General features: G+C 41.7%; 5 protein-coding genes and 1 long non-coding RNA gene across 15 annotated transcripts in view; 1 reads left to right on the top strand and 5 right to left on the bottom strand.

The window, feature by feature from the left end:
• The window catches only part of LOC147204641 (golgin subfamily A member 7-like), a 15,971-nt gene extending 14,561 nt beyond the window's left edge, over positions 1–1,410 (top strand). For both annotated transcript variants that reach the window (XM_086111578.1, XM_086111577.1), the window contains exon 6: positions 1–1,410. This exon is cut by the window's left edge and continues 1,008 nt beyond it. The gene's annotated coding sequence lies outside the window, so the exon portion shown is untranslated.
• A 7,010-nt stretch (positions 1,411–8,420) lies between these two features.
• Positions 8,421–48,522, bottom strand: loxl2b (lysyl oxidase-like 2b). Of its 3 annotated transcripts, XM_086111265.1 has the most exons (15): positions 48,392–48,522; positions 47,757–47,896; positions 42,274–42,627; positions 41,781–41,956; positions 28,044–28,255; positions 24,994–25,210; positions 22,685–22,868; positions 18,372–18,523; positions 16,995–17,162; positions 15,586–15,751; positions 14,059–14,299; positions 13,590–13,705; positions 12,685–12,821; positions 12,493–12,604; positions 8,421–9,990 (listed from the first exon to the last, which is right to left on the bottom strand). In XM_086111265.1, exons 3-15 carry the CDS (start codon positions 42,614–42,616, stop codon positions 9,920–9,922), a joined length of 2,295 nt encoding a protein of 764 aa, XP_085967391.1. In that variant the 5' UTR covers positions 42,617–42,627; positions 47,757–47,896; positions 48,392–48,522; the 3' UTR covers positions 8,421–9,919. The 3 variants fall into 3 exon arrangements, with proteins under 3 accessions (XP_085967391.1, XP_085967390.1, XP_085967392.1); XM_086111264.1 differs by having other exon boundaries at positions 47,757–48,433; XM_086111266.1 differs by having other exon boundaries at positions 22,685–22,865; positions 47,757–48,433.
• Positions 48,523–48,591: 69 nt separating this feature from the next.
• Positions 48,592–53,644, bottom strand: cyb561a3a (cytochrome b561 family, member A3a). Its single transcript, XM_086111267.1, has 6 exons — positions 53,515–53,644; positions 52,517–52,721; positions 50,455–50,663; positions 49,141–49,295; positions 48,883–49,051; positions 48,592–48,802 (listed from the first exon to the last, which is right to left on the bottom strand). Exons 1-6 carry the CDS (start codon positions 53,518–53,520, stop codon positions 48,779–48,781), a joined length of 768 nt encoding a protein of 255 aa, XP_085967393.1. The 5' UTR covers positions 53,521–53,644; the 3' UTR covers positions 48,592–48,778.
• Positions 53,645–57,585: 3,941 nt separating this feature from the next.
• LOC147204638 (tumor necrosis factor receptor superfamily member 10B-like) lies at positions 57,586–67,337 on the bottom strand. Of its 6 annotated transcripts, none has more exons than XM_086111326.1 (10): positions 67,063–67,337; positions 66,109–66,284; positions 62,196–62,346; positions 61,899–62,027; positions 61,661–61,772; positions 61,480–61,571; positions 61,070–61,260; positions 60,730–60,963; positions 59,810–59,834; positions 57,586–59,441 (listed from the first exon to the last, which is right to left on the bottom strand). In XM_086111326.1, the coding sequence occupies exons 2-10, from the start codon at positions 66,223–66,225 to the stop codon at positions 59,152–59,154; spliced, it is 1,341 nt and encodes a 446-aa protein (XP_085967452.1). In that variant the 5' UTR covers positions 66,226–66,284; positions 67,063–67,337; the 3' UTR covers positions 57,586–59,151. The 6 variants fall into 6 exon arrangements, with proteins under 6 accessions (XP_085967452.1, XP_085967453.1, XP_085967456.1 ...); XM_086111327.1 differs by lacking the exon at positions 67,063–67,337 and having other exon boundaries at positions 61,070–61,098; positions 61,171–61,260; positions 66,109–67,056; XM_086111330.1 differs by lacking the exon at positions 67,063–67,337 and having other exon boundaries at positions 60,895–60,963; positions 61,070–61,098; positions 61,171–61,260; positions 66,109–67,056.
• Positions 67,338–70,397: 3,060 nt separating this feature from the next.
• On the bottom strand, positions 70,398–72,883 carry LOC147204637 (uncharacterized). Its single transcript, XR_015100933.1, has 2 exons — positions 72,760–72,883; positions 70,398–71,473 (listed from the first exon to the last, which is right to left on the bottom strand). It is a non-coding gene; the product is annotated as an uncharacterized LOC147204637 (long non-coding RNA).
• Positions 72,884–76,336: 3,453 nt separating this feature from the next.
• Positions 76,337–283,060, bottom strand: unc5db (unc-5 netrin receptor Db). 2 transcript variants are annotated; one of them, XM_086110673.1, is made up of 17 exons: positions 282,797–283,060; positions 195,951–196,166; positions 174,413–174,556; positions 170,414–170,517; positions 158,226–158,406; positions 156,826–156,993; positions 148,396–148,560; positions 147,633–147,665; positions 146,551–146,736; positions 136,227–136,586; positions 125,831–125,915; positions 113,694–113,865; positions 103,370–103,597; positions 100,161–100,310; positions 96,217–96,381; positions 92,832–93,010; positions 76,337–80,659 (listed from the first exon to the last, which is right to left on the bottom strand). In XM_086110673.1, exons 1-17 carry the CDS (start codon positions 282,879–282,881, stop codon positions 80,455–80,457), a joined length of 2,826 nt encoding a protein of 941 aa, XP_085966799.1. In that variant the 5' UTR covers positions 282,882–283,060; the 3' UTR covers positions 76,337–80,454. The 2 variants fall into 2 exon arrangements, with proteins under 2 accessions (XP_085966799.1, XP_085966798.1); XM_086110672.1 differs by lacking the exon at positions 147,633–147,665.
• Between the last annotated feature and the right edge of the window lie 5,298 nt (positions 283,061–288,358).

Below are 288,358 nucleotides of genomic sequence, written 5' to 3'. Positions count from 1 at the left end.
TTTTTTGCATTGAAATAAGACTGAAAAAGTGGGGGTCGTCTTATATTCGGGGTCTAGACATTATACCCATTCACGACGCTATATGGCGCCAGATATCGTTGTATTACAGTTATTGATTTGCATTTCGGAACAGAAAAACATCGTTGAAGGGTCGAACGTCATGCTTGATTGATTTCTGATTTCTCGGGAAAGCCGAGTGAGCTGGCACAAATATTGGTCGAAAAAAAGGTGCATCCAGTCTGAAATTCCTCATTCGTGTCGAAAATAGTGAAATGCCAAGAGCGCAGGTGGAATTGATTTATCGAACAAGTAGTCTGAATATTTCACTTCATTCATATTTGATATTTTTCTGTGATGTAAAATGAAAGTGGGGCTATTCTAAGTTTACACTTTGTTGTACCTCATTTAGCTCAGTTTTAGTGAGGAACGAACCCGTTTGTTTTTTCTTATTAGGGAAGTCCGGAATTTCCCCACACTATAGAGGCTATATTGTCACGGATAAAACGTGCACTGTTTCTGATCCTTGCCTTGTATTTCTGTTGATGGAATATGTCTCGCATAACTGTGAGAGATGTGAGAAAACTCAAAAGCTTCTGGTGCTTTTGGAGGATTGACCGATTTAAAGTGACAACTTTCTACGGTTTATTCAAGACGCTCTATCCCAAAAATAAGCACACACGACTGGATGTTTCTTCATTCATTCAGAACGATACGGTTCAGATTATGGGCCATTTTTGAGGTTGCTTTCTCCTATGAACTGCAGAGGAACATCCAAAGCTGTTTGAACCTCAAACATTCTGCGTCACTGTCCGACTTGTGACTTTTGAATCTTGATGTCCTGAGATTGACTTCAATCATGTGCACTGGTGAAAACGCTTCAATGTCATAACATAAGCACACGCGTGTAAACGGGATGTCCCTCTAAAGAATGCCATTTTATTATACAGTATTCAATTTGCCTTACACAAGACATCCGGACACCGATTGCATGGCAGGTCATTTTCTCATGCATGTCTTGTTGATGCTAAATTAATGTGATGTTAAATTGTTAATTGTGACAATTGATTTGGATAACGGTGATGGTTGCACTTTCCCTTTTTTTTGTTTTTGTCACTTGCCTTCTCAAACCTGACTCGTTCATAGTACTCACAGAGTCAAGACAAAGCCACAACTGCTGTAGTCTTGAGACCTCATCTGTTCAAATTTATGTCACCTTGCTAAGTGTTGTGGGTTTCCAAATTTTTGCTGTGATTAAGTGCTCTGTTTATATGTTGTTATTACTTGCGCAGGTTATTTAAAGTCATTGCTGTGACCTTTCGAAACTTTGTGGTTAATGTGGTTGTAAGGTTTGGAAAAAATATCTTTTCCCTCCTTTTTTTTAAATGATTAAATAAATGTAATAAAAACACATATGCCCACGCTTCGTTTATTGCAGCAAGTGTAACGAGTCCTAGCAAAAACCTTTGTTGTGATCAAGCCACGGTTTGGTACATACAGTACTTCAAAAACATGAATTAGTCCAACAGAATGCAAAGGCCTGGAATACCATGACAACTGAAGTTGACTACAAGGGCTGTGCTTCATCTTGCAGCTTGATAATGATCCATAAGATGTTGTGAGAGTTATTCTTCCAAAGTCAATATTGTTATGCTTCCAAAGCAAACAAATGACAAGCGTTGACTGTCAAGTTGTCTAAAGGGATCGTGAAAATGGAGTTACACTGCATTGTCACAGATTGCGACCAATCTTTTCTGACATGTATTCAGGGTGCTCACTTATAATAATAATAAAAAAAGAAGGCAAAACCTGACAGGGGCATTGTTCAACATACTGCAAATGTTGACATCTTCTTTCTTACAGTACAGCAGTGCTTCGCAAATCGTGCCCCCCCCCCCCCCCGGGGGGAGCGCCCCGTCAAGGGAGGCGCGTTTGACCTCGGGGAACATGTTTTTTTATTTAGATTTTTTTTTTTTACTGAGAATAAAGTGCAGTTGCACCTCCACTACATTAGGGGGCAGTAGCGCTCTCATTGGCAGAATGTGCGCAGGGAGCATTCGGAGGGAGGAAATATGACGAAGCCTATGTAGCGCTTGGCTTCGCTGTGACTACGGTGGGAGACGAGCAAACACCGGTGTCCTTATTCTGTCTAAAAATGTTGGCAGCGGACAGCAGGAAGCCAAATAAATGAAGACGTCACTGAAAGACATTACACCCCAATCCCGCTGATAAGCCGCTTGACTTTTTTCAACGAAAACGTGCCGAATATTGCCAACAATCATCCCGCTTTGTGACTACTACTTCAGTAAACTAAAATACAGTTCCCAGCGACACATTGAGCAGGAGCTGAGAGTTGCTGTGTCCTGCTTCAAACCTCGCTTCGAAAAGCTGTGCATTGCAAAACGTGCTCATTGTAGCCATTAATCCAGACATCATCTTTGATTTAAAAAAAATCAGGACAAATTATTTTATATATGTTTGTTTTGCAGGTAAAAGTTTTTTTTTAAATATTGTGCTCCTGAGTTAATGTTGTTGATCAATTTGAATGCATTATTATTTATTGATTGTATGTCATTTAATTTTTCAATATCATATGATTTGACACGGTCAGTCAAAAAATATTTACAGTTTAAGGATTTAATTTTATTTTTTTAAGTTCAGATGCCCCTAAAATATTTTCTGTTACAGTTAATAAAGCTATTCTTTGTTGTAAATTGGTCCATATTTCTTTCTTTTTTTTTTCATTCTTATACGTTAATAAGGATACAGTGTTACGCAGAGGTGTACTTATAACATTTTTAGAGACAAATGATACTATTTATAGTCGCGCGGGGGGGGGGGTGTTTTCTTCTTCCTCGGGGGCATGACAGAATATAATTGAGAAGCACTGCAGTACAGTAATGCGCCACAGAAAAGAAAGCATGTTTTTCAGATACTCTTAAAACAACTGTTCATGCTCACAAACAAAACAAAACGATTTTTCAACCCCCCTACGCCACCGCAGCTAAAAACATATTCTGAATTACACATACCATCACAATTGTTGCCACACTCAACGGAAATCTTTAAAACTGAACCGAAAACTACCTGCGAGAGCAACCCTAATTTTCACCACATGGAAGTTTGACATCAGAAAAAATAAATAAAATAGCTGGCGGCAACTGGACCGATTTTGGTGCCAAGTATTTACAGTACAGCACATGGTCACAACCCTCAGTGGCTGCAGTGAAACAGATGTGAGAGAAACTTGTGAAAACGTATCTTACTGGATGGCGGCGTCATGTCTGACTGCAAACACACGCACTGAAATATATGGGATATTGGCTTTATCATGTCATTGTTTTCCAACAAAGCAGAGCAAGAAGATAGTCCGGTGGTGCAGATGTGACTTTGCAACTCTAAATTATTATCCATTGAAGTGTGTATTCTGCCCATGTTTGGACATGCTGTATAACTTTCCCATGCCAGCATGGGAACGCAGAGACCCTGCTTCTTCTCCTCATGCATGCAAGTTAACCTTTTCACTCGAGAAGCATCTCCAACTTCAAAGTGACATTCGTAGGGACGACTAGAGGTGAAACCATGACAAAAGTTATCGGGCGGCCCAGAACTAATGTGTATCTAACATTTATCTTTCTGATCAGACTGGTCAATTTGTTCTCCATTCCTCTACTGATGTGGGGATTGGCGTCAAGCTTTACTCAAACTTTGATTCCCGGTTATTGTTTGATAATGCTTTGCATGAGATAGGATTGGTTGTTCCACTTTTGACAAGAGATTTTGACAGAAGATTTTGTGATCACAATATTAATTGTGATCAAGAGAGGGATTGTTGAGGAATTTAGCCTTACCATGAGTACTATTGGTACCAGTCTCGCACCTGAACGTCTGTTTAAACTCTTAAAACAAAGGATGTTGTGGTAAATTTATATCTTCTTCCCCCTGAAGTGATTAACAGCCTCCGAGTGTCTTCTTTTGCACACCCCCATCTCGGGAAAGTCCCTGAAGGCTGCTCCGAAGTTTTCAAAGTCTGTCCCTCCATCCATTTTGTGCACTGCAAATCTTCATTTGGGTCATGCGCGGGTGTGCTGATTTTTTCATAGTCCAACTTTGGCTAAGACGTGACCTATTGGCTGACTGACGGGTGGTGGTCACGGAGCTTGTAGGGTACCTGGACGGCGTCCGTCTGCAAAACGGAGCCCCATGTCTGGCCGGTAAGATGCGGATCTCGTTCTGCTCGCCGTGTCTGTTTGTCGGTCAAACTGCAGTGTTGTTAGTCACGGGAGCGAGCGGGAGCGAATCTCCATGGCTGCCTGTCTTCTTTCACGGAGTATTAACAAAATGTAGCGTCGCCTAATATCCGAAAAACATCGACCAGTCACTATGGAAATTCATATGCACATTCCTATTGTTGTCCACTTCAAAATGTAAAAATAATCATAAATACTCATTTAAAAAAACGTCAACACAATATTTTTTGTGGTGGTGTTAAAGGGGTTGTTTTTGCTCAGAGGAGCTCATATTTGATGTCAGTAATTCTAAAATATTGTGCGGATTGCTTTTGTTTTTACAGGTTGAGATGGACAAGTAGGAATGTGCACGTGAATTTTGGTGGCGATTGGTTCCTGTGACAACACTAGGTGACAACATCCATCCACCCACCCATCCATTTTATAATCTTATCCTCACCGGGGTCGCTGAACAGGTTGCCAGCCAATCGCGGGGCACACATAGACGAACAATCATTTGCTCTCACAGTCACACCAAGGGACAATTTAGCGTTCAGTTAATCTACAGCGCATGCAGAGAAGAAATTGGACTTTCCAGAAAATTCCGGGAACAAAAAAAAATATATATATATATATATACTGTATATATTATACACACACACACGCACGCACGCACACACACCTGGCCGATCACACATGAATTACACATGTTTACACAAATCGCTATTCAAATACTCGACATTCAATGATTAATCTTGCTTTTGTGTGCACACGTGCACCCTTTGTGGCTTCCGTTCTCGCCGAAATTTCGAAATCTCCGAGATATGGCGAGGCCATGAGAATGCGAGGCGAGGGTATTACTGTTGTGGCGACGCCACTCGAGCCAAGCGCGCCTCAGCAGGAAATATGCTGGCGTACATGTTCGCACTGCCGCACGCACAGCAGAGAGCAGCGGACTATTTCCTTACAACGAACTTGTCAACTAATATCTGGATTAATTTTAGGCAACTTTTCCTCAATTCTCCGGAGAAATTTTCAGTGTTGTGTCCAAGGACCGGCAACCCGAGGCCAAGGCCAAAATCAAGGACTTGGAAAATTTTCCGAGGCAAGGCCAAGGCCAAGGACTTGACAAATTTTCCGAGGCCAAGGCCAAGGACCAAGGACTTGCCTCCAAGGCCAGGGACCAAGGACTGATTTTGAAGCTGAGGCCTAGCCGAGGACATGTATAAAACAATGCTATCATACCACTTACATATACATGGCGATTGGTTCCTGTACATACTGTACATGGTCGTTTTTTGGGGGCTAAAAATGCCTTACTATACATGGTCGTTTTTTTTTCGGCCAAAAACGCCTTACTATACATGGTTGTTTTTTTGGGACTAAAAATGCCTTACTATACATGGTCGTTTTTTTTTCGGCCAAATATGCCTTACTATACATGGTCGTATTTTGGGGGCTAAAAAAGCCTTACTACACATGGTCGTTTTTTTTCCGGCTAAAAACGCCGTAGTATACATGGTCGTTTTTTTGGGACTAAAAATGCCTTACTATACATGGTCGTTTTTTTCGGCTAAAAACGCCTTACTACACATGGTCGTTTTTTTTCCGGCTAAAAACGCCGTAGTATACATGGTCGTTTTTTTGGGACTAAAAATGCCTTACTATACATGGTCGTTTTTTTCGGCTAAAAACGCCTTACTATACATGGTCGTTTTTTTTTCGGCCAAAAACGCCTTACTATACATGGTCGTTTTTGACGCTAAAAATTCCTTACTATACATGGTCGCATTTTGGGGGCTAAAAAAGCCTTACTACACATGGTCGTTTTTTTGGGGCTAAAAATGCCTTACTATACATGGTCGTTTTTGACGCTAAAAATTCCTTACTATACATGGTCGTATTTTGGGGGCTAAAAAAGCCTTACTACACATGGTCGTTTTTTTTTTCGGCTAAAAACGCAGTAGTATACATGGTCGTTTTTTTGGGGCTAAAAATGCCTTACTATACATGGTCGTTTTTTTCGGCTAAAAACTCCTTACTATACATGGTCTTTTTTTTCGGCTAAAAACGCCTGACTATACATGGTCGTTTTTTTTTTGTTAAAATGCCTTACTATTCATGGTCGTTTTTTTCGGCTCAAAACACCTTACTATTCATGGTCGTTTTTTATGGGCTAAAAACGCCGCGCTATACATGGTCGTTTTTTTCGGCTAAAAACGCCTTACCATACATGGCCGTTTTTTGTTGTTTTTTGTTAAAACGCCTTACTATTCATGGTCGTTTTTTTCGTCGAAAAACGCCTTACTACACATGGTCGTTTTTTTCGTCGAAAAACGCCTTACTACACATGGTCGTTTTTTTCGTCTAAAAACGCCTTACTATACATTGGTCGTGTTTTTTTTTGTTGTTGTTAAAACGCCTTACTATTCATGGTCGTTTTTTTCGTCGAAAAACCCCTTACCATACATGGTGGGGTTTTTTCGTCTAAAAACGCCTTACTATACACGGTCGGTTTTTTTGGGCTAAAAACACCTTCCTCTACATGGTCGTTTTTTTCATCTAAAAACGACTCATCGTTCACTTCAAAGAGCCGAAATCCTCAGGCCTGCTCCTGAATTATTAAAATTTTTGCAACATTTGTTTATAATTGTATGTATATGTTGTTGTTTGTGTTATTATCATATGCAATTGAATAAGTAGACCATTTCAGAATTCAAAATTTGGGACTCTCTCAATGCATAATGGGACTCATACTTTCCTGATCAGCGAGTCCCTGGGACTCGCTGCCGGTAAACTGTAAAATTATCACTGCAGAGATTACCGCTTTTTCTGCACTCAGTGATTGACTTCTATGCAAAGTCATTTCTCAACTTGTCTTCCGTGCCATGTCATGCCTGTTGAGTGTTGATTTACTTCACATTAAGAAACTACTGCACTAAAACATTAATTCATAAATGTATATCATATCCTTTTTTTTTCTCAGTCTAAATAACACGTACCCTGACAAATAACACGGTCCTCGAGGCCAAGGACCGGCTCGAGGAACACATCTCTGGAAATTTAAATTAAATTTCAATAAAGCTTATCCAGTCCATTCCAGGGCGGCCCGGTAGTCCAGTGGTTAGCACGTCGGCTTCACAGTGCAGAGGTACCGGGTTCGATTCCGGCTCCGGCCTCCCTGTGTGGAGTTTGCATGTTCTCCCCGGGCCTGCGTGGGTTTTCCCCGGGTGCTCCGGTTTCCTCCCACATTCCAAAAACATGCATGGTAGGCTGATTGGACGCTCTAAATTGTCCCTAGGTGTGAGTGTGGGCGTGGATGGTTGTTCGTCTCTGTGTGCCCTGCGATTGGCTGGCAACTGATTCAGGGTGTCCCCCGCCTACTGCCCGGAGATGGCTGGGATAGGCTCCAGCACCCCCCGCGACCCTAGTGAGGATCAAGCGGTTCGGAAAATGGATGGATGGACAGTCCATTCCAATCCAAAATCCGGAATTCCGGAAGACTTTCATATCTGAACGTATGTTTTTGTAATGTGGGAGGAAACCCAGAGAAAAGCCACGCAAGCACAGTGAGACCATGCAAACTCCCTACAGGAAGGCCGGAGCTGGAATCGAACACTTCACCTTTGCATGTGAGGTCAGCGTGCTAACCAGTCGACCGTAGGTGACAACAGAACATGACGAACCAAGCCAGGAGGAAGCAATATTACAATGCTTGCCTCCCTACTAAGACGTGGACAAGCTGAGATGGGGGGGAGCTCAGTGGCTTTAGTTTAATTTTATTTATTTTTTTAAGTACATACCTCACTACAGATTCTTTTTAGGGGGTTAATTTAAGTGCTAACGTCATGCTTACAGACAGACCTATTACATACATGTCAATCAATCTTCAGCCCATCTAAGTATCCCTTTATGTGCACCCCACCGGTGTCTCCAAAAGAATGTAATATTCGTACGTGGCCACGTGAGGTCAGTCTTGCACCATTTTATGACTTGCAGTTATTTGTCTCATTCCTCGGACTGATGCTCTCGAGCGGCAGACAATTTTCAAGAATAGAGTGGACGTTGCCAAATTGAAACGCAGAACTTGGTAAGTGGACACACAGTGGTCATTCTTGTCATTGAAAATTCAATATTTACCCCAATATGTCCTTCGGAAGGGAAAATATCAATGAAAAGCAACAATCATTTTTTGTTTGCTCCGTATCTTTATTAGATTTTTAACAAATAACGCAAATGTCTTACGCTTTGTTCAAGTATACTGTTAGTATACATAATGTAGCTTGTAAAACACAGACTGTACCCTCAGAAAACAGAGGGCCAGTTTGATAGCACCACGAACATAAAAAGTACAATAACATGGGATTCACACACACGATTGTACAAACCACATTTTTTTAAAAGAAGCACTAAAGCGAAACCTGATTAAATAGACAGCAAGTTACGGAAAAAGAAACTACACCCATCCACAGTTCTGAGTCTTTAAATAGGGAGAGATTTGAGTCAGGGTATCATTCAGCACACTTAAGAGTCCACAAGGATGTTCTACTCCGGCTCTGGAACATCTTTACACTGTCAAGCACGGTTTGAATACAAATTCAAATCAAATCAAATAACCACACCTGATTCTCACTGCTTTTGGCAACAGGGAGTCATCATCTATTGTGGATGAAGGTCTTTTCACACGTGACTGAAATTTTTCTCGACCATTTGAGTTTAGTCTGTAGTGAACCACTTTCAAAGCGTGAGCACTCAGATCACCAACACCCCCCTCTTCTTCTCGCTCGCTCTTTGAAATTGACAAAGGTCTTGGGACAACGGACAATTCTATGATTTTCATGAGTGCAGTGTTTGAAAAGGGCCTTTTTTTTTTTGCAAGCATGCCCCAGTCCACAAAGCAAGGTCCATCAAGGTACTGTATATCATGGGATAGGTGTAGCGTGGAGGAACTTCAAAAGCCCTGCCATCGACTCCATCAAACCTTTGGGATGAGCTCGAACCAATCTTGGGCGACACCTTCTCATCCGGCAGCAGTGCCCCCTGAAAGTGTCTTCTGGGCGAATGGATGGGGATGAACCCCGATATACTGCAATGCGGACTCCACGCTTTCCTATATTATTAGCTCCTGTTGCGTGTGAAAGGCCTGTTGTCCCAATACTTTTGTCTTCGTTGTGTATGTTGGTGGACCACCCAAAGAGGTTTGGAAGATGGAACGAAGGTGATAGAAAAGAAACGAAAACCAAGGCAAATAAGGAATTGATTTGCTTTGACGACTGATTCTTCTCGCTTGGGCGCAGGCGTAACCGCAGTCGCCTCACTGTATGAAAAATGTCAATTTGGGAAACATGTGGAAGGAGGCACAACAGGCCCGAAAGCCCCCCAAAAAAGCCCTCGCAGTCACCGAGCCCTCGACATGAAACGACACAAGCTTTCAAACAAGAACCCAGCAGGAGGTTGTTTTTCTCCAGCGCTGCACATTCACAAAGAGGTTCCTCATGGCACTTTGAATCAAATTCCATTCCAGCAGCAGCTCTCTTGCAGGCAGGACGCTAACAATGGAGCTGGAGCTGATCTTCTTCTTTTTTTTTTCTTTTTTCTTTTCGGGGAGGAGGTATGCACCCCAGACGGAGACGTGTAGTGGCTGTGGGCTTCAGAGCTTCTCCCTGTTGGAGGGTGACTTGGCTGGTGGCTTTTTACCTATGGGTGACCTGATTGTTGAGGAGTCCCGGGAACGTCTGCTCCGTCTCAGTGCTTAATGAGCCACCTTGCAAAAAAAGCACAGACACACCATCAACTCATTTTTCTTCTCCCTTATTTTGCATCCCATCCCAATATTCGAGATCAATCTTCGAGGAATTTCACATAATTGATGAGCAATATAGTGAGCACCATGCATTTTATTGGTTCATCTTAACATTAGCATACATGTATAATACAGTATATATATATATATATATATATATATATACACACACACACACACACACACACACCGTATTTTCCGCACTATAGGGCGCACCAAAAAGTCTTCCATTTTCTTAAAAGCTCACCGAGCGCCTTAAAATCCGGTGCGTCTTGTGTATGGTCATTACGGTAATGCTTCCAACGTTACAACTTGCTGTTGGTTCAGTGAACTGTGTCGCTGCATTATTGAATAGGTTTTTGTTGCGGCTCCTAAAAAAGGAGAGCTGTGGTGTTGTTTTTTAAAACAGTCTCAACAAATACAGGTACGCCTTTGTCCGTCTCCATGCCTTCTCTTCTTCCGTTCCACTTGAGAGACGTTCAGGGCTGCCTCCGAAAAACGTAAATTAATGATTACTTCAATGAAACTACGAAGAAAATCAAGCGAGGAAATCACAAAATAAATTCTGTAGGGGGGGATATAGAATTTATTTTGTGATTTCCTTCCTCCTTATTTTCAATTTCCGTAGTTTCATTTAAGTAGAGTAATACTTAATTTACGCTTTTCAGAGGTGGTCATCAACGCCCCTAGAGTTGAATGGAAGGAGCGTAGCACCATCTAGTGGAGGCATTGTAGATTGTGCCTTATAATGCGATGCGTCGAATGTATGAAAAAAATTACAAAATAGCCATTCATTGAAGGTGCGCCTCATAATCCAGGGCGCCTTTTAGTGCGGCAAATACGGTATGTAATATTGCCGCTGCGAAAAATTCAATGCACACATCAAGTTGGATGTGGGAATCTTTTTTTCCAAGGGGTTGGATTGGGTGCTGATCCAAATGATGATAGTTTAGCCTTAGGACAACACGAGTATGCCATTTATAAATCGATTCATTCAAATGAATTATAATGTATCCATTCCTCCATGTTCTATGCTGCCATTGCTGTTCAGGGTCATGAGGTCACAGGGTCAAGCTGGAGCCTATCCCAGCTGACGAAAAGCAGACCGCACCCTGGATATTTTCCATCACAGGGCACATTTAGAGACAGACAACAATTCAAGATGCACATGTACACGGGCACCGAGTAGGAAGTGAACCCACACGAGTCAGGTGAGCGCACCACCTCTGTAAACCATTTCGATCCGCTTTATCCTCACAAGGGTCACGGGGGGGTGCTGGAGCCTATCCCAGCTGTCTTGGGGCAGGAGGTGGGGGACACCCTCAACCGGTTGCCAGCCAATCGCAGGGCACACAGAGACGAACAACCATCCACGCTCACACTCACACCAAGGGACAATTTGGAGTGTTCAATCAGCCTGCCATGCATGTTTTTGGAACGTGGGAGAAAACCGGAGTGCCTGGAGAAAACCCACGCAGGCACGTGGAGAACATGCAAACTCCACACAGGGAGGCCAGAGCTGGAATTGAACCCGGTACCTCTGCACTGTGAGGTCAACGCGCTAACCACCGGGCTGCTGCCCCTCTGTAAACCCTCAATGAGAACTCTTATTTACACTGAGCGGAATCTTTTTGTTCAACACACACACAAAGGATGATGAGGGCCACACAAACCGTTACTGCCAGCCGAGGTCGGCCGGGTTCAGTGTTCAGCCTTGAGGGACGACCTCTGCCCTCCCCTCTTCCTTTCATTGCTAGAATTGTGTGTCACTTGAATTTTTTTTCTTTTTTTTTTTAAAGGGTTGTTTACCTCCCTACTGCTTCAAGGCACCGCAGGATAATTTGAAATGCTTTTGTGGAGGAGTAAGACCTTTTCTATTCCAGGGATAATTGGTTTACTTTATCCCAAAACTTGTGGTGAAGGTCTGTGCAAGAGTGCGAGGCCTGCGAGAAGAGATTATAGTTTGTATCGTGGTCGTAAAACTGCGTTCAGTTTGCACCCTTCCAGTAGAATAGCTCTATTATTTTCCAGTTATTTTCGCATATGTCTTCTAATTTAGTACTATATATATATATATATATACCGTATATGCTTATGGACACATCATGTACCTGAAAATGAGATACACTCATGCGGCATCTGCTAGACTTCCATCTGGTGAGATGGAAGTCTACCAATGAGTACGCTCGCCACAAACTACTGCAACGATAAATAACATTAGACATGAAAGTACTACTTTAACATCAAAGTGTGGCGGGGGAGGCGCTACATTTGTCTTCCTGGCATCATTCAAAAACTACACGGCACAAAGTGACAAATCTTTCTTGGAGTGAAAAAATAAGAGTTTGGGAAGTATCTCTTTCTTTCATGCATTTATTAAGATATGGATTCAAAAATAATCCTCCTAGACTTCTGAAGCTTACATGATGACAACAGATAATTTTAATATCTTCCAGGACTTACCATTGTGACAGCTGTACATCCACACGCGATGACCATCATATCGACATCGACATTTCATGACGTTATTGGTGTAATCAGACTCTGGCACTTCGTAGTTTGGATTGATTATTATCTATAAAAAGGATGTGCGAAGGATTTTTCTTTTAATCGTACAATAATATAAGAAGAGACAAAGGTGGGCAGGAAATTTACCTGGAAAATGTAATCTCCAGGCTTTATGTCAGTGATGTCAATCCACTGGCAATCGATGTCATGCCGGTATGTGTCCCAGCAGCCCACAGTGATGCCCTGCTCTCCAAAATTGTCACATTCGTATCTTTTTTCAATGCCTGCAAGAAGACAAGAAAAAAAAAATATGCCACTTAAGTCACACCAAACTTCAGCATTCGTCACACAAGACCTCGGTTCAGCGAGGATATTTAAACTTTGTGTGCATATTGGGCATTTTCTTTGGCCTTTTTTTTTTTTGCTTCTTTTGAGACACCAAATCTAAAAAAAAAAAAAAAATCGCCTTGAGTAACCATAATATGTTTCCAAAGAGGACACTCAAGAAACAGACGTTATTTGAAATAAGCATGCATAAATTCTTAATAATTATGTTGCTTGTATGTTAAACACTCTTGGGTTACTTGACATTTTTAAATGAATTTTTTTCTTCAACGTCAAAAAGCGTAAAAAGAAATTGCAGCGGTATAGCACTTTTGGCCACTTGGGGGCAGCACCTCTATCCAGCCATCCATCCATGCATTTCCTATCCTACTTGGCTTCATTAGGCTAATGAGCTGTAGACTATCCCAATTGATTTTTGGGGAAGCGGTACACCCTGGACCGGTCTTCAGCTTATCTCACCTCCCACAGAAGTACCATTCGCAGTCACATTCAAAGCTATGGTCATTTTTTAGAATTTTCAACGAAATGCAAGTTTACAGACATCCCTCACATCAACTCATCAGTAGATTTTGTTATGTCACAACATTTAATACATCGTCATCCATTCCTGTGTATTTGCGCCTGTGCGGCATTAATATCTTCAGAAAAAAAAATCACCACAAAAGTATAAATCTGAATTTAGAGTCCTATTGAGATAATATTCCTACCTTCATCACACTCGGAGTCCTCCAGACAAAAACTGGCTTTGTGTCCTTCTGCTATTTTGGTTCCATTCAGACTGAACAGGTCGTAGGTAGTAAACACCTCCATGCTGTGATAATGCCTACCGACACATACACAGAGTTTTAACAACAAAGCTCCAACGTAGCACTGTGAATAGAAAAATATCCCGCATCAAAGCAAACGTTGTTAACAAAAGTCACAAACCCTGGAGGGGGAAAAAAAAACCACAATTGGTTTGTATTTTTAAGAAGCTCCTGCTTCCAATTTAAGGTTAATCCAGGGGCACAAGAATGTGCACTTCTCGCCGCGCAAATCAAAAAAGGAACTTGGAATGAGGTTATAAGTGTTTTTCCCGCACTCAAAAAAAAAAAAACGTTTCGCGTGGAGGTTTACATGGCAGAGACAATTCAAACCTCATAGAGCAAACAGAGACGTCTGTAATTAGGAACTGACCTATGACAGTCGTGCCACACCCAAGACTGTCGGTCAGCTTTAGGCCGGAAGTCGGACTGGCCGTTGTTGTGGATCTGGGAGGAGAAGCGCAGCAGCCGGCGGTAGGAGTTGGCGGGCAGTTCTTTGGAGGAGGTGGACAGGCATTCCTCCTCAAAAGCACATTGCAGCATGAACATGGGCCTGTCCTCCATGTAGGTGGTCTGCTCCACCGCCTGAGGGTTCAGCACCAGGTCAGGGGCCGCTGGTGGCACAAGAATGAAGGCTGAAGCAAACGGATGTGCACGGACCGAGTTACACAATTACGCGTGATGGGATACACGTGCCGTAGCGAGCGTCAGACGGACCCAGTTGGAGTCCGCTGTTGTCAAAATCGCAAGTGGAGCCAAAGGGTACGGTACATCATCATCAGCAAGTTTGGTTTCACGCGCTTTGTAAAGCACATTCATTCCAGGTATGGGAGCGCCTCATCGTGCGGTCTTGTCATTTAATTTGAAGTCAAACGGACTTGTGTGGCATTGCCTGCGCAGCTTGTGCGGCGTGTCATATGAGTCATTTTTCAGTTGGATCGAACTGCACCCGTCAAGCAAGACCCGAAATTTCCGTGTAACACCCTCCTGTCGGTATACGGGAAGTGCTTACATAATCAAATGTAGGATGCGTGTCAACTTGGTTGATTATAAGGAAAGCCACTTGCTATTCGCAGGGGATGGTGACTCAGCATTACGGATTTAGGAATAGAATAACAATGCTGCATACTCGCCGCCGAAATAAGTGAAGTCACCAGCGGCCATCTAACAAGTCCGCCGAACTTGAACACGTCGATTTCTACATGCCGTTTTACATTTTTTGTCTCAATGGCAAAAACCGTCTATGGCCTACCGTTGTCTGGGAGAAAAAAAATTGTCAGCCACAATTCATGCTTGTGAGATGATATACTAAGATATCCTTTATTTGTCCCACACTGGGGAAATTTACAGCCTCCAGCAGCAAGAATGTGGGTACAGGGATATGCGCTGCTGGAGAGGCAGCCACTAAATGGAGAAGTTGATTCTTTCAGAGGCTCTCATGACTCCACACTGGTATCCCAGCGTAAAAACAGACACCGATAACAATGTTTTTAGTGAAAAAAATAACAGAAGGTGTCAGTCGCAGTGGCAATGTAAGATGGCTGCCCTCTGGCTTCAACTGCGAGGGGCCTATTTATACTCCATTCGTATATAAATCCGTGGAATACATCTTGCCGCGAGTACTGTATATGACAAATTTCACCTCCAAAGCCTCGACAGTCCTCAGTTCCCCAATGCTTATTGAGTGTTGTTAAAAGAAAAAGTACCGGTAATAAAACACAGTGGTAAACATACCCCTGTCCTGGCTTTTGTTTTTTTAAACGGTAAAGAGGTGAATTTTTCACCAAATAACAGAGGATGAGTTAAAAAAAGAATGCAAATAGGTGACAATTTGAATCGTCAATCGTAAATAAAATATTAAAAAATAATTTTTAAAAAACGAAAGAATAAAGTGTCTTACTCTCAGAGCACGAGACTCCTGCGGCATTGCGGCCACCTCCTTTGGAGCAGCTGAGGTGGGCTCCGTGGTGCAGGCAGTGGGACAGAGACATCTCAGTACCAGAGCAGCGAACTCCACTCATCACCACACTGTCTGCACTCACCTCGCCTTGCCAGTGCCATGTTTCCTGTTGAGAAAACAGACATGATGGTTTAAAAAGAAAGATTTAAAAAAAAAAAAAAAAAACCATACCATCACACATCTCTGGGTCATTTTGGTGCACGGCAGTGACATTTGAACTAAATTTAGCATTGTGTTTCTCACACACCGTATAATCAATTAAATGGGAAGTGCTTGGAATTATTTTCATGAATATACACCAATACTACTTATACCTCATACCTAAACTAATAAAATATTCAATGTGTTCTTTACCATACTGAGCACAGTTTAGGTGGTGAAAATATTGACATGGTTAACAATGGTAATAATGTGTGCTCAACTTGAAATAAGATTAACCGAAATAACGAGAAATGATCGAATCACTGATGAAAAATATCAAAAAATTGGCAAAGTCACTACGCTGAAGCATGAATGCCAAATCTGCCTCAGAGTCAAAAACTTCAAATCATTGCATGAAGCTTTCTTGATAACATTTGCCTGCCCGCCATCCCCAAAATATTAATGTTCGTTTCATTGCAAACTGATAATAAATGATCAGAATGCATAAATGTGAGTGTGAATGTCTGTTTGTCTCTATGTGCCCTGTGACTGACCACAGCAACCAATCTGGCGTGTACACTGGCTCCCTTCCACAGTCAATCGGGATAAGACTGAGTTCGCCCGTGACCCGGAACAGAACAAGCAGCAGAAAATGTTTGCCCACCGCGGTGCAATTTCCATCTGTGACCACTGGAGTGCACTCTGGTACTTCTTCAGTTTAACCAGAAGTCAGATGATTAAAATCACGACGTTAGACTGCCGTTAATCTTCATGAAAGTTGACTAATTGCAGATGCTTATTAAATGACAGTCGAATATTAGGACAGTAAACCAAAAGCCCATCACTGACAGAACCCCTGTGTGTGTGTGTGTGTGTGTGTGTGTGTGTGTGTGTGTGTGTGTGTGTGTGTGTGTGTGTGTGTGTGTGTGTATTAGGAAATAATTCCTATTCCCTGACAAATTGACAAAAAGCTACACTTTAACTGACAGAATGGAATTTGCATGAAATTAGTGATGAGTGGCCCAAATTATACATACATAGTTGTAGCTTTTGATTTGATTTTTTCCGACTCAAATTTGTACTTGAAACGCTGAAATTATGTCAAGAATCCAAATGAATCTTTTCTGATTTATTTTAGTTGAAGTCGGTTCGCATCTTGGACGGTGTCGAACAACTTCCTCCGCTCCATCTCGTTCCTTCGCGCATACCTGGAAAGAATTGCTGGCAAAGCCCAAGCCCAGCTGTCTGCAGACAACCATGGCCTCCATGGTTCCCCAGCCCTCACTGCACACCGTCCCCCACACCAGAGAGCCGTTCTTCTCCACCAGCACTTCCACGCGGCCCTCGAAGGGGTTTCGACCTCCACTCAAACGCAGCTACAGATATGGACGACAAGAAAGGCACGTGGTTTCGGGCTCGTATTCATGAATCAGGTCTCTGATATTTGAGTGTGACACGCAGAAAGATTGCTCATTGCAATACGTCGCATAGACCGAGAAGTGGATTTTGAAGGGCTCCAGTTGAGGTCTTGAAATGATGTAATTGTATCCAGTATAATGGAGGTGTCGCCAATCTTTGGAAAGTGGGAGTTACTTTATGGCTACTGATTAATTTGTAGGGCTACCTGATTGATACACAAAATCTTTTAGTGACATGGCAGTGACCCAGTAAACGTCAGACGATCAACCGGCATGGATACAACGAGATCCTGCGGCGGTTGACGGGAACAAACGCAACAGAAAGCACTGGTGTCCACTTTTCTGAAAAAGTTCCAATGTTGGAACCATTTCCAAAGTGTTTAAGCTCTCAAACACGTATGTTGTATCCAACTTATTCCTGATGGCTCTGATGTCAAAAGAATTATGGGCGCGACTTCCTGGAAATCACCGGAAGTAGCAATTTGTTCCCTTTACTTTATTTGTATCTTTTTATTTTTGTTTCCTTTTCTAAGCTATTGTAAGCCCCCGCAGCATTGAAAAATGTCTGGACACAGCACGGGAACCCGTTGGCGCTTGTGCGAACAGCCAGAAGAAGTTGACACTATGGCTAGAAAAGCAATGTTTTGAACAACGAGGAAAGAACGCTGATAATCGGTACAGTGCCCGGCACCTGCCCGGCCGGAGATGAGGAACGCAGAAGGATTCGTCTGAAAATCTTCATTTGAAACTTTCACTTGAAAAGGTCACCCAGTGACACTCCTTTTCATTTTGCGGATAAAAAGCCCACGTAGCAACACGCGCATCAAAATTTGTGCTTGCGACAACCAGAGTTCAGAAAGCAGCTAAACATGCGATTGTTCAATGTCGCAGGCCATTTTTTGATGTCATCCTCCAACCGCGCTGCAAAGTGTCGCGCGGGATTGAAACGTTTTCTCTTTTAATTTGTGAAAGCCAGCGTTCCCCACATTGTCTTAAAACCGTGACCGTCATAGAAAGACGCCTGGCGCAAACGGTTACCATTAACAAACCACCGGTACAGGTTCGTACTGGAAGTCATGCCCGTACGTAATTCATGCAAAGGCTCTTGGGGCTCGAGGAGAGGATGTTTGAGAAACAAGCCGATGGAAGACAACAAATAAATCTCACCCTCTCCTGGAAGCCCATAGCGGGGACATTACATCTGACAGCTGCATCCTCCTCATGGCTGCAGCCCAGAGACTCCTTGTCGAAGGGACACTCTGTGATGGACTTCTCAAATCCCGAACACTGCACTTCATTCATATGGACTGGGCCCATGCCTTGCAAAAAAAAAAAAAAAAAAAAAAATGTTTGAAAATGACATTTCACGAAAAACGCGTGTAGCCGTCGGCCGCGTAGACAAAAAGGAAACTCCGTTGAAAATTGTAACCAGTGGTATGCTGGGGGGGAAAACGTTTGAGCAGTCTTATGTTGTAGTCATAATAATACACAATACACGCAGGAAACGATTCGCACGCATGGAGGCTTATCCAAAATCTTCAAGGGGTACTTGACTTACTTAGTCATTTTCAACAGTAAAACGTGAATATTTTAGCTATAATAATATAATGTGCTAACTTCGTTATTTTTCATGTACAATTAATACCTTGAGAAACGCATTTTGCCACAAGCTGTCGGCTGAAAATGACATCACAGTTGCTCAGAGCTCAGGTAACGACAGCTCACCTGTTTTCTGGGTTTGGTCATGTGACGTTCGTAAGATGAGCTGTGATTGGTTGTTACATGAGCCCTGATATATGTGGTGTCATTTTCAGTAGACAGCAAGTGGCAACAATTTTAATTGTACATGAAAAATAATGTAAGTTACGTTCTACTGCTGTGAATGGCAAAATAAGTCAAGTATCCCTTTAAATATAAGTCTTTCCCTAACATAGGAGGCGATTTCCACCACTGTAGCCTCAGTGTAGCATCTTTGGGTAGAATACAAGTGGCATTATGTGCATGCTGTCCTTGTGAACTCGACAATAGTGCATTTAAGAGTTATTTATTCATTCTTCGAACCGCTTTCTCCATCGAACCGAAGGAGCTTGTACCTCAAATCATCTTTTCGAATTGAAATGATTGAAAAAGCCATTAATCCTTGGGTGTCTTGAAAGGCGCTTATAAATAAAATCTATTATTATTATTATTATTATAATCTGTTCCACCCCAAAACAAAAATGTTTGAAATGTGTTTTTTGTAAGGAAAAGAAAAACATGACATCATTGCACTTCATAAAATATACAGTAAAGTACTGAGTGTAAAGATTTAAAACAAAGTTTGCCACATTGTTTGCTTCGAATCATAAGATATTAGGCTGCTCTTTCTGCTGTGGGCTTTGGCCACCTGAAGGCAGTATAATACAGAAAAAGAAACACACACGAAGCAGAGCTTCACTGCGGACTCAGTAAGCTCTATCAATATAAGTCAGTTTTTTTCTGCAAAGGATAAGCATTGTTATATTGTCTTTCTATAACTGTTGCTCCACCATTTGTATTTGTAATTTGTTGCTAAAAAAGGTTATTGCATGCCAGTATTCGTTATCCTGTCCTGTCGCATTTTGCATTGTGTGTTAGACATTCCAAAGCTATGTGCTTTTTTTTTTTGAATACACCACATGTAATTGTTTTTGTCTAATTTGACAGGAAACTTGACTGGGAGTGGCAATTAATAGCTTGAAGCATTTTTGGTTTTTTGCGCAGTTGTTCACTGTCTGCCAAACTGCTGAATACTGTGAAGTGACTTGAATTTATTGCCGCCATACAGCGCTCCTATCTCCAATTCAGTCAGAGCGAAGAAACTGTCTGAACGACGGTTCGAATGTTGGAAAATCCTCAAGTTGGGTCAGTGGTATCACACGGCCCCACTGTGTTTGCTTTGCACGGACAAACTTTCCATCAACAACAATCTAACAACTTTTGATGTATGACACACCAACTGCAGCAGGAAGGTCAATCCAATACCTTTACTTTGTTTTAATTTTCAAATCTTGATTTCCATTGCATATTCCGATGACAGGTAAACTGAGTCTATAAAACATCTGCTGAGTGTGTTATTTTCAATGGCTCAGCAGCACTTTTCAATTTTTCCATGGGGCAACCCACTTTTGTTGTAAAATGTACTCTGAAGACACTGTCAAAAACTTGCATGTGGCCAGCGGTATAAACACTGTGCACTGTCTCGAGTCTGGAAAGGAAGTCCATGCAGTGGAGGCCATGATTACAGAGGTGGTCACTGAGATCACAGAATGTGACTTTTCTGTATGTTTTTTTTTCCCCGCCAGCTGGCTTGTGTGGTTAACTCATACTGTATGCTCCAACAACCCATGAAAAAGAAAAACATCTCAATGATACATCCATCCATCCATTATCTGATCCGCTTATCCCCACGAGAGTCATGGATGTGCTGTCGAAGAAAACTCTGTAAAAATGCTCAATGCTGGAATTAGGAATGTCCTGATTATTTTTTGCTTGCCTCCAAGTTCGTGTCACTTGATTCTGAATATGGGCCAAGAGAGAGTCCTGATCCAATACCTTGGCAATGCAATAAGATGAGAAAAAAGGGACAGTGAAATTGTTTGCACTGTTTTAATTACTTTTTTATCTCCGTCAAATAAACGTTTCCTAGCATGAACCACTTTCTGTGACAAAAATTTCTCACGCAGCAGTGGTTCAAACCAACCATTTTCTAATCGGCTTATCCTCACGAGGGTCGCTGGCGTGATGGAGCCCATCCCAGCGGTCTTCGGGCAGTAAGGGTACAACCCTGAACTGGTTGACAGCCAATCACAGGGCACACATAGACAAATAACCAATTGCGCTCACAATCACACCGAGGGACAATTTAGAGTGTTCTATTAGCCTGCCATGTATGTTTTTAGAATTTGGGAGGAAACTGGAGAAAACCCACACGGGCACGGGGAGAACATGCAAATTCCACACAGGAAGGCGGGAGCGGAATCGAACCCTGCACCTCTGCACTGTGAGGCCGACATGCTAACCAGTCGCCTGCACAAATGATGATTAATACAAATTACATTTAAATATCCTAGATAAACTAAAATCTCAAAAATATCTTTTGGAAAAAAAAGGAAAAATCACTACGTAGAGCAACAAACAAGGACAACTTAAATGATCAGTGAAATCAGTTCCACACAGTGTAACATTGCATTGGAAAAACTACAGGGCTTCACTCCAATTTGAAAGATGCCGCTTCACATACGAAACGAGAGCGTCGCAAGAAAGTTAGCAGATATTTGTTCTCAAGTAGCCCAGAGTTTGAAAAGAAAAGCAAGTCCCATAAAGATAAAGTAAAAGCATCATTGGCATTTTCACTGCAAAGCTGATTACAATTGTCAACTAGTAGTCAAATATGTGTCTGTCGAGCATGCATGAGACTTGTTGCTATAGCAGTGGTTCTTAACATGGGTTCGATCAAACCCCAGGGGTTCGGTGAGTCGTTCTCAAGGGTTCGACGAAGCCTCTGCCATGGAGGATAAGACACACGCGACTCAACATACAGGACATCCTATCTCAAATTCAGTCAGAGCGAAGAAATTGTCTGAACGACGGTTCGAATGTTGGAAAATCCTCAAGTTGGGTCAGTGGTATCACACGGCCCCATAACATACAGTTATGACACGCCCGCTTGGCCATTGCTGGCTGCAGATGATCACATGACATTGCTTGTCCAATCAGTGCTGTGGGAAATTCAGTTTGCTTCGTAGTCAACATGTGACTGTCGTGATAGTACGTCGTTAATTGGAAAAAAATATATATACTTATCCCTTGAAATTTTATTAACTTTTTCTGTTTTTAATAAATGTGTGTTTTTTTGAATTTGTAATATTAAAATATTTATATAGGGTGTCCCGGTAGTCGAGTGGTTGTCCCTAGGTGTGAGTGTGAGCGCGAATGGTTGTTTGTCTATGTGTGCCCTGCGATTTGGCTGGCAACCGGTTCAGGGTGACCCCCGCCTACTGCCCGAAGACAGTTGGGATCGGCTCCAGCACCCCCCGCGACCCTTGTGAGGATAAAGCGGTTCGGAAAATGGATGGATAGAGATACATATATACAGTATATATAAATATAAATGTGTGTGTGTGTGTGTGTGTGTGTGTGTGTGTGTGTATATATATATATAGAGTTTTAACTTATGAAGGGTTCGGTGAACCACTGAGCTATAGGCCTACACAAATGCAATATAAGACAATGTCACATTCAGAATAACTTGTCAATCGACACATTTACGGAACTAAGCAACTAACAGATGATTTACTTGAATTAAAACTGTAACCTTTAGAAATGTAGGGCAGATGCTTGGCAGAAAAGAAAAAAAAAATCATGTAGCCGACTCTCATGCTCCAACTGCACATATTTGAATCCTGGATGTTTTTCCTTTTTGGATGCATCTGAGAGTGTGTTCAAGTAGAGTCACCCACCTTGTCCAAGGCGACCACCAGACAGTGCCTCCTTTGCCGTACCGAAGCCCAGCTCTCGACACACCACTGTGGCAGACTGCAGGTTCCACTTGTCATCACATATGGTGCCCCACTCTCCATTTTTCAACACTTCGACACGGCCCTCGCCTACTATGGCCCCGCCACGCACACGGACCAATGGCTGCTGAAGAGGGGGAAAAAAAACATTCTTTCAAAAAAAAAAAAAAAATCAAGCTTAGAGTAGATGAAAACAGGCAAAGTGGTAGCGATTCAGATCTCCCGGCAACGGTTGAGCAAAACTTCAACTGTTTAACTGTACATGTAAACACATGCGCAGCACAGTTTATACAGTTTATACATCCGCCACACATTGCGTTCACAGCCTTCGGCGCATGCTTTCATACCTGAAATAACTCAACTTGGCAAAAACTTGTTGAAATTATTCACCATGCAGGAATGTAATTTAGTAAATAATTTCTAGGATCACCGGCGATTGAAAGATACAATGAATCTTTGCTGTGTTATGGTTTATCGTTCGCACCCTCGCTTCATAGCAGACTCTTTTTTAAATGGATTTTTGCATTGTAAAGGCAAGTCTGAATGTAGAGTCGCACAATTTCCATGTACTAACACGCAGCATTCAGGTCTGCTGGAAGAGATACAGCGTGTTAAGAAGAAGAGGCAGAGAAGGTCCAAAACTACTTTGTAATTCAGCAATAGTCATTGTTACCCCACAACAGAGAGAATACCATACGTTCCAGACTATAAGCCGCTACTATTTCTTCCCGTGCTTTCAACCCTGCGTCTTTTAACGTGACACGGTTTATTTATGAATTTTTACTGACGTGCTTCAAGTTGCCGACAGATTCACCCGCAGTCTCATCACATCCGAGCAATGGAATTACCACACGTCACATTGGACCAATGAAACTGTCCAAGTTCGCCGTCATACTGAATCTTCACCAGCCATTTGCGGCTGAAATGCACATGCGTGAGGAAGAGCGAAATAGTATCCAGCAGAGCGGAAATAAGCATTTTGAGCTGAGTTTGATGAGCACCGGGAAAGAGTGCCATCAAAACAGCCATCTCTGCGCCGTGACCCCCGTGGCTCTGTTGTTTGTTTGGCTACTGACTCCAACCATGCCCGGAGGACAGGAAGTCCGGCTATGGAACGATATCCCCTCCGTCTCCCAAACACATACCAACTGGTTTTCCAAAAAAGGCTGCGTGGCGAAAATAAAAGTCCTTTTGTGTGGTGACCTCTTTGTTTGCAAATATCCCAAGTTATAATGCGGAGACCTGCAGCTATGATGTACATATTTGTTTTAATAGCTAAATCTAGCTGCTGTGGTAATCAGGTGCGTTTTGTAGTCTGGAAATGGCGGTATATGCCGGTGAGTGTTGCTGTGCCCTGCTTGTATGTGTTGCTGCTTCGTGTGTTCAAGTAGCAGTTGCTAGAAGATTTAGACTGTGTGATAACATTCATTTCCATCTCGGGTGGTTTGCATTATATGTTTACGTGAAGCTGTCAGACTTTAATGAGATGAAATGATGTGGGTTGACTGAACATTTTGGTGTTAAAATGTAAAATGGTTACTTCTCCTTGTTATGTGTCAGTTTTCTAGTAAACTTGAACTGGAAGTGGCACATAAACAGCTTGACGCAAGCATGTTTTTCCCCTTATTTGGAGAGTTGTGCTGCACAACAGTCTTGACGTCAATCTTGACAGTAAGATGGAGAGAGAGCGAGAACTAACTTTGTGGAATACTCGAGTTGAAGTGTATTTCTGCTTTTCTTTTGGATGTCCTTTAATATTCTTGAATATGTTTAAACCTATTTTTGAGTGGGTTTTTTTTTCATATGGTTCCTCTATATCACGGGTGGGTCTAGACTAGAGTGTATCCAGTAGTCACAAGCCAAAAGTCACTTCAACTGTATTTCGGAAACCATTTCTCATGTATCAAAGTTAGCATCTTTTACCCGAGGTGAACATTTTTAGTTCAAACTACTTGATCATCAAGGCTTTGCCAGACCTGTGTTTATGAGTGGGCCAAAGGGGGGTGTGCCCAACCGTGAAAATGCTTGTGATTTTTAATTTCATCATACTAGCTACTTTTGAGTTAAAAAAAACATTGCACATAGAAAAAAAAGTTATATTTGAGGGTTCAGTGCCTCAGGTGAGGGGCGCAAGCCTCTTGGAGTTTGGGCCCCCGTGATCCAACCATAGTGACGGGTGCTTTCATTTACTATTCAACTGACACCAACCAAAGTGCTTTTCAAACATGAGCAGCGGTTAAGTGAGACTGTACCTCTTGTCTGAAGGCCTTCTTAAATCCAGTCGCTGATGAAGGAGCAAAGGCTTTGCCAGGGACGCAGCTCACCACTACGGGCAACCCCTCAGCACAGGTTCCGTTCGACTGCAAGGATGTATCCCTCCCCAGTTTACAGCTGGACAAATGAGCCTCGTTGCCGGTGCAGTTGACGGCGTACTCCCAGTATGTGGGCTTCCTCCTGCGAGCAAACATCCTGCGGATCAAGAAGGAGAAGGCATCAGTTACGATTCCGAACCGCACAGGCACGTTTATGTATGCAAATATATACCGTATACACTGACTACGGTACGTACATTAGGGAGTGAGAGAGCCAACACAGCCAAGCCCATTAAAACTGGCCTGGCGTGTTGTTTTTCAATTATGATCACTGTTCGGTCTTCTGTGACCATTTAGGTTTTCATTTTGCCGCTGAGTACTTGCATGAAGGATATTTTCATTCGAGCTGACAAGTCTAAAATTTGCAAAGATGTGTAAGATTTTCATTGGAATATACATGAAAAGGTGAGGGGTTATGAAAAGAAACACACCTGGCCATTAAGATTTCATTAGATTTGCTCCAGCATGATGTAGTTTATATTCACTGAACTAATTTTTTATCCCTCCCGGTGAAGTGGAATTTATACTCTGTTGTAAATTTTTTGTGCAATGATGACAAATGGTAATTAAGAGATTTATACTTAATAAACATGGAAAAACCTCTTATGCTATCAACCAGGGGACTTGCTGGGATGCTAATCTGTCTTTTGAAGGAATCCCACTTTATGTAAATATTTATTACGCTCATTAAATACAACAGCACATCCTAAACTAATGTCCTACATCTAAGATGAATGTGGAAAAAACAGATGGTGAAGGCAACGCTTGCTTTTCAATTGAGACAGGATAAGATTCCCAATTAATTTTGTTAGCCACAGGCGGGCAATTAGGGGCCAGCTGGAATGCAGATTTGCGCTGTTTGATAGAACAACAACGGAAGGAAATTTCTACTGATACACTTTTTATGTCGCTATCATGAAATGATGAAGATCTTAATCTGGCCTGAAAGTCACCCTGCACTCTGAGTTCAGTCATGGAAAAAAAAAAAAAACGATTTTATTTTTTCTGAGAATTTTCAATTTTGTTACAGATTTCAGCTAGCATCATGGAAGTTGACATGTTTGATTTGCTTTTGCAGGCCACATAACATGAGGTGGTGGGCCACATCTGGCCCTCGGGCCTTGAGTTTGACACCTGTGGTCTACAGAATGAATTACACAACACTTTACACTACATTATTTCAACTATGCTTAAATTAGCCTGTTTTGAGAGGGCAGTGCAATCCCATGGAAATGAACCACTGCTCACCCCTAGCGTCTTCACCTCTGGCCCAATGCTGGGTGAGGCTTATCTTACATTGATGACAGATGGCGGACCAAGGTGCTGGCAATGGAGTGGTTCGAGAGTCAAAGAAAGAAAAGCAAGCATGTAGCCTTGGTGTAGAGGACACTTTGATCAGAATTTAAAAAAAAATAAAATATATACCTGGATTTATGAAAGTATTATATACATGCTCAACCAGAGGTGAAGAGGTTTTATATAAATATATACTGTAGATATATGTATATATGCATGCATCCTTTGATACAGTTCTCAGTTATTTTTCCAAGTCTCCATCTGTGTGTACAATTACATAATCCCCATTTTGAATGTAGTTTTAAGTCATTCAAACCGAATGGCTACTCTAAACGAACTCTTGATAAAACCATAATCGTGCCGATGTCTCAGAGCAAAGTGAAAATTCAGATTATTAGAGAGCAGCAAGTTTGGCCCCTTTCAAGGGCAGCCTTAAAGAACACACTGCACGTTTCACAAGGAGTCATAGCGGCAGCAGAATGACACGTAGATGGAAAGTTAAGGAGAGGCCATGCTCTGCTGCAGTAAAGGAAAATTACAGGCTTTGCACACACTAAATTTAGCGTTAAATGCAATAGCGCACTATTTTATGGTCAACTACAATTAATCAGATGATGTTTGGCTCATGTAAGCAACACCCTGAACATCAGAAATCAGTTAAATTGCTGTTTATAGAACGATGCCCATGAGATAACTTTGGTAGGTTTTACATTTTGGAAGGAAATATTAAGTCACAACTACGTAATTTTGCTAGCAAGCAAAGAAAATAAAAGCCAGCTGACAAGGCGATTGCTCTATAAGTGATGGAGGCCTATCGAGTCGACCTCCAGGGTGCCAAGTTATGAAGCTCAGCTCATATTCGAGCATTGAAATTAATGACAGAAAATGTGATTTAATGAAACTAAGTTCCCAGTGAAAAAGTTCACCACAACAGTATCTTCTATGTGTTGATATGGATAGTACAGTGATCCCTCGCTATTTCGCGATTGATATAGCCAGCGTAGAAAGAAAAAAAGGAAAAGAAATTGCTAAATTTACGATCAGCATTTACTTTCACTTAAGTCGATTTCTTGCACAATGTCATTTATTTTGCTTCCTCCATCTTTCATTTTTATTACCTATATCCTGTCTTCAAGCGTTAAAGCTTTTCTTTTCTTAACTCCTTGGTACGCAAAGGCCCATTTTATTGCCATTTTAGCAATGCAACGTTCGTGCTGCAAAAACGTCCTGTACTACTGCGCATGTGTAAACCAGTGTGGTGGTGGCTGTCGCCGTTTCCGAACGAAGCAGTAGAGGTCGCTGTGGCATGCTGAGGTTGGATTAGACTTTTGCGGAAGGCTTGCTTCGTTGTCGTGAATCTCGTTGCGAGGCAAGAGCAGAGAAAAAGATTTCGTATAACGGAACAGGGGGACGTTTCGTTGTAGGGGGAGCAGAAAAGTGGGAATGGCTTGAATGCATGAACATTTTTTCACACTACTGGGTATTTTCGCCCATGCAGGTCTTGGAGTTTCACTGTAGAATGACAAGACGACTCGCATTTCAAAACCATGAATTCTTCTCGAAATGACAAACAGTGATCCAGTTCTCACATCGGCACGAGACAGAATCCAACCTTACCCAATGTTAATACTCACTTGTAGACTCTGGCATTGTATTTTCTCTCCCCAGGGAAGCCAAACATGCCACAGATGACTCTGCTGTTAAAGTGGCTCCAGTCGGTGTTGCAGATCTGCTTCCATTTACCGCCATCTTTTACCTCCACGTAGCCCTCTGTCACGGGGATCCGCTTACGTAACGATGACAAGATGGCTCGAATGCGTACATCCTCAACTTGAATATCGAGGTTCTGTCAAGGAATATGAAACACACTTAAAGGAAGGCACACCAATATATTAAAAGTATGCTTATTTCCACATAACAGCCAGAGAGCATGGAATGGAATATTGGTTGGAAAATCTGCCTTGCTGTTCTGAGGTTAGGAATTTGAATTTCAGTTCCGGCCTTCTTGTGTGGAGTTGCATGTTCTGAGGGAGTCAGGGGGTGTCACCCAAAGTCAGCTGAGCTCGGCTCTAACTGAACCGCGATCCTAATGAGGATAAGCGGGATAGAAAATGGATGCATGGATCTATCTCACCTCGCCTTCTGCGTTACATCATAAACAATAAAACACCCCATTTCCCGAGACTGACCAGCTTGGTGGGATCACACATATTTGAAGTAAAACACCTTTTTACTGTACTTAAAGTGGCAGTATAACTGGATGCCCTGCAACTCTGTTCGCTCATAAACAGAAGAATCTCCACGGTGACCGGAATTCCGACAAATTGAATTACCGGTAGTTGTAATTAAGATGCCAAAGGTCCTTTCCAAATGATTGAAAACGGACATTCCCTCTTTTTAATTAAAGCTATGACAAAGACAGAGTGGATGTCTGTCAACACATTCAAATTCTGAACAAAATGATGGACTAAACACATTTTTTTAACAGGTCTAATTTGCCATTAATCTTCCATCATGTATGGGACAACCTTTAAAGGAAAACAAAACGGACTACGTTAAACCATGAAATTCTGTTTGCCGTGCTGCTGAATGTAACATCATTTACCCAACAGTTTTCTATTACAGAGACTACAGCATGGACTGGTAGTCGATCAATCCCAGGGCAGAGAGAGTCAGACAACCATGCAGATTCACAGCCTCACTGGGTGGCAACTGTACCCACGCTGGCTGCCTAAAACAAAGTCATGCAAGTGAACCGCTACACAATCTGTATATAAAAGAAATCATTAGACTTGACCATCAAATACATTTTGTCCCTCAATCTTTAAAGTAGAAACCAAATGAACGTACTAAATAAGTCCAACTCCAAGAAAATGACAAAAATTTGAGAACTACAAATCCCAGGTCTATCTGTCCTGCCAAAGAAGAGAAGAGAATCCAGAGCTCTGCAAAGTCATATGACATGAAGTAGAATAAAGATAGCATGTGGTGAGTGTGGCCTTGTGTCTTTGTTTACCAAACACACAATACATAAGTCGCAGACATTTTTGTGAGCCGGGACACAATGGGTGCTTAAAATTCAAGTAAAGATGACAAAACACAGGCGGGGAATAACATCACTGCCAACAGCCTCACATTGGGCCTCATTCAGCAAAGAAATGTTCATACTCTGCGCACAAGTTATTTAGGCAAACCGTTCACCGTTGGAATCATAAATTGTGCGGGCCGGCCAATTTTCTTCGCATACTGTGCGTATACTGAAGAATCCAAATTAATTTGAAACGATCGCTCATGTCTGCTGCGCCTCAATTTGCATAAGAGCCGCCCTTAGTTCCCCTATAGAAGGGCACCAGTTAGACAGCATCTCAACCAATACGCGACGGTTTAAAGTTGCGAGAGATGGCCCCAAAGCTGACTTTATCCTATTTTCAAAAGGTTGGTGTCATTGGAAAGCTTGTTGAACACAGAAACTGACGACATATTATAATGCTGGTCAACAGCAAATTTTCATCAGGGAGGGCTTTTTGATACCGATTTTAAAAAATGTGTATAAATATATATATATATATATATATATATATATACAGTATATCAAATTTATTTTTTATATTATTATTATTATTTGTGGCGGCCCGCTAGTCCAGTGGTTAGCACGTCGGCTTCACAGTGCAGAGGTACCGGGTTCGATTCCAGCTCCGGCCTCCCTGTGTGGAGTTTGCATGTTCTCCCCGGGCCTGCGTGGGTTTTCTCCGGGTACTCCGGTTTCCTCCCACATTCCAAAAAACATGCATGGCAGGCTGATTGAACACTCTAAATTGTCCCTAGGTGTGAGTGTGGGCGTGGATGGTTGTTCATCTCTGTGTGCCCTGCGATTGGCTGGCAACTGATTCAGGGTGTCCCCCGCCTACTGCCCGAAGACGGCTGGGATAGGCTCCAGCACCCCCCGCGACCCTAGTGAGGATCAAGCGGTTCAGAAAATGGATGGATGGATGGATTATTATTTATTTTCATTTTTTTACTGATAAAAACTTGTGCATTACTGATTTTACGATACATCGTAATTTAAACATCAGACGTTTCAGTCCAAAAAAAATCCACCTGAAGCTGAACTCAATCCTAAATTTAATTAATTCTTTAATATTTTACTAATTAATTACTTAATCATAAGAAACTCATCTAGAGAGGTGTACTCGCATCTCTTATTCGATAAAATTGCAAAAATGTGTTGCCCTTGAATAGTAAATGAATAAATATAGTAGGACAGCAAAGAAGCATTTTGAGTCCAAGAAAGTGGTACTGAAACCCCTGGTAGTTCACATCATGAAATTAACATTGGAAGTAACAGTACATGGCGGCCTGAGTCACGTCAGAAGCAAGCCAGCAGCAGAGCATGTGCCGTGGATTTTTTGGACGGTCATTTTACAAATGTAAATATTGGGAAATGTTTAAGATATTAAAAAGAAAACATAGAAGCCTTGAATTGACCAAGAAACGTGAGCGCTTCAAAGGCTTCTCTGGTTGCTCAATCATTGAGTGACGAATACACACATGCACTACACACGCACATGCATTTGAATGGCACAGGGAAGTTATTTTCGTTAAAATGATTATTAGAATTATTACTGCTTTTAAAAACGCCATTGTGCATCAGGAGGTGTGAGATAATTTTTTTTCAAAAGCTGAGCATTTGTGATGTGGTCTGAGTAGGTTCTCGATTTGTTGGCTGAGTGCGCACCTTTTAAAGTACAAACATATTGATGAATCACATATTTGTGTGTTTGCACTATGGGAGAATGTGGCCCATTGTCTACATGGGAGGGAACTTAAAGTCAAGGAGGAAAAGACAAAAAACTAGTCAACTTTGACTTGAAGTTAGTGCCTATTCTTTGGCTGCACAGTGTGAACTGCTCTCTTCAATTTCTCTTAATTCCTTTCCAGTCTGGAAATCAGACACTCCTCACGTGGTCTCTCAACTCGAAAATGTGAGACATTCAGCTACCAAAAAAAAAAAAAAGATTGCAAACATGTGTGTCTTGTTTTGCTCTGGCACTCTCCTGGGAGAGAGGCCTTTCCTGTGTTTTGTTTTGGGAAAAATGAGCACAGATGGAAAAGCCATTTGCGGGATCCATCCATCCATCCATCCATCATCTACCGCTTATCCGGGGCCGGGTCACGGGGGCAACAGCTTTAGCAGGGAAGCCCAGACTTCCCTCTCCCTAGCTACTTCTTCCAGCTCTCCCCGGGGGATCCCGAGACGTTCCCAGGCCAGCTGGGTGACATAGTCTCTCCAGCGTGTCCTGGGTCTTTCTCTGGGTCTCCTCCCGGTGGGACATGCCCGGAACACCTCACTAGGGAGGCGCTCAGGAGGCATCCGAATCAGATGCCCAAGCCACCTCATCTGGCTCCTCTCGATGTGGAGGAGAAGCGGCTCACCTTATCTCTAAGGGAGAGCCCGGACACCCTGCGGAGAAAACTCATTTCGGCCGCTTGTAACCGGGATCTCGTTCTTTCGGTCACGACCCATAGCTCGTGACCATAGATGAGGGTTGGAACGTAGATCGACCGGTAAATTGAGAGCTTCGCCCTTTGGCTCAGCTCCTTCTTCACCACGACAGACCGATACAACGTCCGCATCACAGCAGACGCTGCACCGATCCGCCTGTCGATCTCTCGCTCCCTCCTGCCCCCACTCGTGAACAAGACCCCAAGATACTTCAACTCCTCCACTTGGGGCAAGATCTCCTCCCCGACCCGGAGGGGGCACTCCACCCTTTTCCGACTGAGGACCATGGCTTCAGATTTGGAGGTGCTGATCTTCATCCCAGCCGCTTCACACTCGGCTGCGAAACGCTCCAGTGAGAGTTGGAGAGCCCTGTTTGAAGGAGCCAACAGCACCACATCATCTGCAAAAAGCAGGGATGCAATACTGAGGCCCCCAAAACGGACCCCCTCAACGCTTCGGCTGCGCCTAGAAATTCTGTCCATAAAGGTTATGAACAGAATCGGCGACAAAGGGCAGCCTTGGCGGAGTCCTACCCCCACTGGAAACGATTCCGACTTACTGCCGGCAATGCGAACCAAACTCTGACATCGGTGGTATAGTGACCGAACCGCCCGTATCAGGGGGTTCGGTACCCCATACCCACGAAGCACCCCCCACAGAACTCCCCGAGGGACACGGTCAAACGCCTTCTCCAAGTCCACAAAACACATGTAGCCTGGTTGGGCGAATTCCTACATACCCTCGAGGACCCTGCTAAGGGTGTAGAGCTGGTCCACTGTTCCACGGCCGGGACGAAAACCACACTGCTCCTCCTCAATCTGAGGCTCGACTTCCTGACGGACCCTCCTCTCCAGCACCCCTGAATAGACCTTACCAGGGAGGCTGAGGAGTGTGATCCCTCTGTAGTTGGAACACACCCTCCGGTCCCCCTTTTTAAAAAGAGGGACTACCACCCCGGTCTGCCAATCCAGAGGCACTCTCCCTGTTGACCATGCGATGTTGCAGAGGCATGTCAACCAGGACAGCCCCACAACATCCAGAGCCTTGAGGAACTCCGGGCGGATCTCATCCACCCCTGGGGCCTTGCCACCGAGGAGCTTTTTAACCACATCGGTGACTTCAACCACAGAGATAGGAGAGCCCACCTCAGAGTCCCCAGGCTCTGCTTCCTCCAAGGAAGGCGTGTTGGTGGAGTTGAGGAGGTCTTCGAAGTACTCTGCCCACCGGTTCACAACGTCCCGAGTCGAAGTCAGCAGCGCCCCATCCCCACTGTACACAGTGTTAGTGGTGCACTGCTTCCCCCTCCTGAGACGTCGGATGGTGGACCAGAATTTCCTCGAAGCCGTCCGGAAGTCGGCTTCCATGGCCTCACCGAATTCTTCCCACGCTCTGGTTTTTGCCTCGGCGACCACCGAAGCTGCGTTCCGCTTGGCCAGTCGATACCCGTCAGCTGCCTCTGGGATCCCACAGGCCATAAAGGCTCGATAGGACTCCTTCTTCAGCTTGACGGCATCCCTTACTGCTGGTGTCCACCAGCGAGTACGGGGGTTGCCGCCACGACAGGCACCAACCACCTTACGGCCACAACTCAGATTGGCCGCCTCAACAATAGAGGCACGGAACATGGTCCACTCGGGCTCAATGTCCCCCGCCCCCCCTGAACATGGGAAAAGCTCTGTCGGAGGTGGGAGTTGAAACTCCTTCTGACAGGGGATTCCGCCAGACGCTCCCAACAAACCCTCACAATACGTTTGGGTCTGCCAGGACGGACCGGCATCTTCCCCCACCATCGGAGCCTACTCACCACCAGGTGGTGATCAGTTGGCAGCTCCGCCCCTCTCTTCACCCGAGTGTACAGAACATGCGGCCACAAATTTGCGGGATGACATGTAAAAAAGAGGTGAAGGGCCCTCAATCTTGTGCTATGCAATGTAGCACTGCAAAACTATGCACCAAAAGATGCTAAGAAACCTTCATAGGTGGAGAGAAAATGGAAGAGAGGAAGCCAGCCGACAATCCCTTTTCTACCTTTTGTAATGTTCAGGGTCACATGTCTTGCTGACTTTGGGTGAAAGACGGGGAACACGTCGACAGTCAATCAAAAGGGGAAAGAGTCACATAATCTTGCATACAAGATTCACATACCTAGAAATTATAAGAGCACAGACTTGCACAGGAACAACTAACAGTCGGTCTGTAAGTGGAAAAAAATGACGTGACAGAATGCTTTCCAGCTCATCTAAGTACCACAGCACCACTGATACGACAGCTTGCAGGGAATGAGCTCTCCACCACATGAATGACTACTTCTGGCTATGGACGGGAACATCTTTTAAAAAGTACCATATTCAATATATTCCAGCAAATGACTATTTATTTGGTAAATTAAGAAAGTTAAGAAATTACACTTGATATTTTTTTAAAGCTTTAGAAATCCCCACAGCAGTACTGGAAAAAAATCCTGGTTTAAAAAAAACACTTTGTCAACATGCGATAATATTGTCATAATTAAAAAAAATAACACGAACAATATTCACAAATGGACAATATCTATTTGTCGCGACCCTCGTGAGCATAGGCGGTTCAGTGAATGGCTGGATGAATGGAGAAAAGATTTACTCATCAGTGACATTCCAACAATGCAAAACATAAACACACAAACAAAAAATCATATAAGGAAAGTGGTTTCCAAAATATTACGTGCCACTGACTGTTTTCAAATGAAGACATATTTTGATGGACTGGCATTAGTGTTGCACCAAGTACGGGTAGCCTTACCGTGTCGTGAAATTTAGAAGTCAAAAATGGCACTATACCGGGAAAAATGCTCCAACCCTCTGTGATATGTGTCAGGTTAAATCATTCCCGTAAATATAAATCTTAGTCTACATGTGGACTTTGCCACGTGTACAGCGATCTAGTATTTGCTTTTTAGAAAGCAGCGTGTCTGCACATTTTCAGCCGAATTTCTCGATTGTCCCCATTCACTGAAGCACGGCGCGAACCACTCCGTGCATTTTCACAATGGAGACTATATGTGCGCATATCTATTTAATTCCACCTGCGGAATTATAAATACTGTTAGGTATTTTTGTAAAAGCCAATACGTACGTGGCCAGTTGGTTCCTCAACTATCAAGGCATAGCAAGCTTCAATCCCAGAAACCTATTTAACATGTGCGTGAAGTGAACATGGGTGGCTCACTGTCGGAAAACAGTTGAAAGAACTAAAAGGGTGCAGCAGACAACTGGTTAAAAAATAAATAAAAAGAAGAAATAAAATACATTTTAAGTTTAAATTGGTGGCCCGGTGATCCAGTGGTTAGCGCGTCGACCTCACAGTGTAGAGATACCGGGATCGATTCCAGCTCCCTGTGTGGAGTTTGCATGTTCTCCCCGGGGCAGCGTGGGTTTTCTCCGGGTACTCCGGTTTCCTCCCACATTCCAAAAACATGCATGGCAGGCTGATTGAACACTCAAAAGTGTCCCTAGGTGTGAGTGTGAGCGTGGATGGTTCATCTGTGTGTGCCTTGCGATTGGCTGGCAACCGTTTCCGGGTGACCCCCGCCTACTGCCCGTAGATGGCTGGAATAGGCTCCAGCACCCTCCGCGACCTTTGTGAGGATAGGCGGGTCGGAAAATGAATGAATGAATGAAGTTTAAATTGAAAGTTTAAATGCCTGCTTCTCGAGTACATATTCCAAGAAGCTCCTTTTTTTTCCTTTTTGTGATCCAATTTGTAGGTTGTCAAAGTTATATAAAACAAAGGCCGGTTTATTCTAAGTTTCATTTGTAATTTATTAATTTATGTATGTATTTATGTTACCTTACTTTCAAGGCAACATATTTGAGTGAAAAAGACGACAATGATTTAGAATTAGATTTTCAAATTAAGGAAAGAAAGTAAAATGATTTTCATTTAATTTTCATTTGGGTTACATCATACTTTTGTAGAATCATCAACAGATGTGAGTGAGGGTGGAGCTGAAGTCAACAAGGTTTCTTGTGTCAAAAATAGCTATGATTTTGCCTAAGGTTTTGGATCATCGTCTTTCGGTCACTGATTTATGGACAGGTTCTGACTGTTCCTCTGTGTATTACAACACTACAGCAGCCCAATGTCTTAAGAGTAAAATATTTTTGGTCTCTACGTGAGACTGATGCGCTTTTAGTACAGGCCACTTTTGCGGCAGAAAACAAAACACTTGCCAGCGAAAGCAGCACACAGTTTATGAACATGTGTTTCTAATAGATGCCTTTAACAGCTCTCAAAAACAGCAGCAATCCCCTCAACATGTAGAAAATATGCCATGCTGTTAATGTGAATCGTCCACATACTGTAAATTCATTGTTGTTAGTTCCTCTGTATTGTAAATGGCTCCATTTGTCAGTTCGAGATTAAAAAAGTGAAAGTGAATGGAATTAAAAGCCTATTTTGAAGAAGTAAAAATATCGGTACTGTACCTTAATACTGTTTTGAAGTATTATGTATCTACAGTCGATGCAATACAAACTCATGATTTTATAGTTACAAAATGTCCTAGTTTGGAGCGTCTCGTTTAAAAAAACCAAAAAAAAACCCTCATTTGTTCAAAAAGTGGAAACAGATGTTTCCCCAGAGCCTTGACAAACTGTCAACTAGAAATTCAAGACAATGCCTGAATGAAAATTGTTTTTGAAGAGACATATGAAGCTCCAGCAACAATAGCTCCATAAAACAATATTGCAGTATTGCTTACCTCATTTTGTTGAACATTGTTGCCATGTATTGTTGTACGATGTTGACAATCTCTATATTTTCCAAATACTGCGTCTTATAGTGAAGCAAGATGCAAAAGTGTATTTTGAGTTCTTATTATGCAACTATACAAAGGGAATGGTTTGAGCATGGAGCAAGGCAGAACACGATCAATTACAAAGTGTAGATTGAGATTCTGGCCTTAGTTTTCATGCCCAGTGCAAGTCTAGCGCAAGGCGGAGACTACTTCAAAACATGATATAAGCCTCTATAATGATTGATGCCTTAAATCAATAAATATGGAGAAGATATATCTTAGGATGCCTTGGGACACATCATCAGCGATGTGCCTGAGATCATCAAGGGTTTGGGGTCTTCCAACATCATACCCCATCCCTCAGGTGATCCATCCAGGGTTGATCAGACCCCGGCTTGTGTCCCAGTAGCATTGGCCCACAGACTGCTCCTCCTGATCCAGAGCCATCTAGAGGCTCTCTCTGCTGCCTCTATGGTGGCCTTGATGGCCTTCTTTGTCTCTGCATCTGTGATGCTAAGTAGAGTGAGTACCTTGCATAGCGGCCGGCCAGCAAAGCCCCGACACCCCACTTGGGTGCACCCCCCCAATGAGTTCACAGCGTGCGTGCCTTCCAGGCTCCTTTTTTGGCATTGCTCGAATAGCTCCCGCTACTTTGACCGCTTCTGCTCATTTACCTCATCTATGCAATCCTCCCAAATTACTGTCAATTCTATCAATAGCACCTGCCTTGAAGATACTGACGTAAGCACGATGTCTGGCCTCAATGAATCAAAATGGAAATCATGATATCGCTCATATAAACATTCTGTCCTATGTGAGATATTTAGCCGGGTTGAACCAACCATTTGTCAATTTAAGAAAAAAAAAAAAAGAATATCCACATTATAAACATGCGTATGAAGCTTGTCGTTCTTGGAGTGAAACTTTTTTGTCAAGATAAGATAACCATGTGCCAATCCTCAATTAGTGCGCAGTGGTGGAGGCTGACAAAGCAATTTGCAGCTCAATCTGGACAAACTGAAGTTGGAAGTTGACATGGAGTCAAGTGGAATTTAGGTTCTTGGAGATGGGTGTGTGTGTGTGTGTGTTGGGGGGGGGGGGTTGACCTAAGCGAGGAAAATGTGAGTTAAAAATTGCCACGAAGGTGACTCATTATAATTTTCTCATGAAGTGTGTGTGTGCAGGGAAGGAATTGGAGGATGAAAAAACTCCAGCCAAACAAAATAAAGCAATAATTCAAAAGTGTTGGCCCTGTTATTCCTCAAACTTTTTTTCTGTTCTCATAAAAAAAGCAAAGCTTTTGTCAGGAACAAAAACAGCATGGGATATGGCAAATGGGCACTTATTATCATGAAGATTGATATATTTCTTGGGCACTACCAACAAAAATGTTTTCAGAAATTATTTTTCAATATTAATTTGAAGTAAGTCATAAAGGTGTAGCACCAATGCTAACTTTCACAAATATTATACGACTAACAACAGCTGTTATTGTTGTGCTTCATCACCAAATTAAATTAGTCGAGCTTTCAATTCAGAGCTTGTGAACTGGGGTAAATGGGAGGCGTTTGTCAGCATGCAATAAACATGACAAATGGGCCTTAGGATACTTGTTGTGACTATGCTTTGGTACTTCATGATGTCAGTTGCCTTGGTCCAATCGTTTGTCACAGGCCTGGCGTCTTTGAGTATTTATGATCTGGTTTGTCAATGACACGTCATCAGAATGTCTACTTTACTCCCGTGCCTCTTTGTCAGCCGCTCTCCACTGCTGTACCCAGCCCTGTTCTTTGATGTTTCTTTGTGCTGTTCACCGTGTGTTGGGCGATTTTGGTTTTTACTTTTATGTATAAAGACTTGTATTTGACACTTCTGCATTGTGTCTGCTTTTGGGTCCAAATTCTGCTCCTCACATCACAGTGCATTCTGGAATCAGCCCTTCGGAATATCTTGACTTGGCATCCTGGAGCCAACATCTTCCATGGGTCAAGTAATCCCACAATTCCCTCACCTCCTCATCCATGGGCATGGCTCCCTTTATGGTCGCCTATGGGTATCAACTGCAACTATTCCCTTCCCAGAAGCAAGAGGTCACTGTTTTCTAGATCCGCGGCCATCTCCCCCATTGCCGTGCTGTCTGGAGGTATGCCTGACCTTCCCTGTAGCCCACAGCCCAACGCAACCGTCCACTGGGCAATAGGCAATGGACTCCAATAATTTGGCAGTGACCTTCCTCTCCAATTACCCCTAAGCTCCGCCCCAGGATAATTGGACCATTGAAAATATATAGAGTCATTAACCCTTCTGGCATCCGTCTAAAGCTCCCAGCCTCCCTCCAGATCTGTCCCACTTTGTCCTTCATCTGAAGCCGGTCTCCTCTAACTCCCTCAGCCCTCCCTCCAAACTCTTTCCTCCACCCCTGCTCATCACCCTGCCTACGCTGTCTTGAAGGTTTTAAATGTATGCCGCCATGGTTGGGGTTTTCAATATTTTGTTGACTGGGAGTGTTACGGCCCCGGGGAACGTTCCTGGGTCTCTCGTCCTCGATCTTTCCCTGCTCCAGAGGGGTTTTTTTTTTGCGAGTTCCCTCACTAGCTTGGTAGGGCCGGTACCGGGCGGTGCCCCATTAGTGGGGATACTGTTCCGCTTTGCTCCGTGGTCAGTTGCTATGGCCCTTTATTTTGTCACAGGGTTGGGTGTGGCCTGGCGTCTTCCAGTATTTAAGCTGTGGTTCCTCAGTGACACGTCGCTAGAACGTCAAGTATCCTCCCATGCCTCTTCATTGGCACTCAACCAATGCTGCATCCAGCCCTGTTCTTTTTTGTCACTTTGCCGCCGGTGCCATTCACCGGCTGTTGGGTGATTTTGATTTGTACTTTTCTATATGAAGACTTCAACTTGGCCACTTCCACGTCTAAATTCTATGTCTCATGTCACAACACCTCAAATAATATATGCAGGCCATAATACAACTCCAGAAAGACTATCTGCATCTCACACGTCACGTGTGTACGTGCATGTGTGCGTGTGTTTTCAAAATAATCAGTTCGCGTTCATTTTGAAAGGTGCAGTCTCAGAACATACTGTTTTTGTTACTGTACATGTTTTTGGACTAAATAAATATCCGCTTGAGCTGCATGCAAGTGGGCACTGCCAAAACACATTTTATCTGGAATTCTACATGTTAGAGATGTTTAGAAATAGAATGGAATGTACGCTCACCAATGCAGGTCAGACCTCAGAAAATTCCCAGTGGCCGAATCAAGTGTAATGCTGAAGCCGCAATACAAATAAACATTGATAGAAAGCTAAATATTTCAGAGAGTCAGAATTTTGTAAAGACTGAGTGTCAGCGAGTTGTTTAATGTTCAGCTTAAAACAAACACATCAAATATACTCCACGAGAATCCTTTGTATAGTGAAATAATAGTCAATTCTGACAAATGTTCAAGATTCAACACGTCCTATACAATTTCAAAAGAGCAAGACAGCAAAGAATTTAAAAAGAAGAATCTGACCGCATTCGTCAAAGGTCAGCAACACATGCTTGCAAGGATTCATGTTTCACCTTCCGCTTAGCTCATTGTCTGGGTATTTCCTTTGTTTTTGACTCGCTTACTGGCCATAGAACTGAGGTTAGCACCACTTAGGAAGGCTCCTCAACATGCTATTGGAGCAAACGAATCATCCAATCGCACCAAACCTCCAATTGTATGTAATCTTTTCACCACCATTACGCATCAGAGTGTGCCTGGGTGTGTCACCAGCATATCGCTTCCAGATGATCACGCAATGTGCATGCAATATGGCATGGGGTCCACATGGGTCTTATAATAGGAACGCTGAATCAGACTTTTCACCACTCGGCTTGACTTCAAGACATCAAGACATGTTAGGACACCACGACATCAACTTCTGCAAATTGCAGATTGATGTATTTAGTCATGCCGTTCATAAAAAAAAATACATCCCACTGCGGCAAATAAAGTATATTCATTCACAAAAGAAGAATACTGTAGTAGCATGAACACGAGAAGCCCAAGATCCGGATCCTTGCTCACTTATCTGAGCACTGCAGTTTTGTCATAACTTTGGTATGTGCATTCATGAGGCTTACACAGTGAACAGAAAGATAACACTTGAGTTTAGCGCTAATTGCTTCCATGCTTAGTGTCCAGCACCGAAATCAGCAGGACCTTCAAGCGCCCACCCGGCCAACTTTGACAGAAGAAACAGCACCTAACAATTACCCATTTACTTTCCTTGACACACTCTCACTAAAAGATGTGTAAATGACTGTTATTAAACCAGAGAGCCCGAGTGTGCTATTGACCTCAAGTGTGCAGTGCTGTTTAAAACGAAGAAATGGTGACCAGCACATGTATTTTCCTCTTCCAAATCAGTCCATTTAAGGGGGAGGTCTCTTATACTCTGTTCCATATTTCCTCATCACTGGCCAAACCAATGGAAATGTTTACTTAAGTTACAACAAAGTGGCCACCCAGTTCAGGTCTGATTCTTCTCAATATCTTGAACTATATTTTTTTTGTTTCTAATTTTATTACTGTTATTTCCATACTGCTGTTAATGACCAAATTCTTACTCAAATTACCTTTGTTGAGTCTTCAAATTTGTCTGCATTCTTTATAGAAGGTGTTGTAGGCCATAATGAATGAAATGTGAATTCAGATTTGTGAGTGACAGTAGAAGGAATTAAAACAATTTATTATATTTAATACGTATCGTCGTATTTTTTAATGCTTGGATGAAAATCCTTTGCACTCAATGAACATGTTAAATTCTGAGCAGGTTAAATGAAGCTAGTAGCTACAAGCTCCCGGTTGCAATGTTCATGAACCTTAAAATACTTTTCCATAATTGTAATCACACACATTGTTCAAACCCCTCCCTATTCCATTGAAGTTACGTGTAGTGTATTGAATTAAATATAAGTTGAAAAGAACATTTTGAAAATCATTGCGTTCTGTTTTCATTTACATTTTATACAATATCCCAGCATCAATGGGTCCTTACCATAGACTTTTGCAATCATGTTACATGACAAAGTGGGATTAAATTATGCTTGAGCTGTACCTCCACGTGATTAGGAAGAATGTTGATAAATTTAAATCCAGGGATCCTCTTGTCACTGCACATCACGCCAACATCTTCACTGTGCTTGCAGTCTGAAACACCAATCCCATTGGAGGGACACTGTGCCAAAGTCTTTTCTTTGCCAGTGCAGTGCAGATTGTCAAACCAGATGGGTCCTGATGGGGGAAAAAAAACAACATTGTGTTTAGTCGTCAGTGATATGATGGTGGTGGAGGGGACTCAAGTTGTGGAATTGACAGAGGAAAAATCTACTCAAGGTGTTCTGAGAAAACTATGGAAAACTGGTCACGAACCAGATTTCAAATTCCAATGACACTAAAAATCCAAGAATGAAAAATGGCTAGATTATTTATACCTGTTTATTTCATTTGTTGAGATTTATTGTAGCATACACGTATGAAAAACATGCAAAGATTGCTTGAGTCAAGTAGTACATTCCATAGCTTGCAATAACTGCATCACATTCAAATACCTTCTCCTTTCCCATATTTTGACGATGGAGACCATGAAACTGCTTCCATGTAGCCCAGCTCCCGGCATACCACCTGTGCAGCGTGGATCGAAAAGTCATCATCGCAGACAGTTCCCCATTGACTGTTGTAGAACACTTCTACACGACCCTCATTGTGTTTCCTCTTGTCTCCTGCCAGCCTGAGTTGAATTCGGGGCGTGTCGGGGGTTAGCTGGGGAGGAGAGTATTGCTCCTGCTCTGGCTCCAGGTAACTTGGTGGGTAGCCAAGGGGCTCATACTGGGCTACGACCACCTCCAGTAGCACTAATATGCTGCAGGAGAACACGTACTGGATGAGTAACATTTTGGTCAGACCTGAAGAGAAAGAAGACAAAATTCATTTGATACTGGAAGAGCACAGCTTGTTACATATGAGTAAAATGTTCCAAAATATTGAACCAACTAACATTACGTTCATCAATTTTTATACTCGTAAAAATAAAAAATAATAAAAAATTAAGTGCTTTGCGTGTTTTAGAGACATTTTCGCTTGAAATTAAATGAGCTACTGCTGCCCAGATAAAATGAAGACCTGACCTCTAATGCAGACCTCATCTGCATTAGAAAAAAATTAACTCAAGCTAATGATGGCCCTGCCAATATACAGAAGGTGAAGGGTCTAGCATGTATTAGGGATGTCACAATATCCAAACATCATGGTACAAAATCGCAATATGAACCTCACGATTCAGTAATTATCACGACATGACAACCAAATGGTGGTAATTTGAGTATTGCGATATCACAATATCGCCATTTTCGTGACATCCCAACCATGTATGTATCAAGACTTACACCATCACATGTACGGGTGTTGCTCTAAATCATAAGCACTTTATCTGAGCATCACTGGGAACAAAGGGTCAGGTTTCGCACAAGTCACAGTCATAGTTTCATGTTAACAAAACTTAAATTTTAATAACATAACAGTTAATTAAGGCACACATTCAATGAACTATGGGTAACACAGACACACTTAAACGATAATGATTAATGACCTAATGATGCAAAAAAAATCAATACTTCAGGTCGCAATGCATCTTGGGAACCAAAGCCTGATTGAAAAACAAATAATAGGATCTTAAAAACAACCCTAAATTGAATAGGGAGCCAATGAACAAGTACCAGTCAAGAGGCGGGCAACAGCATTCTGGACCAACTGGAGACGCTTAATGGAGGACTGTCTGACTCTACAGTAAAGTGCATTCCAGTACTCCAGCCGGGATGTTAAGAATGCATGAATTAATGTTTCAGTAGTAAAGTGCCCTTGAGAAAGGAGAGGTTTTACTTTAGCCAGCTGCCTATGATGAAAGAAGCTGGATTTAAGAACGGCACTGATTTGCCGGTCCAATTTAGAATCATTGTCCAGTTTAAGAACCAAGTTTGAGACTGTTGGCTTAAGGAACTAGGGGGCCCAAGTCCACAGGATGGGATGCACAAGGGCCACTGGGACCAAACACCATCACTTCTGTCTTCTTTTCATTGAAATTCAAGAAATTTAGTTCCATCCAGGTCTTGATTTCCTCCAGACAGGATAAAAGTGGCCTCAATGAGAAAGTGTCTTCTTTGCTCATTGGGAAATAGATCTGATCGTCATCCACATAGCAGTGAAAGGAAATACCATGTTTCCTTAAGATGGAACCCAATGGGAGCAGATCCAGCAGAGGCCCCGGAATTGAGCCCTGCGAAACACCACACGACAGTGGGGCAGTTCGTGACTCAGACCAACCAAGGCTAACACAAAAGGTTCTGTCAGCTAAATACGACCTAAATCAGTCAATACCCACCAGGTGCTGCAAACGAGCCAACAGAATACTACGATCCACTGTATAAAATGCTGCAATTAAATCCAATAAAACCGGACATACGTAGTCTCAGGTGTTATTTGCCAGGAGGATGTCTTTAAAAACTCAAAACAGGGCTGACTCTGTGCTATGCAACATCTTGAAACCAGCCTGGAAGACACACACACACACACACACACACATACACACATATCTGAATATATGGGGTGCCTTTTCCGTTGCTGGTCCCTCTGTTTAGATTGGAATGATTGCCTGCTAAACAGTAGGCAAGTCCTCTCAGTGCCCATCTTTAAATCCCGTCTTAAAACACATTTTTATTCTTTAGATTATAACTCAGTATGAGACTTAGAATTTGTTTTCCTATTTTTGTGCTTTTTACAGTCTCCATTATTAATTTCTTGTTTTAACCATCGTTGTTGTCTAACTGATTTTTGCTCACTGTATAGCACTTTCTAAGCAGTGATGGTTGGTTTAAAATGCTCTAGAAATACAGTTGAGTCGAATACGATTTGAACAAAAGAATCCTGTACACAGCGCAACACCACTGAATTCCTCAGTGGCTTTCAGCCACTCTTCTTTTTTTCTACTGCTGCAACTCCCCCAAGGTCCTATGGTGCCCCACCAGGACAGACATGCCTTATTCTGTAAAATCTGCTGTCCTGAACACAAACAAAACTTGCCTTGGATGAATTGTTACAGCTGTCCCCTTTACATTTTACACTTTGAAAAAAATAATTACTGAATAGATCCATAAATAGCTAAGTAGAATAACAATATTAACCCTTGTTATTTCTGTGAGGTCCACATGCAAACGCATGCATGCACATGAGCGCACACATACACACACACACGGACGCGCACACGCACACGCAGCGGTCTGAAACAGCAGTGTGTATAAGTAATAGGGGCTAAAGACTGTACTATGTGTGCACTGTGGTCAAAAAGTAGAAATGGTAGTGAAAGAGAGCAGAGTTTTGCCCGGCTATATATTTTTGTATACAGAACATGAAAATTACAGGGTGCACTGTTCCTCTTCTGTGGTATCTAAGGATTTGAATAATGTCCTTAAAAAATAAATTCTTGCATTGATGGAAATGAACACATTTCATGTTATTCAACTTTAGAATACTAGACATGGACAGCCCTGGTTATTTTCTCATGGTCAAGCCTAATGCTCTTTCCAAAAAAAAAGTCCAGAAGGGTTGGTTTTTCGTTCTCCAAGTTACAACATTTTGTGATGATCTCTGAAGGGTTCACAATGGAATCACTAGGTACAAATAAGTACTGTTTGTGGTTATAATAAAGGTAAACAAATTATCCAAATGAGCAAAGGGACCATTTCTGTACCTTTATGTGTGCATGTACAAACAAATGTCTGGCTTTTGGGAAAATCTTTCCAAAGAGCCCACTGTTGTATGGAATGTGTCACAAGAGGAGCGGAATTTGGACCCAGAACCAGAGAGGAGACAAAACTGGCCAAGTAAAAGTCTTGAAATCCAAAAATTCAAAGTAAAAAACAGAGAGCAGGGCTGGAGGCAGTATGACATTGAAGGCTTAACGTTCTGACGAGTAACTGAGTAACTCAATCATATTATATATAGAAAAACAAGTCCAGCCCTGTGTGAGCCCTGCAGGCACGGGGAGAACAAACAACATCAAGTGAACAAAGAGCAAAACTTTGTCACAGTCACAACAGTACCCCCCCTCAAGGTGCCTTTCCTGGCTTGTGGGGGAACTCACGGTAGAAGTCCCGGAGGAGGTAAGAGCTGAGGATGAGGGAGACCGAGAGACCCAGGAATGTTCCTCAGGGCCGCACCCCTCCCAGACAACGAAATACTGAAAACCCGACCACGGCGACGTATACCCAAAATCTTGTGGACGGTGTGGGCGGTGTGACCATCAATGACCAGGGGCGGAGGAGGAGGCTGGGAAGGAGGGCTGAGGGGGCTAGAGAAGACCGGCTTCAGGAGAGAGACATGAAAAGTGGGGTGGATTCTAAAGGCCTAATGAACCTGGGGGCTAGCTTACAGGAATCAGTCCAGAGGAGAAGGTCAAAAATCAACTGCGTAAAATTTTACTTTTTGGTAAGTCTTCTTTTGGGGAACTAAAGGATGCAGACAAGTCAAGTGCAACGCTAACAGTTGGAGTAGATTGAATAGATATGCAGTAAATTATCCTGGAAGACACTGTTGAAATACCACTCACTGTCATTTGCACCATGTTAAGTCAATTGTTTACATCCAGTAGCCAGACGCTGAGCGGCAACGATGTTTGTATACGGATTAGACATGTGGCCTGAGTGGGAGGCAGATGACTTCTTGTCTTCAGTGTGGGAACCCTAATAATCATCTCATCATATTAAATCATCGCCATGACATTCTGCGATCAGAACATTTCTGTTTAATTTTGAAAAGAAGATGAGGAAAAATTTGGGGGCAAATGAAATTAAGCAGAGGGCCAGATCTGGCCTGCGGCCCTTGACTTACTGGACTCGACTGTTTGTATAAAAGTGACTGAATTATTATCTCCGTGAGAAGTTGTGAACTAACAGCCTTGAAACTCCCACAGAAGTCCGTATCCATAAGAGGACAATACATAAATCATTTGCAAGTCAAATCCTTACGTAACCAAACGTTCACAGTGGGACAAAAACAACTGCGAAAGAATGGTTATTAAAAAAACAACTCCTATATCAGTGCCTCATATTTCACATACCAATCAGATGACATAAAAGCACACCAGCTGCATTCTGAAGGAGAATGTGTACATAAATCTTCCAGCAGGGTTATTCCTCACTCAATGTAACGTGGCAGTGGTTGCACAAGTGGTTCCCACAACATTACAAAATCAACTGATGGAAGCTACTCCCACTGAGTGTGAAACATTTTGGGAAAACCCAACGTATAGAATACAGTCTGTCCAAACTCCTCGTTAGAACACAAAAGCACATTACAATAAGATAATGAAAGAGAAACGCTGAAATGAAACCAACAAGAATAAAACCAACAGATGCACACAGCAACATTCATATGAACACAACTTCTTTTTGCCATGATCATGAAGGACTCCTGCATCTGAGGTTAGTCTTTTCATTCTAAATAGAAACACTGCTTTTCACCTAGTCCTACCTGATTCTAGAAGGATATTCATTTGTTAGAAGGGTCAAAAGGTCATTTCAAAATAATGGCAATTACTCTTTTACATTACGGCGAATGTTAAAACACAGGGAGTTGAGATTATTTGCATAATCTAAACATGTCAATCTCGCAAAGTAATGATGAATGAATAAGCCTTAAATCCTGACTTTTAAAAATAGTGATTAAAATCACTGGATTCTTCAACTATTGGTTCAGACAAAAAAAACACACAATCACAAGCGCACGTAAAGACTTCATCTTATTGTCCGTCCACTTGGCTGACAAGGTCACCCGTCCTTCGAAACTGGGAAAATCAGTGACTCCACACAGCACGAAAAACATGCAAGACTTTTGTCGGAACAGTTTTTAATATTTAACGATTTGGGTAAGCTATTGCAACTCGGGGATGTTAAGATGCTGTAAATTGAAGACACATTTGGATATCGAATGCCTCGAATGCAGCATTACCGAAATGCCCACATCAAGACACATGTAAACTTACTTTGCTTCTTGTCTGCGACCAGTCCAAGTTGAGGAGAGGGAAGCCCTGTGAGGAGAAGCCTCTTCGACTTCCAGAACACTTTCACTCCGTGATGGAAACTGCAGGCTTTGGACCGGACCCTCGCCCCCACTTACACCCACCTTTAAAATGACATCACGAGAGATGGCCTGAGACGTGGAACCGCGCACGAACGGAGACAGACGATCCTACTTTGAACGCAGAAATGTTGCTTTCAAAGGCTGTCGGGAAACTGAAAACCCACACGCTATCGCAGTAAACAGAACTAAATAAATTGCAACAGCTGAAGTGGCATTCTCAAGACACGCGTTATCTATTCGATGATATCACTGATACATGCGTAAAAGTGCCGTCGGGTGTACTTAATGACGTAGACAAATCTACATCGATTCTATTGAAAAAAAATGTGCGTGTTCGTAATACTTGTTATGGTAACGTCGTTATATTCTGAGCAGGGTAATGGATGGGGGGGGGGGCTTTTAATTTCATCATTTATTGTCAGAGAGGCAGGGGGTTGGAGTGAGGGGAAGAGCAAGAGAGATAGATAGAAAGAGATAGTAAACGAACAAAGCTACATCAGTCTTCACCATGCAATGTTTGACTACAGTATACAGTACCAGACTCTTCTTTGCTGCCACCTTGTGCAAGGCTCGGGAGTTAATCGTACTGCCATGCAAAACCTCGCCAATGGGGTACATAATGTCATTCTTTGGACGTGAAGTTGGGGGTTTCCAGGGAAAAACTGTGCAATGAAAAAAGTAATTATGAGATCATGGGCATAACTGTTACAGACAGTCAAGAAATTAAAGGCACCAACTTCTAAGAATAAACCTTTATTAATCGCACAATGGGGATAATGCACACACTATATTTAAATACACAAAATGAAAAAAGGTGTTGCTTGGTTTTACATTCAAGAACAGAACCCTAATTTAAAACGTCATCTTTGGTTCCGTTGAATTGTCCGATTTGGCTTTGACAATGATGGAGAGCAATTTCCAAGATTAACTTTCTTCTTGAAGCAAAGTCTGTGGAGAAATGATAGAATAGGTTTCCATTTATATTAAATCACACACATTTTTTGAATAATCTATCATGCCGGGCTCACCGTGTAGGTCACGTCTGCAGGCTGGCTTTCTGGCTTTTGCCACTCACGAGTGGACAAAATCTTAAGGACAACTAAACCAAAAGCTATAATCAACACTCCTAATGAATTTCCCAACAAGGCCTCAGTGGGAAGTTGAGAATACGGCTGAGACCCACTGGTATTTCCTTTCCTATTAAAGGATTTGGACATAATATTCATAATAACCATCATTTCTCAATGAAATCATGAGAGTAACAAACAGGGCTGGGGAGCACTTACAGGACAAAGAAGAGTTTTTCGTTAATGCCTGAAATACAGGCCGCAATGCCAAGTGTCATTAAGCTGCCTCCCATCCAGACATGTTGGGGTTTCAGGAGTTTGCGCAATGAATCAGGGGACCAGGGAAGGAGGAAGACGGCCATCCCTGCAGCCCACTGGGTTGACAAATTAATAAAAAGACAAAACACTCACACACAGAGCTGAGAAAAAAAAATCATCTTGTCACATGAAAACAACTCTACGCATTTTGGGGGGTTCTTTTTCAGGTGAGACACACCCAAAAAATAATTGAAAACTATTTTAATGATAATTCAAAACTTCAGTCATGTATTTCATCACCTTCCTAAAATAATGACCAATGTCTTTTCTCCCCGAAAACATGAAAAACTGAACTAAATACTGATTGTAGTTGGGGTTCCCACTCTTTCCTTGAAATTATTTTCCAGGACGATTTCATCGATTACAGTACGAGTCAGGTATCACAATATACCCTAATATATTCCAGCCCCCAAATTTGGAGAAAGGTAAAGGCCCCCCTTACAGCTGTGAATCGATTCTCATTATATACCCCCAAAGAGCCGTTCAAAAGACTAATTCGTGAACATCACAAGTCTATTATAAAATCTCACTTGGATGATGGCATCAAAATGACTTTCGTTTCCAAGTAAATCAAAACGATGGAATACAGCCGATTGACTAATGAGCTGCTTCTGGCTTGGAGGGAAGCCAAAGCCCGTGCTCGCATCCATGGCACTGCCTCAGCCAGGGTGACTAGCCAGGGGCGCAACAGTCTCTAAAAATTGCATTTCATGTTGGAGCGCCGCTTTCTGTGCATACACACATTATTTTAACTCATTCACTCCCAAAGACGTTTTTAAACGTCTTTTCAGACTTGGTCCAGAATTGGCTGGTACTGAATGAGTTTAATTGGGCTGAATTGGTCATTAAGTTTTTGCCATTCACATATTTTCTGTTTCTGCTGTCGGACAGTGGAGAAAGTATGATATACTGCGTGAAACATAGCCCAGTAAAGACCTTTTTGTTCCTCCCGCATATGCCGCATTGTATCACGTGACCAATGCGTCGTGCCGTGCGGCACGTCTGTAACACGTCGCACGCGTGTCAGAAATCGTCGCAGAGCGTAGAATGCAGTGCGTACTCTCCTGTAATTGATCCTTTTAGTGACATGCAGCCATGCCCCCCCCTCCAAAAAAAAATCAGGACATAGGCCGTTACTTTAAGAGAGTCATGATATGAAGAATATATTCAGCGAAAGTGATGTACATGTCATGTTTCTGTACGTAAGAGTTGTACCTGTGCAGCAAAAAGAACTGTGGTGATGATTCCAATCCAGCTGTGCAGGGAGTATAAATTGGGGATGTTTGAGGCATTGTGATTGCCAAACACAGCACAAAGTCCAATAACTGAAAGTATCAGCGCGAGGAGCATCAGTGCAGCATGCAGCAATTTCCAAGGAAGTTTATTCTCTCCCCATGTCAAAGGGACACGGTACAACACAGCTCCTGCAGGGAAGAACATTTTCAATTGTATTAAAAAGAGATCCCCTTAGATGCCCATTGCCTGTCAGGGTTGCAACCACAGCTCCAATAGTGCATGATGATGATGATGATGTTGAAAAGACTGCGGACCCAATTTGAGAGCCAATATTTCTTTTCCTTTTAAAATGAATCAGCAGTTTTAACTGTTTCCAATATCCAAATCAAAGCATACATCATTTGTAATTTGTTTTGCACAAGTTCACTTTTGGGCTCACATGTCACAATCCCGGACCATGATTTCTGACAACAACCCATGACTCTCTTCCAACATGTGCGTCCGTGATATTCATCAAAGTGGTCCGTTTACGATACCCGATTGTATTTTTGCATTTTCTTCTGCTTTTTTTGGATGCCGCAACAAAAGTGTGCATATGATGGTAGTAAAGTGACAGTGGATATTGAGAAGGGAACATAAACTGCAAAGTGATCTGCGTTGATGCAAGTACATTGGCCTAAGGACATTGAGTTGGCCTGTGTTTGAAACGTGTGACATAAATAAAGTTGCCTTGCCTAGCAAGGTGTCTCAAATCCTCCCTCCCTCCATTTCTACGCGCATCCCTGCATTTGTTGCGCGTTATCAAATACATTGTGAAGTAGTAAACAACATTCTTTTAACAATATTATTTGTAAAGTGGCTCATTTTTATACGCACTTGTATCAATTTTTTGAATATGTGAGTCCGATTCTGAGTCTGATTATTTCAATAAGAATTAATCACAAGGTAAGATTGTGGTAAGGTAAAACCAGATTGCGGTTGAATTTGGAAGCTGCACTCTGCAGAATACTCTCTAAAATCAAGGCCAAAATTTAGCACCAGAGAGCCTGTTTTTTCTTTTCTCACAGTCACGTTACAGTATGTGAATGACTTGCAATGACTACATTTTTTCTTTTTATTGACAAGGTTCTAGATGTTTATTTAACAAATAAAATAAACAACACATAAAGGGAGTACTCTATCTTAAGGACATTGCTGTGGTTGTGTATGAATACTGACTACATATTAGCATTTCTAAGCTTAGAGAGGGGATGCCAATAGTGCAGTTGTTCCCCCAAGAATTCCTCGAATCGTGTTTATCTGTCTATCCGTCCTTACCAAAAAAACAAACAAACAAAAAAAAAAACGTACGTGGTGCAACAGCGATGTTTTTGCTCTCATTTTCCAATGTGCGCAAAAGGCCCTATTTCTCTTTTCATTGTTTCACACAAGTGAGGTCCGGAGGGTCAGAAAACCAGTAGTATCTGCCTACTTGCCTGACGCAGCGCAACACATCTCCTTCGCATCCAGTTATCACTTGTGTCATTAAATCCACAGACATCACCTCGTGTTTCAGCGTGATAATGCAAGGCCCTGTGTTGTATCAGTGTACAAGTCCTGAAATTTGAAGACATCCCAGTTCTTGCAGGGCCAGCACACACACTGGAATCAGTCTCAGGGGTTCAACAGAGCCTCTGCTGTGGAGGTTAAGACAACCCAGATTCAACATGTCAATTACCGGTAGTTATGACTCCCCCGTTTCGCCATCACCGGCTGGTTTATTTTGTGCACAATTAAAAAATATATACTTTACACTTATACTAATTGTGTTCACTTTTTTCTGTTTTTAATGTCTTGAATTTGTAAAAAAAAAAAAAAAAAAAAAAAGAAAAATCCTATTTTATTTTTCGCTAATGAAGGGTTCGGTGAATGCGCATATGAACTGGTTGGGTTCAGTACCTCTAACAAGGTTAAGAACCACTGGCCTAAGTGAATACAAAAGTTGGGAAATACAAATAAACACCGTATGCCCTCAGTTTGGAAGCAGAAAAAAAATATTCACCATTGCCATACAACACCAGCATACCAGTTACCATCAGGACCGGGTGCCAGTTGAACTGAAGGGAAGAGCCATCCCAGGCGAAACCACCACGCCACTGGCTGTTCCAGAAACACACACACGCCACGCAGGCCAGACCCAAGCCCAAGCACAGAAAATACCATATGTTGAAGCAGGTAATGGACCTCATTCTGGAGACACTTGAACACTATGAGAAAACAAGAATATTATTGTGAATATTTCCCCACAGACACACTCTACAATCTTGTAGATTAGCTGTAGAGGTCGAGTCTATCGATGCTGTCTGGGAGTCTCAAGACAATGTTTGTCCATATTGTTGAAATGCGATCTTAAAACACAGTTTCAAATGTGATGAAAATAACAGAAACTCACATTTTAAAATGACTCCTTTTAATAGATTCAACTCTTGCCAAATGTGAACATCAACAATAAAAGACAAAATGAATCTTAACATTTATTGTCCAGATCAACAGTCTCGTTCAATTTCTTTTACTTTCACCTTTTATTTAACACATCCACAACTGCTATCAGATGGGTGTTTATTCATGAAAGAGTCTTATCTTCGCCGCTTTGAAATGATGATCAAACTTAATACTCTGGACAATTCAGCCAATCATTTCCTCCACTCATGATCCCAAGTTAATATTTGACCACCCAGCTGCGACAGTTTGATCTCACTTTGTTATATCTTTATGGAGTAGTTCTAGTTTCACGCTGGGCTGTATTAAAGTGTGTGTGTGTGTGTGTGTGGGGGGGGGGGGGGGGGTGCAAGGGAAGTGAAGAGTCTGCGGTTGATGCGCCAACCTGAGGTACTGTATCTACTACCAAAATAATAAAACACCAAGTGGTAAGGAGGGGAGATACAAACGACATCGGATAAAAAAAATAAACTTCCCCCATACGTTCAGATCAATCACAAGACAAGGGCCATTTAAAATATGTCGAATGAAATTCGAATCTACAGCAAATCAAACATTTACCTTCATCAATATCGTAAAACGTGGATGGTTTCGCCTTGAGTCTTGTTGAGGAAACCTTCGATATAAACTAAAAACTCCAAGCCGAGACTTGGAGCTGCGTCAACTCCATTGCAACCATAGGTCATTTCCTTATTGGTCGCGCAAAGAATCTTGGGAGTCATTTTGTGTCAGCTGATCCTAGAGCACTACCTGGTGGTTCCAAGATACTGGAAGAGTTTTTAAATGCAAAAAAATCTGTGGACAAAAATGTAAATGGCCGCTCTAAAAAAAAAACCTTCGGTGTTGGTCTCGTCAGTCTGTGGAGTTTGTGCGACATGGCGGGTTACAGTTATGATTGAGTTGCAATGTATTTTTTCCTCGCTAAAATGATCCAAAACGGCATGACAGCCCTTATGAAAAAAAAGTAGTACTATATATATGAAGTCAACTTTATAAAGTATACGCAAGTGTATGTGTATAAAACGTACTTTTTTCATACTAGATTGGAACAAATTAAATTTTAAAAGCATACTATAAGTATCTGTCTGTATATTTTCCAGTCCAAACCAAATATACTTAAGCATAATTCTGTGAAGTTTATAAAAATATAATATTGAAAAAGTACAGTGCACTTGTCGATGCGCTATACCAATGCAATTCAAATAGGAACAAATATTTCAAGAGGATGGAAAGTATTCGCATTAGTTTGCGTTGTGTTAATGGAATAATAAATTCAAAGCAACGTGAGCCGCAAAATAAAACACAAAATACAATTTAACGCAAATAAATCAATGAATACTAAAACTAATTGACTCATGAATCAAATGGTTCAAATACACGTCTCTCTCTCTCTCTCTCTCTCTCTCTCTCTCTCGAGCCCTGCCTGACCAACAATATAAAGCCAGCTCCCCCCAAAAATCACAAGATTGTTGTAAAGCTTGCCTCAACGTTTGATTGCTTTAATGAGTAAAAATGTCACTCTGTAATATATTTGATAAAACATACAGTTATGACGTAATGATATCAAACTGGAAATAGATTGATTTTATCACACTTTGTCCTGCAATGCAGATTGTGTTGCTCATTCCGGCGTGCGAACCTTGGCCACCTGGGGGCAGGATAGGACAGACAAACGGACATACTGAAAAATATATCGTTCTTTGATTATATATGGATTTTTTACCTTTATTTGGGTGTTCAGTTAAGCAATTGAGAAAATTTTCTCATTTGCAATTCCAACCTTGCTCCACACAGAAGAGTAAAACAAGGAAAAATAAAAGCAAATACATTTATACCACTAACTGTACATGTACAAAGTAGTTACAGTACGTATTTACATAATACATAATATTACATGTTTAATACATATAGTGAACACAAGTTTCATATCAGGCAATTTTATGTGTTGAAGAGTGGTCCACTGCTGCTAAGATTGACCAAAAGTAGTGAGGATTTCGGGAACAGAGTGGTGACTGAAATTGCTGCTGGCATGGTGTATGCGGGGGTTGACCGTCATGGGGAGCAGAGAGTAATGTGTTTTTTGAGATAAAGATGGACCAGTGAATGTGTCTGTGAGCAGATAGTGCCAATTAACCAGGAAGTAGACTGTTAGAAAGAAAAGGTGCTAAATCTGTACCTTTAAGCATCCACTGTCTTGTCAATAGGATCCACCCTCAAAGTTACAGCTATTGTAGTCATGAAACAGTTTACTCATTGGGACACTTCGCCTAAAACAAGTACTCTAAGGTGATAATTAGGAGAACACATTTAACGAACTATGGGTCACGAACAAATTTCAACGATAATGATTAATAACTGTATGATGGAAAACGTTTTAAATTGCATGCTGCAAAGCATCCTGGGAACTGACGTTAGTCGTCGGCGGATCGATAATATTATAGCAAGTCAATATCAATATCAGATTGATACTTGCAAGATGAGATCAACACAGGATTTTCTGTTTTGCTGTCGTTTGTTTGATGTTATCTGTAAAGCACTTTGTTATTTATGAAGTACAATGTAATGGGTACTCTTCTAAATATATCATGATAAAGCTGTTTCCAGATACATACGTTTGCAAAACGATTATACATCAATTATACATATATATATATATATATATCATACCTGTCAACTTTTCGGAGCGCCAACCTGTATAAACTACCAAAAAAATCCTCATAAAGAGCAAAAAATCCTTATAACATACCAAAGCATTTTACATGTCAAAATAACGGCAGAAAAAAACCCACGAAATTTTCAATGATATTTATTGTAGATCTCCATAATACAATGTCTGGTTAATGTCTAATCATCATTCTACTTAGTGGCATTACTGTGTTCAGAGTTGTATTCCTGCGTTACTTTTTTCACCAACTCCAAATGCTGCCCATCGGCTCGAAGTTACAGCATCAATTCATATTACTTTGGAAATGAAAGCATTCGAGTAGACTAGCACCATTCTGGGCAAAAGCAAACGGAACTACCTGTTAGGGGGAAAAAAAAGAAGGACATTTTCAGAATCCGTATGATTTGTGCGATATGGCCATATACGTAAGATTCACCACAAAATCCATATGAACTATGGCTAAACCGTATGAGTTGACAGGTATGATATATATACATATATATATTGATTATACAAAATGGTTATACAGTACATCATATACAAAAGTAGCTGTCAGCCAGCAAGCTCATATTTGGATATTTAGTTTGTGTGAAATTATATTTTAGTTTGTATAGAGGGATGTAAAACTATGTGTACTTCTTCTCATGGCCCGGATTAAGTATGGCACACTCTTAGTGTGTAATTCTGGAATTACTATTCTCATATAAGGATTGAACTCAAGTATGGCTGCGATTGGTTGGCAAAGAGTTCAGGGTGTACCCTGCCTACTGCCCGAAGACAGCTGGGATAGGCGCCAACACACTAGTGACCCTCGAGGGGATAAACAGATTAGAAAATGGATGGATGGATGGAAATCAAGCATGGTTCTCTCTCAGGGTTAAACCTAAAAATGACAATTCTCGTAAAAGGGCCAAAATCAAGTATGGCAAACTCTGTTGTTTAGAATTGCAAAAAGTCATGCCAATTGTCACGGGACTTAACTTGTTCAACATTATACAATCCATTACTTCAACAGACATGGCGCATCACTTACATCATGTGCGCTCATTTTCACTGCTCAGTTCTTTGTGTGGCATGTCGTCATTCCTCTTGACACCGTTGTGATTGAAGTGAGTGAAGAGTGAAGTGATTTGTACATTGTCAGACATTTATCGCAATAAACTCAATTACACACTGTGATGTTTTCCAGTAATTCAAATGCACATAACAGGTGCACAACTTCTGGGTTTTTGCAGTGTGGCGAGACATTGGATATTCTATTTTATTTTGTTGTTTGAAAAGATAATGTAAAAATTTGGAGTTTATTTAATCATGGCGCAAAGGGTCATTCCAAATACTCTTTCCAAAGTAGTAGGTTGTCACATGGGAAGAAAAACCTGTTTCATGATGCAATGACAATTGAAGTCAATCACTGCTCTCTGAAAAAAGTGGGGGATTTCTAGCAGATTCACATTTACTGCCTTTATTGAATGCACAACTTATGTCCTATGATTCCATTGAGACATATTCAACCCTGGAGGGGATATATTTAAGACAACTTTTTGTGTGGAGAGCTGTCAGCTGGGATTTAAAAAGAAAAATGTGATGCTTACGTTCCAAAAACGTGGAACTCAGATGAATTTATTTATTGTATGAATTTATTCATCTGTATATTTAGGTAGAACTCCTGAAAAAAAAAACTATTTAAAAAGTAGTCAGTCATTAATTATGCACGAAAACAAACGATGCTTCCATTAAGTGAAATACCTAAAGACCCGTTTAACCACTAAGCATGAGCCTTGACAGGGAGTGCTGCGTGCGTAGATTAACAGAATTTGACATGCCACTCCCAGGTTGAGTCACGCGGTCAAAGGTACACCCATTTCATAAGATGTCTTTTTTTATTGATGGTGGTGGTGTCAGGTGAGGGGGGAGGTCCTACCCGTTCCCCTGCACTCCAACTCCTTTTCAAAAAAATAGTCCGTGGCAAATCTTTCAGAAAGAGTTTTATTGTTCCAGTTACATTGACACACTTCAACAATAGCTCTTGAACATACAGGAGAGGTACAAAAATAGAATACTGTACCTACAATCCTATGTAGACAAATATCAGACTTCAAAAGGTATTTTAAAATGACTGTCTGACAACATTGAGCACTCAGTGGGATAATTCACAACCGAAAGCGTAACCACGTAATTTCGTCAAACTTCAGAAGTACATAGACATAGCAGCAACATATAAATTAATATTTTAATCTAAAACTGACAGCCCTTCACCTTGGGGGGGAAGCGGGTGGACAAAACAGTAACACTTAAGACAAGCGTCCTCAAAGCTTCAGTGCTGTCATTAAGACATCTTCAGCAAAGCGCCATGATGCAGCTGAATAAGGCTAGCATTCAAAGGGCTGATTGAAAAATGTCTCTCCTTCATCGTTTCAGAATGTATGTGTGCTCCAAACTCAAAACACGGAATAAGTAAAAAAAAATAAATAAAAGCATCCAATTCATCTGTGCTAGTTGTATCCAAATCCCAAATCCAATGACAAAAGCAGACGCAAAGTTAATCCACATTGTTTGCCAATGGAATTCCATTTCGAACATTTCATGAAACGAAGATTTCAGAAACATTTCGGGTGGATGGAGTAACGGACATAAATCTCAGTAACACACCTAAAGTGCAGTTAATTCGAGCACCTACGTCAATCACTCACAGTAACAACAGCCAAAGTTCTACAAGAGACAAATGAAAACATCTCAACCAGTTTGGATGTAAACCTAATAAGTTAGGATATATATGCTCTGTAAAACTTTGCCAAAAAATGCAAATGATGTAACTCATCTTACTCTTTCGCATTCATCGTCCTAAATGTCCAGTGTTAATTCAACAAATCCACATTTTCATTTGCTCAACCAACAAAGTAATTCCTGAGGCATCTGAGAGTCACAGTCACTACGCAAAATACTTGTGATTGTACCTGAAATGCTTTCAACAGAAATGAGAAGGCATTTTTCACCCCAGTCAGTCACTACGCAAACTACAGAAAAGTACTTTGATAGTTCCCTGAAATGCTTTCAACAGAAATGAAGGCATTTTCCGCCCGTCACAGTCACTTCACAAACTCCACAACACACTTGTGGTAGTTCATTGAAACGCTTTCGACAGATATGAGAAGGCATTTTTCAGCCCAGTCAGTCACTACACAAACTACAGAAAAGTACCGTACTTTGATAGTTCCCTGAAATGCTTTCAACATGAGAGAAGGCATTTTCCATCTGTCACAGTCACTTCACAAACTACACAACACATTTGTGGTCGTTCATTGAAATGCTTTCGACAGAAATTAGAATGCATTTTTAACCCCAAGCATTTGTTTTATTGCACCGTGCGATTTCACTGATGCGCACTATCAATGCCTGTGCATGCGTCTGCAAAAACTTGGAAGACGCACGACTGTGTCACAATCCGGTGGCGTGCACAAAACGTCACTACATCCGGTCATCTAATCAGAAGTATGGAAAGAAATTCCAGACGTTCTGCAAACAATTTGTCATGACTAGTTCTTTAAAACATAATGGCCATTTTCCAGTGCTTTCGCCTTGATTATCTCAGCCGTACGTCTTTGATCAAACTTCAGCAACGCTTTCAGCAGGTCATTTAAACTTGCGTCCTTGCCCTCCTTCTCCAACCAGATGTTCAGCAACTCGTGAATCCTGTCCTCATAGGGAACTGGTTCTTTGCTTTTGATCACATTGCTATTCAGCCCAAGTTGACGGAAGAACCTCTTGTAGTAGTCGATATCGACTTCCTCGAAATACCGGAAACACCTCCTGAGAGATTCTTCACCTGCGAATAAAGTTTAAATGTTTTCATTCAGCTATCTTGACTTTATTGTACTAATGGGTTACTTGAGCTGACTAGATACAAGTGGGTTTATGTTTGCTGGATGTGCATCACTAGTGTGTAAGTTAAAAAAACTAAAATAAGAGAATGTCTCAATTAAGTCATGTCAACACATATTGGTCAATGCGGCTGAGTGCATTGAACTTCAGTCAGGTACAAGATAAGGATCACTGGATCCCTGCCAGCTTTTTGGCACAATATGAGATATACAATATAATATTAGAGGGTGTGCTGGGTAAAAGCAATCTCGTCAAACAACTGACATTTAGTAGCCACACTTTGACGAATACAAAAGAATTGTGAAGACTTACCATTTATAGGAATCAGCTCATCCTCCTAAAAGACACAAAAGGCATTCAATTTCCAAATAAATGGTTGATATTCTTACATTAGGTCCATTCCCAAAAATGAAAGCATTTGTTTGCCAAAAAAAAAAAAAGTGCTGTTGAGTAACATGACCAATGCTGTGTTTACCACAACCTTTGCCTGTGACTCATCAGTTTCCTGGCAACACAAAGTCTGATCGACGGAATCGGAGACCAATGTGTAAGCAACGATGAAGATTGAGCAAGTGCAGTTTTGCAGGGAGGGGGGAAATATGCTGATGTTATTAAAACTCATTAAGTACCAGCCAATTCTGGATCAAGTCTGAAAAGACGTTTAAAAACGTCTTTGGGAGTGAATGAGTTAAGAAGTGGCCTCAGGTTCTTGGCTGTTAGTTGGTCATACAAAAAGTCTCTGAGGACGCACATTCCCCCCCCCGATACAGCGCTTGAATTTCATCCTCCATGGAGGCTGATCTTTGTAGAAATGCAGCAAGCAATGCCTACGTCTCAATAGAAATGAGTGAAGTTGCCGCAAATCAGGTGAAAGCTCTCTTCTAGTTCAACTTTACCTCCAGGACACGCAACTTGCATAGACCCAGCCTTTCACCAGTCAACTGGGATAAGCCTCAGCACATCCAAAACCCCAATGAGAATAAATGGTAAAGAGATGAGTTGATGTCATGAAAGTGTTCACATTCCACATTATTCCAATTTCAAGCACTTTGAATTAAAAAAAAAAAAAAACACAGTTGCCCTTGTCAACTTTGAAAAAAGCGGCATTAAAATGAAAACCTTTAAGATTTCACAGAAGCCTGAGAAAAAGGTGTAAGACGAAAGAAGGCATGAAGAGGTGAGAGGCAGGGCAAGAAGAATAAATGAAGCCAGTCTGAGTTTGCTGCTCTCACCCTCAAATCGGGCTGAATGGCAGTCAGAGACGCTCGGTGGGCAGAGGCGGGGAAAGCAGGGGGCACGCTGGTTAGATTTTGTTGGGAGTTATTGGCAGAGCTGTTGTGGCTTTCACACAGCGCTTGGCACTCATCCTCCATCGTGGCTGAGCTTTGACCTCTCACCCGTGGCTGAGAAAAGAGACTGGAGCATCCCGGCTTTTGGCTTTGTTCGTTGTTCCCCTCTAGCACGTGCTGCAACATTTCAAGAGACTTGGTCCATATCCTTTTGCAAAAAGTCTGTTTAAATATTCCTCCTTCCTCTTAATTATTCACAAAGTCATGCTGACGTGAAACTGACCTCAGCTTTCAGCTCGTTTCCCACAGAGCCTAAGGGGAAGATGCAACCACCAAGATTGTCCAAAATTTGGAAACAAAAAATTTTTTGGGGGTTGCACCTACCTCTTGCCAGCTTCTTCCTAAAGCAGTAAATTAGTCCACACGACACAAAAAGGATGAAGAGCCCACTGCACACAATAATGGCAATGTTTCCTAGATGCGGTTGGGAGGGGGAGAGAGAACCACATAAGCACCATGGGAAACATGACAAAGGTTTGAATATGTGTTACGGTTTTGCATATTTGATCAAATCGGAGCCATTAAGTTTTTGAAAACAATTTGAAACACGTATTAGAAGTCATTTGAGACCAAAAACAAGTGGTAAGTTTGATACTTTCGGCGAGGCATTCAAACTATTAGTTTCCACTATACCTGAGGCAGAGTCGGACTGCAGTGGGATTTTCTCGCACTCCGTGTTTGAGGTCGCACTGCAGTTGCGAACAACCTTTTCATCCTTCTCACATCTAATTTACAGCCAGGCAAACAACATTTGAAGCAAATAAAATACAAGTAAATCTAACCTGTCATGAATGAACAAATAGTACATCGTCACCTTGAACATTTATTGCAAATCTCGCATGCTTGTTCGGGTGCACAGAATCGTCCTTCTTTGCACTGACATTCGGTGTTTTGGGTGCGGTTACAAGGCCAGACAATCTCTTGATCTGCAACAACAACAACAACAAAAGGCCTTGTGTAATGGAATTTATGATCAAATCATTTGGAAAATATGTGACGGCCTATTTTTCCTCATTGCATTTAACTGTACAAAATTCACCAAGCAGAAATACCTGGACCGCACTTGGTGCACGTGATACATTGCGCGAGGTCATTGGCATGTTGAGTGTATGTTTCATCTGCACATTTCTCACACTGCCCCTTTTCACCCGGCGCAGTGCAGTCCGACTTCAAATAAGTACCTGAAACAAGCACGGAGCAGTCACTGTTTAACTGAGCATCAAAGTCAATTGGTCCCTTAGCAAGTGAGTCAACGAACCCAATTGTGCTAAGGTCAAGGACCTTTTCTTTGCGTGAGACACACCTACGGTGTCAGTGGACTAACACAGTCGAGCGCGCATTTGCCTTACCAGCTGGGCAGTTTAAGCAGCACAATTTGCCGTTCCAGTACTGCCCATCGCTGCAGATGGCTTCCTGCCGGGTCCAGATGCTTTGCGAGTCTTGGCCACCCGGAGGAAACGTGGCAGTGGATGCAAAAGACCAAATCAACACAAAAATGACCTAAGGGAAAAGGAGAGTCCCTCTTCAGCCAATGAAATAGCAATGGTTGGTTACCTCTCTGTTTTGTTAACTATTCATTCAGTGCCCTTTCTAATATTAAAACTACATGACCGACGCTGGCGGCACGATGGTGCCAGTCGGTCGACTGGTTAGCACGTCTGCCTCACAGTGCAGAGTTTGATCCCGGTTCTGGCCTTCCTGTGTCCTTGTTTGTCTATGTGTGCCCTGAGATTGGCTGGCAGCCGGTTCAGGGTGTCCCCCGCCTACTGCCCGAAGACAGCTGGGATAGGCTCCAGCATGCCCGCGACCCTTGTGAGGATAAGCGGATTAGAAAACGTATGGATGGATGATCAACATAGAGTAATGACTGAAAATATTCATATATCTAGTCATATAAAACCCAAACAAAAAAGTTAATCAAGCAGCTGTCTTTGTGAGACATGCGCATGGGTATGCTGGTGCCGATCCCAGCCAGTGGCACGCTCTGAAGGTCTTCAAAGGCTTCTGTGCTGGCCTAAACATTATCAAAAGCACCGAGATGCACTACAAACTTTGTAAAATATTGTATACATTTATTTCCAAGTCTTCTGTCTCCATTTTATAACGCGTCTTGGCTGTGCAGATGAATTAAAGTCGTTTCTGGGTTATCATGAATACATATACTGTATATTTTTTTTTTGTCCAATCTGATTTCCGCTTCTATTGTATGTGTTTCTATGCCAATGTAAACTTCCGAACAGCTTCGGACTCGGGAATGCCGTCGCCGTACAAACAACATGATCGATTTTTTTTCCGTCCCCTTCAAGCTTTCGGATTCAAAAAACAGAGCCTGCTTGAAGGCGTCAGGGAATATCAGCATTTTTCTGCCCTCCGATTGGTCCAGATATACTTCCGTGGGATTCAGTACATGAAGCCAGGACAAGGCAGACGTTTCAAAAAAGAAAAAGAAAAAAAGAAAAGGTTGACATTGTGAGGATAAGTCAAACACCTGAAGCTGGCTTGCTTATTGACCGGGTAAAGCATTTATTTGCCACTTCCACAGCAGCAACAACTACGTAGGTCAACACTGCTGGCAAAAGAGGATGAAAATGGTCTTTAAATAATGAGCGAGTACGATACATTTAATTGAATGGGTTTTTTTTTTTTTTAAATGTGTTTCCCAGCTGGCTTTGGGTGACACCGAGTACTCCTGGGACTGGTCACCAGGGGAAAAAATAAACAAAATAAAAGCACATGGCACCTATACTGTCGATCAAGGGTCACCAAGGATCCTATAAGTGGCCTGCAAGCCTGTTCCAAAAACAGATGCCAATGATGGGACATTGTTATTTTTTCGGTGTTTTATAAGTGATCATTTGACCATGGTTAAACTGGCAGAGATTTACTGTATAAGGAAAAAAAAAAGTTTTCCTGTACATTAAAAACAAAACCAAAAAAACTATCCTAGAGCTGTAAAAGTCATTATTGTCACCAATTTCAAAACAATAGAATACTAGGAGCCATCTAATTATATTTAAGAAAGATTTCCACCGTTTATTTCAAGTGCATGAGTAATTATTAAAAGTTGTGACTGTAATAGGTGTAAAAGTGTTATTCCAAAAAATAAATGCAGTCATTCAACTCAATCGTATGGATTAATGCAGTTTTATATAAAATTCGTATTACTGAATGCATCAATTTTCTTCTTCCATTTATATTTGATTAGCTCATCATAGCAAGAAATTAACTGTTGGCATTTAATCTCCCCCTCACCCCCACCCAAAAACAAACAAAGAAACAAACCTCGCCTGGAGGGCTGCACGATATTGGAAAAACATGCGATATGGATGTTGACTATAGCGATATTGACGTTTTTGCAATATTTAACATGGATTACATTTTTATTATCTAATATTTACATGCGGCAAAATAAGCAAGCTCAGACTGTTTTTCGCGAATCAATTGTAATTCCTCTCAATAATGTCAACTTTTGGGTGGCGATGGCATTTGGGTTTGCATGTGACTACCGGTAGTCAAATTCAGATGAAAGCATACCATTTCATAAGAAAAGGATTGCATGTCTTTGCAATATGCAAATTGCATTGGCCATTACCGTGATACATCCATTTTTAAAATGTTATTTCTTGTGCAGGCCTACTCCCTTGGTTGTACGGAGTACGTACAAGTATGGGACAAATGCTCATCACTCATTTACATCACGACATTTGACAGTGCATATTTTTAAAGCACGCGTTTTAATCAAGGTTCTACTGTGCGGGTCGAGGCTCCCAAATATCCCTGATGCTGCCATAAGGGCCAGTACAAATCTCCTTCCAAAAAAACAAACAAACAAACAACAAAAAACAACATTTTTTTGTTTTAATTAAAAATAAAAAAGTTAATTAAAACGTATGTGTCAGGTAAAATCCTTCCATAAGGCATGGCTTGAAAATGATATAAAGGCCAGAAAATGGTAAATTAAATATTTAATTAGATTTTACACTGGAAACGAAACCCCACACAGTATAACAACATTAAATGTGAAATATCCCTTATTTGAAACTTCCTGCATTCTCTTCTGAATATTCAGGGTCGATGCTGGTTCTGGCAGCCCACAACAACAACACTTAACGAAGGACCCTATTTATAACGCAATGTATTTAGCAAACTGGATGTGAGGATGTGAGGCTGAGTGACCAATTTAAGCAACACAGTCCATTCATCCTTGCGTTGCATTGATTGTTAATTTTTCCCCAGCCAAGGTGGTTTCTTGCAAAGCAAATTAAAGGCACAAGATGGGGCTGGAGATGGCTGCTTTTTTTTTTTTTTTTTTTACATATACTACTACTACTACTCTGAGGTTATAATGACAGTTTTAGCATATGCTGTATGCCAATTGTGAAACTCCCCGTTTTCAGTACATGTGCACATCTCATGCCCACCTCAACCTCTGAAAATAGAACGATCACCGCAACAATGGGGATTTTATGGACACGAAGACTTTTCCTTTCCATAGGCACTCAACTGTAGAGACAAAGCCCAACGTCACTTATTGGTCACAATATATGACCAATCATCCAATCTATCAATATTTTGGAGTTCATGGCTATCCAAAGCAAAAGTTTAAACACCACTTGATGTCAGAAAACTGCCATCAATCTTTCGCTAAATTTGTGCAGGCAGTCCTATTTTTTGCCCATCTCAACCGCTGCAAGTATTACAACCATCTTCCCAAGATTTCGGATTTTATGGAGTCTAACCATTTTCCTCCCCACATGCACTCAAATAAGCGTAATGTTGTTGAATGAGGAAATCACTTAACGTCCATTAAAATGCAAAGTATTGGGGTGATCATGATGAGATTTTCTGAGGTTGAAGTGGGCCTAGGTCACCATACGTTTCGGTGGCCATTTATTGCAGCTTTCTGACATTAATCAATGGTAAGTTTTGTTTTGCTCGCGTTAAGCATTTAATACTGTCCCCATTTAAAGTAATTGTCCTGAAGAAAAAATATTGGAACTACATCATGTCATTTCATAAATGAAGCGCAAAAAGAAAGTAAACAAGGTTATCGGATTTTGATCAAAACCGCTGTATTCATTCCAACATTAAAATCAAACACGCAACACAGGTGTATCTACCCCGGTCAAGGATGACGCCTCGTACTGATGTCCAAAAACGTTTACTCGTGGAACACCGTGAAAACTAAAACATATTTCAAACAGCAATCAAAATTAAATATCTTGAACAGGACATTAAATAAATAAACACAAAATGACATACCGTGTGCACCTTGGTAAACCGAAAGTAGATCAAATTACAGTAAATCACATAGACCACACGGTATCGTAGTTCTGTCTCTCTCTCTCTCTCCAGTTGTCTTCTCGATCTTTCTCTCATTCCTCGCTATCCACGGCACGTGGCCCGGAAGTGATTCTTAACAAAACATTCCAAATTACCTATTCAGAGGATTCAAAGAAAAAACATATATGAAAGTTCACATAGAAATACAAAATGCTTTGCAAAACAACAAGCCTAAAATAAATTGTATTTTCGTTGTCACCAACAGGTGTTCAATATAGCTATAGACATTATTGTGATATTTAAAATGTACCTAATGAAATGACATTTGAATGAGACAACGATACACGCGAGTGTGTGTGTGTGTGTATCTGCACACACGCACAGGCACACTCACACAAAATACCTGCACTACTTTCGTTCTAAACACTGGGTGGGATTAGCATCCATAAAATTCCCAACTTCCCATAAAGCTTTGAGAGTGATGATGAAATTAATGTGCACGATTCCACGCACAAGAAACGGAACATGAGCAGCACCTCAAGTTACGTTTGAGAAGCGGCTTTTCGAAGTTGGGGCAAATGGTTTACCCTCTCAAAACAGCGAGGAATTTCACAAGTCATCACCGGGAGATTTTGGCATGGAGGCGCTGACAAACTAACTGGAAACTCCCTCAAACAACTCATCTGTATTCAACTCGACTGGTGGATATCGAAGGGAGCTGGGGGAGGGGGGGAGGGGGGGGGGTCAATCTACTTCTTCTCGGCGTCGGAAACGTTAGAAAATCACCGTATTCATTCCACTCTTTAAGTACACGGTTCAAGAGAGCACGTGCTTTAGCGAAACACGGCGTAAAAAAAAAAGATTTTATCTCTCTCTCTCTCTCCATACTGCACACTAAAATTGGCGTTGTAATAAAGTGGAAAGAAAACTTACAAATGGGATTGTGTTCATTCTTCGGTGAATATATTATAGTCCAGAAGACACGAACCGGCAACACGTTCCTACTCTGAAAAGTTGTTGACTGACAAGGAAAAAAGTCGCAGGTGGGACTCAATTGCCTCAACTTTAATACGTCACGCAAAATGGGCGGGGAGAAAGAACTGTCAAGCACGTGAAGACTGGATAGATGCCACCAAGGGGAGGGGCGTGGGGTTTAAAGTGAATAAATATGGTATTGTACCCCAAATAAAAATAATTTCTGCCCCCCCTAACCCCATAAATAATAATATTTTTAAAAAACAGACATATTTTTTAAATATTCTGTTGCACTTTTGTTTGATTTCAGTTCACTGTTCATACCTACCGAATGAAGTGCCAATTGAGTGGAAAAAATAAAGTTGTACACCGTTTATGACATTTCTGTTGAAGGAGCCATCCTTCAACAGAAATTCATGATAACACATTTTAATCAGCACTACATAAGCAATTGATAAAAAGGGAACAAAAGAGCATTTTACGTAATTATTTGCATGGATGAAATGTACCAAAGCAACTGAGCAAAACTGTAATAAAAATTCCAAATACAGGTGTATGTACACTGCCCTGAAAAAAATATTGGAACAATGATGCCAATTCCTTCCTTTTTTGTTAACTGAAAATTTGAGACGATGACATTAAAAGAATAGCATGACATATACTTTCATGTATATTTGGATCTGATACACAACTTAAAAGGTACTGTCAATCTCACCCGGTGCCTTTAAAACATCCACATTTCACCCCCCAAAAAGGTGCGATTTTCCATGAAAATTCATATTTATCGTATTAAGTAGATGTTATGGTGTCGGAAATGCACATTGGTAAATATCATACTTATTTATTTGTTTCATATTTTTTACAAATTAAATGTAAAACACGGTATATGGAAAAAAAACAAAGCACAATATGTCCACTTGCGGACAGTGTGGGCAATGTCAGGGTGGACATTTTGGGGGGAAAAAAAACTATGATATAATGAGCACATATGATGGATCTTCACTTAGCAGCATGATTAAATTCACAAGATGACAGGACAGGAAAAAAGTACGCCAACTATAGGATAAAAAATATTAATCAGAAGGACAAATATTTATTTGACAACGATCTACTGTTTCAGCTTCCAGTGAAGAAAGACATGCTGGTCATAATGACACTGAAAACATCAGCGGGTCTTTTAAAGGGGAAGGTCCCATATAAAGACAGAGCGGACACATGCAAAAGGCTAGATTATGAAAATAGAATATAGATGATGAAAATAACTTAGTTGATCAAATACTAGAATATACATGATGTATTTAGTTTTGCTTATAAAATAATTTGCAGTTCAGTCATACCAGGCAATAAAATAAACAAATAAAAATTGAATGAGTCAGTATCATTTAAGCACTTACTACATACGGTAGTTAGCAGAGCAAGGTGTGGGACATGCCAAATTCATTTAGTACCCTTCCAATGGGGGGAGAAAAAAGTACCTTTTTATTGAACTGTTTTTTATGCAAATGTATGGCCACTCCTAGTAATACTTCTGAGTTTTCATAACTCTGCCACATTTTCATGATAACGAATGGGTCTGACGAGGACACCAAAGGCAACTTATTGTCAAAATGACCCTTCAATTCGACCATTTTCCATGCTTTTTAAAATGTTTATTCTTTTTTACTTCAGAGAAAGCTTGACTGCTCGCGGTCCCAACAGTACAAGCTCGTTTGTACACCGTAATAATGTCATTGTCTTACATTGCTGACACAAGACACCCCCTCTATGAAGTCCAGAAAGAGCTTTATGACCGTCCAAAGTTTTGATCCTGAGCAGTCAACAAACCACGGGCTCGAAAAATGGAGAGAATGGGACAGCTCTGCACTAAATGGTGCAATCCAAAGCCCAAACGAACATCTTCCAAGTGGAACTGCCCTCTCAAGAAAGAACTGGGTGACATTAAATAGAGCAAGAACCAGAGTAGGCAAGACTGGGAACAACGCCTATAAATGGGGACTCTCACTCAGCAGTGAGTGTCCGTGTGGCCACCCAGTACAAACAATGGAGCACATTCTTGGGGATTGTGAACTGGGGCCCACCTGCACAGACCTCTTAGACACTAGTGATGCTGCCAAGCAATGGATCCAGTACTGGCGCGACAAGATATGATGATGCCGATGCTGGAATGGCCTCATTAATCTTTACTCATGTAACACGTGATGGCAACAGAACTCGGAAGTCTACAGAAACATGTTGTCTGACAGTTTAAAGCAAGTCAGAATCAGAATCAGAATCATCTTTATTGGCCAAGTATGTAGAACACACAAGGAATTTGTCTCCGGTATAACACGCTGCATTAGTATCATCGTAAACAACAAATCATTGAACCATTTTAGAGTAACCAGTAGCAGTATTTGTAGTACAAGAAGAGTGACTACGTCAGTGACTGTTTAAGGAGTTAATGGCTAGAGGGAAGAAGCTGTTTAAGTGTCTACTGGATTTGGTGCGCATGGATCTGTAGCGTCTGCTACCAAACCAAAACAATTGGGAACGACTTCATGAAGCAACAAGATAAGACTCATGACCTCAACTCAACTCAACTGTATTTACAGAGCACTTTAAAACAACCATCGCTGTCTACAAAGTACTGTACATGGAGCAAATATCATATATACAACAATAAACAATAAAACAATAATTAATCACAGAGAGTAGAAAGCGCAAAAACAGTCAAACTAAAAATCTCATCATATCGTCATGTGGAAGGCTTTAGACCAGTGGTCACCAGTTCTGAAAAGTCTTGGGGGACATAATAATGTGAAGCGCTACTAGTTTGATTCACACTCCTGAAATAACACATTTACTTAACCCTGTAACCTGATAACACGATAAGGTGTCCACTGTAGTAACCGCTGTCCCTGAAAGCGTTAAATTACCCTTGACTTCCATCAAATCTCTCTCACCCAAGAACAAGAACAGTCCTAACATACTTTAAATGTAAAGATTCGCCTGGATTGTCACCACCACAGCTCTTGAGCGCTAGTCCATCTTTAATTCCGTCGACACTTTTATCAAATGACGGTGATGCTCCGACAACGCCCTTTTCACAGTAGTTCTTTCTCAAAATGATTTGAAGACCTAGATAAGTTTACACGTCCTTGTAAACTGCTTGGACTCATTTTATTCTCTCTGTATCTGAAGTAACAATATAGGTTCCTCAACGCTAGGACCGGTGGAATGGGCGGAACTGTTCATTCCAAAAAAAAAAAAAAAAAAATGGAAGCAGAAAAATTGGTAAGAAAGGCAACACTAGATTCATGTTTAAAATAGGAGCGTTTAATCATGAAGTAGCAATACATACAATAGTTTCAAGTAATCAAGATAAAATGTGATAAAAGGAAAATTAAATGACAACTGAAGAGTATCCTTTTTGGATTAAAATAATGCTACTCACTTCAAGACAAAGTTAGACTCCCTCAAAAGGGTTAATCCACAAAAATCCAGATGAAAAGGGTTACAATCCTCAAATACCCTGAAAGCAAAATGGTCCTTTTTAGGGTTAATAGCCGAGTGGTCAGTTCACCTCAGTCCACGACAATCGAATTCTACTACGGTTTGGAATGAGGATAAATAGGCTGCTGACTTGGCCCTCTTTTTTTTATTTAACTGTCGATATTGAAAAACGTCAGAGTGAATCCAATAGATGACAAAAATATTTCCATCTCCCTTGCACCTTGCACAAAATGCAAGAAGGAATCAGGCATCTTCTGTCAAAGCAGTTGCACGACCTGCTCGATCTTGGAAGGAGTATACAAGAGCAAAAAAAAAGCTCAAGAGCAAAAGAGTCCCAAATGATCGAAGCACATGCATTTATAACATTTCAGTGGAACTTTCCAGAGAAGGCCAGTAAAAATTATGTAGTTCATGTAGTTCCTCTTAATATGCGGAACTTGTACAAGCCATCTTCTTCTTTCTTTCTTTTCTCTTTCCTGTCAGCTTATACATGTTTTACTGACGTTTCCATTTCATGCCTTCTAACCAATACAACACATCTTTTAGCAAGCACATTATTACATTCATCTCTTATGCAATAATGGGTCCTAACATTTGTAAATGCAAAAAAAAAATAAAATAAAATCATATATACGAAAACAACGAGCAGTACTAGGATGACAAAAATACTTTCAAACAAGATTCCATGAATAACAATGGCGACCATGGAGGGTTATCGAGAGGTCTAGAAACTCACACTTGAAGCACAACAGTAAGCAAGGTCAATAATCCGACAAGGCATACCAGCAGTCAGTCCTTCAATACAGGACTAGGCTTGATGGGGAAACGAAGCACAGGTGCACCTGCTGGAGGGAAACGCCCTTCACTCCAGTTAGAGCTGGAATACAATCAAGACACAACATGACAGCTTGTTGTATGATGTCTCAGTCCAAGTCAACTAAGTTTCGAGTGTTTCTTTAGTGACTCAGATTGTTCTTGTTTTGGACTTATGTTTGAGTATTTCTTTTACAGTGTAGAGTTCCCTCACAAGGTGAGTGGTGCCCCTTGAGGGAGGGGCACTGTTGTGACTTTGTTCCTCCTTCATGTTTCAGTTGCTCTGCAGTTGCTAAAGCTGTTTTGTGCTTTGTATCTTTATTCTGTCATATAGGCATGATGTCTTCCAGTATATGAACTTGGATTACTATTAGTGGCATGCAACTTGTCAGTACGTCGAGCTTTCTGCCAGCTCCCTTCCATGTCCTCTGCATCCAGCCCTGCTCTCTGTAATTACATAATATTTCCATGTCGATAAAGACTTTTACTTCGCAACTTCCGTGTCATGTCTGCCGCTGGGTCCTAATTCCGCTCCTCACGTGGCATTACATATTCATTTAAAATACTCGATAATTTGGACTGGGCAAGCATTGCTACTTTTTGTGAAAGTTCTAAATTGCTCTCAATAGCATACTGCTCAAACTGTAATTTATGATGCCAGTCATCAAAAACAGCTAGTCAGTTTTGGGAAACCTCATTCTCGTTTGCCGGTTAACGTTATCTCAGGAGCGGTTGTCTGCAGCTTGTAGATATGCAACCAAAGGAAAAGGGCGGGACAAAAGAACAATTTTTGCATGGTATAGACTCATGTTGTGGACAGTGGCTGTTGATTAAAACGAGAGCAAGGTCAGAATGAACTTCAAATTTCAGAATCATACTGTGCTTTTTGAGTGAGAAGAAATCTATGGATAAGCTAGCGGGGAGGAGTCGGCTGGATGATGGTTTTTACAACTGCAGCTGACAATATACAGGTTCACACAGGTACCAGACCATAAGTACGTTTTCTTAAACTCTTAATGCACATGGCAGCAAAATACCTCTCTCTTACCCCCTCTATCTTAGTCTGCATATTTTTTTTCCCATGCACCATTTACTCATTTACGGAACTGGAACTTGTGTTTCTCAATGATAAGGCGATAAGGCAAGAGACACAGCTGAACCTTTGAAACCCCATTTCCAAAAATAAAATGTAGATTTCCATTCAGATCAATTTCATCACTTTGTGCCCACATCTTGTACCAAAGTCAGCATCGGTTGGAAAGATTCAACATCAAAAAATCATGTTTTTCTCCTGTAATAGTCTGCTGTAGGCACAGGTAGACTGGGTGCATTGCACAAATTGGAACATACCATAAAGAGATCCATCCATCCATCCATTTTCCGAACCGCTTGATCCTCACTAGGGTCGCGGGGGGTGCTGGAGCCTATCCCAGGCATGTCCGGGCAGTAGGCGGGGGACACCCATGAATCAGTTGCCAGCCAATCGCAGGGCACACAGAGACGAACAACCATCCACGCCCACACTCACACCTAGGGACAATTTAGAGCGTCCAATCAGCCTGACATGCATGTTTTTGGAATGTGGGAGGAAACCGGAGCTACCATAAAGAGAAGCTTCTAAATTCCTTCCTGGCATTTAAAATTTATGAATTTTGTCCCTTGGCTCCAGGAGAAGTTATGGAACAGGATCAAACTTTCTCAGCATGACACTGGCGTCGGGTGGAATCCTTGTACCTCCAACATAATCACTTTTCAGGAGACCAAAAAATGGCACACACGCACGCACACACACACACACACACACACACACACACACACACACACACACACACACACACACGCGCGCACATACACAAACGTGAAAAAAAAATAGGAAATTTATATGAACATTTTGTGGGCTTATTGTGGCACAGGTTTTGAACCAATGCCATCGAAACGTGATTTGACATGGACGTTTCTAAACATGTTAAATGGGATGAGATCTCTCTCTCTCCCTCTCTGTACATATATATATATATATATACTGTATATCTACACACACACACACACATAATTATAATAATAATAATAATAGATTTTATTTATAAGCGCCTTTCAAGACACCCAAGGACACTTTACAATAACAAAAAACACAAAACAATACGGGTTGAGCAGCGGCAGCCAAAACGCGCCAGCGTTCACTCAACCCGAAAGTCAGAAAGAAACAAGGGAGGGAGAGGGGGAGAAAAAAAACCCCACGCTCGAACTACCCTCATTTGAGGATAATTTGAGTGAGGCAAAAAACTCCTGCACAAGCATATGACAGTTACAACAGGTCACAAGACGTAAATAATTCGCGCATTAGTCAAGAAACGGCATCGCGAACAGATTTGAAATAGCCCGTAGTGTCTGCCCAAGTCTTTACGCGGAGATGGGTAAGCAGAATTGTTCTCTAGTTTTTGTTTGCGATGTGGAATGCTGCTGATCTCCAACAACGTATGCACGCGCCCTCTGGCATTCGGTCATCGGCACGGTATTCTGATTCAATGACTTTTTCATTTGAAGCGCGTGCTTCACCACTTGTTCAAACAACTTGAAAGTGTTCTTCACAGCAGCCGGAGCAGGTCGATTACAGACAAAAAAGGGAAGCGGAGTGCAAGAAAGCCTGAAATTCGGAACAGGCAATAGAAGCGTTTGAAATCCGAGACGAGATTCGCTAACAGTTCTTTGACACTCTCAGAGCCGGTACACACATACGCATTTCTCTTCCCGCTTTGACAGCAAATAGAATGTACTGGCTTGTGCACGTCCCAGCACCACGTCTATCCTTCTTCTGCAGTGATGTATGCTGTTCACTGCTAAAGGACTTGTGCTGTCCACGGAAATACAAAATTGGAATCAGATTGGATGTACACATGTACGGTACACATCACATGTATTTCCTACATACTTCATATTCTAGAAATTGTTTTTCCTAATTTCAAAATCAACGAAGACATGCCATTTGACCAGTGGTTCTTAACTTGGTTTCGATCGAACCCCAGGGGTTCGGTGAATCGGGTCTCAGGGGTTCGACGGAGCCTCTGCCATGGAGGTTAAGACATACCCGACTCAACATGTCAATTAGTTATGACTAATTGACTATGACTGTCGTGATAGTACGTCGTAAAATTTTTAAAACGTATGTCTTGAAATTGTATTTACTTTTTTTCTTTAAAAAGTCATATTTTAGTTTTTCACTAATGAAGGGTTCGATGAATGTGCATATGAACTGGTTGGGTTCGTTACCTCTAACAAGGTTAAGAACCGCTGCATTAGACTATTAATTTATTGGGGTTCCCGATGAGGCAACCGGATACATCTTCTCAGACAATGAAGAAGGCATCAGTCTTTCTCATTAACAGTCCGCAAGCAGCTGTGGATGCGCTCGACTGGATTCAGGTCTGAGGAAAGGGCAAGCTAATCAATAGTTGCAATGCTTTAACGTGGCTGCATCCACATCGATTTTTAACATGTTTTTGACTAATTTGTTTTCATTTGAAAGAACCTGCACATCATTGAAAAACATGATCTTGTGTTTACTTACTGCTGTTATTAGGCCACATTCTCCTGCGTCTTGTGAATGCTCTTAAGGGACCAAACAGGGGAAAGTCTGAAATGCAAGGTCTGGGCTGTAAAGGGGGATGAGGGAGCCGATCCCATCCCAGCTCGTTGATGGCCTGCACCGTTTGGGCTGCTGTGTGAGGCCTTGCGTGATGATGCAAGGTGACTCCTTCTTACCGATGACCCCCTGCGTTTGTTCTTTATTTGTTTCTTGACCTGCTTTAGTAGTTGTGCGCGAAGTCTGAAAGTGACGATGAAGTCAAAAGTGTTGTGAGCAATTGGCTGAGACATCAGTCCAAAGATTTTTACGCTGCGGGAATATGGAAGCTTCTGCATGGATGGGAAAGTGTGTGACAGTGCTGGGAGACAACATTGAAAAAAAACAGTAAGCTATTTGAATTAGAAGTCCTTATACAGAAAAAAAAAAATCACCTTATTTATTGAATTACCGTATCGTACTCATGAAGGTAATCGACGGGATGCGGGGTCGTGGGGGGGTTGATGTACAGTATATGCTCTATGCAGCCAGGTACTATGTGTACCAGTCAGCGGACCGGTGGTTGGGGATCACTCCTCCACCTGAAAAAGGTCTTTGGGCTACACCAAAAGACTACCGACCAGAGACAAGGACACATACTGCACCTGTATGCAGAAAGCAAGCTAAAAATCACTCTGAGCAAATGTGAGGAGGGAAAATTGCCTCAGAAACCACGTACAAGATTTCTTAATCGGGGTTGTTTTGTAAATTCCTTCTCCTTTCAACCGGTGTCTATCCCATTTGCACAATGGAAGGTCAAATTCATTCGCAAAAGTCATTGCTTCCTAAATGGATGGATTATTATCCCAGAAACTGGACTGATTTGCAGTTAAACTGTGATGATTCCCGGTATATGTTTGTTTTATTATTTTTTTATAGCTCTGTGTCTAGCACTAAAATGCAGAGCTGGGCTGCACTGGATACACTCTGTATGATCCAGCCATCCATATTCTGATCCTCTTATCCTCACCAGGGTCGCAAGCGTGCTAGAGCCTCTCCCACCCGTCTTCGCGCAGTAGGCGGGGTACACCCTGAACCGGTTTGCCAGCCAATCGAAACATTCGCGCTCACACTCACACCTCGGGACCATTTTGAGTGTTCCATTAACCCGCCATGCATGTTTTTGAAATGTGGGAGGAAACCAGAGTACCTGGAAAAAACCCACGCAGGCACGGGAAAAAACATGCAAACTCCAATCGAACCCTGCACCTCTGCATTGTGAGGCCGGCGCGCTTACCAGTTGGCCACGTGCCGCTTTATGTAATATATTTTAAAAAAAACAAAACAAAAAAAACCCCAAACAGCTGATCACTTTGAACTGTACATTTATTTCCAAAAGGCTGCATATATATTTTCAAATTGTACTATACAGAAAACATCCAAAATGTCCATAACTGTTGATCCAATACACCACAAAGCTGCCCAGGCATGACCAAACCTTGGACGTTCAGCACTAGAAAAGCTCTGTATTCTTTTCAACATGATAATTTAAATACGTTTAAACTAAGACCTTTAATCGTTTATCAATGTGATTATTTTTCTCATCCGCGTCTGTAACATTCGCCATTTACAGTAGTTAAACAAGGCACGAGAATAGTGATATGAAGCCAAAGGCCATGCGTGCAGCACAATAACGGCATGAGGACCGATTTAGGTCAAAGGAAATCATTTGTACAACTTCAAACTTTAGCCGCTGAAGCCAGTTCGTGTTCGACGAAAGCATTATAAGTGGTGAAAACAAACGTATACTGTATATGTGCACGTCTGACATCACATTCTGAAAAACACAGACAGTTAGCATACAGTGTCTGAAAAACAACCCAAATGAATGTGAATTCTGATTAAACACAGGCAGGATGCTCTCAGTGCAACATGAGCTTTTCATTTTGGCAAATAAAATCGAGCCTCCGTCACAGTTAAAGAGATGAACCAAAGAATTCACATCATTTACCTGCCGGTAAAAAGTGATGTTCGTAATTTTTTTATTTGGGCTGGAAATGCATGTGGATGCAAATGACAATCTTGTACATTTATGTTGTTTCTTCCGGTAAAGTCGTTCAGTCACAAGGCAATTTAGTCACACCATGATAAACCACTGACATACTCAACAATAATAATCTGTCATGTTCAAAGGAGCCAACAGAATGTCAATCAATGCATTTCATGTGTTTAAATCGCATCTATGCACAGAATAAACTGAATGTGTTACACGTTGAAGATCATTTTCTTACTATGGTTTGCAAATATTTCATAGATCGGATTTATATATTTTAAAAAAACACACTGATGTATCTTACAACAAACTACGTAATTGTTATAGCGCCCCCACAAAGAGTTGTAGCTCACTTCTTTGTCTATTGAGAGCAAAAAAAACCCCCAAAACACTCTGACAAACAAACAAACAATTGCCTCAAAAGTTCACTTGTGTTAGACGTTGTTGTGGCTGCATCTTTGTTGATATCCATGACACTTTTCCAAGATGAATAATAGAATTCCAATTACTCCACAATAGTGCTTTCCTTGATCCGAATAAGTCTCTACTGGCTATTTCCCAGAGAGAGCTCCGTTTGACAAATCATAAGGCGTACATCTGAATGGCTGCTCCAAAATTTTCAAGCGCATCACAATGAATTATGTAGCAAAGCTGTTTTGACAGCCATTAACATAGGCTGTAATTCCTGATTGCCTGAATGAATAACACCGATGGACCAGGTGTTACATGGGAGCGTGCGGCCCCTTCACGCAACTCCATTCATCAGTGACTATGCTTGCACATGGCCACAAGGACTGTGATAGTTATATTCCTGACGTGTTGTTGCAAAGGGAATTTAATGTACAGTATACCAAACACGTTGATTACAGCACACCTCTTTTACTCCGCAGCAGCAACATTGCATTTATATTCATCTAAGGCAGTAATCATGCAATTTAGACGTATCCAAATTATTTTACCAGTCAGAAAGTAGATAATTTCATGTCTTGGAAAGATATAGGGCAGATCGGGGACAGTTGGAACACTTGCAATTGCTCCAATTAGGAACAAATCACCTTAGTTTCGTCCGTAATCTGCACGCGGGAACATAGCATGAGAAAGCAGAAACAGAGAAAATTGTGAGAGAAAATGGAATTTTGAGCGTAAATAGTAGTGGTAAAACACAATTGGATGTGTGTGTGTGTGTGTGTATATGTATATATATATATATATATATATATATATATATATATATATATATATATATACTGTATATCCATCCATCCAAGCTAGAATTCATGGAACACATCAAATGAAACTAGAGAAACATTAGCCCATGCTAGTGAAACACTCGTTTCTCCTACACAATGGACCTTATGCAGAAAATATTTGTGAGGATTTTTTTTTTTTTTTTGTTTGAAAAAATAGTTTGGAGGCTCCAGAACAGTTTTCAACTCAGAGGCATGACACTTAATTTGTAAGTGCGCGTTGACTGTAGACTGTTGACTTAATGACATCACCACAGCTCGTTTCTGACTGGTCAAACTCAGAGCGTTACAATTACAGTCTACCCGAGAGCAGAAGATGAGTTCTGAAAAGGTAAAATGGGAAAAGACGCTCACCTTGCAAAAAGTTGATTGCAGCTCGTGCACAGTGACACCTTGTATTGTTCAATTTTATTCTCATCAAGATTCATATGTTCATGCATTTTAAGTTGTAGCTTCTGCAGAACCAAAGCAATTTTGTTTCAATGTTTTTGAACAAAACATGGTCTTCATTTCATCATGTTACATTTCACCCCAAGGTATGTTACGACTGACCCGGACCCTGGGGCCAATTGTAACATTTCACTCATTGTATTTGAGACTACATTATGCGTTTTGTGTTTGCTGTACCATTTTTTTAAATCGACACTTGAAGCTGCGTAGTTTGCAGAGCAGTGTAAACACCCTAGATCAAAGCAGTTCAAAGTTAGAGACACAAAAGGTTACAATTGTCCCCAGTCTCCTCTACTCATCTTTTTTTTTTTTTTGCTGCAGTCAGAGTTCATTGTGATCATAAACTTTTTTTTAGTGAATTTAGTCTGTCAAATATAAAAACATGAAAAAAAATCACAAAAAAGAGAAACTAACATTAGAACAACAAATAGTTTATTGTTTAGATTTTGGCTTTTGTATCATGCGAGTCAGTCATTGTTCTCAAAGTCTTCGTGGTGTCGAAATACATTGGGAATATATGTGACTTCCGGTTTCAGAAACATGCTGCCACCCCGGTAAAACAGGGTGGCAGGATGAATTTCATTTGGTGTGCTCATGTGAAGTCATCATGACAGCTCTTAATGGTGTAATTAGTTGATAAGCCGCAGTCATGCACCCCCGACAGCTCTCGGAAATTAACTCCTATTTCTGACACTGGAAAAATAAAAAAGTTATATCAGATGTAAAAATGCGGTATGAAATCACTCTACCACTGGACAGTGACCATGTCAGGTCGTCACACGCTGACCACGCTGCCTGCCGTAGGACAGATGATATATAAAGTAGGCCTATATTATTATTTTATCATTTCACATATATTATATTCAAAGTGGGGCGGCCCGGTAGTCCAGTGGTTAGCACGCCGACTTCACAGTGCAGAGGTACCGGGTTCAATTCCAGCTCCGGCCTCCCTGTGTGGAGTTTGCATGTTCTCCCCGGGCCTGCGTGGGTTTTCTCCGGGTACTCCGGTTTCCTCCCACATTCCAAAAACATGCATGGCAGGCTGATTGAACTCTCTAAAATTGTCCCTGGGTGTGAATGTGAGCGTGGATGGTTGTTTGTCTCTGTGTGCCCTGCGATTGGCTGGCAACCGATTCAGGGTGCCCCCCGCCTACTGCCCGAAGACAGCTGGGATAGGCTCCAGCACCCCCCGCGACCCTAGTGAGGATTAAGCGGTTCGGAAAATGGATGGATGGATATATTCAAAGTCTGAAAATAGAACTCGATCTTCAGGACAGTTGAAAGAGATGAATATGGTTCAGTACTTGGAATTCTCACAAATACAACATTTACGCAATATATGACAATAATATCCCCCAGGAGATGGTGGAGTTTTCCTTTGTTCTCATTGCCGATTCAGAAATCACTTGACACACACAATATCTTCCTCAGCCACCAATCCACTAGGATGGAATACAATCAAAGAAAATTCCGTTGTCAACAAAAGGATAACATGAAGAAGCTGATGAGCAGTCTGTCATTAGACAGGCTAATAGCAGAAAAAGTACAGTCGTCGTGGAAACCAGAACAAGCCAAGCCTAAACTCTTCTTGTTCAGACAGATCATGGTTTCTACATCACCTCGCATCCCACCGACATCGACACCGTCATCTGTACTCTGTGAGCTTGAGGTTCTGCCCTCCACCTGGAGATTGAGACGCTGAGTCTTCAAGCCGTATGATTTGGAATCGTGCACGTTCATCTCAGACTGCACGGTTGTATTTGATTCGAGTCAGTTGCCTCCTCATCCTGATCCTTGGGGGAACCTTTGGGGTGGATCTTGCCAATTTCTTCAAGGGCACTGGCAAGAGAGTCAAGGTCAGCCGTGTCCTGGTGGCGGGCCTCCCATAGGCACAGGATGATGGCCGAGGGACTCTGCTGCTTTGCAAAATAGCCAAGGTTTCTGTTGAGGTGCAGGAAAAAGGAAAATGAATAGAAAAGAATCATAAACACGGGGGACATTAGCTATGGACAAGCATTTTGGCGATACCTAGTCATTACATTCACTGAAATTGGAAATGGAAAAGAAATGGTCTCTGGTATTCTGCTCTAACAATATCTCATGCTTTTCCCATTTGGGGCAAATAATGTAGTTACATTACAAAGAGCTTACAGTACAGCATCGGTACCTTTGTTCAGACGCAACAGAATATGTGACGGTGGTAAATATTTCATCAAGCCATCCATTTTCTGATCCGCTTATCCTCACAAAGGTCGCGAGGCGTACTGGAGCCAATCCCACCTGTGTTCGGGCAGTCTGTGAGGAACACCCTGAACTGGTTGCCAGCCAATCGCAGGGCACACAGAGACAAACAACCATCCACGCTCACACTCACACCTAGGGACAATTTTGAGTGTTCCATTAACCTGCCATGCATGTTTTTGGAGTGTGGGAGGAAACCGGAGTACGCAGAGAAAACCCATGCAGGCACGGGCAGAACATATAAACTCCACAAAGGAAGGCCGGAGACCTCTGCACTGTGAGGTCGACGCGCTAACCCAGGGGTGGGCAAACCTTTTGGCTCAGGGGCCGCATTGACTTTTAAAATTTGACAGAAGGCAGCACGAGCTATGGTACATTAAAAAAAAAAAATGCATTTGTTGACAGTCCATATCAAACATCAACAGAACAAAAGCATGAAAGTACGGTATTAATATCCTTTTTTTAAATGACAAAAGTGTTGTTGATGACCTATTTTAGCCTGTGCATCACTGCAGATGGGTTGTGATCAGACCAGTAGAAGTAGAGCGATACAGAGGTACTAGGTGGTCGAAAAGATTGCCCCCCCCCCCCCCCCCCCGTGTTCTGCAACTTCAAATCAATGCGCCACCTGGCGGTGAAATGCCTGTCATTACAAGTCCAATTGAAATGAATGCAATCATTCACATCGAACCTTAATTGTGGACCAACCTTCGGCGGGCCGGATTAAAAAGATTCGGATTCGGCCCACGGGCCGTAGTTTGCCCACCACTGCGCTAACCAGTCGACCACCGGCGCGCCACTATTTCAGTCATCACATTTATCATTATTATTCGTGGTAAGTCGTTTGATGGAGAGTCATGGAAAAGTAACTGTAATGGCTTCCTGACATGTTTGTTTTAATTTTTTGCTTGCTCTGCAGCGACTTGGTAACGAACGTGGTACTCCTCCTCTGCTCTCGGAACTGGCTGACGAGCCACACAAATCATTCTTCTCCTATTCAGAGCTATACTATGTATAGCGGTACCCAGAATAATAGCAGTGTGCTTGAAAAATAATAATTGGGTCAAGCTGAAAATCCAGATCACGTTTTTTTTTGTGTTTTTTTTGTCCACATTAGTAGACGCATTATGAAGACGGCACATTTGATTCCAAATCAAAACTCAAGGGCATTGCGGATTTGATTCATCAAGTTCACAAATATTAGAACTTGATTGACTCCAAGCAAAACACATTGAAGCTCAGTTCGCCAAAAATGTAGTCAGACAACTCACCATGAGTTCAGCAATTCACAGGAAAGCAAAGCACTCTATTCACAACTTATGATTGCAGTAAGAAAACGTTTAATATTCTTTTCTCCATTTCTATCTGCGTATACTAATCTCCACTTTTTATGAAATCACATAGTTGTTCATATTTCCGTCTGTTTCTTCATTTGGAAAATATTGTGCAGTCGCCCGAATGCATTTGCGTGGATGGATATAATGACTATAAGAATCTTCACAAAATTTGAAAGCCAAACCAAAGAAATCAAAACTTGCCGATTATTAAGAACACAGTGCAAGTGTTACGCCTGGGCAAGATGACCCTCCTTCGCCAGCTTTCCGCTTGGTCGTACTTTAACACATTGACACGTTCTTGAGCCTTTGCGAGCCATTTAATTTATTCTGGTTTACTCGACTGTTATGCCACCACCACCCTGGGAGGATTTTGTTTGCTCACATTACTCAGTCGTTAAAAAAACTTCTCTTAATTTTCTTTGTGACCCGATTCTGCCACTTTCTCGGGTCCTCAATATAACGGCTACTCTTCTCTGGCTGCTGTGTAGTGCAGATAGAGCGTACGTAGACAGATGACATGTGTTTTTCTGCTCTGCCTGTCATGGCTAAATTATGTTGCGGGCAAAACTGATTGCATCAGCATACGCCCTCGTTTACATGGTGCAGGGATTACTGATATTCTGTCAATGAAACACGGATCACAGATCAAGGATACCAAATAGTAATGTCAAAAATCAGCATTTCTATTATGTATGTTATGAGGTCCCAAATGAGTGCACTTAAATGCTCAGTTAAAAAAACAAAAAACAAAACAAACACACCATGAGACACTTAGTAGTCGGACTCGCACTTAACCTTATTTTATGGTTTGTGGTGTTTCAGATTGCCTTGGCCAATGTCGTATTGGGCTCTGATGTTGCTGGAGAGTTAATTGATGTCGTTAACGTCAGCCTATCTTTGCAGCGTCCTGCTAACCGCTCTTGTGTGGTTGAATCATAAAAAAAAGGGCCTTGTGCCAATCCTTAGTTGGTGCTCAGCTGTTTTATTTCTTGCAGAGGAAGCATTGTTTTACTCGGTGAATATTAATGCTTTTTCTTTGATCTAAAACGTCCATCTCGATCTTTGATGCTGTACCTTTTTAACAGCTAGCTGGTTGCGCTGACTGAATTTGAAGCAATTTAGTGTACTGTACTCAAGGACATAGTGCTTTTCAAATATTTTGAGAGAACCCACATTGCAGCAGGGAAAGGATGCAAACTCCACAGAGAAATGTTTAAAATCCAGATTCAAGGCCATTTCTTTCGTAGAGACGGGCAAATATTGCGGAACACCTTCCATCCATTCATTAATCATTTGGCACTCGCTAATGAACAGACTTTTCGTTCCAGTCGCTTTCACACAGATGAAAAACCACAAACGTATCTCAGCAGAAAAGGGGAGACGTTGTTCAGTGCCTTGGCTCAGGGAAAGAATCACCATTTCTGTAGCAAATGACTCATAATATCCACAACCAGCAGCTCTTGGACCTGTGACCCTCCTGTCCCCAAAACAAGTCCTTACAAATGACGGCTTTTAAAAATCATTTGCGATTGAATTCCTCAGGTGTTCACTCTCCAAACACATTATTTCCCAACCTGTACTGCGCCAAGGGCACCCATTTTATATGAAAAAAAGCTACGGTACACCGCCAAACAAAAATGTCACTAAAGTATGAATACCTAAATCATGATATCTTGTCTCAATTTAGTAACTAATTGACGAATTAAGTGAGAAATAAGGGTCTGTTTAAATTAACACAAAACTGACATGAATATATAGTGGTCGACTGGTTAGTGCTTCGGCCTCACAGTGCAGGGGTGCAGGGTTCAATTCCGGCTCTGGCCTTCCTGTGTGGAGTTTGCATGTTCTCAGCATACATGCGTGGGTTTTCTCCGGTTTCCTCCCACATTCCAAAAACATGCATGGCAGGCTAATGGAGCACTCTAAATTGTCCCTCAGTCTGATGGTGTGTGGGAATTGCTGTTTGTCTTCTGTGTGCCCCGATATCGGCTGGCAACCAGTTCAGGGTGTACCCCATATACTGCCCAAAGACAGCTGGGATGGGCTCCAGCACGCCCGTGGCACGCATGAAGATAAGCAGCTTGGCTAATGGATGGATGGATATTGAGGAAGTCCTACTGATCGACTGATAGAGATCCTCCCCTCCCTATCTTTTCATACTGGATGTCACTAAAGATGAGTACGTGTATTTAGACTAGTTTCTCAAAATCAATAACAGTCCATCCATCCATTATGTGATCCACTTGTCCTCACAAGCTAATCGCAGAGCACACAAAGACGAACAACCATTTGCACTCACAATCACACCAAGGGGCATTTTGGGTGTTCCATGAACCTGCCACGCATGTTTTTGGAATGTGGGAGGTAACTTAAGTACCCAGAGAAAGCCCACGCAGGGAGAGCATGCAAACTCCACACAGGGAGGCCGGAGCCGGAATCGAAGCCTGCACCTCTGCACTGTAAGGCGGACGTGCTAACCAGTCGCCCACCGGGCCGCCTATTTACAGTCTAATTGTGGATCATTGAAATTACTAGAGTACTGCAGTATTAGTACTACTACTCCTTTTACTAGTAACACTATACTTCGATGCATTGAATATTAATTCACATTGTTGCTGTCGGGCGGCCCGGTAGTCCAGTGGTTAGCACGTCTGCTTCACAGTGCAGAGGTACCGGGTTCGATTCCAGCTCCGGCCTCCCTGTGTGGAGTTTGCATGTTCTCCCCGGGCCTGCGTGGGTTTTCTCCGGGTGCTCCGGTTTCCTCCCACATTCCAAAAACAGGCATGGCAGGCTGATTGGATGCTCTAAATTGTCCCTAGGTGTGAGTGTGGGCGTGGATGGTTGTTCGTCTCTGTGTGCCCTGCGATTGGCTGGCAACTGATTCAGGGTGTCCCCCGCCTACTGCCCGGAGACGGCTGGGATAGGCTCCAGCACCCCCCGCGACCCTAGTGAGGATCAAGCGGTTCGGAAAATGGATGGATGGATGGATTGTTGCTGTCCCTTTTTTTGGTCAACCCAGTCTGGTCTGATGGCCGTGGTTGAATACTGATTCTGTTGAAGATTTCTCGCGTTCTGATTCAAGCTTTTCTTTACCAGAAATCGTCAAAAGGTAATTTCTGTGTGTCTTGACTGTATAAGGAATGTGCTCCTAAACCATTTCAATATGAAAGTGCCTTGCGGCTTTTGAGATGCTGAGATCAGGGCGAGGTGGGTTTCCAAACTATAAATTTCAGGGCACCTTGTTCAGCATTGAATGGCTTTTTATGGCTGTGGCTCCATAGGTGTCATCCGTATGCCACAAATGAAATTTGGGGGTGACGAGACTCAGTGATGGTCATGTGTGATGAATGAGAATCCGTCTGAGTTCTTCATGCAGGCTGCTGACCAAATCCACCACAGGTGAAAATGTTAGAAATTCTTTAAAGATGTGACTTGCAGACACGATACAACCATTTTGTCTGAATCATAACTCGAGTGATATGTATTGCTGTGCCCCATTTTAAGGGGACATTTTGGCTCTTTGACTTTCAAAAGAGCACCAAGCATCTGTGACTGGCTGTCAGGTGAAAGCGCTGGATGGACATAACTTCATTTCGAAGGTCAATAAAGTTGATGTCCAGTCCAGGGTGTTCCCCTCCTCTGGTCCAATGTCAGCTGTTGAAGACAAGTAGCACTAAAAATGGCTCACTGGTGTAATTTCTCCGTTGTCTGCGCTTCTGCAGAATCACTTATCAACTGCAAATTCTCACTTTTTTAATTCTCTGTGATGTACATGTTTTAGATGATGTCGTCAGCGGTCTCATCTTTTTTTTCTCGTCGACCTTACAGTGCAGAGGTACCGGGTTCAAGTCCAGCTCCGGCCTCCCTGTGTGGAGTTTGCATGTTCTCCCCGGGCCTGCATGGGTTTTCTCCGGATACTCCGGTTTCCTCCCACATTCCAAAAACTTGCATGATATGCTGATTGAACACTCAAAATTGTCCCTAGGTGTGAGTGTGGATCATCGTTGTTCATTTCTGGGTGCCCTGCGATTGGCTGGCAACCGGTTCAGGGTGTCCCCCGCCTACTGCCCGAAGACAGCTGGGATAGGCTCCAGCACCCCCCCGTGACCCTCGTGAGGATAAGCGGATCGGAAAATGGATGGATGGATGGAAGGGACGCAATTGCATAATGTTTGCTCTTTCAACGCTGCAAGTTGCATGATTACAACAGGATTTTCATTCCCTCATTTCCAAAAGGATTAAACGCGTTGATAATTCCATGCAAACAAACCTTCACGCATAGATAAATCCAACTCAAACAATTTGAAAATATATAAACTTTTATTTAAAGGATAAGTTGTTGATCAAGCCTTCTATTCACCATCAGATTTTTCAGAGCAATTAAGTCTATCAAATTTAATGGATATAATAAACAGCAACAAAACAAACACATTCAACAACATATCCCACAACACCTCAAATATCTGTTGGCAAACATTAGTACTAAATCGAAATAGGAAGTGGCTCCGTATTCATTTAAACACAAATGGTATGCTCCTTTTGAGCAGGCATTACAAAGTGGTTTGCACTGGAAGCCTTCATGAGAATTAAAAAAAAAAATCAAGGAAATGAGGAATAAGGGGAGGAGGAGAAACGCTGCATTGCTTCGATTTCAGAGTGGTCGCCCAAGCTCAGGAGCCTGTTGCCATGCCAATGAATTTGTCATGTCAAGATAATCCAGTGGAGGTCAGTGTTTCACTGCAGCTCATTAAAACTCTCCAAAGAGAATGACAAGCCAAGTTAAACAGGTTGCAGCCTTTGGTCTGATCAAGTGAGATCCAAAGCCACTACCCAGCGCGGAGAAAAAAAATCTTATCGAGATAATTTGGAGCCCCAAAGGACTCGCTCATGAACCACTGAGCGGGAGATTAGAGCCACCGCAATTTAAGAACCCTGCAAAAAAAAATCAAAAAATAATTGAGGAGCCAAGTGACCCTAACAATCGGTGTTGTCTCCATGTGTTACGCGCGTACACACGTGCACGAGCCTACCAGAGCATTCTGTTGTTTTCCATTACACTTGCTTGACATTTCATCAGGCACATGATGTTTGTCCTTGCTTGATATTGTAATTGTAATTTGTAGTGATGTACAACCACACTGAATTATACAGAAAGAACGTCAAGAAAGAACTCATCTCATTTCATTTACATCAAAACTGGATTTTATTATGATGGTGAAATAAGTTTTGATACAGAGTTGATCAGTCCTCTTTTTAGGTGGTATCGATCAGAGATTGTATTAGTTTATGATTTTCCATGAGACCGATGTGATACCACTGTATACCTACTTTTGCACCCCACTAGAGTTTATTTTATTTGGTTTTGACTTCAGTTAGTTTTAATTCATTTACATTTAATTTATTTTTCAAAATGGCTTCGTTTTAATTGAGTCTTGATTAGTTTCTCAATTGTTATTATTATTCATTCATTCATTTTCCGAACCGCTTTTATCCTCACTAGGGTCGCGGGGGGTGCTGGAGCATATCCCAGCTGTCTTCGGGCAGTAGGCGGGGGACACCCTGAACCGGTTGCCAGCCAATCGCAGGGCACACAGAGACGAACAACCATCCACGCTCACATTCACACCTAGGGACCATTTTGAGTGTTCAAACAGCCTGCCATGCATGTCTTTGGAATGTGGGAGGAAACCGGAGTACCCGGAGAAAACCCACGCAGGCCCGGGGAGAACATGCAAACTTCACACAGGGAGGCCGCAGCCGGAATCAAACCCACGACCTCTGCACTGTGAGGTCGACGCGCTAACCACTGGACCACCGGGCCGCCCTTTATTATTATTCTCCTCATAATTATTATTTAATTAACTGTATATTTTCAAATATGGGGTATTTGTCAAGTGCAAGATTTTAAAAAAAAAAGTGTAATAATGGAAACCATGCATTGTGAAGACGGCACCATTAGTTCAGCAATTCGTTGCGAAACCAGAGGAAGAAACTTCCCCATTTTGACACCAGCGCAACCGGGCGCGGGGATTTTCCATCGTTTGTTCTCCTTTTTCTCCCTTTTTGAACTTCTCTAAAAAAAATTCTCAATTCCGCTTTTATGGCGAGTTTCCCCTTTTACATTCCTTACTCAATCTGGATGAACCAAGACGAACCCTGTATTGGATTCCTACGGGGATTTTATCCGATTCAGTGTATTTTTCTGCAATGTGGAGGTCTATTTTTGTGGATTTTTGTAATGAGCCCTTACAAGAACGAGCACAAGCAAAGCCTTCACAAATAGGTAAGGATGCGTGAACCACAAGATAATAGCATTCTCCCATAATGCAGAATACAAATACAAAAATAACTGATAAAGAGAGGATCGCCGATTAAGATCATATTACGACTTTGAATTAGGCAAGGTGAACCTCGGGAGCGTTTCGAGACCTGATCAATCTGAGAAAGGCATCCCGATGATAGACAAAGAATTTTTAACATAATTTACTCAATTATTTTATTATTATGTCAATTTTCTTATCATAAGCACCTCACAATGTGGTGACTTTAACATTGACTTACTAAAACCAAATGGACACAAAAAAACAACTGACTTTATAAATACCCGGTACTATGTACAGCAACAGTCTTTTCCCAGTAATCCTGAAACCTAGTAGAATAACAGTTGACATGGCCACATTAATAGATAACATATTTATAAATAAGATTGATCATAAAATGGAAAGTGGACTTCTCATTACTGATATAAGTGACTATTTACCTGCCTTTGCAATTTTTCATAATTATTTTGATAGAAAAACAAAGTCAACAACTCACATATCAGAAATAAGACGAAGAACCCAACGCTCCATCGATGCTTTTAAGCAAGACCGAGAAAAACAAAACCGGACCGAGGTCTACTCAAACGAAGACCCAAATACAGCGTTTGAAGTATTTCAGTCTACCATAATCTCCTGATATGATAAACATTTTCCATGAACTAAAGTCTCCAAAACGCACAAAGACCCAAGTAAGCCATGGATAACGAAAGGCATAGAAAACGCATGTAAAAAGAAAAACAACTTATATAATTTTTTTTAAAAATTGAGAACTAAAGAGGCAGAAAAAAATATAAGACCTATAAAAATAAATTAGTAAATATTATAAGAACTAGTAAGAGAGACCATTATCATACACTATTAGAGCAGAATAAAAGCAACACACAAGAAATATGGAAAATACTTAATCAAGTAATCAGAAATAGTCCTAAAAAAGTGGATTATCCAGAGTATTTTATCAAAGGCAAAAATACTATTTTTGATAAAACTGCAGAAATAGCAATTGAATTTAATGAGTACTTTGTCAATATCGGCAGGAACCTAGCAAAACAAATTCCTGATCCAACAAACTTGTTTGAAACAGATAGATATGGAGAAAAAAAACTCTTCCACGATGTTCCTTACTGCTGTAAAACAAGAAGTATCAAATATTGTAAGAACTTTTAAAAATAAAAAGTCAACTGATTGCTTTAATATTGATATGACAATAATAAAACAGATTATAGAATTTGCCGTGCGACCTTTCACGTACATATGCAACCTGTCATTCAAAGCAGGTATCTTTCCATCAAAAATGAAAATTGCGAAAGTTATTCCAATTTATAAAAGTGGAGAAAGACATTTGTTTACAAATTATAGACCAATATCATTACTACCACTATTCTCAAAAATATGAGAAAAACTATTCTCTAGCAGACTTGATAGCTTTATACAAAAACATGCGCTGTTCAGTGAAAATCAATATGACTTCAGGGAAAAACGGACCACCTCAATAGCAGTTATGGAGTTTGTGGAAGCAATAGCCACGAATATAGACAACAAAGAATTTACTGTTGAGATTTTCCTAGATCTAAAAAAAGCTTTTGACACAATACATCATAGTATATTATTGAATAAATTAGAGAGATATGGCATTAGAGGTGTAGCTTATAAATGGATAAAAAGCTATTTAGATAACAGATATCAGTACGTGCAGCTCATCAATAAAAAAACGAATCAACTGAAAATCACTCATGGAGTTCCTCAGGGGTCTGTGCTTGGTCCAAAACTATTCATCTTATATATAAATGATATCTGCAAGGTCTCAAAACAATTTAAATGTGTCCTATTTGCTGATGATACAACTTTCTACTGTTCTGGAATACATCTGAAACAGCTCCTGACAACCGTAGAAAATGAATTAAACAAATTTAAAAACTGCTTCGACAGGAATAAATTGTCACTTAACTTGAAAAAATCGAAGTTAATTGTTTTTGGCACAAGACCAATCAAACACCAAGCTAAAATGATGGTAAACTCAATTGAGATAGAAAGAGCGTATGAAACCAAGTTTCTCGGATTAGTAATAGACTCAAAACTATGTTGGAAGCCACATATCGATAACGTAAAAAGAAAAATAGCCAAAACCATTGGGATCCTCTACAAAATCAAGGATGTGCTAAATAAGAGATCTTTGCACACATTATACTCTTCATTATTATTACCATATATGACCTACTGTGTGGAAATATGGGGAAATGCCTATAAAACAAACACACTCCCTGTTCTAAAACTACAAAAAAAAGCAATCCGAATTATTAATAGATCAAAATATACGGAATCCACAAATCCACTATTTATCAAATGAAACACGATGAAATTTTATGATCTGGTTGACTTTAAAATCGCTCACTTAATGTACAAGGCACACAATAACCTGCTCTGCCAAAACATTCTGAAGTTTTTCGAAATTCGAGAAAGCTGCTATGAATTAAGAGGTACCAACTTATTCAAAAAACTCAAAACAAGAACAAACACCAAGCAATAATTTCGAAACGGACCTGAAAATGAGTAAATCGCTTGCTGAGTTCAAAAACAAATTCAAAAAAATTGTACAAACAACCTACATCAATCAGAGTTAAGGTGATAAATTCTAAACATTAATTAAATATAATAATACATCAGAATTAAGTTGATAAATAGATAAAGGTACTGCAATATCCATCATAAATACAAGAGAAAATTGACACAAGAGTGCCAGGGTGTGTATGTATAAAATCCCAATACAAACCAAAAGTTGTAAAAATATCACGGTTAAGGGTAAAAGCATGAGGCTTTATGGAGACTTCTTCCTTTCTTTCTTTTCTGATTAATGTAAAAATGATCTATTTATATATAAATACATAACTTGGGGTAGGACTAGATACGTTTTTTTAGTTCTTCCTACTCCTTTGAACATAATAATTGTGTTGTATGATGACTGATTTCTCTTTCCTTTTTACTATTTTGCTCACCTTACTTTCTGTCAATTTATTACTGTATATGTTTTATGTTCAATAAACAAACAGAAAAACAAAAACAAAACAACAAAACAAACAAAAACAATACATCTATCCTCTATTTCTCATTTTTCTCCTTATCATCTATCCTTTAACTCTTTCCTAAATACCTTGCTTTATTATTGTAGGATGATCGGGGAAAATATAATCAACATAAATCTATCTTCTATCCTGATTAAGATGTTCGTGATTACTGCTGTGAATTCCCAGCGACTGGCTGGTTTAAATCATGTAAGAATGAATATTAAAACATTGATTGTAAACGTATCCCTGTCCTCTCTATGATCTTAACGCATCACCATCACACCCTCCATCAAAGTGTGAACGGCGGAGACTCGGTTGGACTACCGTCGGGTCTCCAGGAATTCTATCGAAATAAAGAACGATAATCTAAATGTGTTTAACTCCGATTTAGGATAGCAAAAATCTAAAACAAAACAAATCCGAATGACCGTAACAACGGTGATTAAACGGTAACCTCGGTGAGATACCAAATGCAAGAGCGTAAATAAATGAGAGGGAGCTGCCGTAAAAACGAAGCGTTCGTTTTGTAGTTCTCCGATTCTATGTCGGTTACTCATCGGGGTTAAAGATGAAACGAATGGAAACCGGGTTGGCTTCGTAAAACCAAAGGCAGTGAGAACCTAGGCGTGTCTCTCTCAGCTTCGGCTCGCCATGTGGGCAGCGCCTTGGCACTCGTTCGTCCCCTCTCGTGCGGCGTGGCCGCCGCGTTGCCTCGCGGTCGGTTGTCGCGCGGGGGTTGGATAGTCGGACGAGGGTCCACAAAGTGGGGGTTGCTTCCTGGCCCGTTATTGGGAGAGCCAACGCGCGATGTCACATCTTCCCGGTTCACTTCCCGTCGCCGGCACCAGTCATCCATTTCCTACACTGCCTGTCGTCTTTAAGGTTGCACATGGACTATCCCAACCGACTTTTCAGTGACACCCAGGACTGGTCGCGAGGCACAGCAGGAAAACTACCAGTCATTCCAACAAGTACTGCCACTGTCCAACATACAACAACAGTCGGAGTGGTTGTGCGCTTCATGAGTCTACGAGTTCATGTGATGGGAAAATATCTGTATTCTCTCTGTGTTATATTTCAACAATCAGTGAAAACACATTCTGCTATTGCAGGCAGGCAGAGTGCAGATCAAATGCGAGAGAGGCAGGTGGCTCACCGATCTAAGTGGAGTTTGTGGGCTAAGAGTTGCCAGTCCTTGCCCTTGGCATTGGCAGTGTCAAAGGTGGCGCAAATCCTCTGGCGGATGGATAAGGGGATTTTGAAAGCCTTGGGCCCCGTCTGAGAGGTGATGGTGCAGTCTGTCTGCATGAAAACTGGAACCAATTCCTTTTCAGTCTGGGGGGGGGGGGGGAAAGAAGTGGGGGGTGACATGCTTTAATCCGTTAGTAAATCAAATGCGGGGGGTTTATTTTTCAAAAGTCACAGCACAACATGACACCAACATATCTGATGTGATGAAATTGTTTGTACACACAAAAGACATAATGTAACTATGAATTCCCGCTTCTTTGTGTTTTCTCCTATATGGAAGACACCGTTGTCAAAACGATCTCATTCGGTACACATTGTCTCACACAGACCAAAACATCCAAATAATTGCTTGTCAGCTAATAGCTATCATATCATAGCCGTCAAATTACAAAATAGTTTGGCCGACATATTTCCTCAGAAACAGCATTACTTCTGTTTTGTTGAGGAAAGAAATGGGTGCCCATCAACATGTATCTCACAAATGTGTCTTAAGTGTTTCGGAGTAATAAATGTTCGGATCTCTCATTGCATGTGAGATGAATGTAATGGGATGTTTGATCCGAAGTAGAATGTATTGCATATTTGGAATGCATAGAAGAGCCTTGAATGGAAACTTTTGACAAAGTGGCCAAACGGGTGAAGGCTGACAGGAAGGAGATGACTTTGCAGTTTTCCCCAACTAACAGGAAATGTACAAATCACATTAATTGCCCGAGGGGGTGTGACTTTGCTGCAAAGAGTATAAACCACAAAAAGCAGAAAACATTACCTTTTGGAATGATCAAACAAGGAGAGGCAGCTTTTTACAAATGTTAAGACTGCTGTTTTTTTTTTTTTTTTTTGTAACTTTCTCCAGAAAGGGTTTAAAAGCATGCGCTTGGAGCATTTGGGGCTTTTTTTTTCTTGGAAGTCCGTGAGCTTCTTTCTCAGATGGAGCAAATGGTTCAGTTGCTTTGACAGATGACATTTCATTCCTTTTTGCTTTCTGTGTGAGACTCAAGGTAGGTTGGAGCAATTTTGTTGTCTATTAGGCTTACATATTCAAAAATTCAATGCTAAAAAAAGGCTAGGAGAAAAACTGCGTCATAGAAGGGAGAACCTATTCCTCCTCGGCCCAAAACGATTTTAATAAATTTAGATTGTCGTGGACTTCGGGGAACTGATCACCCGGCTGTCCACCCAAGAAGTGGAATTTTTTTTTAAGGCATTTTTTGCACTTTCGAATTGGCGCATCGTGAATTGTCACCCTTTTCATCTGGACTTTTGTTGGTTTAGTTTTTTTAACCTTTTTGAGGGATTCGAGGGAGGGATTGAAGTGAGTAGAACTATTGTCATCCCCAAAAGCGATTAGCAAATTGTCATTTTATTTTCCTTTTATTCCCTTGTACCTGCTCTTACTTATTTTCAACAATTTTATGTATTCCTGCTCTGCTATTAAAGCTTTCATTATATATTTTACTCTATTTTTTGTCATTCTTATCACCTGGACTCTTTAGTGAATGAACAGCTATTCCCATTTCACGGACTTGCCATAGAGGAGCCTCGGTTGTTACTTTGGCTCTGGAAAAGATAAAACAAGTCCAAGCGGTCCTAACAAGAACTTATCAAGATCTGAACAAGAGCAACACATCATTTAGAGAAAGTGCTACTGTGAAAAGTTCAAATTCTTCAACCATTTTATGCACCAATAATGATAACCCGTAACCTGATAACTTGATAAGCTGTATTAACCACTGTCCCTGAAAGGGATAAATGGAGAGTCGGTTGGGACTGTTCTATTCCCTCGGTAAGCGAGACTTGCTAATATGCAGACGTTCCCGTTTTACTGGGTAAACAGCCCACAACCGCCTACATTTTAAAAAATATAGATGCATGGCTGTCATTTTCAAATATGAAATATTTTAATTGGTATAACTGTATTCCAATTTGTTGGATTTATTATTTTTAGTAATCATACATTCGCATATTATTCGATTGATTCTCGCAAAGACAATTTATGCTCGCAAAGAAGAATGCTTCTGCCTGTCATGATAATTTGATTTTGCTTGCAAAGAAGAACGCTTATGCTTGCAATCATTAGTTGACTTTGCCTGCAATGAAGAACGCTTATGCTTTCAATAAAGATATATCCTTTATTATTTACTCACATCATAAATCAAGGATATCTTAAGTCTTAAAAAAAAAGAGTGTGGTTTACATCGCTGCCAAAATTCAATGATTTGAAAAAAAAAAAAAAAATCAAGTGCCAAGTAAAATTAGTCGATTAATTTTTACGGAGTCACTTTTTTTTCCCTCCACAAATTGAGATGTATTTAAACATTTTGGAGTACAACTGTTCCCCGGGCTACTGAAACTGAGGTAAATCTTCAGAGTGGATCAAGATCTCTTCACTTGGAGTACACGAGGCTTGAATCAAGGTCAAATGTCAAGTGTCAGTTATGTTCCCATCAAATAAAAGTTGATTTTAATGGTTTGGCATCCAATTAATAAACAATGTGAATTTTACTCTCTTTGCATTATTATTATCTATTCAAATATTTTTGTCCATCAGATCCATTGTCTTTTGTTATTTTGTTGATGCACTCACATATAATTTTTTGAAGTGATGTGTGGAAGAATGGTTGCTATTTTGAACCGGCATCACTGCTCGCCTTGGTTGTGTTTGCGACAGACTTCTTTTAATTAACATATAACTAAGCTAATCAGCTCCACCACCGCCGTGGATGGAGAAAAAAAAACATACTTTGCTTGGTTGTCATACCTGACGAGGAACTCAAATCTACTCGGGATGATGAAAGCTTCGTCGTGTTGAAAGGCCTCGGGGCAAGACAAGCATGGAAGTGACCGAGTGTGAAAAAGCACTCGTGAGCAGACGAGTATCACTCTCCTCTGCCTAAACAGCCGCTTGTCAAGGTGCTCTTGAATAAGGATTTCAAACTCCGAGCTGCTCCAGTGGAGCTGCTCAGCCGCTGACAGACAACGGTTGCTGCTCTGAGAAGCTCCCAGGTGGTGTTCATGCATGTGAATGTGAAAGTAGTTATTTTCTGGACAAAGTGTCTCTCTGAATAAAGATTAGTAAAGGCATGGAAAGCGCTAGACTGCTGTTATGGATTTACTGTACAATTTTGGGGGTGGGTGATATACTGGTGTCCTCACTCAATTACTACACAACGCACGCTTAGGAGAGCTCATCCTGCTGACAGTGGACACACTGCAGGAAGGTTACGCAAAGGGCGAGCAAGAAAGTACACCGTCCCGTCCGTCTCCCGCCCGCAGCCAAAGTGGCTCACCTTGCCAACAGCTGTGTAAACCTGCAGAATCTGTTCATGGCCTTTGACCTGCCGCACGCTGATTTTGCAGGAGAGCTGGGTGGCGGCTGGGCTGTATCTCTCCAGGGAGAAGGCACAGTGCAGAGGCTGCTGGTTGCTGCACCACACTTGGGGGAAGGAGAATTCCTGCCAGCGACATATAATGACAGAGTAAACCACAGCGGTACGCGAAAAAACATGACTCATCTTCCCGGAAATCTGCATCTTATTATGTGACCTCTCAGTTCTTCTCAGGGGAGACTGTAAAAACAGAGTTGACCTGCATTTCCTTGCTGAAGACCCGACCCTCGTGATTTTGATCTTGACTGCAAGGCATAGCGCAGAGCAGCAGGTATTATTCGGGGAGAAGTAGGGGGAAGGCGTGGAGTACAGGCGAAAAAAAGCTCGGATGCTCTTCAGCACTAAAAGCTGACTTGACGTATGCCACAAAGCTCGGCTATTATTCTACACCTGCTCCACTAAAGCGAGGCGTGCCTGCTGTCCCGAGGCACTCATAAATAAAGCTGTTGGGAAGGCGGACGACTTTGAAGCGCACAGCTTTCGTCCTGCATTCACTGTATTTATTTTTTGGGGGAGTCAGGATACAGCTCAGCAGCTCTGCAAATTTCCTCCACAGGTTAAAAAAAAAAAAAGCAATAAATAAAACAGTGGTGGTTGACTGCCGCAGTCTGTGCTACTTATTAGATATCGCATGTTCCTGATCCTGAAAAAAGAAAGACGCGTAAGAGCAAGATTGATATTGGAGCTGGAGTTCTCAACTACATGTTTGCTGGCAAGTGAAAATCACAGCAGGTTTTGGAAAGACATACAAATGAATCTCTCTCAAACGCTTCATGTCTTTGTACAGGATGCGCTAGCATTGGCATTGCAGCAAGCAATGTCCTGAAGGCAGCGGCCTTGAACAATCATCAACATTTTAAAAAACTCATTTGCCGTACCGTATTTTCCACACTAAAAGGCGCACTGGATTATGAGGCGCACCTTCAATGAATGGCCTATTTTGTAATTTTCTTTCCAGATATCGGACGCACTGCATTGTAAGATGCAATCTACAATGCATCCACTAGATGGAGCGCCGCTCAAGGAAATGTCAACAACACTACACTACGCTACACCCTGATTTATATAACGACGATCAGATGTCAGTAAAACTTATTTAATCAAGCAGCGACACAGTTTACTTAACCAACAGCAAGCACTTCCGTGTTCAACTGCGAAACAGATCGCCTTAAGTTCGAACTCTGCGTTGTAAGCATGTCTGTAGCAAGGAGCCATTTTGGGGGTCGAAATATTACCGTAATGACCATACACAAGGCGCATCGGATTTTAAGGCGTGCTGTGAGCTTTTAAGAAAATGGAAGGATTTTAGGTGCACCTTGTAGTGTGGAAAATATGGTATTTGTTTGGGTCAGCTGTTTACAAACTCAACTCGGTTTGAGACAGCAGTCAGATACAATTTTGCACACAAAAGTGTTTTAAATCCCATCCAGAGTGGCAGCAACTAACCCAGTCAGCTACTATTTTCTGCCACTGTATTTTTACTTGGATAGCATTGACAGAAATGCACAAATCAAGGTAATATTGCCCTCAAATTTAAGAGGTGGGTGCCTTGCTCAAATGCACCTCAGTGGTAGTCAGGAAACACTGTAGTCACTCTCCACCGACCAGCTGCACAGGTGTCAGAATGATTATTGGTTTGTTGTTTAAACAGCTTGTTAATGCTGTCAAGTCTTTATCCTGTACGGTTTTGTTCCCTTTCATTCCTTCCATTGTTTGCTTTTGATGGCAACGACTTTGATTATACTCAGGGAAAGACAGCAGGAACTCGCATCTGCTGTTCATTGCTGACAAAAAGATGAGTCTGAGGGAAAACGTGCATAAAAGACAGTGGGATCAGACCTCGTCAGTGAAGGCGGTCAGCTGAGGCATATTTTGATCACTCATCACATTTTTAAACGATACATTTTGCAAAGTAAAACTCGCAAATTGGTAGTGCCGCCACTCGACAAAACAATACCGTCTACTGCTCATAGAATATGTTTAACCAGATATTTTTAATGCAAAAAATATTGCTACTATTTTATGGAGTATCTATTAAATAACACATTCCAATATACTGCTGAACAAAAAACGGAAATAGTGTTTATTCTCATTGTTTCTTGATTCATATGTTTAATTGTCATAATTGATTTTCTTAACAGAACGACATGACTTAACAGGAAGATTTTGTTTCAATTATTTTAATGATAGTAATAATATGATTTCGCACTTCTCTCAGAAGACAAATGAGCTGCCTGAAATTTAAGATGAAAACCATGACCAGTAAAAAACGTTAAACCATTGAGAGATCAGTGAAATGGAAGTTTTGGGAAAAAAATGTATCATTATCATTTTAGGGTTATTATTATTATTATTATTGTTATTTTTTTATCATTATTGTTATTATTGTTTTTATAGTATTTGTTGAGCACTCTCCGTACACAGATTGAAGGAAGCAACTTCCTGGCCATAACAAACGTCCAGTGCACTACAACACAAATAGAGCAGGAACCTTTTTACAATGTTATGACCTGTGCTTAAGTTCTCATTCCATCATATTTAAAAATATACATATAAATAAGTGAGAGAAATAAATGCAAAATAAAGAAAAGAAAAATCTAGTCGTTTTTGTGATGTATTTTCACAGACCCTCTTCCTTCTGTGTATTTATTTTCACTCGCTCCTTTATTTTGGCGAGTCCACTTCCGGGCACTAAATTTTTTTCGCTTGCTCTTAATAATCAGGTTTTTGGATTTCGGCTATCCGGAGGGTGTTCCCACACCTGCAGTTGATCAGCAGTCACTTCCTGTGTATAAAACCTCTGCTGATCTGCAAGCGGGTGCCAGATGCTTCTTCGCGTGTTATGAGTGCTGTTTCGGCCACGCTTGCCATTTTGAACTTTAGTGCAAAATGATTGTCTTTAAAGCAGTGCCACTGTGCCTTGCTTCATCTCCTAATCAGTTCCCCAATACGAAGCCCGAACCTCACCTTCAAGTTTGCGAGCCACCATCGAGTTCCGAGCTGGATCATCAGACTCTGGCTTGAATTAAACACTCTCTTTATTAACCTCTGCTAACTGTCTCCTATTCACTTTTGGGTCCACTGCTACCTTTACTTTAGTTATCCAGAACAGTTTTCACACGACTTGAGGAATTAATCTGAAAGGAGCATCGTAGACGCAGTATCCCAGTAATTCCCATCTGCTGTGCCCCGAGTAAATTACCACTGAGAAAAGATGTATCTCAGTGTGTGGTTAATTTTATTCTTATGCTTTTGATACAACCATTTGTTGTTGAAGGCTGAATCTTTCATAATGCTTTCATATTTGGAAAAATGACATTTGAGACGTATATTTTGGCCAACCTTTGAAAGGCATTTTGTCATACATCTGATTAGGAAGCGAGTGCTTCTTTCTTTTTGGCCCCCTCGAGCATCGACAAACAACTGTGGCATCATTTAAGGTGTCCATCCCTGTTCCAGAGGATTCTCGATTTGTGCTCCAGTCCTCTGGAGTGACCGGACCAGCTCGCGGAAATTAGTGATGACATCGGTAGATTTTAATTTTTTTCCAATCTCCATTTAAGATTCATTTCTACACTCTTGCATTTGGTTCAACCACAGCGAGTCTCATGTCCTGCCTCACCCAGATAGAAATGGATCTTAGCCCGTTTACTGTCGGTTCTCACCCTTTTTTTTTTGTTGTTGTTTTTTTTCAAATCTAAAATGCGTCTGTGCACTGAAGGTTGGGAAATAATACAGTATACAATTTGTGATAGTGTATATAGCACATCGTGCCGTTTGCACTTTTATGAATATTAATCAGGCATTTTTGGGGAGAAGAGCGTGTGAATTACATTGAGCATTACCTGACAGGTGGTAAAGGGTTTGATGCTCCACAAGAACTGGGGGACATCGTGGATAGACACCTGCAGGCTGAAGGTGTTTGCTCGAAAAGGCAACATCTTTGGCTCCTCGAGGAGCTGACCCCCTCTGCTCTTCTCTGCTGCCACCACTCCCTGGGTGGCAATGGGGAAGGGAAGAGCAAAAGAAGAAAGTGTGTTAAAAAAGAAAATATCAGCGAGTAAGATGACGGCAACAGAAAATAGGAAACAAAGCATTTTGCATAGCAGTACAGATCCCTGTTGCTAACTCTTTTGTTGCTCAATTCCACTTACAGTATTGCCTTAAAGTGTGTTGGTGACGAGCGACTGACTTGGTCTCCACATTAACGAATCCTCCAACTTGTGCTCTCCTTTCCACGACTCATCACAGCGGAATGATGCTTGTATTCGATGGTGTTGAAACATTTTTGCGCGTTTGTCAATGGCACGCGTCTGTCTCCCAAATTGAATTTGTGATGATGACAGAGTACGTCTGCTGTTGCCTGCAGGTGATTATTTATCATCGTTGAGTCTCCCAGTGGGATGGTTTCATGTCTGGCCTGTCTCTCCTCGAGCATTCCAATGATTGCAAACACAAGTGTAACTGATGTGAGGTCACTCTGATTGAGAGCCTGTACATGAACACGGTGGCACATCCAGGAAGAGCGTGTTTGTTTTGAAGAATGTGGTTGAGGCAAATTGCATATTGTCATTTCACTGGGCATGGAAACAGACAAGAAAAGTGTGAGCAAAGCAAACATAGGGTGTCTCATTTGCTACCTATCTGCATTTGTGAATGCTCACTGCATTGCTGATTTTCTGTGTTTTTCCATGGAAAGCATCCTGTAAACTTTGACAGGTGATTAGCCTACTTAAACAGATCTGAAATTGTCAAAATTTCACCAGAGAAATTAAGGGATCTAGTTGCTTTGATGGAAAATGTGTGCTTGGGTGTGAAAACGTTCCATTTTGGTGCAAGCCGAATTTACCATGTTTGGGAGTTTAGCAGACTGAGCTGCGCCATGCTGGGTGTTTAGACGGATTCGAGGGTGTTTTCTTTGACACGCCCCTGGCGCATCTGATAATATGGTGACAGAAGGTAGACCAGCTGACGTATTTTCTGCACTATAAGGTGCTTTGATTATAAGGTTTACCCATAATGGCCTATTTTAAAACTGTTTTCATATGTATGGCGCATAGTATTTATAAGGCGCATAGAATGGTTGACTGGTTACCACATCCATATATATTACTGTATATTCTGTGTGTGTGTGTGTGTTTCAACAAGAAACCAACAGCCAACAACCTGTCGTGTTTTTTTTCCTCATACAGTCTGAATAGCGTAGCCTCGCTATGCAAGGTATCAGCCTTTATTCATCACATCTTCAGAAAAAAAAAAAAATCCCCTCAGAGATGTTTGTATTAAATCAGGCTTCGTGCAGAACCAGAAAGCAGTGTGTGATTACCCCAGTTCAAGAAACACACAACGGAGACGTGGCGTTAGGCAGACAAGAAGCCAAGGGATGCACACTCGTCTGGCATCTGCTCGGAAGGCATAAACCAAATTCAGGAAGCCAGCTGCTACTGATGGCTGTGATATGACAGAATGGTGGTCGCGAGGAAGAATGAGTCTCAGGGCTGAGCTATCCTGTTTAGTGAAGTCTCTCAAGGGATCGTGCGGAACCTGATTTCCCAGATGTTCACTTGGGGGATCTCAATACTTAAATCGCCTCTAATCTGGGTTGCCGATAGACAAATCAAATTAAACATGATAACTTAGCATCGATTAACATTTGACTGCCACTGATTATAGTACTGAGACCTTTGTCTCCGTGTCAAATATGTCTCGCTGTAACACGATCAGTGGAACAATTTCTCAGTTCAGCGTGCGATCTACATAACTGCAAAACCCTGGTTGACAGAAGAATAGATGCTATATATTTGGTGTGTCACAACCAAATATATAGCATTGGTGGGGGTGCATTGAAACGAATTGCATCATCAAAATGCATCGAGGTCTGTATCGAATCATCTTTTTTTGGGGATGTACAATCGCTTAAATGGGAAAGGCCACATTGACAGTCCTGACAAATCCGTTCAAGAAACACAGAACATCATACCCTCCTGAATTGAGCCAGACCACATTGATTCAAATCTGAATCCCACTGAATCGAACCGAATCAAATCGTTCCACTTTAAAATGAACCGTCCTTGTATTTCATCCCATGTATCAAGACACACACGGAATTGTCTTTTATTGGAGAATTGCACACCCTCCTCTGCAGTGTGTACACACACATTTTGGGTTTTTTTCTTGCTTGTTACTTATTAAGTATATCATGTTGTAAATCACCAAAGCACATTGAACAGAGCAGAGAAATCTGGCTATTTGTAGGCTCATTTGCATATTAAACGGTGAATGGGTGTTCAGTGGTGGGGGAGTCTTTCTGCAAACAGAAGCTCAGCCAGCACAATGGACCGGAGGGGAAAGAGAATTGAAGAATCTCGTGAGGATTTGATGGGGGGGGGGGGGGGGGGGGGCATTTGTTTGACAGGGAATTGCCCCTACATATTGCCAGCCCTGGAGCACAGAGGTCTGGATCCAGGCGCCTTTCTAGAAAGACCCAGCCCTACTAGTGGTTTCCCTTTGACGAGGGTCATTTTAAATTTTTTTTTTTATCAACCTTATTTTACTCTGGGATTTATTCAAATCAAATCAAATATTGGATATGAAAAAGGATGCTAAACAGAAGTTTGAGTCATTACTTTTTCAATTCAATGCCTTCGTTCAATTGCCTCTATATAAATAAATAGGAATGCTAGACCAATTTGGCTCTTATTAATACCGTATTAAACACAGCATGTATTGTAGTAGTCATTATTGCTAGATCATTTCATTTTGGGAATTTATAAATACGGCATTACGTTTTTTTCTGGTAAGCTCCCATTTTAAGGCATCTGGATTTCCATTTTTAAACTGACACAGTTGTGGCTGCTAGACAAAAAGAAGGGTCCAATCAACGTCTATTCGGAAAATTAATAGGGCAGGTGCTGGCTGATTTGCAAATGTGAAAAGTAACTGCTCGTAAACAGCACCACTCAGTGAGATGGCTCCGAACATCATCTTTCCCAAATGGTTTCTACCAGTTCTTTGTTTGATGGATGTGGGCAATAAAAGCGTTTGTTTCCCCTACCTGAAAGGCATGTGGCGTATCATCGACGCAGTACACCCGCAGGCTGTAGCTCATGGAAGCGCCCTCCATGTTGCCAAACACAGCCAGCTTCAGCCTCTTGATGGCAGCCTGCGTGAGGGGTTCACCCACCAGGGCATATGAACCTGGCTGGCTGAGCAGCAGGTGGCAGCTTGTGGATTCCATGAGGCAGTAACAACAAGTGGATTCATCCTCCACCAACATCACCTCCTAGAGCACAAGAAGAGAACATTGTCGGTTTGAACCACCTATGAAGTCCTCTGAATGATCCCAGCGATTGCAACATCCCTTTCATTTTCAGCGACGGCAGGGATCAGTGGTAGACTAAGAGCTTTGGTACTCCATCCTCGGCTGTTGTAACCATGCCGATGGATGCCCAACATATTGCCACATTAATCATGAGTCAAATCATAGACACATGAATCCATGTTACATACAGTTTTCAGCAATAAACCAAAACATGCATTTTTATCCTTCGATATCTGCTTTTATAAAAATCCTTTAACACACATTGATATTTTGTTTTAATTCAAAGAACAACATCCATCCATCCATTTTCTGATCCGCTTATCCTCACAAGGCACACTGGAGCCTGTCCCAGCATTCATTGGGCAGTAGGCGGGCAACACCCTGAACCGGTTGCCAGCCAATCGCAGGGCACGCATAGACATACAACCAACCATTCATGCTCACACTCACACCCAAGGAACAATTTCGAATGTTCCATCAACCTACCATGCATGTTTTTGGAATGTGGGAGGAAACTGGAGTACCTGGAGAAAACCCACGCAGGCCCCGGGAGAACATGCAAACTCCACACAGGAAGGAAGAGCCGGAATCGAACCCTGCACCGCTGCACTATGAGGCCGACGCGCGAACAAGTCGACCACCGGGCCGCCTCAAAGAACAACATACAACATGAAATGTTTATGCTAAGCGACGCGTTGCTGAAATGAATGCATTATGGAATTCTTTTTCACCACTGTAGAAAAAACATGACAGCCGTTTAAATCACGAAAAAAAAATCCACCCAGTTGGTGACTCATCTCTGGGGAACCCCCCCCCCCCCCCCAACTTCCTCCTCTAGTAAAGATGTTTGGACATAGCCTAACACAAAATAGTCATTTTGAGCAACATAGAGTTTTATTTATGAGACAGCAGCATTCTAAGCAGCACTTCATTATTTCCAACAAGAGAGAAGAAATTGTCGATACCGATCTTTTCTCCTCACTTCTGTTCCAACATTACAATAGACCCAACATTTGTTTTAAGGTGTGGGAAGCGAACAAACATCAAAATTAGCCTAAGATGTCACTTAGTCCCGAATATCCTGAACCAAACTGCATTTCAAATGATGATGAAAGTTATTGACTCTGCAATTACAAGAAAATCACAGGAAAATAAAAGATTGTTTGAGTAAAACATCAAGGCTCAAATTAACTGTTTTCCTTTGAGGGGCAATTTTGCTAATCAATTACTTAATTAGAGGAGCAAATGACTATATTGGAGGAGCAATTTTTTTGCAGGATAATCCCAGAGACCTGAAACATGGGTTGAATTAAACAGTAAACATATGACAAAATTATGTGGGGGTTGAGTGTAGGGCTGCAGGTATCAAATATGTCACTATTTTACTATCCTACTGAAAATTCTCGAGAATAATTGTGTATTAGGAAAACAATATTTTTACTGAAGACATTTAACTGAATAACAAACAACTAATTGTTTTCCTTTTTTCAATAGATCAATTCACATTACATTCACATTGTGCCAAGCAGCAAATTGTATTTTATTGTCTAGAAACAGAGTGAGGTAATTTCAAACAAATATCAATTTCAACTTCAACCTAGCATTTCTTGTAGCAAAAATATAAGGCAGTCAATAGAAATAAGACTTTCACAGCCTTTGACCAGCTCATTAGGAATTAGAAAAATATTCTTTATACAAGATTTGTAAGTGGTCAAACTAAAATGAGGACACACATGAAATGTCAATTTCAACACAAAGTGACATCAATTGATTGTCATATTGATGTTGAATAGACAACATATCCCCACAGGGATATTACATTTAACTTAGTTGATCAAGTTCAGTTTAAGCATTTTGATGATAGACTTGTTAGATGGAGGCAACTGATTCGCTGCGGCGACCCCTGAAGGGAAAAGCCGAAAGAAAAAGAAGACTTGTTAGATAATAATCCAAAGACCCTGTCAGAAACCCAGGTCAACTCCCGCACAGGGGAAAACTAAAGCCCTCGGAAGAGGCAGTCACACTGATGTTTTAAGTGTATTTATTCATTTATTTTATGTATTTTTTTTTAAATATTCGAACATTTGTGATATTTTTCGGGCCAAACAAGTTAGTGTTCAGTGATTTCTGTGACATTTGGCAGCTCTGTGTTGCCACATAAAACGTTTCAATGTGTCAGAGCTGCAAAATGCAAAATTTGAACTGCTTATTTCGAGGAACGAAACACCTTGTGCATTTTAAGCCTAGCTACCCTCCTCACCTCCAAAACAAAATTAACCATCAAATGTTTTATAAGACCCAGTGCGGGCCGATACAATCCTTGAAATATGTGTGATGATATGACTGAATAGGTGCAATGGGAACAAATAATGTTCTCTAGACTGATGCCCGAGGAGCATCCTTTTTTTTTCACTCATAAAAAAAAAAATAAAAATGATGAGGAGCATTGAGTCATCCACAGTCTTACTCGCAGCCACTGTGCATGACAACAAACTTCTATCATTTGGTGCTGGTGACTGACCTGAGCTCCAAAGTCATGCTTTTGATGAGGTATCATTTTATCAGGCGCTTGCTATCATGAAGTTTCCCCAAAGACAAAACTATGCAGAGTTGTATTATTATGATTATTATGATTGTTATTATTGGTCACAAGCTATAGGTCGTGACCGAAACAAAGAGATTGCGGATACAAGCGGCCGAAATGAGTTTTCTCCGCAGGGTGTCCGGGCTCTCCCTTAGGGAAAAGGTGAGAAGCTCGGTCATCCGGGAGGGGCTCGGAGTTGAGCCGCTTCTCCTCCACATCGAGAGGAGCCAGGTGAGGTGGCTCGGGCATCTGATTAGGATGCCTCCATGGTGAGGTGTTCCGGGCACGTCCCACTGGCAGGAGCCCCCGGGGACGGCCCAGGACACGCTACAGAGACTATGTCACCCAGCTGGCTTGGGAACACCTCGGGATCCCCCGGGAAGAGCTAGAAGAAGTGGCTGGGGAGAGGGAAGTCTGGGCTTCCCTGCTAAAGCTGCTGCCCCCACGACCTGACCCCCGATAAGCGGTAGAAAATGGATGGATTATTATTATTAATGTTATTATGAAAACACCATATAACTTAACCTACCAAATGGTGTACCTCTGCATTCGATCACTAAGCTCAGGACTAAACATTGCAACTTCTTGAAGAAGTAGCAAAATTCTCTGAGAAGGACGTCTGTTTATATTGGAAAAAAAAAAAGAGCAATGAGAGCAATCCATAATGGTGGATACCTTCAGCACACAAATGCATTGCTTCTACAATCTAACGTTTTAAAATTGTTTGACCTTGTGAAATTGAAAACTGTACAATGAATGTATAAAACAAGACATATCTTACTGCTATATCCAAAATGTTTTCGGAGAGAAAGGGTGGCTATCATTGGAGGCGAGTATATAACTTAAAAACTAAATAGTCAAGGAAAACAAACAAAAGCTGTTATCAACCTGTATAAAGAGTGAACGTTTGAAACAGACTGACCTACCACGATGTCCAAAAATACACCGGTTCAAAAATAAATAATTCTGAGTCGTAAAAGGAAGTCTTCTGATAACACCCCGTTTTCAGAAAATGTGTCTTTCAGCAAGCACTTCTGAATTTCCCCTGATTGTGGCGTATTTTAACATGACCCGTCTTTAACATAATACCACAGTCTCAGAGTTTTGTAGTGCACGACTGGCTAAGATCCCCCATTTTGAAATGTCGTAATAACCACTTTTGTCGGACTTTCTCTTGAGCTGGATGTTTCAACTGGTGGAATAGACAAAACACCTGATACAGGCAGTGAATGTTACTAGTCACTCTTAATTTTGTAATTTTGTCCTGTCTGCTGTCTCATCATCATCACCCGTTATGTTGGTTTCTTATTGAAATGAACAGTCAAGTGAGGAACAGTAAAGTGTAACAATCCAACTCTCTATTATTCTTCAGGACCACTGCCATAGTCACGCGGAGAGCAAATGCAGAACACACCCTTCCTGTTCCGGTCTACCGCCTGAAGCCATCTGGGTAATGTTGTCTCTAAGGATTTACAAACACAGGCTCCTTCCCCTGAGGCACAGTGAATAAGAACCAAATTTATATTCATACGAAAGAGTCCTGGGTTGGATCTTCAATAACATCGGAATCACACTGTTCATATTTACATGAAAAAAAAAACAACTATCGGATAAATGTCACATTTCGGAGGAAAAATCTTAAATGATCTGCAATATGTACCTAGCCGCATTTGCATCCAGTCAGTGATGCAGTTCATGTTTAGAAATGCATTTGCTTCTCCTTTGTATGGTATTTTCAGCCTGCTTCCCTCCAATCAACTCAAATCCTACGTCAAATCCTGTTTCCTGTTTGCCTGTAGCCTGCACCCAGATCGAACCAACCCTCCCGATCACCGGTCTGACCTACTCTTGAAATAAAGGCCCCTGCATCATAACCAGCTGTTGGTCTCTTGTATTTGCACCTCACTCCTCCTCATGATCAAAACAGTACAATCGGCCCAATAACGACAACAAAAACACGTAGACTGCCTCAAATGCCATCAAATGTGGTACACCTCTTGCCCCACCTTCTCTCCAATGTTGCAGTTCAAAATCTGGTGTCAAAAGCAGTGTTGAAAATAGATGGGCGGACGGATGATTGTACTTTGTCAAAGTATGAGTGGGAAATCACAGAGAGAATCACCAAAAACATGTCATCATTTTCTAAGTTAGGTAAAGCATACCGTTTCCTTACCCGTTCAACAGCTAAAACTGCTTCTTCTCATCTGGATTTTAAAATTTACACTTGGTTTTCATCCGCTCAAAAAATAGTTATAAGCCTCTAGTGTTTTGTAAGCTTTCATCTGGCAGTGTGCCACCGAGCAGGTCATCAACACTAGGGAGTAAACAATGTCGGGATAAGACACACTTGGCTGAAAAATCAGCCATGGACAGTGTGTAGGGACCGATTGCTCCACACAATGGAACTTTATGCCGCTATCGCAGTTGTAAATCAGCTGGCGAGTCGTCAAAAGACTTCGAAAATGCCATAATAAAACAAGTTGATGATTGCTGTTAACAGCTATGCATGAATGTGTGCAGCGAGTGTGTAACCACCCAAGATGGCTGTGGTAGAAAAAAAAAAAAGACTTTCCAGAATGCCCCTGTCCCACCTTGCAACAATGGAAATATGGCACGTGAAAAACTCTAACCGGCGACTGAAGCATTAGGCTAATAAGACCACATTTTCCCCATGATTCTTAGACACAGAAACAAAAAGTGGTTCTAAAGCCAGTAAAACGAAAACGGACTCCTGCTAGAGATTAGATGCGGATAAGAATGAGAATGAAACATAATGGATAGGAATTTGAATTAAAAGGCAACAAACTGAGAAGCCAACATCCATCCACACATACATAGAGCACACTGGATTAAAATGTGTTCTGTCGATTTTTGAGAAAGGATTTTAATCATCCACCTTAAGGTCTGAAAAATATGGCACAATTAGCATGAATACATTACACTAAGGCCGCCCCGTGATCCAGTGGTTAGCGCGTTGACCTCACAGTGCAGAGGTACCAGGTTCAATTCCAGCTCTGGCCTCCCTGTGTGGAGTTTGCATATTCTCCCCGGGCACGCGTTGGTTTTCTCCGGGTACTCCGGTTTCCTCCCACATTCCAAAAACATGCATGGCAGGTTGATTGAACACTCTAAATTGTACCTAAGTGTGAGTACGGATGGTTGTTCGTCTCTGTGTGCCCTGCGATTGGCTGGCAACCGGTTCAGGGTGTTCCCCGTCAATTCCATGAATGAATACATTACACTCAATAACAAAATTACAAATGAATATACTCTCCACTGCCCTACGTTCCAATAAACCACAAGGAATGCTCCTGACGCAAATATTAGTTATGAGCTCTGTATTGTAGGGCCCAGGGGCTACACCCGGCCCGCCTGCAGTCTCTCACGCGCTTTCACAGTAAAGTGAAGTCCAAGTAAAAACCATAACACATGTGCTGCTTTTATATTTAAAGTTGCACTTTTATTTTATGCGCACACATGCAGACTAGTACGCTTACAATTATACGATTATAAGCTCATAAATTGGTTTAGAATTTGTCGGTTTGCATGTTGGCCCGTTTTTTCCCCTTTCAAAAATTAATTGCCCACCCCGCTTCAGTTATTTCAGCACACATTGGCCACGTATGGTTGAGAAAAATGAATTTGTCATTCATTTGTCACTGGGACCTGAGAAACAACAGCACGAATGTGCTGTTTTTAGATTGAGAATTATAATGATTGCCAAAACTAAAACATCATTGTTGTGGCTGAAGCTTTTGGTTACTTATTTACATATTCATTTCATTCCTGAATATGGAGAGCTCAAGTAAAAATACATCCAAGAAGAGACACAGTGGAAGTCACATGAAAAGGGTGGACCTTTTGCATGAGCACAAGCTGACGAGTCGATATCTTCATATGCTGTCATATCCACCACAGAAGTTTTGTGAAAACCAATTTAGCATTTTTTGCAAACTCCTGCTCACTCTGTCTTCCTCCTGTATGTCAAACTGGCTGCTGTGAAAGTGCTCTTCGCAATATCAAGCCTTGAGGTGGCCAAAGACTGAAGCACTTTAGGTTGACACATGAAAGTGATGCAGTAGCTCTTAAACATTCGATACAGCCTCCATTTCTGCATTGAGAAAATCATATTTGCACCAAGAACAGACAATGGAGAAAGCAGCCTTCCTCTAAATAACAAGCTCTTTTAAGTGCTGACAACCACCACAACAGCCAGGGGCAAACCTGCGGTATTCATTATTCTGACCCGTGTGTGGCATGCTAAAACTTTTTGTCCTATTTACATTTACATTACAGTCGGGCTGAATTTTTCTCCTCATTATTTTCACTCCATTCCATAGTTGTCATCTTTCTGATGGTTACATCTAAAAACCAAATAATTCATCGAGAAAACGAGAGTTTGCCTGTTACGGCTTTGTGGAATTAAATGCGACAGGACCTAACCGAGAATAATATAAAACACAGCCTCACTTGGAGAAGTCAAAACATTCTGACATCGTTGGGATAAAACACCTGCATATGCAAGACGAACCGAAGGCAAACAAAGTTATTTTTCACAACAGAGCGATCCTGAGAAGAAAAGTAAAATATCAGCTGAGTTGCAGAGATTGCCTGTGCCCTGGGTTGATATATTGCAGGAAAACACAGCCTCGCTGGCAGCAAATAACCCCGTGCTTTTCCACCTGATTTGCTGACGTCTAAATTCATTTTGCAGGATCCTTCCTGATCCACTAATCAATATTTTCCTTGTCTAACAGCAATTTATGCCCTCTATTGTAATTTCCTCAGCATTCCCCTCACTGAATGACAGCAGCCGTGCCTCTTCCTCCCTATTACCGACTATAATTGTTCTTTCTTTTACTCCTCCGATGACATTACCCTTATGTGGCCTGATGTCACGCTGTGGACACAGGGATCAGAAAGGAGGATCAATCCGATCTCACACAAAGCTTCGGCTTTAATCGTTTGCACATAATTCACGCGTCACATGACCAACTGGAGCTTTTATTGCATGCAGCTCATCGTTCAGATTCCCAAAGGTGTTGGAGCCTGTGCCAGCTGATGATGGACTGGTCGCCAGTCAGTTGCCGGGCACATACAGTATAAACAAATGACCATTCAAAGTCAGATTCACCCCTATGGAGAATTTCTAGTCTTCTATGAACCTTAAATGCGTCCTTTTCAAATGCCAGCGGAAGCTGCGCAAGTGCGGAAAAAACATGCATTTGTGTTGTCAATTGCATGAAATAGTGGCCCGGTGGTTCACTGGTTAGCGCGTCGACCTCACAGTACAGAGGTCGTGGGTTGGATTCCAGCTCCGGCCTTCCTGTGTGGAGTTTGCATGTTCTTTCCGTGCCTGTGTGGGTTTTCTCCGGGTACTCCGGTTTCCTCCCACATTCCAAAAACATGCACGGTCTGCTGATTTAACACTCAAAGTTGTCCCTAGGTGTTAGTGTGAGTGCGGATGGTTGTTCGTTTCTGTGTGCCGTGCGATTGGCTGGCAACCGGTTCAGGGTGTCCCCCGCCTACTGCCCGAAGACAGCCGGGATAGGCTACAGCACCCCCCGCGACCCTAGTGAGGATAAAGCGGATCGGAAAATGGATGGAAGAATGGATGGATGGAATTACATGAAGTACAGGGTGACCCAAAAAATGCGTACCCATGAAAATTTCAATTGTGAGTTTGATTAAAAAGCTATTTATTTCAAATTACAACCACACATTATTCCGTTTATGGAAGACCATTCACCAGAGTTTCAGCTATTTCTGTCAATTTTTAGTCAATTTATGGCTTTCCCAAGATGTGTTCCAAATGTCCACCATTCCGTTGCAAGCAAACCTGTACTCGTCTGACAAAGTTGTCAATCACTTTTACACACTCCTCTTTCGGGATGGCTCTTATTTTTGCTGTGATGGCAGTTTTCAGTTCCTCAATTGTTTGTGGATTTCCCTGGTATATGCATTTTTTATCGAATAAAATATGGGTACGCATCTTTTTGGGTCACCCTTGTACATTTCATGCAGTCTTCTTTTTATGATTATGTGACAGTTAAGTTTTCCTTAAAACAACACCTGTCAGGTTTGGTTCTGGAAGTCATTACGCAGACTTGTTCTGTGTGAAAATAAGATTGAAATACGGATCAGTTGAACTGACCCGTGTCCTGAAAAGTATTGTTTACACTTTCAAACACTTCACTGGCCGTGTGGGCTGAGTATAGAAAAATGTGGGTGAGATTTAAGTTCAAAAATCTTTGGTGAGACATGTGAAAGCCTGGACAGAAACACAGACGAGGCCGAAACACAGACAGACGGCCTTTATTAACGCTGTGGGGAGATTTGTCAAAGATTTCAAAATTGCGTGGTGTGAAGATCAATATCTTCACCCCCGCTGGACAGTAGCTCGGGGATTGTACGTCTCTAAATTTGGGGATGTTGCCTCAGACTTCTCATTTCAAGGCATCCGTGCCCCAAAGAACTGCTGACTTCTCAGGTCTGACATGAGCGGCAGGTGATCAAAAATGCATGTGGGCCGTGTACGATGAGGCACAATTTTAAAACACGCTGCTTCAGATGAGATTGTGTGGATCTTGGTTGTGTACTTTTGAAAAAAAAAAAAAAAACTTTTAAAATATGCCCACAGCTGCTGGAGTTATTTACCACAGTTGTATGGGCCACAAAAAACAGATGGACTTCATTGTCTGAAATAAACCCAACCAGATAGCATTATGGTTGCGAGGTATGAAAACATCAGCAGCTGTTGCTTTATTTGTGTTTATGTCTTTTCAGGAGAAATCCTTGGTTCTCTGAAAAGTGATGTGGCTATGTAAGGACAAGGACATGGAGGAAAGGAATACTGAAACCGATCCGTCAGCTCACTTCATTTATCTGCATTTACCCTTGTCTGCATGTGTCATGCGGAAGGATCACAATAGAATAAGCAGAACTCTCGACGGAGACAATCAAGCGATCTGGGCAACATAAATAATAACAGACCCTGCCCACATATCTTTTGTTCAGCAATAACAGATCATGAATATGCTCAATGGACGCAGATAACTTTGTTTTGAATTTATGAATACAGGCTTTGTATATGGAAAAAAAAGAAGAAGTAAAGCCCCGTTACTTCTATTGTGGTTTGCATTCTCGCTATATTGGTGATATATTTTTTTGTGTTATTACAGTTACTCTATTTGTTCATACTGCGTGTACAATATTTCAACACCTTCAAAAATGTAAGTGCCATAAATGCTATAAAAATGTATTTAAAAAGGCTACGGATGGATGAATTTCTATGTCACCGATTTACTTGGTTGGAGATGTGAATTTCGAATGTCACCTCTGCAATGGAGGGGAGGATTACAGCGATATTCATCAACAAAGTGAAGAATGTAAACATGGTGGAGAAAGGACAAGTGAAGTAGAGTAAAATGTCATTTGTACTTTGTTTGACAGGTGTCTGCCTGCTGCTCTTACCTCCCATTTACTGCCCTGGGTTCTCCTCTTGAGCTGGATGTTCCAGTTCTCAGAGTCCACCTCGGCACAGTGAGCCATGGTCATGGCCACTGGGCAGGATAGGTCCAGACCGGGAGGACCATACATCACCTCGGGGCTCAGGAGTATTTCACAGCCTTCCAGTGAATTGACACTAAGGATAGTATGACAAAGTGGGTCAGTGTGTGGAATAGAACAAAAATAATCAAGTCATTATCCCACAGAGCAAAGCACCGGTTAAGAGTTTAGTTGGCCAAGTGAGTCTTGAGGCTTGATGACTTCTGTGTGTCTGTGTCTTAGTAGTTCATGCTCAATGTTGCTTATCGGATATCACATATAGATATGTGACTGCCTTTTGGATTTTCAATTTAAGGTATTGCACAACAAACTTGACCACGGTGTCACAGAGCTTATCTGGTGCTTGAGACTTCTACATTCTACTGCATAACTGGATTTGCCTGCTGCATTATATTTGTAGAGGAAGCGATGGAAATCACGAAAGAGGATGAGAAAGCAAAGTAAATCATGGAGGCTTTCAGGCTTGGCTGGCCTTTAGCCCACCAACTCACGATACCATCCCTCAGCCATGCTATTGTTCCCTCAATGGACAATGAAATTGACCACATATGGCGCCTAACCACAGTGGACTGGTTAGCACACACACACCTCACAGTGCAGAGGTGCAGGGTTCGATTCCTGCTCTGGCCTTCCTGTGTGGAATTTGCATGTTCTCCCCACGCTTGTGGAGGTTTTCTCCGGGTACTCTGGTTTCCTCCCACATTCCAAAAACTTGCATGGCTTTTTGGCGGGTTGATGGAACACTCTAAATTGTCCTTAGGTGTGAGCGTGAATGCTTGTTTGTCTATGTATGCCCTGCGATTGGCAACCAGTTCAGGGTGCAACCTACCTACTGCCGGAAAACAGCTGGGATAGGCTTCAGCATGACCCTCGTGAGGATAAGTCAATTAGACGATGGATGAATGGATATCGCCCGAGATCTGCGCAGCATGAAGTGAAAGATGACTTCATTCGATTTTACAAAATCGTTGTATAGTGACATCATGCAGGGACTAATGGTGCTAACATGCTATCGAGTCTCTGTGGTGGGCGGTAAGACTCACAGAAGGGGAGTGAGTGTATGTTTACCTACTATATATGCTTGGTGCCAGAATACTGCTGTTGTGTCCAAACACTGTTCTTTACTGACAAAAGTTTATCATCATAAAGTGCCGACCCTTCTAGCTTCTGAGGGAATCTAATAAATTCTGCTGGTTGCGGTTTACATACTCCACACTGCTAACAACAGTAATAGCGACCGACTCTATGAAATCTACTCGGCCATCAGTGAGCAATAGCGCACCCAGATGGTTTCCTCATCACAGCTGATGACTTCAACCACACAGATCTTCCCTTCAACACTACACCAACATGTGGATTTTCCAAAAAGAAGAGAAATCACCACCACTACCACACACACACCTGGGTCCCTCTGCTCACATTGCCATTATGCTGCAACCTGAAAACAGAACCACAGTGAGAGCCATCAGACCTGCACAAAAGGGGATATGCATGTGACCAAAGGAAGACTAATTCAATACGACAGGTTGGGGCATTTTTATATATGCATCCACCCAAGATAACCATACAGACATTGAGGAGAATGTAAAAATCGTTTACTACATCTTAAAAAATCATTTATGCTGTCCCTAAGTGCAAAACCATCATTCTCGGTGCTAACCGAGCTAACAGGATATGTTTATAGGCTCGTGAGGGGTGGAGACACAGCTTTAATAGACTAATTTGTGCTCGAGTTAGTGTTTGTGCGACCCTTGGCAACAACTGAAATTAAGCATTTGCGATAGCCGCTGATGAGTCTTTCACATCGCTGTGGAGGAATTTTCACCTACTTTGCTTCCCAAAACCTCCGTTTTGGTCTACATTTCTGGAATTCCAAAAATTATTCGCTTCCTCTGCGCAAAGTGAAATTGTAATGGCCATGCTTTGCACCGGACCCAGGAGAAAAAGATGTAATATATGGATCAATCAATCAATCCATCCATCCATCCATCTATTCATCCTCAGTCGATATGTGTGTGTTCACACACAAACACACAAAAACATACTAATGAGAAGAGCTTATGCAAACAGGTGGGCTGCAAACAAAACATGCCTTCAGGCATGACTCTTTGAAAGCGCAAATGTTCACTCTCCAGCGTTTATTGCTGCATAGCCAAGCTGCTTTTTTTTTTTTCTTTTTTCAGCCCAGGTGAAAAAGTCATGGTGATTTGCTGGTGAGTTGGAGTGTGTTCATTAAAAGAGGCTTAGAACAAACAGGGCTTGTCAGTCTGGGCACCACACTTGGATTTAAGAATAAACAGCACTTGTCATCAAAACAAGGGGGTGCAGTACTTCAATATACAGGATTCAAGTCAATCATTTCATTGTTTCGTGTTTTGAGTAATTTCGAATAAAACAGCTGGACACTAACTGGTCAAAGCATTTAAGGATAAAATTCGTCTGCCACAACAAAGTTGTAATTGACTCTGGGGTGTTTGATGAACAAAATGCCGCACATTCATAGTAGGTCTGGACGATTCATCGAAATATTAACCATGATTTTGATTTTGGCTTCTCTCAATCTTCAAAACATTATAATTGAAGACAAATGATTAAACGGCACGGGTAGTCTGCAAGTTCCTGATGTTGTGAAAGCACCCTGAATGCACCATATTGTTTGTGTAGCAAGTGTGTAGGACAGGGGTTTCCAAGTCGGGTGCTCGAGGGCTCCTATCAAGCATGTTTTACATGTCTCCCTCCTCCAACATCATTATCAGGCTCTCAGAGCTTGCTGATGAAATGATCATTTGAATCAGGGTGTGTTGGAGGGTAGAGACATCGAAAACAGACTGGACAGAGGCCCTCGAGGACCAGAGTTGGACATCTCTGGTGGAGCTGTTTAATGACACCCTGGTTGGAGCTTAAGGTAAAAGGCCAAAATGCACAAGAACAACCAGCATTTGTTTTTTTCGATTGCTATCATTTTAGTACCGTATTTTCCACACTAAAAGGCGCAACTAAAAGCCTTCCATTTTCTTAAAAGTTCACAGCGGGCCTTAAAATCCGATGCGCCTTGTGTATGGTCATTAAGGTAATATGTCAACCCCAAAATGGCTCCTTGGTAGAGACGTGCTTACGATGCACATTTCAAACTTAAGGCGATCGATAGGGTTACGCAGTTGAACATGGAAATAGAGCAGCGGCAAGAGAGTTCAACGTTAATGAGTCAATGTTATCACTTGCCTGTTGGTTAAGTGAACTGTGTCGCTGCTTTATTAAATATGTTTTACTGACATCTGATCGTTGCTAGATAAGTCAGGGTGAAGTGTAATGTAGTGTTCAGTTGGCATTTCCTTGAGCGGCGCTCCATCTAGTGCATGCATTGTAGATTGCGTCTTATAATGCAGTGCGTCCAATATATGAAAACAATTACAAAATAGGCCATTCATTGAAGGTGCGCCTTAAATAAGGTATGCCCTTTTTTTTAAACTTTCAAACTAATTAATTTTGTCCTTATCCTTTTAATTTATATTTAACCCTTTCAGGGACAGCGGTTACTACAGTGGACCGCTTATCATGTTATCAGGTTACAGGCTGCAGGATAGGGTTAAAGTTGAGTTTTCAAGGATTCCAGGAATTTTCCTTTTCTCAAATTTCATGGACATAAAGATCCAAGGACTTTTTTTTTTTTGTCATACAAACACACATTTCCAAAGACGTGGCATGAACTACAATCCCTGACATCCCAGGCTAGCCCAGTAAGTCCCAAGAGTTGTGAAAATATCTTAAGCCAAAATAAATATGACGAGAAAGGGGTAATGCTTATTCAAGGTGACAATGTGTGCAACGATGCAATGCATCAAAACTGTGGATGTATCCGAGTGAAACTGCAAAAGGATTGAATTTCACGTGCTATTTACAAGGTCATTTTGAACCTGACAAAAAGGATAGAGTGTTCAAGAATAAAGTGTTCAACGCGCAGGGATGAATGGGCATGAGGCAAAGATGATAGTTTTTAAACGATGAGTAAATACTACGTTTCGAAAATCGAGAAATCATCATTTTAATAATTGTGATTTCAATCTCAATTAAAATGATTGTGATTATTTTTTTTCTATAATCATCCAGCCATAATATGTAGTCATATACATTCTTAATTCAAACCTGAAAAAGTAACAGAAAGTAACAATTGGCTGTTCATGAATGAATGAATCAATCAATCATCATATGTAGTGTAACGATATGACAGGACTGGTTCTGGATCTTTCTTGTACAGTTCGAGCGTGACCCAAAAATGTGACCTCATTTTGCAGGTCAATGATTTTGGCAAATCATTAACTTAAAGGGGTTAAATAACCTCATTTAATGTTTTTTTTTTAAACCGGTCTCTCTCTTTCTCTGCTAGTATTGATCAAGTCTGGCAGAGAATCACTTCTGCACTGGATAATCTTACCGGAGTCATGCTACAGTGTGTTTCACAAGCGCTTAACAAAAGAATTGATGAGTGGCATGTCACAGGCAGTGCGCATATTGAAATCAAATGAAATCGGTCTCGGAATAAATAAATAAATAAATAAAAGCATGTTCAACATCTGAACTGTTGTAGTAGTTTTTAAGATAACTGCTTTTAAAATGTCATTTTTTATGGAGGGAAGGATGGGGGGGGGCACATCCTTGTATTTTTGTTTATTAAATACTTAATAAATGAATATGAAATCCTGCTCAAATGAAAATTATATTCCACACTTGATTTATTAAATTTGAATCAGGAGATTCCAACAAGCATCAGTAGCTGTGTCAAATGAGGTTGGCCGTCAGTCATTCTAATATGTTTGTCAGGGAGACATGAAGGCAACTGTCCCGGATTCAAATTGCTCTACTTCTGAGTATTTCATCAAACACACACGCACACGCACACACACACGCACACGATTTAACATGTCCAAAAATCATGCAGAGAAACAAACAGAGTAAGAAAAAGGCAAAATATGATGGACAACTGTTGGGACGTCCGTGACACATTAGTCCAGATTTTTCTTTTTGAACCAAACTTCTTTCTTTCTTCATTCCCGAGAGCGTGGTCAACACCCAAGTCCCACAGAGTTTCACATCATTTCAACCAAACACTGTCCATCTAGCCAACAACTTGTAGCCCTATGTCACCGCAAGACACAGGAAATGCTGACTAGATACGGCACGGACCATTTATGAAACCATTGCAACTGCTTATTTGATCACCGTATTTCTTTCTACATCATGTAGTTGTCAATAGAATCTTTAAAATCTTCCACCACTACTACTAGTAGTACTACTAATAATGAAACCTTATGTATTTATTGTTCTCCCATTTCCTCCAGTATTTTAATCTTCAGTTGATCAGAAATTGCATCCCTTCAGAAAGCGAATTCCATTTTCCTGTGTGGCCTTGCGGTCTTTGTGCACACTGCCACCTCATAATCCCCCTCTTTGCAGTACAGTGATTTTATTTTTCCCGGTTATGCCAACAGCAGCTTTGGACTACACAGAGTTCATGATTCAACAGCCAACAGTGTTGAGTCTAACTGTACAATTAATGCAAAGCCGAGGCAAGGAGCAGAATATGCAGCATGATGGGCTGTCAGGGTCATACTTCAAGGATTACCTCTCATCCACACACGACTGAACGCCGTTCTTACTGCACAAATATATATATATGTTTTACTTACATGCACTAGTTAAATGCATCCACACATGAAATGCTCTCTTACACACGACTCGTACGCCGTTGTAAACATGACTGGATTTGTTTTTGCCCAAGAACTCAAGTGGATGTATGCGTGGTGCACTCGTCTGCGAGCGAACAGAGCTCTGCGTGAGAGCGTTTTAGGAGTGTGTGCGAGGTTTTTTTTTTTCCATTCGTGTTTGTACACGAGCGTTTCTCTTGTGTGTGTCAGATGATTTCACTTGTTTCTGCAAGAGGCTACGTTTCTGTTGAAATGGGAGACCTTCCAGTGTTTTCAAATGAAGCTCAATTCTTCAAACGAGTTCACCTCACTAATGTCTGCCCAAAAGCCTGCAAAAAATCTTAATTGAGGAGTTACAGGCGTCAGTGAAGAGAATCCGAGCCGTGTCAAATTCGACAGCAGCAGCCAACCATTTGAACTCCAAGTGCAGACACGCTGAATGTTTATATCGCATTGCTCTTTCTCTGCGGACTCGTCATGTAGCACACTATCACCTGACTCCAATTAGGAGAGTATGTGCGTCAAATGTATTCTTAAATTTATTTATATGTTTGTATAAATGTATATATACATACATGTAACCCCAGTAAGCAGGTAAACCTGCACTATTTTATTCAATCCAATGGGGGAGCATTTCGGTTGTGTATATGTCAGTATTTTATTTTTACTATGCGTTTCATTTTCATGTGAGCCAAAAAAAAAAAAAAGTCATATGTTTATGAGTGCATTTCACTGGTGTATGTGAAAGTGTTTCACTAAGTGGATGGTGCCACGGTGCCCGACTGGGTGGCGCGTTCGCCAGTGCAGAGGTGCAGGTTTCCATTGCAGGCCTTCCTGTGTGGAGTTTGCATGTTCTCCCTGTGCCTGGTGGGGAATCTTACAGGTTCTCCAGTTTCCTCCCACATTCCAAAAATATTCATGGGAGGTTAATTGGGCACTCTAAATTGTCCCTAGGTGTGAGTGTGAGCACGGATGGTTGTTGTATGTCTTTGTGTGCCCCGCAAGTGGCTGGCAACTAGTTCAGGGTGTCCCCCGCCTACTGCCTGAAGACAGCTGGGACAGGTTCCAGCATGAACTGCGACCCTTGTGATGATAAGTGGCTTGGATCATGGGTGCATGCAAATGTTAGCCCCCCCCCCCCACCCCCCAAAAAAAAGTTTGTGTATGAGAGAATTTTGGCTTGGGTATGTGAGCAAACAAAATTCATTTGTGCGTATGGCAGCATTTCAGTTGCGTGTATGAGAGCATTTCACAAGAGTATGTGAGTGAAAAAAAATCTGTTCTGAAAGAGCGTTTCATTAGTTTATATTTGCACTTTTGGTACAGTATGCATGTGAAAAAAAGAATCTGTTTTCTGTTTGAGAGTGTTTCACTACTGTACTGACCGTAAAAGCATTTCATGAGAGTATGGCTGGATTTCTATAATGTGCATAAGAGGTCATCCTGAAGAACGTTCCTGACAGCCCCTCATAAGTATACCTGCCAATTAAGTCGCTTTCCTGCTGCAGTTTACTTGGAACAGAACCCAAAGCTTGCTGTCTCTTTTCTCCATTCCACATGTCATCATGATGAAGGGCTCTATACGACAGCATCTTGAGCCCTTAGATGAGCTGCATTATTGAAAGTGACCGGTGACTCACTCCCCAGAGACCTGGGAGGCATGTAAAGAGGCAGAGTGGGTCGGAAGAGGACACGGCAGTCTAAATAAATATACACATTAGCAGATTCCATTAGGCTCACTTAAAATTGCGTGCAGTCCTTCAGCAGTTTTTTCCGCCTCTATTTTGAAGATGACAGCACCGTATGTACAGCCCTGCTCCATTAATCAAACAGGCACCAACAGTGGAAGCCTAGCTCCCTTTTTTCTTTTGATCATTTCTCTCGATGTCCACCATTTGAATGAGACATTTCAAAAGTATTGGAACGGTGAACAATTCCCTTTATTTCTGCTGTCAAACGAAAATGTTTGGCGGCAACATGAAAATAGCGTTACACTGTATGTCTTTGGAGCTCAACAATACAGTTTTATTTACAGGTACTTCTAGACTCTGACACACAGGTGCCTTTTGTTGGAGCCAACATATTTCATGGATAAAATGTCAGCGATGCGTCTCAGTCGAATGGGCTGACTGTTGAGCTAAAGGCCGAGGCCACGAACCCAGCGGCCAGAAGACTCTCTTGAAGGCTACAAGAAGTAAAGTTTTACTGACGTGCAAGCGAGCATCGGTTGTGTGAGCAGAAGCAGTGTGTGTCCTCTTCCGCTAATGATTTTAAAAAGACACAATACTGAATATCTAGGCTCAGTTTCAGATTTATGTTTTGCCTGTGAACACTTTATGTATAATACGGTAGTTAGCAGGGTAAGTAACGGAGAGCTATCAATGGGTGGGGGGAAAAAAAAGAAACTGCGTGAGCATGAAAACGACCATTTGCAGAATCCTGAAGCGTAAACTAAAACACGCACGAGAGAAAATCTCTGTGCGGAGTGTGACCTTTCGACTGAAAGCAAGAGTCCTCACATTTGACAACAGAGATACAAAGAGCAAAAACTGATAAGCTTGCTCCCCAGGGATGCTTGAAGAGATGGGTGCAGCTATTTCTACTGATAGTTGACAGTACATGAATGTTTCTTCCCTTCCGTATAAAATTCCCAGTAATACATGCGCAGTAAGCCAGACAACTACGGCATAAAAAATTAAAAGAAATGGGCCGCTTGTGATGCAAAAGCAAGCGATGCATGGAATATACAGATTCACCCAGGCAAAACAGCAAATGGCATCCCTGAGAAAAAAGAAAGACTTGAAGAACTTCTCAGGAAGAAACATGGATGGCACAATGAAATCCTGAAAATGGAGCTGCGTATCAGCTAATTTGCAGATGTGGTCTAGTCCTTGATTTCTTCTGCTTTGATTTGCTTGCTTGGTTGTTCTTTGTTTGAAAATCTACATAAAAAAAAAAAAGATTGTTTCTTCTGCTTTTTATTCATTTTAAATTTGCACGAACAAACAAAGGCTTTATTCAAATTAAATTTGTGCAAACAAAACATACTTTAGATGTTACTATCATATCTAGAACCAAAAAGAATTTTAGAAATGCCTTTTGATACCACTCAATGACAACCAGGCAACACAACATGCAATCATTTATTTACGTAATTCTCTTACGGTTATTATTATTCTAATTGTAATTCATTTATTCATTTCTTCTTAACAAGGGGTATGCTGTCAAAACAAAGGCCCAGGGAACTCAGAAATCCAATTAAAACGAAGTCAAACAACAAACAAGTGGATGATAATTGTTTTGAGGTTATTTTATGGCTCATTTAAGACACGGGTCAAATCTGACCAGCTAACATCTGGTAGCAGGAGAAAGCCAACTCAAGATGAAACATTTGTATTTCTTTTTATTGTATTATATTTGAAGGTAGACTTGCATGTTTTGCAAGTGATCGTACTACCGCTCTCATTTTCGGTTAAATATTTACGCATGCCGGCCATGTGCCGTAGTTCAACAAGACCGTAACAACACAGTGTCGTGGTGCAACTTCCATGATGACTCAAGTTCTCATAAGCACTGGACATAATAACATGGTGCTGAAGTTTCAATTTATGTCATTGCCATTCTGTTGTCTCAGTGCTAGCGACATGACTCGAAGCCCTTAAAGCGCAGCTGGAGTGAAGGGCGTTTCCCTCCAGCAGGTGCACCTGTGCCTCATTTCTCCATCGAGCATGGCTGAGTATTTCAGGACGCTGACTTCTGCTATGCCTTGTCGGATTATTGACCTTGCTTGCTGTTGTGCTTCGTGTTCAATTTTTTTGGACTTCTCGATACCGTTCATAGTCGCTCTCGTTTTGTTCATTGATCCTCGTTTTGAGTTGTTTTGTTATTCTAGTATTGCTCTTTGTTTTTGTGTGATTGGACTTTTGGATATTTCGTTTGTGTATTCTTGGTGTTCAACTGAACCTTGCCTTTTCAAGTTTTTGGTTTCATGCATTTTCAGTTCGTACTTTGTCAATGCGATTTTCATTCATAAATATTTTTGAAATCGCACTTTGTATGAGCTTGCAAAACATTACATCACCGGAGCCACGGACATATTTTAGTTGAAAACTACCGGAGCAGAGGGCATGGAGACAAAAATACATAATGAAGGGGACTATACGGCAAATAAATGTTGCAAACTGCAAACTGCAACCCCCCCCCCCCAGAAAACACTCACACAAACCACTTTCCTGTTCTGAAGCTCTCTTCTGGCCGGAACAAAGCGGTTTCTGCCTCAGTAGTTTCAAAGATTTATCTTGCAATACAATGCATTCATAAAACCTTGGCTGTAAGGGAAGTATGTCTGACCGAAGCAAAACTGCACCTTCAAAAGGTTTAGGACAACCTTTGAAAATACATCTTGAAAATACGCCTTAATAGGAATCTGTCTCTGTGGAGAAGTCAGCTGGGCAGAGATAGGAGCCGGACACATAAGTGAAGCAATTCTTTGTCGGGTTGGCGTGCTCGAATGGAGACAGTGATTGACAGCCGGTCAGATGAAAAGCACAACACACCACAGGGAAGGCCCCGCTAAACATTTTTCTACTCACACAGTGACAGGAAAAATAAGCACGTATAAAACATGTCCATTGGCTGAAACATAACATTGTTTCTTCAGTGTCCACAATATTTTGTGTTTCACGTGTGAAAAGGGAGAGACCAGATGCTTTACGCTGCCGGGATAGAACACAAGACCCGCTTTACTCCTTCATCTACCATATATTTTAACAATACCGCCTACAGGGAAAATGCTATACAAGTGAATTATTTCAACACTGGATGCTGACAAGCCCCGAGAGCTGTTATTCATATTAATTAAGAGACAACTGAGCAAATCTTTCCAGAGTTACAGCAAAAGAGCTGGAAATCTGTCAGTCCGGAGATGACTGCCACCCATTCTCAGTTACCCTCATCCCTTGTCCTTTTCCCGTGTGTCTGTATGGATATATGGCTCTTCTTTTTGGAGCTTTCTTTCAAATGAAACACTGTGAATCAACAAAAAAACACTTCAGAAGAAACTGGAGGCCCATGTGACACACCGCAGGGAAGAGTGTACCCCCCCCCCCCCACCCCCCGCCCGCAGAAAGACGCTCAGTCCATCCAAGGGTCATTACGAAGCTGTGATCAGAATACAGGACACGCGTACTGCCAAGATGAAGGGCCTCAAGGGATGGCGCGGCGTTCTATTCTGCCGTGCTTGTCCATCAGAACAGCACACTCTTTACATCATGGCATTCATCATCGTTTAAACAAGTTTCCAAGGTCATGACTCGCTCCCGGAGTGTCACGCTCTTGATAATGCAGCTTTAGTGGAGTACAGAACTACATTATGACTCTCGGCTGAGTGGGTGGGATAAGATTGAGATTAGAAGATTGAAGGTTTGATTTTGCTTCCTGCAAGGAGGCGTGATCAACGAATGTTTCTCAACAGCAGCCGGGACATCAATGTCAGTGGCTTTGTCAAATAAGCGCTCACATTCACACCCCGATAGGGAACAAGGGAGGGAGGGTGGAGTTCTTGCTGGGTCCATCTGTCATGCAGCCAGGCAGTAAACACAGCAATGTGAGGATGGCCAAGATGAAGGTCATACGCTTTTACCTTCCAAGTGATGACCCAACAAAATATACAGAGTTATGATCCACATGTTGGACGTGTAACTGTACGACTGGATATACAGTAGGTTGTTTGTATTACTTGTATAGTCCATTCAAATGCTGTTATTGTGCCCTACAAAACCAAATCCCAACATTTGATCATTTATTCGCATTATTCCTGCTATTGATACAGTTACTGTAACGTGCGTTGTGTTTCACTGAAAATCCTCTCTTCTTAAGTGAATTCCTTACTAAGTAATTAGCAGATGGGTGGCAAACACTATGGTATGACGTCGATGAAGCATTTCTTTTTTTTTTAGTTGGCTGTGTCTTGGACTCTTTGTAGCAGGACATTGCCATCCCCAAAGTATCCATTCAAAAAACATTTGCAGCTTGGCCCGTTAGGATGACTAGATATGTGTCACAACGTCAGTCTAACTGTGACATTTCCTGTCTACACATACGCCCGTGGACTTGGATCAGCCACACTCTCCGTTGCCAGCTTTCAGTCCCTGTTAAGCATCTGATACTATGACGGAACGAGACAGCGAGTCGCTCAAAAGGCAGAATAAAGCCTGTTTATACAGCCAGTGAGCAAGGGGCTTGAGATAGTGGTGAACAGGTGTAAAGATGAAAAGCTGGGGAAGGAAAATAGAGATGACAAACAAACAGATGCTGATATTGATATCCGGTTGGCCTCACCTTGCCTCTCCCAGGCTGATCACCATGTACATCTCCCAGGACATATTTTCAGCCACGGCTCCATGAGGCACCAGCAGGCTGACTCCTGGAAATCATGGATAAGTGTGTCAACAGAAACAACTCCACCAGCCTGTCTGTGTAGCGCAACATAAGCATTTGCAGATGGTTGTACACACGCATGAGAATATTTTGACAGTATCCTGGGATATGAAAGAAAGAAATGGGAAATAACAAAACCATATAAGTGAGTGAAGGTGGATTTGATCGTGAGTTTATTCAAACACTTGTGAACATCCCCCTCTCAAAAATGATTTGCATTGGGAAGGAACATGTTTTTGTGGAGTGATCAACACAGCTGATGTCAAATGTGCCAGATCCATCCAATCCTCCCTTTTCTAATCCTCACAAGGGTCATGGGTGTGCTAGCTGTCTTTGGGCAGTAGGCAGGGTACACCCTGAACTGCTTTCCAGCCAATCGAAGGGCACACATAGACAAACAACCATTCGCGCTCACAATCACACCTAAGGTCAATTTAGAGTGACCACTTAACCTACCGTGTATGTCTTTGGAATGTGGGAGGAAAGCAGAGTACCCAGAGAAAACCCACACAAGCACAGGGAGAACATGCAAATTCCGCACAGGAAGGCCGGAGCCGGAAGCGAACCCTGCAACCTTGCACCTCTGCACCGTGAGGCAAACGTGCTAACCAGTCGATCACCGTGCCACCTGTGCCTTCATTGCTGATGCCTTATTATTCTGCTTTTGAAAGTGACTATTATTTGGTATTCTTTGGTGGATTTACGTTTGTTCGTAAAAAAAAAGAAGAAGAAAAAAAGGCATCTCGTGTTCAAACAAAAGGTCAAGAGCCTTCATAGTAACATACACTACAGAGCCTGATTAATCAAGTGTGCCATTGGGGTGCGGTCAGGACTGCTGTAATCTAGGAAGAGCAAAGTGCCAGACTGTAGCAATATGGGATTGCCATTGGTTGCAAAATCTCACCTGAAGATATCTGTCTTATCATTGCCTTCAATGGTGACAAGCTTAGTTTTCCAATGTCTGCAATGGTTGCAATAAGTGTCGTGTCCTTCCCGTCTTCCCGAACCTCTGACCCTAAAAGTCACCTTTGCCATCCTTCCAACTCTGTTTGCAATCAAAACTTTGCTGGCAGAATCTGGACCAATGCCTGACCCCAACATAAGATTACTCCACGTGTTCAAGTTGTTGTGCAGGGATGGGCAATACATATAATTCTATATAATATTTGCCCTCCCACCAGCTCTCCATCAACGATTAAGAGTGGTGACGCAATGGCTAAAAACAGTATAAAGATAGCTTAATCAAAAGACTACTCAGGAAAACTAGGAAGCAGATGATCCGTTCACAGAATTTAAAGACAAACCAATATGCCTGCTTGTTTAGAGAGATTTTTTAATTTTTTTTTTACCAGAGCCACAACCCTACAAGAAGCCAACTGCACTCATGCTAACTTCGGCTGTGGTGTTTGCGAGCTGGCGAAATCAGAGAAACCCTTGTCAGATGGCAAAATTGTAAACAGGCGTGCCATGGAAATGGCCAGAACGTTTTGCTAACATTGTTAGGAACGTTGATAGGTTTTGTTTGTTTCGTCACACAGTTGTTAAACTTTTGACGTTCGCTATCATGTCAGAGGGAAGATTAAAGAAGTAATGAATGACTGCGAATACTTCTCCGTGGCATTGGATGAACGTACAAACGTGACGGATGTCAGCCAGCTGCTTATTTTCGACAGAGGCGTGAACAGGAGGTTTGAAGTTCACGAGGAGCTACTCTAATTGGTCTCTCTGCACGGTACTGCCAAGGACATGGACATATTCAATGCCGTTTCAACTGCCTATGTTGGTTTGGACAAGCTATCTGCTGTCATCATGGCGTACCCGTAAATTCTAAGACACTAAAATGATGCCACATTATGACGTGGCTGACTAAAGGTGACTTAAAAAAACAAATGAATCTGAGAAGAGAACAGATTCCTCAGTCACAGGCAATGTGTTCGATGGAATGGACACAGCATGGTAGGTTCTACTAATGCACATGAGGTCTGTTGGATGAGTCTGGAGCTTTTTTTTTGTGTTTTTTTGTGCTGCGCTCTGGGATCGCAGTGTTTTTGAAGGATAGCATTTGTGGGAATGTGAATCCTTACTCCAGGGAAGTCAAAGACACAGCACATCAAAGACATGACATTCCTTCATACCTCAAATGACCTGAACACAAAGTTGTTGGGCAGAGACGAAACCTGTGTGTGACCTGTGCTCACACATCCAAGAAATTCAGTACAAATTAAACCTCTTCCAAGAGGACTTTTCTTCCCATTGTCCGAATGTGATGTTGATCAGAAAAAAATGTCCCAGAATGCGAAGACTTAACTTCAGAAATATAAGACCGATACTGAGAGACTGCGGGAGTGGCTCAAGCATCGATTCCCTTGAATTGAAACCAGAAATAGCACTTTTGGTAGAGCCTCTCTCCGCTGCTGTCAGTGAGCAACGTTCTGAACTGCAGCTTGAACTTTGCGAGCTGCAGTCAGAGCCTTTTTTCAAGTGAGGCGCATTGTGAAGGGAATTTCATTTTGGAGTCTGCTACCCCAATGTTCGTTCCCACTCCTCTAAAATTGACTCTCTCACTGTCCAGTATGTTTTAGACCGTGATAGAAAGACTGTTTTGGGGTAGGGGCAGTGAAGCACAACAAGCCAAAAGAGAGAAACAGGCCCACAAATGGCTTTTTCGTTTGATGAAAAGTGGATGCACAAATATTGTCACTGAAATCCACTACACTGTGCACTAACTAGGGACGGCTGCAGGATTTTTTTTTCTCTCCTGGGGCTACAGGGAGGGCTTGAGCTGCGAAAAGAATGTATATTTCAGAATATGAAATAAAATGCTGGGGCTATCCAGATTTCTGGTGGCACTATTGGAAAAAAAATGCTCAAAGTTGTTGCACTTTGTTAGGCTGTTGTTTGGCAGTTTGATGGAAACTTTAAATTTCATTGTAATGTATGAGAGCCCCTTTCACTTTAGTAAACAGTCATAGTATCAGGGTTTTTTTTTTTGTTTATTTAAACCCTTTGTCATGAATGAGCAGATCTGTTGGATACATTTTTGAGTACGACGTGATTGCAATAAATGCACACAATTGGTCTTATGTAAAATGGCAGATCACGGTTAGGAAGTGTGCGGTCCCATGTGATAATCATTTCTGCACTCCTCCATCATTTATTGTGAGTTGCCCATCGCTGTTCCAGTGCATGTGTTGCAGACCCCCGAGCATATTGTCAGTGAAGGGGAGTCTGTATGCTCTTCCTGGGAAGGTGACTTTGCGGTCTCTCGCTGGCATGCTCAATTTCATTGAACATGACCTACAGGCAAGACTAAGCACTCATTTCCCAAGTACTGTATGGCATTTTAAAAATGTTCATGTTTTTCAGAGGTACAAAGATTTGAGGTAACTAGGAGAACTCTACCATTGATTTTTGCGCGCATGTTTTGAATAAAAAGCTTAATTCCCTCCACTGGCCTGTTCTTCAACTGTTATGTCTCAGAAAGTTTTACCCTTCTGAGAAGAGTGCTTTAATATATATCATACATCTCCCCACGGAGACCTGAATAAGGATAAACACATACTAAAGAAAGTCTGATGAAACAATGAAACAATGTCTGGCCGAAATTTAGCTGCAAACATTGTCTGTCTGAATCAGACATGATGCGTAAACAATTTATTAGTTTTGATCCCCCACGAGCGTGATCCACAGATCACTTCTGGTTTTGCAACAACAAGCAATTGATAACACAGTACTTGCAACCCCCCCCCCCCCCAGGTATCCGAAAGTAAGGTTGATTCACGAAACTCACCATATAAAAGCTCATTTGTTCAAATGTTGGCATCCACTAGTTTAAGGGTAAGACTCAATTGATTTTGCCAAACCTGACAATGCGAGCTGCTCATCTTGTGTAAATACTGTGCATCAGTGATGTTGTTTGTGATCCCTCTTAAGGTACGAGAATAGAGCTGCATTCATTTTTAGGACTGTATGGGGTGCAATTCTAACCTGATTTTGAAAATTCCTCGGACCGTGGATTGAGAAGGAACAACATTACTGATATTCAAAAATAATAAAGCTGAGGTCAAACCTTACACTGTCTGTCTTCTATCTTTCAGTTTGAGGCGTCGCAAACACAATTTTTTTGCGAGTGCTGGAGATGGAGTCGACCATGTCTGCGCCACATCAAGTATTCCAAAAAGGGGTTCAAGTAATCAAAAAAAAAGTACAACTAATCCAATCTTCTCAATATACATTATTAACGCAATAGAACATTAAAGGTTCTTTAGAACGCGAAAAAGATTGGTGACCCGGTCCTCTCGCTCACTACTCACGATACTTTGGATACTCATAAGCATGTCGAGTTGAGTAATGATGTCTGATGTATTGAGAACCACAACTTTCTTTTTGCATTCAAGATTTGTCGGGGTGGCTCAACCAAATAAAAAAATCCTTCTCCTGTTTTTCTTGAAATTGGCTGTTCCCGTCAGCAACCTTTCTCCTCGGGTCAGGTTTTGAAAAAGACATGACTGGGACTGGGTGGCAGGGTATCGTTTCTTTCGACTTGGTGTCACATTTCGCCAAAAGCTGTCATGAGACTGGGCTATGGTAGCCCATTAAGAACACACACACACACACACACACACACACACACACACACACACACACACACACACATGGAACACCCAGTGCAATTCCTTCATTTTCTCAGACTCATTACTAACAAACATTCTAGTTGTAGGATTATATGTACTCTTCAGACCACCCATTGGCCACAAAATGAAGCACACCTATCCATCCATTTCCGAACCGCTTAATCCTCACTAGGGTCGCGGGGGGTGCTGGAGCCTATCCCAGCAGTCTTCAGGCAGTAGGCAGGGGACACCCTGAACCGGTTGCCAGCCAATCGCAGGGCACAAAGAGACGAACAACCATGCGCACTCACACTCACACCTAGGGACAATTTAGCGTGTTCAATCAGCCTGCCATGCATGTTTTTGGAATGTGGGAGGAAACCGGAGTACCCGGAGAAAACCCACGCAGGCCCGGGGAGAACATGCAAACTCTACACAGGGAGGCCGGAGCTGGAATTGAACCCGGTACCTCTGCACTGCGAAGTCGACGCGCTAACCACTGGACTACCGGGCCGCCACCCAGCGCAATGACACGGCAAAATACATGGGGGCTGCACAAGTAGGAGACTAAATATCATCCTGCGGACTGAAAATGTTTTTCAGGCCACAAGTTTGAAGCCCCTGCTTGACAGTTTAAATGCAGGGATGTCCAAACGCTTTGCAAAGAGAGCCATATTTGGTGTGGTGAAATTGTGTGAGGGCTGAACAACCATTCCGCTTCCAGTTGCCATAATTTCTCACGATATTTGTTCCCGGTCACTTTCTTGTAGTTTGCATATTTGGTCTGGTAGTGAATTTTGATATTGAATTACTTGAAAAGAGCCACACTCTCATACAAATTAGGGAGACATATTTGTTTCGTAAATCAGAGAAAAAAATATGCCAATATCCACTGTTCCTGGAAGCGACAGCCCTCTCTGTCAACTTCCTTTTTCTTCGCTACAGTCTCCACAACAGAAATGTACCGGAAAGGGCCATCTAAGGGTCATGCAATGAGAGATGCCTTGGGAAATTCACTCTGACGCCAAACACGACTCAAGAGTCGTGTGTTCGGAGAGGCAGAGCAAGCTCCGAACGTATTTCCAAAAGCACGGCCTACAAGTGTGCTGCCATCTTTAGGTAAAATATAAAATAGCTTTTATTGACATTCACTGTATATTTCTACTAAGGTCAACAGTGCTGAATGCCCACACATTATTAATTTAATGCTGAGGGTGTGGGCAAGTGTAAATTTGAACACGGGCCGCAATTGGGCCACTGGCCCGACCTTGGACATGAAATTGGTAAAGGACGCACTTCTTAACTAAGGCATATAACAATCAGAGTTCACAGTAGTCCCAGATGCCTTTAGAACTGAATTGTGCAACTTACTTGTCACACAAATCCCCAACATACACTTTCCAAAATATTTTGAGAAGACTTTCTCGATTCTTTTTTTTTTTTTTCATTGACTTCATTTCTTGTACTTGCTTTCCCATATAGCACTTTTTGGTTTTGATTGTCGTTATTTTCCGGGAAAAAATTGTGAAAAATATTTCCAAATGAAAAGAGTGCTGCTGGTACTGAGTCTATATTAAGATAGTGTCTAAAAAGCTTCCGTTTATTGCTGGTTCTTATTGCTCACTAGTCAGTGAAAGCAAGAGTGGTGCTGCAAGTAGGCTGAGTGAGTGCCCCACTTGACATTATTGGCTCCTCCACTCAGACCACTCCACTTGAAAGGTCATTGAGGAAAGTTAATTGCACCTGCCCTCTTCCCACGTGTCAACGATTTAGACAAGGATCGTAAAAGAGCACTGCATGTTGCACAACTGCAAAATTGCTAACGTTGTGATAGCTATACTTGATTCCGTGTAAAATGCTTTGCAATCAATATATGGCCAAATATTCAGGCAGTGCGAGATCCCGCAGTTGAAAATGAAACTGGATTTTACAAATTGATTTTTTTCCCCCTTGTCAACATGCCTGCGCAAAGTGGATGAACAGCCCTCTAAGGCAATGCCATTACTGTTGCTGTTTCATTTCCATACGTGCCAATTTTATGTGCCTATTGAAAAGCATGTTGCTGTTGTTTGTGTTGTTCTTCGAAGGACCCGACCGATATGGACTTTTTGAGGCCGAGGCCGCTTTTTTCAGGAAAAAAAAAATACAAATCAGAAAATGAATTACTGGGCCTATTAATTTTAAAAATATACAATGTATGAAATAAATCTTGTTTGGTCCGTTAACACTTAGACCAACAAAAATATGAATTATAAGCAGAACATCTTTGTGTTTTGCAATACTTGGTCCTTTATCATTTAACTTGACAACAGAGCGGAATTAAAAAGCACTAAATGATGAATTTATCATGAGATTTTTTTTCCATACAGGTGTTGTATGCAGTTTATAAGAAACATAATGTGTGAGTTGACTGGCAAAACCTTATTTATGCATGGTGCACTCACGTTTCTTCAACTCCATTATTTTCTTTGCCATGAAATGACTCATTTGTCAAATGTCAAAACACGTTACCTGGCATTTTACAGAGTTGCATTTTAAATATACAGTGCACCACAGCATACACGTGGGTTGGCACCCACGGGTTTGCATATTTGCATATTGTTTTCCCTTTCCTTTCCATTTCTTGCTTGTTTTCTGAGAAAAGCACGTTGGATGTTTTGCGGCGTTTTATATATACACACACACACACACACACACACACACACACACACACACACACACACACACACAGATTGTATAGTCTTCCTCTTGGCGGCCCGGTGGTCGACTGGTTAGCGCGGGGGTCGGCAACGCGCGGCTCCGGAGCCGCATGCGGCTCTTTTGCGACGCCTAGTGACTCCCTGGAGCTTTTTAAAACGTTCGAAAATGGAAAAAGATGGGAGAGTGAAAATATATTTTTGGTTTGAATATGGTTTCATTCTTCACATTTTCCAATGCTGTAAAAATATGTCGAATAAATATTACAGTTCAACATTTCTGTCAACGAAGATTTGCTTCATAGCCTGCGACACACATTTCTATTAACAGGGCGGGATGCCAGGCAGGTGGCTGTTGTAAGAAGAAACGGCGTTTTATGTCCAATTCACCGAGGGAACTGGCAAAGAATGGCAATCTGAAGGGCCGAGAGACGCGTTTTAAAACGGTACGCCTTAGCTACACAAGTTAACACGCTGCAAAAGTGCGTCCCGTGCCTCGTTCATGTTAGCCGCCGTTTTAGCCGTTGCTCATTATGGCATTCCTGTGTAAGTGCGTGTGTGTGCGTGCGCCTGCGGTCACGGGTCGATCGCGGGAGGCTGGTTGATCGAAAAATAGAGCTTTGGTCAAAAAAGGTTAAGGCCCCACTGCTCTACAGGATGCACTGCAGGGAAACCCCCAACCCAAAAAAAACATTGAATCGGAAAGACTCATTGTGTATCTGTAGCCAACTTAGTCATTTTGATAATAAGCTAATACAATATAGCTAATATACATGTAGATGCATACAGCGTGTGTTGCCTTCTTTCTGAGGGTTTTAATTTGTTGCAGCTCCAGACACATTTGTTTTTCGTTTTTTTTTTTTTTTGGTCCAATGTGGCTCTTTCAACATTTTGAGTTGCCGACCCCAGGGTGAGTGCATCTGGCTCACAGTGCAGAGGTTGAGGGTTTGATTCCGGCTCCGTCCTTCCTGTGTGGAGTTTGCAATGTTCTTGCCATGCCTGCGCAGGTTTTCTCCAGGTAGTCTCTTTTCCTCCCACATTCCAAAAACATGCATGACAGGTTAATGTAACAATCTAAATTGCCCCTTGGTGTGACTCTGAGTGCGAATGATTGTTTGTTTATGTGTGTTCCCCGCCTCCTGCCCGAAGACAGCTGGGATAGGCTCCAGCACGCCCCGCGACCCTTGTGAGGATCAGAAAATCAATGGATGGATGGATATTCTCCCTCTCGCTGCATTTCAGTGGTCACCGTTTATACGCAGATATTAGCTATTCGCGGGCCAGCCCATTCCCTCTCCCCCAAGAATAGCTGAAGAGAGTTCAAGTGAAACGGGAGCCAATCTTTTTTTTTATTTGCTTTTAAAACATTTCCCAACAAAGCCCAGCGTGCCCTAATGGCACCACTGGACTTATGTACAAAGTAAAATGGCAAATGTGCACTCTCAAAGTTGTCACTGCTAGTCGGTAAAGCATGGCTTAGAATTTAAAACGACTTGTTAAATTGTAAGTCTACACTCAACTTTCGAGCTGGCCATGACAGCTTGATTAGGAGATTGCAAAAAGTTGCTTGCCATGGCAACAAGTCACGTGGGACCATAACATCTTATGTGATTGCAAAGTAAGTAAACATATGTTTGAAGGTTAACTTGCTTTCTCCATATGCCTCCATACAGTATACTAGGTCGATATATGTCATATTTTAAGACAAATAACATTTTAACAGTTTTAACTTTATTAGTTACATTTATGTTTAGCAGAGATAAATGAAGGGGTTTTTTTTTTGCTTTTAACAAGCAAGTGTAAAATCTGTTTCTCACATCTGGCAAGATGCTTGGCATGGTTTGTGCTGCAGTCACAACAGTTTTTTTTTAAAGTCATCTGTGGAGGTGAATTCATTACTACTTTAACAGTTACTTTGTTTAAAAGGTGATCGGAATAATCCAAATTTGCAGTATACATTTGAGAGTTTGACTCAACGTTTGAATTGTGGTGGATTTCTAAACAAGTTTTAGCCCCTTCCAAATATTCTTCACTTCCCACAACATTTAGACCACTTCACAAAAAACATGAAAAAAAAAAGATATATTTCGTTTTTTAGATTTTGTTTTCCGAGAATAGTCTTTTCTCTTTCTTTCTATGTCCGATGTCCGTTCCCGAGGAGCAGAACCTGAGGAGGCGTGTGGGAGAACAGGGCAGCGCCTTGACTGGTCACCCAACTCACGCCAGATGCCCAAGTGCATCGGTGGGCATCTGGTCTGAGTTGGGTTTTAGCCCCCCCCACCCCCCCTGAAATAAATCAGGGAAACTGAAAATGTGACAAAACAGTACAGCGTTGTATCTTCAAAACTCAGCACGACACTTCAGCATTTTTTAAGCAAATGGCTTTAAATATCCATCCATCCTGTACCACTTTTCATCCCCACTAGGGTCACAGGTGTGCTCGAGCCGATCTCAGGTGACTTTGGGCGAGAGGTGGAGTACTGGATGATTATGCATACTGCTTTTATGGGGCAACAGCTCATCTAGCGTTGCAGGAATTGGGCGTACATAAACCTTGCTCCATAAAAAAAAGTCCCAAACACTTTGATGTTGCAGGCTGCTGACAAAATACCTGGTCGCCTTATCCTGAACAACAAGAACATCAGTTTGGCACACGCTAATTTCAAGATCTCCTGACATCAAGATACGGGTGGGGTATTGCACCATCTTGCTGAAAAAGGTCATCACCAACATCAGCAACTAGGTGTGGAAACATTCATTTCATTAGCATTTCCAGTAATATTTCATCCCTCAAAGGAGGAAGAGGCTGTTAAAGTGCCTTCAGGTATTAATGTCCGCAAGACTGCGGTGGCGGGGGAAGGACGGGGGGGGGGGGGGGGACTGTATTTGAGATGCTTTCCATTCTCAGAACCAAATATGGTCGTGCAAGATGGATGGGGATGATCCTGCAAACAACACTTGGCCTCTGCTTTTACTGTATCTACTCACCAGTGTTCGGCAAGACTAGTCGTCCTCCAGGCTGACCAAACACGCCGGTGGTTCTCAGTTGATGTTTACTGGTACTCAAAGGTCCATTGAAAGTAAGTAGACCTTTCTTACGTCTGTCTAGTGAGCTGCAGTAATCCCGGCTCAGGTCCTGCGGTAAGGTCTCAACAGGTGCTTTGGCATGGAACTCGGCGCGCTCCGCCACACCGTAGACCATAAATGAGCTTTGCACTTTTACCTTTATGTCTGGCAAGGGGTCGAAAAGTTCTTTGTCTGCACCGTCCTGGAAGCACAGAGAAGTGCTATAGGTGCGTCCCACAGTTAAGTCTGGTGGAATAGAAGAGTTTAGGAGCAGAGGGTTTCCTGCAAAGATGGAAAACAGACAAAGCCACCCAATCACTTAACATGGAAAACTTGGTGTGTGAATGCCAAGACACAATGCTAGCACCACTGTATCATGGAGTGACATTTATTTAGGAAAATAAACAAATGATTTTTTCAGACAATCAAGTTCTAACATTTGTCATTTCAAAATTTTTCGGTCAGAATTATCCATCCTCAGAAAGTTGGCCAGTCATTGCTCGAATTGCTGTCCGTGGATGTAAAGCCAACACCGTGTGAGAGCAGATACGAGCGGAACAAAACGAAGCGTGGCGGATCTGGATGTGAAGCCACACGAGCGAACAATTTTTCAAGTAAAATTTGAGATCTGGTGAGATCTTGTGTGTGGGGAAAAAAATTTTTTTTGGGGGGGTTGGATAGATAAGTTCTTGATAAGTCACTGGGGGAACACCAAATGTCTGATTTCCTTGTATAGCTTTCAACGTCTATCAGCAGCACTTGAGAAAAAAAAACCAGCCCTACTTTTACCATCAGTTTATTCTAAAATGTTGATACCCTTTGAAATTGTATTTTAGATATTAAGTCATGGATGGCAGCGCATTGCCTACAGCTCACACATGACAAAACAGGTTTTAATTGAAGATGAGAAAGAGAAACTTTTACCAAAACTACAGTATTTTAAACCCATACAATGTGTGAAGAACGTGTCTTCCAAGATTAGTTTTATTGCTCATATTAAAAATACAACCAGGATTGGTTTTTATCAGTGGCCTGATGATCCGAGTGGTCAGCGCGTCGACCTCACATGGCAGAGGTGCAGGGTTCAATTCCGGCTCCGGCCTCCCTATGTGGAGTTTGCAATGTTCTCCCCATGCGTGTGTGGGTTTTCTATGGGTACCTCGGTTTCCTCCCACATTCCAAAATCATGCGTGACAGGTTCATGGAACACTCAAAATTGTCCCTAAGTGTGGGTGTGAGCGCGGATGGTTGTTCGTCTCTGTGTGCCCTGCAATTGACTGGCAAGCGGTTCAGGGTGTCCCCCGCCAACTGCACGAAGACAGCTGGTATAAGCTCCAGCACGTCCCGCAACCCTTGTAAGGATAAGAGGATCAGAAAATGGATGGATGTTTTTAATCATCTCGGGAACATAGCCAGAGTCAGCCCGTTTCTCTCTCAGGCCAACTTGTGCCGATGCATGTTTTTATTTCCTGTCTCTTAGATTATTGGAATTCCCTACTCTCTGGTCTTCCCAAACAAAGAGTATTTCAAGCTCACAACTAATCCAGAACTGAGCCGGCAAGAGTCCTGACAAGGACCAGAGGGCAGGAACACATTACACTCGTTTTAAAATTGCTGCATTGGCTCCTCTTGTGTTTCAGGATTGAGTTTAAGAGCTTTTATTCGTTTTTCAAATATCTTTATGATCCTGGGCCATCTTATTTATCTGACCTGCTTTTATCATATCAACCGTCGCATATCCCGAGGTCCTCTGTCACTGGCCTTTTAATTATTCCCAGGGTGAGGACCAAAACACATGGTGAGGCTACATTCAGCCATTTTGGTCCCCAGCTATGGAATAGCCTGCCAGAGGACATCAAGTCCGCAGAGACTGTTGATGTTTTTAAGAGGGGGCTTAAGGCACATCTCTTTAGCTTGACTTTTTAATAACGTATGTACTTTTGTCAATTATTTTAATTCAGGCCTTTTTATTTATTTACTTACTATTTATTTATTTTTATTATTATTATTATTTTTAATAGTGCCAGTGTCTCCTCATGCGGGGCCTTCATGCTGGGAGGTTTGGCAGCCATCATTCTTGTCAGGCTGGTTGAGCTCCCCTTGGGTGCTCTTTTCCTCATCTGGTTTCTCTGTGCCTTGCCATGTCTTTTTTAATCTAATTCATCAGGATGTGTGTGTGTGTGTGTGTGTGTGTGCGTTTGAGTGGGTGCAAGCATATTTTTCATGTATGAAAAATGCTATATACATAAAGGTTGATTTGATGTGATTTACAGCAGAGGTCCCCAATCCCCTGGCCGCGGACCGGTACCGGTCCGTAGGTCATCTGGTACCGGGCCACACAGAAGGAATACATAACTTACATAACTCACATTTTATTCATTTCAGAACCTGAAAGATGTTTTATTTGGAAAAATGACCACATCCTCTGTTACATCCATCTACATAGTACTATTTCACTCTTGACGCAGGTGAAGGCACGCTTCTCAGTCACGTGATAGGTTACCACTAAAATAAAACCCAGGAGCAAGCAAAATGAGTAAAAAACAAAGGTCTTTGGAAAGACTCTTTGGGAAGGGGGAAAGGCCCAGCCAGGAGACAGCGGAGGAGCCTACGACTTTCAAGAAAAAGAAGGCTACATTTAATCGACAGTATCGGGATTTCCTACTTAAAATACAGATTTATCTCAACGGGAGATTCCCACGCACCAAGTCCACTCTGCATAATACGCGGCGGTGGCGAGTCGTATTTTTCATGCACTTTGTAGTGCCGTATCTAATTTTGAAGGCAAGTGTAAACATTACCATAGCGACCAGAGAGCGTTGCGGCCAGACAGGACGTTCCTTGTGTCGTGATTCGTGTTTATTATTATGTTTCGAAAATACCACAGATTTCATGCCAGTCATATCATATTATGTTGTTGTATTTATCCGGCCTTTAAAGGCCGGTCCCTGAAAATATTGTCTGACATTAAACCGGCCCGTGAGGCAAAAAAGGTTGGGGACCCCTGATTTACAAGACTGCTATTTGTTACTAGTCACAATATGCATTCATATTTCATATCATGTGATGCAAATTTTAATTGAATACATACATGTTACAGTGCTATGAATGTCTACATCAAACTGTATTGTATTGATCTAGATTACAGAAACATCATTGTCGCATCAAATTGGAAATATAATCATCGTAACACAAGATATCCGATTTGTGAACTTGTTTTCTTTTATTGTACACATGTTGGAAATAAACCTGCAAGACTACAAAACTAGTCTGTTCTGAGTTCATCGCTTTACCCTGAGCGGGCATATTTCCATGATAACTTTAGCTTGCTAAGATGGGCTTTACTTCATTAACTGACACTTATTAATTCCGGGTTCATTTTCACACACATCTCAGAATAAATTACATTATACAGTAGTTAACCAAATAAAGGTCGACACTAATTCCTGAAAAATCTTTCAGATGGGATAAAACCATTCAAAAGTGCCCCAAACGCAACACAATAAGGTCAAGATTTGTTGATTTACAATTGATCGTGCTAAAGTAAAAAACAACCATCAACATAAAACCATGACAGACAAAGAAACAAAAAAATGGTGATATATTAAAATCCACCTCAATCTACCAGGGATGAGAATTTTCCGCTTTTTGGCGGAATTCCGCTTTTTTCCAGTCAAAATTTACCTTTTTTTATATTGTTAGAAAATCAGTTGAGAAAATGTAAAGGTGGGGTGGGTCTGGTGTTATTTCTGGGCTGCCGGACTTACTTGTCTTCGGCAGACTCGGGACTCGTAATGTTTACAAATAAAGTTTGCAAGCATCCATTTTGAATACCGTTTTTTTCTCGCAAAGCGTTAGTTTGTCGTTACTTCGTATATGGGCTAAACCAATGTATTACTTGCGATTGGTCACTATAACTGCAAATACAGAATCACAACCAATCGGTGTTCGCCTTCCTAAACCCCTTTCCCGTGAATTCCGAATGGTTTTGCACGAGGGATGTAGTGTATTGAAATTACTCGAGTATGTAGTCTGTATTAAACACATGCGGAACGTGATCGAGACTCGTGACGAAGCTAAAGTGCGTCAAATACCTGCAGATGCGGATCTGAAAAACAAGTTTCGATGGGACTGGTTGGATAGAAAGCTGACGGTGTCCCCCAGTAGGAGCCAGCAAAGTGGAACCATTGTCTGTGCTTGTATCGGATTTTGTGAAAAAGCTCGATGTCGCTGGTAAAGCTCTGCGTACAGTGTGTGACGATGTCATTCTATATGGAAAATGCATTCATAACCCAGATATAGTAAACAGTTTGGGACTTCACTATCACTGTATGAGGTAAGAATCAACAGCTTTTTATCACATTTACATAACATTTTATGAATACAAGTAATGAACAAATCTTAAATACGGCAGGGGATGTGTTTCCTTCTTTAGTTTTGATTTTGAGCAGCAAATTTGAAGTTACATGTTGGTGCTCACCAGGAATGCGTAAGCAAAATTGCACAAAGGCCTTTGTCAAATTTTCACTTGAAAGAAGAGTGAACAAGCTTGGGATTTCTTTCTGTGAAAGTTTCAAGTAGTGTGTACATTGAATACACTTCATCTTTAGCATGTTAAGTATAAAGTGCCAATTTTGTAAGCAAATAGGGAATGGTGTTTCAACAAAAATTGTAAAATTTTGTTGATAAAATTCATGGTTTTAAGGATTTAAAATCTCGAAAACCCATTAGTTCCGGGGGCTTTGCCGCCTGGGCCCCCATTCAGGGCGTTGCCCCTGCACCCCACCACCCCAGCTGATTTTCAGATTTTTTTTCATCACTAGCCACTCTCATCTCTGATCTCCACCTAGAATATACATTGCTGTATCCTCTCTTGCAATACTGAGCCAAATAAAGTCATGTCTACATCCCAATCCCTGATGGAGATGCTCTGCAGCTGAGCAGTCGAGCTCCAGCTCCAATCAATTGTCCAAGGAAGCAACGAGTACATCTGAGATAAGGGAACACAACCTGGACAGAAGGTCCGGCGCTCTGAGCCATGGCTACAGTGTAAGATTTAATTTTCGAGCACACACAGCTTGATCTCCATAATCCATCTGCTGCAGTCAGCTCCTCTGGACACCTGGCTGACCTACTGAAGGACAGGGAGGGGGGCAGCAGGAGGGGTCTAGGTGACTGCTATTTAAATGCGGGGAGCTCCTGGTGTGCACCCAAAGGCCTGCAGAGCGGACTTCATCTGTGGTCATTAGATGTGACGATGCTGCCAAACAAGGTGTGAGGTGCACCGCATCGATCTGGCAGACTCAGACTTGCGCTGCCCCTGCCCCCTTCCAAAATAACTGTGAAGTCACTGAGTCCTTGATGGCCAGCTGCTGCTTGGTGAGGGGTGCAAGGTGGGAGTCAAATGTGGTTTTATGTTAATGGGAATCATCAATTACTGGCAGGATGATTTGTGATTTTGAGGTGTTTTGGGTTTGATGAATGAAAAAAAAACAATGTCAATTACATAAATAGAATGTCTTTGGGAAAAGGTGGCTTTTAATTATATTCTTTGTTTTAAATTGGTATACTACTTACATTCATTATTCTTTCATATTCAGTCTTGATATAGAGCTATGTATGTTCCTTTTTAGTGTTAAAACTTGCAGGAATTCCAAATGGAATATTCGTAAGACTGCATTTACGCAACTGGGAGCATCATACTTTCCGAGAGAAATTCCATAACTGGATCAAGAATGACACGATACAACACAAAATAACCTATTCCGTATCTCTGTTCCGACAAAGACTGATGCTTCATGCAAACGTAAAAGATGAATACACAGTATCATTTCACCAAACCCGATGGTGGCATATTCCACCTTCTCTGCCAGACCTGCAGTCAAGTAGACATTAGCTCTCTGCAGCTGACATTCGATGAGTGCTGAATTTCTCCCCTTCGGTCGAGTGGAGACCAATCAGATTATCGCTTGGCTGTGCATCTTTAAGAATGGTGCAGCGAGAATGGAATGGCAGTGGTGAGACGGGAGAAGTAAATGAAAAGTACCTCAGGTTGAATACCTTGAGGGATGGGTTTGGAATTGGGCCTCTGATTAAAAATCACTCACAGGGAGAAGAAATGTGCAGAGACAGGTTTGGGTCCAAAGACTCATTCGGCACTCTGCCTTATATTTGCTCTGGTAGCAAAGAGCCATCCGAAAGCATTTAGAGACTGTTCAAACACGTTTGAGCTTTTAAATAAAGCTCCCGGTTTCCACTTCATTAAAAGTGTTTGCTTTCATGTTTTTCATCAGCAAGGTACATTTTGACGGCAGAATGAGGCTATTAGGAAATGCATTTAAAAGATTCTCCAGTGCAAACTCTGCTTTGAATAAGAGAAAACGTGGAAGCATTCCACATTTCGCCTGGCCGATGGAGTAGAAAATGGAAAGAAGTGATTGTGGCCAGTGGAGGGCACAGCAGGAAGGCTCTGGAGGGGGGCTGGCCTATTTAAATAGGATTGATGACCTGCTGAATGTGGACCTGGCTCACATCACCTCCCACACCAACCTCACTTCTCCCTTCAGATCTGAGCGATTGCATGCAGAAGGGGGCATTTCCCATTTCCTCCATGCCTTTCACATGCTTTACCCAAAAGTGTCAGGTACAAAATGCCTGTACAAATATTCTCATTCACATCTTGGAACAGGGGTGGCCAAGTCCGGTCCTTGAGAGCCCATATCCAGCATGTGTTCAATGTCTCCCTCCTCCAGAAACACCTGATTCAGCAAGCTTAGCAAAAGCCTGATCACGATCCTTATCATTTGAGTCAGGCATGTTGGAGGAGGGAAACATGTAAAACAGGCTGGATAGGGGCTTTCAAGGACCGGACATGGGCACCCCTGCTTTCGAAGATGCATTCCACAGCATTATTATTATTTCATATGTATTGTAATGACGATCGTTTTTGGATCCCAAAGGAGTGAAACTATTCGTGGTTGCTGTTATCTTAGGCCTAGGGCGGGGGTCGGCAACCTGTGGCGCTAGAGCCGCATGTGGCTCTTTAGCGCAGCCCTAGTGGCTCCCTGGAGCTTTTTCAAAAATGTTTGAAAATGGAAAAAGATGGGGGGATGGAAATATGTGTTTTATTTTAATATGGTTTCTGTAGGAGGACAAACATGACACAAACATTCTTAATGTTTTCCAATGCTGTAAAAATATGTCAAATAAATATTAAATTTCAACGAAGATTTGCATCATAGCCTGCCACACACGTTTCTATTAGCAGGGCGGGATGCCAGGCAGGTGGCTGTTGTAAGAAAAAAATGGTGTTTCATGTACAATTCACCGAGGGTACTGGCAAAGATTCGGAATCTGAAGGGCCGTGAGACACTTTTGAAAACCGTACACGCGAGTTACAATAGTTAACACGCCGCAAAAGTGCGTCCCATCCCACCGCGTCAGGTCTCGACAAAGGTAGGCAGTGATTTTCACACTCTTGTGTCTACTTTGTTTTTCTGTTTTGTGTTTCGGGGCCATTGTGGCTGTTAATCACTATGGGGTAAGTGTGTGCGTATGCGCGCATGTGCACGGGTCGATTGATCAAATTTAGATTTTGGGCCCCCTGCTCTACATAGAGATGAAAGTGGACTTTCTTGAAAAGTCCGGGAAAAAAAAAATATACAGGTGTATATATATATACATACAGTATATATATAACATTTTAATTGACTTACCAGGTTTGTCGAACTTTCTAATGTAGTTGGACAAAAAATCTCCGTTCAAGCCCTTTTCCTCAAGCCATGAACATTTGAACGTGTTCCTAACACTCGCGTCTATTGCACGTATGTCAGCTTGCCTGTCTACCTGTTTGAACATTGCGCTGGAGCTGTACCTGGCCGATAACGCATGAATTAGTTTACACAAAATGCTATTCAAATACTCGACATTCAATGATTAATCTGCCTTGTGTGTGCACACATGTGCCCTTTGCAGCTTCCGTTCTCGCCGAAATTTCGAAATCTCCGAGATATGGCGAGGCCATGAGAATGCAAGGGGAGGGGTGTTACTGTTTAATGTAATAAAAAAATATACATATTTGGGTATAAAAGGGAAAACACACAGATTGCTAGTAAGAACGTGTCCGTCCAACCTCGAGCGTCGTGTCTGCTAACTTAGCTTAGCTGTTTTCGTAGTTCAAAGCTTCTTTGATCCGTGACATCCGTTGCGTCGGCACTGATTGGTTGAAGCCAAAAGATGCGCGCGTGCATACAAGTTCGCGCTGACGCACGCACAGCAGAGAGTAGCAGACTATGGACTGCTGAGGCGCATTTCGCTCGAGTGGCGTCGCTACACTGTTACTAGTGTTAGTGCCTCAACATGGCTACGCTCGTGAAAGCAAAACAACGAACTCAAACGCGTGTTCGTTCAATGTTGTCAACTAATATCCGGATTAATTTGAGGCAATTTTTCCTCAATTTTCCAGAGGAAATTTCATGAAAATTTGAAAATCCGGAGGACTTTCATCTCTCTCTAATGCAGGGGACCCCCCCACCCCCCCCACACACACACATTGAATCATAAAGGCTCATTGTGTATTTGTAGCCAACGTAGTCATTTCGAAAGTAGGCTAAAAAAGCTCATCCAGATACATACAGCGTGTGTTGCCTTCATTATAAGACTTTTAATTTTTTGTCCCTCCAGACATATTTGTTTTTTGTTGTTTTGGGTTTTTTTTGGTCCAATATGGCTCTTTCAACATTTTGGGTTGCCGACCCCCAAGGGGATAAATAGTTGGGTTTCTACACCAACACTCAGACTTAAACTTTCCTGTCTAGTTAACGAGCAAGCCTGCTTGGATGAGAGGTAAAATTTCTGAGTCAAGCACTGCACTGTCAGGTGTGATCGATTCATTGCCCTGTGAATGTCTGATACAGAAACACAAATGCCTGTGGTAAGGCTTGATGGGACCTGGGCAGTCACCTTTCTAACATACTCTATTGCTGTGCACAACAAAAATAATTGTGGTGTTAACTGTCTCACATGCCGCACATTTATCTATCAATGGTTTGGCCTGGTGCAATCTCATTGTAGGGATGGGTTGTCTCTGCACCAAATGTGTTGTCTGAGGGCACAGTTTGGATGCATCTCTCTGAAATTGATGACCTCCCATTACAAAAAAGCAGGAGAGCAGATATGTCAAAAGCACACTGCTCAATGCAGATAAATGCCATCAATCAAGAGGTTGGCCCCATTGGAGCAACTGGCTCACGTCAGTCCAAAGCTGAAGATACATGTGATTAAGAAAAATAAAATTCAGGTACATCACTGTGTCTTGAAATGTTTATATGGATCGTTACCTACAGTACCCCTAAAGGTATTGTATTTTCCGCACTATAAGGTGATTAGGCGCATAAGGCACACCTTCAATGAATGGAGTATTTTAAAACTGTTTTCCTGTATCGGCACCACATTATAAGGCACATAGAATAGGAGCTACAATAGTGGCTGTGGTTGCGTTATGCAACTGCTAGATGGAGCTACGCTAAAGGGAATGCAATACAATACATCCATCGATCCATTTTCCGATCCGCTTTATCCTCACAAGGGTTTCAGGGGGTACTGGAGCTTCGGGCAGTTGGCGAGGGACACCCTGAACTGGTTGCCAGCCAATAGCAGGGCACACACAGACGAACAACCATCCATGCTCACACTCACACCTAGGGACAATTTAGTGTGTTCAATAAAGTGTTGAGTGTTCAATCAGCGCCTGCCATGCATGTTTTTGGAATGTGGGAGGAAACCGGAGTACCCGAAGAAAACCCACGCAGGCCACGGGAGAACATGCAAATTCCACACAGGAAGGCCAGAGCTGGAATCGAACCCAGTACCTCTGCACTGTGAGGTCGACGTGCTAACCACTGGCCCACCAACAATTCAATAGTTTATATCGAGCTTTCATAACCGCCGCAGCTGTAAATGAAGTGATGTACATAACATTTAAAATTCAAATCAGAATATTGATCCATATATAAGGCACATCTGATTATAATGTGCATTGTCAACTTTTGAGAAAATAAAATATTTTTAGGTGCGCTTTATAGTGCGGAAAATATAGTACTGCTATTTGACTTCTACAGCCTTGGGAAAATACAAACACTGACTTTTGAATCCAGTAAATAGACATGGGTTATGCTAGTCTAGATTGCACCTTTTAGGATAGATATTGAGTCCAACTACACCACTCGTTTTGACAGTGTACTCTCACCTTGTCTGGTGGTCTTGAAGTTGAAAGACTGTAGCCCTCCGGCAAGTGCAGAGGAATCAATGACATCTACGCTGAACTCGCTCTGGTTCTTCCTGTACAGCATGATAGCCACGACCAGTATGCCCACGGCAATAATACCAGCTCCCAAGCCAGAGTATAGAGCCACGTCATTGGAACTGTCCATGCCTGGCACACACACACACACACACAAATAATAGCATTTAAGACAAAACTTTTCTCTTGATAAGGTAAATCGCACACAAGAGAGTTACAGTATATTAGAGAAGCCATAGAGAATGGGAAAAGAATGATAAGATGGAGTGAGCCCAATTGATTTTGCAGCACAGCTGTTTCAAATTTAAGTTGTTGCATGTCATACTGAATTTGCTCAAATGGAATATGATAAGCCCCAAACCCTCGAGACGCAGTGGTTTGGACCCAATACATATATATAAGAAACTATGAACCTAATTACAGCTAACGCGGGTAGATAATATCCGTTGCATTGGAAAATGCAAGGCTAATGAATAAAATATAGCTGCTTGAGTGCTCGCATACAATCTTAATGTAACCACTAATCCATGAGTCCAGAAATGAGTATTCACAGTTTTTACTCTGATATTGCGCACTAATGAAATCAGTTAAACCAATACCCGACTACCATTTGGTCAGGCATACCCATGCAAGTGATGGGAAGCCACAGGAAGAAAGACAGTGCTGCAAATTGGTCAATTTAGCTTGTTTTGCCCGCTCCCCTCAAAATTAAAACCTATTAATCCACGACAACATAACACATGTCCGCCTGTCACAACCAATACATCACCCAGCTCAAAGTAGAAACACAGCCATGACGTGGCTGTCATAAAGTCAGAGCACGGAAAATGATGGAAGACGTAATGAGCACCTGCTGGCTTAGAACTCAGATGCTCAGATCAAGGTGAACTAAACAGTGGCAATTGGTTTCTCATTCCATCATTAAGTAAATACTGTACATACAGTAGAAATATTCCTGCACTCGCCTGTGAATTACTGTTGGAAGCTGGGAAGATAAAGGCAAAAAAAAAAATACACTGGGAACTCACTTTGAGGTTTAACGTCATGTAGCAGCTTTCGATCTGCAAAGACAGAGAGATAGAATAAGATGAAGAGGAGGGAAAGTGGTGATTAAAGTCCAAGCCTCTATGAAGTGCCCATTATAGTGAAGTTACTCTGACAGTTGAGTTCACAGATGATGCCGTCTCTCCTTGCATCAAAGATGAAACTGGTGACAGTCAGACATTTGCAATGGCCTCAAAGAAGGGTAACTCAAATCCAAAAGCTACTTTGTTCCATGTACGAGAGGCGGCGAGTTTTCTACGAGTGAGCGAGCGTGTGATCTTTTCCACGAGCCTGTCCAAACGGAATGCAATCTGCAGTTACCAAAGAATGAAAACTGTAAAATCTGAATCATGTCTGGAAAGGTATTTCTGGTCAGTCCATTATTATTGTTATTATTACTTGTATTTATTAATTGTACAATCCAGCCAAATTAAGAAGCTGGTTGCACCACAGGAGAAACAGACACACAGGTTTGCCCAACAAGTCCACATGTGGATTTTTTGCGAACAGCCATTCAAGCATTTTCGGTGTTCTGGGCTGCGCCAAAAATCATCTTGCTGCCCACGAGAGGAGTGCTGACGTTACCCTGCCCTGAATATGTGTGTCAACAAAGTTTTCCCCAACGCACATCTTCAATCAAATCTGAATATTTGTCAGGAGTGCATAGGAAGATGATGATGATGAGAATGACCGGAAAGATGATAGAGGACAACAGCTGATCAAGCTGAGTGGTGAGAAAGGACTTACTTTGAGTACATTGTCCATCTGTGCAGTTCTCAGTGGCCTCCGAGCTCCCTTCGCACATCTTGCCTCTGTGTTTGGGTGCTGGGGAGTTGCACTCTCGACTTCGCTGTCTTTCACACTGGCTGCTGCATGCGGTCCATTCACTCCATTCATCCCAGCCTCCATCGACTGCAACACAAGGACACCCGCATGATGAGCCAACACAGCAGCGCAAAAACAGGAGTTTTCCGGGTATTCCAGTTCTTGAAAACAGAGACAGCTCAAACACCTCACCAGGGAGTCATTTTCAGCCCAAATTGGCTTCAAGTCTTTTTCTCAATGCATGGACTGCGTTTGAATGTGTCTTTAAATGAAATTAGGTTAAACTTGAATTTATTCACAAACCAGTCAAATTCATACAAGGGGCGAGGCACGGGTTGGGGCTATGATTCTTAGGGGGATAGCAGATACCGCTTTTTAACACTGGGGAAGATTATGTTGCTATTATGTTACATTTTACTCCCCTTAATGATTTCTTCTACTTATAAGCAACTGGTATAAAAATGGAAAAGTATCGACAGAAAATAGTATTTCATTCTTTTTTTTCCATTATCTACAGTACAATATTGCATTTTGTAAACCATATTTTTTATGACAGTCTGTTCTTTTGTTGGTGGTTGATTCGTGATTCAAATGGAATTAAAAAACTTCTAACTTGAAAAGCAGTTGAAAAATACAAAAGAAAGACTGAAAATCACAAATATAGTCTTTTTACAGGTATCAGTAAACAACAAAGAATGATGACAAGACACCCAATGTATACAGTTTGCAGTACCTGCTTCAATGTTTTGAGGAAATGGAAGTGCTTTGTTGAGATTGACCTCATCTACATGTCTGCTTGCACATGGATCAACAAATAATTTATTCTAGGTTAGACTTGATTTTACTGTAAATTGTGCTGACACTGCGATACTCACAAATAATGATATACCGTATATAATGAATGTCGTAATTTTGAAGTTTTACATTTTTGTCCAATTTATTTTGTTATCTATCATGGGAATGGGCAACCGGTGGCCGGCGACCACACTCCCATTACTAATTAACCCTTTCATGCACCCTGTAAACTGATAACATTATAAATTGTTGACTGTAGCCCTGTCCCTGACAGGGTTCAAAAATAAAAAAATAAAAAAGAAACGGTGGACACACAAACACTCACCACTTGGCTCCTACAAATTCACTTATTTATGGACTTTTCTTTCCAATAATAAAAAAAAATACTGTGTGTGTGTGTGTGTGTGTGTGTTTCTGTGGTAAATACATATTGGAGGTTTATCACGATCCTGGCAAGAGCCAGATTGATTGTGAATCACTCAAATGGGTTCTCCACAGTATCATTCTGGGACTGCTCCAATGGTGCTCCACATTCAGTACAATACTTCATGTTGATTGGGCAACTTCTGCATGCAAGCCAAAATTTTGTTTTGACCAATCATGGCAACGGACAAAAGTGTCCACGAATGGAGCAAGCACTTACCAAAGCCAGTAGCTGAGAGAGCGCAAATATCTTCAACATCTAAAAATGCACAAAGGGCCCGTTCACTGTTCTTTCCAAAGGTAGAGCATCACCAACCTCCCACGCCTTCAATGAAGTCGGTCAGAGGTTGCCGGTCTGCAAAAAGCATCTAATTGTCTAAATCGTCCGGTCGCGCAAAAAAGGGTTAGGACCACTGTCCTGTCGCTGTGACTCATCTACCGTATTTTCCGGACGATAAGTCGCTCCTGAGTATAAGCCGCACCAGCCATAAAATGCATAATACAGAACAAAAAAACATACATAAGTTGCACTGGAGTATAAGTCGCATTTTGGGGGGAAATTTATGTGATAAAATCCAACACCAAGAAGAGACATGTCATCTTTGAAGGCAAAAAAAAAAACAGGTTGAATAAGAGTACGATATGCTAACGTCACATGACGCATAAACAATGAACTGAGAATGTGCCCTGTATGTTCACGTAACATAGATAACTGTAGCATAATGATCATGCTAACAACTTTCCCAAAACCATCAATGTCACTCCAAATCACTAAATCCAATGAATTCTTCATCCTCGGTGTCACTTTTAAGCAACTCTGCCAACTTCGGAGGTAGAAGAGGCGGTGCTTCCTCTTCTACTTCGCTGACGTCAGAGTCATCGTAGTTTTTTTTTTGTCAATGTGGAAAGCATCAACACAGGCCTGGAGCCCCCTCTTGCGGTTTAATGTGAAAATAACATATCAAATGATAGAATGTGTTAATTATTTCACACATAAGTCACTCCAGAGTATCAGTCGCACACCCGGCCAAACTATGAAAAAAAAACACGATTTACAATCCGGAAAATACGGGAATCAAGAGTGCCACCCTTCCACTGTATTTCTCCATTTCAACTAACTCTTGGGGATTTCCGCTAAAGACGTATAGTCACGATTTGTTCTGTCATCAACTTTTGCACATGAGAAGGATATGCTATCCACCATTAACCATCTTTATTGTAGCAAACAGGTTATTGGGTTTAGGCAGCCGCAGTTAGAGCACAAAGAAGAAAACTCATCAGAGCACAAGGGATCCATTGGTTTCTCCGGGACACTGCACAGAGACTGCATTCACACCTGATCATTAATTCCCTCAACTCCGCAATGAAACCAATTGACCACTACAGCACCTCTGTTCCAGTGGACTTGAGCACTTGAAATACAACAAGACATAGATGTCAGACACCACATTTAATTTCACAGCCAAGCAAACTCAAATGTAATTATTTTCAAATCCCTGTGAGTTGGATTCAAATGAATGCAGCCCAAGACAATTTAAATGGTGGCTCCAAAAGACTGTTCAGAAGAGCTTCTGATCCCTAATAAATGCATTTTACAAGCCACTCATCCTCTGCAGCAACTCAACAGAAGCAACATGATGGTGCTGGGGTACAATATTAAACTAAAGCAATGTGAGCAGGCTACAAAACAGGGCAACTGTCATTGATCCTAAACTATTTGCTTTTTTTTTCAGTCTCCAGCTGTAGATTGGGCGTTCCCTCACGAGCCACAACTAATCATCCTCTTACCTAAACCCTGCCACGCGACAACTGACTGTCGGATTATGAAGCCTTGTTCACGACCTCAAGTGCTTTAATTTTCTAGACACTCTTGACATTTTTTTCCTCTCATAGCTTTTCACCACAATAGTTCACAGATTTTTCCTGAAAGTATGTTCTTGTTGTGTATTATCGTGCATTGGATTCTCTTGTCCTGTGGGTTGACAAGAAATTTGTTTTTCTCATTTCTTGCGTTTTCTGTTTGTTATTGCCTTTGCCTGGTTGTTGTTGTTTTTTTTTTTGTAACCAGCATCCTTCATTGTAGTGTTAGTCTTTCATTTATTAGTAAAAAATATATTTTGTCAAAACTTCTTCTCTGTGTCTATGATTGTGGAATCCCAATTCTGTTCGGAATGTTTCCGAAAATCTAACAAAACTACAGTGCTCTCTAGCTGATGAATAAATTGTATGGACAAAACAAATTATGTTTCATTATTAGTTTACAAGTCTTTTTAAATATACAGTATAATTACAAGAAGTGTAACAAAAACTAATTTGAATTGGAAAATCGGTTTTGACTTAACAAATCCCAATCGAATGGTGACGTTTTAAAATGTACTGTCCTTGAATAGTATCGCATCGAAATTATCGATGTTGTGACCCCTCCACCAAGAATCGGGAAATGTATTATATTGTCTTTTATGAGAGATGCACACCAGGTTTGAATCGGTATAAATCAGTTTGATTCGGCTGATTTGAAGTAACTTGAATAGTTTGGCGAACTTTTACATATTGTTACATACTAATAAATACGACCAAAGTTACAGCCATACAACGTTGACTCTAATCATAATCCCAGTGAATGGAACAGAATCGAATCATTCCACTTGAAAATGTACCTTTCTTGAATCATCTCGAACCCTGTGTAATATGTCACCATCTTTCATTGGAGGGAAGCACACCCCTAATAATAACTTATTAAATACAGTACCGTATTTTCCGCACTATAAGGCGCATCGGAAAGTCCTCCATTTTCTTAAAAGCTCACAGCGCGGCTTAAAATCCGGTGCGCCTTGTGTATTGTCATTCCGGTTAAATGTCGACCCCAAGATGGCTCCTTGCTGGAGACATGCTTACAATGTTACAACTTGCTGTTGGTTCAGTGAACTGTGTCGCTGCTTTAGTAAATATGTTTTTGTTGCAGCTACGAAAAAAGGACAGCTGTGGTGTTGTTTTTTTTTAAAACACACACTTTATTAATGTTTTTCACAGTCTCAACAAATACAAGTATGTCCTTGTCCGTCCGTCTCTGTGCCTTCTCTTCTCCTCCGAAAAATGTCAATTAACGATTCCTTCAATGAAACTACGAAAATTGAATATAATGCATCAAAACAGAAAATCAAGTGAGAAAATCACAAAATAAATTCAATAGCCCCCCCCTACAGAATTTATTTTGGCATTTCCTTGTTTGTGAAATACAGTACACAACAAAGGAATAAATAAACACTTCTGAGACAGTCCAGTTTCCTACATTTTGATCATTCTGTTGGAGTTACGCTCAAGGAAATGCCAAAATAAATTCTGTACTGGGGCTATATAATTTATTTTGTGATTTCCTCACTTGATTTTCTATTTTGGTGCATTATTTTCAATTTTCGTGGTTTCATTGAAGTAATTGTTAATTTACGTTTTTCGGAGGCGGTCATGAACGTCTCTTGAGTCGAACGGAAGGAGCGTAGCTCCATCTAGTGGATGCATTGTAGATTGCACCTTATAATTCAGTGCGTCCAACTATATGAAAAAAATCACAATATATAGGCCATTCATTGAAGGTGTGGCTCATAATCCAGTGTGCCTTTTAGTGCGGAAAATACGCTATGTAAAATATAATGTTTCTTTTGTTCATCGAGCCGACTATTTTCTTCCACTTATCTAGGATTGGGTTGCAGAGGCAGCAGTTTAACAGGAAAGTCCAGATTTCCCTCTCCCGAGCCACTTCGTCCAACTCTTCCACAGGGAGCTTTTCACTATCACATAAGAGAGAGCCCGACATCTTATGGAAGAAACTCATTTGGGCAAGGGAACACTGGGTCCATTTGTGGTCATCAGAGGGATCTCTGAGCCATGCCTTTTCTGTTCGCTTCCCTTGGACCTTTTTGCCCTGGGGAGTCCCAGACAGCTAGATCCTTGGATCATTGGGGCAAACAAACCCCTCCACGATGACAAGGTGACAGCTCAGGGACAAGGTTCATTTTTTTGGAACTCGTGCTTAATGTTAAAGCCGCCATAAGCCACCCTCAAGTTGTCAGCTCAAATTGGCAATCAAGTTGAAAATAGGAACAACTGCTTATAATGTGTCAAATTGTTAGGTTCCGTTTGAGATGACGAAGTCTGAAGTCTGAGGTTACACTAACAAACCAACCAAAGCTGAGTTCACCACCAAATTAGTAGCTTACCCTGCACAAAAGCAATTTCACAAGTACCGGTATGTGTATTGTTTAGCACATCAGCTATATGAAGTAACATCACATTAAGATGAGGGCTTTACAATGATTTTATGGCTTGCTGGAGAAGAATGAGGACAAGATTTCTTTAGCTGGCAGTTATTACCATAACCTAAATGTGTTCCAAGAATCATGTGGCATTTACCCATTTGTTTTCTTACACTTGATATTTGAGTATGACTTGGTGATCTTAAATTATTAATGCAATGTTTCCTCTAAATTGCGCGTTTGTACAATTGCGCACGGCTCTCATCCTCTAAGCGCACAGCAAATGTGTGCAGCGCAACCAGAAAAAATTAAAACCAGTGCTATATTGGCATTTTGCCTTTTCATATTTGCCTCATACATACAAATTGAAAGTTTATTGGGCGTATGTGGTTGACAGAGCAGGAACAAAAATGTATCACAAAAGACAGAAAATGATCAAAGTATGGAAGCAGCTCAGACTGAAATGTGCACCATGTCGTGTAATTATTCTCTCATGGACCATGCTTGAAGATGCCCACTTGGTTAATTTTATCCAGTCATGGGTCGTATCCGCGGCTTTTTTATGTTATGTTGACATTAATGTTGATATACTTTACTAATATAACATTACCAGTGGGTAGGGCTTGGTCTCTGCTATTTATATGACTGCTGTCGATATGTGGCTTATTAGCATGGGGACAGGTCCAGTATACGCGAACCATTATGCCCATAAACAATGTTCCCTCTAATTATTCATGTGTCTGAGCATTCACACAAACTCCCTGAAGCATTCCATGGACCACGGTGCGCGACATCCATGGATTTATATATGAATGGACAAAGAATGCCGCTTACCGAAGCGAGAAGTGACCATCCTATGTGACCACTCGCTAAGTGCACCTAACTTGAATAAATTGATTTCTCTGCGGCATTTACAAGTTAATTTCTGACTCTCCGACAAAAATGCCAAAGTGTGTGGCTTATCTGGGGTACATAAACGGGGTCTACATGGCCTTCCTGAGCCTGCGTGGGTTTTCTCCAGGTATTCCGGTTTCCTCCTACTTTCCAAAAACATGCATTGTAAGGTATCTGAGCGCTCGGAATTGTCCCTCAGTATGGTTGTGAATGTGAATGTGAATGGTTCTTTGTCTATGTGTGCCCTGCATCCAGTTCAGGCTGTACGCTACCTACTGCCCGAAGACAGCTGAGATAGATTCCAGCACGCCAGCGATCCTTCTGAGGATAAGAGACTCACGTAATGGATGGATGTTTAGTATCATCTAATCGAACGAGTGTGAATTTGACAAAATATTTGGCTAGGTAAAGTCTTTAAAATCTTTCTTGATGATTATTATCCAACAAGCGAATCATCTGAACACTCTCAAAGTAATTAGTAATAACATGACGCAATATTTATTATTGCTTCACTTCTCCACCATTTTCATACTCACATTGTTGATGAAGAGAGTCTCTCATGTCACGATTCACTTCATATATTTTCTTTGATAAGATAGCAAATATTGTATCATTTATTATAAATTATGCACCTTACAAACTATACTTTCATTTATTTATGGACAATTCATGTCATAAAAAACTGAACCAATTCTTAGAATTCACTTAATCTGTATTCGAAAATATCAGTAATTTTGATATGTAGGTGGTTTGAATTGTTTGTAACATACCGGCATCGTGCATATTATCATGATCTCATGTTTTGGACAGGTATGATACTCGCTCGATACTTGGGCACATTGTGAATGTGTTGATGTTGCTCACCATGGCCGAAATAATTCTGGGGGAGTTCGTGTGAATACTCAGACACACACAAAATTAGAGGGAACATTGTGCATACGGTATTCTGTAATTCGGGTCCTATTTGCGATAAAAGAACATGAGACTGTCGCCGGAGACAATGTTGAGAGATGAGAGAAATGTTTGCTGAACAAGCATGACTCTGGGGACACTGTTTTTCTGCTGTTGAATAATTGAGGTTTGTTTCCGTTAACCCCTTTTCACGCTGCAGTTCCGCCACTGCTCTTAACCTCTGAATGTTAAGCATGTAGATTAGTTGACTCATTCAATCCAGTTCATATCTCTGTTGGTCTGCTCGACCATTTCTTTCGCACTTCAACACCTGACTCTTATTTGCTTCCTCACGATTTTTCTTGGCTGTTATTTACCACCAGCTGAACCATCTGCACCTTGGCAGCTTGAGGCCTCACAGACTGAACAAATTGGCACGAAGACAGCTTGTTGGATCACCCCGCCAATTTCTCAAGTCTAGCCTCTAACCTCCTACACACTTGGGAAAACAATGCACTATGTCAACAAAATAGAGCGACTGTTGTATTCTGTACATTTGTCTTGACAATAGGAAGTCATAAGGGACTCAATGTGATAACCTTAAACACTTAAAATTCGGCAAATTCCAGACTTCATGCAGCACGTCATGACACGAAATAAGCAGTCAGTGAAAGCACATTTATGGTGTGGAAAGATGTGACAAAAATAACAAACTACCTGCTGACTAACTTCACTTCAGCAGACAAATGCCACTGGTATGCAGACAATTGAAATATAATAGATTTGGAAAACTGACACTATTGCACAAGTCAGCCCAACCGACAATTTAAATGAGTTTTAAAGCAAAGTAGAAGCACAATTTATGTCCAGTATAACATCTTCCAGCAAAAATGCAGATGTGCAAGTCAATGCATTAAGGCAGTTTTCACATATTTGTTGTGAGGTCTGTTTGCAACAGTTTCCGCCAAATAAAACAAAGTTTTGTCATAATCTTTGCCATGCATTGCTGACTCCACTCACAATATAGGGACAGTTTAACAAAGTTTTACGACAGTGTTGTGCTGCAGTGTGTGTGTGCGTGCGTGTGAACGCAACTGACTTGGACACGGGGCGTTGCATGATATCTTCTGCACAGACATGCCCTCGCAGAAAGCTCCACCATTCAGCGGCGCTGGGTTGGTACAGGTCCGTGATCTCTTCTGCACACCTCGCCCACATGGCACGTTACAAGGTGACCACTCTGTCCAAAGGGACCAGCCGCCATTGACTGGAGAAAGGACAAAGAGAACAGCAGCAGCACAGCGACCACCATTACTTATGCAGACCTCCAGCATTGGAAATGCAATGAAATAAATCAAGTTTATTCCTGGAAATGCAACCTCGACAAAGTAGAAGGCAACTGTTGCTAAAAAAATGTCTCAAACACAGTGAGCAGACTATTCCTTGTGGTGGATGTCGGGCTCCTTCTTTTGTAATTGCCCATTCAATTCCTAGCTGTGGGATTAAGATAAAGGCGAAGAAGTGCAGAAAACAGCCATTACATGCAATTGCTATTTCAAAAGGCAACACTCGTTAATGGTGGTCGACAGGTTGGAGCCGACCACTTAGTGCTGGGACTAAAGCAGTTACACTATGGTCCTTAAGTGTGTGGAGGCCAAATGTTTAGAAGTGCTATCGAATATCATGAGCCCATATTCGCTAAAAGGGCCTTAAGCAAATGATTATTTAGTTTAGACATTCTACATGACATACTATGAAACCACAGGATTCCCATTTCATTTCATTTAGTTTACAGTGATTCTATATGTGAAGCAGCATTTTTTTTTCACACGATAAGGTACTTTGGAGTATAAGGCGCATCTTCAATGAATGGCCTATTTTAAAACATTTTTCATATATAGGGCGCACCGCATTATAAGGCCCATAGAAAAGAAGCTAGAATAGTGGCTGCAGTTGGGTTATGCCTCCACTAGATGGAGCTACGCTAAAGGAATACAATACAACACAGCTTTATTTACAATACAATACATGCAGATTTATATAGCGCTTTCACAACAGCGACAGCTGTAACAAAGCGCTTCACAAAACAGTTAACATAAAGTAAAATAATAAACACAACACATAACATAAAACACGGACAGTCGTGCAGTCCTAACCACTTTTCCGTCACACACTTTGTATAGAGCCTTCACAACTGCTGCAGCTGTAAGAAAGTGCTTTACAGAACATTTAAAATCAGAAATCAGAATATTGAACCAAATATAAGGCGCACTGTTGGCTTGTGAGAAAATGCTTTTAGGTGCGCTTTATGGTGCGGAATATCCACTAATTTATTTTTTGTACAATACATTTGTTCATTCATTCAAAATTCTGTCACTCTTCAGCAGAGTACAAGGATCTTTTCATGAGCTGTGTAAAGGTGCGGCATTCCAATCCAATATGAAAACTTAAAACTATGTATGTGAGGTAACTCGCCAATATAACCCCAGTTCAACGTACCAAAGACTGTCACAGTGGCTGTAGCACTGCGTCTCTTGGCCACAATGTTGCTGGCCACGCAGGTGTAGTTTCCCGAGTCAGAGAGACGAGCCTCATTTATGATGAGGTTGTGGTCTGCCCTCGTGTCGATGTTGTCATCAGCTTGGGAACTGAGCAGCTCTTCATTCTTCAGCCATTCCACCTGTAGAAAAGAGGTGACAAATGCATGAATAATATCAGTAGTAGTAGCAAAGCAATTGCAATCGACTTACAAAGTACTGCGGGTTCTGCACAAGCTAACAGCAAAAAAAATAAAAATAAAAAATAAAGCTGTAAACGAAAAGTTAGGGTAAAAAAAGTGGCCTATCTGATTCATGATCTGTTTCAGTGTAGTCATTTTGACAAACTAAAAACTGTAATTATTAGGACAAATACAATTTGAAAGAAACAAAGACATGACTTTCACAAAACCATTTTGAGGGCTGGGAAATTGGCCTGAACTCATACTTTCTTTGTTTTTCTCCCTCACCTTTAATCGACCCTCTTGAAGAAAACTGGTTCTGATAATGGATGAATGGATGGATATTTGAGTCACCATGACACAGATGAATACAAATGATCCAATATGTAGTTGTAGTGCTGTACATGGAGCAATTTAACATATACAATAAACAGTAAAACAAATCGGTAATAAAGACGGTAGAAAGCACCAAACAGTAAAACCAAAAACACATCTAAGTCATGCTGAGTCGAATGCCAAAGAATACAGGTGAGTTTTGAGGAGGGTTTTGAAGATGGGCAGCGAGGAGGCTTGCCGAATGTTGAGTGGGAGGTCATTCCAGAGAGAGGGACCAGCAACAGAAAAGGCTCGATCCCCTCTGAGCCTCAGTTTAGTTATTGGTACTTCCAAGAATGTCTTGTCCGCAGACCTGAGGCGCCGCTAGGGGCGGATGAATCAGAGAGGTAAGGTGGCGCGAGATTATTCAGAGATTTGAAAACAAATAAGAGGATCTTGAAAATAACTCTAAAATGTATGGGGAGCCAGTGAAGGGATCCCAGAGTAGGAGTTATGTGCTCCCTCTTACGAGTACCAGTCAAGAGGCGAGCAGCGGCATTCTGGACCAGCTGAAGGCGCTTAATGGAAGATTGGCTGACTCCAAAGTCAAGGGCGTTGCAGTAATCGAGCCGGGATGTGACAAAGGCATGAATTACTGTCTCAAAGTGTTCATGAGAGAGGAGAGGTTTTATTTTGGCCAGCTGTCTAAGGTGAAAGAAGCTGGATTTAACAACGGCACCAATTTGCCGATCAAGTTTGAAATCACTGTCCAGTTTAAGGCCCAGGTTTGAGACTGTTGACTTAAGGAGACAGGGGCCCAAGACTACAGGATGGGATGTACAAGGGCCACTGGGACCAAAAAGTATCACCCCTGTCTTCTTTTCATTGAATTTCAAGAAATTTTGTGCCATCCAGGTTTTGATTTCTTCCAGGCAGGATAGGAGTGGCCTTAATGAGAAGGTTTTTTTTTTTGCTCAGTGGGACATAGATCTGGCAGTCATCTGCATAGCAGTGGAAGGGAAACCATGTTTCCTTAAGATGGAACCCAATGGGAGCAGATACAATGAGAACAGCAGAGGCCCCAGAATTGAGCCCTGTGGAACACCCATGACAGGGGAGCAGTGCGTGACTCAGAGCAGCCAAGGCTGACACAAAAGGTTCTGTCAGCTAAATAGGACCTAAACCATTCAAGAGCACTACCGCCAATGCCCACCACATGCTGCAAACAAGTCAGCAGAATACTGTGATCCACTGTATCAAATGCTGCAGTTAAGTCCAATAAAACTAGACACACGTGGTCTCCAGTGTCATTTGCCAGGAGGATGTCATTAGAAACGCGTAACAGGGCTGACTCCGTGCTATGCATCGTCTTGAAACCTGACTGGAAGACCTCCAAGATGTTATGTTCATCCAAGAAAATTTTCAACTGCATGTGCACCACTTTTTCCAGAAAAAAATGATTAATTCCTTAGGCGTATTGACACAAAACAACAATAAGTAAGTAACTGAATAAATAAATAAACAAATGTGGGGTACTGGAGGTTAGAATTCTAAGAGTTCAGGAGGAGAAGAGCCTTGGGTTGTGATTAAATTAATATGGCTCCAAAGGACATGTCTCAGACTAAAGTACAGATTGCAAGTGAAGCAAGTGGGTGTGTGTGAGACAGGCATGGAAGCAAATTTGTTGCACCAACCGATTATGACACACCCACACACACACGGTAAACATTAAAAGTCGAACTCCCACCCAAAATGCATGTTCTCTGTTTGTTTACCGTTTAAACGGCAAATCTCAAATCAACTCAAATGGGTTACTCATTGTACTTTTGTTAAATAGAAAATTGAGCACTCTTATATAGTCTTATATTGTCTCCAATACAGTAATTTGGTGTACAATATGTCAGGCACCCCATACAATATGTTGCATTGTATCAATGTTGTCTAATCCACAAAAGGATGGTGTCAGTCAGGGAACACACAGGTTGCCGTTGCCGGTGAAATAGTATCTGGGTGATAATGAAGAAGAAAATGTGGACATATTGAAAGGTGAGACTCACACCCATTCTACTGAATGCAGAGGTGTCAGTTATTCACGTTCATTACGAGAAGTACAGATTTGTTGAACTCTAAACTCAAGCTTTTTATTGAAGTAAAAGTATAACAGTAATGGTTTAAACATGATATAAAGTATAAAAGTAAAAGTAATGCTAAGGGGAAAAAAAATGCATTGAAGTGGAAATCATGTCAAAGATTTTTTTTTTTTCAATAAATTGTGCCCATCCATCCATTTCATAATCCGTTTATCCCTCGCGAGGGTCACAGGCATACTGAAGTGCTCGGAGAAAGCCCGGGCAGACCTAGGAGAACATGCAAACTCCACATAGGAAAGCCAGGGGGACAAAAAGTCAAACTGGTTCATGAAGCACATTTAAAATTTAATTTTATTAGTCATTAGTATGACTTCCAAAGGTGAATATAACAATATCATAAATTCAAATAACAATAACAATAACACACACACACACACACACACACACACACACACACACACATATATTCTAGCACTCGTTTGAAATACAGATACATCTCTAAGAATGACAATGCAATCTGTGTATGTGACCCAGAAGTCAGTACCAATCTGCACACCTGTGAGGTGTGAAAAGGGCGTTGCAAGATAACCAGTGGACGATGTAATTGAACAGTGTGGAGGTCCTTGCAGTACTCGAGTGCAAACCTTAAACCTTGAAGGCTACTGATGCATTCGATTGGGCCTGCACTTTTATAAGTGGAAAGTGGGCTTTCATTTGTTCATACATAATTATTCTTATTTAAGTAAATATTGTGGTGATCGGGCGGGAGTGAGGAACAATTGCACTTTAATTTTTGTAAGCAGAAGAACAAGCATACATTTTCTCTGAATCAACAGGTGTTGGCAAGTCATTAGTCAACATGCCATGCGCTATTTCCATCTATAGTGCCGCAAAGCATGCTGTGAGCGCATTTTGTCTCCCAGCGACGCAACAATATGTTGTTGAAGACCATTTGCAGTTTGCAAACATAGATGATTAGGGTGCGCAGAAAGAACTACCATATTTTCCACACTAAAAGACGCACTGGATTATGAGGCGCACCTTCAATGAATGGCCTATTTTGTATTTTTTTTCATTTATTGGACGCACCGCATTATAAGACACAATCTACAATGCATCCACTAGATGGAGCTATGCTCAAGTAAATGCCAACAGAATGATCAGATATCAGTAAAACTTATTTAATAAAGCAGCGACACAGTTCACTTAACCAACAGCAAGTTATAACATTAACTCGTTAACGTTTATAACTCTCTTGCCACTGCTATATTTCCGTGTTCAACTGTGTAATCAATTGCCTTAAGTTTGAACTCTGCGTTGTAAGCATGTCTCTAGCAAGGAGCCATTTTGGGGTTGACGTATTTCCGTAATAACCAGACACAAGGCGCATCAGATTTTAAGTCGCGCTGTGAGCTTTTAAAAAAAATGGAAGGCTTTTAGGTGCGCCTTTTAGTGCGAAAAATACCATACAGGGTTCGTTATGTACACAAGTCGACTCACAAAAGGATCACTAAAATTGCTCCAAAAAAAAACGTCAGATAGAAAGCAACTTTCTGATTCTTATGTAATTACAGAGTGAGAGGAAGATGTTACAAAGTGGCCTGATGTTCGATTGCCAGATATTCATCATCATCTAGTGGTGAAAGCTAGCGTTTACACCTGAGAGCCAATTGCGAGCCCTGCTTGGTCCACCGTCTACTCAACTCATCTGTAGTTATAGAGAAGTTTAAAATAACCATCGCTGTATACAAAGTGCTGTACATAGAGCAAAAATACTTCATACAACAAACAATGAAAAAAATAAACTAATAACAAGTAGAAAGCACAAAAAAAGTAAAACAGAAAATCAAGTCTCTTGCCAAATCAGAAGCCAAAGAATAAAAATACATTTTAAGAGGAGTTTTAAAGATGGGGCTTGCCGAACGAGGGGGCTCGCTGAACAAAGATCCCTCTCTACCAGCAACGGAAAAGGCTCGATCCGCCCTGAACCTCCGCTTAGTTCTCTGTACCTCTAATAATGTCTGATCCGCAGGCCTGAGGCAGGTCTGTAGGGGTGGAGGAACTCAGAGAGGTAAGGTGGGGCGAGGCCATTTAAAGATTTGAAAATGTCAGGATCTTAAAAAGAACTCTTAAATGTATAAGGGAGCCAGTGAAGGGGGGGGGGGGGGGGTGCCAGAGTCAGAGTGATGTGCTCCCTCTTACAAGTACCGGTCAAGAGGAGAGCAGCAGCATTTTGGACCAACTTGAGGCACTTAATGGAGGATTGACTGACTCCAAAGTAAAGTCATTTACAATAATCCAGCCGAGATGTGACGAAGGCATGAATTACTGTTTTCAAAGTGCTCTTGAAAGGAGAGACTTTACTTTAGTCAGCTGCCTAAGCGCCAATGCCCACCATATGCTGCAAACAAGCCAACTGAATACTGTGATCCACTCTATCAAAGGCTCTATCAATTGTTACATTAAATAAAAGCGAACTGTGAATTGCGCCGACTTGTTGTTACAGGAGTCCGAGTGCCACTGTACTGTCGTGTTCCAGTTAAGAAGTTGATGAGGTGTTCTAGGATGCCCAGGGAGAAACCAGCCTGGAAATCCAGACTCAGCGCTGCCCCAGCGATTGAGTCTGGCCACAGTCGAATCAAGCACATTTCTGAGATGTGGCTAACCTGAGCAAATTGAGCGAAATGAACCCATCGGTGAAGAGAGCATGATTGATATGTTGATAATAGAACAAATGGCCCCTTGATTGGTGGAAAGTCCTGAAATGGAGACCTCTTTTTTTCTGAAAAGATGTTCTCCATACAAATGCAACATTACAAACATAACTGTTGGTCGACTGCTCTTGACCCTGCAGTTTAATCACAACTCGACAGTATCACCACAAATATTAAAGCAATTAAACATGAAAGGAAAGCACTGTCACCAATTACCAGAAAGAACAAAGGTAACTCATGAGGAATTGCAAATTTAGTGATGCTTTACTGCTTGTATTCCGTGAAAATAGCTTGCTTTGTTGCATTTGCAAATTGCATTCAGCGTGTGTCAGGACAGGCAGGGCTGATGGATTTATAGAAAGTAAACAGTCACCCCTCAAATTATGTATGAATGTAAATAGTTAAGTGCCTGTGGGCATGCAAACCCCGACCGAGTAAATAGAAATGACACACATGGCCGAGGAATGATGGATTGCAATATGTATGGACATGAATAAAATGATAATAAACATCAGAACAATGGTATCAGTTCTCTCATTCTGGTGTACCCCCCACATATCCTGTATTTCAGTCAGTTGTGTCTCTGTAAACAGTTGTTGTGAGACTTGCTTTTTCTTGAAGATACGGAAAAACAGGTACGACATATTGTTTTCTCAGTCTTTCCTTCCGTAATACTGTGTTGGTGACGATTAAGAAAGCCTTTCCCCACAGTGTACATTGGCAGCAAATCGCTTTTGCCGTACGAGTCGATAAGAAAATGAAGATAAAACGCACACTGTGACAGTGCCTAATTACTTTGTGATTAAAGTCATCAGTCACTGAATAGATGTTGTCAGAAGTGGCATCCCACAGCCATGCCCGTTTCTATTGTGTGTCTTCATTTCAGTTTTCTTGTGACTTGAAAGAAGCAATTACCAGTGGCTTCTTGCTGTGTTTAGGCCACGTTATTTGTTTGCTTTAACAGTGGGTGGGTTAAGATATAAGACAGCCGAGTGTGAGAGAAAGAGATGTTGGGAGCGGGGGGATGGGGAGCTTTGAGAGAGAGAGAGAGAGAGAAAAAGAGATGCCTAATTGGCACATTTGTTTCAGTTTGGATATGGTCTTCAGTGTCAACCTTGACAACGGTGTTTCAAGGAGGTGCGAACAACATCAAGGCATCCACCCTGTGATTTCATTACCCAGACTGCCCCTGAAGGTGACCTCCCTCAGACCATTCCCAGCATCCAGGTCCGCCCATCACTAAAAGTGTGTGCATGTACACACACACACACACACGTTTTCATTCAGATGACATTTGCTGATGATTATATGCTGTGAGATGTGCTGGCTAAAAGGAAATTAGAGGACAGAATAGCAATGTTATGAGTGACATTGTAGCCATCATTGAGATTTATGAGAGTGGGAATGAAGACCTTGCCATCTTCCACTTTCTTCCCCCGACTTGTGTCTTTTGTTTCTCCAAATAAGTGGCAATTTGAAGACAAGGGGCCACAGCCCAAACAATGAAGTTCAGCATCTGCTTTTACACAATTTCACGGATTGGGTTTGGGAATGCCAATGATATCTTCTGGGAAGCAAACCTGAGGAGACAACGCGAATCCACTTGAAGGATTCTCTCTGAAAACAGTCAGCAGGACATGTACAGTATAGCTTGTTCCCAAACACAAATTCCTGCAGATGCTTTCAGTTGAGTGTGCCCATATAAACCCTAAGCCAGAGAGCGGCAGGTAGAGTCACAGGAACGATCTGTGCCTGAGTGGTGCTATCGCGGACTGGAGGTTAATCAGAAAAGAAAAGTACAAAGTCAGCTTGCTCCTTTGTTGGTTTCTAAACACCATGTCTGCACCTCTCTGAGGCATGCCCGACTACATTGCTATTCCTTTGTGTTTTTCCAGAACTAAATAAACATAAGACGCTCTCAGCTTCCGACTGGCAGGGTGTAATGCCTCGACTTGGTTGAATCATGACACCCGTCCTCTTTTTGCTCGAACTTATTTAACCAGTGACAAAATAGCAAGCAAACAACAGCAGGAAAAGTGGGAACATTTTAGTCCAAGTTAGGTCTTTTAAAGGTAAATCTGTGACATTCAAATGGTGAATTGTTTGGGAGGATCATAAGAATGTCTTGGCAAAGCTGAACAAACAGCTTTATCACAGAGCGTGGCCATTTATTTGATTTTCCTTGGTGCTAGAGCCTAGATCGGGCATGTCCAGCTCCAGGCCTAGAGGGCCACTGTCCTGCCTGTTTTCCAGCTCTCCCGGCCGCAACGCACCTGATTCAGGTGATCAGCTCATCAGCCAGCTCTGAAGCAGCATTAGATTGATCATGAGTGTTTGAATCAGGTGTGTTGCTCCTGGGAGAGCTGAAAAACAGGCAGGACGGCAGCCCTTGAGGACCGACTTTGGACACCCCTGGCTTAGACGGTCCACCCGAACAACTGCTGAAGATGAGGATTCATCTTGAGAGCAAAGACTTTTGCTAAAAGAAAAAACAATTTGGATTCCCATTTGGCTATTCTCTAAACTCTGGAACTTACTTCCACCCCATATTTGTAATATTGACTCTCTTCCCACATTCAAAACCCAGCTCAAAACCCACCTATTCAGACTTGCATATTCACCTTAAATCTTTCTCTTCTTTTATTTATAATTTTATTTGTGGTTTTATTATTTGCTCTTGGTTGTAAAGTGTCCTTGAGTGCTGTGAAAAGCTCTTACAAATAAAATGTATTATTATTATTATTATTATTCATTTCACAGTTATTTTCATAGATACAACTCAAATCTATCTCATACAGCAGGGGTGGCCAACCCGCGGCTCGCGAGCCGCATGCGGCTCTTTGGCTGGTTCAATGCGACTCCCGGGCTTTCACAAGACAATTGTCGAAAACGCCTCGGCGATGGCGCTGCCATTCAAACAACGGTGTCTACAACGGTGCTAAGCGCTAAGCTAGTCAGCGAATTACCTCTGATTTTAAGGCAGAGGTGCACAATAAAAACGTCGATCAGAACCAGTCCCAGGTCGACTGCAAGGGTTGGGAGGAGGAAATGCGTGGGGGAAAAAATTGGTCGCTTCAAAAGGCGATCTTTGGCCAAAAAAGTGTGTGTGTGTGTGTGTGTGTGCGCGTGCGCAAGGAAGGGTATGATGTGGCTCTTTGCAGTAACACAGTAAAAAAATTGGCTCTTAGCCCCGGACTGGTTGGCCACACCTGTCATACAGGCTTCCAGTGTACTCCTTTCACCAAAAGTTAAAAAGATATGCTCTGGGTTTAAATCCCTGTTTTTCTTTGTGCGTGTGTGTGTGTGTGTGTGTGTGTGTGCGTGCGTGCGTGCGTGTGTGTGTGTCAGCCCTACTTGGACATGTCGAAAAGCTTATTTTTTTTTATTCTAGTTAATTGACCAAAAAGGGTGATGTTATCTTCTAATATTTTGAAAACTAAATTTAGTTTTTTTCCATTTGAAATAAAACTGACATCAAAAGTGATTTCCTTGCTCTGACATCCTTGACAATAGCAATATGAATAAACGACAAAAGCTCCTGTTTTTTTGTATTTTGCCTCTCTTTCGGATGCAGTACTGCGGGTAACGCATTACTTTTGCAACACGTCACAGTAATATATTATGTAAAGGCGGTTGACAAAGTCATATAATGCGTTACTCAAAATTATTACTCGGAGTGGGACATTGTTTTTCAACTGAAGCGACACATATTGATGTGTGGTGTACAAATTGTTTTGAGAAGAACACCGTTTAGCAAATGTTCTATTCTCATCTCAAGAATGTACCAAAGCAACTGAGAAAAACTGTAATCAAAGGTAATGCTTGTCCACCATTGAGTTGAAACATTTAACATTACACCCTATACGGTTAAGATCCTTGTTACAAGTTACCTTTACCAGCTATGGTTGCAAACTTCGTATTTTCCTCTTAGAATGTTGAAAGCATGAATCTAAAATAATCACTGATTGAAAAAAAAAGCAACTAAAAGGTAATTACAAACTTATTACTCTACACAGATGTTTATATTGTCAAGAAACGTATTATTTTCAATTGCAAGTAACTGAAATATATTTCCTTTTGGAAGTAACTGGTTGTATAGCTGTCACCCTGTAGCAACAATCTAACCTGATACTACCACACTCATCACCATCTCAATATTTTATGGAGCGAGTTGCGCTGAAATCTACTGGGCTGAGGATATTAGACTCTACTGTATTCACGACTATCTCTTGTGGCTGGATTCATATGTGTTGGCAAAGAACTGTGATTTTAGTCTATACTACTCCCATCTATTTTTATCCGCACGGTGGATTTTGTAGCACTGAGATGACATCAGCACCATTCTCCATTTCCAGTTTGAATCATTTATACAGTGCAGGTTCCAGGAATAATCTCCACCTAAAAAAAATGTGCCCTGCACAGAGCAGCCAGTCTTATGGTCATTGGACCAGTACACAATAGACATTTGACATTTTCATTGACAAGGACCTGGTGACCTTTTCTCTCCAAGACATTTAAATGTGGTATTTGCCCCACAAGTCAGACGCGAAGGCTGATCCCGCTGAGATGATTTTATCTCGTGATCTTTCTCCACGGGAGGCCCACTTGTATTTACCATTGGTGATGATTAAAATGCTAAAATCTATCATCAACACGCACACAAGCAATTAAATGGCATGTAAAGCACTTCTAATCTAAAATCTTGGTATGTAGTACCTGAGGACTAATGATAAACCGATTTGAGGGTGGTAGAAGCCATTTTATACATACAGTGGGACCTCTACTTACGAACGTCTCTTCATATGAAAGTTTCTAGTTACGAAACATCTCAACAGGAAAATATTGCCTCTTGTTGAGAAAGACAATTCAAGATACGAAAGGTAAAAATACAGAACGAGCTGATACTCGCAGCTCCGAGTTTCCCGAATGCAACACACTTAGAGCTGCTCTGCTATTGGCTATTACCGAGCATCATCTTGGCATCCCATTGGCTAAGAGGGACCTCTACCGTATGTGTCTCTGCGTGTAGATAGATGTGTGTCGATGCAGCGTCCTCATCATTCGACCCTTGTTCCAATATTTATACGTAATTGTATAAATAATCACCCAGAAAAAGTGTTCACCAGTCAAGCGATCTCTCACTATGCTGATGTTTGCCTTGCACATTTTCGAAGGATTGTTAAAAGCTGACAAAAGCGAACATCCTTGGATCACTTCTTTACAAAACACCAGGCAAAGACCACTTCTGAGAGAGAACATGAACTAACGAGGGGAAAAAATGATGAGGACGCAGTTTAAAGTTAAATGACCATCATTTGTATTCTTTACTATATTGTTTGTTTTTTACATTATGCGCAACTCGTATTTAATATGCAATAATCTAATTGTAGCCTGCATTTGTTACATATTTTGACGCATTTATATGCTTTAGGAAACATTTATGTCTGAATTTATGGGGGAGGGGCTTGGAACGAATTAGGGCATTTACATGGAAAACACGTCTCTACTTACAAAATTTTGTAGTTGAGAAATTTCTTCCAGAACCAATTAATTTCGTAGGAAGAGGTGTGTATATGTGTATATACAGTATGTATATATATATATATCCATCCATCCATTTCCGAACCGCTTGATCCTCACTAGGGTCGCGTGGGGTGCTGGAGCCTACCCCAGCCGTCTTCGGGCAGTAGGCGGGGACACCCTGAATCAGTTGCCAGCCAATCGCAGGGCACACAGAGACGAACAACCATCCACGCCCACACTCACACCTAGGGACAATTTAGAGCGTCCAATCAGCCTGCCATGCATGTTTTTTGGAATGTGGGAGGAAACCGGAGCACCCGGAGAAAACCCACGCAGGCCCGGGGAGAACATGCAAACTCCACACAGGGAGGCCGGAGCTGGAATTGAACCCGGTACCTCTGCACTGTGAAGCCGACGTGCTAACCACTGGACTACCGGGCCGCCCTTATATATATATATATATATATATACACTGTATATGTGTGTGCATGTGTGTGTGTGTGGATAAAGGCAATACAATAATTCATTTTTGACACAATTACGGCATTTCTAAGAGTAAGTCATTACCATGTAAACAACACAAGCATACATCTGCCCAAAGGACCTCGATAGCTGAACGATGACATGCACATTAAAATACACTTAGCTGGATTGGCCTATAAAATTATTGTTATTCGGATAATATACAGTATGTGAGCCTAACAATACCCAAAATTATTTGTGGCCCTAATTTGTGTCTAGTGAGGAGAGAGAGAAAAAGTCACCGATAAACACGTGTTAGCGATATGTATGCAAGGAGAGAGTATTTCAAAATGGGACATGAGAAAGACTATAAATGTGACTGACATATCACATCTGATTAAGAAGTGCAAATTCAGTCAAGAGAAATCTTACCCACATAAGAGTAAGAGTACCCAACTTGATAAGGTCAAAACAATTTCCCACTTACCGTTACGGCTCAGTCAGTTCCAAAACCCATTTCACTTGTCTCTATATTTCTCACAGTGGAATCTCACAAGACTCTCAGAAGTGCCCTGGCATTTAAGACAGTTTGGTTTCATGTTATTCCCGCTACCTTTGCTGACTCGGTCACTGTGGAGAAAACATTTTTATTTCCCTTCAAGTGTTGGTACTGGTGATCTCAAACGAGTATATCAATCTCCTAAAGGTCACGGGAAGCAGAAAAGACGTTGCCATCGACTCTCCGGGTTTCTGAGTCTAATCTTGATGAATGACGCGAGACACTTGATTCAAATCTGCTGCGCTCAGGGGGAGTATTTGCTTCTCGTCTTTCAGGAGAGAGGGAAAGAAGAGTGTCCGTCATACCTCTGCCACAGGCACTCCCTCCGGAGGGCGACAGTGCAGAACGATCATCCCATTGATTGGCACTTCCTTCCCCTGGGGGTCCTGCTCAAAGTTTTTTCTTAGGTCTGTGTGGGGAGATAAGAGGCAACTGTCAGGTGTCAAGTGTGACGGTCATTTTTGCATCATCCGGTCACCTCAAAATAGCCGCCATGCCCCTGTGTGCCATGACCTTCAAAACCCACTCGACTATGGCCCTGTGCTCGATTATCTCTTTACAAGGGGGTTTCGAGGACATAACCGGATAGCAGGTCATGAAGAGTGCACTGGGCAATCAAAACAATCGCACAATAGACGGATTTTGTTTGGAGACAAAAAAAAAACAACAACATTGCTGCAATCCGGTAAGAAACATGAGTGTGGGAGTCAAAATGTGGAATGGAGATGGAAAACAGGCAGGACAGTGGCCCTCCAGGCCCGGAGCTGGACATGCCTGACCTACTTGAACCAGCGCTCTATATATGCAGCTACTTATAAAATGTGTCATATTTTCCAAGAACAGCTATATTATGATACATGGAAGAAGATTCCCAACCACCTGTGTCATAACTTCCACTATCTTTAATTTCCAAGGTATTGTCAACATAGATAGCCACACCTCAAACAGTTTTGTTTAGTTGGTGGTTACTATATATGAAAGTTTATAACCATCTCGCTCAGTTAATTCTCATTTCTGCGTTGATCAAGGTTTCTGAAATGGCAATGACGTTGAATGTCTGTCAATAGTCCCTCAGTGCTCATAAAGTATATATCTAAACTTCTGGGGCCCTATTTTGGTGCCAATGCAAGTCTTGTGCAATTCTCTGTCTAAGTGGGTGGAGTTTGATATTCTGCTCGCCTTTGCACAGATAGACTTGGGTGTAACGGGGCGTTTGCGCTTTTGTGCGCCACTGAAGGATGGAAGTAGCCTTTTCCTGGCCAATCTTCATGGCATCCCTCATTTGCATCAAAATCAAGCTCCCCCTCCCCCCACCTCCCCTCCCGGGGTTTGTTTAAGTCACTGAGCCTACAGTGTTGCCCGAACCCGTCTACCCTGTGCTCCAACACCGCCAGATGCCTATTTTTCTCAGTGTTTTGGAACCTTAACACTTTCATCTTCTCCACTAGTGCCCGGGTGGCTTTCTGCTGCATTTGGACAGCAGACAACTGCTCCAAAAAACTCCAACAAAAGGGGTGTTCACATGGCACACATTTGCATCGGGGCTGCACCGACGTATTTTGTTGTGATATATCTTACACCGGTGCAAGGGGGGGGCGGGGGGGTTGTGAACACACAACAGAGGAACAAACTACACAAACAACTCCGGGACAGTCCAGTCTCCTACAAAAGGAAAGATGACGGAAATGCAACAGAGCAACGCATTCAACCCGTATGTAATCAACTCTTCTCATGCGTAGCGAGTCTACCCCTGTAGCGTTCACACGTACCATTTTACATCGGTGCTGCCCTGCAAATGAGCATTTATTCCGGAGCAAATTTTTAAACCACCTCTTTGAGCAGGGTTAAATTTGCTCCAGTTTAAGCTGTTTTCAGGGGCTAGACCTTTGTACATGTGAACGCATTACGGGGGCAGCCCCGGTGCTGCACCGGAGCAAAGGTTGCCCTGTGAACACCCCTAAATTACCCCGTCATCTCCAGCCTCGGCTGTCAGCCACTTCTTGGGCTCCATGGTGTGTCCAGAAAATGCAGGAAGCACAATGCTTGAGAAAGTTGGTGGGATCCGGGTTCACGAGAGACAGTTCCTCAATGAGTCACAGCCTGCCGTTTTGAAAACACAGACTACTCTGTCGCGAGTTCAACTCCACAAAACGCTGACGTGTAGGCACATGATATTTAGCGATCAAATCTGATCTCTGACTAGAAAATTCAGGAACAATTTGTTGAGCAGTGTTCAATGTCAATAGTCCAAGATCCAAAAATCCAATTTCAAGTTTTAAGTAGTTTAAGTTGCAATATCACAAATCAGGACAAGGTGGCAGACATGTCTTAGTTGTGCTTACACTGGGCCTTCTGTTCTGTTCCCACTGCAGGGCATGATGCACAATTTATTAATTTACTTTTGTTAAATCTGATTTTTATATGTACTCATTCACATTACTGAAACAAATGTGACTTTTAATTTGAACGAAATGATCCGTGATGGAACAGGGATGACCAGAAAGGATGACATTGAATGATGTCTAGCACCTCTCCCCTCCAAAAAAGACGACACGTGGCACAGCCTTTACAGAAGTCAATATGGTCCCCCGTGCAGAGACTCTTTCTATCATCTCATATCGCCAGAGAAGTGAGGCGGCAGAGGGTAGATATAATTTGGGAATAAGAGGCGATGGTCCTCGATCTCATTTAATGGAGAGGTCTTCACGTCACTGCGAAATAAATGGAGTGAGTCTGTGTGGCTGAATTACTTCTCGCGCCAAAAATATCCACCTTGTGGTTCATTTTTCAAATGACATTAAATTAAATTCAAATGTTAAGACAACAGCTGTTAGTCAAAATAACTGCAGATTCACGGACGACGTCAGAAGTCTCCTGAGGACTCCCTCTCTTTTTGTGGATTTGGAGTGATATGCAGGACAAAGAGTAGCGGAATGATTTGAAGAATTTTAGTGTGTTGATTTTTGTGACAAAATGAGTTCTTGGACATAATGTTGGTATCCTGTTCAGCAGTTTTGTGCTGTCCTTGAGTGGTAGTTTTTTTGCAAGGGAGCCCATTGCACTGCTTCTGAAAGACAGTACTGTATGTGGTTATTTTGCTCCAACCCTTTTGTAGTTGGATTAGGATAATGTATTTCTTAGACAGGGATTGGTACTTTGCACATATGCTCGCATTTTGTCCAAATTTAAAACAGCAGTTTCTGCCACGTCTCATTCAGACGTGATAGATCCGATGTGCCCCCCAGTAGCACTGATGAAAAAGTGTGTCGTCCTCCATTACTTAAGTTGCCCATCCCTGATTTAGAAGAATGCGAGTCATAAAACTTTGCATGAGTGTTTACAGCTACTAATGAATCTAACACTGGCACAAAGATGCTGAATATTGAAACATGCTGTATGTGGGAGTAAAAGTGTAATTATCAGATTTTAAAAACGACATTTGTTGTGCCAATCTGTTTCCCAAATCTAATCGTGTATGTGTGTGGGTGAATAAGATGTATTAACTTTGTGCATTCTGTAGGTTGTGGTTTAATTTAGTTCTTGTAAGGTTGACGTGCATCCTATAAATTTATGAGGCCCCTGCCACACAAAACATGGCAGCGACTCTCACAACCAGAAAAGAACTCAATGTAGGTCAATGTATACTTACAAGTATGGATGTATGTTTAAATACAGGTAGCTGTTAGTTTTTTGTTTTGTTTTGGGGTTTTTTTGGGGGGGGGGGTTAAGTGCAAGGCCATAGTTTCTGTAGTGTCTTATCCGTCACTTGGTCTTCTCAATTAAATGCACAACTCTCATGAAATGGATTTTATATATGACCAGCTGTTGATGACCTAAACTGTCAACCTAACCTAGTGTGCTTAGCTTCACAGTTCACGCAGCTATCTTCCAAGCATCTGACAGATGAAGGTAAATGTCAAAGATGCGGCTCTTATCTTCGGTTTGCAAACCTCGCATGATGTTTTCATGCATCAAAAAGGTTCTGGTAATCTTTGAAATAGCACTTCCGAATCAGATGTGACAAAGGTGCCGTTTTAAATGCGGACAAAATATTTGGAAACTTCATTCTTCCGTGTCACTTGCTCAAGAAGCGCTCACATGTGTACAGGTGATTTTCCAAATAACAGATTTTCGAATGTACCGTGAATGACTTGTCAAGTCATGGAGCTCAAAATTCATAAGACAGAAGTTGCAAGTCTTAAAATCAGTGACTCGTGTTGACTCGAGTCCAAGTCATATGACTTGAGTTCGCCCCCCTGCTACTATGAAGTTATATACTTCAGATGAATTGCTGAAATACTCACAGGCAATGCGGACTGTAGCCTTGCGACTTTTGGAGGTACCTAAGTGACTCCATGCCACACAGAGACACCAGTAGTCTTCCGGGCCATGGAAATCCTCAACCTGCTGACGGGACACGTTGATCATCACCTCCCGCACTTTAAGCCCTATAAACAAAGGAAAATGTTGAGGGTTTCTTTCCACATTTTTGTGTGAGAATAGATTCACCTCAGACAGTGATTCCATCTGGATTTCTGCAAACATCCACATTGTGACAGTTTGTTTATTTATTTATTTTTTATGGCTGGAACAACAACGGCTATACAAGTTGTGTTTTTGTCAGTTACCAATCACACTGGCGATCAGGGCAGCACCAGGCAAATCTCTGACTGGTAAGCTTTACAATCAAGGTGTCTACAGGTTTTACAGGAATATCCATCTATCTATCTATTATCTGAACTGCTTCATCCTCAAGAGGTTCGCGGGCCTGCTGGAGCCTATCTCAGCCGTCTTTGGGCAGTAGGCGGGGTACACCCTGAACCGGTTGCCAGCCACGCAGGCACAGGGAGAACACACAAACTCCACACATGAAGCACGTAGCTGAAATCGAACACTGCACTTCTGTACTGTGAGGCCAGTCGCCAGTCGATCACTAGGCCGCCGTTTTACAGGAATAGTTCTGCATATTTTTTTGAAAGGCTTATACACACACACACACACACACCTCCAAAATCTCAATATTCTACACACTGCTTCTGAAAGCATCAAAAGAAATAGGCAGAAACCCTATTCTGTTCTATATTCCAGCAAGCTCAATGATGTACAAAGTAACAGCCAAAAAGGACACTTAACACATTAAAGAATAATTTTAACATCTGTACAGAAACCCTTCAAACGACATATGTAGAAGGACTATGCAAGAGAATGCAAGAGACTATTGCATGTGATGTAACAAAAAGGGTGCCACGTCCGGGTGCCACCATATCATATTGGACAATGCTTTTGTAATGTTAAATGCACTGAAGTGGAGGAACTAAAAACATTGAGTCAGAAAATCCCCTCAGACAATTTACAAATGTTTGTCACTCTGTCGCAAAGTTTAAGATTGCCACTGCACACATTTTAATCTGATTAATCGGCTTAAAGCAGATATGTGCATTCTCATTACTCCTCAGAGTCTCTGTCGTCGACAGGACCTCATTCACTCTGTTGGATTAAAAGGAAGACACGTTGAATGCACTGGGACTTTGGTGGTGCCACTCTGATAAATAATGCTTTAATCTGACAAGCTCTTACTCAAGTCAAAGAGCAACACACGGTGGGTGCACAGTTTGAAAAATATTGAGCAGGCATCAAATGGATACCAGTTAAAACTATCTGAATGGCAGAAGAGATCCATGTCGCTGCCAGGCGTAAAATTAAAATGGGAACATTTCAAAGTGGTGGTGCATGGTGGGTAAACATGACATAGCTATTGTAACCACTGGACGAGTGAAATCCAACATATTTGTTGTATATGTTATAATGCTTATGAATCTCTTGTGACTAAATCACGTTTAGTTAATTGTAGCACTTTTCCACTCCAAATCTGAACCGTATGAATCATTCACATCAAGAAGGCCATGGCAGGTGATCATCTGAATTCTATTGGGATTTGGAGAGCTCCACAAAAAAATTGTACTCAATACATTTCAATGATGCTACAGAAAATGTAATAATTGCCTTACTCCAACTCAAACAAGACCTCTAAAATATGTGTATATGGTATGATTAAAAAAATTAAGTACCGGTATTCATATTTTTTTTCCGGTAAAGGGCACTTTGTACGTACACAGGCATACCGGGATTATGAAAGGATGGCTCATTAAACTACCTCACACTGTAGTCGCATGTCTGCTCCATAAAAAAATAAAATAAAAATACTATACCATGCAGCTCAGAACTATATGTGTGGACCGTAAGATAGTGATTTGCATTTGAAAGTATGTCAAACTTCAAAACTAATTTAACAGCATCACACAAATGTGAATATCAATGCGGCATGAAAAATTTGTTGCAAACGCAACATTGTGCAATATCTAAACAATCTCACTCGGGCTATTCAGATTGAGCCAAAGTAAAATAACAAACGTTATCGGCTGTAATGATTTTAAGCGCTACTGTTTCACTTGTCTGCATAGTGTATTTCCTAAAATAATGATAAATTATTGGTGACATCCTAAAAAGATGAGATTTAAGAGGTTACGGTACTATCAATTATACTATCCAACTTATGTACACAAACATCCATCCATCCATCCATTTTCTGATCCGCTTTATTCTCACAAGGGTCGCGGGGGGTGCTTGACACCCTGAACCAGTTGCCAGCCAATCGCAGGGCACACAGAGACAAACAAACCATCCATGCTCACACTCACATTCACACCTCGGGACAACTTTGAGTGTGCATGTTTTTGGAATGTGGGAGGAAACCGGAGTACCCGGAGAAAACCCACGCAGGCCCGGGGAGAACATGCAAACTCCACACAGGGAGGCCGGAGCGGGGATTGAACCCAAGACCTCTACGCTGTGAGGTGGGTGCACGAGCCACTGGACCACCGGGCTGCCCTGTATACAAATCCTTTGTTTTGGTCAAACAGGACCAATTAAAATTACTAATTAAATATTATTTAAGTGAAGTCTGTTCAATATGAAATCTTAATGTGGGTACATTCAAAATTAAAGTCATTTTGAGCAATGTTCCCTCTCATTTTCCATCCGTCTGAGCATTCACACAAACTCCCTGAGCACTCCTTGGATGACGATGAGCAACATCAGACATGCATATGGCAGCCAAACCAGGATCACACCTGTCCAAAAACTGTGATCATAACAAGGTACGTGATGTAAAATGTTATGATCACAGTCACATCCAAAAAAAAAAAAGATCGAATAGAGATTTATGACACAAGTAAAATTGGCCTACGTTTGTTACGGTACTTTAATTTTAGCACATAGGTTATTTTAAGCATAATTAATTCAGCCATTCTCTTTTGCTATGGTCACACATTGTTCATTCCTAAATAATGGAAAACATCCCATTAAATAAAATACAAAAATTCCTAGTCACCTGACCTTTGAAGAGCCTAATTCAAGAGGCTCGTCAACTATGCTCATGTTTGGCCTTCCTGAATGGTCCCAATACTGAAACTGTCACGGAAGTGGGAATAATCTGGTGTCCTGTTTGTAGATTAAAGTGGGATGGAAATAAAGGAATGAGTTTAGAAATGTAGTGTGTGCGTGGTGTGCGCCAGCTGTCACTGCGCGAGAGAAGTGGGCAATTGCTCGCGTGTGCAATTTGAGGGAGCGTTGATCTTGAGTGTACTCATAATTGTTTCATTAGTACTGCACCATAAGTGTTCGAGTGAGAGAGCAGTTGGTTTAAAAAAGCAAAGAGGCGGGTCAATACTTGCACGATTCATCACGTTACAGTTAAAACTAATCGTGGGCCAGTTTTGAGGGTTGGGTTTCCTGTTTCGTGACAATTTTTCAACTTTATTATCCTTCTAATTACATATATAACGTAGGAGGAAAGATCCTTCTTACTTTTACTTGTAAAGTATATTTCAGAGACTGTACTTTTTACTTCTACTTGTGTATTTATTTGAAGGAGTACTTTTACTTTTAAGTTTTTTTACACAAGCAATTGTACTTTTACTCAAGTAGAGAACGTCAGTGCTTTTTCTATCTCCGTTGAGCAATCTGAAGTTTCGAAAAATGGTTTGCTCTCTTTGATTATGCAAATTTAATGGTTGAACAAACATGCCGTCTTGGGGGGGGGGGGGGTCTCATGAAAAGTGACGATTTTGGAGGTACACGTTTTCAGCCTGGCGCCAGTGATATACGAGCCTATTGCTTCACGTGGTGACTGATGCTATTTGACTTACAGCTGGTTAGGCTGTGTTAGATGGGCCATTACCTTAACTCATTCACTCCCAAAGACGTTTTTAAACGTCTTTTCAGACTTGGTCCAGAATTGGCTGGTACTGAATGAGTTAATAAAGTCAAAATTGCTTGTGCTTTAGTTTTATTTTGCTTGAATTATTGGCACACATAGAGTTTGCTCTTTTGACAGTGAAATGATGAGCATGCTTTGGTCTACTACGCTAGGTGTTCGGTCAAAATAATGAAAACCAACACAGTAATAGATAGCTCCCATCCATCAGCAGTCGGCTTTAGTTTTCTTTTCTTTTCCAGAATCGCGTTTGATCAGTAGCCTACATGACTAGAGATTTGGACTCTGCCTTGAAGAAAGGTTGTCAGCGATAGTCATGCCCCAGTATCCTGTCAAGTATTGTTTACTAACATTCTGAATTTGTCACTGGTTGCAGGTTGTTGGGCCTGTGGTGGTGGTGGTGGTGGAAAAAGGGTGGAACAAGAGCAAAAGAAGCAGTGAGAAAAGGCAGGAGTGCAGGATGTACAAAAAAAAGTATTTCTTGTTAGCCCTCCTCCCAAAACAAAAAAAGGCAAACAATGAGTGTGGATGGCATTTGGAATAAAAAAACACAAAATTAACAGATCTCCACAAAACAAGACACAAAGTAGCAAATCAAAGTTGAGAATGGACTCAGAAGTGGGAACATGACAGGACCAGGGTATTTGACGCCTGGCAGAAACAACGACCGGACAAAGAGAAAGTAACCAGGGAAATCATGCTGCATTCGAGGAGGGTGGGAAGTCAGATTTTTCCCAGTTCCCAGTTTCCTAGTTCCAACCTCAAAGCGTTTGATATACCTGTTGCCTATGAATAACCAATCACAGTGTGCATAGATTAATAAAACCGTATTTTCCGCACTAAAAGACGCACTGGATTATGAGGCACACCTTCAATGAATGGCTATTTTGTAAATTTTTTTTCATACATTGGACGCTTCACATTATAAGGCACAATCTACAATGTCTCCACTAGATGGTGCTGCGCTCCTTCCATTCAACTTGAGAGGCGTTCATGACCGCCTCTGAAAAATGTAAATTAACTCTTCCTGTACTTAAATGAAACTACGAAAATTGAAAATAATGCATTAAAACAGAAAATCAAGCAAGGAAATCACCAAATAAATTCTATATCCCCCCTACAGAATTTATTTGGTGATTTCCTCACTTGATTTTCTTCGTGGTTTCATTGAAGTAATTATTAATTTACGTTTTTCGGAGGCGGCCATGAACGCCTCTCGAGTGCAACGGAAGAAGGCACGGAGACAGACAAAGTACCTGTATTTGTTGAGACTGTGAAAACCATTAATAAAGTCTGCGTTTAAAAACAAAATAAAACCACAGCTCTCCTTTTTTCAATAAATACAGGTGAGTCTTTGTCCGTCTCCATGCCTTCTCTAATTCCGTTCAACTCGAGAGGCGTTCATGACCGCCTCCGACAAACACTTTGGCAATTCCTTGATCATAGCACCACGACTACTATGATCAGATGTCAGTCGTAGTTATTTATTCCTTTGTTGTGTATTTACAAATGATGAAATCACAATAAAAATTCTGGGGTGGCTATAGAATTTATTTTGTGATATCCTCGCTTGCTTTTCAGTTTTGATGTATGATTTTCAATTTTCGTAGTTTCATTGACGTAATCATGAATTTACGTTTTTTGGAGGCGGCCTTGAACGCCTCTCAAGTCGAACAGAAGAAGGCACGTAGACAGACAAAGACGTACATGTATTAAAAAATGAACACCACAGCTCTCCTTTTTTCGGAGCTGCAACAAAAACTTATTTAATAAAGCAGCGACACAGTTCACTGAACCAACAGCAAGTTATAACATTGGAAGCATGTCTCCAGGAAGGAGCCATCTTGGATTCGATGTATTACCGTAATGACCATACAAAAGATGCACCGGATTTTAAGGCACTCGGTGAGCTTTTAAGAAAATTGAAGACTTTTTGGTGCACCCTATAGTATGGAAAATACGGTAATAATAATAATACAACATGCACACGGTCTCTACAGAGAGGGACAGGTCAAGAAGTCAACAATTCAAATCGAATATACATTTAGAAAAAAGAGCAAACATAAATGAATACAGTTGTACAATACATTGTTCATCCTGCAAAGCTTTATTCATCATGTGACAATAAAAAATCATTTTAATTTGTTCAAAATATTTCAGATATACCATGCTCCTCCCTGCATTTTAAGTACATGTTTTGACAGTTATCGGTATAATTATGCCAAATGTTAGAACTATTTTAATGAAGAAAAGTGCAGTATTTATGTAGCTTACGTTTACTTGAACAACACAGCATTCGTTTAGTGTGTCTGCTTCTTTTTGAAATCTCTCTCCGGCTGGCACCTCTTCGTCACAGCCTATCAGTCGAGAGTGAAACACAAACATAATTCATAATTTCCCCACCAACAGCTGAGGGCTCACACGTTGACAGTGTGTAGGCGCGCGTGTGTGTGTGTGTGTGGGTGGGGGGGGGGGGGGGGTGGTGGAGAAAATAATAATTAATTACTTTCCATGATAGTGTAAAATGCACAAGCCTCTATTTGGAGAAAAAATATTGAATGAAAGAAATCTGAGGGCTTGTGGGAGAGGGAGGCGGGGTAAGCATTGTAACACAGCAAGCAAGTTGAAACGGAAAGTGTTGACAGGTGGCTTGCCTGACAGACGGCGCTGAGTGTTGCCATCGTGTCATCTGTCATCCGTATTTGTTTATTGTCAGAACAGTGTTGACAAGGCTCATTAGAGTAAACCATTTGATCTGTTTTTCTTCAACTTAGAAAAGTTCTTAACTTGTTAAATCCATCTAAAAATCAAATCATCCATCCATCTATCTATCTAGCTAGCTATCAACTACCAGATATGGGCACCTGAGTAAATTTTGCCGGTCAGTCTTTCGTCATCAGCCAGCGGCTGGACCACCCGTCTGTCATCGTCAATCTGTCATTATTTCAAGACAAACCAATACAATAATTGTCAGTCCGTCAATCCATTGTTATTTTAACCACGCTTCCGTCATCGCTCGATTAGAGTTCTGTTCCGCTATTTTAGGGCCGTCAGTAAATGTTACTGGTCTTCCGGGTCGTCATTGTCAGTCTGTCACAGTGTCATCATTATTTTAACCTGACTCCTGGAGTTTTCAGACAGAAAGCGAGCTTTCTCTTTCTCCTTCTTCTTCTCTTAGTTTATCAGTGGATTACAGCTCTTTGGTACATAACGCCACCTTGTGCACAGGAACTACAAAGGGCTGTGGGAGGCTATATTATCTACTATAAGACAGAATTCTGAGGGGGCCAGATGTGGCTTCAGAGCCGTGCTTTTCCCAGGTCTGTCCAATCTATTTAATACTGTTAATAGCACTGCAAGCACATATGGTGACTTGGACAAGCGGCTGTTGTGACAGCTGGCCGCTCACACCATGCAGGGGAGTTTGGCAGTTTTGTTTGGCTCCTTTACAAAGCAGAGTGAACTGGCCAATACTGCACTGCAACAGACAGGTGAGTGAGTTTGCCGATTCCGCAATGAGTTCTTGCACTTAATGTTGTTTTGTTGTTGTTGTTGTTGTTTTATTTCAAACAGTTCTGTGCCATGAATGGTAATTTTATGCATGGTAGCCCTTTGCACTGGAAAGAAAAATGTGTTATTCTTTGCTTGAAACCCATTATTGTCGCATAGGTGATCTTTTATACATGTGTTTTGAGCATGACATATATCAAGTTACTTCATTTATATTGGGTCACTAAATGAATACATAAGCACATACATTGACCATATTTAAAATGGCATTTTAGTCAGACATCCATCCATCTACTGTACCTAATTGATTCATCTACAAATTGATGATTTTAAGCAAGGCCACAACTTGACGAGTGTACTTTATTATACATGACAATATTTGAGGGTATTTGATTTATGACCCATTCAATTCCAACGGGTAAGTATCTCTCCCCAAAAGCCATTTTGATACGTTTCTCAATACATGCGCTTATGAGACATGAGATAATTTAAGGATGTAATGATTTGAAAAGGTAAAAATTCCATTTGATTCAGTGGGATTACAATTTGATTTAATATCGTACAGCTGTAGCTTTTGTCATGTTTAATAATATGCAACAAGTAAAAGCTCTCCAAAGCCCATACTATCCACGTTAATTCTATTCAAAAAGAGAATGAATCAGCAGCAACACCAAGCTGTTTTATATTGATTTATTTCAGCTGGAAATCTCTCATAAAAGACGATTCCATACGATGGCATATCCGTATACTGTATCGGTACACAGGGGTGCTGTATGATTCAAACATGTACCATTTTAAATCAAAACCAATTTCCCGCTCGAATTGTTTTTTTGTAACACCCGAATAGTTACACAATTAATTTTAAAAAATGATACCCAATGTGTTCATTAGTTTCACATTAATTCATACAAAAAAAATTCTGTGAGTTGCATGAAATGGGTCCAGTTTTATAAGGTGTGTGTTTGAGGTATAGGACATTTGAGATCAACCACACACAGTGGTGGGACCAAATATCGATTCTGAGAAATATGATACAGTTTTCGCTCACATGATACAGTATTGATATACTCACATCACATACAGTATGTGCAGGTTTTAATTTGACGTGAATCTTTATTTTGTGGACCATCAAAATGTACAGTGAACGCCTGTTTCCCATCCACTTATCCATTATCTGATCTGCTCATCCTCATAAGGGTCCCGGACGTGCTGGAGCCTATCCCAGCTGACTTCGTGCAGTAGACGGGGCACACCCTGAACTGGTTGCCAGCCAATCGCATGACACATATAGACAAACAACCATTCATGCTCACAGTCACACCTAATCGAACTCATGACTTCGGCACTGTCAGGCGGACGTGCTAACTAGTTGACCACCATGCCGCCGGAAAGCCTGTTTTTCTTCATTGTATTTTAAACATTTGGTTGTCCCACCAATTGCAGCCACATTTATTTTCTTTTTGCGTAGAACACAGACTCTCAATACCATCAAGACTGGAGTCAAATGTTTGTACACTGTTTTACAAATCAAATGCCGGCAATATTGCATCGCAACACAAAGATTTCCACCCTTACTTCTTTGTGTATCTTTGTAAAGGAAAAAGTCCTGATATTAGTTTTCTAGTACATCTCACTAGGTTTTGCTGGTGCACCTAATGTGTGAACAGGGCGTGTAAACATAATTATTCTGAGGATGCCCAGAAAAATCAAAATACAGGATACATTTTATTTTACATACAACTTTTCCAAAAAGAAATGTTGGTAATGCAGAGCTGCTAACGGACAGAAATGCACTTCCAGAGCTATTTATCTTGATTTTTATTTTTATTTTAGTTTGTAAAATTCTGTCAACAACATTTTGAGTATTTCAGTGTTAATATTTTGTGAACAATGCTCTATTCGCGAAAATTCTCAAATGGGTGAATATTTTTGAAGTCAAGATGGCGCCCGAGTAGGCAGCCGTCGGCAAGTGCTCTCATGAGCCTTGCTTTTTTGGTTGTTTTTTGGTTTGTTTTGTCACTTTGTGTTTGTTGTTACGTCGTGTGGACCTGATGTGGACTTTTTTCAGCATTTTTTGGCCACGACATTCATCAAGGAGGAGACTCTGTGCTTGGTGGTTGCGCCTTCTCGGCAGCATGGGTATACCAGCACTGTTTATGCCTGGGAGGAATGTCGGCGCCATTTGACTGTCGTTGCTGGACTGTCCCGGGGCGCTTGTGTCTTGCGCCTGTAATGGGCAGCATTTTTCACAGCCCCGCTTTGTTCAGCGGAGAGATCGGTGCTGTTGAACGGTCTGCGGCTGGATGGATGTAAGGCTTGAGGAGCGTTAGCGCGGATGTGGAACTGGTAGTCGCAGCTTGGAATTGAAGTGGATTTACATGGGACAGGAGATGTGAGCCAATCTCTTTTTCGTCAATGGACGCTACAGCTTTGTGTTTGCTTTCAAAACATAGCTTGTAGCAGACGTGTGCACATTTTCAGCATGACGTCTCTGATCCACTGGTGAAAGGACACTTTGATCCTCTCCTCTTTCATCTATAACTGCTTCAGACAACAAAGTGTATGCAGAAAAGTGGTGAAGATTGCACGGCTGTCTGTGTCCTATGTGTTGTGTTGTGTTATTTTTGTTATTTTGACTTCAAAATGGCGCCGCGAGAGTAGCTGCCTTTCCAGCAGCTCCTATATTTTGTTGTTCTACTTCTTCCTTTCATAACTTTGCTGCTGTGAACTGGGAATTTCTCCATTGCGAGACTAATAAAGGTGTTCTTATCTTTTCTTATCTTATGACATGAGGTGCCATGGGTAATTACATTTAATTTGCCTGAAAATTATGATTCATTACAAATACATAATTGTTCATCGAGCTATGTCAGCAATATATACTGCAGCAACCGGCAGAATGATGAATCGCTCTTCCATTAGATGGCCGAGGGTACAATAAAGCTGTGTATACAACTGTTGCCATTCAAACAACAGAGTTAGTCACGCTTCCTGTTCGGTTAAATTAAAAAGGCCTGTATTTTACACAGAACAAATCCATTTTTCAGTAAACTGAGACAAGGTCATAGTTTTTTTCAGTATTCATTCACTTTGACATTATTGTTTGGTGGTGCGCTATGAGATTTGATTTAAGAAACACCAAGATAGCCTGAATTACACACAAGCACAAACGGATGTGACACAAACGGTCCAAGAAATTTCTCTCACCTTTTGTCATTTCCACACAACTACACGAGGAACTTCAGGCTAATTGTAACAGCAAAAGTCGATCGCACGAGCTGTTACTAGACGCATCAGGGAGAGAAGCAAAACAAAACATTCACGTTCCATTAGCTTCCCAAGAAAAAGGGCATTTTGAAGTCAGACGGAAAGATCACCATCAATGAATCAAGCATAATGGCAACACACATATCAACAAGGTGGGATTTCTAACACGGGCATCATTGTACATTTGGTTTTGATATTAGCATATTGATTTTAAGAATTAATAGTATTTTTCAGAAGTAAAATTACATTGAAAGAGTTTTATCGCCCCTGATTTTGTGGTTTCCCCCGGAGGCCGTTGCACTATGCCTATTAACGGCCAATCAGCCAGCTGGCACTGCACGTTACAGATGCAAAGATGGAGTATAAGACAAGCAGTCGTAGCGGTGACGACTTTATAAAGCAAGTGGTTCTAAGATAATTCAATTCAAATGATGCTGCAGAATGTGCTTCTCGTGGTGTTTTCAGACGAACAAAAGAGCATGTTCTTTTTCAGTTCTGCAATCGAGTCATTTCATTTTTAGTGCTTTCATACTGAAATATATTCATGTTACAAGTGTAATCACACTTTGGAAAGCATCAAGGAAAGTCAAGTTGGCAGTCTGCTGAGCAGGCTAACAACTCTTAAGAATTAAAGCTTCAGTCATCTTTGCAATATTTCTGCTTTAAGTGCTGCCAGCAGCTAATGTCCCCCCGCCCCCAAAGTTTTACGTAGAGGATAGTTGAACTACCGTACATTTATGTAATGGCTCTCTGTCTTCACGCTTTCATTGCAGCAATTCTACAATGTAACCTTGATCCCACAAGAGGTTCATCAACAATCCATATATTTTCTAATCCTCTTATCCTCACAAGGGTCGCGGGGCGTGCTGGAGCCTATCCCAGCTGTCTACGGGCAGTAGGCGGGGGACACCCTGAACTGGGTTTGCACACTACATACTCGAGCAGTTGTCATTGATCAATATTCCACAGCACCAGACACTTTCAAGCGCTGAAGGACTTTCTGTATAATTGCATACCCGAAGTTGTACTACAATTACTGCTACAGGTCACTCAAAAAAACTGCACAACCACCTTGTTTTGTGTTGCACCACTGATCACTTTTTTTCTCTGCTTGATGACTCTGCATATTGTCGCACAGCCGTCACTGGCTGCTACTACTGCACAATGCTACCCTTATATTACGGAAGGTCTTTCGATACTTATATGTCAAGTCTTTGTTTAGTTGCTTGTACTTGCAATACTAGTGTGTTGTGTTCTATAACACCGGAGACCAATTCCTTGTGTGTTCTACACGCTTGGCCAATAAAGATGCTTCTGATGATTCAGATTCTGAGAGCGAGAGCCAGACAGAGTATTAAACTGTATTTGACTGGACATCTTAAAAAATTTGTTTGACATGGCCCCTTTAAATGAGAAATTTGCTCAATTCACCTTTAAATATGTTATTAATAATTGATGTGAAAATACCAATTGTGTTAAGAATTTAACATGGTTGGAAACAGATAAAGTAATGTCATATCTTACACTATTATTACACTGTTATTGAAACTGTAACATTTTGTGAATGCAAACACTTTGTTTTTCTTCTTTCTTCTTTCTACCCACAATCTTGCTGCTGTAGACTGTAAATTTCCCCAGTGTGGGACAAATAAAGGATATCTTATCTTATTTCTAGAAATCTCTGCAAGTGTTAACATTTTCTGATTAATTCTTCAGCATTAATAGGAAATCACAGTGTCCCATCACAGGGGACGTGTTTTTAATGAGTATTTTTTGCTTTAAACTGGTCTATCGGCTAGTCATGAGGCCCTTGGGGGCATGGTGCCTGCGGGCACCACGTTGGTGAGCAGAATTAAATCACTTGTTTCTGGTTGCAGGATGTGAAGCTCTACATTTCTTAGCATTTCAAATTGTATTCATGTCTCATTGGTGGATGTGGACCAAGGCAGTGTTAATGGAATACTGGCCAAATCTGAACTTGAATCGTCAGGTGACGTTTCACGCTTCCGGAAGTACAAGATCAACTACTTCACTCGTGTCCCATTGGAGGTCAAGCGCCTTGATCGCAAAATTCATTATGTGGGAACAGCCAGGCGGATAGGCCTACCCAACTGTGATCTTGAGCCTGAAGAAAAATAGAACAGGATGCTTTGACTGTGTGATGCCAACTGGGATGATTGTGATGCTTTGTGCAGTCAAGTGACATGAGAACAGGCCAGTCACACTTGTGTCACACACTTGTTTGATCAACACCATCATGCTTGCGTGATCAACATGAGGCTCCTTTACAAATGAGACGGCAAATTTCAAAGAGATACTGAACAGGCAACCGGTTAAGGCCCAGATAGCGCCCTCTGTTATCCCGAGGAATATAATGTTCACTATAGAAAAGAGTCCGGAAATACAGCCAGAGGAAACAAGGACCGCTTGAGTGCTCAGAAGAGACGAGCAGGTGATTGAAGTCCATTTCTGAAGTATTTCACTCAGTTATTGAAATATTTTGGAAGAAAGTCATTAGTTGCTCTTATAATTTATTTTTAAAAGTTGCTAAGGGGCGGCCCGGTAGTCCAGTGGTTAGCACGTCGACTTCACAGTGCAGAGGTACCGGGTTCAATTCCAGCTCCGGCCTCCCTGTGTGGAGTTTGCATGTTCTCCCCGGGCCTGCATGGGTTTTCTCCGGGTACTCCGGTTTCCTCCCACATTCCAAAAACGTGCATGGCAGGCTGATTGATCACTCTAAATTGTCCCGAGGTGTGAGTGAGGGTGTGCATGGTTGTTCGTCTCTGTGTGCCCTGCGATTGGCTGGCTACCAATTCGGGGTGTCCCCCGCCTACTGCCCGAAGACGGCTGGGATAGGCTCCAGCGCCCCCGCGACCCTAGTGAGGATGAAGCGGTTCGGAAGGTGAATGAATGAATGAATGAAAGTTGCTAAGGTTACTTTAGCAACTTCTTTCACAAGACTCTTACTATGCATCAGCTCACCAACAAGGCTCATCTATGGTGACAAGTGCCCTGACTCCTGCAGGTATTGTTCTGAGATCCCCATATTAGCTGTTGTGCTTGAGATTAAACTCGGTAAGGTGTGAAGAACATTTTATAACAGCCATTCTTTGTCATCTTAGAAAGGTGTCATTTTTATTTCCAAACTACTTGTCCTCAATCGTCAGAGGCAGTGCGATTCAGCATCATGTCGCCTTGTAAAGATATCAAATTGTGCTTTCGAAACGTAAAGAACAAGACCTTATACAGTCAAGAGGAGAAAAAGAAACTAGAAATTAGAAGCCTATGAGAAGTTGAATATTTGAATAGGAAGAGTTAAAGGCAGATGGTGCTACAGGACATCTACCCACTCAAAAGTAAACAATGTTCTCCGAAACTGTGTCTCATCACTGTGTGTGGAGAGTACAAGTAGTTATTCATTTTTATTTTCACATAATAACCACATCGGTTATTAGATTTTTCTAAAAAGAGATGCAAGTAAACTTCTGGATGATTTTGTTTTGCACTGAGTCCAAATCTGCCCCAGTAGACATTTTTCAAATCAGCATCAAAAATTTGTATAGGGACACCGAAACCCATCTCTGAGTAGAACTTGCTATTGAATAGTATTCTGAATCAGCTTTTTTCAGAGTTCAAAATTGCTATGGAGGCAACCTTAAGGGCTGATTGCGCACTGGCTTCTTTTAATTTTCCTCGACTAGTTGTATTTTTCACAGACACGGTATTTTTGAATGATCGCTGTTTTGTAAGGAGGCCTCAAGGTTGCGTCTCTCTGGATGCGGTGCTGCTGGATACGATCACGTTGATTGGATAGCAACTAAATTCTGTCGAGCCCCTCCACCAGACACTTTTTTTTTCCCCCAAAGACTAATTTTTTATGTTTTTTTTCTCCAAAATCGACTATCCCCCAGATCTACTCCTAGAGAATTGTGAATGCTCCAGTTTTAAAACTCACTTCTCAATCTGGAGTACGTTCTTTCTCGATCATGAAAATAAAATGAAATAAAATAAACCAATAGTTTTACAGTCTACTCCGAAGCCCTGGCAGCAAACCTGTGGTCAAGATAAATGAAATTATCTCTGGAACTAAGAGACACTATCACCTCTTCATTTCGCCAAGGAGTATCCAGTAGAGGTAAGGGGAAGTGTGTACGTGTATGTGTGAGGTGTATTGTCGGGGGCACATTCGGTTAACAACCCCATTAACTGGCTCGCAAAGCAACCCTAGAGCAACGATAACATCAATTCTGGCTTTAGAGGCCATTACATATCAGCCAGAGATATACAGTACGTGCCCTGCCGGAAAAGTGATTTGAAAAGTGGTGGCAGCAAAGTCGCCGAAAAGGCCAGTAGGGTGCCACCACCCGTTTGTCAAATCCAACCGTCTATCCTGCCGTCACGCCCCAACTTGCCCATTCAAATAAAAAATGGTTCCAACACGTTCCCCAGGCTGCCTGGCAAGGAAGGACAGAGGCTGTTTATCTCCCTTAGTCGTGTCTCCATTATACAAGCACACATAAGATTTCTAGAGGTGCACTATGGAAATATATATGCCGGACATATATGCATATAAACATGCATTCTCATGTGAAGCCCCTGTAATACTCACAGTGACTCATTATGTACAAATGCATACATGCAATCTCACGACAAACTACATACAAACACGTTCCAGTCATGCCAGATGGCAGGTCTTCATGCAAATTAATTCTTCACATCAACACATGACCCCTGTGACAATATGTACACGAAATAAATACACACCCCATCGCAACAGCTTGCTCGCAGATCTGGGATATGCCGCAGTGGAAGAAGGCGAACGCTGCGTCTGCTTGCTGTTCACAGATGATAACATTCACACACTAAAGATGCCGGAAAGAAAGGCCAGGATTTTTTCGGTGCCCTTTCTCTTCCCTTCTGCTCCATGGGTTACTATTGAACAGTAATATTCCACGGAGAAAGATGTTTGTGTGCTCCAAGTGTTAAATCGCTACATTACTCATCGGAAGGCTTAACCGCCTCAATTAAAGTCACATAAAGAAGAGCGTTAGGAGTCCTAATGGCAAAGCAGAGTTTTCCCTTTTAGAACAAACAAGGATAACGAGTTTTCCCTCGGTAGAGCCAGGTGGATGCTGATTTCCTCACACTCCCAAGTTGGAGGCAGTCATAACAATTTAAGGAATGTGCCAGGAGAGGTGTCACAGATGAATGACAGCCGATTGGGAGGGGGCCAGTGAACACCCAACGCATCGGGGATCAGTCAGCTTTCCCACTTGGTGTCCTGCTGAGCTTGTGCCACTCTAACTCAGTGAGGCATGGACGATTTCAAGGCAACCATGCAAGTAAGCGCCATGAAATGACAAGAAATCGAATGGAATTTACTTGCGCTTAACAGGCTTCGGTAGGTGACATGAAACATCTGAACTTTTTCCTAATTTTGTGAGGATACAATCATCATAATATTTGTTGTTTGTTTTCTCGCCTGTTTCCTAATTTGCATCCACTAATTTTTTATACTGCTCCACTCCTTCAGGTTCACTGGAAAGCGGCAGTCGAACTCGGCTGACTGGACACCAAGCCGTCAAATGCACATGTGCAGCCTTCAGCCCACCCAAGCACAAGGAGAACATTCAAACTCCATTGTACACTAAGCTAAATGTCTCTTGTCTCGTTTTTGTTATAATGTCAAATGCACGTGTTTTTTTGGTCTACAGCAAAATTCAAAGAATTGGCTTCATTGTTCCATGACTGTGGGAGATCAGCATGGCTGAAATTACATTTATGTTGTGTTCTGTTAGTATCACAGGAAGGTGTCAATTTGATGTTCTTATTGAGGCACCGGTCACACAGTATATCATGAAAAAGTTGAGTCATTTCAGTAATGCCATTCAAAAAGTGAAACTCATATATTATATTACTGTAACCCTTTCAGGGACAGCGGTTACTACAGTGGACAGCTTCGCATGTTATCAGGTTAAGATAAGATAAGATATCCTTTATTTGTCCCACACTGGGGAAATTTACAGCCTCCAGCAGCAAGAATGTAGGCAGAAAGAAGAAAAGACAAACAAACATACAGGGTGCATGAAAGGGTTAATTCATTAGATGCAGACTGCTATATTTCATTTTTATTTCTTTGGATTTTGATGATAATAAGTGACAACGAATGCAAATCTCAAATTCAGTATCTTAGAAAATTTGAACATTGTGGAAAGGTTCAATATTGATAGATGCTGATGCCACACTCTAATCAGCTAATTAACTCCAAAACTGCAAAGGCATTTAAATGCTCTCTCAGGCCATGTCCACACAGAAACAGACGCGGCTTCGTTTCTCGAAAAAAAAATCTCTGAAGCACTTCAAGAAATGTGTGCGACCACAAGGAGATGCCTGTACATGCTAATGGACTGTCATATGTATTCCAAGGATGAATAGGCACTGAAGCACTGCCACGGCTTGGAAACTGAGAACAAGAAAAATCAGTGAAGAAGAGTCAGTGCAACAATGGCGAGTATTTCAATGGAATCGCGGAATGAAAGTTTTGTTTGGATGGCTGATCTCACAATTATCCAGAAAGATGGGCGGTGAGAGCAAGAAAATGTTGAGGCTTTCCCTCAACTTGTCCCGGAATAGATTGGCAGCATCGGTGCTTCAGTGAAAGCAACATGAGGGTCATCAAGTGGATGAAAAAAGTCAAAGCAAACTAAGAATGAAAGATTCCCTCACGTCTTTCAGCCATAATAGTAAAATAAATATGATACCAATCAATGCAATTTTTACTGTGTGTTAATTCTACTCGATGAAGTTGCCATGCAAAATCAGTTTCTTTCATGAATAAAAAATATATGTAATTGTGAACAGAAAAAACAAAAGGACATTTTCCTCAATGAGCAGCAGCGACTGCGGAGCTTCCCTCTCAAGGTTACGATCAGTCACACTCACAGTCGGTCACACAATAGCTTTGCTTGCAAGCTGCACCTCATCAAAATGTGCTTCACCTCCTTCAATGACCAGCAGCCGCCAGTGGTCTGTGGGCAGCGGGACTTGTACAAGGCAGCCAGCTTCCAATACGAGTCAAAATGGAGCAGGCATGAGCTGCTTGGCGTGACTAATTAAGTGAAACTTGTTTATAGCTGTGGAACCAAGATAGGAATAGTTTTACAGTTTTAGCAAAAGACCTGGCCATCCAAATGACTGGCAACGTTCATGCATTTTTTTTTCATTAATGTTGGAGAAGGTGATGTCTTAAAAATGGAAATATGACATTATATGAAGTCAAGATGGCGACCGAGTAGGCAGATTTTTGTTATTTTGACTTCTAAATGGCGCCGCGAGAGTGGCTGCCTTTCCAGCAGCTCCTATATTTTGTTGTTCTACTTCCTTTGATAACTTTGCTGCTGTGAATTGGGAATTTCTCCATTGCGAGACTAATAAAGGTTTTCTTATCTTATATTGAATGTTTAGCAGGATTCTGGGGATCTTTTTATTTATTTAATTATTTTGTGTGTGTGTGTGTTGGGTTGGGGGGGTTCAATTCAAAATGTTTCCAATGAATTTTCACTATGGCAGGGGTGCAGGGTTTCCCTCCAGAAACCTTGCTAGGGCTGCTGGTAGAGGTTTTTAATTTGATGAAGACATATTGAAAGGGATGAATGAATCCTATTTTAATTTGAAAAAGACCTCCAGATTATTCTTTAGACTCCAGCAGGGTATTGTTACTTCAATATTGAGGTCTTGCTGGGCCGAGCCTATAAATGAAAGTATAATGATTATTATTTCAATCCTCTGCATATCTTATCTATGTTATCTCACCATTGTCGCACAGCTATAATGTCTCAGAGTTGGATTCGCTGTGCATGATGGAAGAGAAAATAATTTGTAGTAATGAATTCGGCTTGCGGAGAATAGATCAGTGTCGTTTTAGATGGGAAATATATTGCTCTATGTTGCATAGGATGCTTTACAAGAGGTTTTTTTTTTTTTTTTTTTTTAATCACACACTCGACCCCATGTGGGGTGTCTCTTCACTTTGGCCAATGCACAAAATATGTAGTGTAATTGGCACTGAATGATTGATTTATGATCACATCACTGGCCAGTCTTTTGAAATGCAGCCTTTCCATCAGTGAGCTTTTGATTACAGATTCCGATAGAAGAAAATATCTGTGTACTGGCTGGATTGGCCGGTGTTAGAAACTCAAGGGCATCATCAGTTTTATCAGTAGTTGGTGAGTCATCAGGCTAGTTGCTAAATAAGAGATCCTATCAGGTGTTTGTGGTAACATTGAGGGCCCGTGTTCAAATTAATAACATTCCAATTCTTTACTGATCCCCGACTCCGATTAGCTGGACAAATCCAATACACAATGTTGCTGACTGTGACGGAGTTAGAACAAAGCGTTGCAGTTTAGACCATCCTTATCTTTGGTCTTGTGTTTACTACGGGTATAAGGCGGGCCGATGCCAGGCAGATATAGTGAGGACATCCTCCGGTTGTTTAAATTGTTAGTCAACTTGGGCCTGATGATGACAAGGGACTCTCCGACACAATCATTGGGCCACATGCACTTAAGTGTTTTCTTGAGAGGGTCAGGTTAAGTCATTATCATTTTTCATCTTGACTGTACGGTATGGATGAGAATGTATAATTAAACAGGTTGAGATTAAGGAAAGGGAGTTAATGAATACACAATATGCATTCAATGTTCTCTTCATAATCAGACAGACAGATGAAATAAATCAGATTAAAAAAAAAGACGAGGGCAGACTGGATCAGCATAAGATGAAAAGAAAAATGCTAAACGAAAAACAATAAATAAATAAATACATAAATACATTTTAAAAAGTCACCACACCTCTTGTAAAGAGCCATCCAAGAAAATAATGACCACAAAACCGTGGTAACAGTAACTTCAATATCCACCCCAGACAATCTAATTCTAATCCTGTAGTTTGAATAGATACAGCATGGTAAGGTCATACTATTAGGAACAACTCTCAGTGTTATGCCATACGGTTGTACACTAATGTGAAATACGCAACACCACAAAAATAAACCTATATATTACATTCGTATTGGTACCTTCCTTGAAAATGAGCAATATTTGTAACGGCATCATTTTTGATGCCGCTCTTCGATTGGGCCTTGTGAGATTGTGCAAGTGTCAACAATATTGTGGCAGGTTACTTTATACTATATATCAATCATCGCGAACAGTGTTAATGTGTCTCTTCTCCCCTTGGATAATGCTATCGGACACTCAACAGTGTTTTCTGCTTTGGATTTTTTGAGGTTTTTGGAGTAATATTACAAGTGATATAATGAATTAAATTTTAACGCACCACTCCCATACATGTAAGGTGAAGCAAACATTGCAGTCTCAGATTAGGGGGGGAAAATAGTTAGATTTTAGTGAGGTTTTACCACTTTAGATATGTTCTGAAAAGTAAGATCACATTTGAAGTAAAAATAAAAAAGTATCAAGGTGTATCTTGTATCAAGCAAATAGAGTCTTCCCAGTTTTCTATAAATCCAATGGACTCTATGCATGCAGCACTTCCGTGTGTCTTGTCCAGGGAAACCAAGACAACGTATATCTTTGTCAAAAGATGAGATTTATTTCAGGTACAAAAAAATATGGAGAAGCAACATTGACAGATCTGTCATGAGGCCTCCCCCCGACCCATGGAGTGCGGCCCTTCTTATACTATTCTAGGGAGGGGTTGAAGTGCAGACCGTGCAGCACAATCAGCACTTTGGACAGCTACTCTTTCAGATAACGGGATCAAGTCTGGCGCATGAGCAAGCAAGTTTGCTTATCTGCAAATAACATGGTCAGCGTTCACAATGGTACAAACAGATCGTTATAAGATACATTTTAGCACTGTTAGAACTTTGAAGTCAAGATGGCGCCCGAGTAGGCAGCCGTCGGCAAGTGCTCTCATGAGCCTTGCTTTTTTTGGTTGTTTTTTTGGTTTGTTTTGTCACTTTGTGTTTGTTGTTACGTCGTGTGGACCTGATGTGGACTTTTTTCAGCATTTTTTGGCCACGACATTCATCAAGGAGGAGACTCTGTGCTTGGTGGTTGCGCCTTCTCGGCAGCATGGGTATACTAGCACTGTTTTTGTCTGGGAGGAATGTCGGCGCCATTTGACTGTCGTTGCTGGACTGTCCCGGGGCGCTTGTGTCTTGCGCCTGTAATGGGCAGCATTTTTCACAGCCCCGCTTGCGGATGTGGAACTGGGAGTCGCAGCTTGGAATTGAAGTGGATTTACATGGGACAGGAGATGTGAGCCAATCTCTTTTTCGTCAATGGACGCTACAGCTTTGTTTTCAAAACTGTTTTCATCTCTAGGGCACACGGCATTATAAGGTGCATAGAATAGAAGCTACAATGCTGGCTGGATTGTGTTAGGCATCCACTAGGTGGAGGTAGGCTAAAAGGGAATACTGTACAATACAATACAATACAGCTTTATGTATATCGTGCTTTCACGACCGCTGTAGCTGTAACAAAGCGCCTTTCAGTTGAAAATTGAATGCTTTTAGGTACGCCTCATTGTGCGGAAAATACAATCTATGTGGCACCAGTTACCCAAAATATTTAACTAAACGCATTTTCATGGTGGGCAATTATGTTTGTTTGCTTCTGGTTAATATGCAAATTGCATTTTGAGAGTTGTCTTTTTTGTGGTGGAAATTCTTCACCATTTTCATTGTGCAGCTAACTGACATTATCGCAGTGAGTGGAAGGATTAGGCTGTAATAAAGTCACATAGCTTCATCTTACCAGTGTTGAGGTCTTGATACTCATGGGAGAAGTGCTCGTTCTGGTGAACCCATTCTCCATTGCATTTAAAGAAGATCTGCAAGGCAGGTGTGGCTCGACAGCGCAGTTTAATGGGAGTGCTCTTGACTATGTAGGCGTCCTCTGGCTCCTGAATGAAGCGCGGCAGGGTGCCCTGCGCTGAGGTTTGGGCGCCTGGCTGAGCATCCCCTGTAGAACCTGCAAGTAAACACCTCGGTTATGAAACTGATACGCTTCAAGGGAATGGACACTGTAATGTCACACTGAAAACAATGGCATTTGTAAAACCAAGTCACATGGAGTAGAGAGCAAGTAGCAGTGTTGGAAGTGGCGGAGTTCCTAGTTTAATTACATTTCACTTTTCTGGCGCATCAGAAAGACTAAGTAGGTCACACACCTTCATTAAATATATCAGACGTGTGAAAAACACATACAGGTATATTGGTGAAGAGAAACAGGAATGTCTCTTGTGTGAGGGTGCACAACATGAACTGCATGCCTACGTCAACGTACAGCAGCTCATGACATATTTTCGGTGGAAAATACAAAGGCGTACGAGCTTCCGACCTTCCGTTTATTCCAAGCTACCAGGATGCCATTTGGAGGAAAAATAACTTCAGCCTTTATAATTGTCTTAACTGGGGTTTTCGTTTCAGATATTCTTCAATAGCTCGGTGCTGGTGCTTTGCAAGGTGGAAATGTCCTCCAAAGTTGTGACTTACGAATAAATTCCTCCTCCAGCCAACTCTGTGATGTGCCGACCATTATATTCAACTTTTTATTTGAATATATTAACCGGTGAGCTGGCACTAAAGAGAAAAAAGTTTCGACATTCTGCAAGAAAATCTATTCCAACATCGAACCGACAAAGGTAGTCTGTCTGCCTTTTTCTTTCTTGCTTGGCTCCCCGCCGAGTCACAAAGCTGCACTCCTTCTCTCCCCCCGCTGTCAATGTGAGGCAATCCAGCTGTATTGAGTCAATGTTAGCCGCTTCGTCACGAAGCTTCGTCACGAAGCTTCGTCACTATTGTGATGTCGCAATTTATATACTGTATATAAATCGTTATAATTTGTTGCATCTGCACAAAAGAATGTGACAATAAACACTGTGAATTCTATTTTGTGGCTGTTTTTTTGCTCTCTAAACAAAGTCGGGTTGAGTGTGTAGTAAGCCGTGTTCACATGGACCGCGATACAGCAAACGGCTCATGAGGTGAGCTATAATGCTTTGATCTCTTCGCCGACACTTGGATAACTGGAGCAAATAAGGTAATACATCCTGTATGATAACCTCAGGTCATTTCATCAGATTAGGCATATATTTTAAAGAGTTTGATACTATCGCTATGTATAAGACAAGCAAGCGCAAATCAGCATACCTCCGAAGTTGAAATGTGGAAATGGTGTATGCACTTTTTTTTTTAAATATTCATGATGAAATTATTATTATTGGATTGATAAAGAAAATCAATGTAAAGCATGGATCACAGAACTAACATAATTGAATGTAATCATAATTAGGCTCTATGTGCACCGGCCGTGCATCCCCCGCTCGTACCAACATCCAAGACGTCCAACCCAAATACAAAACAATACAGGGATTTTTCAAATTTAACTAAACAATTTCTAGTGAAGCAAGTCAACACAACTCCGTCAGTCAGCAAACATCAATAGCAAACAAAGCCTATAGCGAGGGAACACAAAAACTGTGTGTGTGTGTGATGGGAATTTAAGACAAGGAGAGGTTGGAAATACAAGACTGATAAGTCTAAATTTGGGTTTTGTTATTCAGAAAGTGTCAGAGTAGACAAATACAATATTGTCATTGTTACATGCTTGATTGACCTCGAAATGCTTGTGTTCAGACATCTTGCACACAATGGAAGCACAGAGAATCAGGGGTCAATTTGAGGTCAAGGGACCCACGAGCGCATGGTACCTGACCGCATCTCAGATAGAAAGATTTAACCCTCATTTGTAGACACACTGGCGTCTGTTAACTGACAACTTGAAAAGGAAGATTTAACTTTGGACGGAAGGGAGTACTCTGTAGGAGTACTCGTACGCTCCATCGTGAGAAAGGGTCACGAGCCAGGTTACAGACGTATCAGTTCATGGAAAGACCGCTCATTAAAATGTCTACGTTTCTGTTCATTTATGGATGTTGGTGCTGGTACCAAGGGAATGCTTTGTCTTTCGGGGTCCACTGAGGGGCGACCCAATGGGGCCATCCAGGGGTGTGGTATGGAAATGAAGATGGGAGTGTTTTTTGATGTATTACTTGTAATTTGCATACACAATCAATACAAAGGCCGGCAGAGGCTGCAGGGGTCGGTGACAGTGGGAAGCGCACACCGAGTGGCTTCATGGAGAACTGCCCCTTCTGCCGGCAGTGAAAGTCGATCTGTTCCTGCGTCGAGCCTTTGTTGAACTGTCTGAGCGAAAATCTCTGACAGAAAGTTATAATTAGTTGATTTCATTTTTTTCTTTTCAAAACCGAATTATGGTTATTCAAATAATTAATTTGCTACTGTAACTAAAAAAAGCTCAATTCAATTGTGGAGAATGATCATCCTACATCAAGACTAATATACATTGTTCAGTACCCGTTGTTCTAAAATGTTAATAATTGTACACCATATATGGAATGTTCCAACTTTTATTGCGCCAAGGAACCGATTTGACATCAGAAAAATCTCATGGCACACCATCAAACAAACATATCAGAAAAAGTACGAATACTGATACAATCGGGGTTCTAAATTTAGTATCTTGATCTCCAGACAATGTTTTTAATCTACCTCCCTCACACGATCTCTTCATTTCTCACATTGGTTGCGTGCGAGACTGTAAAGTGAAATTTCGGCATTTAAGCAGGCAAGGGACAAATTAAACATCATTACGTAGCGTTACGGCACAGTATTTATTGGAAATGTTGGTGTCACCAACAGGGGTGCAAAGGACAAAAACAAAATAGAGCATAGAGTCGGGGTGACCAATTTGAACAAAGGATTGAATTGATATTTTTCTGAGAGATATGGCGATTTCGATTCAATTTCGTGCATTATAGAGCAAGAGCCTATAGCAAATATCAATAAGTGTGTTGCAAATTACAACTGCCCAATATGTTGTTTCACATTCCAACGTCAGAAATGCGTGGAGGAAAAGCTCTGAAGTCAGTGGGGGGGGGGGGGGGGGGGGGGCGTATATAGGAGGCCAGATTTGAAAGGCAACGTCCACCTTTTAGAGTTGCTCCGCCCAGAGCGCGGATCTGGAATGAAAGCGGCTTCTCCCTCCCATGCACATTAAGCAAGCAAACAACAACAGGATGTCTGTGATCTTGCCAGAGCTGAGCTTTCCCAGCAATACACCCTAACCCCATCAAGACAGCTCCAGCTGAGCTATTCAGCGGTACAAAGAACCTTCAAAGTCATTATGTCCCACCACGGTATCCTGTTTTTTTTTGCCTTTGCCATGTTTCTCTGCTTTCCTCTCGCTCTCTGCTTTGCTGGAGCCTGGCAGGAGGCGGGCCCGAACTCGGAGGCGGAGACTCACCCCCTCAACCTGATCCACATCGGCCTGAGTAGATGGCAGCCTATTTAGCCAGCTTCTCCGGTTGTTCTGTGCTGGATGATCTTTGACCTCCACATTGTGGATTGCCAAGTTGCTGCCCTTTTCCTCCGGTCATGTGTTCCAAACTCTCGAGTCACCCGGTGCTTTGTAGTCACGGATATTTCTCTGAATAAGGCAATTTTCAGTTTGTACTTTCTTTTCTTGACTACATGAGTTCTGTTTTTGAATACAGCAATTTCGTGTTGCTACTTTGGACAATATGTTGTTTTTTTTTTGTTGTTTTTTTGCTGCCCCAAGATCTCTGCTTCCCAGGTACAAGCCTTTTTTGTTTGCCTCGCGGCTCATAATACCACAGAATCCAATTGCAACCTTTAAAATCAAATTGACTCCCTTCACCCTCTCTCAGTCATTGTTGTCCTTGAGAGCTAGCACGGCTAAAACAAGGTGATGGGTAGGATAGCAGAGAGGCAAGAAGACAACCGTGATGGAGGTGGCAATTGTTACCACATCCTACAGCCACATACACTCACACAATTACATTTGATCTACTTGCAAGGTCTAATTGGGATCCATTCGAGATCGATGACATACAAAATTTACAAGATAATTACACTCCCTTTATATTAACACCGTCAGTCTGTTGACTCTTGTCTTTTACTTTGCAGTGTTGTAGAACTGAACTGCACCCTTCTCAGGTTCTTATATGCTTCTAATATGATGTTGACCTATTACACGGGAGGGGCAAAATATTAGAATCGCTTCTCAGCAGGAAATAATGCAGTTTAACACCATTTCAAGTACTACCTAATGGAATAAACATTAAGTTAAACAGTTCGTCTTCCCAAAGTGTTCAGCATCAAATCCAAATCTGACTTTGATGAAAAAAAAAAAAAACAATCGTTATTGGGTTGCTTTCAATGTGCATGCATTGGATATCAGTGACTTTTGTTCTTGTACCCAGAATGAATTGTGATTCAAATTAAATTTTACTGACAATTAACATCCTTGATGATTTGGCAATGACAAACATTTAGGACAGTTGTGTTTGTTTTTTTCCCGGTGCTTTTTTGAACTTCAAATTTCTTGTCATGGATTGTGAAGGTCTATTCAGGGGTGCTGGAGAGGAGGGTCCGTCAGGAAGTCGAGCCTCAGATTGAGGAGGAGCAGTGTGGTTTTCGTCCCGGCCGTGGAACAGTGGACCAGCTCTACACCCTTAGCAGGGTCCTCGAGGGTATGTGGGAATTCGCCCAACCAGTCTACATGTGTTTTGTGGACTTGGAGAAGGCGTTTGACCGTGTCCCTCGGGGAGTTCTGTGGGGGGTGCTTCGTGGGTATGGGGTACCGAACCCCCTGATACGGGCTATTCGGTCACTATACCACCGATGTCAGAGTTTGGTTCGCATTGCCGGCAGTAAGTCGGAATCGTTTCCAGTGAGGGTAGGACTCCGCCAAGGCTGCCCTTTGTCGCCGATTCTGTTCATAATCTTTATGGACAGAATTTCTAGGCGCAGCCGAAGCGTTGAGGGCGTCCGTTTTGGTGGCCTCAGTATTGCATCCCTGCTTTTTGCAGATGATGTGGTGCTGTTGGCTCCTTCAAACGGGGCTCTCCAACTCTCACTGGAGCGTTTCGCAGCTGAGTGTGAAGCGGTTGGGATGAAAATCAGCACCTCCAAATCTGAAACCATGGTCCTCAGTCGGACAAGGGTGGAGTGCCCCCTCCGGGTCGGGGGAGAGATCTTGCCCCAAGTGGAGGAGTTTAAGTATCTTGGGGTCTTGTTCACGAGTGAGGGCAGGAGGGAGCGAGAGATCGACAGGCGGATCGGTGCAGCGTCTGCTGTGATGCGGACGTTGTATCGGTCTGTCGTGGTGAAGAAGGAGCTGAGCCAAAGGGCGAAGCTCTCAATTTACCGGTCGATCTACGTTCCAACCCTCATCTATGGTCACGAGCTATGGGTCGTGACCGAAAGAACGAGATCCCGGATACAAGCGGCCGAAATGAGTTTTCTCCGCAGGGTGTCCGGGCTCTCCCTTAGAGATAAGGTGAGAAGCTCGGTCATCCGGGAGGGGCTCAGAGTCGAGCCGCTTCTCCTCCACATCGAGAGGAGCCAGATGAGGTGGCTTGGGCATCTGATTCGGATGCCTCCTGAACGCCTCCCTGGTGAGGTGTTCCGGGCATGTCCCACCGGGAGGAGACCCCGAGGAAGACCCAGGACACGCTGGAGTGACTATGTCACCCAGCTGGCCTGGGAACGCCTCGGGATCCCCCGGGGAGAGCTGGAAGAAGTAGCTAGGGAGAGGGAAGTCTGGGCTTCCCTGCTAAAGCTGTTGCCCCCGCGACCCGGCCCCGGATAAGCGGTAGAAGATGGATGGATGGATGGATGGATGGATGGATGGATTGTGAAGGCAAGCCAAGTTTATTTGTATAGCACCATTTATCCAAGGCAAATCCATAGTGCTATAAAGAAAAAGAAAAAACGACTTCAAAACAAAAGTTAAAATGAAAAGGAAGATGAATTAAAACCCAAAAAAAATCTGTGATATGAAAAAACATATTGAAAAATCCCATGTACATGCATCTCTGAATAATACAACCACCAAAGTCACCTTCTAAGTCACCGTTAAAAATATATTTTATATATTTCCTTGTCTGGTTGAGAGGGAAGAAATTTAATCTCTGCTGTATGTTGCAAATACAGCGCATTCGACAAAGCTGTACTTGACTTGATTTTTTTCCAGTGTACTTGTGTATAAGGGGGTCCTCTGATTTGCTGGCATTCTTAATTACACTGACGGACACTTTTTTTCTCTCTCGAGAGAGAGGCAAAAATATTTTTATGATCTCTGCTGAGTCTGAAAATGACGATTCCTTGCATTGTCTCTAGTTTCAGAGATTTTTTTTTGATTATTGATTGATAATTCATTTGGAAATTTCAAAAATGCTCATTTATTCTCTAATAAAAGTGAAACACACATGTTGTTTATTGATATGACCAAGTTTTCTGAATTTTTGCTTGATTTTAATTATTATTAATTATTATTATTAATTAATTATAATTATTTGCATATAGGTTATTCATTCACGGGATAGCAAACAAATCTCTCCCAATAGGTTTAGCCTATGAGACTAAATGACGCCAGAACCACAATATCGATTTTGCGGCTGAAACAGCATGCTTGACTAGGTCTGGTTTGATTAAAAAGTGATCAGTAGGAACGGCAAACGTGTCTGTATCAATGTGTGCAGAATCATTTTCGTCTATTAATCTGCCTTTGAAAACTAATCCGCCAACTCTCGTCGTCCTTCCTGAGCGTGAAGCCGCTAACAATGGCCCGGTTGATGCAGGATCGGCAAATGCCGGAGCGGCTAACAGTGAAGCCGGCGATAAATGCTGGCAACAGGGACTGTTTAATACAATCTCAGTGTAATTTAGAAGTATTATTATCAGTGTTAACAACAAGTGTTAACAACAAAACAAATCCAAAGTATCAAACAAAACCATGACCAAAACATGACTGAGAACAACCATGACAGTAGCATGCAAACAGACAAACACACACAAACAATGACCCGAAAATGAGTGGTCGGGTTGGGAGTCCTTTTAAAGCACTAATAATTACAGAATGACCAACAGGTGTGCAGCTGTAGGGAAAGCCCTACAGTGCCACCTGTTGGTTCCAAACCAAATCATGACACAAATAACCCTTTTCAAGTTTTTCACAGGAGAAAAGACAATGGAACCTTAACTTTCTTTTTGCAGGGTGGAATAGAATCTTACGTTGTATGCATGCACAAGTCTCAATCACATGGCATGACTGGAAAAAAAAAAAAAAGATCATGCACCTCTGATATTGTTTCGTTTGTTTTGTTTTGTTTCTGTGAAGTTGTTTTCTGTTTCTGTCTGATTTTTGTTTTGTTACTTCGGTTTGTTGCGGTTTTTGGGGCTTTTTTTTCCCAGTGTAACCCTGCAAGTGTTTTTGTTAATACAGTTTGTTCAGTACCCCCTAGTTCTCCTGCTTTTGTGGGACCACTACCTCCACGCGCTCCATGACACCAGCGTGTCCGCGACCCTTGTGAGGATAAGCGGCTCAGATAATGGGTGGAAGATGAAAATGCAGCAGTGAACAATGTTTTCAGACCACATTTTGAACTTTTTCTCTCATGAAGCCATTGCTGAGATTTAAGGACCGGTTTTATGTGGTCTGGTTTCCTGATAACAGTAAGAATGTTGTGTTCAACTGTGACGATTGCCGCACTGAAGTCAATAGACTCAACACAGTGCTTTGTGGAGAATCATCGTAAGCTTTTAAGACTTTAACAAGTACTGTCTCAGTGATGTGTTGAGGCCAGACTGATTAAAAGAAAAAAAATTACTACAGCAGAAAAGGCATGAACTCGCTGAAAGACAGCCCTCGACTCAATCTTTTCCAGAAACAAACGCTTGGATATCTGCCTGTTATTACTTACTGCGATAGCAATCAAATTGGACCTTTTAAGGTGAAGAGAGAATTACTGCAGGTTTTTTTTTGTTTATGGAAACTGCCGAGAATGAAGAGAATTTATTGCAATCCCCAAGAGCAGGCGAAATGTAGTTAAAGACAATTTTAAATTCTCTGGTCCATCTTTTCACATCATTTCATATCATCTTACAGTGGCCTTGCAAATGAGATTCTGTTCTCAGCTGCCTTTCCTGGATAAATAATAAATTAGGGGGAAAAAAATCTATCCAGAGAGAATGTGATGGGTTTCAGTTGTGAGACAGTCTCAATAGGGTCTGAGGAGTCTTGAAGGTCAAAGTGTGCTTGAACGAGTGGAGGATGCAGGACTTCAGGATGGCACCAGTTTAAGTGTGCTTCACTTTGACTTGCTTACGCTTGCCATATACTTGGTAGTTTCTCTGTGAAAAATGTCATCGTACAATTCTCTGAACAGAAGAAATGAGAAGACTCTGTTTATATTTGTCATACGAAACCTGGAGTTTCATTTTTCCAACACCTGGATTCAGCCTGTTTTCACTTTCTCTTTTGAGACATAACCATTCCATTGTTTCTCCACAGCGACGTCTTCCTTTCTGATTACAGCATCAATCTTAACCGAATCAATGGAGTCAAGACAGTCATACTATAGATGGATATAAATTGAAAATGGAAGGACCTTGGTGGCAGGAACAGAGAGATTTATCAAATATCTTTATTCCAGGCGATTTTAAACAAAAGTCCATCTCTCTTGAGCAAATGTCACCAGTCTCAAAAGAACTTAACATTGTCAATAAAATACACAGCACAATCAAGACAAGCAGCTGAACAAAAAAAATACAGATACCAGTAAGTATTAAACATGTATGTTTTTCACATTAAATTAACCTGCTGCTGTGAATGTTCTGTATAAAGAACAGCTCCAATTTTGCCAAAAGTTTACATCGGATTTTCCAAAATACCAGCTGGTCTACATGTCTGTCAGCGAAAGGCATTGCGCCAAAGTCGTTACGTCGGAAAGTATTTGAATCCCCTGCACCTGCAACTTGAGTTGACGTGTGGCCATTCTGATCTTGGTGAGTCTAATACATTATAAAATGATTCCAAGTTGTCATTTCTGTTGGGTGCATGGGATGACTTCCCACAAAGGCGAACGCATCGCGTCGTCTCATCTACTCTTCCTAGCCGCGATGATCTATGCTGACCTATTATACATACATGTTGCCTGCTTGGCATAAATCCCCGACGCCGACTGAAGATGACTTGTATGAGCACAAAACAAATGAAAGGAGATTAAAAACAATATATTCTTCCATCTATCCACTTTCTATTCCGCTTTTTCCTCATGAGAGTCACGGGCGTGTTGGAGCCTATCCCAGGTGTCTTCGTGAAGTAGGCGGGAGACACCCTGAACCGGTTGCCAGTCAATCGCAGGGCACACAGAGACGACCAACTTTTCACACTCACAGTCACACCTAGGGACAAGATAGAGTGTTCCATGAACCTGTCATGCATGTTTTTGGAAAGTACGAAACTGGAGTACCCGGAAAAAACCCACGAAGGCACGAGAGAACATGCAAACTCCACACAGGAAGTCCAAAGCCGGGATTGAACCCTTCACCTCTGCACTGTGAGGTCAACGTGCTAACCAGTCGAGCACCGGGCCGCCATATTCAAACAATAATAAAAAAATAAAAGGGTATTAGAAATTTTGAGGATGAGCCGTGTTTTTTTCTTCACCATTGTTGAAATTAGATGGTAGAGTATATTTTCACAAAATACAGAATACATTCAGCTGCATATTCATTTCCATCCTGTTGATCCTAATTTCTAGTTGAGCGATCGGCTGTTCAAAAAATAAATAAATACATTTAGAACTCAGCCACAGACAGGTGAGCCATTTTCAGCTATGAGGCTTTTGGCAGTGAGCTTACTCCAGTGCAGCCTTCTTGCTTGCATCGGCCACACTGACGAAAGGGATGGAGGCTCAATGACACACTTAAGAAAATGATAAAATCACTCGTTCTTCAGGTGAAGTACTGTAGGGCAGCTGGTCTTGTCAAGAAGCTGCAACTCTTTCTTAGGATACATTCCCTTTAAATCAAGCTCAGCAAGCAGAGGAAAACACCTACGAAAGTCAGTAGAGAGGAATTATCTGGAGTGCTACAGACCACACTCAGCACTTTTGGATTTACGCTGAGATTTTTACGCCGAATGCCTTTTCCTGACGAAGACATCTCTTGGTTATTTTTCTTTTTTAAATCTGGGCCTGGATTCAGCAGTGAGAGACCAGTGCATCCCAATAAATTTGAATATTGTTGAGAGCAATTTATTTCAGTTTTAGATTCTGGGTGCTTAATTCCCAGTGAAATGTAACTTTAATCTGAAACTGAGACCACTTAGCAATCGTCCAGTTGTTATTCTCCTCTGCCCAAGTAAGGCACTACCGACATCTGTGGTTTAGGAGCGGCCAGTTTATAAAGTCTCCTTGAAAAGTTCCCCCAAATTCTTGAATGGGTTTTGCGTGACAATCCTCTCAAATCTGCATTGTTCCTGTTGATTGTGCATGCTTTTCGAACACACTTTTTCATTCCACTGAACTTGTCAATGTGAATGGATACAGCGTTCTGTGGACAGCCAGCTTCATGAGCAATCACCTTTTGTGGTTTGCCTCCCTTGTGGAGGGTGTCAGTGACAGAAGTCTGGACGTGTGTCAAGTCAGCAGTCTTCCCCGTGATTGTATGTGCTTCTCAACCAGACTCAGACATAAATTAAAGGCTCAGAAAGCCCTTGCAGGTGGTTTTCCAAGTTAATTAGCTTATTGGAGTGTGACAAGGGGCGGCCCGGTAGTCGAGTGGATGGCGCGTTGGTCTCGCAGTGCAGGAGTGCAGGGTTCGATCCTGGCTCCGGCCTTCCGCTGTGGAATTTGCATGTTCTCCCCGTGCCTGCGTGGGTTTTCTCTGGGTGCTCCAGTTTTTCAGTCCTCCAGCATTCCAAAGACATGCGTGGCAGTTCTTATTGAACACTCTAAATTGTTCCCTCGGTGTGAGTGTAAGCGCGGATGGTTGTTTGTCTGTGTGTGCCCTGCGAGCGGCTGCCAACCGGTTCAGGGTGTCCCCCGCCAACTGCCCGAAGATGGCTGGAATAGGCTCCAGCGCGCTCGCGACCATTGTGAGGATAAGCGGATCAGAAAATGGATGGATGGAATGTGACACAAGTGTTTTCCGATGCTTCACTTTTTTACCATATTTAAATGTCATTATTCATAACCTGTAATATCATGCATAGAATTAAAAATTAGAAATATTTTCAAACAAAGGGTGTTCACACGGCACACATTTGCTTCGGTGCTGCACCGATGTATTTTGTTTTGATACATCTTACACCGGAGCAAATTTTGTGGAGCGTTCACACGTACAAAGCCGCTGACTAAAGAGAAGCGTGTTAACCCCGGTGCAGCCCCACTTGCATTCACACGGCAGTTTCTGCAGCAGTGCAAAAAGATAAGAAAACAAAGAGCTGTCGTGTTGGTTCTTTTTAAAACATAGACAACTCAAGCAACTGCTGTACAGGCATGTCCTTCTCCTTCTCGGTCTCCGTGCCTTCTGCTCGAGAGGCGTTCAATGACCGCCCCCAAAAACGTAAATCACCGATGACTTCAATGACACTCCGAGAAGCAAACATAATGCGCCAAACAGAAAATCAAGAGAGGAAATCACAAAATAAATTCTATGGGGGGTTGTGAACACACAACAGAGGAACAAACTACACAAACAACTCCGAGACAGTCCATTCTCCTACAAAAGGAAAGATGATGTTTGGGGACTATCCCCCCCCCCCCCCAACGTACTAGTTGAGATGGTATAACCCAAGAGGCAAGGTGCCGCTTGCTACTGTTATTGCCAGTTGCCATTCTGTTCTACAAAAGCACCAGTCAAATGCCATCATATCTTGTGTCGTTATTAGACAAACGGATGATGGAAGTACAACAGAGCACAAACGCAACGCATTCCAGCCGTACGTAATCAACTCTTCTCATGCGTAGCGAGGCTACTCCCCCCCCCCCCACCCCCGCAAACCAGCATTTGCTCCGGATCAAATTTTTAACCTTATAGCGTTCACACGTACCATTTTACATTGGTGCTGCCCCGCAAACGAGCATTAGCTCCGGAGCAAATTTTTAAACCACCTCCTTGAGCAGGGTTAAATTTGCTCCGGTTTAAGCTGTTTTCAGGGGCTACACCAGTGTAACTTTGCACTTGTGAATGCTCTACGGGGGCAGCACCGAAGCAAATGTTGCCGTGTGAACATCCCTATCTTTAATCAATGTTTGGAATATACAGTATTCATTTCCCTTTTTAAATGAACTGCTGAAATCAATCACCTTTTCCACACGATTCCAATTCATTGAGATGCACCTGCACAAACTGTTCACCACATTGGATCAGTGCAAAAATCGGACATACAGCCAGATTGTGACATCTTTTAAACATTTCTCAAAAAGGCTTTTTATCCATGTTATTTTGAATGTATTTATTGCTGGCCGTAGAACTATGACCTGATTGAAATTTAATGCACACGTCAGTGATGAAGCGATTTGGTGAAATGAAATCAATGCTGCAAAAACGTTCTAATCCCATCAAATATTGTGTAGCGCAGCAAACTGAGATCGGGCTTCGCTCTGCGGGGAGGCAGCCCTTCTGCATCCATCCATCACCACATGTGGAGTACTATTTTAGCCAATTCTGCAAGCTGTTCTCTACAGAATGAGGTTGTCTTGTCTGAGTCTAATCTCTTTGCTGAAACAATTACATTTCCGTTGCCTTATGATTTTATTTTATTTTATTTATTATTATCAGGAATTTTAAATGATTTTTTCTTTGCTTGTCACCCATCCTCATTTCCTTTTTATCTGTTTTTCATGAAAATAATTTTTGTCGTCACAATGCACAGCATGGGTACAATTAATGCATGTCCATGCATGGTGATTTTGGGATACGGATTTGATATAGAGTAGATGTGTGTTATCAATTCCTATTCCAAGTATGCAGGATGGTAAATACACGGTTTTAGTTTAGCATGAATCATTATTTTAGGTTTTCCTTTTATACTTTATGAAAGAGCACAAGTTTTATATTACTACACCATATAAGATAAGATAAGATAACATTTATTTGTCCCACACTGGGGAAATTTGCAGTCCACAGCAGCAAAATTGGGGGGGAAGAAAAAAAACCAAAGTGCATTGCACAAAATAACTTTTTCAGAAAGACACAGTTCAATAAATATTTACACAGGTTCACTTTCACACAATAACAATTTAGAATTTTTTATTAAATGACATTTCACTGCTCTGTGGATGCACAGGGTGTTTCAGAAGTCCGTGTCAGTTAATGTTACCTAATATCTCAATAACTGTTGAAGATATGAACACCCAACTTATATTTCCGGAAAGCTATTGATCTTTTTGGAACAAAATCCGAACAGAAAAATTGAAGAAATGTTTTATTTAATATTTCGCAAATGCTACACAGCATACATCGTATTAAATCTGACAAATTTAATCCGAAATCTCTCTCTCTCTCTCTCTATCAAATCCCCCCAGTGTGGGACAAATAAAGGTTATCTTATCTTATCTTACTTATCTGCAAGGAACCTTGGTCTTTGTAGAACAGGAAGTAAATCAAGACAAATAAAAATCTCAGCCATCATATAATAAATACTTGAAAATGAATTTGGATCATTTTGGACCCATGTTGTGCATTGGAATGAAAATGCAGTTTTTGCATCCAATGTTAATATCCTTAAAAAAAATTATATGAATGAAGGGTTTTAAAACTGCATTTTTAGTTGCACCTGAATTTTTAATTCCAACTTCTAATATGTTGAAAATCTGTCCCAGTGGCTTTGAATTAGTAATTCTAAAGTGAAGGTACTGCTGCTGGAAGGGAAGACTGCAAGATGTCGATTATTTAGTAGTGTCTGTCATGGTCACAGAGATGCACATAAAAAAAGATCCATGGGATAAAACCATGTGTTCAGTTGACACTGCATCTAAAGGACGAATGTAGAACTGATTTCAGTTCGACTGAAAACAAAAAATGTGACATATCAAAGATAAAATGGTGCCCACTGCAGAAGACTTGACTTGTCAATTTAGAATGAAGTTTGTCCTGTTAAAAGAAGTAGAAGATAATTGAAAAGGAGCTTGAACCAAAGGGGAAATATCGGAAAGTACATATCGCATTTCAACTCATGTTACATTTGTGAACTACAACGCTAGTCGCTGATGAGCAAATGGGATCATAAACAGATTAAACAGCTGCTGTCCCGCTTCCCCGAGAAGACCTGCACCTATGGACTGAATCTTGACGGAAGCACGAAACGATTGGGCAGGGTCTGGCCTGTGATGGCCTTGCAGTGTGACGTCTCTGCAAGCGAAAAGGAAATTGCTCCAAAGGGAATAAATGTGGTGGCAAATTTTAAGCATTTAAGCTATTGTTGGTTCCTCTCCCATTGTGTTTCCATCGCACAATCAACTAATTGCCTTCATCGTGCATAAACAAAAAAACAGGTGTGACACTGGCAAGCCAGTGCACATGCTGCCCTTTTCTCCACATTAAACAACAACTAATGATGCACCGAGTCCTGTCACATTCAAAGGTAGAGGATAATTGGAACAAGGTGGCAATCTACGCTCCATAAACCTGCAATGTCCCCTTGGCTGCTGGATACTCATAAATATCATTCTTAATGAAGGAAGTGATTGTGACGCCAATAACTCACTTATTTCCTCATTATACTGATTAATTTTAACACGGGCTCTAAAATGCTCCCTCACCCAATCACCCGCCAGTCCCAGGTTTCCACCTGACTTCACACGGGGGTATGTGCAGTGGACCTGCAGCTGATGAATGCACCGTGTTTAAATTTGCATACAGGGACATGGACGACATGGCAAGTGACTGACAGAGCCAGAGAGTCAGGGGACCATGTCGAAACAAAGCTGATTCAAATCAACAGTTATTTATCATGTCAGGACAACACGGACTGAGCTGGTACTTGCTTGAGTGATGGAGTGTGCACTCAGAGCATTCAAAAGGTGTCTCTGGACATTTATGTGCCAGCCAAACTCACTAAAGGCTTCAGTACTCACGAAATGCCAGTGATTAGATGTTACATAGGGAAACAAACAGGATGCAAAAGGTTCTAAATTAAAATGACAAATGTGTTCATATCCAGTATTTAGACATTTTTTGTTTGCTATAGGCTGCTAAATTTAACATAGGGACTCCCTATAATTTCCGTCTTATGTTTTTTGAGATACTGTTTTTAAAAAAAAATAAAATATGGATAGGTCAGAATGAAAAAAAAAAGACTCACTCCCCTTTATTTCAATGAATATCCCAACTGAAAGTCGTTGACGATGTTTTACATGCAGTCTTTAACCCCATTAAAACCCAAATGTATTTGAGGTTTAAAAGGCCACGTAAACACACGCAAAAACCCAAATATGCTCTAATTTGGTTTTTGAAAACCTGAATAAAATGACCCCTTTATTAACAAATACTGGATCATGTAAATCCGATTGTGTTACAACCTTCCAACGAGGCATCCGTTTGTGTTCTGCACATGCACTTGTTCTGACCGCAAGGAATCTTGGTCTTTGTTGTTCGGGAAGTAATTGCAACCACGTCATCCTCTCAATAGCAAGACAAACTTGCATACATTGATTTATCAGCAGCGTTTTCACGTTATATTCTATCCCTATGGCAAAAATGACACAGTCTATATAGACACACATACTGTATATGTCCTTACGCCTGGCACACAACTCGCCGGAGGGTCAATCCATGCCAAATCCCCCAGTGGGTTCATCCAAGCGTATTTTGATTTTAATGAAACTTGCTGAACTTGTTGAGAGTGAGGGCACAGCACTACATCTCAAATGTTATGTCAATCAGAGCAGGTTTTTTTTGGGATCTATGGCCTATCGAATTTTGATATGTTCAGCAAAAAGGGATATGACCGCCATCCTTTGAACCCTTGTAACTCAGGAACTGATGGGTCAATCTGCACAAAACAGGTATTGTTGGAAAGGGAATTGCATATTTTAGTAACTTACTCTTTTGAGCTAGAATTTGACCGTGATTGACCTTGTAGATCAGGTGATCTGAACAAAATTCAGAAAAATGTAATCTCTCGCGTGTTGTCTAAAACGGGGGTCCCCAACCTTTTTTGCCCCACGGACCGGTTTATGTCAGACAATATTTTCACGGAGCGGCATTTAAGGTGTGGCAGATAAATACTACAAAATAATATGGTAAGAGCTGCATGAACACTGTGGTGTTTTTGAGAGATAATAATAAACACAAGGAGTGTCTAATCTGGCCGCAACATTCTGATCGCTGTGGTAATGTTTAATGCCTGAAAAATACGATACAACGCAAATTCAAAGTGCATGAAAATGTCAACTCACCACAATGCTGAATCAGTGCGAGCCCCAAGCTTGGTATTCTGTAACCGGGCGGTCCCATCTCGGGGTAATAGGAGACAATGACACCTGAAGTGTGTGCTTTATGTCGAGTCTACTTCGTAATTTTGTTTTAGTCGCCGTTGCTGCAGAAAACCCCCGCCTCACACAGGTAGGATGTCGGAAATAGCAACAGTGCTATTGTGGCGATCTCAGAGTATTCAGCCATAACTTGAATCCAGTTGTTGTCTCGAAAGTACTTTTAAGGCCGCCGTCATTTGCGATCTCCAGCAGTTTATTTTACTCATTTAGCAAGCTCCGGCGTTTTGTTTTTTAGCGTAATCAGTCACGTGACGGAGAAGCGTGGTTTGACGTGCGTCAAGAGTGACACAGACGGATGTAACGGAGAATCGGGTAATTTTTCAAAAAATATATCTTTCGTACTCCAAAATAAATACAATGGAACTAATTTAAGTTCTTATTGTGCGGCCCGGTATCAAATGTGGTCCCCAACCACCGGTCCGCGGACCGGTAGCGGTCCCCTGGTCTAAAACATATGTTTCAGAGATGCCTTTTTTTTTTTTGTTCAGAGATAAGGAGTCAAAGTATCCATACCCTCAGATTTGCAATGAATATTCAATCAACCCTCAATGAATATTCAACTTGGGATGAATACGCAATGAATATTCAACTTTTGATGAATATTCAAAGAAAATTCAATGAATATTTGAGGTGTGCATACTTTGACTCCTTAATGCCACTAAAACAAACAAACAAAAAAAAAACAAGCTAATTTCTCTCTCTACGGCGAAAATGACAGTTTGTATATCGACACACACATATGTGTGCATCCAAGTCCGTGCATCTGTTGCATCAAAGTGAGCCAGCCCTCATCCGGCCCCATGTACTACAGGGCCAGTTTTAAATCCAGCTTTCATTAACATGACAATAGAGGTCGGAATTTCAGCTTTGTGCTTACTGGGGTTTCATTTTACAGGTCTACAGCTATCTGTAGACTTGCTTTGACTTTTGGACGCAGAGCCCAGAGTATGAAATAAATAAATAAATAAATACCCGTAGCTAATGCTAATCTGATCATACAATGAAAGTTCGTGTAGCCCTGCATATCTTTGGGTAGCGTATTACGCCTCTGTGCCTGGACTGAAAATGAAGCTAACCCTGACTCCTTCGACCAAATAAAATTCCCCACCCTTTACTGTCCTTTTAGATATCGAATAGCTAAGGGTTCCAACATACATGAGGCTTACAACCATTGTATTCTAAAACGATAACTGTGATCAAGTCCTCTGGCACTGGAATGCCACCAAAACTCAAAAGATCCTTGCTATGATATTGAAAACTCAACATACGCAAACAAAATAGACCCAAGTAAATCTTTTGAAAGTTTGAGTTGACAGCACAATATTCCTTCCCTAACCAGTTATAGTGCTGGCCATTACTATTTTATGTAGTTGCTCAAAAGTCGTAGCCCTTTAAAACCACATATTCTCCCTCTGACATCCACAAAGCCACTGGAGATCACGCATGGATTTTTTACTGGAGCTGAAATAGGCACAGGGCAAGGATGAAGACCATCAGCAGTATGAGTATTGGCTTTACATGATGAGCACCCTCTCAGCATTTCAGCAGGAGTCCGTCTTATTTGAAAGCCAGAGAGTCAGGAGATGTCAGACTAATCCTTGACACTCAAGTCGAGAGAGCTGCCGAGCAAAAGTGCAACAGAAGGCTCTGTACACTACCGACCGTTGTGTGAACCCAAGAATATACTGCAATATACCTGAGGCGAACAAAAGAAGCTCTGAATGATGCACAAAATAATACACATGCAATATTAGGTGGTGCATTCACTAAGAATCACTCAAATGTATGTGAAATGGCTATTCTCAAACTTTCTTTGGAATAAAACCTGCACACAATTATGATGGGGGGGGGGGGATGCCCTTGCGGGGTTGGAAATACATAATACATCTGAGCAAATACAAATACAATGACAGGTTAGGAAGCGAGCGCAAGGATGTGAGCAATGGTGAGGCTGCATTTTTGGCCAGCTGGAATGAAGGCACGGCCATATGAAGATGTGAAAAATCTGATCGGTTTGTCAAATTTCAGTTTGGATCCACAAAGATCAAACATCCTCCGAGAACGGATGGAGTCTGATGCTGCACTGCGCTCATCACGACTTCCACAACATTTTGTAAAAGTTTGACCCATTGACCAGAGAAGAGCCCATGAACCCTTCTTAACACTTCGAGATTATTTTTGTCAAACTTTCAATTAATGTCCTAGCAATGAATACAACAAAAAGGTGTTTCTGATCTTTTCAATTGCATAATTAAAACTACATTTGCAATTTGATCAACAGGAAAAGCTCTGGTTTGAGGGAAGGTTTTTTTTTTTTTTTTTTTTGCTTTGTGTCAACATTAGCCTGTTAATGAGTGGTCAAGTCGCATTCGATTACAATAGGTGGACACAATTTTGTAACGCGATATTGACGAGCAATATTCTAACTCACCAAATCTACACTGCAGTTAAGCGTCTTACATGGAGTGTGATCAATTTTAAAAGGTTGAGCGGTATGGGAAGCAATTACACGTTGCCTCTGTGTGTATGTGGCGGGACTGCAGTTTGAGAGCTCGGCTCCCCAGTGATTACAGTGCAGAGATCCAGGACTGTGTCAGTTAAAGGTTGTTTCAGTGAGATCGTCTTGTTACTGCAGAGGCCCAAGCAGCCTTGCGGACCTGATTGACACAGACAGCCTCTGACAGATATTGACAAGCTGCTGTACTTCCCAGAAAGGGCAAACAAGAGAGGGAAATTGTGGAAGAAGAAGGAGCAAATTCTAAACTCAGGGCTACCCTATTTCTGCTTAGTCTCTTGACACAATGTCCACACTTAGAATAATTTTTAGGTGTTTCTTTTGATTTCGTGTCTATATCACACATATGCAACTGGCGGCCAGTGGGGCCCACTTAACACAGTTGGCCATAGCTACCAGTTGCATATGAGTAGGCGGAGGCCATGTGAATAAGGTACAACTCATAAAGTAAAATCACATACAGCTGGATATGAATGCATTCTAAACCGCTGTATAGTACAATTGCTTTTCATTTCAAGAACAAAAGAGCCATGACTCTTCTGTGGCAGTAGGAGGTATAAGAGGGTGATAGTTCAAACTGGCCGTCTGGGTCACCGATATACTGTAAATTTATATATCTGGCCCTTGACAAAATCAATAACCACTCTTACACTGCTTTCCCAATAAACTGGCGCATCGGAGGTGTAACAACAGAACCGGGATATATCTGTCTGTGCCTTTCAGGCAGAGCTCGCTAAAGCTAGGCATTGTCTTCACCAGGGTTCGAAATTAATGTTTTTGATCACCGGGCAATGTGACTGATGACTCTCTGAAGGTACCAGCCAACCAGAATTTTCACTAACTAATATTTAGGGTTTTCTTTAGAAAGTAACTGCTAGTTTTACCTTTCTCGCGCTGGTTGCACTCGAGACTGTCGTATGAAATACAGGCAGTCGCGCTTCCAATGGGCGTAATGAATAAATGTTATTATCAAGCATTGTGGCACAGCATTCGTTGAAAATACAGAAGTCACTGTCAGGAGTACAAATGACCGAGAACTAAACATGGCGTAGAGTCTGATTGGGCATCGTTTCAACTCGAATGATTATTTTTGGTGTGTCCAAAAACAACGGCCATTCATTTTTAGTCGCTTGCAGCACAGACGAAAATAGCATTTGACACGGCCCATGTCGGGACTGACCTTCTACGCTGAGTGTTAAGGCAGGAAAGCCGAACAAAATTGGTTTCCCACATCCTTGTCTTCAACAAATCAGTCACCATTTGATAGGGCCCCGGCTAGGCCAAAATCTTGGAAAATTATTGTTTTGCTTTATTACCGAGCTGTTTGTTTTTTAACCAGTATTACCATATCATATTTATGAACTTTTTTTAAGGTATTAATGTTTTTACTTTCATGCCAACACTAAGCTTGTCAGACACAGCACTCCGTCATACACACATCATGCCACGCCCCTTGCACAAAACTTTTAAGTGTTGCACTGAGGCGACTCTTAATTCCGTTTAACGCGTGTGTGTAATTCTTCTTTGGTCTCAGTTCTACTACTGGTCGGCGGACAAGGCATCGTAAGTGGGAGGTGGAAACCAATTGATTGTCGAGAGTTGACCCGCAACACAAAGTATATCTGACTGACACAATTGCATCACCGGCTATACGGGCTCGTAAGTTTTTATCACCACCCGCCAAAATAAATTTGTATCCGCAGTTGGTAGGTTGCAGGTATTAATTTAGAACCCTGGTCTTAACGGATTTGATACACGTTGTTCTCATAACCTTATTATTTGATAACAACATCATGACTGCAAAAACTGCTTTCATTTCAAAGGGGTTACTCTTCTATCGCTACGTAAAATTAATAGGATGTTCCTCGCTAATGGACAGCATTTGGTCCATGCACTGTCACCACAACTGCAGTGGTCGCCCGCCAGCAACATGACGAAGATTTATGCTAGTACCTTGCCAGCAATGGAGCCAAGGCCAGACATTGTTCCAAACAACTCATGTGGTTTGGTGATCCGGGGACACACCAGGGCTGGCGCTCAGCAGCAGCTATCAGCAAGCTATTGTTTGTCACTGACACTTAGTCCAGCCAACAGCTATTGGCCGATTCAGACGCAGAGCACAGCACTCTGCCAGTACAAACCACTGCCTTTCCTACCTAAAGTACAAGGTACAGTATCTTGAAATGTGTTTTGGTGGACAATGTTTTGGATAGAAATTTGTCATGGTCACCACGCCTCTGCTGCTCTAGAGAGAAACGGACTTTGTGTGTGCGTTTAGACTGCTGATGGATATAAAAAAACTTCAGTCTGATTTATACCTCAACGAAGATGCCAAGGACTGCAGAAATCACCGCGGCAATTTTCAGGTGTTCAGCACTTGAGAGACATTGTGTACTTTCTGTATATCTTTCAGTTCATTTCTGAGCTTTGGACAGCAGTCACTCTGTCTCTGGGAGTGAAGATTCACTGAAGGGCAAAGGACTTTGCGATCCATTTCATTGGGACACGAAAGGCTACTCTCAGGGTTCACGGACAGTGAGGGGGATGACGGCTTGCCATGGGTTATGCTTGGTCTTTGCCATGCCTCCAAGGTCATCTGCTGAGCTTGTGTACGGCCACTTTCTACATGTCCCCGGGGAGTTTTTTTTTCCAAGGCCTCACTGGCCAGTCACCACTCTGCAATTGTCCTGGACATCATGGGAAAATGTGTTCCTTTTCCGAAAGCTACGACAGCCATCGGACACTGCTGCACCCCCGCTGCTCTGATAGGCTCTCTTATGTGCTGGAGGCTGAGACGAAGAACTTTGTTGTGGATCTACTGTACGGGGCAAGGTACAGGTACCTGGAACAGGTAGCTATTGACTGGGACTGGCTTAAGACTGCTCATGTGGATATTGGAGTTGGCAAAGTTGCCCTCCTTGTTCAGCCTCCAGCCGATGTGACACTCAGTCACCGCATCACGGGCCAAATCCGCCCATGATGCCGTGACTGTCCCCGTCCCTCTGTGTCGGACCAATTGTACTAGTTCACCCTTATGACCTTGGTGAATACTGTGGAGGTCTCTGTGGTGACTCAGCACATCTTTTAATGACGATAAAGGTATTCTTAAGTGAACCGAATGATGAATGCATGCTGTATAAGTATAAGGCAGCTAAAGAACTCATTAAACCGAGAATTCGACTAATTTAAATTAAATGTATTTATTTAATGATATTGTGGATTTTCTGAAAATATGATTTTCTCTTGCCATTCATTCGGATCCACATAGAGGTCAGAGGGCAAAAATGATCATATTTGCCAATATGTCTTTTACACTCACAGTATATACAGGAATGACTGCCCACAGACAGTTTAACTGTTCTGATGATACATTGTAGAGAGGTTTGTGGTGGCGTGGTTTTTTTCATGCATTTTGCTGTAAAACAGTTCAGAGACAAACATTCATGAATAAAATTACTCAGACAACAAACTTCCAGCAAAACTTGACCATTCTAAATTGGTCTGATAAAAAAATAAAATAAAACAAATTGTTCCACACATCAGTTCTATAGGTAATATGAATATATATTTTAGTACGAACCAAAATTTGATTTTTATCCCATCCAGATTGAAACCGGGTGGTTCTTTTGTAGTCTGAACAGTCACAAACACACACCATTTGATTTTTGCAATACAGATTGAAAAGACATTGGGTAGGTAGTTTCATTTTGCATTTGGAAAGGGTCTCAGTCTGAACAGCTCCAAACACAAACCAATCGGTTTTCACTGTGCATGACATCACTCTTAGCGACGCAAAACCCAATGCGCCAAACCAGAGAGCACCAATGCAAATGCGGAGCGGTAAAAAAATGGAGCTTGTTGTTGTTGCCGCTGTCACAATTATATGTATGTGTATCGCCTTTGACGATGGCTTTATTTGGTCTCTCGTTGGAGAAACTTGTTTCAAACACTATTGCGCTGGACGATGCCTCTGCTCCAACATTATTGCTACAGCAACCTGTCACATGGGTCAATAAGGTGGCCCACTCTAAACAGAGCCCGATCACATTTGGGCACTGGCTAAAAACTGTATGGACAGTCAGTCCTAAAAATCTAATTTGAAGAGGAATATGATTGGAATCAGATATGCCTGTCTTCTGAATGCAGCCAAAGAGGTTGGATTTGCAAAAAAATATGCAATTGTACTTTTACACTGCATGAAAAAAATCAGGTATTTGCCTCATTTGGAAAAAAAATCTGTCAATCTATCACACATTCTGGAGATAGGTCTTTTTCAGTTGTTGACAAGATATAACAAAGACGAAAATGATTTGAGAACACCAGCATAATGCATGCACATCAACCATGGTGTGTAGTACAGTAGATCTTTGTTACAGTACCTCTGCTGTTATTAAAGTGTTATTAAAGTTCTCACTCATTTTATTTTCTCGATATACTGTTTGTACGATATGATTGTGTTATCCTTTGCACTTTTGCTGTTCTGTGTTTGAATGTGTTAGTATTGTTCAAAAAGATCTAAAAAAAACACAAGTGTCATAAAAAACATGCATATTGTTTGTACATGTACATCAACTATGAAATAGAGTATTGAAATTTAAGACACATTTTGAAAAAAAAAAAAGCATTGACTGGAGGAGATGTTATTTTTTAGAATTTCATTACATTTATTACAAGAATTCTAAAGATCGCTTATGGTGTCGTGGTACACTCGCCCGATTTGTGTACGGGCAGCGTAGGATAGGTTCCCACTCAGGGACACTGTGGATGTGGGTATGAATAGTTGTTCATCTCGATATGTGCTTTGCAACTGACTGGCGACCACATGTAGTCTGTCTCCTGCCCGAAGTCAGCTAGGATAGACCTCAGCACCCTCCATGACCCTGTTGTGCGGTGGTGAAAATGGATGGATGGATGGACATTAATTCTAATCCCTCAATGAAATATTAGATTTACTCTTTGATGCTACTGTGTTTTGCAAATCACAATAACACACACGCGAGCATTTCCAGAAGGTTATCAAAGTTAAGGGGAGTTCAAACAGTGGTGCACTTGTAGCTATTGGGGGCGGGGGGGTGGTCAGTATGTTGCTCAAGGACACCTCGGCAGTAGTCAGGGAAGGATACTAGAATCTATTTAGTTGGAACTTTTTTGTGTTCGGAGCAGAACTTGAACCGAGGTTGGGTGACCGCAAACCTTTGCCAATGCTAACGTTGAAAAAAAAACTGATCAAATCCTTTGTTAGCGATCGTTCAACTGTTTTCCTTGTTCAGCGAGACATCTCAGGAATTGATAAACAAACCTCATCACTCTGCTGCAGATGAAGATCGAGCCAACAATAACCTGGGGAAACGCTGCTTCATCAATGACAATCATGAATTAATCTTTCGTTTGAACCTCAGGCGAATAAACCCCACATGAAAGGGCTCACAGTTGGTTATAAAATAATATTGTCACTGTAAGCTTATTTTATTCCCCTTGGTGTTTAACCATAAAAGAGACATCATTACACAATCTAAATCACATGATGGCACACTAAATGAAAATAAGGGTTGCACACCACATACACGAGAGAGGGAGCGAGAGAGCGAGAGAGTTGCATTGTGTCAACTGGTTAGGAAGACTGTGTCACAGTGCAGAGGTCGTGAGTTTGAATCAGGTCCCGGCCTTCCTGTGTCCTGTTTTTATGTTCTCCCTGTGTCAGTGTGGGTTTTCTCCGGGTGCTCCGGTTTCCTCCCACATTCCCAAAACATGCATTGTCGGTAAATAGAACACTTGAAATTGTCCTGAGATCTGACTGTGACTGTAAATGGTTACTGGCCCACCTGTACTCTGCGATTGGCTGGCAACCAGCTCAGGGTGTAGCCCATCTGCTGACCGAAGACAGCTGGCAAAGACTCCAGCAGTCCCGCTAGCCTCGTGATGATAAGCGGATCAGATAATGGATGGATGGATGGATTCTCCCACCCCTTATTTCTGAACAATTCAACAAGTGCTGCACGGCTACAGGAGGACACCAGACGGTAAAAAATGAGGTTTGGCTAAAAACAAAACCAAGATGTGATGATGCCGATTATTTAAACAGATATTTTTAAAGTAATTCAATTCAGCTTGTGTTGAGTACATACCAAAATATATATCGAATTAAGGAGAAAAAGTTACTCAATGGCTACCAAGCGCAAACACATCAGGTTTTACATTGTGAGAAGTGACGCACCCACCGTGACGGTCTGTTTACTTTCCACTCAGTTTTGGAATTTCAAGCTCGCAGCACCACAATGCCAGGGTTACGTTCTCTCAGTGCTTTCCTGCTTTATAAACACAGAGGAAGACATACAAGGGTGGTGTTTGTGTGAGTATCACACAGTATAAATTACGAATCTGACCATACCCAGTGCCATCTGTGTGACAGACATTTGTATTAGAAAACTGGAACAAATTGCATCCCATATTGTTTCAATAAGTGGCCTTTTATGGTCGAATAAGGAACAATTCCGAATTTTAGAGGGCGGGTGGCACTCCCACGCTTGCCTATATAACAAAGTAACTGCCCCTGCATCCCTTTGTTAACTATTCCTGCGGGCTATTGGCAACCAGCCTCACCACCTCCAATGTTGAATTACAACTACAGTAGTGTACTATGCTATAAACAATTGCACCAAAATGATCACAGTACGGTTAAAAAAAAAAGAGTAATTGGGTCTGAGAAATAACATTTATGGACTACTTTTGGAACAGCATGGCAGTAAAGTGGTGAGCATTCCCGCTTCACAGGACTGAAGTTGGGGGTTTGAGTCCAGATTACAAACTTCCTGTACAGAGTTTGCATGTTCTCCCATTGCTACGTGGGAATTGCACATTCCAAAAACATGTTCCTTGGGTTATTTGAAGATTAAATTATTTGTGAGTGCATTTTATTTTATTTTTGTCTATATGAGCCCTGGGATTGAATGGCAACCAGCTCGTCAGACTGTACCCCGTCTATCGCCCAAAGTCAGCAGGGAAAGGCTCCAACTCAAACGTGACACAAGGGAGGATAAACCATACAGGGAATAGGTGGATGGAGTGTAAAAAAGTAACAGATTTGTTTTGCCTTACTCCTAAAAACGATCTACTGCAGTTGTTTGGGGAACTGTGACTGTTGATGTTCGCACTTCTGATGGTTTTGTCAGTGAGCTGCGGACTCATCAGCATTACGTTTTGCTCTCATGTATAAACATGATGTGTCTTTGCTTTCTTAATCCTCACAGCACTGTGAAATCAATCTGCCCTTTATTAGACTTCAAGTCGGTGAGTCAATGTTCTTACTGGAAATACTGATGACACTGTTTTCCATATGACGACAAAACCAATCCTCATCATGTATTTGTTTAAGTCTACTCACATACAGCTAATACAGAATAATACAAGATTAGATAAATAATATGTGGCTAGTTATAGACGCATTATGTTTTAAGAAAGTTTATTCTGTGAGCATCTGGAACAAATCAAATTATTTTACGGTTGAATGTTCATAGTTCAACGAGCTGTGACATTTGAAGCAATAGATTGGAGCAAAATTAATTTGAATTTTATTTTGTTTATGCAACAGAGAGCATTATGAGCTCATCTACTTTATCTGCAAAGGCAGAAAAAATGCAATCAGCTGTGAGTACATCTTTTGGATCTGGGCAGCGGTACATTGGATTTCTTATCAAATAATAAATGGTATTGCGTGCAAACTCTGATTTTTTTTTTTTTTTACTCATCAACAAAGACTTAAAAACCTGAGGAGGCCAGTTCGACTCCATACCGAAACCTGTGTCTGACTAGTCTGAAAAACCTTGAAGCGAAATGTATTGTGTGCAAACCACAAACAAGTCATTTGAAAGGCAAAGTGGAACTCCGACATATATAGGCTTGTGTTATTTTATGCTGCAATAAACGCGTGATGGGCAATCAAAAAGCTATCACGAATCAGCTCAGTCAAACGCGGAACGAGGATGGAGACACAAAGCCTAATATAATTTCAATTCCGCAATTATCCATATCCGTCAGTGCACTGAATGTGTCACCTCATATTTACAGGACATATTGATCAGTGAAAAAAGTCGACGAAAATATTCTCTGAAGGATGACGTTTTGTGTCTAGTTGTCTTCAAATGAAAAAGTAAATGTCTACCATTAACCTCAAGGTTAGCAGACTGACTGACGATATAATTTTAAAATGTAGCTTTACAACCATTGCAAACTCCTTTGCTTGATATAGATGCAACATTTTCATGAAAACAGAGTATATCTCAAAAAAAGTCAGACTACCATTTCTGTTACTTCGATAAATTGAATTGGCCTGAAGCAACTGACCAACCTCGGCCTTCGGAGCAGGCAAACATATTGCGTTACACCTTACACATTCTATTAAAGTCCAGAACCTAATTACAAAATCAGTCTATGACAGCTGTCATTTCACCTCCTTTTCAATAAGCGCCCAGCAGAGATCTACCACTCCACCCCACCTCCCCATTTTCCAAATGGTAACTGTCCAACTCACTGCAAACTGCAGAGTGGCTCGGTGGTCATGAGTTAAATCTAAAAAGATGAGGTCCCCCTGACCAGGGCTGATTTATTTACACAATGGTTCATGTGGACATAAAGGGTATACTATAGAGTTCAGGGGAAATGTAATTTTAATTTTGGGGTGGATCTGTAATGAAATGCAGGACAAACATAGTATATCAATAATGTTAGAAGTGAGTGAATTTATTTTTGTGAGAAAAAAATGTACCAAATTAGCTCTTGCACATCGTGTTGGTTTCTTGTTCAGCGGTTTTGTGCCATCTTTGAATGGTATATTGAATGCAAGAGAGGCCTTTGCAGCGGAAAACCTAAGTAAGTGTTTATGTCACACTGTTCACGAGGCATTCACATGAAATAGACACAGATGAACCACATCATGTTTAATTGCATTACTCCAAATTTATGTCACCACTGGTTTTAAAAGAGAAAATGTTCTTCTGCAGCTAATTGGACAAAGACTACATATTGCCACTGATTTCCGAACTGAAACTTTGTACAGGGGTGTGGCCCATGGACCAAGGCTGAACCTGTAAAATTGTCCGGAGGAGGCAGATAAAAATGTAAAAAGAATTAATTTTCAATTCCTGTGACAGTCATTTTGCTTTAGGGCCAACTGGAACGGTGGGCAAGAAGACCTGCCACATAGCGTTGCATTTAAAGAACCAGAGTGGAACATAATTTCCCAGCTTTTTAAGATTTTTCAATCAAGCAACTCATTTGGCTCTATATTTGACGCCATTGAGAGTCACAGGCTAAAAGACTTTCCAAGGCTAGCCCCTCCTTCCTGGGTCCGAGACTGGTATGCCAAGGGCGTCTCCATGGAGACGATAAGCTTGGCAATGCAGCTGCAGCTGCAGACACTTGACACAAACACATACATGATAATCACACGCATAGGCATCCCAGTTATCACCGCCTTCGTTGTATTCTGATTTTCCCCCGCTTTCATAATTCCCTCCGTCATCATTATTTTCATCGGCTTTTATTTGCTCTGCCCAGATCTGTCCCTTGCCACAATGCTGTCCTTGAGCATGTTTTTTTTTTGCCATGATTTGTGTCAAATGAGCTTGTTTCAGTGTGCTTTTTCAAATAAAGTCAGTTCAACAAAAGGTGGGCTCCAATCAGGGTATATGCACTGTAAATCATCAAGAAAAACAAAATGATAATATTGTGATAAATCATTGACATGATCAATGACTTTACATAGATGGATAAGAATGTTATTGTCTGAATAAATGAAAAAAAGGTCAACTAATAGATGTATATCATTTATTATTAACAATCACAATTCAAAGATGGTTATTTGGGAAGTGTATATCAAATTGGTAGCCTTTTGCATTGAATGGACTCTGCGGCCAGGACGACGGATTTTTCACTCCAAATATTTCCTTATGACAAAAATTAATGTCGCTTGCATTTTTAATTTTTTCAAATGTTCATGGAAGAATCAGTAAACAACTAACAACCCCCGTGCCCCACACACACATCCCCCCCCCCAATACTTTGAACAATCTAAATTCAAATAACATCCAAAAACTGCACTCAATCCGCACCAAATGTACGCAGAAATCTCTACTTATTCCCACTCCGGCCTCTCAAAATATCACGATAAAACTTTATTTAAAGCGCTCATTATAAAAGAATGAAGAAATTAGTAAATGGTGTGCTTATCCATTTTTTTCTCAAGCAGGCCTGTATTTCTTTAATCATAATAATAAATGCAATTCATATAGCTCATGTCAGGACACCCAGAGATAATTTTGCCTCAAAAAAAGAACACTAAAATCTCTTATACTGCTCCTCCTTGCTGTCGGCGGCGGCAAGAAGCCCCAGTCCCTGCTGAGAGGAAGCCAAGTAAGGCTGGATTTACCTATTCGAAGCTCACTGCTGTCGGTGCGCAACGCAGAAGTCATGTTCCGGAGAAGATGCCACAGCACCAGCCAGAAAGCCAGTTTTTGTCCAGTTAGCATTGCTTGCATTAGCAACAGGGAGCTCACAGCTGTCGGCCGGTGAAGCAGCAGACGTGCCCAGGGAAGAAGTCACAGCACGAGCAGAAAAAAAGCCGTTTTTTATTCGGTTAGCATTGCCTGCATTAGCGGATGGCAGCTCCCCGCCACGAGGCTACCAACGATCGCGACAGCGATTGGGTCCTTAACCCTGGTAACTGAGCCCGAGGTGCTGCACGGCGACATGGCCAGAGCGAGGTGGCCATGGGTGCTCGTTCAAGTCAGCCATTTCCTTCCAAACACCGAGCAAAACACTTCATTCGTCTTCCAACTTTTGTAATTTACCCTAAGACAATATAAAATGGTATCTGATTGTTCATTAACGGATGGAATAATCCATTTAAAAAATCATCCATATTGCAAGCACTTATCAGTACCCAGGGAGTTGCACTCAGTTTCAAAAAAGGTTGATAACACCTGGTCCAAATACATTCTCAATACGTGCCTTTAAAAATTCGAAGACTGAGGCAGGCGATTGGTGCTATGGGGGTTCTTCAAATATAGAGAGAAACAACAGTCACATTTCAGTTTTGAACCCATAGCAACATCACATTTGAAAGCAAATTACAAGAAAATAAAACAATGACAGACTGATTTTGTTCCAGAGAGCCAATATGCCAATCTCACGCCAATTAGGCATTTCATCTTTCAGCTGTGCACTCCATCGCATTGATTGCTGACCATATTATTTGGTAATTGATTTGTGGTTTTGTCGGAGGCCCTTGTTCTATTTCATGTGGCCTATCACCAAATTGGACTTTATCGTCTTTGACAGATGACTGGAATGAAGCCGAGGGCTGTTGTTGCTCCCCTCTCCATTTCATCACAGACGTAACACATACCAAGGAAGAGGTGGGGTGGAATAACTTAACGGTAGGAATTTAATCTGCAAAAAGTCTTTGGCATTCTTTCAGCATGAGATATCTCACCTTCCATTTTCAATACTACTCGTCCAAGTCATGGAGAGACTTTTGGTGGGGCAGGTGCTCAAAGTTGAAAACGGGCCTTTTCACTATGATGATGATGATGATAACAAATCAACAATATCAATATCATGTGTGCACAAAATGGTCATTCTATACAAATGTGTAGCTCCCGAGGGACAGTCGGGAAGCAAATCGAGAGATCCTTCCTTGGAAAAGGTAAGGCTGGGGCTAACCACAACGGACTCAATGGTATATTTGTGTGTCGTATCTATTTCAAGGCCACAAATCAGCACTTTGTGTCTATACTACAACTCTATTGTTGCCACATAAAACAAAACCAAGAAAAAAAATCGCAGTTATGTATGGGGGTCGGGAGATATTAATTAGTGGATCTAGCATTAGCCTCAATTTACTTTTTTTTTTTTTTTTTTTAAATATACAGAATAAGTCAAAGTCAGATAAGTCAAATGTTAAGTGTCACCTTAACATTTAAGCACCATCGGAAGTATAATAATAATAATAATAATAGTTCATCTCAACAATACTTTCATGACTGTCCTGATCTCAACTGATTTTACTGAAACATTCTCAGAAAGGAGAACATGCATAAAGTAAAAGTGCACAATTGCCACTGAGTTAAATGACAGTGAAGAACAAGGCAAGATCATTTGATGCCCTGTGCTCCAAAAAAAAAAAAAAAAAAATCTATAAAACATCATTGTGGCCAGATGGCCTATTAAACGCAAATCGGAAAGGAAAGAAAAAAGGTTTTGAACTTTTTTTGACATATAATTTTAAAGGGTTCAAAATCCTCAGATTTTCGGTCAAATGTGAATATTTTCTAATTTCCAAAATCCTCCATAAAAATCAAACAAATTACCTTTGTGTTTTAAGCAAAACAGAACATTAATGGAGACTGGACTCGATTCCCAAATAATGTACAGGTTTCAGAACCGTGTTCCACACAATGCATTTGCAAGGCAATGAGCACAAATTGTGAGTAGAATGACACATAATGTATCAAAATGCTCAGAAATTCAGATCCGAAAGGGCTGGACCAAAAAGTCAGATGTCTCCTTATCGGTGGTCTTTTCACCATTACGACCAACTCATTCCACATTACCCCCTGAATAGAAACAATTAATTTGTGGTCAATTTTCTACAATATCAACATGTAACAGTTTGGCTGAACTTAACATGGCTTGTTTGTTCAAGTGGATCAACTCCGCCTCCATGTTCAGCGCCATTGTTTACTGTACATCAAAACAACTGCTGTGTGCATAACAACTTGCGTGCATGCCAGAGTGAATGATGCATCCCGAAGCCGCTTGTAAATGTTAAAAAGCAATTTAATTGTTTTAGTGGATGTAAAAGTGTGCGTACATTTGTAATTGCCTGATTTGCCTGCCACGTTATGGTGCCTTTAGCCTGCCATTGTACAGCTCCTTGCTGCCCTTCTCTCCCTCATGCTCAAGCTCGCCAAGTCAAACATCCATCCCTTTTCTGATCGGCTTTATCCTCACAAGGGTCGCGGGCGTGCAGGAGCCTATTCCAGCCGTCTACGGGTAGTAGGTGGGGGACACCCTGAACCGGTTGCCAGCCAATCGCAGGGCACGCAGACACGAACAACCATCCGCGCTCACACTCACACCGACAATTTAGAGTGTTCAATCAGCCAGCCATGCAAGTTTTTTTGAAATGTGGGAGGAAACTGGAGACCCTGAGAAAACCCATGCAGGTCTGGTGGAGAACATGCAAACTCCACACAGGAGCTGGAATCGAAACCATGAACTCTGCACTGTGAGGTCGACGCACTAACCACTTGTTCACTGCGCCGCACACATAAACTCATGCAAAAACGGCTGTTTGGCCATCAAAGAAAAAGGGGGTTTGTGCTCAGGCACACATTGGTCCCCCTCCGCACCTCTCTGCTACTCATCCAAATTGCAGCTGAACTGGAGCCTCCCAGTTCAGTTTTGGACAGGAGGCTTGGTCGCCATGACGTATCTAAAAATGTGTGAATGAGGTTCTGCAGAATGAATCAAATTTTCCATTACAAAACAATGCACAGATCTCTCACAGTGAGAGGGTGTAAATACGAATTCCTTTCATAAATATCAATACTTTGTATATTGCGCCATGCAACACGACATGTCATATGAGATCAATGTAAATGATATGCAATCATGAAATATGCAGGCGGAATGATGTGATATAGGCCCCACCGCTTCCATGTTCATTAAATCGAGAATAATTTGAGCTTCATTACAATCCATGATGAGAAGCATCACATTATAATTTGGTAAAATGAGATATGTCTGGAGAAGGCAGAAGAGAAAGGAGAAAAAAAAAGGAAATGCAAAAGACGGTTGATTACAAGCAGGCGCATACAGTATTTCATCTGATATCCATAGTGGAGCCGATTCTCTCTGCAAGGGCACAGGCCTAGAAGCATTGTTGGAATTGACTTATTGAATGGGCCATCGTCTTTGGACACTTTGCTCCTATTGACGTAGCAGCTAGAAATCAGAAAATTCGAACAAAACTCAGTCAGGGATTTAATTAAAAGTCAAAAGAGGGAATGAGTGACACTCCAGACAGGAGTCCGCAGCAATAAATCAATAGTGCAATGAAAAAGCGTTCGAAATCTTTCTTTTGTCTTCTATGGCCATTATTTGTATTTTCCTATTCTACTTGCGCTGCATTTTTAACGAGAGCCACTATTGCTGATTAAAAAAAAAAAAAAAGTGTTCCTTGGAACAAGCTTCTTATTTGGAGAACTGTGGGAGTGAGAAGGTCTTTTTGTTTCCTCAAAGTGTTGTTCTCCCATTTATTGGCAGAAAAAGTAAGAATAGGTGATAAAGAATGATTACAAAATGGTGTGTTTTAACAACGTTCAATGTGTTTTTATCTGATCTCTCTCTCCTGCAGATTTTCACGTGGCGCTGGAACACATCCCTATGATAAACGGAGGTTCACCGTTAGTATATTACATGATTAATTTTTTTTTAAAGTAATCTTAATTGGAAGACGAATGTCATCTAAATTCTATGTTAAACAATTGGAGGTCTTTTAAAGGTGAATGATTTTGATCAGGGGTCACCAATGTGCTACCCGTACCACATAATATCCCGCAGAACTGTTTTGAAAATAGCTCACCAGCGATGGCACATTGTGTTTGTTCTGGGAATGTTGTACAAGTGAAGCGATCATGACAAAATGTGAACACAACAAAGTGCTGCTCATTGATATTTTTCTGCTTCCTGCCTTTTTAAAATCATTGTTTATTATTGGGAGAAATTTACATGATCAGCGATGTCACATAGATTAATCATCATGATGCACACACACACACACACACACACACAGACGCAAAGGCGGTGCAAACAGTGCACACGTTTACTTTCACTCGATACTCGGATTAAGGTAAGAATTCTGGTTTCTGAAACACTCGGAATAACCCATTCATACGTGTGAGTAGACAGAGTTAATCGCGTATACTGTGAATGGAGATCAATTGGGTCATCTCAATCTTAATTGGGCCGTATGGATAACGCCACAACACAGTTCCGCTTCTTCCTTTTTCCCGTCAATAAAATTCATTTTATTCATGTCAATCATTTTATTCATGTCAATCATCACACTGCCGTCATTTCTGACAGCAGTACAATCACAGAAAGTTGAGCGGGACAAATGGAGTTTGTTACAAACCCGCCACGGTGGAGGTGTGAGAACACTTTGGATTCAAGCCAGATGAATGCGGAGCGGCCCAAAAACCAACAAGAAGCCGGTATGTTGCGATAATATGAAGAAAGGTGCAACATAACCAAGCTCAAAGTCCATTAAAACACTAATGGGTTTCTTCAAAGTGGGAGCAAAAAACATGGAGGGCCGCACTATTCACAACAGCTAACAATTATAATCCCTCAAAGATAGTGTTACTGGCTATGTCATGAAAGAAATTCAGCCATTTCAACACTGTTGGGAAAGCAGTGTTAAAATAAATGCTGCAGACTTTTGATATGTGGGTAACATGAATTGCCTGGGGAAAAAAAAAAAAACCCCTACCATTCTCCAAACAGCCATTCCGGTATGAGCACGTTTGTTATTTCTGAAGTGGTAACTCTACACGAATAAGTTAGTCAGAGATAGCTCTCAATTTCAAAAAGGTTGATGATACCCTCCCAATTCAGACCAAACGGTTTCCAATTAAATTGAGTGTGAAAAACATGCCGATGCAATGCAGTGTTAAACATTCCTGATGCAACGTTGTAACGTGATGGTTGCAAAGATAAAGGCTGACAGAAAATATAGAGATGATATAAAAATAGCGTTATCTCTCAAGGTACATGAATGGTATGACACATTAGAGTGGAGGCCCCCCGATCGCAAATACAAGATACTTGAAGGATAAAGAAAACGTCCTACAAAAAAAATGACCTGCGTGTCATTGTGGGTGAGTAATAGCCGAACCATGACAAAGAAAGGAAATCAAATACAGCACGTATACTGGCAGACCTCTGTAAAAGTATGGTATGTACTTTTCCAATTATTTTTCACAATAGAAAACTGTTTGAAGATGAAGTCGAGGAGGCAGACAATGGCAAAAGAGAGCACAACTAAAAGGAAAAATACTCTCACCTTGCAGCGGCAACCTACATTTTTCTCACTGCTTATTGCACTCTGGCAAAGCTGAATGGCCGCATTACATGAGAGAAGTGATTTTTGACCAGGCTTTACAGAGAGAGAGAGCGCAATGACAGTTTTCTTTTTCACTCGGACATGAGTGGCAACGTCTCATCAGAGGGAAGGACAAGTTTCCAATTTGGGATATTTTTTGTCAATACAAACAAAATATACAGGCATTTTCTCCTCTGAATTATCATAGGAATGGCAATTATGACAGCATGCTCTGCTTTATGATACATTACCTGGAACAACTGGACCTATATTGTAAACCTCAACATTTTCCAACAATTTATGCCATGCAGATTTATTGTTCTCATTTCAAGAATTCATACTTTTCCCTCAATTGCACATTCTTCAACCAAACATTTCCAATGGCCCATTTCAACATAACAGACTTTTTCCTGTTCCAAATTCAAAATGTGCAGCTGATTCATTTCACCTTGGAAACAATTTTCAACATTCCAAAAAGTCCCATATACCTAAAATTTCACATTTTTCACCAACATTCATTCATTCATCCATCTTCCGAGCCGCTTTATCCTCACTTGGGTCGCGGGGGGTGCTGGAGCCCATCCCAGCTGTCTTCGGGCAGTAGGCGGGGGACACCCCGAATTGGTTGCCAGCCAATCACAGGGCACACAGAGACGAACAACCATGCACGCCCAAACTCACACCGAGGGACAATTTAGAGTGATCAATCAGCCTGCCTGCCATCCATGTTTTTGGAAAGTGGGAGGAAACCGGAGTACCCGGAGAAAACCCACGCAGGCACGGGGAGAACATGCAAACTCCACACAGGGAGGCCGGAGCTGGAATTGGACCTCTGCACTGCGAAGTGGACGTGCTAACCACTGGACTACCGGGCCGCCATTTTCACCAACATATTTTTTCACGAATCTAACTGCCTGACTCCATATCATTCAATATCAGTCCATATCGTTTCACATCACACCATACCTTTCAAATTTTCCATATCATTCAATATCTATCCATTCATTCTCTTCACCGGTTATCCTCACAGGGTTCGTGAGTGTGCTGGAGCCTCTCCCAGCCAAATTTGGATGAGTGGCGGGGTACACCCTGAACTGGTCACGAGCCAAACGCATGGCACACATAGACACCATGTATTCATTTAACCGACCGTGCATTCTTTTTGGGGGGGAAAAAAATCCACACATGCAGGGAAAAAATGGAAATTGGAAGGTCGAATAGATGTTAAATATATACACTGTATATATACACATACATCATACCATCAAAACATTAAAAAACTATGACTCTAATGCAAGACACAAAAGAGGCTGTGTGATGGTGCCGGTTCATCTTCAAGGTGTTTAAAATGGTCCAAAAAAGCAAGACCTACTTCAAAATGATGTTATGTATGTTGCTGAATTCTTAAATATTTAATATTTTTTGCTACGGTTTCCTTGTCATTGCCAACGTCAGCCATCACCGATTCATCCGTTTTTCAGCATGAGCTTTGTAGCTGTTGTCTTATTTTATCTTGAGGTACTAATTAATTATAATACAAATTTCCTGTTCATCGGAGGTTGCCAGACTTTTTTAAATTGTACTGTACACTCAAGCAATTGTTTTGGCCTTATGCGACCCGGTATTTCACTTTAGCTTAGCGATTAGCATGAGCTCCTCCATGCAAGGCATGCTTAGGCTACTCCTCGTCTGCCTTTCGTGAGAGCACAACTTGTTTGAAGCTGAGCTCATTTGCCGTCACAGTGGCAAGGATTAGTTACTTAGAGGAGAGGATTCATGCCACGCAGCTCATAGCTGCTGTCCACAGACATTGTGCATAGCAAGTTAGCTTAGCGCCAAGCGATTGAGAGCAGCCAGGAAAGTAAGGACTTCCGAGAGGATGGCTGACAGTGTGACATGGACTTTGTGACTGAAGAGTTGGCAGCCCATGATCTAGGGTTTAGTTGTACAATAAAGTCAATCTACTAATGCAAAGTAAGGAATTAAAAATTCTTAAAAAGATTCATACTGGCTGATTTATCCAGATCTTCATGAAATTGTAATTGTATCCTTAATTTTTGTTTTCATTGATTTTGGCAATTAGTTCTTTAGTTTATTCAATTGTTTTGTAATTATGAATATGTAATTGTTAGTTGAATTTTATAGCAATGCATAGACTACATCGGCAGTAAAAAATGTGCCCCCCCCCCCCGACCCCAAGCATAACAAACCAGGCCGGCACTCAGAAGTACACTTTAAATTCCTGTACACTTCTAATTTTCTCTGCATCCATCCATCCATCAATCGAGCCACTTATCCTCACGAGGGTTGCCGGCGTACTAGAGCCAATCCCAGCTGTCTACGGGCAGTAGGCGGGATACATCCTGAACCATTTGCAAGCCAATCGTAGGTCACAAATAGACGAAACACCATCTTACGCACAATCACACCTATGGACAATTTAGCATGTCCAATCAACCTACCATGCATGTTTTTGGAAAGTGGAAGTAAACCGAGGACCCAGAGAAAGCCCACACAGGCACGGAGACAACATGCAAACTCCACGTAGGAACACCGGAACCTGGATTCAAACCCCGGACCTACTGTATGTACTGTGAGGAAGACGTGCTAACCAGTCGTCCACTGTGACACCTTCAAATTCTCTAATACACCGAATCGTTTTATTCTGATGACTTCAGTAAATCCTGTCTGCATAAATCTCACAGTTTAGGGGAACAAATTTCATTTGATGAGTCTACGGGACATAGACACTCAATGAGTCCAGCTGAATTGGCAAAAAAAATCCTGTGGTGGTATTTCCAAGTAACAGGATTGTGTTTTTTGGCTGGGTTCAGGGTCAGACGGTCTTTGCAATGATGAGAAACCAGTTATTGTTTCCATGACAACAAGTGGCCACTTTCAACTTGGGATGTGCTTACAATGCTGTTTTTGCATGAGGAATAAGAAAGCAAAGCCTGTCAGAAACAACCAAGCTTGACAGGTAACAGAATATTTAATCGAATTATGTGAAGAGGCCATTTGATTTTTTCTGACATGAGCCCATAGGCAATCAAAACTAATAAACATGAAATAAATAAAGTAACCATTTGATTTACAATCAATATTATGATTCACTTCCCGGGACTCTGATGGAAAAAAAAAAACATGCTTTTACTGGACTCATAAAAATATCAAATGAATGTGAAAAATTATGATTAATTAGGCACAATCAGTATATGTGGGGAGTTATTGTAGATTCAGTCACTGCAACACGAAATTAATGTTAGTGTCTGTTCTGGAACTAAACTAATTTCGAAATGACATAAAATACTAACACGGCTAGACCTACGCAATGAGTTGTCTATTTTTTAAAAAACATTTTTTGTTTCTGCATGTTTAAGAAAAATGAACATTGCCTTACACCGGACTGGACAGGCAAAGTCGTCTGAATGAATTAGGAATGTTCTAGACTGTTAGCCTGTGTTAAACTTGGCAACGCGTGTCACTTTCAAGTCCAAGCTGAATGTGGGTCACACAGCGCTCTGCTTGTGGTCTCTGTGGTCTCACTCTGCATAAATAACAGCACATCAGTAGCAACTTCAAACAGGGTCCATCGGCCTGAGACCAGACTCATTGCGCCAAATGTTGGTGCAGAATTTCTTGTTTCCTCAGCTGTGACCACCAAAGCACGCGGCCTCAGCTGGACATCACATTGGCCACTGAGTGAGCGACAAAACAAAGCGGCCGTGGTTTAAGTGCCATGGCCATCATAACTGCTCTTATCCTCTTATGAGTTACATCAATACAAAATATCTCATTACTGCCGAGCATCTCAGGGGTGACCAACCTTTGTGGAACAGGCTTGTCGCGGCTGTTACCTTCCAAGCCCCCCGCTTGCACAACAACAACAGCAAGAATTTTAAAACGGCATTAAATCCCCAGGATTGTACGTTGAGCTTCAAAGCAACAAGGCATTCTAGTTAACTTTACGAAAAACTTTAACATTGTTATTTTGCCGACTTTTCTTTTTTAAGTCACAATGCAAAACGATGGAGTCCACAGAAAACAGCGCTCTCCATCACACCCTCCAAGGATTCCAAAAAGAGTGGGTACTCTGAGCTGCTGTTTGGTGCATAAGCACAAACAACAGTCGGGACCCATCGCCCACACTCAAAGGCGGGGGTGACGTTACCCTCTCTCCCACCAGGTGAATCTCAATGCACAGGCGCCAAGCCGCAGGGCAAGAAGTATGCCCACACCTGTTCTGCATCTCACCGTGTAGATATTGATCATGTAAGGGAGATTAAAGAGGAAGGAACTGATAAATTTGTCCTTTTTCCTGGTCCTTTTTGAACATGCGTATTTTCTGACAAATGACTTTTGACTACTGTGCAAATAAATTGTGTTGGTTTCATTGATACTTTGCTTCTATTTGGTTTTTTTCTCCTCACAAGAATATTCACTTTTATTAACAATATTTTTTTATTAATTTTTTTATCCATGTAAAAAAAAATGAGAAAAAAAAAAGAAAATAGCTGCGTCATAAAACTGGTGAGCCTATTTTTAGAAAACACCTGCAGGCTAGTGCTGGGTACCTCTTCGGCGACCCCTGGCCTACGCTGTTCTGTGTCATAGGGGGCAGGTGTCTATTCCAGCTGAGAGGTAAGAAGCACCATGGGCGGATCAATCATTTCAGCTAACATGCATGAATTTGAACCGTGGGGAAAGCCAGAGTACCCGACGTGAATCTACACAACAATCGAGAGAGTATGTAAACCAACACCACAAAAAAGAGTCCGGAGTCGAAAATACACTCGGTCATGTAAATAAATGGATGTACAGTAATTACAGTAAATTGGCCATACAGTGACTGCACATTTTTCTGAGGAGTTTGGCTATGGACGATAATGAGGCTACCAGAAATGAGGTAATACTGAATACGGGTGACACTCTCCTGGCTCATGTTAAGTGCTGGTCATTTGGACTTAGACCTTTGACAAAGCCATTCACAGCAAGGGAGAATATCTGTATTGAGACCATGAGGTCTCTCTCAAGATCTTTAAACTGTTAAGTTTAGACAGATATGAGACAACTCTTGAACATTTTCCAACAGAGGATGCTCACCAAGGCTGACACTCTGATATTACTGTACATAAAAACCGGACCGAGCATGAAGGTCAATTTTACATTTTCATAAATAAATGCTTCATCCCAAGATGCACTGACAGACAAGGCAGGAAAAAGGTGGATGCAGGAGGTGTACATAGCGACTCAAAGTCATGTTCTTTTCTTTCACCGAAATTTGAGACAGCATTTTAACAAGTTTATTTCACAGATAGCGATGCTCTAAAAAAAAAGAAGTGGGATTGTTTTTGCCAAGCCGAGTGTCTTCTGTAAGCTGAACCTGAACAAAGACACTTCCTATTCGGCATCCAGCAATTTGTACCCTTTTCCAGACTACCAAACCCTTTCAAACTGGAGCATACTAAGCTTGAGAAATGGATGGTTGGAAATATTTTCTTGCAAAGATATATTTTGATCCATCCATCCATATATTTTCTGTGTGGCCTCAATTAATGAGCTGGAGCTTTTCCTAATTGACCATTAGGTGGCACAACCAAGGCAGGTCATTGTAATATTTGATCACAATATTATTTCGGGGAATTTAAAATAAACCTGTCTCATGTACCAAACTAAGCTTTCATTCAACAGGCACTCAGGGCAACAAATAAGTTAAGTTTGTTTGTCATCTAAAGAAAGGAAAGTTCCACATATTACAACCTTGTCAAAACATACTGTAGGTTTATTTATGAACACAATACAACGATCAACCTGAATGGATTTGCAATTTCAGCTGCATTACAAGGTGTGTGTTTCTTCAGATTTTCAGGGTTGTTTTTTTTTGGGTGGGCTCATGCAGGAGCAAAGAGAACAGTTCCCTCATCAGCCATTAAATGCAGTGCACTTACTAAACCCCTATTCTTCCTCTTTTCCCTTGATAATTCAGAGCACTAGTTTCTTTCTTTTTTTTTCACCCTACGCAAGCCTTTGGTTGGGCAAAACGACACTGATCTATGGCACTCAGACTTACTGCAATACTAGCAAAGCAACATTAATACGAATAGAAGCAATCTCAACATATAATCACTTGCAACTACCTGAAATTAAACAATGCAAGAAGGGGTATTTTCATCCTCTACTAAGGTAAGTACAGTGAGGGTGAAAATATCATGCGGTATTATTAGCACATAATCCCCTCTGCATGGGATGTCCAGAAAGTGTGCAAGAGGCACAATCTGAGACAGCTGGGGTTGGATCCGTGTGTATTTATTTATTTATTTTCCAGCAGAGTGGAGCCTGTGATCCTTGAGCTGAAGAAGCTTTACACTCCCCAGACATGCTTCCTGCGCACACAGCAATACTGGCAAACTCAAGCCTGATTGGAGAGGACAGGTCGGTCCACTATGCAAGCAGAGTGTTTGGGATTCGGCATATGCAACGGCGCCCTGGCGGGGTATCAGTCCGATGGGCTTTGATTGGCAGCAGAAGCCAGCACGGCTCATGGGCAGCACACCTGATGACAGGACGGTTTTGCCAGATAAGACTGTCTTGATGCTACCCACATGTCAGCCAGCTAGCTCAGACAGTGTTTTGAAAATGTTGTCTTAAGACTGGCTATTGCCGCATGGTGTGAGAGGAAATCACTCTTAAGTGGCAGCGAGCAGGGCAGGACAAATAGCGTGTGTTTGCGTGCACCACAACCACAGAGAAGAATGTCAAAAGCATGACAGAAATGCGTTGACGCCTAATGACATTCGAGTTGTGAGGAGACAGCTGCTAAGGGAGCAGCACAAGGTGCCTGGATTGCATTATTAAGTGTAATGAATGTCAGCGTACCCAGCGCATCAGACACATCAGGTGCCAATTATAAAGGTGAGCCCTGATTTGGTTCGGAACACAAGGCACCGAGGAGCACCTCATTTGGCCTGATTGACATCTGCCTCATTAAGTTGAAGATACAACTGGGGGGGTGGCGTCAACCGTCCTTGCCTCCAGGCCTCTGTGAATACCTCGTGGAGGCACAGGGACACACGTTTTCCCAGTTTTGTCAAAACTGAGCTCAAGCCTTACATATTATTGATGAGGTGGAAGGCGAATGGAATATTCATGTGCAAAAGTCAGCGTGACATTTGGAGGTGATTAGATACTGTTTTGCACCAGAGCTGGAGTATTTGGCAAGACGGTTAATTCATTAGTCAACACTGAATACTGCTCCAAATGTTCACGCACAAAGAGGTAAATAAAGCATTCATGGGTATCATTGCCTGGGGCAGCCAGAGAAAAACTCTATTGATTTTGCTGGAGCATTCTGAAATAATGGTCACAGATGTGTCAAGGCATTCATCAAACCGTCTCTGTGAGCCAAAATCATCAATAGAGTAAAAAGGCCAATATGCTGCTCCGTTCCAAAAGACTCATCGGAAATCTTTGCTTGTGTTTGTGGTGGCAGTTGGCAACTTCGTACAAATAACTCTCAGCCAATCATACACAGAAAGCTCAGAGAGCCCAAAGATTCAGGAGAGGGTTATCACTGAACACATGGAAGAAAATGACCGATTGTAATTTAAAGTCATATTTACAACTAGGAGGCACAGTGGAGCATCTGGTTTTGCAGTACTGAAGGTGCGAGTTCAAATCCAGCCGTGCTGTGTGGAGTTTGCTCATTCTCCCCGTGCCTGTGCATGTTTTCTTCGGGCCCCATGTTCCAGAAATGCACTGTAGGTTAAGTGAAGACTTTAACTTGTTCGTACGTGTAAATGTGAGTATGAATGTTGTTGTTGTTGTTGTTGCGATTGGCTAGCGGCCAGTTCAGGGTGTATAGCCCATGCATCGCTCAAAGTCAGCTAGGATAGGCTGTAGCACGCCTATCGTGAAGTGATAAAGTATGTGGATGGAGGGATTTCAAACTTGATTAACACTCCCTGTTCTGTTGGGGTGTCTGTTGGTCAAAATGTTCAAATGTATGTTGCCCAAAACAAATGATGGGCATACGGTATGATTATGGCATAGTCTGCTGGTCAGACAGCATCTCAGATGTGGGACAGAGAGAGACTGGACCGACTGCTCAGGAGGGCCAGCTCTGTCCTGGGCTGCTCCCTGGACACTCTGGAGGAGGTGGGCAACAGGAGGATGCGAACCAAGCTAAAAGCTATGATGGACAGACCCCCCCCCCCCCCTACCCCCTTCAGGCCACCCTGACAGCACTGGGCAGCTCCTTCAGCCAGAGACTAATAAACCTGCGCTGCAAGAAGGAGAGGTACCACCACTCGTTCCTGTTGACTGCTGTCAGGCTATTGAATAGACGGTCCTGAAAACCTGGACTCATCCCCACTCACCCATTTTTAATATGCTTGTATATATATTTTATATTGATATGTATTTATATACTTCTACTTTCTCCCTTTCATAATTTTGCTGCTGTAAATTGGGAATTTCCCCATTGTGAGCTAAAGAATTTTTTCCTATCTGAATAGGTGATAAGGGGTGTTGATATTTTGCAATCTGAAACCATTCAAATACTACACTTGCTAAAACATTTGAATATTCAGGTAAATCCAATCAGCAGTTACATTTTACTCTTTTTTTCCAATTCAAACATTCCACAAGGATATAAACAAAGAGTAGCCTTCTAGGTGATCTGGACAATTATAAAAAAAAAAAAAAAGATTTGGAATTGCACAAAGGGCACCAAGGAGAGTTGACTTACCTCCATAAAGTGAATTCTCCTGGGTCAGTGCTCGGTGTCTCGTATTATGTTCTTTGGTTGGTGGCACTGATTATTAGGCCAGTACATCACGGTGAACAAGTGCAGCAACAACAGGAGAGGCCTGACCCAGGAGAGGCTTTAGAATTCGATATACTGAGCTTTGTTTGAGCAAGGATCTGAAAATAGTTTGACCTCATCTGACTGCAATAATAGCCAGTGTACGCATCCCAAACAGACTGAAACAGTAAAAAGATGCCAATCGGGATCGTATGCAACGTTGTAAACTGACATGTTGGAAAGAGTAAAGAATTGTATTGCCATATTTTGACAAGGGACATTGAGGACATTGCCAATGGCAAACAAAGTAACACCATGTTTGATGATTCAAAGACAAGCAATGTATTTAATTTTTTAATGTATCTAATTTTTTAATCATCATGTTTTTGTTAATTGTCACGATTAAGACTCACCGAATAGCCAAAAAGGGGTTGATGACACAGCCCACCACAAAGCACAGAGAGGAAAGAAAAAACAATGAGAACAATCGAAATAAGTAGTAGGTAAAAGAGGTAAGAGCGGGTCTAAAAAATCCAGCCCGACCCGAGCCGGCCCACGGGTATTAAAGCACGACCCAGCCCGAGCCCGACCAATTACCTTGATTTGCAGGGCCGAGCCCGAAGCAAACCCGAAATTTCATATTTTATTTGTGAGGACTCGGGAGGAGGAGGAACTCACACTATCCAACTGCCCTGTGTCAACCGTCGAGACCTTTAAGTTCCAGGGAATCCCAGTCTCCTAGGACATGAAGTGGGAGGTCAACACCAACTCCATCCTGAAAAAAGCCCAGCAGAGGATGTACGACCTGAGGCTGCTGAGGAAGCATGGCCTGCCACAGGAGCTGCTAAGACAGTTCTACACAGCAGTCATCGAACCAATCCTGTGTTCTTCCATCCCTGTTTGGTTTGGGGCCACCACAAATAAAAGATATCTCTCTCTCTCTCTCTCTCTCTCTCTCGATCGATCGATCGATCGATCGATCGATCGATCGATAGATCGATAGATCGATAGATCGATAGATAGATAGATAGATAGATAGATAGATAGACATCCTTTCCAGCCAACGGCAGTGACATACACTCTATTATTTACAATAAATATCTCTTCCATGAAGTAGCCAATTATGAAAAGCATTGAAGGATGAGGTTACAAGAAGTGTTTATGCCACCGATGAATAGTTCTCAAGACTTTTATGACAGCTGGTCCTGTGCAGGTCTGACAGATGGAGACTTTTAAGTCTCTTGACTGCTGGTGAGAAAAGTCATCTAATAAGAATCAAAGCAGGAGTTAGCAGGCCCTTTATGCCAAAACTAAGTAGTGAGGTTACGAATGTGACAACTGATTGAAGAGGCCGTTGTACCTTAAAGGCCAAACTATTTAAATGCCTGAAATAGCTCACTTTTCGGTTACAAAGTGATATTGGTACATTGTCTAGAGCCACAATTATTATTTAATCGGGGAAAAAGAAGAATCCAGAAAATTATTGGAATGTAATTATGTAAGAAGTATATGTGGCATATAGAGAATGCACATAAGTAAATGCTCTTGAATTAGAGGGCAAAAAGTATAACCATCCTGCGTATTCACCCATTGCCATTCATACAATAAATTCATATATCAAATTATGTTCTATTTGCCATGCTTCATTTTTCATTGTCCTGACAATTCAGGCTGATGGCATACAGATATTTTGTGGGTTGGGCTCCCAATGGTGAATGGCTTAGACTTGTCGACTTGTCACAAAGTTGATCTGTCCTGTGTGATTGTGCAAGGACTCTCATGACTGTTCCGCAGCAGGTAATAATGGTTTAATTGTAAAGCAATTTTAATCTTAATAACATTTGCAGGGGCTTTAAAAATATCCAACCGATAAGTCACAGTAATTTCAGTTCTGACCATCATAAATTTCCTCATGTTTAGGGCAGTAGTTAAGTAGTAGGGCAGATACAGTAGTTAAAAAGAGCAATTGTTTTCCTTTAAAAAGGCTCCACCCAATTCATGTATCTGGGCTATTTGACACTATTGTACAATTTTTTGGTGGATAGTTTTAATATACTGAAACTTCAATTCATTTGAAATGAGCAGTTAGCAAATAACCTTGACCGTAACCCTTTTCCAAGTAGCTTGCCAAACGTTGCGTTCTATATGGCATAAAAGTGTACAATGGATGTCGGTGCGCCTCTGTCATGAAGCCAGCGAGGAATAGGACCCGTAGGCAGAAAACAGTTTCAAAAGCATAGTGGTGGAACAGACTGGAGTCGGTTAGGGTCAGGCAATCATCTCTCACATGCACGAAGCACACACACGCGAACGCAATCACCCCACCTCTTGCCCCAAGTCAGCTGGTCTTGACTCCAACTTCCTCTGAACACAACACGGGGTTTGAAATTGATAGGTGGATGATAAGGTAATGTGCTTGTTGGAGGTCAACGCACCCTTTTCCATATCATCAACCTCTGTGCCTCTCAGTTGCAGTTGATCAGAGAGGAAAGGTTCATGGTCCATCATTATATATAAAGTACTGTATTTTCCGCACTAAAAGGCACACTGGATTATGGGGCGCACCTTCATTGAATGGCTATTTTGTATTTTTTTTTTCCTACATTGGACTCATCGTATTATAAGGCGCAATCTACAATGCTTCCACTAGGTGGTGCTATGCTCCTTCCATACAACTCGTGTGACGTTCATGGCCGCCTCTAAAAAAACGTAAATTAACTATTACTCTACTTAAATGAAACTACAAAAATTGAAAATAATGCATCAAAACAGAAAATCAAGAGAGGAAATCACAAAATAAATTCTATACCCCCCCCCCCCCCCCCCAAGTCTTCAATTTTAAGAAAACAGTTTGCTGGAGTCAGTGCTGAGAAGTGAAATGGTATACGTGAGACTTCGGGGTGGACTCTGGTCAGGACCTTGTTGGCAGGACTTGTTCCCAAGGGTCTGCTGGACAGTTCTGACTGTGACACATTGATGTATGGGCTCCTGTTTTTGCTCCACCTCCCACTCCGGGCTGAGAAGCAGGTGTGCTGATCAGCGCCACTTGATCTGTCAGTCGGATGGATGAAAATAGCCTTGGAGATTGAGCTCGGAGTAGGAATGGCCCAACTTTTCCGAAGAAACTCAATTGATTTTGAAAGGTTCCTGGAATGTTACGGACTACAGTAAATGAGTACATTCAAGTCAAGGTCAAATGTTTTCACACACAGTTTCCTCATGGGGTGTAATTTTTTTAAGTTGCTTTGATACAAATAGTGATCACCTCTTTGCCATGGCAGTGTTGTTTGCCTAAACTGGAAATGTACTGTTATGAAACAAAATGACCTGTCTTGAAGACTATTCCAGATGTATACAGCTTGATTGCTTCCCCTGCTAGCCTTTTCTCCATTCTGGGCATTTACCATCAGCTTTACAATCAATATCCTGGACCCTCCAGCTATATTCTCAGAAAACATGCACATGTATGCAAGGTTTTGCTGTCACTGATCAAGATTGATGAAGGGCAGGCACCAAAATATAGACATAAAACTGCTCCATCAGCTTGCCTTTATTGTGAGGAAAGTGAATGGCAGGCTGTTCTCCACCACACTTGTGCTCCGATATGTAATTTGCTCCTTTTTATGTGACTTTCTTGAAACAAATCTTGATTAAAACGGTATACGATCGCATCACTTGAGTTTACTGAGACCTTTTGTGCAAAGACAGCAGAAATGGTTTTATCCAATTGTCTTGGCTTCACAGGTAAGGCATGGCAAATAAACAAAAGTGTAATGAGTTGCAGATGGGAAAAGCTCTGCGATTGACTCTTCCATCTTGGCCTCAAGTGGAACTATGTAGGAGTTCCCTTTCACAGGGTTTACTTTTCATGAACAATTCTCTAAAACAGCGTTCCCCAATGGACCGGTTTATTATCAGGCAATGTTTTCAGGGACAGACCTTTAAGGTGTGATGCATAAATACAACAAAATTATATGATATGACTTACATGAAAACTGTGGTATTTTCAAAACATCATAAGCACGAATCATGACACGAGGAACATCCTATCTGGCCGCAACGCTCTCTGGTCACCCTGGTAACATTTAAACGTGCCTTCAAAATAAGATACGCCACAACTACAAAGTGCAAGAAAAATATGACTCACCATCGCCGCGTATTAATAATAGTGGGCTTGCTGCGTGGCAATCTCCCATTGAGATAGTTCTATGTTTTAAGTAGGAAATCCTGATACTGTCAATTAAATATAGCCTTCTTTTTTTTGAAAGTCGTAGGCTCCTCTTCTGTCTCCTGGCTGGGCCTTTTCCCCTTCCCAAAGAAATTTTCCAAAGACGTGCGTTTTTTTACTCATTTTGCTAGCTCCCAGGTTTCATTCTAGCGGTAACCTATCATGTGACCGAGAAGCGCGCTTTGACCTACGAGTGACGTACTGTAAATTGATATAACAGAGGATCTGGTAATTTTTCCAAATAAAACATCTTTCAGAGTCCGAAATAAATAAAATGCAAGTAATGTTAGTTAGTTAGTCATTCCGTGCGGCCCGGTACCAAATAAGATAAGATAACCTTTATTAGTCTCGCAATGGAGAAATTCCCATGGACCAGCACCGGTCCGCGGCAGGGGGGTTGGGGATCACTGCTCTACATCACTTCCACTTGATGTGTTCTTATTTAACGAAGTCACAGGTACAACATGAGGCACCCTATTTTTGTGTTCAGTTTAAGCGTATCACAAAGTGCAGTCTAACGGTGTGCATGGGTAGAGTTTTCTTTCTTTTGGCAGTTTGTTTTATAGGGGAGAAGTCTGTAATAGCTGTGAGCTCAGTTGTAGGACTGAAGACAGCTAATTAAATAAATAAAGTTAATTCCTGGCCAATCGACGCCGCTCCTCTCATTCCTATGAAATTGAGCGCAAGAAAGCCACATGGTCTGCATGGCTGAAGCACAACACACTCGCTGGAGCCCATGCGGGAGATCAACACAAAAAGCACGTTTATAATGAACAGCAAGATGATCTCCACTTGCGAATGATGTAACGTTGGCCGCTGTAAAGTGGGCACTTGGGGATAGCGTTTTCCACCCCTGATTGTGTGTCAGTGTCTGACAGCCCTCACCCCCGCACACCAGTTGTGCTGCGGTCAGAGGGCTTCTATGAAGAATATATTAAAGATGATAATAATAATAATAGTAATAAAAATAAGAAGAAGAATTAATACATTCAATGAATTGGTTTCTACAATCATTCTGAAGGCTTGATGCATGCCGTCGTCGTATTTATGAAAGAAATGCGATGACATCTGACATCATTTCAACGACTGCACTTCGTCAAACCCACCAAAATTCCATTACACCACATGCACCAAAACTTTAGACCAGCTAAAAGCAGGTCTAAAGTGTAGTCTACTTCCTGTCTTAATGTCAGGTGCACCGGGAGTGTGAAACAGAAAATCCCAAATTCCCAAACACGGTAAACTAGACTTGCCCCAGCACAAAGATGAAGACGCACCAGTTTTTACCCTAAGTGTACGTGCGCCTGTCTACAAAAATAGGGTTCTGTGTGCTTAAAAGAAACTTGTCTAATTAGCGAGACACTTGTGACTGCAGGAGACTGTGACTTTCAAAGTTAATAGTAGCACATCATTTCCACATTACTGATCAGCAGGGAGCTCCTTTGTTTGGAAACTCAGTTGATCTGCACATTGTTATTCTTATAAATCACACGTGTAAAACTCAATGCCCGGGGGCCATATCCGTCCCACCACGTCATTTTATGTGGCCCCCCCAAAAGCAAATCAGATCAACTTTTTTTGTTACCATGTTTATATTCAGTTGAACAATAATTGACAAACTAGTATGGTTGACTGATTTAAAAACTTGTAATACATTAATTTGTTGGGTAAAAGCAATACCGTATTTTCCGCATTAAAAGGCGCACCTAAAAGCCTTCCATTGTCTTAAAAGCTCACAGCGCACCTTAAAATCCGATGCACCTTGTGTATGGTCATCCCGGTAATATTTCGACCCCCAAAATAGCTCCTTGCTAGAGAAATGCTTACAACCCAGAGTTCAAACTTAAGTCGATCGGTTACGCAGTTGAACACGGAAATAGAGCAGCGGCAAGAGAGTTCAACATTAACAAGTCAATGTCATAACTTGCTGTTGGTGAAGTGAACTGTGTCGCTGCTTTATTAAATAAGTTTTCCTGACATCTGATCGTTCTGTTGGCACTTCCTTGAGTGTAGCTCCATCTAATGGATGCATTGTAGATTGCGTCTTATAAAGCGGTGCGTCCAATGTATGAAAAAATAAAAAATAAAATAGGCCATTCATTGAAGGCGCGCCTTATAATCCAGTGTGCCTTTTAGTGTGGAAAATACGGTAATGTGATTTCTCTGTTGTAACGGCCCTCTGATAGAAAATCGTAACTTCAAAGTGGCCCGCGACAAAAATGTATTTTGACAAGTCTGTTATGAATAAATGTCTCGTCACAAACATGACAGCTTTGGGCCTTATAAACTACACTGCAGCTGACGATTGTGTCTCACACAAGCGTCACTGGAAATGGTTGGGTGGATGACATGATGGTACATTTCCATTACGAGTCCTTTTAAGCTCCTAAGAGAACTATGCCCCTCTAAGAAGAACAATGTATTTGGATTGCATACATTATATTGTTTACCCAATTAAATACTTGAATTGTGATAGCTCTACATAGGTCAAACGTATCATGTCACTTTCTTTCTTTTTCTGGAGTATTTTATGAAAATGATGGGGGGGGGGGGGGCGGGTTGCTGACAAATTAAGGAATAAATATGAGTATTTGTTTAAAAAAATTATGCAAACCCATTCAGCACAAGGCCAATGTACCGCTCAATAAAAACAAGTATATTTAAGGATGGAACAAAAAGAGCTAGCAGTTAATCTGCAAATTCTTCTGAATCAAGCCAGCCTTTGATCATCATCTTCTTGGCACAATTTCTGAAAATGACATCCAATTAGTCCTTGTGATGGCAATTTTTTCAAAAATGATCCGAGAAAGGATATGGTTGTTATGTTACATGTGGTATGTTATTTGAAATGTGCACAGTGCAAAATGAATAAAGCAGGAAGGGCCATTTAGTTGTTTATGCTGACTTGGGCTCCCCAGTGTTTGGAGAGCAAAGCTGTCATGGGGCTAGATGGTCATCAGAGTAAAAAGTAAAAAAACAAAAAAAAACAAAAAAAAAACACCATGTTCCAAATGACTGGGCATGTGCTGTTTTTGTACATTTTCCTAAATAGTCACTGCAATTGAAACAGAATATTTCTTTTTATAAAACAATTATATGAAGTTCTATATCATCTAAAAACTGTGATTGGCTGGCAAACAGTTCAGGTGTCCCCCGCATACTACCCAAGAGGTAGGGAGGGGGACTGATTAAGGTGGGGGGGATTGATTAATGTTGATTAAATGGTTGGCGGATAACTACCGTGTTCCAACAAGACTTCAAAATCACTTTTTTTTTTTTAATGTGACTTGTCTCTTTGTTCCAAGATAAATATTCTCAAAGACACATATCTGAATCAGATATTTTATTTCTTCAGCTCACACAGACAAAAGGAAATGTCCTCAACACTACCTGTGGAACATCGTTAGAAGCAAGATTTATGCACGGGTGCACGGCAGCATACCTTCAAACAGCAGCTCAGGGAGGCAATTCTTGCAATGAGATACAAGCAGAAACTATTCAGGGATTATTAATTCCAGGGGGCAAGACTGTTCAAGTGATATTAAATTACCATGCAACTTGATCTGTACATTTTTGGGGACTTTTCTTTTGAGATATGACGACATTTTTCTGAGTTCCTAGCAACCTTTATTTTTTTTAAACATATTGTATTATACTTTTGAACCCTATATTTTGAGAAATTTTTCAAAAAAATATTTAACTGTGCAAAATCCTCAATTATATAGATAGGCTGGATATAATATAATCACATTGAACAAATAAGTGACTGTTTAGGAATATTAACAAAGACAGCAGATGAACAAGAAATGGTTTATTTTCTGTAAAAAAAAAATGGGTTTAGTTATAAAAATTAAGTAGAATTTATCAGGTAAAAGTATTTTTTAAAAGGCAAGCTTTAATATGGCCAAACAGCTATAATTAACACATTTATTTTGGATGATGAATATTTGCAATCAATTTCGGAACAAACCAAGATGTTCAAATGACATTTTTTTCCCGTATTTTTACATGTGAGGTTTTATTGGTCCCCCCCAAAAATACTTTCCAACTTGTTTTTTTTTCTTTTTCCCAAAGGAAATGGTACATTTAGCCACCAAGTAAATGCATAAATTGGGATGAAGCTCAATGCTGTATGGATTTTTCTGACTACTGTTGCAGTTCGTTGGACTAGCACGACACACTCGGTCCCAGAGGTAGCCACTTCTCCAGGTGTGCTTCGCTATTCAAGCTCGGCCTTTTTTATGAAGCAATTTGCACTATAGCTCACTGTTTTTGAAGATGCTTTTGCTTTTGACACCTGTTGTCCCGTTGCTGTTCAACCATCTGGCACTAAATAACATTTGAAGAGCTATTCCTTGAGGAGAGCAACAAAGGCACAGAGGGACATATTCTGCGGCTGCCTCGGTCTTGTAATGAGCGCTGTCGTGGATTTGTAGCGCTGAACATTTGCTCCCTTCTCAGGGGCAGGTCATCGCCGAGTTCATATCAATTATTCATCCCTCAGCTCAACTCCCTTCTATGTAATAATATAAGTAGGTTATTGCTCGAAAGTTTTGCCGCTGTCTACATTTCGTAACTCCATCTATTCAGACTTAGATGAGCTGTATCTAATAGAGTCCATCTACTTTGAACATTTATTTGTGAGTTGGGACGGGAAAAAAACATCTTCAGAATGGAGGTCTTCTGGCAAACTACCTTGTTCTAAGTCTCAAGCCTTTGCTTTTCATTGTGCTCTCGGAAGCGGCATTATCTGATCAGACCGAGGCAGATAAACTCAAGCACACCTTCTCCCCGAAATGGCAGGTGCTAAAAGGAGGAGGGGGGCACAGATGCATTATGTTTGACGTCTTGCAAATTAGAACATTTCTTATGTTGTCATCTCTTGATTCTCCTTATAACTGTGGCTGCAATCAGTCAACTCGCTAAGAATAATCGCGCAGCTTGGGATCGGGAGCACACCACAAACATTCTGTGGAAGCTTCCCATTTGCGCTTAAGCATTCATGAAACCTTAAAAATCTGTTTAGTCGTGAACACACTGAAAGCAGCAATTGACACCTCTTACATCAGACAACCAACGTGAAAGGCCAGTGTTTCGTTTTAGACTGAGATCCATTCACCAAGGTGAGCCAGGTCCACCATTTCCACTTCCAGCCGACTAATGAGGTCCCAGTGTGATACTTTTTAGTGAAAGTATCCAGGAGGCCAATAACCCAGAACTAATTATTACATGCTAATTACCAATTCAAAATACAGAAAGGGGACCCATTTTGTTGGTCTTCACCTCTCGCTTCATTGTTCGGTCAAGGGTTCCAGTTGAGTGTGGCCCAAAGATGGGTTAATTCAAATGCTTCTTTTCAAGGGGGTAGCACTGCATGTGGGTGTACACTTACTGTATATCTGTACAAGACATAAACATCCAACCACCAATCACCTTGGGGTGTACTTCAAAGAGTACAATAACTTGCTATTTTCTCAAGTTAAGCTCTTTTGCCCTGCAGAGCCTGATGGAATGAATATTGGTTGAAGCCAATGAATATAATCATCATCCAACCTAAGCTCTGAAATAAAGGAACTAATAAACCCTTGATGGAGCCAACTGATCTAAGAATGATACCCAATGGATAGTAAATTGAATTATGCTTTTGCAAAAAAAGAACGAAACATCCAGTGGCATTTGGCTGTGGATTATATTCGCTCAGTTCTGGTTCAGTGTGCCAGAAAATGGGACAGGGGCACACAAAAAAATACAAATACCTGCAGAGATTGGGGCTGGCTGGTCTGGTAAACTGAATGTAGCAACAAATTTTGGTTCAGTGCACAGCTCTTCTGAAAAAAAATGACGGGGGAAGCTGATGTCAAAGCAGAAATACACTAATATGGTTCAAAGTCTGTCTGGACATGAAGTGGGAGGTCAACATTAACTCCATCCTAAAAAACGTCCAGCAGAGGATGTATTTCCTGAGGCACAGGAGACAGTTCTGCACAGCAGTCAACGAATCATTCCTGTGTTCCTCTATCACAGTTTGGTTCATGGCTGCCACAAAAAAACGACAAAATCCGACTGCGATGGACAGTTCGGACGGCAGAAAAAATCATTCGTACAAACCTACCCACTCTCGAGGATTTGCACACCACAAGAACGAAGACAAGCGCACGGAAAATCCTACTGGACCCCCCCAAACCCTGCCCACCACCTTTTCCAGCTAATCCCTTCAGGTAAACTACTGAACCATGCATACCAAAACCAGCAGACATTCAAACAGCTTCTTCCCTCTTTGCCATTAACTCCCTAAACAGGAATTCAAATCTATTGCATTTTTTGCACACCCCTGTGGAACAGTATTGCCGCACTGATCATTGTAGCTCCAGCTCTCGACATACTTGAATAATTGAAGTTGATCGATATTCCATAGCACCAGATATTTTTAAGCACTCAAGGACTTTCTGCATAATTGCACACCTAAAGTTGTATTACAATTACTGCTATTGGTCACTTAAAAAATGGTGCAACGGTTGTCAGCACCAATTGCACAACCGGCATTGTATTGCATTGCACCACTGATCATTTTATCTCTGTTCGATGACTCTGCACACTGTCGCACAGCTGTCATTGGGTGCTACTAGTGCACAATGGTACCCTTACATTAGGGAAAGTCTTTTGATACTTATATGTCATTTCTTTTTTCATTGTGGTTGCTTGTTAATTCAGTATATTACCGAGACAAATTCCTTATGTGGTCTACACACTTGGTCAATCAAGATTATTCAGATTCTGGACCAAATCGCGAAGACCCAATGTTCCGGTACCACATGGCACCAATGTGTTAATGATTTGGCTAGTGACAGAGCACCCTCACCCTCATACCTATTTGTCTCATCAACATACGCAAACTTCCAAACTAAGCTCCCCCCCCCCCCCCTCATTAGTCTTGGCAGCTATGGATGATGGTGCAGAGGTCATGATAGACACGTAGAGGCTAGATCTTCCATTGCTCAATGGAGTTGGGTCATGAGCAATGCACATCTCAGTACCGCCAGTAGCTGCCTCAACCCAAGTCAAAACCAGTATCTATTTTTCTACATTGTGAAACCAAGCATGAGACTTTTTGGAAACAATATACTCCAACAAAGCAATTACGTTGGAGACCTATCAATAGTCAGATTTAGTTATGCGAATGAGCCCCATTTGCTAATGAGCAAAGCATTAGGGGGAAAAAAAGCTTATCTTTGGTAGAACCTTCTGATTCGACAATCCATGCCAAAGTCGTTTTCAAGATGCAACATTTATGTCCAGTGTATGTGCAGAGACCAGCGATTGTTTACCAGCATTTGGCCTTTAAATTATGCAAATGCAAGACAAGGATTTATATCACCGGCCAAAATGGCCAACAATAAATGTGTGCATTAGATCATTTTTAAAAAATATATTGCATCCGGGTAGTCGTGAACATACATTAGAACCAGCATCATGTATCACCTCAACCAAGATTGAGTCTGACAATATTTTGCCTGCACTATTTTTTACATCAGTGAAAAAAAAAATTTTTTTGCTTGCTTCCAACAATTACATCATGCACGTGTACTCCGTTTGCTCGTAGTTCTACGTGAAAATTGATCTTTACTTAAACGCATTTCTGTTGAATGCAAAACTTCGTACCCTTCGTGTCCTTTTCAGTGGACCACATAACTTTTAAACAATGCAAAAAAAAAAAAGGAGTAATTTATACTTCGGTGTTGTCAATCTGAATTACTTTAGTGCTGAACTGATGCTGTTTGTGAGAACGAGCTCTGCATCGCCACAACCACATGCGCCTTTGATTCCCACCTGTTTCTCTCATCATGTTCCAGGACATCATCTAAACTCCCTGATAATGAACAGTGACTGCTGAGAAAATATCGACTAGTCAATTTGGAGAAACGGCAGAATTTGGAACCCAGAGGCTAAAAATCATCCATCACCCGTGGCTGCTTCAAATGCAGACATCAAAAACGCAAAGGTGTGGATTGATCTTGGTGATCATATCATGGATTTTTTTCAGGACCAGAAAAAGAGCTACAACGGGTTTCTTTACTAGTTGGCTGGTACGTGAGGTGCACCCAACACTCTCACCATTTGCTTGAAGGTCATTTTACAGGCACTTGGGGAAATGTACCTAATTTGCTTCAGACACACTCGAAGAGATCAAAGGATACAAACATTAGCACCGTGCTTGTGATGTGATATATGGTCAAATAGCCTCCCAAACCTTTGCAGAAAATGGTCACATCAAACACGTTCACTCGAAATCAGTTTAATATTTGCCAAACTCAACAGCGGGAAACCACGTTCCCCTCTGCATGATAATGAATGAGTGAAATATGAAATCAAATTTGGGAAATGGAGCACAAGGGACAATTATGCGAGCGATATTCTTGAGATGGAATGATTTCCTTTGCAAATCGGATGATTGAGTATTCCAGTTAACGGGTGGTGCATTTTCGCTGTTCATTGAGAGCAAACCACAATTTGCAGCATTAAATCCAGCCAAGGACAGACCCAAAGCTTGAAATTAACTTGTTTAATCAGCCAAGGCACATTTGATAATAACGTTGATTCCAGCCAACTGTCGTTATTTAGCCCTGACATAAGAAAAATGTGACAAAATACCTCAGGTGACAAACATTCCTTGAAGGAAAGAAAAATGATCCGGAACTAGTTTTCCACTGATAAAAATGTTTGAGGTTTGTTTTAATTTGACTTTTGCTAAGCGATCCAAATTATTTATTCTTTGAATCCATTTACTATATATTTTTTCCCCAACATGATTCTTTCTTAAACTCACACACTAATCCAAAGAATTAAGAAAGTGCACACGAAGACGCTTCAGAAACATGATTTTAAGAGGTGTACATGGTGTGAGATGCATGGATCAAGTGCTGCTGAGGTCAGGCATAATGAGAGTCCATAATGATGTAATAATTATAATCCCCACAACCATACCCCAATTCGGCCAAATTTCCAATTTTACAGGTTTTAAGTATTTATAAAAAACAATTATGTATGTTTATAGTCATTTAGCATTGAAAAGAATGATATGCATTCTTATGAAAAAAAAAAAAGTATTTTCCAATTGTAAATCACTCCAGAGTAGAAATTGAACCAGCCATAAAATGCATAATAAAGAAGAAAAAAAATACATATACAGTATATATACCCCACTGTAATATAAGTCGTATTTTTGTTTATTTGATAAAATCCAATACCAAGAACAGACGTCATTTTGAAAGGAAGTTTTAAATAAAAATAAAATAGAAAACAACAGTCTGAATAAGTATAGAAGTAAGATATGCTAACATTACATGACGCATAAAAAAGAAACTGAGAACATGGCTCGTATGTTCACGTAACATATGAAGAGTTATTCAGACAACTATAGCATAAAGAACATGCTAAAAAGTTGACCAAAACATTAGTGCAACTTCAAATCACTAAATCCAATGAAATCATCGTCGATTCATCAGCACAGGCCTAAAGCGCCCTCTTGTGGGTTAATGTGAAAGTAACATGTGTCTTAATAATTTCACACGAGTCCCTCCAGAGTATGAATTGCATCACCGGCCAAACTACAGTATTAAAAAAAAAACAACAACAACAACAATAAAAAATAAAAAAAAACACTTCTTAGAGTTGTGTCGTTGATTTATCAGCCATATGTCAGAGGTGGGGTCCACCTGCCACCGCCGCTTGACACACGGCGAATGTGGGAAGGGATGGGAAGGAAGGAGTGCCTGTCGCCAGCAGGTCGCGAATTGATAAATGGAGGCAACCACCGGTCGTGTCTGTGACATACAAAAAACGGCCTAGCTTTTTGTTTTTTCTGACTCCAGCGTACCAATCAGTCTGATGGCAGTCCGTATCTGATACGAAGCAAAGCTCATTCATACTGGGGTAGATACGCCAGTAACCCGAGTAAAAGTGATCTAGTGACTATTCTGTTTCCTACCATGCGGTGATATATGACCCTAACCTTAACCCCTCTCATGACTATTTTTCCAACAATGTGAAAGTTTGCGACTTTTTCTATTGTTGCTGGATGCCTTCTCCCAGAATCTTTTCCTAAAAGACAATAAGATTTACACACACATGCACACACCAAGGTGATGGTGGATACCCGTCTCCAACCCGTGTGCCTGTTTACACCATTCAAGCAACCTGTTCATGGAAGAGTCCAGCAACAATCCAACTACTGTGATTCAAATGTTCATGTGTATCTCTTTTCTTCACTGGCAGGTTTCATTTAATTGTGATTTATTTTTCTGCATGGAAAAACAAGTGACATATTTGACTTCCTGATGTTGCAAACAAATGTTATGATAATTCATGTAGTGTGATTTTAAATTTTCGGGCAGTTGATATTTCAAAATACCAGTCAATTTGTTTAACTGACAGTAAATATTTATGACCACGAGGTAAGGTGCATTCATTTCTACATTTTTTAGGATGGTCGAGAGTGCGGAAGTGGAATTTTCGCCTCCTAGGCTCACATATGCACCATGGCAGCGCAGAATGACACCGGAGTTATGTTTGCAATGTCTTATTTTTGCAGATCTGTTCAATGATGTCATTGATAATCACGCCAATGATGGCATTAGTCGATCAGCGATTTTGTATAAAATGCCAAATATCTACCGATTTCGATCAGTGGAAAGTCTACTTGATACGTCGTGAGTCATTAATCCCTCAGTTAGCAGTATAATTTGATGAAGAGCCAACACCAGAGTCGATTGTACTCTCAAAATTCAATAGACACCATAAAAAGCACATACCGCTTGCTTAGCTCAGAACAGAAATGATGAATCTGTAATCTCAATTCTTTGGTCTGAACAGTGATTGAGGAATAAGGGTAGCACATGCAGTTGAGTCAGTGTCATTCAAGTACTAATCCCTTGCGCAGTTTCTTCCATCACTCCTCTACATCACGCCTTTTCTCAACCTCCGCTACCCCCCCCCCCCTCCCAACAGTGGTTTGGCTTTGCATCTGTACAGATAAATTGGGAGACTTGGGATATCTTCAAGCCAATACTGCTTTGAAGTGTTACTGGGGAAAAAAAAAGTGCCAAATAGGAGGCGACGTCTCAGTGGAAAATGTTATGTTAATCTAGGAAATGTTAATTATGCCCCAAGGGTTAATTTCTTCTGCTCTTTTTAATCTGCTTTCACTGAAAATTCCTACAGCAAATGCTCAGAAATAGTCTGTGTTTCAAATTTTGAAACATTACTTTCCTTCCATGTATCTTATTTGCCTAATCCTTCTCATTTGAAATGCAATTGCTACAATACCACAGACAAGGAGCTCACTCAAAACACTATAAAATAACACAATCCATCCGTCCATCCATCCATTTTCCGAACCGCTTGATCCTCACTAGGGTCGCGGGGGGTGCTGGAGCCCATCCCAGCCATCTCCGGGCAGTAGGCGGGGGACACCCTGAATCAGTTGCCAGCCAATCGCAGGGCACACAGAGACGAACAACCATCCACGCCCACATTCACACCTAGGGACAATTTAGAGCGTCCAATCAGCCTGACATGCATGTTTTTGGAATGTGGGAGGAAACCGGAGCACCCGGAGAAAACCCACGCAGGCCCGGGGAGAACATGCAAACTCCATACAGGGAGGCCGGAGCTGGAATCGAACCCGGTACCTCTGCACTGTGAAGCCGACGTGCTAACCACTGGACTACCGGGCCGCCAAAATAACACAATATTATTTTATTTTTTCAGTGAAAACTAGATGATTGTCCAGCCTGACTTCCTGGGCCTTTCAAAATGGATAATTTGATGTTACATTCGTGTCTTGTCCTGTGTGCGTTTCTTTTGTTCCAGCTCCAGGTGCGGTGAAGGGCATTTCCCTCCAGCAGTTGCACCTGTTCCTTGTTCCCAATCTAAGCTTTGGCCAGTATTTAAATCCTGCTAAATTGCCAAATCTGTTGGATTATTGACCTTGCCCGCTGTAATGCCTCAAGTGTTATTTTCTCAACCGTTTTGCTTACATCTGTTTAGATTCTGATTTTTATTTATTTATTTATTTATTATTTTATTATTATAATTTCTTTTGAAGAGATTTTTGCGGATTTTGCTTCAGTGTGTTTGGACTTGTCCATATGTGCACTTGGCACCAGGACACCCAAGGCCGCAGTTCGATGATTGACTTTGTGGTTGTATCATCGGATTTGCGGCCGCATGTTTTGGACACTCGGGTGAAGCGAGGGGCGGAGCTGTCAACTGATCACCACCAGGTGGTGAGTAGGACCCGATGGTGGGGGAGGATGCCGGTCCGTCCTGGCAGACAAAACTCAAAAAAACAGCAAAAACCCGGGCATGGCAAGAGTTCGGTGAGGCCATGGATGCCGACTTCCGGACGGCTTCGAGGAAATTCTGGTCCACCATCCGACGTCTCAGGAGGGGGAAGCAGTGCACCACGAACACTGTGTGCAGTGGGGATGGGGCGCTGCTGACTTCGACTCGGTACGTTGTGAACCGGTGGGCAGAGTACTTCGAAGACCTCCTCAACTCCACCAACACGCCTTCCTCGGAGGAAGCAGAGTCTGAGGACCCTGAGGTGGGCTCTCCTATCTCTGTGGTTGAAGTCACCGAGGTGGTTAAAAAGCTCCTCGGTGGCAAGGCCCCAGCGGTGGATGAGATCCGCCCGGAGTTCCTCAACGCTCTGGATGCTGTGGGGCTGTCCTGGTTGACACGCCTCTGCAGCATCGCGTGGTCATCGGGGAGAGTGCCTCTGGATTGGCAGACTGGGGTGGTGGTCCCTCTTTTTAAAAAGGGGGACCGGAGGGTGTGTTCCAACTACAGAGGGATCACACTCCTCAGAATCCCTGGTAAGGTCTATTCAGGGGTGCTGGAGAGGAGGGTCCGTCAGGTAGTCGAGCCTCAGATTGAGAAGGAGCAGTGGGGTTTTCGTCCCGGCCGTGGAACTGTGGACCAGCTCTACACCCTTAGCAGGGTCCTCGAGGGTATGTGGGAACTCGCCCAACCAGTATACATGTGTTTTGTGGACTTGGAGAAGGCGTTTGACCGTGTCCCTCGGGGAGTTCTGTGGGGGGTGCTTCAGGAGTATGGTGTACCGAGCCCCCTGATACGGGCTGTTCGGTCCCTATACTGCCGATGTCAGAGTTTGGTTCGCATTGCCGGCAGTAAGTCGGAATCGTTTCCAGTGAGGGTTGGACTCCACCAAGGCTGCCCTTTCTCACTGATTCTGTTCAGCACCTTTATGGACAGAATTTCTAGGCGCAGCCGAAGCATTGAGGGGGTCCGTTTTGGTGGCCTCAGTATTGCATCTCTGCTTTTTGCAGATGATGTGGTACTGTAGGCTCCTTCAAGCAGGGCTCTCCAACTCTCACTGGAGCGTTTCACAGCAGAGTGTGAAGCGGTTGGGATGAAAATCAGCACCTCCAAATCTGAAACAATGGTCCTCAGTCGGAAAAGGGTGGCGTGTCGGGGAGGAGATCTTGCCCCAAGTGGAGGAGCTTAAGTATCTAGGGGTCTTGCTCACAAGTGAGGGCAGGAGGGAGCGAGAGATCGACAGGCGGATCAGTGCAGCGTCTGCTGTGATTTGTATCGGTCTGTCATGGTAAAGGAGGAGCTGAGCTAAAGGGCGAAGCTCTGAATTTACCGGTTAATCTACGTCCCAACCCTCATCTATGGTCACAAGCTATGGGTTGTGACCGAACGAACGAGATCCCGGATACAAGCGGCCAAAATGAGTTTTCTCCGCAGGGTGTCCGGGCTCTCCCTTAGAGATAAGGTGAGAAGCTCGGTCATCCTGGAGGGGCTCAGAGTAGAGCCGCTTCTCCTCCACATCAAGAGGAGCCAGATGAGGTGGCTCGGGTATCTGATTAGGATGCCTCCCGGACGCCTCCCTGGTGTGGTGTTCCGGGCATGTCCCACTGGCAGGAGACCCCGGGGACGACCCAGGACACGCTGGAGAGATTATGTCACCCAGCTGGCCTGGGAACGCCTTGGTATCCGCCGGGTACAGCTCGAAGAAGTGGCTGGGTAGAGGAAAGTCTGGGCTTCCCTATGAAAGCTGCTGCCCCCACGACCCGACCCCGGATAAGTTTCAGAAAAAGGACGGATCGATGGATATTTTTGTTAGATAAATTTGCCCGAGTCTACGTTTGTAGGGTCCGATTCTGTCCGCCTTCTGGATGCCCAACACGTTAAAAAAAAAAAAAAAATATATATATATATATATATATATAAGGCTATATTTGCCTTGTCTCGCTAATGTTTTAAATATAACCAAGAAGAATATTTGGACAAAATTGTAATCCCTTCATTTGCACATTTACTACATACCAGTGTTTCCTTTCATACAATATGATTCGCAGGATTTTCTGCATACCTTTAGTGTCGAAAACACAAGCAGAAAGGAATGTATTCATCTCACCACTGATGGTTGCTGATGAAGAGGGTCCTGATGTGCAGGTAAAGGATATGCATTGCTCTACCTGGCATATAAGACACCTATAAATGATATGCGCTCCAGCAAAAAAAGAGATGAGTTCCGCAGTATGTGATTACATGCAAAGGTCGAACAGAAGAGTAAAAATTAATCGTAAGGTTGCTCAAAAAGTAAAGGACACAAGATTTAACTTGGTCAAAATGATTCACACCATGATGAATTAATTTCCCCAAGTCTTTTTTCTGAGCAACCTTGCAAGGTTATTGGATTTGCGTAAAATTCATATGAATCCATACTGCCTAAATGTTGGTTGAAAGCATGTTGTTTCATTAAAACATTACTGTAATTTCCAGACAATAAGCCACTACTTTTTTCACATGCTTTGAACCCTGCAGCTTTTCATTAGATGTGGTTTACTCATGAATTTTTCGAGATCAGCTTCAAATTGCCAATTTTTAGTCGTAGTCTTGTCACATCTGAACAATGGAATTACCGTATTTTCATGACTATAAGGCGCGATTAAAAGTCTTAAATTCTCTCCAAAATGGACGGGACGCCTTATAATGCGGAGCGTCTAGTGTATGCGCCGAGTTCCAAAGCCTGACTGAGAGCACCTCTGGTGTTCGACACGCTGTTTATACAGAGAAAAGGCGGGCGTGAGTGACGACAGGCATCCGGAAGTCCGCCAATGAGTGAAGGGTGGGCGTGGAAGAGGACGCTAAAGGCACGCCCCTAGCAGGTACCAGTCGGCAATGAGTGAAGGGTGGGCGTGTAAGAAGACGCTAGCACTCCCCTAGCAGGTACCAGTCGCCAATGAGTGAAGGGTGGGCGTGTAAGAGGACGCTAAAGGCACACCCCTAGCAGGTACCAGTCGCGTGAGTACATTGTAAAATGGCGAAATAAAGTCCAACCCAACTCAGTTTTGCTTCCGTTGCCTTTTTAAAAACGTGTTGAACGTTTTAAAACGTATGTTTAAGCTGGCGTATGTTTTTCCATGCCTGGCTGCGCCCAATAATACAGTGCGTTTTGTGTATGTGTCAAATACAGAAATAGCACCCCTTACTGAGACTGCGCCCAACAATACGGTGCGCCGAATGGTCGTGAAAATACGGTACCAAACACACAGTTAATCAGTGAAAGTATCCGAGTCTGTCCTCATACTGAATATTCATAAGCCGTTTGCAGTTGGAATGTGCACATGTAAGGACGGGACAGGATGCCTGAGAGAAATGTGGAACTTTGTGCGCGTCAATTGAGAGCGAAAAGAAGAACCTTGAGTTGAGTTTAATGAGTTGAGGAACGAGTGCCATAAATACAGTCATCTCTGCAGTGCACCGGCCCTCTCTCCGTTTGTTTTGCGATCAACTTCCACCATCACTTCCACCAGATGACAGGCACTATAAGCATGGTGTCTTTCAGTTCAGTGACAATATTCTATCGTTTATAGAGTAGAGTAAGCCACCATTGAAGGAAGTAACGTGGCGTAGCTAAAGCAAGGTTAAGAAGCATGCAGAGCAATTGAAAAACAGGGAAATGACATTTGAAGAGTGTCTTTAGAGTTAAAAGCTACAACAGGAGTTGTCATCAGTCGATGAAAATAACAATGACACTGAGAGCATGCCTGTACCCCATGGTGCTCTTCTCCTGAGCCTCCATAATCATCGGATGACGTGTTGAGACAGAGTGCTCTCACGGGGAGCAAAGCGGAAAGAGTCGGACTATCTTTTCGCACTTTCCAACCGAGGCTAAAAAAAAGATCGGGACTCTGACTTTTTGGAGTTGATTCTGATCCTGATTCTCAATGGACATACGTGCGCTGTATGCTGGCAATGAACTCGGCTACCCCCACTTTTTAGCAGTTGGGCAGATGGTGAACATCTCTCTCAAAAAAAGAGGTTTTAAGCAGTGGATATTTGAACACAAACAATGGAGGAAAATGTAGACATATAAGATAAGATATAATACACGGCATGGTTACCGAGGGAAGGCGTTAAAAGGGATAGAGAAACATTTTAAAACTCAGGGATGAAACTGGGACTTTTTTCAAGCAAGATAAACAACAAGGGACAAGTCGAGCATGATTTAAAAAATGACAAGTTGTTGAGTTGTGAGCGTGTGTGTGCTTGTGTGTGTGTGTGTGGGGGGGGGGGGTTAATTACATGCAGCCCTGTATTTGAGGATTCTCTCAATGAGAATGTCTACAGCAATTGCACTTTAAAAATATTTACGATGAGCATTTAATATATACCGCTGGCTTCCACTTGAAACCTCCAACATCAACATTTGGAAAATGCAACATTTTTTCACAGAGATATTATTGGTACACGCTTTTGTGTGCTATTTTATGTTAATAATTCTAACATGCTGTATGCCCTGAAAAGTGTTTTTAGACGCACAATTATTCCAATATCAAATGTTTTTGTCCTCTTGGTGAGAACCCCCCCCCCACACACACACACAAAATACACACAGAATATAATTCAACATTCATAAGGCCCAAGCCTAATACATGTACTGCATATCCAATTGGTAGGAGTTCATTTCTTTTACCACTTGCATTAAAAAAGGTAACTATTGCATGGTTATATGTCTTAATAATAGATCTCGAAATATACTGACCATATAATGTAAATGAAGTGTCATTTTTTAAATTGAAGTGCAATCGAGCAGTAAAAAAAACTGAATTAAAAGTCATTGCTTTTATTCTTCAGGCTACTATCAGTGTCTCAACTGGGGTCTGGGCCACATGAACAGCAGCTCTTGCCATCTTTAAACTAAATGCTATTCAAATGGCAGTCAACAGCAGTAGATATCAGCAAATTTGTTTGAAAATGTTAAACAGCCAACATTAGAATATTCATTTACCATTGCTGCTCCAAGGGGGTGTTTAAAATAATTTCATATTAGAGCTGCTACATCTCTGTCTCTCTGGTAAAAAAAAAATCACAGGGATAATAAAGCAGCCAATACACAGGAGTAATATTAGACTAATGAAAAGCTCATTCCTGGCCTGGCTGCAGTCCCATTTTCTGTGCGGCCTTGTCTCTACTATTTCACAGCATGGTGCTGCAAAATGAATACGGCTTGCAAAACAATAAAGCAGACCCCCTGAGAGCGTGAAGTTTAACTTTGAAAAAAGCCATGGAAGCGATGACCAAAACTGAAATGCACAAAAGTACAATGTCGATCATCCGTCTATTTTCCTCCAGTTATCCGAGGTTGGGTCGTGGGGCAGCAGCTTAAGCAGGGAAGCCCAGACCTCCTTCTCCCCAGCCACTTCGTTGAGCTCTCGGGGCATTCCCAGCCAGCCGGGAGACATGCACTCTCTAGCTTGCCATGGGTTATCCCCGGGGCCTCATTGCAGTGGGACGTACCCAGAACACCTCACCAGGGCAGTATCCAAGAGGCATCCAATCAGATGCCTGAGCCACCTCACCTGACTCCTCAATGCAGAAGAGCAATGGCTCTACTCTGAGTGCCTGATGACCGAGCTTCTCTCTGTATAGTCATCAGATTCTATATTTGCAAACAAACAACAACATTCATCCGTTTGAACATTAAATGTCATGTCTTTGTACTGTAATCTAAATATAAATTAATATACTGTATGTTGAAAAGGATTTTAAAATGGAAGCATTCTGTTTTACACAACGTTCCAACTTTATTGGGCTTGGGATTTGTACACAGTAAATGTTCGAGAGCAGCAGTCCCCAACCTTTTTTGCCCCACGGACCTGTTTAATGTCAGACAATATTTTCAGGGACCGGCTTTTAAGGTGTGGCGGACAAATAAAACAAAATGATAATATATGACCTGTATGAAAACCCACGCGGGCACGGGGAGAACATGCAAACTCCACACAGGCAAGCCGGACCCTGAGCTTTGCACTGTGAGGCGGATGTGCTAATCAGTCTTTCACCGTGCTGCCTGTTAATAATAATAATAATTATTATAATAATACATGCTTTTCCAATCTGTCAGCAGTGTGTAACCTCAGATATAAACTAGTTCCTCAAGAATCATGAAATGTCAGAGCAACACATCAGACTGGTCAACACGGTGTGCCGTTTTATTCATGTGTAGTCAATTAAGATATGCCCTACTGGCTCAGTCCTCAGGGTGCCAGAGAAGCACATGATAATAGATGGGCATTCATCATGTCTGCCAGTGAAGACACAGTCAAATCAACAGTCAGAGATGAGATGACACTTTGAACATCTGGGACTTCTCACTGCTAAATGCAGTACAGTAATCCCTCGTTTATCACGGTTAATGGGGACCAAAACCACCCGCGATAAACGAAAATCCGCGAAGTAGCGTACAATTAACATAAACAGGTAAAAAAAATATATATATTTTTTTAAGTCCGCAAACAGCCCGCGAGAAGCTGCAAAACAACAGCGAGTCACATAGAGCAACATATACAGTACTGTACTCCAAGTATATGTAAAAAAATACAATAAAATATACAGTATATATTTTTTTTTATGTTTGAAAAAATCCGCGATGCACTGAACCCGCGATAAATGAACCGCAAAGTAGCGAGGGATCACTGTAGATGCTTTGCTTATTATGATGCACAGACTTTAACTTCTCCTTTTGATAGTTTAAACTCCATAGGGCTTTTAATATTAAATGTCAATTGAAGTCTCTCTGTGTCTTAAAGTGCCTTGGGCGGCAACATATGGTGTAAAGTGCTATACGTGTACTCAATTTACAATTTTTACAACAATCCTGAACCATATGCATGATGTAATACATACCTGTGGTTAAAATAGCTTGTTGGAAAAAAAATGCACATGAGCGATATGGACCTGGCAAATCCAATAGTCAGTTCGTGAGCCCCATTCTTTAGCTACTCCCCATTTTTTGTCTTTGCCTTTTTTTTTTTTGGCCTTTGTCACATCCCGGCTCGATTACTACAATGCTCTTTACTTTGGAGTCAGCCAGTCCTCCATTAAGCGCCTTCAGGTGGTCCAGAATGCCGCTGCTCGCCTCTTGACTGGTACTCGTAAGAGGGAGCACATAACTCCTACTCTGGCATCCCTTCACTGGCTCCCCATTCATTTTAGAGTCATTTTCAAGATCCTCTTATTTGTTTTCAAATCTCTGAATAATCTCGCGCCACCTTACCTCTCTGAGCTCATCCGCCCCTACGCACCTGCCCGGCGCCTCAGGTCTGTGGACCAGACCTTATTAGAAGTACCAAGAACTAAACTGAGGCTCAGAGGGGATCGAGCCTTTTCTGTTGCTGGTCCCTCTCTCTGGAATCACCTCCCACTGAACATTCGGCAAGCCTCCTCGCTGCCCATCTTCAAAACCCTCCTCAAAACTCACTTGTATTCTTTGGCATTCGACTCAGCATGACTTAGATTTGTTCTTGGTTTTACTGTTTGGTGCTTTCTACCGCCTTTATTACCGATAGTCTTACTGTTTATTGTGCATGTTAAATTGCTCCATGTACAGCACTTTGTATGCAGCGATGGCTGTTTGAAAGTGCTCTATAAATACTGTTGACTTGACTTGACTTTATTGTTGCCCACTTCCTCTTTCTGAAGGAACTCGCGTGTTTCTTGACTGATGCTCTGGGCTCTCTTTTTGTGGCCAGTGCAAGTCTAGCACAGAGTGCAGTCTAACTGTGCATATGGTTGGAGTTTTTGGTGCATTGTCATAGACGAGCGCAGTTTGAAATGGGTGTTTGTGTTGTGCTGCGGTACAGGAAGAAAAATGACAATAATCTCATTGATTTCCACAATGAGTCAAGGGATTGATCCATGCTGACCTTGCGTTTTGGCACAATGAACAAAGACAACATGAATACAATTATTTATCTTGGTTCCTCTTATTACTGTTTCACTTTGTTCTTTTTGTTGTTCATCAAAGAACTTGCAAGAGCTGCTTGGTATTTTGTAATATTATTCTTCATATTATTTATACAGTACTTTATTTGTAAAGTGTCATGCCTTTAGTTTTACTCCATCCTGCTTGGCTCATTCATCTTATTTGCAAAATGTTATCAAGTGAAATTATAATAATTGTTAAATGTATTGTTTTTTAAATTTTATTCAGAAATAAATTGACATTACCACGAACAGCAGAACAAAAGTTCAAAAAAATCGGTACCATAGAGTACCGGTGTCAGTTCTCAATTACCGAGTATCGAAACCGAAACGGTTCAATTGTGAAAAGTGCCCATCCCAAGTTAGTACCCACATCGCAGATAACATATTTTTCCAATATAGTGCAGCCCGAATACATACTGTACATACTGATTGCACACCAGAAAATAGGGACTGGTAGCTGAAAACCCATCCTCTATAGGCATAGAGTAAACTCTTTGAATCAGTCATGACATTTATGCATCCAAAAATGCTTGTACTTGCAAATTAATTCAGTCAAAATGAGCCAAGACCTCTCAAAGGACAGCTTTAAGGCTGCTTTTCTGACATGGCACAAATGGGTTGGAGGAGGGAGGGTGTGTGTGTGTGTGGCCTACCGCAAAAACAGAAAGCTCAGCGCTCATTTCATCCCAATGATCCAGTAACAGTCCAGTGGAAATAAATGTAATCACTGCATTTTGTCATCCTCCGCGATATCATTTCGCCATATTACATTGCACTCAAAACATCCTCTAAGGCCAGCGTCAGAATCTCATTTGATCGTATTTACATTCGCTCCGGCTTCAAACCGCAGAGACACTAAAAAGCAATTACGACTTCAAGTCGTCGTCTGCCAAAGTGAGCCACACAAGACGTCCTTGCAAAACTGCAGTGGCTTCCTACTCGGGATGCGGGTGACATTTAAGCCCTAGTCTCGTCCTATGAGCATGGTTTGGTACGTTTAGAAGCAAATACCTGATGATGACAAACATGGCCTTTAAAAGAGGCAATTGACCAGTGACAATCCCAAAAGATAACATTTAACCAATTTGACTACCAGGCTTCCTTAAATCCACACATCGTTGTTAAATGCCAACTAGTAAATTATAGCATAATGCACAATTACGCACACACGCACAAAAAAAGCAAAATAGTCATGCAAAGTGGAATTTTCAATCTATTCAAAGAACAATTGGCACCCATTGACAGGAAATATTATAGTCTATCAAATCTTGACGGGGAAATAGTCTTTATACGCAAAGGCATTATTCAGATCCTTTCAACTCTAATGACGCCAACCTATAGTACATATATATATATAATTCATCATTAATTTATAAGAATTTGCTCATGAATGCGTAACATGGCCATTCATTTTGGGTTGCGCGATTACAAAGTTCAATAAAAATCCCTCCGGTACAGACGCACGGTTTAATGTGATTCAGAAAAGAATAATAGACAGATGAAGACCTGTATGGAATTGGAAGCATTTTGACAGTTTTTCGTCCGACAGATAAGTGCATGTTTTTACTGACCTGATTGTTGACATTGCATTTCTCTTTCTCCAGTAGGTGATTCATTTCATGTTGTGATATTTAATTTAAAACTGCTTCCACACCTGCCACGACAGCATGTGAATTATGCATTTAATTGATGTCATTAAATTGTATTTATGTGGCTCCTTTGTTGAGAGTTTGGCAGAATTGAACGACACAAAAACAACCAATGCATTTACATTTATTTAAGCAACTAAAGCAATGTGTAGCCATCATTATCAATAAGTGAATTCAATTTTTTTTAAAAAGGGTTAAAATTGATTTTGGGAAACACATTTTATCACATTTCCAACCAAGCATAAAAAGCCAGAGAGTACTTTCCACATAAATCTCCTGAAGGGACAGATGCAGCAGTGGATTAGCGAGATTGGCACACTTGCTTTAAGCGGTGATTTAAATTTCCCGTAGTTGGTGCTGCATTCAAAAGGCATCTAAAGCAATTACATGTTTGGGTTTTTTTTCCAGTTGGATCATTTTCAGTCTGCAGGAAGACAAACCTTGAAACCTCAAAACACCAATGATCACCAGATGGCAATAAACAAGAATCACATTTAAATGTGGACAATCATGCTCAAGAAAGTTCACAGAGGGATTGTTTTCTCCACACAAAATCTTACTGATGGGGTTGTTATAATCTGAATAAAGAGTCCAATGTTTTAATTTCTCGGCAGCATAAACAGCCCCTTCCCCCACCCCCCTAATAAAGGCTGCTTACAGTCAGTGAAGCAGCGTTTTACTGTATGTAGCACTTGATGTGTTTTAAGCAGACACAATTCATGGGGATTATAAGGAATGACATGGATTTTCTACTTTAATTTCATGTAATCCGTTTGAGTTCTTATCCTGTATTTTGGCGCAAGATTTATTACTTATGCCTTTCAGTGTTTTTCCTGCCGGCCCCTTACTGCTCCAGACAGAACGGAAATACAGTATAGATTAATTTGCGATGCCAATGAAGTGCAACACATATGTCGCGAAATGTTTTTTCGTCTTTAATTACCATTCTATTTCCCGTAAAGCCCAGGGGGCTACTCATTACTGAGGCACTTGCAGTGCTGATGAATGACTTCAATTTATTCTCCGCAATGTGCGCATACAGCATCAGTCCATTGAGCAAAAGAACCTCGCCGTGGATGCCACTGTTTCACTGTAGGTTTGCATTTCTTACATCCCAGCACATTTTCGAGTGCATAACCACCAGAGGTGCAAATATTGTTTGTTCTTTTCACTGGCATTAGTTGACAGCTCTGATCAATGATTTGGCTATGCTCATGCCCAATTGAAAATGCATCATAATGGAAGACATAATGCAGCGATGCTATTCATCATGCAGAAACATTTTTTTTTTATTTGTGTAAAAGTAATTTTCCAAGCCCAGGTTGAAGCTTCTCTCCGTAATGCTGGTAGAGAGTACTCCTGACCTGTATGTGAGTGATGTTAAAAGCATTTTAGTGTAGGGAGGTGATTTTTGTTACTTTGCAGGGGCTCTTTGGCTTGCAGCCCCAATATGGATTTCACATGCCCAGAGAAGAGTCTTGCGAGAAAAGCTTTCACTCGATATGCGTCCCTCTGGTGAGAACACAATATTAAACTGCAACTCTTACACACCAAAAAACATTCTTGTCGCTTACGCCTTCAAATGCGACCCTAATTCTATTTTTTGTCAAGTTTGAACCACCGCCAGGCAAGATGCCACGAGAGATGTCACCATATCACGCAGGACCTCGGCTTACCTCAGACTTCAGTTCAGTGAACATCAAAGGACTAACTGCGCCCATTTGGGTTTGTAGCATTTTGAGACACCTTTTCCAAATGAAGGAACAGTTTCAGAAAGAGCTGTTGCAAGAAAAATGTGCGGGGAAGAAAATACTGTACCCTGACTGTTGCAGGAAAGATGCAGTATCACAATGAACAGCAGAAGCCAGCAGCACCATATTAAGCATTGTTAACTGCTATTGTGACTGCTAAGAATGTGGAAATGGTACTTTAGAGGTCTCTGCAATTCACCCTTTCATGCACCCTGTAACCTGATAACATGATAAGCTGTCCACTGTAATAACCGCTGTCCCTGAAAGGGTTGGATACTGGTTTTAGGATGATGACAATTTGACCATGAAACGGTTAAACGACTTAAAAATCCAGAAACATAAATCACCAACGCCCTGGAATATTCCATTGTTTAGGACTGTGTATTTAGCACAACGCTTATTTTTGTCCAAGCAATAACCAAAGAGTATTAATTGTCTTTTTTTTTTTTTTTTTAACCATCGTAATCGGTGGGAACATTGACTCAATCAGACACTGTGGCCAACGTGAAATGTTACTAAACAGGTAGCAGCTCGAGGCCAATGATGCAGTACACGCCAGATTGTTTCATAACTGCTATGAATTCTAACTATACTGTAGGCCATTTAAAAAAGTCAAATGCAAAAGGAACAAAAGAACCATTTTCCTTGGATGGTGTGTGGGCACAAGCCGTAGCAAATCAGTAAAGAGGCAGTTTTGCCCACAAGGTTGGGATGAGTAAACATCAGTTTCCATAGAAGGAAAAGTAATCCACTGTAGTGCTGACCCCGGAGAACTCGGAGATTGTATCAAAGGCCAAAAGGACTTTCAACAGAGAAATTTTAGAGCATAAAAAGAAAGCAGTAGGAGGACGCCTCGGGCACACGGGGAACTGATGATTTACAGACACTTCCCACTAAGACAAAGCAATGCGGAATATAATTCAAAAGATATATTAAATGTTGTGCGAGGTTACAAAGAAAGGAGTCAGGAATTACGAGGACATTATGTGTCCGCGAAGCAGTGACATGTTGTGAACGGCCAGAAGGTATTTAGAAAGGAAGCGCATGATGACATTTTCCATCATTTTCCACCTAAAAACGCGACAGCTGATAGCTACAGAGGTTACCTTATTTTCCCCATTCACAACTCTATCTTGAGATATGTGAAGCTCCTCACAGACGGCGTAAGCTAGAGCCCGATGTCGCTGCTGTGGTGACAGGCTTCAAATAGCTTCTCATATTACCCTCAGTTTCACAGTGGCCGCGACTTCTGAAAGGCTGGTTCTGATTATTTGTCAGGCCAGGTTGATGCTTTCACTGAGTCATGTTATACGGGAGGCACAGCCATTTGAGTGTGAGAACAGACTGTCAAATTCAAAATCGACCATAAAAAAAAATAAAATGAAGAGAGGCAGTCAAAAAAGGGCATCGATTCAAGGATGGGAGGTTCTTAAAAGATTAAAATCAAAGTGTGATATGCAGCATTTTAACACATTCATACGCTCTAGTCAAATGTGAGAGACAGTAAAACAACTCTGGTGGAAATGAGTGGTGGCCTCTGTCACAGCCCACCGGTGCCAAATTTAGGGTTACAGGTCTCATAAATAGTGTTGCTGGTCTCCTTTCTTTGCGGTTTATCACGTCTCCACTTCGGAATTACCCTCTTGACAGGCTTTACATTTAAAAGAAATGTTTTAATTCGTGAATCAACAACATGGGTGATTCGTCAATGTTAAAGATTGATTTGAGATTTGGCTTTGGGGTAAAGCAGACATGTGACCACCGCCCAGTTTGATCATTCTAAAAAGAGACTACACACTCACCAGCGTTATCGTAATATAATTCTAAGCAGGTACAAGTTTGACAAGCACTGCACAGGAAATTTGCCTTTACGAAGTTGAAATGCTTTCCTCAAATCACGAACTAAAAATGATAATTAAAAAACGACTGTTACCTACTCACTAAACACATAATCCCCACCCACTCCCACAAAAAACTAAGTCCCCGTTATTAGTCAGCTGCTGAATTAAATGGAAGTCATTGAAAAAGTATTAGATGTTTGAAATACCTCATAGTAAAAGGCTGTCCTACATGACCGATACCTGCGCTGCGATGGACTCTAAAACTGAGCCTTGTTGTCTCTGTCAACTTTGTGATCCCGCACCCATGGATCACACAAAATGTGCGCGGAACGTGTCAAGCACTCATCGACGGGGTTTCAAAATATCTAAAATATAAAGTGCTGATGCAGAGATTTCTTATACACTGACTTCAGCCCATCAAAAATAATAAAGACTTGATGAACATGACATACAGTGTGTCCTGCTCAGGGAAACAACAGAGAAGAGTTTGATCTCAAGGTTCTCACATCTGGGCATCTGAGAACAGAACATCAAGTGTTATAATGAGATATGTCCTGTAAAGAACGAGGAGCTTGCTTGAAGCCATAACTAAGAATCAACCCTTGCACGTAACCTGATACACGATAAACTGTCCACTGTCGTAACTGCCGTCCCTAAAAGGATTAAACAAGTTTACCATGAGTTATTCCGTCACAAAAGCTGTTATCACTTGTCACTCATGGGCATTAAGGTTCTTCGCGATGAAATATGACACACTGCATTTGGTTTTCACCGTTGTTTGGAGGCAGATGCACCAGTGAGCTTTCTCATGAGACAAGAGCAGGTCTTTGGGCAGGCGACTCTTAAAACAACATCCTACCACCGTTTTCTTAACGTCTTTCTTAAGGAAAGCTTTGGAGGCTTCCCTGGCTTCCTTTATTCCTCTTTGATTTAAAATTACAAGCAAAAGTCAAGTGTAGCATTTTGACTCCTCTTCGCCATTGCTAGCAGTAGTTTGCAATTGTTTTGCTTTGCTTGGCAGAAGGGCAGCATCCATCCTACATCATCATACCAGAATGCATTGTTTATGCAAAAACATGGTAGCATACATGCAAATAAAGTGTCTATAAAATGTAAGAATCTGTAAATTTAAAGCAAACCTGTCGGGGAAGGAAAACCCCACAATGCTCATCGAGAAAAATGCACAAAAGTAAGAATAAATTAAGTGCCACTGAAAACCAGGATTTTTTTTTTTCTGATTCCATCAGAGTTATTATCTGGGTTTAAATCTCAACTGCCTGTCCTCCCCGTGCTCGTTTTCTCTAGGTAATCCGGTTTCCTTCCATATGTCAAAAACATGCACATTGACTGAATACTTTAAATTGTTCGTAAGTGAATGAGTATGACATGTTTATCTACAGTACCAGTGCTACCCGATTGACTGGCAACCAGTCCTGGGTGTGAAACTCCTCTACAACGAAACCTACATGGGCGAAAATACCCCTAGTGTGAAAAAATTGTCATGCATTAACACCATTCCCACTTTCCTGCCCCTCATACAACAAAAAAAAAAACCCTGTTGCGCTATATGAATTCTTTTTCTCTGCTCTTGCCTCACGATGAGATTCACTACAACGAAGTCTAATCCAACACTGACCTCTACTGCTTCATTCGGAAACGGCAACAGCAAGCACCACACTGGTTTACACATGCGCAGTAGTCCAGGAAGTATTTGTTATTGTTAGTTTCAGACGCAGCAAGAACGTTGCATTGCTAAAATGGCTAAAAAAAAACGGACCTTTTGATGTCAAGCAGCTAAGACAAGAGCTCTGACACTGGAAGAGAGGGTAAAAGTGATCAAAATGAAAGATGGAGGAAGCAAAATAAAAGACATTGTCCGAGAAATTTATGTAAGTGAAAGTGAATGCTGATCGTAAATTTCGCAATTTCGTTCCCTTTTTTTCTTTCTACACTTACTATATGAAGTGTGTCAAATATGTGTATGCTCATACTTATGCACTATTGGAATAAAAATAAAGAGTACACGTGTATGTTTACATCTGAGATCAAATTTGCTACAGTGAAAACCCCCTTGTTGCAAACATAATTTCGTTGTAGAGGAGTTTCACTGCACTGTCATGAAGACAAGAGGACAGCAGCAAAAATAATGTTGGCTATGTGAAGCACTGCATTAGTCTAGTGATTGACACTGACCGTTAATCTAAAGTAGCCTGAACACAACATCAGGAGAGATTTTTTAAAACTAAGTTCAGATATCATTTTTATTTTTGCTTTTGTCTCACCGAGTGCCCGAGATACTTTCATTTTTCAAAACATCGACCTGCTTTGAAATTGTGAGTCTGTCGGGTGGGAAAAGTGCAAGTGCAGCAAGGCCAAACATAAAGACAAGGTGACACAGAGCTGCCCGGCTTTCTCATGATTAGTGGAGCTCACTACAGATAGTCCTGTGCACACAAACACTAAAAGATTTTTTTATTATTGAGCTGAGAAAGGTAAAAGTGAAGACGACAATGCCAACTTCCTTAAAAAAACAAAAAAACATTTTTATTCAGTATCACTTTAATAAACCACAATTTTGAGAAACACAAACTAAAATATTTAATGATAAACGAATGACTCGAGATCAACACTTTTTTTGGGTGGGCTACTGAACTGAATAGCTTTGCTTTCTCACATGTAAATAGTAAACATTGGAAATGATATCGTCAGTCAGTCAGTGTTGTGGTTCCCTCGCTTTGACAGTCTTGCACTCACTGTGGAATGCTCTCCTGCTCAATGACCATGTCACGTTGAATGGTTCTCTGTATCGACTGCATGTGCCTTGCGATTGACTGGAAAAAAAGCCCAGGGCGGATTCATTTCAGATACAGCGACAATAGAAAAAAGTTGACGGAAAAAGCAGATGAACGACATTGCTCTGTTGAGCCGAACAACAAACTTGTTGCAAATGATCCGTCTCTAAGTGCAATCGAATTACCGTATTTTCCGGATTATAAATCGGAGTTTTTTTTCATCGTTCGGCCGGGGATGCGATTAATACTCTGGAGCGATTTCTGTGTGAAATGACTAACACGTTACAGTATATCATTGCACATGTTATTTTCACATTAAATCGCAAGAGGGTGCTATTGGCCTGTGTTGATTCTTTCCACATTGGCAGTAACTAATGAAAACAACATTCAAAAGTGAGCATGCAGAAGCATCACCTGCAAGGGCAAGTGCTTCTATATTGGTGAAATAAGCTCTTTTTACACTCTGCTGCACCTCTGTGGGACAACCGTTGATCACAAATAGCTCAGGCCAATGACGAACATCCCGCCGCTAGCCAGGCCATGAATGTCTCCACATAGGGCAGAATAGAGCAAGCGGAAACTGGAGCTGGACAGTCCATTCATCACAACTTGTCCTGAAGCACTGTTCTGTCCCAGCGGGTGTGCTCGAGAGCGCCTTGGATGAAGGGAAGACATGTTTGAACAGCTACCCCAAGGCCATGAGACTGGGTAGAGGAACAGCAGGGAACCATTTGGCTTGGCATACTGTACATCAGGGATGAAAAAAAAAGTTTTACCAGTGATCTATGTAACAGACAAGAAGCCGGCTCTTAGCGATGCTAAGGCACGTAACAGTCACTAAACACGCGTTTGCTGCTATAGCCTCAATTGCCAAAATAAAGCTGACCAGGGAAAGAGAATTGAGCTAATATGTTGTGGTGTTGTTTTATTTTAAAACATATTATACTAAAAGGAGATTCAGTGTGGGAGAAATAAAGGATATCTTAAAGAAAAATTCCAGTCATTCAAAAGACCATTTACTTGAAATGGTCTGACACCAGGCGGCCCGGCAGTCCAGTGGTTAGCACGTCGACTTCACAGTGCAGAGGTACCGGGTTCGATTCCAGCTCCGGCCTCCCTGTGTGGAGTTTGCATGTTCTCCCCGGGCCTGCGTGGGTTTTCTCCGGGTGCTCCGGTTTCCTCCCACATTCCAAAAACATGCATGGCAGGCTGATTGAACGCTCTAAATTGCCCCTAGGTGTGAATGTGAGCGTGGATGGTTGTTTGTCTCTGTGTGCCCTGCGATTGGCTGGCAACCGATTCAGGGTGTCCCCCGCCTACTGCCCGAAGACAGCTGGGATAGGCTCCAGCACCCCCCGCGACCCTAGTGAGGATCAAGCGGTTCGGAAAATGAATGGATGGATGGTCTGACACCAATTGCACCCTTGACCGATACATCAAGAAGAAATGTTCTTTGATAAAAGAAATTATTAAATTGTCGCTGGCTTGATAAGAGATGGACTCCTCTACTTCTATTAAAAGCAAGTGCGGACCGAGATTCTATCAAAAAACTGATCAAAGAGAACTGCATAAGTGTGTGGTTATTTTGTACGTTCAGTACCTGATGGCACCCTTTCTCACATGCCTTATGGCAGTGAGACAGCGGGGGGTTACGGGGTTCCCGATGATAAACTGGCCTAATAAAATACAGCAGCTGGTGCATTTGTCTGTAACCACGGATATGAAGCGGTACAAGCTTGTGCAATCATGCAGTGCCCCCATTTGATCCAGAGAAAAGGCTAAATTACTGTGGGAAAACACATATTAGCATTGCTTTTCACCAAAGACTGTTTTGCTTGTGTAGTTGCTTAAGAGTAACAGCCCCCCCTGAGAATTCAGTATTATTAATTAGCAGAAAAGCATAATCTCAAGCACAGGATCTAATTTTCACAGAAATGTTCCTTTTAAGGGAAAGAATATTCAAGTACTGGTCAATCTATTAATGAAAATAGAAAAAAAACCATACCTCTGTTTGCATTTACAATTAAACTGCTCTTCTGAATTATACTGCATCAATGCCAAACTATTTTGTTGATTGTCTCAAAACATTTAGCGTGAGTAGGACAGCAGTCCGCAACAAGCTATCGCGTGCTGGGGGACTGGATTGTGAATGGAGGAATCGTTTTGCCCATTACCTCTGCCAAGCACCAAAGTGCTGCTTGCTATTTGTGCTTCTCACGGTTTGCTGGTTAATTTGCTTACTTACAAAACCAGGTGATGCAGAAGAACCCCTTAAATTTGAGCGAGAGTCATAATTGTGGATACGAAATTTGCATTTGGGAAAACTGGTGAACAGACCAATCAGATAGAGCTGCATTTTCAGGACTTGTAGAACACTCCGGCCTTGTAAATACCTTTTTCATTCAAAGAGGTTAGACATATTGTGCAGGTGTGTGCCCTTAAATTATAGTGTAGTGATGCATGCAAAAAAGGCAATCCATGAAGATGGAAGGCATTACTTCCACCTAAAGACACAGGCGTTTGGCCTTTAGTTCAGGTCAGGACTTTTTGAAGGCAAAATAAATACATAAAAGAACATTCTTCATTTGCCAAGTCAAACAACCCAACAGAATATGGTTCTTGTTGAATGGAAACAAAAGTAAAAGCAACAAAAGGCACAAATACATAGCACATTTATGTTGAGAACAGACTTCTATGATCTACTGATTATTGTTTGAGTGTCAGTGTCTTAATTTCATTTAGGAAATATGTTTAAGTGTAATATGAGTGCAGAAAATCAGTGGCCATAGATTTGTTCAGTGTGGTGGGTTTGTTGCAACATGTGACATGTCTGATAGTCAATCTTGAGCAGTTTTCAGTTGATCAGTGAGCAAACCAGTTATGTTCAACCTTGATGAAATGAAACTCCAAACAGATGTGGGAAAATGCATTCTGGTTAGATGAAATCAAAAGTGGACTTTATGACTACAATTGCAAAAAGAATGTCAGATGCAAACACACCATTCATCCCAAAAAGTTAGCATCATCATGCTTTTGGTCTGTTTTTCTTCAGATGGAACTGGGGCCTTAGTCAAGGTAAAGGGAATTATGAACACTTCTGAATAGCAGTCAGTGTTTGCACACGACCTTTAGACTTTTTCCAGAAAGAAAGAAAAAGGAAAAAAAAAAAACCTAGACTCAAACAAATGAATTTCATTTTGGGTTACTCGGTGGCACTTGAAATGGTGGCAAGTGTTTTCTGACTCCCATTTAAGTTTGAATGTGATGGGTTCATTAACATCCCAGTCCACACTCGAGCAATTATATTATTTCCACCTATCCATCCATTTTCTAAGCCAGCTATCCTCACAAGGGTCATGGGCGTCCAGGAGCCTATCCCAGCTGTCTTCGGGCAATATGCGGGGACCACCCTGAACTGGTTGCCATCCAATTGCGGGTCACACATTAGACCACAAGTGTCAAAGTCAAGGCGCCGGGGCCAGATCCGGCCCGCCATATCATATGTGTCAACTTCCATGACCCTTGCTTCAATATGTACCCAAATCTCAAATTGTCATATGTAATAAATAATTGTGACATTTTGCAATAACTTTGTGACCCGGTTTACACTCACTTGAACAATAATCGAACAAATACTTGACTGATTTCAAAACTAGTTAGCCTTTGGGGGTTTTTTTGTGTACAAATAATAATACGATGTGCTGATTAAAGATTTTTTCGGTTTCACTGTCATAACGACCCTCCGAGGGAAGACATAATTCTAAAGTGGCCCGCGACAAAAATGAGTTTGACACACCTGCGTTAGATGAACTACCATTCACACTCACAATCAATTTAGAGTGTTCCATTAACCAGCAATGCATGTTTTTGGAATATGCGAGGAAATCGGAGTACCCAGAGAAAACCCACGCAGGCATGGCAAGAACATGCAAACCCCACACAGGAAGGCCAGAATCGGAATCGAATCCTGCACCTCTGCACTGTGAAGCCGACGTGCTAACGAGTCGACCTTGTGTTATTTCAGTTGTTTATTTTTTGGTGCATGACTGGTTAGCACAGAGGTCCATGGTTTGAATACAGGCTCCTTCCAGATCAATTTCACATCTATTCTTTAAGTATGCAATTAATATTGAAATTTTTTTTGTTTTTAAACGGAGCTGAGTTACTTATAATCCGGTTAGTCTACTAACAGCGACTGCAACTGCTGACTGGTCGACTAGCAAAATAGTCGTTTGTGGCAGATGTTTTTTTTTTTTTGATCCACGGTTGGTGGCCACATGGCCAGAAGACCTGAATGATGCCCAGGTCTTAGTGTTGAGGGCTTTATTTTTATGACCATCATTACTACTGAATATCATTTCTGAATGGATGACCATTTCGTTTAATTTAAATGTAAATCTGAGCACTGAACTGCAAGCATTGTCACAAGTGGTAGCCTGATGATTATTATTCATTCTGCCCACAGTGTGGACATCATAGCAAGCTCTATGATGGGGAATAATTGATCACCTCAGCCTTTGTCTGTCTCTATTAAAGCTCAACTCACCAAAAACACCTTTTTTGTCCGCTGCCATTTCAAGATGAAGAAAAAGAAGCAACAGCTACAATGTGTTGTATGCCAAACAGATCATCACAGAGTATTCACACAACCACATGGTGTCGATTGCTGAATTAAAACCTGACACAGTCCTGATTTTTTTTTCGCCAAATCCTGTTATGAAAATTTCACGAGGCAAATGTTTTCATCTCAAAATGCGGTTCCTGCTAGTCTAACATATTTGCAATGCATTACTGCCAGTTCCGAGTGATTTGAATAATCCTTAATCAAATATGAACTCTCCCTATCGCACCCTACCTAATTGTTTTTCTTACTGTGTACACAGTACAAAGCTTTGACTAAATCAAACATGCACAAACCAACATTCAACTCCCAAATAAATCGACCTGCAAACAATCAAATCTTTTGACCTGCATCTGCTGCCTTTATCTCACCAAAATTGTACAAAGCCATTAAAAAGCCTGTCCATGTTTAGTCGTGTTACAGATGAAGAGCCCCATTTCTGACTGATTCCATGCAAACAACACCATTGATCTTGAAGAGCTCACATCTCACCCAAGTGCAGGAGAGCCTTGCAAGTCCCATTACTGGCAAGCTGCTGTGTTCTGTTCTTTGCTAGGAAAATGTGCTTGTGACGCGCTTGTTGTTACGAAGAGAAGATACGGTGTGAATGTATTAACGCAATAAATTGTACTATTGTTCTTTTTTGTAAGCCACTGATATTGTGAGGATGATATAGCAATTTGTTTTAAGTGCATCCTTTTGAAGTGCATTTAAATGCACTTCTGACTAAATTGAGAGTAGACAAGCTCATCATTTTGGTACAGTATTTTTATTTTTTTCTGCTTTTGTTTGCTAGTTACCCGTGAGATTTGTGTAATGAAAACTCGGTACTTTGGTTGCAACACAGGTTCTTACCCAACTGTTCAAATAAATAAATCTCATATAATGCACAAATCCTGACGTCTTTGTATAAAGGTAGAGTAGGCACCAGCTCTAAAGAGCTGCAGACTGGTTTTGCTGTTCTCACAGTCAATTTGAGCACTTGAAATGGACACCCGGCAGCGGCCGGACGCCAATCTCTATCCAGCTCCCGATAGGCGTAACGAATGTTTGTAGAACCAATGGTGCATAAGGGGTACATTTTCTCCGGTGCTACGCCGGTGCGGCGCCAGTAGAAGCGTTCACAAGTGCAAAGTTACACCGGTGTAGCCCCTGAAAACAGCTTAAACCGGAGCAAATTTAACCCTGCTCAGGGAGGTGGTTTAAAAATTTGCTCCGGAGCAAATGCTCGTTTGCGGCGGGGGGAGTAGCCTCGCTACGCATGAGAAGACTTGATTACGTACGGCTAGAATGCGTTGCTTTCGTGCTCTGTTGTACTTCCGTCATCTGTTTGTCTAATAACGACACAAGACATGATGGCTGGCAATAACAGTAGAACAGTTTCTGAGGTTCATCGCAGTCATCGTTGATTTACGTTTTCGGGAGCGGTCATTGAATGCTTCTCGAGCAGAAGGCACGGAGACCGAGAAGGAGAAGGACATGCCTGTATAGCAGTTGCTTAAGTTGTGCATGTTTTAAAAAGAACAAACACAACAGCTCTTTGTTTTCTATTGTTTTGATCCGCTGCAGAAACTGCCGTGTGAACCCAAGTGGGGCTGCTCCGTCGCTGCGCCGGTGCTAACACGCTCAGCGGCTTTGTACGTGTGAACGCTCCACAAAATTTGCTCCGGTGTAAGATATATCGCAACAAAATACATCGGTCCAGCACCGAAGCAAATGTGTGCCGTGTGAACACCCCTATAAACAAGCAAGGAAATACAACACAAAAAGATCACCTAAGAGGTTTGTGAGCCGATGCGCATGTTGACGCCGGCTAACATTCATGCTACGTGGTAATTCTCGGGAACTATTATATACTGATGCAGCTCATTTGAAATGAGAAAAAACGACTGTGTGTCTATGAACCGATGGGACACACACACACATGAATCAAATTATTTGAACGGGTTTCAAAATCCGTTCCACCTTTCATGTTTTTGTGTGCATGTGAATGTGTGGCAACTCAGACAGCAGCGGGCTGGCTGATTGACAGACACGGCAATGAAGCAGCACGAGTGAATGTTGATGACGTTTGGAAAAAAAGACGCATGTACAGTAATTGACCATTCATCGAGCCTAGAAAAAAAATGTGTCCATTTTGAGCAAGACAGTAAGTCGATCAAGTTAATATTGTGACAGGTCGACACACCCCTGATGGACATTATCAAACATGTTTGATATAATATATAAAGCCTGTGGTCAAAAACAGAAAATTGTATTTCCCCAGCCTGAATTGTTCTGCCACAAATTTGGCCGTATTTAATTTAACACGACCAGGTAAGAACAAATCAAACAGAGTGTGATATTTACACGTTGTGCTCGACATAAGACTTTTTTTTTTCAAGCTGTCCTTATGTCTCTCTTAGGTTTGACTGGCGGTGAAGTGATTGGGTAATAAATAAAAGGGGGAATAGGAACACATTATATATATATATATATTTTTTTAAATCACTCGCACAGAGTTCTGGGGGGGGGGGGGGGGGGGGGGTCAGCGGCAACCATGAATGTCAAACACTCGAAGCCTAATTATTCACAGGAAGTGAAAAAATAGGTTGAGTTTTGTCCATTCATAATAAATGTTTCAAAAAAAAAAAAGAATGACATTCAGACTGTGTTGACATTGTGAAAGCTCTTTCGGATTACGTGCAATTTAATGCTACAGGGGTGAAAATACTGCTTTATTTTCTCTGTCGTATACTGCGGTTCTGTCTGAATACCAATAGCTCCAAGTTGCCTTTTTATATGCATTTCCCTCTCCCTTTTATGGACGATGATTTCAGTATCTGTTCTATTAGAGCCATCATGTTTGGGGCTGCTATTGATTTTCATACTGGGCGCAAGTGAGACATTCTCAGCAGCACGACTGTGTTGGGCTCGTATTTCCTTCACCATTCACCGGTGACATAAAATGCTTTAATGACTATAGTGATACGGAGTCGTGATAGCGTGATGATAAATGATCAACTCTGCTGCAGCTAGATGACTGCCCGCCGAAAGCTGCGTCCTGCCGTTTCAACAAATTAAAACATCAAACTGGGACACAAAGGCCATCAAGGCAGTCCAAGTTTTGGATTAGTGTTGGGGTAACCAACCTGCAGTCTTCACTACGTATTTCAGGCTCATAATGTAGATTCCCGGATGACTCATAAGTAACTGATTGAACCTTTTTAATCCCCAAAGGTATAAAAGTAATATTCTTTTGACCCCAGGTCTGTTTTGTGCTCGTATGATTCATGCATCATTAGCATTTCAGAGAAAACGTTCCATGTATGGGTTAACAAAAGTAATTCAGCATTTGGAATAGATTAGAAAAAGGAATGAGTCTAAAAGGCTTTAGTCCACAAAGTTTAACGAAAATGGGTTATGTACACAGTGAGGCCATGGTTTTTGCTGAAGACCGAAAACATTTGGCTTTGACATAAAAAGGTGGCAGAAAGTCACGCTTCACAAATCCAAGATGTTGAAATGAAAGCCAAGTATTCTGTTTTTGAGGGGCTGGGGAGGCAGCTATTAAGGTTTCATCGCCTGTCAACTGCAGCAATAAACCTTATTTTAAGTAGGGCTGCTGAGTTTCACTTTAACGACGCTTTCTTTTAATTGGAAGGAGGCTATTCATCTTTTGTCACATTATTTGGCAAGAAGCTCTCCATATCTTTTTCCCCTCCTCAATTTCTAGCTTGTGGTCTTATATTTTAATACATTAAAACATCAATCGGTTGCACATGGATTTCAAAATCTAAACTTCCTTTTTTGGGAGGCGGGGCGGGTCAGTCTCTCTCTTGCTGCTGCTCTATTGCGTTTAAGTCTGAATATGTACTTGACCTATCTCAAACTTCCTGATCCTTGTTGTATTTTGCGTCATTTTGACACGCAATTAAGCACCAATAGTTTGGATACATCTTTCTTGAAAATGGCAGACAAAATGTTTTATGTAGACTTCTGAGTTCATTTTGCTCCAAAGATTAGTGATCCCTCCCAGAATCAGCCATGCAAGCCCAAGCCGTGACATTACCCCCACTGACTTTCACAGATCAACTGCGTGAGGGATCGTGAGCATATCCCCTTTTTTGCCTCAAATCTTAAACCTTTCCATCATAAGCGTCGAGGCTAATCTTTGTCTCAGGGTATAAAACCTTGTCGCAGATTATTTGAGACTCGCCTCCGTTTTCTTCTGGTAAATTCCAGTCTGACCTCTGAATTTATCTCACCAGTGCATGATTCGCATCTCCTCATTCTCTGGTTAATCTTCTCGAGCCCACCAATGTTTGAGGGTCATTTACACCTCTCAAAATCATTACGTTATCAGTGGTTCGAGTTATCTTGGTCTGCCTGTTCGACATCTGTTACTTCGTGCAACAGTGGTTTATTTCTTTTTCAGGGCATTCCAAATGGTTGTATTGGCTAAGATTTGACATGTTCAATACAACCATTTTGTACAATGGTTCTGATGGATTTTCCCATCTTGTCTCTCCTTCACCATTGCTTTGTTTTCCCCGATAGGCAACTCAGTTGTTTTAATTTTTGTTACACCTCTAACAAGTGTTGATCTGGTCTCCACTGGTGAAACCCAAATATGTCACGGAGTGTAGAAAATCGGCGCTCTTTATTGTTTGATTTTATATACAAGAAAAATGGGTGGCTTCTCACAAAGAGTGATTTCTTCCAAATTGCATGTCTGGTCCAAGTGTAAATAATCATCAAAATCGAGAAATCTAAAATGTTGACCTCTTCTTACATTCATCTTTTTTTCTCAACTGTTTTCACTCAAAAAAGAAATTTTGAAATGAAATGAATCCAATATTTCTGGAGTTGGGGTTCGAGCTTCTGTCGAATCCCGCTTTGTAAGAAACAGGGAGGAAAACCTTGGCAAATTTGCTCATGCAAACAACCAGCTTTACATTGCCCCACCAAATACCATGCAGGGAAGCCATGGTTTCCCGATGGGTATCGTTGAAAAATATAAATGAAATGAAATAATCTTCTCACTCTCACATGAATTCTAGTACATCGGTCCTACTTGGAAATGAACCAGCATGCCTGTTGCACAGCCTGCAGCGCAGACAAGGGTGATAGATGGATTTATGATGAAAAAACTCCGGCAGGTAGGAAAGTAAATAAATACCAAAATATATAAATAACCAAGAAATTAAAAAAGGGAGCCTGAATATGACTGTGATTCATTGCTAAAATGTAGAGGGAAAATAGTGTGGGAACTTCACTGCACGGTGTTCGTGACGGCGTGGCCAATCAAGAATACTGTAGCCTCTGCTGCGCTCCCCGGACACAAAACTCAAAGTGGTACAAGAGCCGGAGAAAAGAGGATGAGCGACAAAATCCACGAGGAATTTTTTGCTGGAGGCTTCTTTGTTATATTTGCAGAATCCCACGTTTTCGCACTTTTTGCACGTATGTAATGGTGCGTAACACAGGAATTGCCATGAGGATTTTTTTTTCTTCCCAGTCACTTCAAGTGTCCGTGCGAAGTAGCCATTTTCTTACCTTTGGAGATGACAGATGACGTGCAATAAACCAAAAGCAGAAGCCCCGTCGTAGAAAGGAGGCGTCCGTTCTTCAGCGAACCCATACCGACGCGTAGTGGTCCACAGTTAGGCGAGACCGGCTGTTGGCAGGACCTCCGCTAACCCCTCTTGCCGCCTCCTCCGTGCTGGGCCAGTCCAGACACCGCAAGTTCCGTCCGTAATGCCGGCAAGGATAGCGTTCGGAGCTCTGATTGAAGAAAGGTGAACAGACGCAGGAGAGAGAAAAAGCATCTTCTCTTCTCTTTGGCAGCGTGTTTATGCACAGCGGCTCGGCGTGCGCTCAGAGTTCCTCCCCCGAAACGGGCTTCGCCACCCAGCAGCCCGCCTCACGCGAACCAATGGCAACCGAGTCAGAAAGAGAGGAGGAGACAGTACGACAAGTGGACCTAATCAATAACCCATCGCGGCGGGGTGCGGGTGCCTGTTCACAATCGTACACCATTTGGGAAATGTGACGCAGCAATGGCTAATTACTTAACTCATAATATAAAACAGCTGTGGTGTCTTAAATTCAACGTCAGCACTGCCTCCATAGATTTGGAATATTCTTGTTTACGCAAATTATATATATTTGTTTTTACAAAGAAAAGCAACCTGAAAAAATCTCATCATTTTAGTTTCTAAATAAAACTAAAGTTGTTCGTGTTCCACAGACACGCACACACACGCGCACGGCAAATAAGCTTTTTTTTTAATGTTTAATTAATTTTATCATAGTAGGGTTTTTGTATTGTGGAATGCAAATGCTGAGCTGTTTATCACGTAGACATTAAAATGGAAAGAAATAGTGAGTTGATTTTGTTGGCCTGATAACTAATCTTATCTACAAGAGCCTATGACAGCATTATTGAAAATAATGTTAACTGCATAGGCCGAAACGCCCCAATGTTGCGTGTGCAAGCGTTTCACAAGTAAATCTACAAACGTTTTGGGGGTTTTTTTTGTTTTTTTGGTGTGGCATGAAGTAATTTGGCACCCTGTTTCAGTTTGTGTCAGGTTCTGACCAAATCAAATTATTTTTTTGGATTCCAAAAAAATGCATGCTCAGACAAAGTGTGATTTCAAAAATATGTTTTTGGTAAAATCGTACCAGCAAAGTATAAACTGAAATCACTGCTCACAGGGAGCCAGGAAAAACAATACATGAAACAAAAAGCGCTTGCAAGGTTCAATAGAGCACCGAGACAAAAATCAAATAAAAAATCCAATAACATGAAAACATTGGAAGAGAGAAACTTATAGAACAAGCACATTGCCTTCCCCCCGGTGTAGACAAAAACATTTTACTTTAGCTGCACCCAATTCTTACTTCGTAGACTTGACGACAGTAATCCCTCGTTTATGGCGGTTATGAGGGACTAAAACCACACATATACAGATTTTTTTTTAAGTCCGCAAAAAGTCCACAAATGGACCGCGAAAAGCTGCAAAACAACAGCGAGTCACATAGAGCAACATATACAGTATTGTACTCCATGTATATGAAAAAAATATATATATGAATATGTTTGGAAAAAATCCGCAATGCACTGAAGCCGCGATAAACGAACCGCGAAATAGCGAGTGATCACTGTACAGTACATCCATTTCAGACACAGAAGATATTCTGATTTGAATTATGTTCTTAATCTACACCATTCATTTTACCAACCAAGGATATTAGAAGTACACACAAATCAATTTGAAATAAAAATAATATTTGTCCATGCGGGCGGCCCGGTAGTCCAGTGGTTAGCACGTCGACTTCACAGCGCAGAGGTACCGGGTTCAATTCCAGCTCCGGCCTCCCTGTGTGGAGTTTGCATGTTCTCCCCGGGCCTGCGTGGGTTTTCTCCGGGTGCTCCGGTTTCCTCCCACGTTCCAAAAACATGCATGGTAGGCTGATTGAACACACTAAATTGTCCCTAGGTGTGAGTGTGAGCGCGCATGGTTGTTCGTCTCTGTGTGCCCTGCGATTGGCTGGCAACCGGTTCAGGGTGTCCCCTGCCTACTGCCCGAAGACGGCTGGGATGGGCTCCAGCACCCGCCGCGACCCTAGTGAGGATTAAGGGGTTCGGAAAATGGATGCCGCTGTGGGTACCATCAACAGAACGGTTAACATAATCTAGCAAAATAATTCAACACAACACATAAGACAGAGATAGTCATGGAATCTTAACCACTTTTTCTGCATACACTTTGTTGTTTGAAGCAGTTATAGATGAAAGAGGAGAGAATAAAAGTGTCTTTTCGCCATTGGATCAGAGATGTCATGCTGAAAATGTGCACATGTCTGCTACAAGCTAAGTTTGAAAGCAAACAAGAAGCTGTAGCATCCATTGACGAAATAATTGGCTCATAATTGGCTCCTGTCCCATGTAAATCCGCTTCAATTCCAAGCGGTGACTCTCAGTTCCGAATACACATCTGTGCTCTGCGCTGACGCTCCACAAGCCATCCATCCATCCATCCAGCCGCAGGCTGTCCAACAGCACCGACATTTGCGCTGAACAAAATGGCACTGTGAAAAATTACATTACATTAATTACATTACAGGCACAAAAAACACAAGCACCCCGGGGCTGTCCAGCAGGGAAAGTCAAATGGCGCCGACATTCCTCCCAATCAAAATCAGTACTGGTACACGCATACTGCTGAGAAGCCGCAACCACCAGGGGTGTAGTGGGCGTGGTACGCCGTCCACCCACTTCTCCCGACGCCACATTCAATTTCAATCACGCTGTCTGCGGGTTATTGAAATGATTGTTGATCATTGTTCTAAGGCGAGTTATGCTTAATAACGTTGGCCTGTGATTATTTTGGAGTAGTAAAACATTAAATTTAACGCTAGTTCAACTAGTGTTGTAGCCTATGATTGATGTTCTGTATGGATATATAGAACATCTCAGAATCGCGTACACCCACTTAAAAAAATCCCCACGACACCACTGGCAACCACCAAGCACAGATTCTTCTCCTTTGACGAATGTCATGGCCAAAAAACGCTGAAAACAATCCGCATCAGGTCCATACAGCGAAACAACAAACACCATGTTACAAAACAAAACACAAAAATAAAAAAAATAAAATACAAAAAAAATAAAGTAAGGCTCTTGAAGGGCACTTGCCAGCGGCTGCCTACTCAGGTGCCATCTTGGAAAAAAAAACATCTATTGCTTGCATTTTTTCTGAAACATTTTGTGCATGCAATACTTTGTTTTGTTTTTCTTTTCTACGCCCCCCCCAGACCCCCCCCCCCCCCCCCCCCCTTCAATTCTGCTGCTGTGGATTGCAAATTTTCCCAGTGTGGGACAAATAAAGGTTTTCTTATCTTATCTTATGAAAAAGTGAAAAATGAACCACAGCTTCATCATTTGCCATACGCTTCCTAAAACAGAAACTGAAGTACGCACTCTGGGTGGAGTGACATTTAAATTCTCGTATTCTCTATTCTCCTTCGCATTCAGAAGACTCTACAAAGGACTAGCGCCTCTTTCAGGTGAAACATCATATTGCTCATTTTGATTCAATTAACTGCTTCCATTCTCCACTGGGGATGGCTGCGTGACCAAGCATCTGCTGACACGTGCTGGTGGCTTGGCATGTGTCTGAAAGCGAAGCTCCCAAAAATTACAGTCCAAGAATGGTGGAAATGGTGAGTTCGATTTGGAATCATTTATTTGACATACTGTATGCCGGTCGTGAAATCAATAGAAATGCTGCGCTCGTGTGTGTACAGTGGGAAACGTTGCAGGGCAATGCTTAAACAACAGTTGCCTTACTTGGTTTCTTAACTATGGAGCCATGGAAGCCGACTTCCAGACAGCTTCGAGGAAATTCTGGTCCACCATCCGACATCTCAGGAGGGGGAAGCAGTGCACCACCAACACTGTGTACAGTGAGGATGGGGCGCTGCTGACCTCGACTCGGGACGCTGTGAGTCGGTGGGCAGGGTATTTCGAAGACCTCCTCAACTCCACCACCACGCCTTCCTTGGAGGAAGCAGAGTCTGAGGACTCTGAGGTGGGCTCTCATATCTCTGTGGTTGAAGTCACCGATGTGGTCAAAAAGCTCCTCGGTGGCAAGGCTCCAGGCGTGGATGAGATCTGCCCAGAGTTCCTCAAGGCTCTGGATGTTGTGGGGCTGTCCTGGCTGTCACGCCCCTGCAACACCGCATGGTCATCGAGGAGAGTGCCTCTAGATTGGCAGACCGGGGTGGTGGTTACACTTTTTAAAAAGGGTTTTTCGTCCCGACGTGGAACTGTGGACCAGCTCTCCACCCTTAGCAGGGTCCTCGAGGGTACGTGCGAACTCGCCCAACAAGTCTACATGTGATTTGTGGACTTGGAGAAGGCATTTGACTGTGTCCCTCGGGGAGTTCTGTGGGGGGTGCTTCGGGAGTATGGAGTACCGAACCCCCTGATATGGGCTGTTCGGTCCCTATACTGCCGATGTCAGAGTTTGGTTCGCATTGCCAGCAGTAAGTCGGAATCGTTTCCAGTGAGGGTTGGACTCCGCCAAGGCGGCCCTTTGTTGCAGATTCTGTTCATAACTTTTATGGACAGAATTTCTAGGCGTAGCCTAAGTGTTGAGGGGGTCAGTTTTGGTGGCCTCAGTGTTACATCTCTGCTTTTTGCAGATGATGTGGTGCTGTTGGCTCCTTCAAACAGGGCCTTCCAACTCTCACTGGAGTGTTTCGCAGCCGAGTGTGAAGCAGTTGGGATGAAAATCAGCACCTCCAAATCTGAAACAATGGTCCTCAGTCGGAAAAGGGTGCAGTGCCCTCTCCGGGTCGGGGAGGAAATCTTGCCCCAAGTGGAGGAGTTTAAGTATCTAGGGGTCTTGTTCACGAATGAGGGCAGGCGGGAGCAAGAGATCGGTGCAGCGTCTGCTGTGATGTGTACTTTGTATCGGTCTGTCGTGGTAAAGAAGGAGCTAAGCCAAAGGGTGAAGCTCTCAATTTACTGTTCGATCTACGTTCCACCCATCATCTATGGTCACGAGCTTTGGGGTTGTGACTGAAAGAACGAAATCCCGGATACAAGCGGCCGAAATGAGTGTCCTCCGCAGGGTGTCCGGGCTCTCCCCTGAGAGATAAGGTGAGAAGCTCAGTCATCCGGGAGGGGCTCAGAGTAGAGCATCTCCACATCGAGAGGAGCCAGATGAGGTGGCTTGGGCATCTGATTAGGATGCCTCCTGAACCCCTCCCTGGTGAGGTGTTCCGGGCATGTCCCACCGGCAGGAGGCCCCTGGGACGACCCAGGACACGCTGGAGAGACTATGTCACCCAGCTGGCCTGGGAACACCTCGGGATCCGCCAGGAAGAGCTAGAAGAAGTGGCTGGGGAGAGGGAAGTCTGGGATTCCCTCCTAAAGCTGCTGCTCCCGCGACCCGACCCCGGATAAGCAATAGAAAATGGATGGATGGTTTCTTAAATAATGGAACAGCTCCAAATGTAAATTCAGTCATGACCACAGTTCATTGATGAAATTATTTTGATTATATTTATTAAATACAGAATGCAAATACTGTATCCATGCTC

This window comes from Hippocampus guttulatus, chromosome 5 (assembly GCF_054856545.1).
Source record: "Hippocampus guttulatus isolate MCC_2025c chromosome 5, RoL_Hgut_1.0, whole genome shotgun sequence".
Classification (NCBI taxonomy): domain Eukaryota; kingdom Metazoa; phylum Chordata; class Actinopteri; order Syngnathiformes; family Syngnathidae; genus Hippocampus; species Hippocampus guttulatus.
The sequence above is the reverse complement of the archived record's forward strand: the minus strand, read 5'-3'. Positions and strand labels throughout refer to the sequence as shown.

What these genes read in the sequence shown, in the direction of transcription:
- cyb561a3a (XM_086111267.1), bottom strand. An exon ending in CAGTTCTTTTTGCTGCACAG is followed by an intron (nt 49,296 to 50,454) that starts GTACAACTCTTA and finishes TTGTCAACCCAG; the next exon opens with TGGGCTGCAGGGATGGCCGT. An exon ending in GAAAAACTCTTCTTTGTCCT is followed by an intron (nt 49,052 to 49,140) that starts GTAAGTGCTCCC and finishes ATCCTTTAATAG; the next exon opens with GAAAGGAAATACCAGTGGGT.
- loxl2b (XM_086111265.1), bottom strand. Translation starts at nt 42,616, where the DNA reads ATGTTACTCATCCAGTACGTGTTCTCCTGCAGCATATTAGTGCTACTG. An exon ending in TACAATGCCAGAGTCTACAA is followed by an intron (nt 25,211 to 28,043) that starts GTGAGTATTAAC and finishes CTTGATCCGCAG; the next exon opens with GATGTTTGCTCGCAGGAGGA. An exon ending in CTATGGGCTTCCAGGAGAGG is followed by an intron (nt 17,163 to 18,371) that starts GTGAGATTTATT and finishes CCATATCTGTAG; the next exon opens with CTGCGTTTGAGTGGAGGTCG.
- unc5db (XM_086110673.1), bottom strand. Translation starts at nt 282,881, where the DNA reads ATGGGTTCGCTGAAGAACGGACGCCTCCTTTCTACGACGGGGCTTCTG. An exon ending in AGCCACTGTGACAGTCTTTG is followed by an intron (nt 156,994 to 158,225) that starts GTACGTTGAACT and finishes TCCTTTCTCCAG; the next exon opens with TCAATGGCGGCTGGTCCCTT. An exon ending in CACAAACTCCACTTAGATCG is followed by an intron (nt 80,660 to 92,831) that starts GTGAGCCACCTG and finishes GCACCTCAACAG; the next exon opens with AAACCTTGGCTATTTTGCAA.
- LOC147204638 (XM_086111326.1), bottom strand. Translation starts at nt 66,225, where the DNA reads ATGAGAGAAAGATCGAGAAGACAACTGGAGAGAGAGAGAGAGACAGAA. An exon ending in GGTTTACCAAGGTGCACACG is followed by an intron (nt 62,347 to 66,108) that starts GTATGTCATTTT and finishes CTTTTCCCTTAG; the next exon opens with GTCATTTTTGTGTTGATTTG. An exon ending in GCAGTCCGACTCTGCCTCAG is followed by an intron (nt 61,261 to 61,479) that starts GTATAGTGGAAA and finishes AACCGCATCTAG; the next exon opens with GAAACATTGCCATTATTGTG.